The 250,232-nt window shown below is 40.0% G+C and overlaps 8 protein-coding genes and 1 long non-coding RNA gene across 15 annotated transcripts; 4 read left to right on the top strand and 5 right to left on the bottom strand.

Moving 5' to 3' along the window:
• Positions 1-429: 429 nt before the first annotated feature.
• Positions 430-10,135, top strand: LOC123320418 (GILT-like protein 1). Its single transcript, XM_044907738.1, has 4 exons — positions 430-696; positions 7,835-7,972; positions 8,854-9,130; positions 9,184-10,135. The coding sequence occupies exons 1-4, from the start codon at positions 610-612 to the stop codon at positions 9,426-9,428; spliced, it is 747 nt and encodes a 248-aa protein (XP_044763673.1). The 5' UTR covers positions 430-609; the 3' UTR covers positions 9,429-10,135.
• Positions 10,136-11,771: 1,636 nt separating this feature from the next.
• LOC123320148 (transcription elongation factor SPT5) lies at positions 11,772-15,817 on the bottom strand. The gene is made up of 5 exons (XM_044907349.1): positions 14,910-15,817; positions 13,076-14,826; positions 12,640-12,969; positions 12,155-12,507; positions 11,772-12,037 (listed from the first exon to the last, which is right to left on the bottom strand). The coding sequence occupies exons 1-5, from the start codon at positions 15,608-15,610 to the stop codon at positions 11,897-11,899; spliced, it is 3,276 nt and encodes a 1,091-aa protein (XP_044763284.1). The 5' UTR covers positions 15,611-15,817; the 3' UTR covers positions 11,772-11,896.
• A 1,173-nt stretch (positions 15,818-16,990) lies between these two features.
• On the bottom strand, positions 16,991-22,536 carry LOC123320188 (zinc finger protein swm). Its single transcript, XM_044907392.1, has 14 exons — positions 22,407-22,536; positions 22,097-22,283; positions 21,737-21,855; positions 21,414-21,664; positions 20,879-21,198; positions 20,432-20,652; positions 20,083-20,342; positions 19,575-20,025; positions 19,004-19,390; positions 18,608-18,940; positions 18,077-18,234; positions 17,902-18,015; positions 17,673-17,813; positions 16,991-17,580 (listed from the first exon to the last, which is right to left on the bottom strand). Exons 2-14 carry the CDS (start codon positions 22,153-22,155, stop codon positions 17,491-17,493), a joined length of 2,904 nt encoding a protein of 967 aa, XP_044763327.1. The 5' UTR covers positions 22,156-22,283; positions 22,407-22,536; the 3' UTR covers positions 16,991-17,490.
• A 444-nt stretch (positions 22,537-22,980) lies between these two features.
• Positions 22,981-25,095, bottom strand: LOC123320349 (sorting and assembly machinery component 50 homolog A). Its single transcript, XM_044907647.1, has 8 exons — positions 24,934-25,095; positions 24,739-24,879; positions 24,466-24,684; positions 24,191-24,402; positions 24,026-24,131; positions 23,705-23,974; positions 23,357-23,645; positions 22,981-23,294 (listed from the first exon to the last, which is right to left on the bottom strand). Exons 1-8 carry the CDS (start codon positions 24,952-24,954, stop codon positions 23,110-23,112), a joined length of 1,443 nt encoding a protein of 480 aa, XP_044763582.1. The 5' UTR covers positions 24,955-25,095; the 3' UTR covers positions 22,981-23,109.
• Positions 25,096-25,177: 82 nt separating this feature from the next.
• LOC123320348 (zinc finger protein 2 homolog) lies at positions 25,178-28,068 on the bottom strand. The gene is made up of 9 exons (XM_044907646.1): positions 27,813-28,068; positions 27,208-27,722; positions 26,996-27,153; positions 26,575-26,941; positions 26,383-26,517; positions 26,172-26,328; positions 25,992-26,121; positions 25,766-25,933; positions 25,178-25,562 (listed from the first exon to the last, which is right to left on the bottom strand). The coding sequence occupies exons 1-9, from the start codon at positions 27,948-27,950 to the stop codon at positions 25,339-25,341; spliced, it is 1,992 nt and encodes a 663-aa protein (XP_044763581.1). The 5' UTR covers positions 27,951-28,068; the 3' UTR covers positions 25,178-25,338.
• Positions 28,069-28,784: 716 nt separating this feature from the next.
• On the top strand, positions 28,785-30,141 carry LOC123320027 (structure-specific endonuclease subunit slx1). The gene is made up of 4 exons (XM_044907168.1): positions 28,785-29,174; positions 29,228-29,279; positions 29,334-29,519; positions 29,577-30,141. The coding sequence occupies exons 1-4, from the start codon at positions 28,960-28,962 to the stop codon at positions 29,955-29,957; spliced, it is 834 nt and encodes a 277-aa protein (XP_044763103.1). The 5' UTR covers positions 28,785-28,959; the 3' UTR covers positions 29,958-30,141.
• Positions 30,142-30,243: 102 nt separating this feature from the next.
• On the top strand, positions 30,244-41,522 carry LOC123320391 (phosphatidylinositol transfer protein alpha isoform). 2 transcript variants are annotated; one of them, XM_044907704.1, is made up of 7 exons: positions 30,244-30,394; positions 30,723-30,753; positions 33,120-33,383; positions 38,487-38,564; positions 40,263-40,490; positions 40,901-40,959; positions 41,019-41,522. In XM_044907704.1, exons 1-7 carry the CDS (start codon positions 30,378-30,380, stop codon positions 41,155-41,157), a joined length of 816 nt encoding a protein of 271 aa, XP_044763639.1. In that variant the 5' UTR covers positions 30,244-30,377; the 3' UTR covers positions 41,158-41,522. The 2 variants fall into 2 exon arrangements, with proteins under 2 accessions (XP_044763639.1, XP_044763638.1); XM_044907703.1 differs by lacking the exon at positions 38,487-38,564 and adding an exon at positions 38,669-38,746 and having other exon boundaries at positions 30,247-30,394.
• Positions 41,523-44,253: 2,731 nt separating this feature from the next.
• Positions 44,254-121,835, bottom strand: LOC123320012 (homeobox protein cut). Of its 6 annotated transcripts, none has more exons than XM_044907144.1 (9): positions 121,307-121,835; positions 82,177-82,317; positions 65,121-65,302; positions 64,369-64,478; positions 60,418-61,077; positions 51,373-51,709; positions 50,433-51,274; positions 49,932-50,356; positions 44,254-47,124 (listed from the first exon to the last, which is right to left on the bottom strand). In XM_044907144.1, the coding sequence occupies exons 1-9, from the start codon at positions 121,427-121,429 to the stop codon at positions 45,877-45,879; spliced, it is 4,068 nt and encodes a 1,355-aa protein (XP_044763079.1). In that variant the 5' UTR covers positions 121,430-121,835; the 3' UTR covers positions 44,254-45,876. The 6 variants fall into 6 exon arrangements, with proteins under 6 accessions (XP_044763079.1, XP_044763080.1, XP_044763082.1 ...); XM_044907145.1 differs by having other exon boundaries at positions 49,932-50,344; XM_044907147.1 differs by having other exon boundaries at positions 50,433-51,250.
• A 10,198-nt stretch (positions 121,836-132,033) lies between these two features.
• Positions 132,034-212,887, top strand: LOC123320769. Its single transcript, XR_006538796.1, has 4 exons — positions 132,034-132,088; positions 144,115-144,164; positions 183,495-183,570; positions 212,837-212,887. It is a non-coding gene; the product is annotated as an uncharacterized LOC123320769 (long non-coding RNA).
• Positions 212,888-250,232: the final 37,345 nt, after the last annotated feature.

Raw genomic sequence — 250,232 nt, 5'->3', positions numbered from 1 at the left:
GAAAAGGCTCGCAATAGATTCAGCGTGTTATGAAAATCAACATTATAGATGAGGAAACAGATGAGGAAATTTTGGTGGATGCGCTGAAAACTACTTGGCGTTATCGATGAGAAGGACCCAATGGATTATTTCGTGAGGAAAATGAGATAATAGTTACGCCAGAATTTTTTTTGATTTAAAAATACCTGGTGACTATTGTTCAGGATGCAAAAATCGGAATTGAATTTTTGGTGGATGCGCTTAATTGTTTTTCCAGTACGAACGAAAATATATTCGAAATCGTCTTATACCCAGTTGGAAAACTTCTTTGTAAGTTTCGACGTTTCGGACGGAAAAGATGAACCTGCACGGGTCACGGGGTCCACCATCGTTACCTGGGGCACCTCCCACCTAGCGAGAGAGAGCACCTCCGAAAGGTGGTGAGCGGATACACCGGCTGGCGGCGTCTCCGCAGAATAACGAACGACGTTCACTTGTTTGCCTACACCCACCGAGCGGTCCCAGAGGAAGTACCGTTACCGAGCAAGAGTCAGCTTCTGTCGAGCCGCTTTTGTTGTTTGTACCAAGCCTTCTAGTTCAAGTCCGGTTTGTGCAGTTTCCCCTGGAAAAATGTCCAAGTTGATGGTTTTTCTCGCCGTTCTGGCCGCTGCCCACGCACAGGCCGAGCACGACCACCACAGCCATGAGGAACACAGGGTAAGTCTCGAGAAATCCCCCAGTTAACATAAATCTCGCCAAGTGTGGCTTTAGAAAGTGGAATTCACGATAAATTCATCCATCGCCTCTGAGCTGTCGCCCCATAAACCCAGTTTTTCGCAAAATCGATATTCGCGAAAGGCGTTTCAGTTTAACGACTATTTTCCGGTGTCCATTCAAGGATTTTCCCATTAAGAAAAACGCCAAGCGTTGTAACGTGGAAACTGGTGTTATTTTCTTGTGGGAAAATTGTATAGGAAACGTTGTTTCATCTTGTTTTTTATTATTGTATACGCGCATCAACATTGAGGACGAATTTTATTCCATATAATAAATACTCAGGCGACCTCTCAGCTCTTGTGAATGTTAAGTGAGCACAAGTTATAGTGCTTTCGTGTCACAGGCCAGTTGAGCTGTATTTTCCGAAAAAGAACACACAAGGATAAGCTACTGTTGAAATTCATTGACTTTCAGTGTTCTAGGTCAGAATATCTTCTGAAATTGATAGAAATTTTGCGTGCATATGTGAATTGCAAGAACAAACTGAAACAATGTATTTTTCTATTTCAATATGTTCAAAAGTTTGGCGATTTGACACCTTTGAATGAGTTCATATCAACCTTTGAATGAGTTCATAAATGAAAAATAAGAGATCATTCCTGTTCTCTGAAGGATAATAGTTTCGCAACATCTACCCCAACAGTGAAAATTCGGTAAAGATAATTGGTGGATGAGCCATACATGACCAAAACTTTTTTTAACTTTCCTTTTTTTTAATATAATGGAATACCTACTTTTTGGTTGGAAAATTGGAAAAGTCTTCAATTCTAATTTTTCAAGTGCACCATGTTCTTCAGGGGAAGAGCCTTCGTATAGAAAATTTATGGTTTGGTTTGGGGTCTTGAAGTTAACTTTTTCACCATTCTGAACCAATTTCTGTTCGTTATCACTCCAAATATCCAGTAGAATGGAAGATAAGAGTACAAAAAACCAATTATATGCAATATTCGTCACTTGAATTTCAGTGTTCTAGATCAGAATATCTTCTGAAATTGATAGAAATTTTGCGAGCATATGTGAATTGCAAGAATAAACTAGAACTAGAACAAAATTTACGAAGGAATGTTGATGGTCATGTATTTATTATTTTAATATTTTTAAAGGTTTGAATGAGTTCATATATAAAAAAATAAGAGATCATCCCTGTTCTCTGAAGGATAATAGTTTCACAACATCTACCCTAGCCGTGAAAATTCGGTAAAGAAAATTGGTGGATGAGCCATACATGACCAAAACTTTTTTTTAACTTTCCTTTTTTTTATTATAATGGATACCTACTTTTTGGTTGCAAAATTGCAAGAGAAAAGTCTTCAATTCTAATCTTTTCAGTGCACCATGTTCTTTAGGGGAAGAGCCTTTGTATAGACAATGTATGGTTTGGTTTGGGGTCTTGAAGTTAACTTTTTTACCATTCTCAAACCAATTATAAACAATATTCGTCACTTTAAATATTTGTGGAGTAAATTCACATTCCGATTTTTATTCCTGATAGTTCTGAGGGAAAATCAATCTCAAGCTTCCGTAATGAAAATGATGAAAACTCAAAACAGATGGGAAATTTGATCAATCCGATGATTAATTCACATCTACCTGCTTGATGTCATTAATTTTAATGGAATACACCCCGAACTCCCTAAATGAATTGTTTTGTTACACTCCTTTTGATTAAACAATTAGGTTAATTAATAGGCTTTCCGTCCGTAATATTGAACAGTTTTGTTTTCTTCTGTAGAAGAATAGAAAGAAAATAATGAATTTTCTCATCTAAGTATTTATCATAACGATAAATTGATAAAAATCTGCAGCATATAGTGAATTAGATCAATTCCAAAACTTCATTATGGATCGAATAACAAAGCAACAGTTGTTAGTTGAGCAAAATTACAGTGTTTAATGAAGAAAGCACTGCAACAAGAATTCGATTTCTCCTATTTCATTGTATAATATCGCGAAAATATCAACGCTTTCCAATGGGTTAATGTGAGAGCGATATTTATCGTGTACTGTATACATTGGTACTGTTTGTTCGATATTTATCAAATAGTTGTGAAATTTTCGCATCTGTTCAAAAATAAATTGACATTTGAAATTTCACTGAAGTCATTTTCGATCCTTCGCTGAAATCAGATGATTCAGCCCAGCAAACATTTTTAACTCGGCCCAACGTTGGGTTAGTGCTGCGATGTTAGAGTCGGTATACTGCAAATAGTGTCACATCGGCCGACAGCCGCCCGACGGACTATGAGCCGACATGTTGCAGAGTCTGCACACCGCAGATCCGGTGACGATTCGACTGTGCAAAAACACATCGGTTTAGCGTCTAGACTATGCTTCAAATACGCTCCTCAAATTAATCGTTACGACGTCGGTTCAGCTTCTACAAAATATTGGAAGAATGCTTTTACAATTGATCGGCACCACGTCGGCTTAACGTCTAGACAATGCTGGGAATACGCTGTTCCAATTGACCGGTACAACGTCGGTATAATATATACATACCTGCAATACTAATGCTCGTTCTCACCAACAATCTCTAAATTTTAAGGGACACCTAAGCATATTTACGTCACATTTCTTACTACTCATGTACGATTTCTGTCTCATCAACTTTTAGGAGACACTAAATACCAACTTAACGTTGCTAAAATTGAATTCGTACTAGAGTTAGAAAGAAATGCCAAGTAAATATGCTAAGGTGCCCCTGAAAATTTGAGAATCGTTGGTAGAAATTGGAAAATCCAAAAAAAATTAAATATGAATTATTTGATCAATAATTTCTGATCTTTCAATGTTTCTTATGAAATCTCGGAATCATTTCTCATGTTGAAGGAGATTTCTTTTTTCTTCAAATATTTTTTGAAACCTTGCAACACTTCTATTGTTATTAGGGCAAGACAATTTAAACAGCCAACTGAAAAGAACCTTCATATATTCAAACAACTTAAATATAACGCTCATATAATATTATACATATATAAATACTTTGTAGGTTGAAAGAACACATAAAAACGACTAGCTTACTTGAAAAAAAAAGTATATATTTATTCACTGCTCATTACTGCCTGCTTCTTTTTCCTCCGCTCTTTTCAATCTGCCCCCTGCTCTGTCACCGGCATTGCGAAGCCAATTCATTACATGATTCATTTCCACATCAGTGGCACTTCTTGTAATAGGATTTATCCTTACAGATCCTGGATTATAGAATTTCATTATTTGTATAGAATAAATTATTTAATTTTATATAGAATATCATCTTATATGTGTTTGAATTAATTAAATATATGTCAACATGCAAAATATGTATTCAATTTAAGTAACTTCCTTACATTCAAAATTGTCAACATTTTCGACCAATACAACATGAAAACTCACCATGATTAAGCTCAACAATATTCGCCATTGCTTCTAATCCATTTTTATTATTAATTCCTACCCGACCAATTCAGGGAAATTCCTGATTCATGGCTTATTATGAGTTAGATTATTTTGTGTGTTGTCTCTGCTACGTTCTACGTCCCCCGTTGAGGCCAAATTGGGACAACTGAAAAATATTTGTATATATAGATTTTTCTGTTTTTCAAATTGTAGAATTTTTTCTCTAGAATAAAAAAGACCAAAACCAAAAATTGAAAGCATAGCCCAAAAGAGTAGATACATAATTCTACCTACACATTTTTTCAAATATTCTAGATCATATATAAGTATATCAGCATCGAATTTCTTCAATTCTTCGTACCTTTTTATTTTGATGGTGTTCTTATCCATTTCTATATCTGCATTTTTTTATCTACATGCAATCTCAAAAGATCGTTGAAGTACTCGGTTCTAATGATGGTGATGATGTACTACTTGGACCTAATATTTCGAGAACTCTCTGTTTCACGTGATGATATTCCTGACGCCTACTCCGACGTTTATTAGAAATAGAAATACCATTTTATTTTGATTTCTTGTACTCACCTGTCCTGGGACATCACTGTTACTATGTTAATACAACACAACACAACAAGGAAGTTTTCAGAAAGAAAAATTTCGTCAAATAGCCTACTCTTAAAAACTCTTCTATCTTCGAAACACGTGCACACGTACGCCGCCTGAATGAAATAACGCTTCGATACGGAATCACGGAAATTATATTGTCTGGAAGCTCTTATGCAAAATCCCGCGAAATTTAAATAGTACAGCTTGGCCTTATGTTAAGGGTAAAAAGCGCTGAAGATGCATCTAACCGCAACCGATCCGATGAATATAAACCGCCAAGAAGTTGCTCATCTAACAGCAGCGTTTTGCCGACGCTGGCTAGATGCTCATGTTTCGCCACATCTTCAGCAGCGTAAACCATGTCCTCGGATCTTCAAAGGTCCGATGATGTGTAACAGCAGTACGCACTTCGCCAGCAGTAACAGCACACAGCCGACGATTTACCGACGATAAATGTTTGTTGGGAGGAGAATATGACCACCTTGAAAGAGTTTGACGTACATATAATTATTTAAGGAGCTTATTCACACAAAAGGAATTATGATTCAATGATTATTTTTTAACGATATTGCGATAAACTAACCAACATCCTCGGATAAACTTCTTCCTTTTCCATAATTTCCAAATGGAAATCTCCACTTCTTATCAATTATGATAGACAACATGCTATAGGTCTCTGGGAATTTTTATTCACAATTCTTCCCCAACTCGATATTTCGAAGTCCGCTTCCATTCTGATTTTATCGATGAATATTTTATGGGACCTGAATACAATTTGCCAAAACGTTTCGTTTGACGGCCCTGTATATCAAGATTAGATCGATCTTCGATATCATCGTGATCAACTGAAATTACACCTTCGGCGAAATGTTTAAAATAACAGTGTTTCGCTGATTTGCCAACCGTTATATTTATCATGTTATTGCCGTATAGTCTTATTGTTTTTGGCTTTGAGTTTTTGCCTTATCCGACCTCGTTTATCCATTCCGTTATAATGTTGTACATAATATTATATAAGATATAATTTAATGGCCACTTATAACCTGTTGGGAAAATTCACACAGCTCAATTGTATGCTATAATATATGAATGATGATGTTTTCTGAAGAGAAGAATGCCATTTTTATGTATAAGATCGATTATACTTCGTTATTCTTTTTATTTTTATCATCAATTTTCCTACAAAATATGTAGGGATTATCCATGAGTGGCAATATTGACGATTTTCATTTTTGAACATCTTTGCATCCAGTTTTATTCATTTTTAATGGTGTAATGTTACGAAATATTAATTAGAGTGAGTGACTCAGCGGAAATAAAGGGGTGAATAAGAGATTCTCCCCTGGTGAGCACGCTAAAGTTGGTTGATTCCAAAAAATGTGCTTTATATCACATTAGAATATCTTACTCAAGTAGCATAAGGAAAATCCTTTATCTAATACAGGGTGAGTCTTTGACTCGTACAAATATTTCAACAGTAGATTCTTGAGGTCAAAACAAACACTTTTTTTCCTTACTATTCTTTCCGATTCGGCTCTGATAAAAAGATATAGTCATTTTAAGTTCTCATGATGAGCTGTGTCACCTCGAGAAAAACAAAATTACCTTCAGAATAACTAGCTAAATCTGTAATCTGTAACACTACACATCTGTGTATCTTTTGAACAGTGTTGTATTCAGCAAAAGTACCCAATTTTTCAAATTTCGCCAATCCAGCGATTTATATGTAAGGTCTGCAGAAGCTGGCGCTTTTAAATAAGTGGTGAAAAACAGTCAACCACATCATCTTCGATAAAACCCAGAACCAACACGCCCTAGACTCGCCTAGAAATCTATTAAAACAACCTTTTCCAACTCGTGGTATTTGAAATTCCGTCCCACGGGATGTTGAAGTCTGATCAGCTGATGACGTCATTGTCGGATAACAAAGGGGTGTTGGCGTGGGAGATTAGAGTGGTCCAATAACCCCCCCTGGGGTAGTTTGCTTGGCGGAAATCAGCTCAGCGAGAAGCGGTTTGGGGCGGTTTTGTTTCCATCGATTTTGCAGCGTTGAGTCAGTCAGTTCAATCTTGAAATGAACAAATAATATTGGAGAACTATCGAATTTTCTTCGGAAGTACTTGGATGGAAATAGATAGGCCGAACAGTTAAGATCTTTTCGTGGAATAATAAAGTTTAAAACTTCTTTTTTGATGGTAATGTTCCAACGTAGATTGCTGATGAGTATTGTGATCTACATAAATACTTGTCCTCACACAATATTCGATCTCCAACAGGCATCGAGTTCATATAGGAATAAGCTGCGTTACGAAGAAATTTTTTCTGCATTTGAATCGAGTCAGTAGTTCACCTTGACTACAATCCTATTGATTGCAATAAATTGATTGCATGTTGGTCACGAATAATCCTCGGTTTCCTGGTAACGTTCTTACGTTGTTGCATTGTAAGAAGTAAAAAACAATAACAATCATGGATGAGCAACAAAAAAATCTTCAAAAATTACCAGAACACTCTAATCAACTACGAAACAATGAAATAATCATCAGAAATGAATAGATGTTGAATGTTGCATGGACCAAAAATACCCAAGTGGCCTTTCACAAATTTTGCAACAATTGTTAGGCACTATGACTCTTATCATTACTTCTTTCACAATTAAGGTCAAAACAATGAACGATGACTAATTTACCAGCAATGTTGATAACAAGGAATCCATACAATAATAAAATAATAGTATTCGTCACGCCATTTCAGACACAAAAGTACCAATTTCGACGATAAAAAGTAGCAGATTTTAGTCATAAAACGATTAGTTTCGAATTCCGCAGATGGCATCTACTTCTGAATCGAATCTAGGTTTATGTGTCGGTAGAAATCACAGTTTCATGATTAAACCATAAAAAGGAAAACCCCGATTGAAAAGGATGAGAGAAATTCGTTTATCGTTTTATAAAGCTGATTGTTGCACCATTAGGGGTGCAAATATACATTATTTTCCACTATGGGGTACCTCAAGAACTACTATTCAACTCATTAAATTAACTAATTATGAAATTTACTTGTGTTCTGGGAAATAATTATGAATTTTGTTTTTCAGATTAGTGTTGCAGTGTACTATGAGGCCCTTTGTCCTGACTCAATAAAATTCTTCACCAAACAACTCTACCCAACTCTGATTGACCCCAATCTTGGACACTACATCAATTTGACTTTGGTACCCTACGGAAAATCAACAGTGAGTATTTTTTCCCCTTGTTCAATTTTTGTGCTTTGTTTTCAACCATCTGAATGTCGAGTAAAGCAGCAGGTACTAATATAGGAAATACCTACAAAAATACATGGTAGACAATACAATTTTACTTTTTACGATCGTTGACCCTGTATAGCGTTGTACTGACGCAAGCAGAAACATATACATATAGTTGGAAATTGAACGTTATGAAATTCATACCGTAATTTTCCGATAAAGCATTTCCACCAATGACCATTATTCCCATAAACAATTTATTTATGACTGCTTTATCTAGAGTTGGGTATTCCTTTTCGTTGAAATTCCAAATTCTCGAAATAGACAATTGTTTTTCCTATATCAATCGTAGGTAACGAAAAAAATACACATCAACAAATGCATGATACTGGTATATGTTTCGCATATTGAAAAACCATCAGTAAATGGATTTGAAATGTGGAAAAACCTGTAGGAATCTAGAATTCATATAACACAATGAATTAACTAGGCAACAGTGGTCAGTTCATTCAATTTCCCACTTCCGGAAACCATTCTTCCGTTGTTGAAATGATTAGTTGTTAGCTCGACAATTTTCATTGACCACCCAAGGATAACCCAGCTAATCAAAAGTAACCTTCCTGATTTTTCATCAGTCTATTTGGTAGATTAATCTTGGAAAATATCGAGAAATAATATAGGGTGTAAATGACTATAGCTGCGAAAAAATTTAAGGGACAGATTCCTTGTCAAAAAATAGTGTGGGTTTTCCGTATATAATTTTTTTCGAGCAGCACCTGTTTAGATACAGACCCCTAAAGAGGACACCTGAAAGGCAATTTTACCTGTTCGATCTTTCTTTCGCCTTTCAAAACTATTTTTCCATCCAGACAACCGATGACAATGGTCAGATCAAATTCGACTGCCATCATGGAGAGGGTGAATGCAGAGGAAACAAGTTGCAAGCCTGTGCCCTTAAGCATATCGAAGATGGCAAAAATTCCGAAGGTCTGGGATTTAACAAAATGACAGCAGCCTTCATAAACTGTCTCATGGGAACCGTGGAGAGAAAGGCCAACGATACCAAGTACCCAACAGAAAGCTGTGCTCAGATGAGCAACGTCACAATTGTACCTGCCCTGGAAAAATGCCAAGGGGATGCTGAAGGTATTGAGGAATTTTTTTATACCTAGCTTCGATATTAACTGGCTGCTTTTCAGGTTCATCCCTTCTGAAAGAACTGGGAGAAATCACTAACAAACTGAACCCAAAACTGACGTCTGTACCTACCATCGTTTTCAACAACGAGCAAAAAGAGGAGGAATCCAAACTGGCCAACGATAACTTCGTGAAGGCACTCTGCAAACATATCCAGGGAACCAAACCGATGGTTTGCAACGGAGCCGCATTCTTGGGGCTCAACAGCCTGTTGGTTCTCTTCGCTTTAGTCAGCTATTTCTTCTGAACTTCCATAACAAATTGATGTCATCCATTCGATCGCTAAATTTTCGACCAAAATTTTCCGAAAGACTCTGAATGCCTTCGAACAAGTGGAGATTATTTTTAGATAGTACGTTTTCACTTGAATAACTGAATTTTATTAGAGTCCATCCCCTATGTCTAGGTTTAATTGTTTGTACTTAACATATTCCGTAAATCGTACATATCCCAGTACTTAACAGTTTTCGAATAATGTGGTTGAAATGTCGGTGTCTTAAATGTAGGATTAGAATGTACATCAGCTTATTTTAGATTGTTTTTTAACGTCTTGCATGTCCAAAGGCAGTGCCATTGAAAGGAATATTTAAAATCTACCTCAGTGGTAAAGCCATTGTGCTATGGATACGCATACATAGATTTTGTCAAAATATTTGTGATAATAATAAATCGGTGGTACCTATTTTATTACAAATTCATTTCATGCCAAAGTCGGCTATAAAGTAATTCATGATCTATCTTTGAAACCTTTAAACTCCAAAGTATATAAGCTTCACTGCTTTAGATGTGCATACTTAAAAGTGGGTGTGATAAACCTATAAAAAGGTCATTTTTAGAATTAATTACTATTTACTTCAGCAGATAAGTCTTTTATAGTTTCAGATTGATAGTTTTTATAATTATGTATATGAGATTGTAAGGAATTATAAAATTTCAAATAAAATTCTTAATTTATTTTGTGTTTTTCTGCTCAGTCAAAGTAATCTGGTAACACTGGTAATGGATGGTAACATTGCACGTTTTCAAATGATCCATAATCGAGAAAAAAGTTTTCCTCTCATATATATCACTTACATAAATAACTTGGACACGCTGTTTTCAGGAACTGATGCATTTTGCTCGAAGAAAGGTGACTTTTTAACTGAACCCATCTTTTTCAGGATTTTTCGAAGGTCAGCTTTCGAGTCGTTTATCTCTCAATAAAAGTAACTGTAGATGGAAATGTGATTCATATTCTGAAAGAGCAACTCATCTAGTAGTAAATCTGAAAATTTGATCCATCTCGGCGCAACAGTTCAATCTTGACGAATTTTTAACTGAACCCATCTTTTCAGGATTTTTCGAAGGTCAGCTTTCGAGTCGTTTATCTCTCAATAAAAGTAACCGTAGATGGAAATGTGATACATATTCTGAAAGAGCAACTCTTCTAATAATAAATCTGAAAATTTCATCCACCTCGGCGCAACCGTTCGGTCTTGACGAATTTTTAACTGGACCCATCTTTTTCAGGATTTTTCGAAGGTCAGCTTTCGAGTCGTTTATCTCTCAATAAAAGTAACTGTAGATGGAAATGTGATTCATATTCTGAAAGAGCAACTCATCTAGTAGTAAATCTGAAAATTTGATTCATCTCGGCGCAACAGTTCAATCTTGACGAATTTTTAACTGAACCCATCTTTTCAGGATTTTTCGAAGGTCAGCTTTCGAGTCGTTTATCTCTCAATAAAAGTAACCGTAGATGGAAATGTGATACATATTCTGAAAGAGCAACTCTTCTAATAATAAATCTGAAAATTTCATCCACCTCGGCGCAACCGTTCGGTCTTGACGAATTTTTAACTGAACCCATCTTTTTCAGGATTTTTCGAAGGTCAGCTTTCGAGTCGTTTATCTCTCAATAAAAGTAACTGTAGATGGAAATGTGATTCATATTCTGAAAGAGCAACTCATCTAGTAGTAAATCTGAAAATTTGATCCATCTCGGCGCAACAGTTCAATCTTGACGAATTTTTAACTGAACCCATCTTTTCAGGATTTTTCGAAGGTCAGCTTTCGAGTCGTTTATCTCTCAATAAAAGTAACCGTAGATGGAAATGTGATACATATTCTGAAAGAGCAACTCTTCTAATAATAAATCTGAAAATTTCATCCACCTCGGCGCAACCATTCGGTCTTGACGAATTTTTAACTGAACCCATTTTTTCAGGATTTTTCGAAGGCCAGCTTTCGAGTGGTTTATCTCCCAAAAAAAGTAACCGTAGATGGAAATGTGATACAGATTCTGAAAGAGCAACTCTTCTAGTGATAAATCTGAGAATTTCATCCATCTCGGCGCAACCGTTTGATCTTGATGAATTTTTAACTGAATCCATCTTTTTCAGGATTTTTCCAAGTTTGTTCACTTGTGTATTGAAGCAGATTGTTTAAAACACTCGAACAATTTAAAGCGTCAGTTAAGTTAAGACAAATTAATGGGAGTAGAAACTTTTAACAAAAAAATTTTCAGTATAAACTGATACAAAGCAAGAATAGATAGATTAATAGAAATGGAGAAAGACACTTTCGATCACTGGGTATAATAATAAAGATATTATATTCAAATATCTCTTTATTTGATTAGCCGTTATAATATAGCTATATATTTAAAACTTATAAAATAAATATTACAACAGAATCCAAACTTATAAAACCTTCTAATTATTGAACACTTTCTCATTATTCATAATTGATAACTCGCATCTTGCATAGATTCTGCAGAGGCATGAGCTTAACCTCATTTGCAATGGTGACAACGCCTTCACGCCTGTCAATAGAAAGAAGTTCTCCTGTGGCTTCCCTTTCCTCCCCAATGATCACCTGAAAAAATAAAAAAATTTTTTAACAAAAACAAACCTAGCATATAACTCATCAAATTTATTCAAAGATATGACAAAACGAAGACACTTTTTCAACTTCGATCAATCCCAAACTCACCTTAAAAGCATCCCCACTTTGGGGACAGATGGGATCCAAGTGATCCGACATAATGTTGACGACACGATCTTCTTCGGGCAAAAAGACAGAACACATCGAACCAGATATACTTCTGATGACTCCAGTTTGTCCGACCAGTCCAGGATCACCGTGACTGTCCCTAATCGTGACCTCTAAGTCCACCGTATGCCAGTCGGTCATAGGAAGAACATCGAGACCGGCACCTGGCGTCTGAGGGTTGTATGGCATACCTGGACTGTTGGGGCTGTACCCTGAGCTCGGAGTGTTATAAGGATTGTTACTGGCTGGCGATTGTCTGTAGCCAATAGACGGGCTAGGCGTTGACGCTGCACCTGAAAAATACGACGGATCTGTCAGAATTTGAACGACATTTGACATTTAGGTTAGGTTAGGTATGACATTTGACACTTAGATTAGGTTAGGAATGACATTTGACATTCAGGTTAGGTTACAACCAAACTTACTTTGATAGCCTGGACTGTAGTTGTTCTCGTACATGGTGCCAGGAGTTTGCGGGGTGAACGGTCCGTTCATCTGATAACCAGGGGTGCTGGGGTTGTAGCCCGGAGATGGATAGGTGTTTGGTATGGCAGGGTCCCATTCCGAATGGGCGTTCGGAGTCCTGGATCCGTCGTGAATAGGCGTCATGCTGCCATAGCTGTGCAACGGAGTACGAGAACCAGAATCGTGCATGGGGGTCTTGTTCCCGGTGTCCCTGTATAGCGGGGTCTGGTTTCCGGTGTAAGCCGGGGTTCTAGCGTAGCTCGAAATGCTCCCATCGCGTCCTTGAGTACCTACAAAAGACGAATATTTAGAATGTTTCAAGAAAAAATGATTTCGTTATCCAACAAGTCGATTATAAGAATAGACTTGAATAAGAAAATGATAACAGATACTTACCAACATCAGCAATGTGATTCCTATCCACCGAAATCGTCTGGCATGACGAGTGTAGCTCAACACGTGCTGTGGTCTGGGTGGCATCTTTGACAATACCGATGTTGCACTTGTACGGTCCCTTGGTGATCCTGATGGTTGTACCGATGAGGTCCCTGTCTCTCGTGACCCTTCCATGTCCGCCACCCCCACCACCGTGCCTGGGAGTTTGAAAACCGCCCCCAGCGGCTGATCCCCCACCGCTCGAAGGATGCATCGGTGAGCTCCGTCTTGGGGACATGAACTCGAAACCAGTCGATATCTCCTGGTTGGCCACAGCCTTGTTACCGCCAGCCAGTTGAAGATGCTTCGTTTTGCACACGAATATACCTCCGTTATTCAAGAATTCCCTCGAGTGCAGGAAGGCGAAGTTCCTGTACAAATGCTTGATCTCTCCGGAGAAACCGGAATGTGGACCGTCTATAACCTTGACCATATCCCTGCGGTGAAGGCTGTTCCTGAAGGAGTCCAAGGCGGCCGTGAAACGGTTCAAACGTCGTTTTTGCAACGAACCAGGCCTGCACTCGACTACTTTACCGTGCATGTTCAAAACGTGGAAATTCTCCCTTTCCAATCTCACGATAACCCCAACAGTTTCCGAATCTAGATTCACCATATCCCCCCATTCGAATTTCCCGAGGGAATCAACACCGCTTGCCATATCGGTACAAAGTTGAAGATCCTTCGGTAAAACCTCCATTTCGTGCATCGTCAAGTCGGATATTAAAACTACCCTATTACTCTCAACCCTGACCACCAGTCCTGTATCCCCCTCATATCTTCCGGCTAGTACCTTAACGTGATCCCCCATCTGGAAGTACTTCCTCAATTCCGAAGCTTGGAACACTAACATGTCTCGCAATTCCTCGTGTTTGGGCATTATCGATATCATCGGTCCGTCTATGCTGATTATTTTACCCTGTAGATTCACCAATTCACCTTCCGTGACCTCAACGTTGTCTCCGGCACTGAACGAATGGGATGCCGTCTTATCTTCTTTCTCAGCCGGTAATTCAAGGTCGATACCTTCGGGTTGTTCCTCAAACCTCTCAAGCTCACTCAGAGTTGGCTTAACTCCGTCAACAATCACAGCACTCAGTGAGAAAGTTTTGTAGAGGAATCCCTTACGAGAGTATCTGTTGTTTTCGAAAATCATGAAGTCTCCGTCAGTTGAGACCTCCCCTCCGATTGCTCTAATGGCCTCTGGATCGAAAGGTTTGGCTGCAGGATGGCGCTTCCTTTTACGTTTTTCAGCCTCTGAATCCGACTGGGTGGTCCTCAAGGCCCCTCTCAGTTTTGTATAATCGATCCTAGGCAACAGTTTCAGATGGACCTGATTTTGGGCCATGTCGAAATAATCAACTTGAGCAATATCGTCTTTGTATAAGCCTCTCTTTAGTCTGACCCACTGCTTGAGTTTCAGTCCCGTCTGTTCCTTGACGACCCTCAATACATCAGTCATTTCCTTTATAGGTACCATCTGTTGTTTCCAAACGCCCATTCTGAGCGTGCCTACGTTTTCTATGGCCGATTTGACATGGGGCTGCTTGTAGGCTTCAATGTAAATGTAACCTTTAACACCTTCCGGAGCAACAACCGACTTGATCTGTAACGGAGTGTTGGTGTTCTGGTAAGCTAAGAACTTCCTCATTAAATGGAGAGCTGTTGATTTCTCCTCTCCAATACGACATTTCACCATCCACAAATTAGGATCCCTGAAGAAAAAAATTCATTAAAATTCATATAAAACGTGATGAAGAATTGATTTGAGGAAATAAAGTATGAAAATCTAACTTACTTAACACCAGGAAGCAAGGTTTGTTGAGTAATCTCATCAGACATTTCTTCTCCTCCATCCCCGAACCTTTTAGCAGCTGCACTGTCATCGGCATACTTTTTACGAAGGTACTCTTCAATTTCATGCTCTTTCTGAGCATCCCACATGCTAGTTCCTCTCCTCCTGCCTTCAATTTCCCTAGCGGTGGGACCAAACTCATCAACTTCATTGGCCACGATTCCATACTCGGGTGCTCCATCTTCCCATTCATCTTCATCTTCTACTTCATCGTCGACTTCAGCCTCATCAATAATGAAGCCCCCATATCGATCTTTCTTTTTTTTCTTCTTACTTCTACCACCAGCATCACTATCCTCCTCTTCGCTATCATATTCATCAGAATTTACAGATTCTCCATCAGGTTCTTGTTCGTCTTCGACTTCTTCGGCACCTGAAGCTTCTTTAGCTTCTGATCCTGATCGGCCCCTGGATCTACTTCGGGATTTGGACCGTGATCTGGACTTGGAACGGGATCTAGACCTGGATCTCGACACTGACTTACTTGCTGATCTACTTCTGGATCTTGACCGAGACACTGAACGAGAGCGGCTTCTGGAGGCGGACCTGCTCCTGACACTGCCCGCCGAGCCCCCAGATTTCACAGATCCTGCATCAGATGCGTTTTCATTATCAGAGAAATTACTATCCTCCGAGTCTGACATTTTCACTTAGTTCTCCTCAACTACAATATGAAGGTGTAACACTACACTAAAGTATATAACTTCCTCTTCACCTTCACTCAACTACTAACACATCCTTAACCGAATTTCTTATAAATATTTCCTAATATTTAAGAACTTTGTAACTTCAATCAAATAACTCGAATGACGCAAACAACTCTTAACCTCTCAAATTTGGCAGCTTCTGTCACCTTAACCTAACTACAGAACTTCCAAAAATATCTTCGGATTTTTCTTTTCCTTCTTCTTTCGGAAACCCTTTTCTCAGTATGCACTTTTTCTATGGCTATCTATCCGTCTCATGGAATTCTATGAAAATTCTGCAATCATAGATATGTTTAAATTTATATCAGTGTTCTGTGTTTAAAACCTTCGTTTTTTCTTCATTTCGAACAAATCCATGCCCGATTTATTTTTTTTTTAACTATATTAATTCTGTCAAGCTACCTTCGATTATCATACAGTTATAAAAATCATGGTAAGTTGAAGAAATCTGATAAAAATGGAATATCTACATATAAATCCCTGATTCGAAAACAACGCGATTTTGTATGCGCATGCTCGCAAAACAAATTTTAAAATAAAAAACAATTTTTGTTAGCATTACGACAAATAATGAATTCTTATAACTTTTTCTCGCGAATTATTGCAGTTTCAAACATTTAGGTAAGCTCAATTCTTTTATCAAACTAGACATGAAAAATTTCCAATAAATTCCCTGAATATTCTTCAATTATCAACTAGGTTTCTGTGCATCGAAAGCATTTGTAATGGGAATTGTATTTCTTTTCGGTATCCGTTCAGTAACATATAGGATAAATAGTAAGAATGTAGAGAAAAAAGCTGATTGGGTCTTGCAGACGCGATGTTCAGCAATTAATCAAATTATAAATTTATAGCAGACAGACTGATTATTTTGTGGTTTCACATGGCCAGACCAAGAGTCGATTTATTCGGTGGACTCAATTTATAGCACTTATTGTGTAAAATTTAGGTCTCAAAAAAATTGTGAGCATCACTAGTTCATAAGGGTTGAAGGAAACTAAGTAGAGGGATCTCAAAAACAGGTAGCATAAATTTGAATATCTCAATTGAAGTTTAGAATGAAATTTTCTATGACATTTCTCTATGAAGAAAAAATAAAGATCTGAAACGAAGTCTTTATACTTACTGAGATGTGGTTTTTCTCCTTTTCAAGAATTTCATTGTCCTCAAAAGAACATTTTTAGTGAAATTGATCCATTGGAGTTGAAGTTGTCACATAAGCGTAATCTTTTCAGTGAGATAATTTTTTTTTTTTGATGCCCTAAATATTCATGTTGATATAATAAAATATACAAACATTTTAATCTTTACAACGACTGTTTTTTTCCTCTTTCAGAGAAATATTTTTTTTTTGAGAAATCTTTATACAAATATTTTTTGGGCATTCAATTCTTTTTTTTTTCTTACCATAACATTATATTATACAAAAACTCTTCCTGAATATCTGTTTCGATGAATCACAAAACGAAAAAATTCAATAACTTCTACACCGAAGAGACCAATTCTATCATTAAAACAAGGATAAATCCAATTGGAACCATCGAAATTCGTCCCAAATCGAAACAGACTATCAGTTCACAAGAGAAAGTCATCGAGCTGAAAAACCAAAGTCAGAACATCTCAACAAGCAATATATATAAATTTCAAATTCAAAAACTAACTGAATACTACTCAATAAAGTTATAAATACACTTTAAAATATGTTCCGTGTGAAAATAAAGGACGTATCTATTTTACAGTGACAGCCCAGCGAAATATGGCATGTGCTTCAGTTGATAAACCGAACGGTGTCCAAGCTGTCGATGTGGCCCTGCCCGCTATCGTCTCCACGAGCGATCCTCATCATCGTCTTCGTCGTCGTCCTGAAGGAGGACCTCCTCTGGTAGATCCTGTTCAGTCCCGTTAGCCTGGTGAGTTTAAAAACGTTTGATATTCGTTCAGTCGAAATATAACGCAAAGATTTGATCAGGACAATCGGTATGAATGAAAAAATACTCACTTCTTCGTCACCCTCTAAAATACTTTGATCGATAAGCTGTTCCTCTTCAGTTTCCGACATAACAACTTTTCTTGCAAGGTTGTTGTTCATCGTGTTGTTATGCTGCACGTTACTGCACCACGTTATCGACAGAGTTCGGTCCTGGAAGAAAAGAAATTTCGTTAACATTCCTAGTTCAATGCAGATTTTTCTGATGAAATTTTTTTTTAAATCACTTGACGAAACGCACCTGGAAATGTTTTCCTTTCAGTAGAGCAGCTTCAGCGTCCTTTCTGTTTTTGAAGTTGAACGTAACACTGGGTAAAGTAGGGTCGGTTATGTACTCTGCTATTTCACCGTATTGCTGTAATGTGAAATCATGTTAGAAACAAAGACCTGGGTTAGATTATAATTCAATAAAGTACCTGGAAGTGAGCGATCACGTTGTCCTGCTCTTCGTTTTCATAGCCTGATACTAATATTCTGATGGGTCTGTGATCGATCGAATGCAGTGTCGTTTTGGGAAACATCGAATGTAGATTGGTGCCCGAATTGGTTCTATCTATCTTCGTCGCGGATTTCACTGGAAAAAAAATCCGATTCAGTCATAAAAATTGGCATACTTGAGGCAACCGACATCCTAACCATACTTGATTTGACATTACAAAACCTAACCAAAAAATTACATAACAAACCTAACCCTTAGTTAATTTGACAGAACTCGACCTAACCTAACCAAAAAAGTGACATAACAAACCTAACCCCCCAGTTAATTTGGCAGAACTCAACCTAACCTAACCAAAAAAGTGACATAACAAACCTAACCCCCAGTTAATTTGACAGAACTCGACCTAACCTAACCAAAAAAGTGACATAACAAACTTAACCCCTAGTTAATTTGACAGAACTCAACCTAACCAAAAAAAAGTGACAGAACGACAAACTGATCGACTCACCTGCGTTATCGATGAGGTTGTTTTTACTCAGGAGATGTCTCTGCATGGGGTTGTACCTCCTGCCTCCTCTGCCCCTCCTCATCATCGCCGTTTTGGCCTTGAGCTCGTAATATTTCTTCTGGATCTCGGTGACGTCTGCGCCTTCCTGCTGTTTGGTTATCAGATCCAGCTCGATGTCCAGGATCTCCTTCTGCGCATCCTCTTTGGTTTTCTTCTGTGGCGCCGCCATCTTGATGGAGATCGACTGTGCGATGTCCTTTCTGATTTCCTCGATGGACTCTTGGGTTTTCTTGATGGTTTCTTTGATTAAGTCTCTCTGGGGACCAGCGGGCACTGGAAAATTAAAAGAGGGGTGAATTTTTCATCGGTCTGTTGTTTCGGGTTGAATGTACTTACGTTTTTCCATTTTTTCGATGAGGATCTTCTGCTGACTCAGCTGTTTCTCCAAAAGTTCCTGCTTCCTCTTCCTCAGATCCTGGTTGATCTTCATGACTTCCTTCCTCTTGTCGTCTTGGTTCTTTTTCAGTTTCTCTTTGGCGGCCAACAATTCCTGACTCTTCTTGATGTTGGCGGCAGCCTGCGCTTTGGCTTCTTCTTTGTTTATCTGAGTGTTCTCCGGTAGGTTATTCTTGACGTCCGCGGTCTCGCTACCTGGCGGTATCAGTCCCGGTTCTTCGGCTTTCGGTTGTACTAAATTTAGGACTTTATTAGTATTTGACGGTAAAACTTGATTTACGCCCAAACGCTCTTTCACCGGTCTAGGAGGGACATTTTCCTGTTTACCTTCATATTAGGAAAAATAACACATTTTAGAGCTTCACATTTGAATGCAGAAGGAAAAATTTGACAAGCTGTCATCTGTCAACTGTCATGACATATGACAGCTGTCATAAATGACAAATGTCAAATTTTGTTGTCGAATTATGACGCGATATACCGATACCGTGGAATATAGCATCTTACTTACCGTCATTGTTGGCATTGTGCCAAAACACCTTGATGAAACGGTTGTTGAGGACCGCCTCCGTGCTCCTGTAAGCCGCGCTGGCCTCTGCATGACTAGAAAACGTGACTATGGCGGCCTCTGTGTCGCCCTCGTAGTTCACCTGGATGTTGGTGATCTTGCCGAACTTGGAGAAGTGATTGTTCAGGTGCGTTATGCTGTTCAGGCCGGCGGGTATCTTCTTCAGTTCCAAGGAACAGTTCACCATGTTCCTGGGCGCCCTGGCTCCCAGACGATTGAAGTCGAACTTGTTCTTCTTCTGATGATAGAAGGGGTCGTGGTTCTCCAATGGTATGAAGTTACTTTGGGGCGGATAGCCGGGGGTGTAGACGTTCTGTTTGTTGTCCATGACGGGGACTGAGATGAGCTCGCGATTGATGTTTGGCTGGGGAGGGAACATGCCCATCGTAGGTAACTGGAGAAAAAATTCGGATTAGTCTGAATGAAAAAGGATAGACAGGAAATTACTTACCCTAGTCGGTCCTAGAGGTCGCGGACCTCTGAAGCCCCTTAGGAACGGCGCCTGTGGATTATACTCTGATGGTATAACACCCCTGGGACCCATCATTGGGTGTCCAGGGTTCGTCAGGATGGGCGGCGGTATATTGGTCGGTATTTCTGGCGCGGCGCCGTTTGGATTGTAATTCAGCACTGTCGAAAGGGCCGCATCTTCTAGGACAACTGGGTCCACCCCATGGTCAAACGGACACATTTCTCCCCTCATACACAACCCTGAAGGAAAATTCTTAGTTATAGCCATGGTTACGTTGGAGTAAAATAAAGGATTTGTCTCCTCTATATCTAAAATATCATTTTCTCACCTTTCTCATCAAAATCGCGACATTTCCTTTTGGTCGAGAGCACAACGCAACTTTGAACGCTCTGTGTTGAAGTGTTCAGTCTCAGGTCGGGCTCACCGTGGTTCGAATCCTGGGTGGGGGTTCCGGGTCTGGAATGTTCCCTGTCCTTTTCTTTGGCAGAGTCCCTCCTGGGTTTTTCAACGGATCGCGAACGGCTTCTGCTCCTACTCCTGTCTAAGGATCTACGGAAGGATAAATAGGATATCGCTTAGAAAGATTTTTCAAAGAATTCGAACTGAAAGCAAACGACTCAGCGTTTATTATGAGAAGAAGAGAAACTTCTCTGGTCAGTGTCAGTTTGACAGTTATTTTTGTGGACAACAGCCACTAGGTTAGAACCACAGAGTAAAGTATAATGTATCTACTTTCTACCGATAGGAATACCACAATTGATAACTTTCAACTCACCTATTCCTATATCTCCCACCCCGGTGCTGATATCGGGGACTTCTGTTCGGAGAGGGTGGTGTCCTTGACCTCCTCCTCTCGTACCGTGAAGATCTCATTGGGGGCGATTTGTTCCTCCACACGCGGGGCAGCCTGTCCCTCTTCTCCCTGTCCGTTCCTCCGCCCCTGTGAGAAGGTGATAAACGATCTCGTGACTTGTCGCGGCTCCTGGACCGTTTCGATCTATCCCAGGATCGGGATCTGGACCGTAATCGATCTCTGGAGGTAGATCGATCGCGGCGACGGGGGCCCCTCGCTTTATCGTCCTTCTCCTTGTTGTCCTGTTGGAAAATAAAAGTTTAACTTTCAAATTAGACTTTACGTATAGAGAAATGCATTGGTTTTGGCCAAAATGGGAATTGGAAGATACTTTTTGCTCATTTCTGATAAGTTATGAAAGAATCAAATACACTTCAATCCTGAAGCACAAAATATATAATGATGCAATTCTTTAGCCAAAAGTGGATGCGCAAATATCAGACAAACGAAATCTCACCACAACGTCAGTTTTTCTGCTTTCCCTGATGTCCCTGTCCCTTTTGATTTCAGCTTCTTTCTTAGAACCATTTATTTGTTCGTTCAAATTTGGGAGTTCACTAGGTTGCACTATCACTTTTTCTTTAACACTTTCTTTGTCTTTTTTCACAATGTTTGGATTAGGCGGGTTGGCGTTTGGGATCACTGGGGTTGTTATGTATTCTTGGGATTGAAGAGTTTGAAACACGAGATTCACAAAGGTTTCAGTTTCTGAAACAAGAAAGGATTGTTAGGTTACAGTTATGATCAGTTTTTTTGGGGATTGCTCGAAAGTGTACTTACCATCCTCTAAGAATACTTCCAATTGTCCTACCATACTTTTTCGGAGTTCATCATCTTCTTTATCTTTTTTTATCAGAGCAATTACGTATTTAGCTAGTGCAGCTGGATCTGCATCACACCTGTGAATTAAATCAAGTATTTAATGATCTGATTCAACTTTCACCCCACGCAAATGAAAATTGAGGTTAGTGTCAAAAAATTTTTATCTCGACTTATAACGATGCACTTTTAACTCCGTTAACTTTCTTACGTTAACTTTTATATTGAAATAAATTGAAAACGGGATGTATCTCACACTGCAGGAATGAAAGTCTAAAAAGTATATTTTCGATATAATGCCTAAATATGGGGTCAACTTACATTGGTTTTAGTACGGCGGTTAGCCAGTTTTTGAAAGCTTCGGGTTGTTCAACTATCATTTTGCAACACTAAATCACATCAATTAATCCAAATTTCGATAAAACTATTTGTACTTTCGATAATTCTCACTGATTTGTATCAATTTTCACTTCACCACTTCAGTTAACAGCTTGCCATCAGCGAACGTCTAGAAAATAGAAACAAATGTAGGAATGCCAACATAACACATCTATGTGCCACTAAAGAATAATGTGTATGTGAACACGAAAATGTTCTTCTATTTATAAACAATTAAAAATGGAAATTGTACCCCATGATAATTGCCTGTAGGAGATGTACTTCAAAAATAGTTCTGGGTTCTAAATTTTTCACACCACCTTGAAGCTACCTAAGGAACTTAAAAAAAATTTGAAGTTAGTTCACAAAATGGTTACATAAGCAACCATAGAGTTTTATGAATATAGAGAAATGAGTATCTTTTTGATGATATATTATTTATATAAATAATATATAATATATCATTTATTGTATAATAATTTGGATGATTGTATATTACTTCAATAATTTGATCCTTTACAAACATCATTTCATCGAAAATAGACGTAGCCACCTATTGGTCAATATTGGATTGATGTGAAGTGTTCTATTCTGAAATCGTTTTAGTGTTGGGATCAGCCAATAGATGGCAGTACCGGTGCTGCATAGGTCACTCATAATACCTTGACTTGTATTGTAAGTTGCCTAAAAATATTAATCAGGGGCCAAAATTGCCGAACTAGCGTTGCATTAGATTGGAATTTTTTGGAATCATTGCATTTAGTGCGCAACAGTTTTTTCAAAGGATTTCACAAAAACGAAAGTGGGATGAATAATTAAAGGCAAAAAAAAGTTAACAAGTTTATTAATAACTTTCACAACACAAAAATTTAAGATGGTCTAATTTCCACCAATACATTGCCACTTTTTGTACAAATGGTGCGAATAGTATACACTAGAAAATATGATCTGGATGTTTACAAAAATCTAACTCCAATACCGAACTGGACTCCTGGTTCTGTTCGGTCGTTTTCATCGAATATTTGTGGGATACAGTAATTTAATTCTATTCTTGCCATGTTACCAAGACGTAAAGCGAGACCTATACCGTAGGATAGACGTAGATTATTCGCTAAAACTTTCGTTATCGGCTCTCCTTCACCTGCAACAGAAAATGAGGAAATGAAGCAAACACGGTCTGTTAAGGTGAAAACCGCATATTACCTAGTTGAAAATCAGCTATGTTGCCTGTGTTCACGAAGAAATGGGTTCTGAACAATTCACCAAGCCCCCCTTTTCCTGGACGGAAGGGAAGCGGTGTAAACAGGTGGAGCCCTGCAGACCAATATCCCAGAGCACCTGTGGCGTCCCCGTCAGCATGGGGACCTGCTCCCCTCGTTTGAAAGCCTCTGAGTGATAATGGGCCACCGAGGTAAAACATATCGGACAGTCCTAACTTCATATCGTTGCTCAGACCTCTCATTATTCCGAAACCTAAGCAACTTTGTAGTACCTGATATGAAAAAAAGACAATATATATTGTGGAACACCTAAATATCGAAAGATTCTTACTATGTCTTCGTAAACAGATATGTTTGATTGTAAGAAAAAATCGTTTTTCCAGAATCCTACGTCACCACCTAAACCAGCTATTTCCGTTATGTTTTGGATGTAAGTTCCGCCGGTGGGGAATATATTATCATCTCGTAAATCAGTGGAAACCATATGCCTCAAAGCAGATTTCAAGGTGGCTCCTGATTGTTCTCTAACCTCGAAAGATGTTGACTTTCCAGCTGCACCCAGTTCTCTTATTACCCCTTCCCATTGAAAGTTATGTTTTACCTAAGAATCCATATCAGTTACATCTATATTAACAGATGTCCGTCCACTTACCAAGGGAAATGAATGAAATCCCAGATCTAGTAAGATTCCTCTGCCTCTTTCTCGAAATCCAGAAGCGGCGAATTCGGAATGATTTTGGAAAACGCTGGCAGTGATTCTACAACACATTACATGTTGATTTTTTCCAATATTATTATTTTAAATTCGCCAACTTACATGGGATGAAATCTTCCTTTAAATGGTTTTATGAAAGCTACACTAAATTGGGTATTTTTTTTAGAACCATGACTATATTCTACCTGGACTTTTTCCCCTCTTCCATAAATATTTGGTGCTCGCATTCCCACCATCAATGAACCCTCGTTATCTCCTATATGCGTACTTACACCTCCAGTCAATCTTCTAAATTCTTTCACATTGAATGTTACCTAAGAATAGCCAACTTGGAGATGTGGAATTCACAAGTTTACGATTAAAAACATTGTACCTACATCTAAACCATCTGGTGTGCTTCCTACACCTTTACTAGTGTCCACAAATACTGCTATATTTTTGAAACACCCCAGTTCCTCAAGTTTCAATCGAGCTCGATGGGCTCCGATAAGAACATCTTGAAAAGTTGTTGCGGAGAATAGGTCATCGAAACAATCTTGTATATAGTCGTCTTTCGTTCTTTCCAAACCATCAATGTGAATTTTATCCACTCTAGCCTTAAAGTAGCACGAATTGAATCGTTTAGAAAGTTATAACCTCAAAAATATTACCGACACTCCTTCTATAACGATATCCTTTGAATTTGGGTCTGGTTCTCCTTTGTCGAAGTTTTGTCTCGGAATATCATCAGGGAAAGGAGCGAACGACATTAAAGGGGGGTCATCTAAGGGATATTTTGGGGGTTGTAGAGCCTGAAAATAAGCATTAAATACCACATGATTTATTTAGCGGTGCGATCAATTCACCTTTGCATGCACTATTCCCATGATTGATTGTGAAAATAATTGTTGGTTTCACATAAAAATAGAGCAGAAATAACATTAGTTTATTCTAAAATCATTGGGAATTTTCATTGTTACGTTTTCCAAATTTAAAGGGGAACTTTTCGACATTTCTGTCAAAAGTGACAAGTTTGATAGGAGGTGGAAATCAGTGATGCCAATGTGGGCAACACTTTATGGTTGGTAGGATTTTTTGAAAAATTTACAATTGAATTTCCAATTATTTTATTGTTGGAGTAAAAATAAATACTGATAATCAAAAATATTGCCTAACAAAGCTACAATAATAGCGGAAAATGTTTAAATTAAATACAACACAAAGGAAATTTGTGAACAATTAAACATTACAGTTAAAATCTACAACTGAAACTATTTCATTTCGGTCTTAAACACCACTTTATGAGCAGACTGCATATGTACGTTCAATTTATAAATTTTAGGAAAGGACAATTTACAAATCACACAAACGTGAGAGTTTCCATGTATATCGGTTGATCCATCAGTTTTCTCGTGTTGCCTCAAGATATGCTGTGATAATCTGAATTGAGTATAAGCACCATAACCGCATTCAGCACACTTATAAGCCTTTTCCCCTGAAAAAAATTATACAGTGATCGATTTAGTTTGAAAGAATTTAAATATGAAAATCCCTCAAACTACCTGTTTGCTGGATTTAGCACTGATAACAATGGATTTCTTATGTAAAACTGCATGTATAAAAAAATTACGAACAAAACCTATCTCTGTAATGATAGGCTAGTTTCAAGTGGCTCCTAACCTAAAATTTCTCTCTTACCTTTGTGAATTTTTATATGGCCAGTAAGAATACTCTTAGATTTGAAAGCTTTCTCGCAATAAGGACACTGATGCGGTCTTTCTTCACTGTGACTTTTTGAGTGTTCCGTCAAATGGCTTTTTTGTGAGAACGATTTACCACACTCGGGGCATAGGTAAGGTTTTATGCCTAAAATCGATTTTTTCAACGTTATAGATTCATAAAATACGAAATTCAATAAACAAACCTGCATGTTTGGTCATATGCAGTTTCAACTCTGCGGGTCTACAAAATCGTTTTCCGCACAACTCGCAAACCTCGGGTTTTTCACTGTGACCTATCATATGCGTTTTTAGGGTGCTCCCCCGTCCAAAAGCCTAAAAAAATCCATTTTAAACCAAAAATCGTTCAAGTGGGATTTACAGACCTTTCCGCAAACGTTGCACACAAACGGTCTATCGGTTGTGTGAGTCTGCTCGTGCAGCCTAAGCTGCGAGGGAGATTTGAATTTTTTATTGCACTTCTTGCAGTTATATAATTTTTCCTCGTGTGTTCTGAAATGGTTCCTCAGTTTCGACTTGGTGCTGAAAATATCATATTTGAAGTAAAATATTCAAATTTTTAGAGGTATAACTTACTCGTAAGTTTTTTTACAAACGAAACACTGGAATTCATTTGGATTGTCTGAAGCATTCGAATGATAAAGCTGAGAATGCACTAGTAGATCCTTAACCATTCTGTTACAAGGGTGGCAGAAATTAGGAAGTGAAACCCTGAAAAAAGTATATATTCCATTGAAAACGAGTGAAATTAAACTAAAGAACACATACTTTTCATCTTCTGGAATGAAATCATCCAAATCCTGCATAACGTCCATATTGGAATCCATCGGATCACATTTGACCCTATTCAATTCACTTCCATCTGAACAATCCTTATTCTGGTCACAGTCATGCTCGCTAAGCCTCTTTTTGTACTTGAACCTTTTCAAACAGTTATCGCATTTGAACGGTCCATGTTTGGCAGAATGCCAACCTAACGTTTTTGCGTCTGCGAAAGCAGCTCCACAGTTTGGACATTTATGTGGTCTCTCGTCTAAATTGGGTTTTTCGTCAGCGTGAGCTTTCAGGTGACTTTTAAGACTGTCCATTCTCATGAATCCACGCTGGCAATAGGTACATTGGAATGGCTTTGACGCTAGGGAATTGAAATATTGAGTTTTTTGAATACCTTTGATTTACACAAACTCACCTAGATGTGTTTTCAAATGACTAACATAGCCAGTAGGCTTAGATGCTCTTGAGCAAAATTTACAGATAACATTCTCCATATCTGCATGAACCTTCTTGTGCTCTTCCAAATCCTCAACAACTTGACTGCACATGAAGCACCATTTACCTTTGTATTCCCTTGAATTTACATTTGATCATGATTTATAAGTTTATTATTCTAAATGCACTTACTTGTGGAAATTAGCTATATGTGTTGCTAGAGCAATGTATGAAACTGTTTCAAGTTGACAAAACATACACGTTTTTTGATATTTATGCCTGTGAGTCTCTCTGAATTCTGCAATCGCTTCTAACACCAGCTTAGTATCGAATTTTTTGGATTTCACTTTCTTCTTTACTTTCGTAGTAATCCGTGTAACATTTGTTTTTCGCGGTTTTCTTTTCTTAGTTTTCGTCTCAAAATCTGATTCACTGCTGCTACTACTATCTATACTAGCTTCTGTATCGATAGTAGGTAAGTCACCATTATTTTCTCCATCAGAACTTTCAGTTTCTGCATTTTCAAGATCACTCAGCTTGATATCTTCATTGACTACAGGTGGATCCTGTGTCATCTCTCGAAGAGTTTCCTCGATTAATTCGTTCGATTTTAGACATGTTTTTCTAAAATTGTAACAATCGACAACGTTCTTACAGCAAAGCTTACAAATGTGAGATGGATAAAGGTCCTTCCATGGTTCAATATCCTGAAAATATTTAGTTTTTGGTTCTAAAAAAGATAACTTTCTTCACACTATTTAACTGAACTGATTCGTCTAAATTTTATTTGATTATACCTCTATTTTCGTGACATCTTTGAACATTTCTACAATGCTTGAAAATTCCTCATCAGGTGAATCTAGGGGGATCATATCGTTTGTATCACTCAAACATGCCCTACAGAGCCTCTTCAGATCCTTAGGGTTGCTTCCCATTTTAATTCAATTTAGAAAATTTCAACAAGACAATTTGGTCTGCTCATTTCATGTATTTAATACATATTTGTTTGTTGTTATGTACATGGACATAAGATGTCTATGTCAAAATTTGAGGTTAGCAACGTCATCAACAGGATTCCCAACCTTGTGGATTGCAGTCCTGTTTGCGGAAGCGACTGAAGTTAGCTACAATCTGTCGGGCATGTCAGTGGCGTACGATTTCTGAGGACCATCCAACAAAAGTATAAATAAGTTGAAAACATTTTGTCCATTTACTTTTTGTCGCGTTCAGAAATTTATTTTTATCAGTATATTTTTTGATAGAATTCAGCATTCGAGCACATCGATCGGCAATTACTCTTTTGAGGATCATATACGTTGTTAGGCAGAAATTACCAGTTGTCTCTGGAAATTACGTTTTAAATTAGTGAAGGGCTGCACTGTATTTGGTTAATTTCACCCACTCATAATGGGTAATTGCAGAATTCTATTAATCTTATCAGCATAAATCAGAATTGAATGCAATATTTTTCAGAAGTAAAACATTTTTTCACGAGCCTCTAAAATTTTTGAAATACGGAAAAATTCTATGTATGCAATCTTCATCGCATTAATGATGTTTTTAAGAAGCCATTATATGTTGGTGAATGTCCAATAAAAAAAATTGGTCCAATGTGGTTTGCTAATAAATATGAGTGTTGATGAAGAAGCTGGATGAAAGTTACGCCACTGGTCGCTGTCTGGGGTCTAACTTCACACCATTATTCCACGATTGCTTTTATGTGGTTGGCAACATTGCTGTAACCACAGATTACAGAGTAATCTGTGGCTGTAACATTCCTAAAAGTTTGGTTAAGTAATTTTCATTTTCACTAATAAATAAATACAAAAAATATGAAATTTTACCAAGAAATCTTCGAATATCAAATATTTTATGGTAAAGATATATTATAATTTTTTCAAAAAACGTGGAGAAAAACGATAAAATGAGGTATTTAAGTATTTTATGCTAAATTCACCGAGAAAGTTCGTCATGTCTGTAGATGCTTACACGCATAATATTGAAAATTTTTACGGTGTGTACTTATTATACTGCAAGAACGAAAAATTCAAAGGTAGAGTATACATTGGCTACACTAAAGATCCCAACAGAAGAATTAAACAGCACAATAAAGGAAGAAAAGCAGGTGGTGCTAAGAGAACTAGCAACAGAGGACCATGGTAACAATGTCTAGTTCATTTTTATTCCTTTTGCTAATTTCTTCAGATTTCAGGGATATGGTGTTGATAATCCATGGTTTCCCAAATGATATTGCCGCCCTAAGAGTAAAGATTATTAGAAAATTCTGTTTCCATTATTGTAACTGAACATATTTTCAGTTTGAATGGGCCTGGCAACATCCCCAGTTATCAAGGAGATTAAAGCATTTGCCTAGAAAAAAATACAAAGGTCTAAAATTTAATTATTGCATACAGGTTTTGTCAGAGATGCTCTGTGTAGGACCATGGAACAGGCTACCTTTGGTTATCAGGTGGCTTAATCAGAAACATATGAGAGATCTCTCTGTAAGATTCGAATGTTGTATCAATTAGGCCCATTAAATTGCACAGTATTCATTTCAGGATTACAGAACTCCACCAATGCATATGGCTATTTGTTATGGTCCAGTAGTCAGTAAAAAAAAAGAAAAAAATATTGAAGACGAAGAGAAATTGTTGTCATCAATCAATACTGAAAATATCTGTGATTTATGTCATGAATTATCGGACGATAAATTAATGAACTGCCTAGATAACAACTGTAGTTTTAAGGGTCATTTGTTCTGTTTATCAAAATTGTTCTTAGAACCGGGTGAATATGTTCCAGTCGAAGGAAAGTGTCCTAAATGTGAACTAAGCTGTTTATGGGGGGATTTAGTAAAAAAATTCAAAGGATTTTACAGTAATTTGGACGTCAAAATCAACTGTGATAATGCCAATGACTTTTATTCCGATTCAGAGTGACACTCCAATTTTACTCAAGACTGGTCTCCCATATATTGTTTGAAGTGAAAGAGTCAATGCATAAGAAAAATATAGTACATTATTGTTTTATCGAATTAGTTATTGTTTTTAATTTCACTATTTTGGATGGGGGTTATATTACTGAATCTTAAGTTCCTCTAATCAATAAATTCTTTTTATTTGATGTGGGTTTGATTTTTCAACCATTCCATTAGGAGAAAAATTAGAAAACAAGAAAATTATTCTATATCCTATAGAATTTCATTGACGTTTTGAGAGTTGACGTCAGAGGATGCGTCATTGCATCTGCGCAGTCCTGTCAACCCGTCGTACAGGCTGCTGTTCGACGAGTGGGTCAGTTTAGTTTTATGACAGATCTTCATTTCACATGTTTGTTAAAAATTAAAATCACGGATCAAAATGTTAATTAAAGAATTGTGAGTATATTTCACGAGTCTCCAATTCGTTGGAAAATGTAGCTTTCACTAAAAAACGAATTTTACCTGCAAGAAATGTGTGGCGAATTATGAATGTTATCTTTCTGTGTCCAAATCTTCCCTGTGTGAATTAAGCACCTTAAATTAATGAAAACAAGGGATTTGGAAGATTCTGAACTTATATTGTCAACATATTTTAATCTGACTTGTTTGAAATTATTGGTTTCATGGAGCAATTCACTTCTATGTAATCCTTAAGATTCCAATTTAATTTGATCATAGTTTATGCTCTGTATTGTCGAATTAAATTTGGAAATTTTCGTTTCAGCCGAGTCGTCTTACCTTTGACTGTCGATGAGGTATGTATGTGTTTGGAGTTCATGCTTTTATCATTGCAGATTTCATCTCATTTTGCATGGATGCATGGTTATTAGAAGCTGGGAATTGGCATCTTCATTCGGTGGAAAATATCAGTAATTGTCATCGAATATTTGCTTTTTTAAAAAATTTAAAGTGGAAGTTCTAGGAATTGCCAAAAAGCTGTTATTCTTGACATTTCATGAATAATTGTGGATATATTTTTGATCATATATATGATATTTCTCATCATTTGCTCAGGCATGGTGAATTTGCAAAAATCTTTACAGCTATTGAATCAATACTCATTCTGAATTCTATTTTGTAAATCAAATCTATAGTATGGATATCATTGTTGCTTCAAACAATAGGAGAGGAGTTGTAATCATATTAATATCAATGACTACGTTAGAGATTGCTTCAGATAATGTGAGCACAAACTCCATATTTCATTATCAGGTTGAGATTAGGCTAAATCATCAGTATATATTAACCAAATCTAAAAATAAAAAAGCCAATTGATGTGTATTGGAGGTGCTTTTGATGTTAGGCAACCCAAAATACACCATTTTCATAAAAGTCAACTTGGCTAAGAGTTTTTTTTTGGTGAATAGATGAAATTCAGGGTGAAACGATGAATTTATTACTGATAAATATGATTGAAAGATCAGATTCTTTTTCAGTAGCGATTAGAGGCAAGAAATTGGTTTTCAATTGTTGCAGTTTCTCATAGTTTGTACTGACAAATATTGGTCTTATCTTTATCATTTGAGGTATACATCCTCTATCTGTATCAAGAAGCGTTCCTCATTCCTATTATCTCTCTGGGTTTTTAATAAATATCACTTTCTCCCGGTTGTGATGTAGTGACTCACCCAAGTAAACATGCATATTGTATAACAATTACGGTCTCCGATAAACAACAATAACAATTTCCCACAGGCCATTATGTATGCCGTTGATTTTTCGAGTCCTTGACCGCTTTACCAACGCCCTCTATTTTTCAACACCTGCGATAATTCGAACGAGGTCAAGGGCTCGTACTGAAGTTGCATACGATACTTTTTTTTTTGGTTTTATCGACACCGTTTCCTGCCTACCATTTTAAATTTCATTACGGATTAGTTTATCTCGGTTCTGGTTTTCACCAGAATGAGGGGACTACACGTGCCACTTCATACGAGCGCTGAGTTTGCACAATTTTTTTTCTAGATTTGCATATCGAGTTTAGTTTCCGTACAGGGTGTTTCTTTTAGATGCGCCAAAAATGCAGTAAACACCGTGTGTATTCGAGTTTGGCAAGAGTATAGGTTTCACTTTCGTTTTCATCATCGCATTATTCCATAGTTCGGTAATAATTAATGCCTGACATTTCTATAATTTTTCATGTCCAATTAATGAGTTTTCTTCCGTCCTTCATTCATTAATTGATTCATTTTGAAGGTCCCTTTCGTCTTTAATGAGTTATGATTTTTTTATGGCCTGTGACGATTTTTAAGAGTTTTCACTTAACGATGTTAGCGTATTTTTTGATATTTCATCTTTTTAAATGGAAAGAGAGCTTGAAATTTTCTCGAGTAATCGGACTACTTCGAAATATAGGTTCATTAGGAAGGAGACGAAAATATTTTTCTTTCTACGGAAGTTACGGACTGGTATCGGTGTCATGCATATGTGAGGAATGGAGAAAACTGAGATGGGGAGAGAATTTTTTCGCATCATTACATTGTAGACCCTTCTTTGTGTCCTTGATCCTAAATTATTCCGCTTATCTTTCACTGATGGTTTGAAATAAACTGATTATCAATTTTTTATCGATTCCCCTTTCTTTACTAACTTATTCAGAATCACCTAACGTCTTATGTTCAAATTACTACTAAGACATATTCACCAACTAAATTTGTATCATCACTCTTGGAATTGGATGGAAAATGTGAAGAATTTCACATGAATTATTTCATTGACCGTCACAATAAGTCGATATCCTGTCCATGTTGAATTTTGTCGTGAAATTCTCCACCAATTTAACTAATGACAGGTGGTGTAACGCAGCGAAAACATGTAGTTTCCAAGGAAGTTGGCAATTATACATGTATGTTTATAATTTCCAAGCGAGGTACATCTTTTCCTTCAACCATTAAAATCGAATTTTGCTTAACGTCATCACGGCCGATCAAAGTTTATCGCAAATTAGAACCTAATCATTTGTAAAAAAAGTATAGAGTTCACGCCTACATTACATTAATTTAGACGACAATCCGCGTACCATGGTTTCGGCCTTATTGGCCGTCCTCAGATACCAGCTTCCGACCGTACACATACGTGAAAATTCTTCGTTCACCCCTAAGACGTTTCTCTTTCCTTCCAGTACCAAGTGGCCCAACTGTTCAGCGTCGCCGAGGCCTCCAAGGACAACACAGGTGGCGGCGAAGGGATCGAGGTGCTGAAGAATGAGCCCTTCACCAATTACCCCCTGCTGGGGGGCAAGTACAACTCCGGTCAATACACCTACAAGATATACCACTTGACCAGCAAGGTGCCGGCCTTCATAAGGCTGCTGGCCCCCAAGGGTAGCTTGGAGGTGCACGAGGAGGCCTGGAACGCCTATCCGTACTGCCGGACGGTCATCACGGTAAGTCTTCTAGGCCTGTGAATAATGGCTCATAAATCACAAGTGATTACTGAATTTTCGATTGACATTCGGTGAATTATGACTCATTATTCACGAGTGATTAATGAATGAAATGTGTAGGACGATCACTTTACGCAACGGTCCTGGGTGAAAATTGAGCGTTCTTTCATTTCCCGATTACCTTAGACTTCGAGCCTTCGTTAGTCCTGATTGACCGATAACATTTTTAAATATTTCGCGAATAATGAGGTGTGTTTATGACACATCGAATATTTATTCATGTAAATTTCAATTTGGGTAACCTTTGTTCGCGTTTTCGCCGTAATTCTGATAGTTGGCAAGTCTACGGTTTCTTTCTCGTCGTTCCAAGTTAATGGCTTCAAATTCGAAATGGACAAAACTAAAATTCCGCTTTTATTGTACGGAACTGTTGATGCTGTCACGCTAAAACCATTGTGCATCGTTTAAATTAGATGTGATCGAGAGCTGTAACGGATGATTCATCGGTTTTACGACATTACGGATATACAGAGTGGGTAATGAGTAACGCACGAAATTCATATGCTCGTTGTGTAGTATTTTGTGAACAGAAAAGGCTCAGAGTAGGTCAATTTTTATTTCGAATATGTAATTCGACCATTACTCGCTCTGTACACCCGGATAATGCTTCCCAACGGATCCTGCAGGAAGAGAAAAATGTGTCTCAGATTTTTGGATTTCACGAACTTATTTCGTTATGAATTTCGAATCCCTAGGCGGAATGCTTGTCCCATAACCACGTACGAGGATATATTGAAAAATTCTTAGCCTACTATAGAACCAAGCAAAATTTCAATGTCTAAATATTTTATTACTCAATATATTCTCCTCTTAATTGGATACATTTATTACAGCGAACCTGCCACGTCTCTAGACCTTTCAAAAAAAAATGTTTCTTCTTGCTCTGCAAACCAGACCACCACAGCTTCTATTACCTCCTAGTTGGAAGAAAATTTACGACATTTTAAACTTTTTTTCAATTGAGGAAAGAGATGATAGTCTGATGGAGCCAAATCTGGTGAATGAGAGGGGTGTTCTAATGATTCAAACCCTAAATCACGAATTTTTTGCATGGCAACATGAGATTTGTGTGTAGGGGCGTTGTCCTGCGAAAACAAAACACCTTTGGATAGCTTTCCGCGTCTTTTCTCTTGCTTTTTTCACGTAGAGTGGTCAGTAATGTCGAATAGTAATCTCTGGTTATTGTTCTACCCTTATCCAAGTAATCAATTGTGATTACTCCCATGGCAATCCCAAAAAACTGAAGCAAGAACTTTTCCAGCAGATTATTGGACACGAAACTTCTTAGGTCTTGGAAATCTAGAGTGTCGCCATTCCATCGATTGTTACTTTGTTTCTGGATCATAGAAATGTACCCAAGTCTCATCCATAGTAACAATTCGGTTCAAGAAGTCTACTTGGTTTCAAATCGAGCACAGATCGAACTCTCTGCTTCTACCCTTGCACGCTTTTGGTCAACTTTCAAACATTTGGGGATCCATTTTGCAGCAATCCCATGTCCAAATTGACGTGAACTATATGATGAAAGCGTTCGTATGAAAAATTCAGTGCTTCAGATAGACGTTTTAGCCCAATTCGACGGTCTGATAAAATTATGTCATGAACTGCATCAATATTTTCGGGGACTGACACAGAAACTGGCCTTCCCGATCGGTCATCATCTTCAATGGAAAATTTACCTCTTTTGAAGGTTTATTTTTTTGACCTCAAACTTCATACTGACACTTCTAATGAGTTATTGTTCGTTGCTACAGTAACGTAATAGTTTTTTTATTCATGGAACTGGTCTAGGCTAACTAGATATCGATACATCCTCGTATAAGGGTTCAGGGCTGAAAAAATAAGTTTTTCTTTCAATTTTGCTTTTCATTCAGATTGTTCGAAACGCTTCGCATGAAATTCGCAGTCGTTTCACATTGTCGCCGAACAAAATCGCTTTTCCGTCGTGCAATTTCACACACTTCCGTTTCACCATACGAATAATGGCGATGTATTACCTTGAAAATGTTGATATCCGCCGGTGGTGTCTGTATTTTTCGAACTGCCAACTCTCGTGTGGTTAGTCCGGCTCAGTGGACCTCAACTTTAGATTAAATTCGACTTTGCGATATGAAGCATTGACGAACGCACTTTTTATATCGTAAATAATGGGTTTTCCAGCGATGGAATTTCTAAATTTTCGCTGCCTCTCGCAACAATCGAACCAATAAGTTGGCTGGTTTGAGGATCGCCTTGATGTGGAAAGTTAAAGTACTTAATCTTGTCCGATAGAGTCTTGGGGGATGCCAAATTTTCCATGGGTTTGAATGGATGTTGCGAAGGGCGTTCACCGAACCGAATCATGGTTAATTGATACATCTTTTACACGCGGAAAACCGGCAGGGCGGATCAGGTGTATAATGGGACTTTGAACGCTTCTTCTTGCCACCCTTCGCCTACGCATCTAGCCAAATTTTGCTTTGTTACCTCTCGCGGCTTCAACCGAGGCAGCCTTTTCTCGTCGTCTCAATTAACGGATCCCTTTGTATGTCGGATCGCGAGCCGTGGGCGTATCAGAGTGGAAGATACCATCCCCGTACCATGTATCGGAATTGATTACGAGAGGAAATCTTCCTAGACCTGCTTTGTCGTCGGTTTTTGTACGGGGACTAGCAAGATCTCTTTCGCATTCCGACGCTCGACACGTGTTGTGGTGAATTAACGAGAAAAATCGGGGAAAATCAGTCTGCGACAGGGAATGGACCCTCTGGGTGAACGCTCACCTTGAAATTTCCCTATGTTTATCGATGTAGGTCGAAGAAAATGATATTTTATCATACCCGCATAATAATCGTTGTTCGATGAACTGAAGGGCCTCGAATTCAAGTGCTTCGATAATACAGAGTGGCTCATTGAAAACAAAACGTAACAAAACGTCAAAACGTATCGCTTCAACCCTTGGTGTTACAACCTCAACCCCTCAATTTTGAATAGGGAAGATGGGGTTGTGACACCTCTTTTGAAAGGTTTTTCTACTCCGAGTTCAGCATATTTAATTTTTTTTCGTTCGATTCGTATCGTGGGTGAGGAAAATGGCATATGTACTTGAAATGCGTGGAATCTGTGGCGCTGTGTTACGATTTCACGCTAAAAAACGCCGGAGACGAAATTACGAATTGATGACACCCGTCATGGGAATATACGCAGAATATTCCGGCAATTTCACTGATTGCTATTTCGACCTTGCACGATGGATCTAATAAAACGGAACGATTGATTCGATATTTTCATAACTGAACGTCACATTCTTCTCTGCCGTATATGAAATGTGTAACGATCGTACAGCATGAATATAGATTTACGTCTGGTCTGGTGAATCTCGATCTGTAACTTGATGTGCTTTAGAATTTAAAGTTGGAGGTTCATTATTTTCGACGATACGTTGAGATCTCCAGGTTAAATTTCATCAAGATTACTTACGACCGAATTGAATGTCTGGTTGATAAGCTTTTTTATGGAATCGTTTTTTTTTTTACTATTTATGACATAACTATTGCCAATTTGAAGAACAATTCTGGTTGTAAATCGTACAAAATATGTTAGTACGATCATAATTGAAAAATGACGACGATAAAACGAACATTCGAAAGAAAATACTGCAATGAACACTGAAAATATATCAACGTATACAGTCAATAAAAGTTGCGGAAATAAATTGCTGATTTGATCATTTGCTTATTCAAAAACTATTTTTTAATACCCCTAGAAGCTGGTTGAACCACTTTTATAGTTCTTCTTTACAGGGTGTATTTGAAGGTGAGGATTTCTTCTTAACAGAAGGTAGAACTGGTCATAATAAAGCCTTTTACCAAAAATTGTCTATAGAAAACTTTCAAAATGACAAAGTTGAAAAAAAAATTTAAAATAATTTCTGAAATAGATCCTCATACGACCCTAGATCATTTGTTATCTGAATAATATCAAAGCAATGGGAAAACACTTATCTCGTGATGACTGACTCAACCATATAGTTTCGTTTAGGATATTGACTTGTTCGATTTTTACGTGTGCCGAATTTTTCTCATTATTTAGTAAATTGAACTATTTGATGAAATGGCTTATTTCCATACCAACTGACAGGAAAAGACTTAGGACCAAGTGTAAAAAAATGGAATATTAGTTTAAAATCCAACCAAAAAAATTCGTCTGAATTATTAAAAATTTTTCTCACAATAGTCATCACAATCTTCTCCTTGTTCGAACCCTCCAACAATGGTCGTTAAAATAGAATGAAATAGGGTAACAATAATAGCATGTTGTCAACCTAAGCACTTTCAATAAACTGTCCGAATTTTCTATACTTTTCACCTTAGAACATAGAACAACTATGTTCTAAGCCTTTCACCACAAATCGCCCAATTTTTCAAGTGACCTGATGCAACTAATCAGATAGACTTGGAATTACTGAACCTTGTTTATGTTTTGTTTCGTTTTTCCGATACCGAAGTCACTTTCCACAGTCCCTTGAATGAAATTTTGCCGAATTTCTTGGGGTTAAAGCTCAGACATCGTCAATATTTTATATAGACAATTTTTGGTGGAGGAACTCATTTTGATTACTTCTACATTCTGTCAAAAAGCAAGCCTCACCTTTGAAGTCACCCTGTATATTCATGCTGCTAGCAGAAACTGTCCCTTTCGGGAAATCCGTTTTCTGATGGATGTCTTGAGCATTCCTCATTGACACAAAACTGAATAGAGTAATGAATATCGTTTTAATCTTTTTTTTTCCTACGAAAAAAACCAAATGTCTTAACCTAAACTTTCACTTTTGACAGATTAAATAAACATTTGATTTGAGTGTTGATTAAACATGATATTGTCGATATAATGCCGTGTTGAAGAAAAAAAGTTTTAATAACCCCGTGAGTGAGAGAAAATCCAGCACGTTTTCGTGGGCAGTGCGACGTGTTGTCCGGATTGCCGCGCTAGAAGCTTCCCGATCGGAGAGATATTGCATGAATTTTTCAAAGCAAGTAAGTCCCCCCTTTTTTCTACTTCCAGAATCCCCTGTATATGAAAGAAAATTTCGTTATCCTCATCGAAACAATGCACGCGAACGATAAAGGATATTCGCAGAACGTAAGTCCGAGCTATCACTAATAATTTTTTTTTATTTTTCATATTTCCTCCTTCCCAACACTTCGCTATCATCTGTGGACTTGCAACTTTTTCCTTCGACTCAGAATCCAGGATATATGAAGGACAATTTCGTCATATGCATAGAGACCATGCACGTGGGAGACAATGGAAACTCCGAAAATGTGAGTATGAACGTTTTTTGTTAGGTTGTCACAAGAAAAAAATTGTGGTAGGTACTAGGAAATGAACTTGATCGATGTTTTAGTGAATATCTTTCGATACACAGGGTCTAAATGAATTTTTTTTCCTTGAGAAACCCCTGCTTCGGTACAGCTACCTAAAGATCCCAGCTGAAGAGTGTGGCTCTCTAAGCAGGGGCACCCCTTAAATTTTTTCGCAACTATTCATGTACAGCCTGTATCTTTCAAATTTCGAACTTGGTTTTCTCAACAGTGGCTTATCTTTTGAGGAGGCAGAAGAAGCTTCCTAATAAAATCAAATTGATTGAGTTTTTCCCAAGAAAGATATTTTAAAACACATCATGTTGAATAATTCAAACTCAGCATTATCATTATTGGTACAAATGAGTTTTTTTACGTTTTACATCCTACATTTTCAACGTAAAACCTAGTGGCAAAGAGTTGAAATAAAAACGTCCATTACCACTGGCTATTATATCCACTTGGAAAACTCTGATAGTCCGTTACATTTCTGGATGTTTCGACTGAACGATAACGCGACAGAACCTCGAGAAACAAATCATTTTTCGCGGTGGTAGAGTTCCTTGACCATGGCTGGAATTGGGTCGGCAGTCAATTCGACGATTCAGGTTTTCCTTGAACGCAAACTTTTTTCTTCGTGTGAATAAATAATTAATTTAACGTACGTTAAACAATCCAACATTGCTTGTTGTATGCCACGGATAAAAAAGAGAAGCAGAAGGAAAAAATTAAACCTCGAACATCCCGAAAATGATGAAAGATCGAGGCAACAATTTCTGTATTTTCCCTGAATTGTTCGAATTTTATTACGCTCGTTCAAGAGAAAACGCATCTAGTTATCTATGCTGTAATAAGTAGAAAGTAATAAAGTTCATTTTATATTCCTGTTTCAAAGGAATCGAATTGAAAAACGCATACGTGATATAGCATCTGATGCATGTAATAAAAAGCGTTATAAATCCACTAAGAAGGTCGTATAGATCATCAGAATCGCTCTTATCGATCTTATATTAGACCATCAAATGGTAATATTCGAATTTGGAATATACAAATCATAAAAAACCATTGCAGTCGTCAGTACTCTACGTTGCTAGATAAACTGCTCGTCAAAGTTGAGAATATTGCATCTATCTATATGTTTTCTCTTCGGAGAAACCCAATTTCCTTTTGAATATACACATGCAGAGTTTTTCATGCAAGGATAATAAGATTTCAAAGAAACGATGTTTTGAGAGCAGTTTATTCATGGACCAAATCGGTTATTGGCTCATTTTCAATCAGCTGCTTTTTCAAACTAGGTTTTTCCCTTTGAAATGTGTCGTACTGAGAAATTACAACTATTTTTTGAGTAAACCTTTGCATTTTTAGTGGACTTTCTCTCTGAATCTGCTGAATCTTCCACAATCTCGTGTCTTTATTTCTGACTGTATCTTCCACATATGCATCAAAATTGTTACGTTACACTTTTTTTTTTCAGGTTCACCAATTGTCCAACGACAAATTGAAGCAGCGCGAGGTGGTCTTCGTCGATATCGCCAACGACCCTCTACCATCGTCAGACTATAAGAAAGAGGAGGATCCGACCCTGTTCCGATCCCAGAAAACTGGCAGGGGTCCACTGACGGGCGACTGGAGGAACCAGGTCCAGCCCGTCATGACCTGCTACAAGTTGGTCACGGTGGAGTTCAAGTGGTTTGGGCTTCAGGTTAGTAAACGAAAAAAAACCGGTCGATTTGGCGGTAAAATCCCATATACTACTACTAAACTGTCTGAAGAAAAAAACAACAAATTTTAATATACAGAGAGAGTCTTCGACTTGTACATATAGACATTGACCTCATGAATCTTCTGTTAAAATATACAAGTACACAAAAATATGTTATTAACGTCACAAGCAATTATTGTGATATGCAAATTGTTTGAATATTTCTCAATTTCTTTACTATTCTTGTCCTTGCTACCTTTTTACGATCAAATTTTTCGACTAATAAGGAGTTTGTTCGAATAAATCTTCCTTATAAGCAACGCTCATTGGAATATTTTTGTTCGGACTGAGAATAAAATACAGACATTTTTTTCTGTGTGACCTTCAAAACGTTTCTCTTTTCATTTCAGAATAGGATTGAGAGTTTTATCCAAAAAACCGAAAGACGGTTATTCACCAATTTTCATAGGTAAGTCGACTTCTTAACCGAATAAAGTTTGTGCCAAAAAACATTGAATTTTCCTCCAGGCAAGTATTCTGTTGGATGGACCGCTGGTATGGTCTGACGATGGACGACATAAGAAGAATAGAGGAAAAAACGAAAGAAGAACTAGAGGCCCTTCGTCAAAAAGGGGAAGTACGAGGGTTGAAGGCGGACTCTGAGTAAAGGAAAAAACAACGTTTAGAGTCTTTGTTTAGTAAAATATTGATTATTAACATTAGTAAAGAAACAAACATTCAAATTCGAAACATTGTCTATTTGCATTGTCCGTCAGGTAGAGACACGTTATGTAAATCTTGTTTTATTCGAGCTGGTAGATCAGGTGGATACTTAAGTTTGCTGGATAAATCAAGAAATATTTTTTTCAACTTCAACAAATTCAACGTCCTTCAGATTAATATTAATGATCAGTATCGTGATGTGTCTCTGCCGAATAGGAATATGGCGATTTTCCTTATTCCATTTTTGAGGTTAGGTGTTTTCTAAATGTCGTGATCGAATTCAACGTATAATAAAGAGGAAATATTGAATTTTTGGGATTCTCTCAGATAGCAAGAGATTTTAGATAGTTACCAAAGTATTACAACAGTCCGGAGATGGATCATATTCAGTTAGGAAATTTCAAATAATTCTTCGACATGGCACCGATACGACCATCCCCCCAGCTCGTATTTTGCTATGTTGAAGGAGGCGTATAATAATAAACTGCTATTGCCGATGTGAAAGTCATTTTTTTAATGTTGTCGAGAATTTCTATTTTTCTGCAGGATCAGTCTACTAGGTGACAGATTATTTTTTTTTGTATATATAAAATTATATACTTCTTTTTTACTCTAATTAGAATCTAAGCCTGAATAAATTGTTGAATTTTTTTCATTTCTTTTCTATTTTCCTTCAGTTTGACGTTCGATTGTTTTGTTTTCTTTAGCAGATTTTAGGTGAGTATATGTGTTGCCCGTTTTTATTGTATTTATTCGATTTTTCAGTTTTTTGATTTACTTTTGCGTGTTGTGATTCGGAGGATTGTACATAGTGGCCAAAATTTGTTGTCTACTGAGGGGATCTCGAGAACTATGAGAGGTAGAAGAAAACAGATGACACATTTCATAGTCCTTTTTCAGAGAAACAAAGAATGGCGAAAACCGTAGCCTCCTACGATTCTTCGTTTTTGAGTTATTAGCAAGAATGAGATTTTTACGATTTGGAAAAGTTCTCATAACATTTTTGTCTTTGAAGTTACAGATCTGAAACTTGATCCTCCTTAGGCAATTTTATACGTAGAATCTACTCACGAAAGATTTTTTTCAATTCAAAAATAACAAATTCAATAAAAGCGAAATGAAATCATATTTTGAACTTGTCAGTGGATTCTATGAATAAAGTGCCTTTAGAAGGTTCCAGATTCAGATCTGTACCTTCAAAGACTAAAAAGTTATGAGACCTTTTCGAAATCGTCAAAATCTCATTTGCTAATAACTCAAATACGAAGAATCGTAGGGTAGGAGGCTACGATTTTCACCATTCTATATTTCATTGTTTCTTTGAAAAAGAGCTGGGAAATGTGTCATCAGTTCCAGCTGCTATAGTTCTTGAGATCCCCTCAGTAGACAACGAATTTTGCGCACCCTGTGTACTCGTTTTCGTATTTCTTTGAATTGTTTGTTAATAAACGAATGGGGATTTGAAAATGCTATTGAAAGATGTGAAGCGGTTCATCTTTTCCTCGTTATTTTCTAGCAATATATAAAAGAGTTGAAAATATACTGTTCATCTGTTCAATTAGTAGATGTAGAAGAGTATAAATGGTGTTAATAATAGGAAAAAACTAATAAAATTATAGGTGCACTTTATCACAGGTCAGTTACGGACAAGCCTTGAGAGAACACTGTATTTTCTTTTCATATTAAGGATAATGTACATTAGACAGGCATTTGATCATCGGAGTGGGATCATCTCGACAATATGTTTGTAAATCGGTTTTCCTTAGTTCGTGGAACAAATTAGTGCACTTTGAAATAGCCTATTGAAACAATGAAGTATTTCGCGAAACATTGATAGTTGAGATATTTTCTGGATTGAATTTTGAAGTAGTGTTGGATTGTGGAATATCTTTATTTTCGAAGATTACATTGTGATTTTTTTCCAGAGTGAATGCATTCATGGTGATTCGTTTTGTTGATATTGTGTTTTTAATGTATAATTTTGAAGAGTACTATTGGTTAATGGTATAGAATAAAGTCAGACGTTTAAGAGAATTTTTTCTTGGGTCCTCCACACCTGTTTCGATCTAGTTTGAGACAACTTAAGAGCATTGTAAATTCTTGGTAGGTAGGACAGGAAACTTTCCAATTGTTGTCTAGCATTTTTTGTGTAGGTGGTAGATGAATGAAGTCATTATTTGTTTTCACATGGGATTTGGCATTTAAACCCATTTCATCTCGTTTTCTGGTGGAAGTAAGGCTAAATTCGATGATAAATTAGATCTAAATTGCCCGTGCGATGAGAAGATGTCGGATTGATCGGGAATGAATTTTTAAATTATTTTGTCCCGTAGCATTTTGTTGGTAAGGTAGATAACTATAATAAAATAACAACGCCATCTATTTCATTACATTCAAAGTTTAGCTAGATAAGTGTAAGTCACTGTAGATAACTGTAACTATCAGCGCCATCTATTTCGTTAACCTCCATGTTTTATATAATTCGTGAAGTGATCTATTTGAAAAATTATGTTCCCCGGAATTGCCCATTAGATGTCGCCCGAAAAAAGTAAAGATGGAATCTGTAATAAACAGCGCCACCTACTAGACAAACCTGAAAACTTGATACTGTGTTTAAAGTAATCTATTAAGACGCAGGGTTAGTATCAACAACTTCCAATAGATGTCTTTCTCCTTATTACAGTTTTCTACTGTGCCATCTCTCTCGAATCAGTTCAGTGTGAAAATTTTCCGATAGATGGCTCAACGCAATAAATATGCCGCAATACATCATTCAATCTGTTTCAAATTATCTGATGATGAATTTTTTCAGAAATTTTTAGGAAATCGATGCGCCAATTTTACAAAGACCTTGAACACGTTATTTTTCAACGAAGTGCTCATTTTGAACTCGGTAAGATGTGATTTTTCAGGAATTTTCTCAAAATGTGACCTCCGTCAGTATTTTCCTCATTTTCAATACACTTTGCTATCTGATTTTTTGAGTTCATAGCTGAATCTTTATAGATCAATGGAAGAAATTGAATAAAACAAATTTTTAAATACAGAGAAATGTTTTAATTTAGAAATTTCAAAAGAGAATGATATGATATAAATATTTACAATTACAAAAGTCTGTATAGATCATAAAACAAACATTGGAGACGTTTGATTTCTATAATGTTTATAAAATATAATAAAATAAATAAACTTTCAATGTATCAATGTATTTAAATATCTAAACTAAATTTACGTATTATCCCAATACATAGAAAGTTTATCCAAATAACGGAAAATCGAAAAAAACATGAATATCTTTCACTACGGCAAAGAATTTTCTAATTGTACTCTCTACTTACTTGTGGTTATTTAAAAATGTGCACAATATACATATTTTGCCCTTTTTAATAGAGCTAATGCCTCTTCAACTTCTCTCACAATGTTTCATTACATTCATCATGGAAGAATTATATTTTTTTTTTGTAGATTGCCAAAAATATACATTTTTCGTTACGTCAAAATATTGCACTAAATTTCTCATAGTCTTTGTTTCGTACAATATTTTATCGTTTCTGTTTCATAAAAAACTGAGCGAAATCAAAAACAACGGCAAGAATATACATTCTGATTATTAAATTCTGGGTGGAATTTACTCATTTTTACACTTATCAAATAACGATATGCTTCTCTTTCATAAAACATTTTCAGTTTTAAATTAAAGCTATGTTCACTTAAACCAGTAGGTTGAAAACTGCGGAAAAATCGTATTGAAGCTTCATAGGGGAAATAAAGGATGTAATTCTGAATTATAATTTTTAATATTACGAATTTGTGATGTGTCTCATTTTAATGATGTGGAATACTGATGGATGCTTACAAGAATTAAATGTGAATGCTTGGAAACCGTGATCAAAATATACATTTTCCTCCGTTTTTTTCTGTACTGGCCAGGTGAATATTCGAATTGATTGATGCCCCTATGGAAAGACTAGAGAAAATTTTTCTTTTTTCTTCGATTTTTTTTGAACACGAGTTTTAATACCTAACATTTTTACCTAAATGTACATTATGTAAACATGATTGTTATATACAAAAAACAAAACGATTTTTGGAGATCTCTAGTACGAAATTTCAATATCTATTCAACTTATTGTTCGTCCAATGTTTCAAATCACAAGACGTCGTATTGCAATTTGGCAATTATGTATCTCTGAATAGACGCGCGAATATCTCAATTTCGAAAATTTTGCCATCGAAAGAAACAATAAAAAACGATAAGCTTATATATCACAATATTTCAAACATTTTGCTCTGCATGACCTGGACTGCTCGCGAGACCGGTCATAATAATATAATTAATAATATATGGTAACAGTCTTATATACTTACTACATAAATACAAAAAAGAACAGGGAAACTTACAAATTAACAAAACTTGGTAAATAGTACTTAAAAATCACAATAAATAACTGGGAAGGGGGTAAAATTTTCGATACTTGTCTACTGAACAGTGGCGTAGGAAATCGCGGAATTTTGAGATTTGTAATTTGCTACGCCGCTGCTGCTCGATTGCACTTTTCTAAAAACAATTCCAATCTTGGTTGTTGTAGCTAACTGGGTAGTCTTACTTCGTTTATACACACTAATTTTAACTATGCTGAGAAGGGTTAAACTGTTGTCGCAGTTAATAATCCCACCTTTCGTCTTCGTCTTCTTTTTTCACCGTTTTGTCGTGTTCTTGGGCGTCGTCTGTACATTCCTGATCTTTCTCTTGGCCGGATTGGAGGTGTTTGTCTTCCCCCTCGTTATTGTCCTGACTGACCGAGGAAGCGTCACTTCTGTCGTCGTCGAAACGGTCCATAACTGGGGTGGGTTCGACGTGGACCGTCTCCTCGGAATTCCTCCGTCCGTAGTCTTCAGTCTGCATGACGCAAACGCCGTTGATGATGACCTCGTCCCCAGGTTTGACCTTCTCGTCCTGCCAGTCGGGATTCACCCACTGGGGAGCCGCAGGTTTCCTCCGCGATGACCTACCGCCCCTTTGGGACACAGGGGTCTCGTGCTCTTCCTTCTGCTCCACCTTGACGCCTTCGTCTTGCATGCTGCCGGACATGTTGGAGTCCTCCGACCCCACGTTGCTGTCCACGTCTTCGTCGTCGTCGAAATCGTTGGGTTCGCGTTTGAGGGACGTCATCGAGAGGTCCAGCCCGCTCATTTGTTCTTTGACGGCGTGGTTGAGGGCCGAGAGGTCCAGACCTCTGCTGATCAAGGCGGCGAGGTTGGTGTTGGCCGCCAGGTAAGGGGGATAAGGTAAGGGAACGCCGGACAAGCCCATCCTCTCTTTCGATATCTGGAGTAATCTTTGGTTTAGTAGCAGTCTGAACTGGATGGGGTCGAAAGGCACCTGGCCCCCCGTCTGTTCCCTGGGCGGTATATCGGAAGACATGCCGTGCGGCACCTGTTGCTTGAGCCGCATCCGGTGGTTGTGGAACCAGTTGGTGATGGTCCTGCTGGACAGCCCCAGCTCGCTGGCCAGGAACTCTATGGTCTGCACGTTCGGGTAGGGGTCCAGGGTGAAGGCGATCTTGAGCGCCTCCTTCTGCTCCTCGGAGAAGAGCACGCGCTGCTTCTTGCTGGACGGCGGTCCGGGGCCGGGGCTGTTGGAGTGGTAGAACTCGGAGGTGTCGTTGGAGGAGGTGTCCGAGCTGTTGTCGTGCGCCCCGGCGCCCGAGGAGCGTCGTCTCTTGTTCGCCTCTCGTCTCTCGTTCTTCAGAGCCTGGAGGCGGTCGACGTTGTGGGCGTCGTTGAGCCACAGCTGCATCCGGATGAAGGGCTCGCGTCCCTTGATGCTGAGCATGTGCCAGGGTTTGGGTTTGGAGAGTAGCTCGCTGACGGAGCCCTGGGAGAGGCCTAGGACTGCCTCGCCGAAGATCTGGAACAAAAATTCGGTTGGAGTCGTGGTCTGTGGTTATAGGTGCGATTGTGGTTTCTCTGAGGTCAACAACAGCTACTTTCGGGCTAGTTGAAGATCCCCGAAGAAACTGTTCGAGCTTCTTTTAAGGTCTACAAGTCTTTGGAGGTGGAATTTCATCAAAAAAATTGTCCTATGACACCCCTAGTATTTTTTGGCACCTTTGGAGAGTCCATTAAAGAACAATTATTGGGTTTTATGCGAAAAGAATCACCAACAAAAGATTGAAAACCCATTACTCAACTGGTTTTTGTATGGGTCATCTTTGTGCAGAGTGTTCATATCAAGGTTGTCAATTTCGTCAAATCAAAGTGACGAAAACTTCATAAACTCATCGATTTTACTCGAAGAAATATGAAAACTGCTTGAAACATTCTCTACACCCAAATGGTCCCAAATTTTTATGATATTTACTATCCGATTTGGGTGTAGATAATGTTCAAACACTGTTTTTCCAAGAATTGATAGAAGACCTACAAAATTGAATTGATAGTTTTCGCTTCCTTGATTTGTTGCAGTTGACTATCCTGCCATGAACACCCTGTACTGTATGATCTAGTCTAGCCTAGGTTTTCACTTATTTTATGAAGAATTTTTCACTGAAGATCTAATATTTGCCATATTTATTTGAGGGAATGTAAAATACCTCTAATTTTTTTCCACGAAAAACATTAGGGGTAGAAAACTTTTGATTGGATTCCTCCAGTATGGTACATTATTGAAATCGTGTTTGAATGGACTCTCTTATGGTGTAAAAATATACTAAAAGTGCCATTTGAAATGAAGAAGTCGTATGATTTATTCGGTATAGTGAGAATGTTTTAGTTGAATAACAGATCAATGATCAAATCTCTTTGATAGGTACGAATTCTCAACTCAATATTTCCCCAAAAACTTCTAGTGGATGGTTTACGTCAATCCCCCTATGTATACTGAGATTTCTCTGTATGCTTTCGATGAAAAATAAATAAGAAATACAGAAAACATGAATAAATTCATTTTAATACTCAGAAAAATCCTTCGCAATGATATAACGTACGACATTTCTTTATTTACGAGAGTTAAGGGTTGGTACATAAAGCGATGAAGTCAAGGAAATGATGTTGATATCTTTCGAATCAAAAACCACCTGTCCCATCGATTTCCCAATTTTTTCCACACCAATAAACTCGAAAGTTTCTAAATGTGTCACTCTGTATATTCATTTTCCCCTTTTGCCAAAGGATCTTCCAATATATTCACTTTTCTCTTTCATTCGTGTCGTAAACAATAAACATCCCAATCGCAGTTCGCGAATTGTCAGAAAAAGTACATAGATTAACCCACAGAACGTTAATTACGAATATTTTGAAACATCGATAATTTTGTGACACGGACGTAGCTTCCTACTTAGATCAAAGTTAGTCTATATTCTAAGGTTTCCTATGATGGCAAGTGACTTGCAAATTTTTTTTGATCGTGCATATGTTTCGAGTCGAATAACAAGATAAATATTATACGCAAATATGAACTGAAATCTGAAAATTACGAGGAGTAAGTGGTGATTTATTTCCATATTCGAAATTTGTTCAACGTAATTCTTGCGTTCGTGAATTGATTTCAAGTTTCTTTATTCAGGTTGTCTCCACCTCCATCTGAAAATATGGACCATGGCCGGAAATGTAGGTAATGATCAATTTCCATACATTTACATTGTCTATTCATATTATTTTCCTTATAGTATGGTAAATTTCCTAGGAAATTCTCTTTATTGATGAATTACGTGGGTATAGAAATGGATAGGTAGTTTATGAACTCATGGGACAAATTTCTAGGTCAAATTAGAACTGATAATATGTAAATATTCTAAGGGTATTACAACCTGATATTTTGGTTCATTATTCGGTAGAAAAAAACCTTGGGAAATGAGTAAGGGATCAATTATAAGTTCCTACCATAGAAATGATCACAGATAATGTTTTGGAACTTGTAGATTTTGTGGTACATACATAGCTTCCTACTTAGATCATAGTTATTCTATATTCTAAAATTTCTTATGATGGCAAGTGACTTGCACATTTTTTTCATCGTGATATATTCAGAGTCGAATGACAAAATATATATTATACGCAAATATGAACTGAAATCTGAAAAATACGAGTAAGTGTCGATTTATTTCCATATTCGAAATTTGTTCAACGTAATTCTTGCGTTCGTGAATTGACTTCAATTTTCTTTATTCAGGTTGTGTCCACCTTCATCTGAAAATATGGACCATGACCGGAAATGTAGGTAATAATCTATTTCCATACATTTACATTGTCTATTCATATTATTTTCCTTATAGTTTGGAACATTTCCTAGGAAAAACTTTGAAATTTTCTTTATTGATGAATTACGTGGGGTATAGAAATGGATAGGTAGTTTATGAACTCATGGGACAAATTTCTAGGTCAAATTAGAACTGATAATATGTGAATATTTTAAAGAGTATTACAATCTAATAATTTGGTTCATTATTCGGTAGAAAAAAAGCCTTGAGAAATGAAGAAGGGACCAACTATAAGTTCCTACCATAGAAATGATCACAGATAATGTTTTGAAACATGTAAATTTCAAAAATTGAAAAAGATTCGCCCAATTTAGCATACAGGATTCTTCTTGGAAACAACGAGCATCGTATTTTTCTGTATCTTAAAAATTTTTCCACATTTCGTATTTTAACTCAGACTACTACCACGGGTCGATCAGATATTTTTATATCGACATAGAAGAATCGTTTTTCTTACCTTCTGTCCGATATTGTTCGCCAGCAAGGCCTCCTTGATCTTGGTGGTGATCACTTGCGTGTCCAGGTCCTGAGTGAGGGCGGCCATCTCGTAGACGCTGGGAGACATGTGCTGGTGCATGTTTCTCAGGGCGGGTTGATGCTGTCCCATCGGGGAATGCGGGATACCGTGCGGACTTGGCGTAGACTTCTTCAGGTGGTCTGGAGTGGGTAAGTTTAAGGGGTGATGTGGTGGCATACCGGGTGGAGTCAGTAGCATCGGTGGGGGTGGAGGTTGCGGCGTGTGAACTTGCGACGCCAACTGTAGACTTGGCGGCAGGAGGTTTTGGGTCTCTTGCATCTTGTTTAGGAGTCCAGCAGCTTCGCTCAGCATCTTGGACGTTGGGGGCATGGGTTTTGAGATGGATGTGCAAGCTGGAAAAGAAGCTAAATTTCAGTTGTGAAGTTGTTAATGGCTTCGAGGAAGGGTTTAGAGGGTGGATCATAAAAAATTGATATTTACCTCCACCGTAACCTCCGGTTCTCATGAGTTTCTCCGGCGCGATCTTGTATTGGCTGGCCACTAGCTTGTGGACGGCGTTCTCGTCCTCCAAGAACATCTTCATGCGGATGAAGGGTTCCCTGCCCTTCTGGGTCAACATGTGCCAGGGTTTGGGACGGGCCAGGAGGTCGCTGACGGATCCTTGGCTCAATCCAAGCACCGACTCTCCGAAGAGCCTCTGGCTGATCGAGTATTGACTCAGTTGCTCTTTGACCTTCTTCACGATCTCCTCGGTGTTGAGGTTGTTGTAGAGATCGAACTGTTGCTGGGTGATGGGCGGCAACACGGCCTTCAACGGTCTTTGGTTGGTTGCCGGGTGAGGCTGTTGGGGCGGTTGCGATATCAGGGAGTTGGTGATGGAGGCCATCCTCTGCAACGGACTGGCAGCCGCGGATGTTGAGAAATCGTCGCTGGGCGTCATGGCGGGCGGTAGGATGGAGTTGCCCAAGGGGCTGCTGGCGGTGCTGTTGCTGCTCGCCTGGGTGCCCGGTTCTATCTTCGGTCTGACCAAGCTGAACGCGCTGCCGGAATGTCTGTCGTCTTCCTTGTCCTTCTCGTCCATCCCGTTCATCATCTTCATCTTGTCCTTCGGGATGGAGAGGTCTTGGACGCCGCCGTTGGCTTGTACTTGTTGGTGTTGCGCTAAAGCTTGTTGTTGGAGGGCTAGGAGACCCAGGGGCATCTGTGGCGGTTGACCCTGGTTCAGCTTGGCGATCTCCCGGTGATAAGCGTCCAAAGCCAGTCTTATCTCTTCCTGAGTCCTCTCCATCGGGTTACCGCTAAGGAATTGCGGAAAAAACATACTGTATATTAGTTTAGAGACTGCTCTCGACCATAACGAATTAAAAGCGAACAAGGAGTGGAAGTTTCGCAAAGGTTTCTAAGAGGAAAAAATAGTTACCCAGGGAAGTTGCCGGCGGGGTTCCTCAAATCCTCCATTCTCCTCCCCATCAGCTTGACCAGCTCCTCCTGGTATATCCTAACCACCTTCTCCTGCGGTATGTCGTCGTTCTCGTACTTCTTCATGCGCCTGTTCTGGCTGTGGTCCCTGGAGAAGGGACTGGAGCAGCCGTGCGGCGACTTGGAGTCGTTGCTGTGGCTGTCGTCGGGGTTCTGCTTGATCTGCTGGTTGTACTGGGAGGCCTCGCTGAGGATGTGGGCCAGTCTTTCGTCGGTTAGGTCGCCCTCGGGCCTACCGTAATTTGGGATACCTGTCTCCTTTCCTGAAGAAAAACTGTCTGTAAGGACAAAGGTGAGGTTTCTTAATCAATTCTCGTTTACGATTGGTGGCGTTAGTGAAGGGGGGGAAATGGAGACCAGGGGTTAGAGCATGCGCTTTGGTCTGTGATGGAGGTACAACGTGGTGAATTTCCCATGGATCTAAATAGAAAAAGTTGCTTTGGACTGTAAGTTCAGAGTGTGAAAAAAGTTTTGTGACCTGAGCTCGTTTAATCGGGAAAATTGTTTTCAAATTTTCCGCTTCTGCGCATTCGTTGTCGACACGCTGTAGGTCGTACTTTTCGTGACAGCGGTCTGAAATTTGGAAAGATCACGTGTCTTCGATACTTCGCGAAATCAATAGAAATTGGTGGAAATCGGAAAAAAGTTTTCCAAATTTTCCGACTGTGTTGGGTGCATCAGTTTCCGACAAGCTTTGGGTCGTAATTTTCATCTTAGCCCGACTGAATTCGAGTGATGCTTCGTGAAATCGAATGAAATTAGTGGAAATCGGAAAAAAGCTTTCCAGATTTTCCGATTTTCTATGGTACGTTCGTTTCCAACACGCTGTAGGTAATTTTAGTGTTAGCCGGTTCAAAATTTGAAAGGTTGTCTTCGAAAACTTCGCGAAATCAAACGAAATTGGTGGAAATCGGAAAAAAGTTTTCCGAATTTTCCGACTGTGTTTGGTGCATCAGTTTCCGGCAAGGTTTGGGTCGTAATTTTCATCTCAGCCAGACTGAATTAGAAAGATGCTTCATGAAATCGAATGAATTAGTGGAAATCGGAAAAAAGCTTTCCAAATTTTCCGATTTTCTTTGGTGCGTGCGTTTCCAACACGCTGTAGGTAATTTTAGTGTTGGCCGGTTTGAAGTTTGGAAGGGTGTCTTCGAAAACTTCGCAAAATCAAACGAAATTGGTGGAAATCGGAAAATTTTTATCAAAATTTTCCAAATTTTCCGACTGTGTTTGGTGCATCAGTTTCCGGCAAGGTTTGGGTCGTAATTTTCATCTTTGCCCGATGGAAATTTCAAAAATACTTCGTGAAATTAGTGGAAATCGGAAAAACGCTTTCCAAATTTTCAGATTTTCTCTGCTGCGTTCGTTTTCAACTGAAGGTAATTTTCGTGCTAGCCAGTCTTAAATTTGGGAGGATTACGTGACTTCGATACTTCGCGAAATCGAATTGGTGGAAATCGGAAAATGGTCTTTGATTTCCACGAAATTTTCCGAAATTTTGGGTACATTTTCCGGATTTTTTCAACAAATTTCAGTCATGAGGAGTTCTAAGACGTTGATCGTTTTTCGAACGAAAAAAGTATTTTCGAACAAACTGCAATGTTGCCATGTTAACAAGAAATTCGGGAGATTTAGGAATTTAGTCAGAAAGTGCTGAAACAAATTTCTCAGTTCAAATCTCGCCCAGGTCAGGATTTATTTAGTATTTTTGGAGTTGGAATGAAAGTTGAAGAACGTTCAAGTTTTTTATAGATCCTGAAGGAAAGTACCATGCTGTAATTACGTCGAAGAATGTCTGATACGACATCGAACAGCCAACGCGGGTTCAGCCCGAAGCTCCGTAGTTTCCGCTTATATTCTAAGGGTTGAAATTATATAAAAAAAACTTTTACGGCGTTTTTACACATGCAAAGCGAGACACGCGAGCGATATCGGACTCGAACGCCCCAATAAACGAACCCTTCGATTTTTTTCCCATTTCTTTTACTTATTTCCGACGATTCGATGGAAAATTGGTAGCCGAAATTATTTTTCCGACCGGGGGGGGGGAGAATTTGAGTAGATTCGCATGACAATAGAATCGCGTGTTGACGGTTTTCCGAAACAATATTCTCCACCACTTATTGAATTTGTGCCAAAAAGTTCGCGTTCGATGATCGATAAAGAAGAAGTTCATTCCGTGAACGTTTCAATTTCTGTGAACGTTATCATCGAATCGCACGAGGATCGTCATTTTCGATGTTTCAATTTTCTGTGAATCGAAACATAGATTCCACAGAATTCGATTTTATCTTGGTCTGTCGATAATGACAGTTTGCGATTCGAACTTCCTCTGTATGATAGAGGGGGAGGGGACATCATCCTGTGTTAGTTTTGGAAATGACCCGATGATTTTTTCGATGCGGTACCACAATGCCAGCTTCCTGTCTCGGGCGGCTTTAAATAATTATTGTTATCGGCGTTCGCTAATCATATTTCGATGTACACGGACCTCCGACAGTCATTTTTCCATTTATTTGTCGCCGTTCGGGTAGAGAGGATTTTATTGAAACCTTTTATCGTCAAACGAGTATTAAATTATGCATTTGGTCGTTGGTCGGACCCCGGTTCAATGGCGAAATTGCTGTTAAAATACAGGTTATGAGTTATCGGTTTAGGGTTCTGCCAATCTGTCGCGGGACATTAGAGTGGGGTCATTTACTTAGATCATTCATGCGTGTACTCTGTTTCCTGTCGATGGAACGCGTGGAAAAATCGCGAATTTGACGTTTCGAATATCCGTGACAGATGACAGATCACGATGACGTTCGGGAGTAATTAACATTTTCTATGTCCCCCGATTGGAAACTGATCTCAAAGGGACTTCGTTGTTGACAATTATAGATTAACGTGCGCCTGAGACACGTTCAACGTGCCTCACAAAGAGGCATCGGAAATGGATAAATGAATAGAGAGCGGAGGTTATTTCTGAACAGTATATCATTGTTTTTCGTTTTCGATCCCATCGGATGAATAAGTGGCTGAAAGTCTGCCAAGTATTTTCTTCATTAAAATGCTTAGCCTTATTGCTTTGTGTTTCGGGACCTTTCCAATCTGCCTCATTAAATTACTGGTCATTACACGAGCGGACGGCTTGACAACGCCCGATTTACGCGATTTTTTGATCGCATCCGAACGCGCCCCTATCACAGAAACGCGCACAGAAGATTCTACATCTATGGTTTTGTATTCCGTGCATAGAATTATGAAATGTCATATTTGACATTTGACGTCCGGAAATTGAACGTTCCGGTATAAGAAAATTGGCTACCGTGAAACGCGACGCAAAAATCTCCGCCCCTATATTAAAAACAACCACGAACTTTATTGTTTCGGTTGCGGCGGGATATATTTAAGTGCAATATAGCGAACGGAATGGTATCGGAATAATTCGGGCTTTATCGGTAAAAACGAACCCTGCAATACCGGCCGTCTGAGACCGAAAACAAAAGCCCGATAAATCTCCCACGTAATATACTCTTGTCTGAATCGTTAATTTACTCTTTTATATTTGCCACTATAAATTCCGTGCGGGTCGGCGCAAAGACAAAAATATTCTCATGCAAATTTCGGAACGATCCGAAATTAACCCGGAAAACAAAAGGAAAGCAGCCCCGGGTTCGCGGTCGTAACCCCCCCTAACAGAAACGTACTTTTTGCGGCCTTCGGTACACTTTCCTTTTGTTCAGATGGACCCTGCTAGATTATCGCCATGAAAAATGCAGATAGGCATCGAAAAATCGATATAACCCTAGATTTCGAAGGAATCGATGGTTTGAACACAGATCAATCTGTCATCTGTCACACATCGATGATTATCTATGAACGTTTCGTGTTTCTGTGTGCGTACTTTGATTACTCTATGATTAACGGTGGTGTGCTCGATTATCGGCGAGAGGAGACTTTTGAATGATTTCCAAGTGAAAGAGCGATCGTTAGAGCGGAAATATATGTATCCTCCAACGATTACTCTCTCATGCAGATGGTTCGAAGAAAAATATGCGACTCATTCCACATTGACAATAAAGAGCGTTTCTCAGCGGAAACGCGTCAGGTAACCATTGAATTTCTTAATTGTAATCATACGTTGTCTGGCGGATGAGTCGATTTCGTATATATACGAAACGAAAATGTGAGAAAATTTACGGGCGATCTCGATGGGAGCATGTGTGAAATGTTCCCCGACTCCTATCACACATACACGATCAGGTAAAAACAATCGGGATCCGCCGTTTGGAACGCGACCAATTCCGATTCTATGATCGCGTTCTCACGTTTTTCCTCAGACCGGATGGACTCGGCCGTTCGCGAAATAAATTCACGTTTTAAATTACTCAGATTTCCCATGTTGGATCCGCAGATATCATCCGATAAATCATAGAAAATCGATTGTGCCATGTTGCAACAGACGCGACGCTATAAACGCATAATTATTTCCATTCATAAAAACGATCTGTTATTTATCGGAACGGCAGAGCGATCTTCAAGGATCGTTTCGCTGAGAATCTCTTTGTTTCCAGTCTCTTTTCTTTCTAAATATGTTTCGCGATTTATCATTTGCGCTGTAATGTATGGGCGCCGCTCCGTTCATTTATAAACCCTCGCGGTCGCGGATAGAAGTCGAATTGATTGCCCTTTATTCATTGTCGATCCGTGTAAACATCCCGAACGACGACAGAAGAGAAATTACGCGTTACTCACCATCGAGATGGAACTTTTCATGTCGATCCGATGCAAAATTCGGAACGCACCACCCTAAATGTCAACGGAATCGGTGGTTCGACGTTCTGTGACTCTTCACGGTGGAAAAATGTTCCACGACCATCGAGGAATTCAATCGCGTGTTTTTGTTTCGTCTCGGAGCCGGTTTGACGTTTCAATCGCCTTCAAACGCCGAATATCAAACATAATATAACTTTTTTCATTACACACGAAACTTATATTAGGTCCAATTTGTCCGTAAGTCCGTATAACGTATACATACCCTGAAATAATTTTCTTCAAATCAGTACGGAATCTATAATTAACTCCGGGCGATACACACAGATATTAACCACGGAAAAAAACCCGTCCCATGCCTCGATCACGCGAACCAAGTATACGCTTTTCTTATTCAGATTTCTGTGTTTGTGGAATCAACGAACTCCTTCGTTCGACGTATGCGGGCGTTGCCACGTGGTGGAAACTGTCGGTGATTTTTTTGGGGCCACATGGTGGTTGGTCCCTAAATAAGTACCATCAGGTGGTCGATGGTTCGCGATAAAAACTAACCGGTGACATCCCTGCATCGCTACCTGCTTGCTGCATTCGCGGTAAATTGAAAAGAACCGAAAACACGGTAGAAATTACTGTAATTACCGATAACTCTTCTTTTGTACCGACGAATAAAAAAAAATCTCACATGCACGGTGCTCCAATCCGAACTCGATAAGTCTCCGGTTCCCATGATTTCTCGTTATTAAAATAAAATTAGAATTGTCTCCGATGTCCCCGGACAATCGGTTAGGAAGAAATCTGTAACGGTAAAGTCATAGAGCGACCGTGTGACAGCGGGTTCAACAAAACAGATGACAATTTAATACCAGTGTATTATCGGCGTATCTGTGTTTATAAAATAATAAAAAGACCCCCTGCCTCTTCCCTTTTTTTTTTCGATGAAACATACTCTTTCGTAAACATCAATTAGACTGCGTTCCTGATTATGGGAACTTCGCAGTGAATCACATATACGGATCCGGCGTCTGTGATTTCTAGTTCTGTGGTTGCGACGTTAACGGATACGTTTCCGTGTTCTAGGTTCGTTATTAACATTGTGCGTTACCATCCGAAGAGATTAACAACAGTCTCTCATCATTTGCTAAACCGACAATTTAAATACAGTTAGCCGGTACTTGCACGGTGTAATTTCGGCGAATTAAGAGTAAAAGATTCAGTGCTCCGATTCTATGTTTATCCGAATCATAGATGTTACCTGGGTTACATAGAAATCTTGTTTGATTGCCTTACGTCAGGGGTGGATATCGTCAGCGTCGATAGGGATTGAATTCTCCGCATAGAAACCACTGATTATAGTTTGACGTAAAAACTGACAGATGAATGAATTATCCGCTTTAATTGAATCGATTTCGCATGAAGCCTTCCAATGAAACTCGCCATCAATGGAACAAGAATGAAACGGATTAATCGTAATACGGCGTGGGAGAAAAACAACAATAAATAGTTGAGAAATCGAACGTTCGCGATGTTAATAATTTTGTAATGCGTGCTCGCATGTGTGCGGTTATGACATTTTATATATATACGGTAAATGAACTTGTCCGTCTTGCGAAATCTGAATGTACGACGTTTTTCGAGGGATGTGTAAAAATTTACGACAGTTTGACGGTTATCCAGAGCAAGTTTGATTGTTTATGAAGATCCGATAGTGATCACATGTAACCCAGTTATCCTAGAGGCCAAAAAATTAACCAATCCGTTCTTTCACCTGTTCCTAACAAGGAATAATTGTTTTTGCTAGGCTGATTTTTATCTCCGACTCATATTTGTATAATTTATTTTGTCTAGATGAAGTCATTGAACAGCCCGAGACCATAAAAAGTTGAACTGTTTATTTTAACGTTTTCTATCATTCAGAGCATGAAGTGATGTATTGGGTATGTTCGAGATGAGACGTGCGATAACGACTGATTAAACGAAGAAAAAGAAACTTGGAATACGAAATTCTGTGTCACTGAAAAGTGTAATGACCACATGGGTATCAATCGACGTTTCTTCGCTCGTCTATATCCTTCCAATTCTCAAATTACGGTGCTGGTTGTGTCCGTTGCGCTGAAAAATACGTGTAGGAACAGCGACAGATGGAAATCAAACATAAAAACCGGTATAATTTAGTAATTTTATCGCAATTATCTATTATTGATGATTCGAAATTCTGAAAACCAATTTAATGTATCGGGCTGATGCAGGAAATGATTCATGTTTTATACCGAAGGAGTTTCTTTAAATTATTCCAAAACACGGAAACTTCTGACGCAGTAGACGTTGATCGAGCCAGCGATTATAACCGTTCTCTCTTGAAGCGAATTTCCGATTGCATATACGAGATCGATTTTTTTCCCCTTTTGGGCGACACGAGAAAAATTCTGATCACGCCCGATGAGAAGAGTTAAATTTTTTCAATATTCAACGCTGTCTTGCGTTTCTTTTTGAACGCGTTGCGTCTCGCGTGTCTCGATCTAACCATTCGAAATTTGGAGGGTAGGTGCGCCTACAGAAAACCTGTCGAAATCGGCGGAAATTGGAAAAGCGTTTTCCTTGGGTTTTTCCACTTTTCCGAAATTTTCTTATCTAACACGTTGCGCCTCTCGTATTTCGGTCTATTCATTTGAAAGGTAGGTGCGCTTTTCTGAACCCCGGAAAACCTCTCGAAATTGGCGGGAATCAGAAAAGCGTTTTCCTTGGATTTTCCCACTTTTCCGAATTTTTTTCTCTAACAGGTTGCATTGCGCGTATCTCGAACTATTCATTTGAAATTTGGAGGGTATCTGTGCCTCCCGAACCCCAGAAAACCTGTCGAAATCGGCGGAAATCGGAAAAGCGTTTTCCTTGGATTTTCCCAGTTTTCTGAAATTTTCTTTTCTAACAGGTTGCATTGCGCGTATCTCGAACTATTCATTTGAAATTTGGAGGGTATCTGTGCCTCTCGAACCCCAGAAAACCTGTTGAAATCGGCGGAAATCGGAAAAGCGTTTTCCTTGGATTTTCCCAGTTTTCCGAAATTTTCTTTTCTAACACGTTGCATTTCGCGTATCTCGAACTATCCATTCGAAATTTGGAGGGTAAGCACGCTTGCGAAACCCCGGAAAACCTGTCGAAATTCGCGGAAATCGGAAAAGCGTTTTCCTCAGATTTTCCCAATTTTCCGAAATTTTCTTTTCTAACGAACATTTGAAATTTGTAGGGTAGGTGCGCCTCCTGAACGCCAGAAAATCTGTCAAAATTGGCGGGAATCGGAAAAGCGTTTTCCTTGGATTTTCTCACTTTTCCGAAATTTTCTTTTCTATTATGTTGCGTCTCGCGTATTCCGAACCATCCATTTGAATTTGGAGGATAGATGCGGCTCCTAAACTTCGCGTAGCCTCTCTGAATTTTCGGAAAATGGAAAAGCGGTTTCTGATTTTTCCGAGATTCTCCGAAATTTCTTCCTGCTCGTAAGTTTTCGAACGAACCTTTCAGAATCTCGCAAATTGAGAGGAGGAATTTTCGGTAAAATTTCGCGACGTTGCCAAATATCGAAGAAAAGCGTTAAATTCAAGGAAACTTTATGTGCGTCATTTTCCTTGTGGCATTCAAGATTCTGCTGTTCTACCTTGTAAATTTGGCGTTAATTTCACGCAGAGACGTTGAAATAATGGGAAATTAGCTTCTAAATCCGACAGAATGAAAACTGACCGGTCGCCCATCCGGGTGTCAGTCGTGGACGAGCCGCTCGAACCTGTCTCGTGACCATTTCCTGCTCGTTATACGGGCGGAATTCGATACGGCCGAGACGTTGAAATAACAATAATGGAAAAATCGATGGGGAATTTGCATCCAAATCTTCCACTACACTTTTTTTTTCCACGAGCTTATGGTAATCGCCCGGCAATTATATCTCATTAAAGTATCGATTGTCGTTTGTTTTCCCGGGTCGTTATTCGCGTTCCGATCACGTCATTTCCACTATTTTCGATCTGATAAAGAGGGGAAATATCTGCCGTTCCGATATTCAAATGAGGGGTCGCCGCCGCTAATGCCTCATTGAAAAATTAGCATGTTTATATTTTTCTCGCGTGAAATTATTCCGTCGACTATTAATTCTTTCTTCGTCGTTATTTCACGATTGAAGCATAAGTTCGAATGACCCAGTTGGCTGTTCGATATCGGGCGTAAACTGTTAAAATTTTCTTACCTTTCTTCGGGATTAGGCTCTTCAAGGTCATGATGGCGTTGTCGTCGCACGCCCACGCGTGCATCTTCCTGTAGCTGTCCCGTCCCTTCTCCGTCAGCTTGTCCCAGGGTTTGGGCTTGGACAGCAGCTCCGAAACTGTACCCTGCGACAGCCCCAGTATGTATTTGGCGAACAGTCTTTGGCCTATGTTGTGGATGGACAGCAGCTCCCTCACCCTCTTCGATATGCTCAGCGTGTCCAGGTTGTGCGACGCGTACTTGTCCATGTTGTAGCGCAGCATCTCCTGCAGCTTGGCCTCCATCGGGTCCCCCTTGGGGATGAGGCTCTCGCCCAGCCTGCCCACCATGGAGCCGGGCGCCATGCCCAGGTCCTCGGCGAACCGGAACGTCGGCCTGTGGTCGTCGTAGCCGTAGGGGTTGTTCCTCTTCAGGTCGTCGCCCCGCAGGAAGTTGTTGACGGCGCACATCGTCGCCAGCGGGATGTTGTTGTTGCTCACGTGGTGGTTGTTGTTGTCCTCCGGGCTCTTGGGGCCGCCGCCGTTCAGGATCGGCGAGGGGGAGGGGTGGGGTCGCGAGAGGTGGTCCAGCGGTTGCGGCGTGGACGCCGCGCTCTTCTCCGTCGAGTCTGCCGCCAGGGGCGTCGAGGCCTTCTCCGGACAGTCTGGAAAGGGGACACGGTGATTTTTTTAGAGATCTGGTCGAATTTTAGAAAATTATGGGCCCTAGAAAGGGGCCCTGGGGAACCCCATTCACCACGGATATGGGTGAAACGAAAATATTAGGGAGATAAGATGAGTTTGAGGCTCCTTGAGGGGATATTTTCATTACTATACTTCATTCACTTTTATTTTAGCAGTCGGTTGGCCATGGAAATTTGACATATTTCACTCTGTATAGTACGAAGATGTGGGGTTATGAAGCTTGTCAAAACATTTTTGGGTTTTATGTTGCCCGTTCTACGTAAAAGTTTTTGTTATTACGTATTTTATCACAATGTCGAATCGCTTCGGAAAATATGTGACGAACATAATTGAAGTTTATACAAACTGATTGAAGACATACCAAATCCAGTTATTTGCATGGAAAATACAAGAGATCAGTATAATATCATAATATGCACTAGCTTGAGGAGTGTTAATGTTCGTTATCTTCTTTGGCTTATATCATTCGTAGATTTCAAAAATATTAACCCGAAGATGAAATGCATATGATGCAGTGGTTGGGAATGGGTATCTCCCGAAGGAATTAACAGATAATTACAAGAATGTTAAATTCTTCAACAAGAATCATCTTGCATCAATATAAGTAAAACGAATTAAAGGAAGTTTCAAGTGAAGATGAACTTCACCTTTGAACAAAAATTTCACATGAATAAACAAGTAACAGGGCAATCTGCGCGTATTTGTGGCTATTCATCTTAATATATTGATGTAATAATAATAATTAGGTATTTATTAGTACCTTGAGACATTTACATTGTATAGGACAAGTCAAATGAAAAATAGAAAAATCCATTTTAGGGAACTTATTCTCCGATGACATTTATCGAAAATCCTGTAGTAAACTTTTCGCATTAATTCACTCAAACATAAAATTCTCAAATGCCACCACTTTTTTGGGTCTCCTAATAGAAGGAAATTCTTTGTCATCCTCTTCATTCACAATCTTTCTGATTGTGGAAATATCCAGCTGAAATATAAGTCGTTTAGATTCAGATAAAACATTATATAAATTCTCTTACATTGAATATGTTCGCTACCGTCTGACGTATTGTGGATTTTAGAATATCAAGGCATAACTATTTGAATGAGCGGACCTGAATTCTAAATAGCACTTCCTGATACCCTGTCTCTTTTTTCAATCACTTTCGGCATTTTCGTAATAAAAATTGATATTAGTTGTGGCAACGGCGTTATGACATTAACGACATTTCATGAGTGCCAACCTAACTTCGTTCTAGTTACAAAAACTTGAGAAAATTATTTCATGGCCAACCGACTGCTAAAATAAATTTGAATGAAGTATACGTGTTGATTTTGGAAAATGTCGGACCTAAGAAGGAGCCTTGAGGAATCCCATTCATAACTAGCTTGAACCCTTGATGTTTATCCCCGGATTTTCGTATAGGTCTTTCTACAGAACCGGCAGGGAGCCTTGAGGCGCGCGATTACCGAGGGAAAAAGATCGACAATTAGCGATCTCGAAACAATGAACGTAAAAACGGCGATCAGAATGCGTGATCCATAATCAGATCGAATTTCCACACGCCGTTTTACAATATAACGATTCCATTCAGCGGAACAACGAGATCAAATGAAAAACTGGGACAATTTCGTCAATATTCAAATATGGCGCGAGCTGTTCTCATGGTTTCGAAACGTGGTAGGCAACAATGGCCGAAACAATGGGCGAATTTAATGGTATATTTCGCAAATGCGAGAAAGAGAGACCGATTGTTTTTTTTGTTGTTGTTGAATTATCCAAAGAATTGGATCGATGGAGTTTAGGTTAGGTTTTAGACGGGATATGCAATTTATCAATATTGGTATCAGGAGAAATGGATGATTTATCAATTTTTGCGGTCAATCTCTTCCTGGACATGAAGTAATGAAAATAAATATAATTAATCCTTATCTCGTTTGACGAGTGGTCAATACTGAAGAATTTCCACAATTATTACCAATAGCGATTACGATAATTTCATGGTCATCTGGGTATATTTAGTATACCCACATGATTTTCCGCGTTGTTACTGTTCGACAATGTCATTGTCGGACTTAATTTCACACTTTTGGCATTTCCTCTTGAGATATTCAAATTCTCCCTCGTATCTCCGATCTCCGAAGATTGTTGTTTATGGTAAACAACTTATGGTCGAGCTTCTCTCGTTAATTATACCCCCCGTACGAGATTTCGACAGTAATTTTTCCAGACGAGCTGCTTTCAATTATAATTACTATTACTCTATATATAACTCTATCGTAAGTAGAGGGACTTCACTAAATTCGTTCACAGGAATCGTAGGAAAATATAAATAATTCTTGTATATCAGGGCAATTTATCAATGAACCTGATGAATAACTTCCTTTTTAATGCTTGACTTACCTTGATTTATTGCCTAACTGATCTAATTAAAAAAATTCACCCATCACTTATTCCATTCTGTTTAATTACGGTTTTTTTCCGCGCTCGTATATATAGGGTGAGTCTTTGAATCGCAAGAAACACTTTTTCCCATACCATTTTTTTCGATTCGGTACTGATAAAAAGAAATATTCATTTTAAGTTTTCATAATGAGCTGTGCCATCCCTGGAAAAACAAAATTACCTTCGGCATAACAAGCTGAATCTGTGACACTACACATCTGTGGATTTTTCGAACAGAGTTGTGTTCAGCCAAAGTACCCAATTTTTCACATTTCACAGATAATTTTTAATTTTTTACCATCAAATTACTGGAAAACGTCGCATTATACGAGCAAATTTGAGGAATACTTTTATTTTACAAAACGTTCAAATATTCATTAGATAGCGTCCAACTTAGTTTCAAGAGTTTGGTTCTTTGAATTTTCGGTATTTTCATGGTCATAATGAGAAAACTGGAAGACGTAAGTGATATCTTGTGCTCGAAAAAGATTCATCAAATAAATGAAAAACTATATCACAAAATTCATTTCATTCGATGAAACTGTTTATGAGATAAAATAACATTTTTTATGGCTTTTCAACAGCCTGCATCTTTTAAACAGAGCCGATTAGGAAAAAATGGTAAAGGAAAAAAGCGTTTCTTCTGACCTCAAAAATCTACTCTTAAAATATTCGTACAAGTCAAAGACTCACCCTGTATAGGGTATTTTAGATATTCGAACTTAAATCCCCATATTTCATCGGTCTCTACATGCACTTCCAACAGATCATCGAATCCTAGAGAGGAAAAGAATCTTCTTCTTACCTTCATTCTCTGTACTCGGCGTTTTGGGCAGTGATTCACATTTTGTCTTTTCCGAATTCTCTGTGTTAACCTTATTCTCTATACTATTCACCAATTCCGGTCGGACCAAACTGAAAAAAAAAACAATCGATGATTTTTCTACTCAATGAGACAATAGGGAATACCCCTTCTGACGAAAATGATGTATTTTATATGAAACATCTTTGAAACGTCACATTTTGAAGTATCCATTTCAACCGTTTTCCAAAAAAATTATTTCAACTACTTAAAAACGAAAAATCAAAATTTAAAGCGTTTCGTTTCTATTGTACAAGTTGGCAACATCGACTGAAATATGCGTTTATAATAAAGGACAAAAAATACACTATCTTGATGAGATAGACAAAGATGGCTGTCTATGAAGTCTGCGACGAATGAAGAAGGTCGTAAAATTTTATGGGATTTTTATGGCCGGTTGCTGTTGAGGCTCGCCAGTGAGTACGCGCCTTATGATGGCTGTAAATCAACAGCTGTTGTTTTATAAACAAGCTATTTTTTTTTAATTTTCTAGTAGGCGCTGTTGCCAAATCGTAAACTAGAAACGAAGCGATTTAAAGTTTAAAACCTCGTATTTGAAGAATGATTTTGAATAGTTTCTGCGGTGCATTTGAAATGTTCATGAATGAAACTTATAATTATTCAGTTTAAACTTGCGTATGCTGTGATAACCCGAATTGAGGAGAATTCCCCATTTCATTGTCGTTGACAGTTACCTCAGTTCCCTCCTCAAGTCCTCGTAGTCCTTCTGCGACTCTAGTCTGTTCTCTAATCTGGCAATGTGTTGTCTTTTTTGTTCGAGCTGCTCCTCGAGCCTCGTTATCTGCGCTATCGACGATTCCTGCAGTTTCGATATCGTCAGTTGGTGTCTTTGCACCTCCTCCAAGAGGTGGTTGATCTGCGAAAAGAAAAAGAACGTTAGAATGCGGCTCTGTGGTCCAATCTTCGCGCGACCTTGGACTGCGTAAGGGGTGTCCAGCGAGACGAAGGGTCACGATATCAACGTCCGATTCAGGGGTGTCCAGCGTGTCTGCGACAAGGGGTGCGTTCATTTAGATGCTGGCCGTGCAACTGTGGAAACGAGAAGACACAATCCACGTTTGCGAGGGTGGCGGGTAGGTACACGCGATTACGAAGGGTTAGAAAAGGGGTGCGTTCGACCCTAAAATTTAATCAATCGATCTCTATCACCTTACCTCCGAAAGGGGTCGTGGATTCGCGTCTTCATACGCGGAAATTCGACTGATTTTCGTCGAATATTCGAAACGGGCACCGACAGAAACAGGGCGAAAAAAACTGATGACTAACGATCGCCAATAAACGGGGGATTTGACGCGGAGTTATCGGGATCTAAAATAAAGTGTAAAATTTTTAATTGGCACTGGGAATCCCCGATATAAACAAAGCGTGAAATAATTAAATTCGACGATAAAAACCCGGCAACGGGGGCATCTCCGGCGGGGAAAAAATCGGCCCTTAAAACTCCCCGATGTCCGCAGATGACCAGGCCCGTAACGCGGTTTTGCAGACACTCAGTCAGCATTTTCTCAACGACCGGAGAACTCTTGCGGTTTTGACGCAACCTGTGGAGTTCCCCATGGCTCAGTTTGGCGGCCACCCCTTTTCAGATTCACGCTGACGATCTTGTCTCAAAGTTACGAATATTTTTAGTCGAAGTAAGATCTCCAGCAGTACAAAATGAGGGTGAATAGGCTGCCCCTTGGTGACATAAGCTTCCCTTTCTTCGGGTGGAAAAACAGCAAAAAAAACTCGCGACCAATCGATGTAGACGGAGATTTTTCGAGTCGTGCCGAATTTCTGGGTTGGCCGTAGGGTCCGGACCGGCCCTGCAGCCGCCAGTAATCCGGGCAAACAATTGCCAATTAGTCGAAATTAGCGCGCATCTAGAAAGCCGTGGGAAACAATTGGGCCACTGCAAGTATGCGATTTTTTGTTTCGTCCGCCGATAAATTTTCGTCTGTTAACTGCTCGCCGCCGCTGCCGTGAACGACATACGTCCCCGTTCGGAGAGCGCGTTAAGGAAGATACCCTAGCTTATATTTATCAGCGCGAGAGACTCGGCTTCCGTTTTCTCGTATTTCCGACATGGTAGGATCGATCATTTTTTTTTTTGGGTTTTAACGGTCTTCGGATGGTGAGTTACGACCGTTTCGGGCTCAAGATAAAGATAAATACGAGCGGGAGGGGAAGAACCGTTATAAATATAAATTTTCAATGGTTGTATGGTCCATTGAAAGTGTAAAAACGGGAAAGCCGCGATAAAAGATATTCAGATTGATAAATTACAGAACGGGGCGTGAAACAATGGACTTGTCGAAAACGCCGCGATCCAGAATGAAAATTCGAACCTTTTTTCTCGTAGTTGGAAACGTTTTAACTCGAAGATCGACGTAAAAATGAGTGAAATGAGGAATAACCGAAAATGATCATGAAAAACGTCAAAATTCGACGGAATTCTTGACAGATGTCGATGATCACAGAAAATCCATGGATTTTGACAGTCAATGTCAGATGTCAGAGATGACTGATCACAGAGGGCGGATTCTTCTTTATCTCTTAGACGTTTACGAAGGAGACAATTCTACCCGAAAACCTTCTCGAATAAATCCTCCACACTACACTGAAATCCCCATCAAAATCTGACGTCTGTTTCGTGAGTTGAGTAAAGACAAACAAACAAGAAATTTAGTACGAATTCTTCAACTTTCTGATGGGAAACTTGAAAACTGCGCCTTTAAGAATCACGTCAAGCTGACATAACAAGTGTCAATACTGTCAATATTAAGGTATGCACCGCCATCTGTGCCTTATTGAAATTTTCCGTGGAGAAGAGTGGTTCTACTCACGAGTTCATCTTTGGGATCCATTCGCACATGCCTAAGGGGAAGAACACAAACTTTCTATAGCGATAGATAATGATACACTGATACTAATGAAAGAAATGATGAAATCAGATCATCGCTATATCAGTAATCAGCGTATCATAAATGAATTGAGGCATAAATTAAACTCGGAAAACGTTATTTATCGAACAAATAAACGGCGATCTTGATCCATCTCAAACAGTATCGTTAATATCAAGACGTATACCCATATTTGAAAAATACGCGTTTACTGGAAACGAGAGAAGAAATACATTGGGCAAATATTGGCGTAACCTGAATGGTTGAAAATGACAAATCAAACACGAAGATTGTGATGTGCACAATAGATAAGCGATGCGATGCGATAAAACGATCGTAAATTATAGGCGACTGATAGTGGTAAAATGGCGTCGGATTTAAAATGTCTTCCAGGTTGGTAAACAGATTGCTAATGAGGTGAGTCAGGTGTTGGAACGGTTCGTCACTATTCCAAAAATCGTAACGAGGCTTACGCACTTAACCTAAAACTTCATGTGTCAGATTCGCGAACATAGAACTTCGCGACCCCTTGGTCGAACGTCAAAAGACGCGTTTCGTGACAGGGTCCAAATCAATATGACTGCATTTCCCCGAACGCCAATAAATCCTCATCGTTCTGTGCTCAATGAGTAATAACTACTTTGCATGTCGACTCTCTTCCGAGTAAATCAAAGCGGGAGAGGTAATCGATTGGTCGTCGAGTTTTCAAAGACGGGGAAAAATGGGATTCGATATGGAGTAACGACGGGTTGAGAACGAGGACGGTCATAGATGGGGATCGGCCGAAGAAGGATTTTCTATGAATTCAAGGCTGTTGGGATTAAATGGTACTGTTTCGAGTTAGAAATCTTCCACGCAACTCTATGGAATTTTCGTAATTCCCCTAATTAAATGACACATGATCATTCGTATCGCTTAAGCCTCCGCAAACAAGGTTTATTTCCACCAGATCAAACATATTTCGAGAGATCCACGAGTCGAGGCGCATTATTTATTGTTTTATATCAAACATAACTGTCGTTCCTTCCAGTGTAAACGACCTAAAATGAGTTTTTTCGAAACGCAAATACGACTTGATTACTTACGACTTGAAACGGACGCTTGACCCATTTCCGCCTGATTTATGGACCATTTCGATGGATTATTGAAAAGTCGACGATACCCATGCAAATAAATCCAGATATCGAGCGATTTTCGCTCGAAACCCACTTGATTAGCGAGAGAACGCTAGAATTTCGCATAAAACACATCGTGGTCATAGAGTATCGAGTATTAATGGGTACGTTCCGTTTTTCTCCGAGCCGTTTTCAACGTCAGATGAGAAACAGTCGAAATCGGCGACTGCCCCTTTTCTCTTTATATTCGTGTATAATTATTGATTATTGAGAAGGGTAGCCGAAGGGTCGAAGGTGATTAAGCTATATGGAAACTTACTCTCACCCTTTCGCAGCCGCGTAGGCCTGAGTGATTGGTAGAAAACACCAGATATAATATTTAAATTACATACGTGGTCGAAAGATGCGAGGGATGTTGTTTTAACTTCGAGTCGGAGGGTTCGAACCGGTGGAGGAGGGGGATGTAACGATACAATTTCCCCGGGTAACCTTCTGATTCCTCCAATTTGCGCGCCCGAAGATAAATTGAAATACGAACGCGATTAGGAATTTTCCATTAGCGAAACGAAAATATACAGTCTCGTAATTGACATCTTCCGAATCGTCTGTGGTTCGGAACATCGAGAAGTTTCGGTTACGCGGCCCGGTTCTCTATGGTTCCCGCGGACGTCATAATTCCGTCAGCCGATCGTTCCGATAGATTGCAGTTGGCGCGATCGAAGGGATAAATTGAACTTTCTACCCCCGCGCGCCCTGATTGATGAGGAACTCCCGCAAGTTTCGGAATCGATGGACGGATTTTATTGTCAATTTCCGCAAGTTTCATAGAGGGGCGGCGGATATATACGCGGAGGATCAAAATTATTCCTTAATTGTGGCAATTAAAGCGGCGTCGAGATGCGATTGGCGGGAATGGATTGATTATCGGGGGTGGGGGGGGGGCGAGGGGTGCGTTCCTTGAGGGTCAATTTAATCCGGGTTCATTTTTGGGGAAGAGATTGGGAAAATTTCGACTTGATTGGTTAATTATATAATGACAGCTGAAGTGGCCCGGGTTTTTATCGGGATCTTGTCTTAATACCCCCCCGCTGATGAATCCGAGAAGATTCGATGGTACGAAAGACTCAATCCCGACCCGACTGGCATAAAACCAATCGTTAAACCGCGATGATTCGAACAAACACGGCCGATTTCCAATAAACCGGGGCCATTTGGACAGATAAAGATCGCGCGCTGTATAAAATTATACCGGTTAATTTTTTCGGGGTTGGTAACGCCGAATCGAATAATAAACCACGGCGCTAAGCGCTATGCCCACGTCATAAAAGCGTATATATAGTCAATATGTAAATCCGCGCGCGTTATAACAGACTCTCATGATAAAATTGTTGTTAAATTATATCTTGAATACCTGGGTAATTAGGGTTATTTTATTCCCGCGACTGGATACTCTATGGTCGGATTCGACGTTGTTTTTTCCCCGGTCGTACGTCCAGCGCGCCGAGTTTACGACGCGGCGTAAATTTTTACGCCCACAGGGCCGGGCGGAGGCGCGTATCATAATCGAATCGAAAATTTAACGCGTCGCTGTCAAACGCGCGTTATTTGCAGTAACTTCACGACGATGTTTCCATTACGAGGCGTATTCTGCGTTTGTTTTTGTCTTAATCTTGTACCTACATCGAAAGGAGAAGTTAGAAACGTCAGCGAACAATACAGGTCCCTGCATTACCGTCGTCTCAGTAACCGCGTCCATGATGGCCGCGTTTTTTCTCCCTCGGCGGCTCTTAGACGTTTTCGCCGACGTCTCAGCAGAAACAACGTCGAACTCTGGTTATCCGCGTATACGCCGACGATTGTCTGTATCCCGGACACGCACCGATGCGCCCGAACGATTTTATGAACTTCTTACAAGATGGTCTTGCCGAGTTCAGCCATTGTTGCGTGGAACCATTTCGGAATCGGCGATTCTCTTAATCAGCCGTCATTAACAGATTGAATATCAAGGTGTATTCCCTCCTCAAGGCCGACTCCTCGGTCTACTACCTCGGAATCGGAATATTCGACGAGCGCTTCTTCGCGCACACACACACAAACCAAAAGATTCGTCGTCGGGGGTGGCGATACATAATTCGGCCGAGATCTGCCGCTCGAGCGGCGGCGAGAAATTGGCGCGGGGAATCCCCGGAGGTAATTCCTAATACCGGATTTAAGACACGCGAGTTCCGGGCCGGCACCAGAGATGGAGCAATTATGCGTACACCGGCAGCCATTTTGATTCAATCTATCGGGATGACACTCTGGGGATTCGTCCGGGGATTAAGACGGCGGCGTTTGTTTTAATGCGAATTGCGTATGGGCCGTGGGGGGGTGGGGCAGGGGCGAGACGGGGTCGTTCATATACGTCGCAGACGATGTACGGCGGGTCCGAAGTGTGACGGGGGCGTCCGTTTCGAAGTTGTGATTTTTGGTCCTTCGAGCCGGATTCGTAAAATAATCCATGTTGTATCCGATGAGGTCTTTTATTTGGTTTTTTCGTAGCTTTCTATTCAGTTGTATGAGCTTCTGTGATCAAATCATAATGATATCAAATAATATGAAACCGTCATCTCGGCGGTTACCGATTAAGCGACTTGATGCTTTGACCTATATGCTGACTGTTTTTATTATTCGAGCATATGTGCAGTTTCCTACTATAAGCCCTTTTTCAGGCACGTAATTTTCATCGCCTGTCTCGATAAAACCGCACCGCTTTCGCAGAAGCGTTTTGATGTAAGCGTTTATTGTCGCTTGTGGTCCGAAGTGTGACAGGGGCCTCCGTTTCGAAGTTGCGATTTTTGGTCCTTCGAGCCGGATTCGTAAAATAATCCATGTTGTATCCGATGAAATATCTTATTTGGTTTTTTCGTATCCTCTTATTCAATTTTGTGAACTTCCGTGATGTAAAATAATATGAAACCGTCGACTCGGCGGTTACCCATTAAGCAACTTGATGCTTTGACCTATATGCTTACCTGACTCTTCTTATTATTCGAGCATATTGCAGTTTCCTACTATAAGCCCTTTTTTATGCATGTAATTTTCATCGCCTGTCGCGATAAAACCGTAGCGCTCTCGAAGAAGCGTTTTGATGTAAGCGTTTATTGCCGCTTGTGGCTTCCATGCAAAATTGGCCAGTAGTTGTAACGCCTGTCTAGATGCGTTATGTCATATCTTTTTTATGCAAGCGTTTCTTGTCGATAAGTATCGTACTGCTTTCGACGTAGTGTTTTGATATAAAACGCCTGTCGTGATGCGTTATGAGATGCCACTTTCAAATTTATTGACGCTTTTATCGTGGCGTTATGAAATTCCGCGCGGAATCAAAGAACGCATCACAACTGGGATTTAAGGGTTCACATAAAAACGCTTCATCAGGAACGTAACATATCTTGTTGTGATGCGTTATGAGATGCCACTTTCATATTTATTGACGCTTTTATCGTGGCGTTATGAAATTCTGAGCGGAATCAAAGAACGCATCACAACTGGGGTTTATAGGTTCACATAAAAACGCTTCATCAGGAACGTAACATATCTTGTTGTGATGCGTTATGAGATGCCACTTTCATATTTATTGACGCTTTTATCGTGGCGTTATGAAATTCTGCGCGGAATCAAAGAACGCATCACAATTGGGGTTTATAGGTTCACATAAAAACCCTTCATCAGAAACGTAACATATCTTGTTGTGATGCGTTACACATAACGCATACACTTCGATAAAAAACGATGCGTTTTCTAAACACTCTGTCGTTTTGAAATTCAGCCATCTGGAATAACTGACTGCCGCGACTAGCTACACATGCATAAAAGCGTACATACGGAACATAGTGTTTGACAACATCGCGATTTATACTCAGGGAGGCGAACGACGAAAAACGCTTGCCGCAAAGATGCCAGAATCACATTGTGATATGTGATTCGCCCTCCGATTTTCAACCTGTCAATCGAAGGGTCACGAGCTAGGAGGAAAGTTGATTCGAAACGGCGTTATCGGACGTTATAAACCAAAAACGGATCGTTCTCCTTGCCGAGAGTCGTTAGCCGAACCCCGTCGATTCGGAATAGAGCCATTTCGCCACGTCAACACGCCAGAAGTGGGCGATAACTACACATTACTTGTCATTGTCACATGCGGTTTTCATCGGGCAGAATCGAAGGCGGCTATCGGCGGCGACGGACGTAACAAAAAGCGAGTCCTCCCTTACACACACACACGCCATCGGATGGAGCCGCTCCTCGCGAAAGGGGTCGAAAGGGGGAGAAGAAGTAAATCTGAAAATGAATAATCTCGCGTATGCAAAACAAAGACGTCGAAATGTCAATCGGGGTAGCGGGGGAGAGAGACCGAGAACAATCAATCGATAATACTCAGACTTGGACGGTATCATTCTAATTGTTACGAGAGGGGACGTGAACGCGGGGGCGGTTGGGGGGGCGGGGGTGGATACAGAATGCCGGGGCGAGTCTCTCACTCGTTTCTCTCTTGATTATAATTCATTATAGACTTCGGTTATCGATATTCAATCAGAAATGCCTTGGCGGAATTAGAGTTGCCGGTCTCGCGAAGGGTTCGGGGAATTTGATTGGAATTAAGGCGATAGATATGGCGTTTCTGATTGCGAACGGCCGGATCTAGGGCTCGGCGATGGAATTGGGAACGATTCCGGGTCTGGACTCACTCACACTGTTGGAATTTTTAAGATCGCCACGATTCGCGTCCCGCATTTTGGGAGTCGCTGGTTTAATCGGCGACAAGATCCGACGAACACCTCCCACCGTCTCTGTTGCGCTCATACGTTCACATAAGGTCTTCCTTGTCGTCTGGGGCTCTGCGAACTTGTCATTTTCTTATTTTAACTCTCGATTTGAGGAGTTTTTGAATGTCTCACAACGACACCAACCAGACAATCATCGAAGATATATTTTCCCATCGTACAAACGTATCTTCCGGTTCGTCTTCCAACGTACATCAACCCTCTCGTTACCCCCGTGATTTATCGGTCTTTTTTTAATTTTTCGGGCTACGTACCGCCGTATCTACTAATGAAAGAAATTTGAATGGAATCGACATAAATCATAGACTAAACAAAGGAGGCCGAGGAGATAAAGCTCGGTGGAGGGTTGCGAAATTAATCGGATTGAGTGTAAGGTTTCTCTTTCCGTTGTTGTACGAGCATGAATCACTGATGGTTGTATGGCAATCGTTGAAATTTTCGTCTTCCGGGCAGAGAGAGAGAGAGAAGTTCTTACGGTTGATGCGGTGAATAAAAAAAAAAAAACAGGAACAGCAAGGGTTGAAACGTACGCGAGTTGAGGACACATTGAAGACATTTCATGGAATGAAATACGCCTACTAAAACGCTATCTGTTTTTTATCTGAGTCATAATAAAAAGTTTCAAAATAGGCAAAAAAATTTGATAAAATCTCAACGAAGTTTAAAGTTCATTTTTTCTTGAACCCTTTCGTTGATTTCAGCAATATTTTTTTTTAATTTAAGCTTGATTCTTCAGGTACATAATAATTCAGATACCGTCTTCAGTTACTCCCTTTCTTGTTATATACAGGGTGAACAAAAAGAATGCGAAGTAAGCCTTTATTCAGAACACCCTGTGGAGTGAATCGTTGACAGTCGAGAGTTTTTACGAACACTCAGATGTTGCTTCAACTCTTCTGAACATTTCCCCATTCTATTCGTTGAGATATCTCAATTTTGAGAGAATTTAGAGCATTTTACTTGGTTAATAAACCGGTCAGATGTTCTCTAAATTTTGATCCAATCGAGCACCATTTGAAGTGCTGTAATTTTTCTCGAAATAAAGACATCGCAATGAATAAAAAGAGAAAATCTTCAGGAAAGGTGAGGCAACATCTGAGTGTCCGTAGATATTCTTGTCTGTCAGGGATTTCCTCAACATCGTGTTCTGAATGGGAGCTTTCTTATCATTCTTTTGTTCACCCCTGTATCATAAGAAACGGAGTAAATGAAGACGGCATCTAAACATTCATGTTCCAGAAGAATCAAGCTACCATTTGAAAAAAGAATTGTTGAAATCGACCAAAGGGTTCAGGAGAAAATGAACTATAAACTTCGTTGAGATTTTGACAGTTTTTTTAGAGGTTGTTCAGTGCGTCAACGTTAACAAATGACTGTCCGTCTCGACTTCCTGTTACTCAGGAGAACTAGCAATGCAAAAAATTACCTCAATTACCCACGTTGTCCGAACGACAACATTTCCAAGATTAGAGGAACAGTCAAAGCGTGGACATATTAAAATGGAATAACAATGAATGGAAGATCTATTCCGAGACGGGGGTAGTTCTTGTGGAACGGAATAATTGAAAATTTAATATTGGACCATTAGATCTAATGGGAAACCGGAACCAAGGAGAAATAGTTACCGAGACCTTGGACCTATGTACGGGAGTTATCAGAAAAAAATCTGACGATGTGAAGTGAAGAGGCTGCTATGAGGGGGTGGATTTCTGGAACCCGCCATAGCTTTGATTATACTGATTTATTAGGCCCGTTTCCCAATTGCACATCCCCGAGATTTATGGGGCCTCATCTTAATCACGAAATTTCATTTTGCGCGACGGATCTCGCATAAAATCACCATGCGTCATAAGAAAACAAAGGAGATAACCGCGACCGACGAGGGATGGTGGGGGAAAGACGCCGTTTAATCGAATCGTACCCCCGGATTAAACCGGGGACGATTTTTTTTAATTTACAAATCGAATCGACGCGTATAGGAATAATGACACATAAGGGAGACATTCTAATTAGTGGAAAAGCGATCTAAGGTCCTTAATGCCTTTATCCAATCATGGTGTGTGCCTCTCGCCATGCAAATATACCGGGGTCGTTGGTTGTAGGATGGGGTGGGGGGGGATTTTATGTGTTTCTGTTTGGTTGTTTGATTTCGTTTTGCATCTTTAATTATCGTCTTGAAATACTGAACGCGCCGAGGCGTCAATGGCCCGGAATAAACTGACATTTCGAGTTTTGGGGCTAATTGAATTGGGCTAGGGGTGTGTGGGGGAGGTCTCGCGGAAAATTTAAACTTGATTAATATTAGTTTTCTGGTGTCGCGAATCGATCTGCTGGTTCCGGTTCGAACCAGCGTCTTTCGGCGTTTAAGAAATAAAAAAACGGAGCCACGAACAGAACCTTGGGGTACCCCAGACGGTAGATCCATGCGTTTCTCTCCCAGAAATTTTCAACAATGATTTCGTTGAGATTTCACTCGATATTCCAGTGAAATATAATTTAAGTGGTTGTGCGTCATACAACCTTTGAATTTATCCACTTGACGCCTCTGATTTTCAGCGCTGAAAGATGAGAATGCAGTAGTTTTCCTCGAGTGTTTGTGGGTTGACAGTTAAGTACGATAAACTGGTAGTATCCTCCTCTTTATTTGACGTTCTGGGACGCGTTCTTAATTATGAAATTTAACCAATTTACAACTCCTTAACTCTCGGTTCTTTAAATATTTTTATTTCAAGTTTGCGGCCAACTTTGAGTTCAGTTCATTCGCCATTTTGTGACTTTCGCTCTTTGCACAGTTTTACTCTTGTAATTTTCCACGTAAGGACTTGATTTTATCAAATTGAAGATAAGGGACATCCTGACTTCTCTACGTCTGATTTTTTAACAATTCGATTGTTCAATTTTGATGTCATTGTCAGTAAAACTTGACTCTTGATTGTTTTTCGTAGGTTTTTCATCATATCTTGATAAAATTCTGGAAATCCCGATATCGTGAATGAGATTTTCAATACACCCCCAAGATTTTCATGGCTATATGTACAAAAATGAAGCTGAAACTTTCTGCAACTGTCGCTCAGGTCATTCCCAGAGCATCTTGACAGGACAGATTGCTCCGGAATAAAAGGTGAATTCCAAATTTTTTGTTTACGGCGAGACACTTCATCGGTGCGGTTGATCTGAAGCGTGTTTTCCGCTCCTAAGACAACACCCCCACCCCTTCACCGGAAAATATAGCGAGCCCATCTAGACGGTCTTTAATTAAATGAGCCGAAATCCAAACCTAGAGGAAAAAAGAGATCGGTCACGTTTACAGGGTAATTAATAGCGCCCGTTTTGTTGTTGGTGCGCGGCGGGATTTTGCATAGCCATCCTTGACGTAAATTCAATAATACTGTAGCGTTATCTTGGGCGATAAACCAGAATTAAATACTTCGCGTGATTTGATATCGGAACTCGTTCATCCCCCCTCCCCGGCGGCGGTTCGTTCCGTCATTGTTTTTCTTGTTTTTTTTGGTCGTCGTCAACCCGGATTTTTCGTTTTACGAAACCGATAAAAATGCCGGCGTATTTTCGTGCGATCGTAAATCACTAATGGCCGTATAGATGATCCATATAATAAGAATTTCTCGGTTTTCGACCGGCTGGCGCGGCTTCAAATTCCGACAGATAACTTTGAGACGAAGATCGGATTTTTAAACGTCGAGGTGTTTATCGAGGTGGTGCAGCGGACGACTTTATTTCCGTCACGTTTTCTATTTCTGACCGGCCTAATTGAGGGCGAAAGGTGATGGATGGGGTATCGAATGGAAATATTCGAGTGGGCTCACCTTAAGAATCGTGAATTCATCCGCTAAGCTGCCCCGAAAAAAATGGTCCTTCGGGCCGGATTTCTTCACGAACATTTAATCAGTAGCTCACTAGCGTTTCATCCGGTCGGAAACGGATACACCGGGTATCCCCCCAACCCCCTCCTCTTAGAAAATAATCTGCGATTTCAGGATTTTCGTAGGAAAAACCGGCAACGTATTATCTTACACTCCGAAACAAAGGGTTATTGAAATTTTCGCTCGGAGCCATACTTTGCTTTCATTTCGACAGCGCTAATAGGGAAACCCGAAGCCCTTTCAATCATTTTCCCTCGCATATATCAGCTCACTTTGAATGCGGACGTAAGAGCGTATATGGGCTGACTGAAAAAGAAAAGAAGAGAGCGCGGGGGTACAGGGCTAAAGTCTTCCTTTTCATTACGAGCTCTACGTGCAGGTCCTTTCCTTTAATAATTTTCCAATTATACGATCCTCGACTCCTCCGACTCGAATCGGTCGAAATGTCACTCGGAACATAGAAAATTTCGAATGAATGACATTTGGATTGAGGTTAATTAATTCGCGAAATATATTGCGGATGGCTTAATCGATTCGCTTTTCGTGGCGTCCAATACACCGGCCTGCCATTATCGCAATTTCACGGCATAGAGGACGACGCAAGAAACCGCAATAAATAACGACATAAAGTTCTATGCTTATCTCTGTGATCAGTACATTCTAAATAACGTATACGTTTCGCCTATTCGAGTCGCTTAATATTTGCCCTTTTAGAATATAATTTATAACAATCTCCAGGAATTCAGTCTATTCTCTATGAATATTTCCCCGTATCTGGACTTGGTAATCTCGATTCGCCAGATAGTGTAGAATAAGTGAGCGCTCGCTGTAAATTCCCCGATAAACTGCTTCTTGAACATGTTTAACTTATGTCAACCAGGCACGTACAGACGGGCATTTTCTAGTACCTGGTATAATCACGCAGGCTAATGAAAAATCATATTTTCCGGGACATTTAACTACCGGTGGTTTTTCTGTGTTCCGAACCGTCAACGACTCGTGTTTATGGTCCGTGGAATTATCGTGGAGCTGTATGATGAGTCTATCTCATCTCTAGTTCACCCTAGAGTGAAGAAAAAAGTTGAGGATATTTCGGATTATCCTCTCTATAACTTCAACCATGCAACGCCACTGTTTCTTCGGATTTGAACTGAATTGCACCTCCTTTGTTGTATCTTACTGACTTAAAGCTACATCAGCCGAGTCACCTTGCCATAACCGAAGCATAGTGCAATTTGTAACATTTTTATAACAATTCCTCAAACTTTATTCCACTTGCCATCACAAATATTACATAATACAGGATGATCAGGTGAAAATTTGCACCTGTGTGATAGATTGTATTGGAAATGTGACCAATTTTAGTATGCTTAGAGTTTTGGCAGGGTGATTCTGCTGATTTCAAGTCACTTTATATCTTTACCCTTGGGAATATAGTCATTGTTTTGGAAAACTCTGCAAACGGCCATTGGAAAATCATATACATGATGCATTCTCTTATTTTTCCAGGTTCCAGAGGCAGATCACACTGACTGAGCAATTTTTAAGATGCCCAGGTGAGTTATTTTCAATACCTACTGTTTAAGATGATCTTTTTTGCGCTGGTTAGGATGAGGAATTCCAAAGGTTCTGAATAAAGGGAAAAAAACCGAATAAACATTTCTCGCGATGAATTGACGCTATATTCAGGGCTGTAATTACGATCAGTGAACCCAATCAGGATAACTCATTCCCCAACGCTTATTATCCAATTGTCGATACGCCATTAGTCATAACACAATGCTAGGAATCAATTATAATCCGTACAAATGACGATCGTATCGCCTCCGGTTACTATATAGCGAAACGACTTCCAAAGTTAACCTGAAGATACGGATGTCGATGGATTGTGGTAGGTCCCTAATAGCTGAGGACTTCGACCTGCTTTGGCACGTTGCTCACCTCGATAACAACGATAATCTTACTATCCCTACACTCTATAGATCCACGGTGGTCCCCGTTTAGCGTTGGCTTCGGATCTTGGGACTTTTGGCGAATTGTGCGAGACTTAGAACGCAGCCTTGCGGAACTCCTTCGTTTTGGACCCTTGGGGGCGCGATCAAGGTGTATTTTTTCCTCGGCGTTCGCATCCAGTGATGCGCGAAGGAACAACGTCTATTGCCCGTAAAAACAATTGTTAATCGCCATCGGAAAGGACGCTCTGAATATGCATGAGCCTCTTTTCAGCCGGACTAGTTCTAATAAAAAATGCAAATATCTTCACAACGATACTCCATTAAGCACATCCGCCCGTCAGTCATTCGTTAATGCAGAAATTCATTTGTTTCACGCATGTGTGCATCGACATTTGTCAAAAAAATATATATGGAGTGTGTGTGTGTCTATGTATGTTTGTGTGTGTGTATAAACAGTCTGGAACAATGACAGTCGATAAGGATTGGACGATAAGGACACTATTTCCGTTTCCTCTTTGATTCTTCGGAGTATATAGACGATAATTTGCGATTATCTAGGTTCAATGGCATGACTCCTATTGATTTTAGAAATTCAGTTATGGTTCTTTGGTTTTATATCTGGTTATTTACGGGAAATTACTACGATTGTTCGGGAATGATTAGATCCTGTAGCATTTCCATGATAAATCATTGCGCGTTGTGAGGGGAAAATAGGAATTGTTTCGAAATGAGCGAATACATTTTCGATGAAGATTAAGAGCCAATTTCACCAAGGATATAAACAGAGATTAGACGTAACTGGGGTTAAGGAAAGAAACTCGCCAATTTATGTCGATTACGAATCTTGAGTTCAATTGAAATAGAGTGTCCCTCTGTGTTTTGTAGTTTCTTCACTCTCCTTCACTTGATAGACGAAGCAGATGTCAATGATAAAAAGAGTTTGTTTGAAGCTAAGCGCAGTTAATCACCGTCTGGTGAAATTGGCCCTAAATGACAGAATATTCAGTCCGACTAGTTGACCCCAACTTTTTGGGAATTTTTCGAAGGTCAACTTGCGAGTGGTTTTTCTTCCAGGAAAATTATCGTAGATCTAAATGTGATACATATTCTGAAAGAGCAACTCTTCTAGTAATAAATCTGGGAATTTTATCCATCTAGGTGCAACTGTTCGGTCTAAAGGAAGTTTTAACTAAACCCAACTTTTTGGGAATTTTGCGAAGGTCAAAGTTCTAGTAGTTTTCTTCCAGGAAAATTATCGTAGATCTGAATGTGATACATATTCTGAAAGAGCCGCTCTTCTAGTAATAATTCTGAGAATTTCATCCATTTCGGCGCAACCGTTCGGTCATGAGGAAGTTTTAACTAAACTCAACTTTTTGGGAAATTTTCGCAGATCGTCTTTAGAGGAATTAATCTTCCAGGAAAATTATCGTAGATCTGAATGTGATACATATTCTGAAAGACCAACTCTTCCAGTAATAATTCTGAGAATTTCATCCATTTCGGCGCAACCGTTCGGTCATGAGGAGGTTTTAACTAAACCCAACTTTTTGGGAAATTTTCGCAGATCGTCTTTGGTGGAATTAATCTTCCAGGAAAATTATCGTAGATCTAAATGTGATACATATTCTGAAAGAGCAGCTCTTCTAGTAATAACTCTAAGAATTTCATCCATTTCGGCGCAACCGTTCGGTCTTGAGGAAGTTTTAACTAAACTCAACTTTTTGGGAATTTTGCGAAGGTCAAAGTTCTAGTAGTTTTCTTCCAGGAAAATTATCGTAGATCTGAATGTGATACATATTCTGAAAGAGCAGCTCTTTTAGTAATAACTCTGAGAATTTCATCCATTTCGGCGCAACCGTTCGGTCTTGAGGAAGTTTTAACTAAACCCAACTTTTTGGGAAATTTTCGCAGATCGTCTTTAGAGGAATTAATCTTCCAGGAAAATTATCGTAGATCTAAATGTGATACATATTCTGAAAGAGCAACTCTTCTAGTAATAACTTTGAGAATTTTATCCATTTCGGCTCAACCGTTCGGTCTTAAGGAAGTTTTAACTAAACTCAACTTTTTGGGAATTTTGCGAAGGTCAAAGTTCTAGTAGTTTTCTTCCAGGAAAATTATCGTAGATCTGAATGTGATACATATTCTGAAAGAGCAGCTCTTTTAGTAATAACTCTGAGAATTTCATCCATTTCGGCGCAACCGTTCGGTCTTGAGGAAGTTTTAACTAAACCCAACTTTTTGGGAAATTTTCGCAGATCGTCTTTAGAGGAATTAATCTTCCAGGAAAATTATCGTAGATCTAAATGTGATACATATTCTGAAAGAGCAACTCTTCTAGTAATAACTTTGAGAATTTTATCCATTTCGGCTCAACCGTTCGGTCTTAAGGAAGTTTTAACTAAATCCAAATTTTTGGGAATTTTGCGAAGGTCAAAGTTCCAGTAGTTTTCTTCCAGGAAAATTATCATAGATCTGAATGTGATACATATTCTGAAAGAGCAACTCTTCTAGTCATAAATCTGAGAAATTCATCCATTTCGTCACAACTTTTCGATCTTGAGGAAGTTTTCACTGAACCTAACTTTTTGGGAATTTTTCGAAGGGTAAACTTAACTGAGATAGTGATCGTCTCGATTACGAATATCAAGTCTGCGAAAGCTCCTGTTTTTTCCTTCATACGAGCCATCTGTGAAGTTTCCATTGGTATATATACCGTTTCGAAAAAACCGGAACATAGAGGAGGGGTTCTTCGGCAAAGCATGTAATTACTCGGAGATCTACCGATCCAAAGCGGATCAGACGATGTCGCATTAAAAGTGCACGACAAAAACGGCGTAAATAATGCCGTTTAAGAACCGGTAAAGATGGACTTATATCTGCGGAGTGATTTACTTTCTGCGTCTTTCCGCCTAATCGGTTTAGAGAGGAACAAGTGTTTCCATGGCGCTTTTCTCCTCAAGAAAATCTCCGCCGATACCCGTCTTATCTACGATAGACCGCTGGTTATACCGGCCAATATACCGAACGTTGCCAGATCTGAAATAGTGACAGTTTGTGTGGTAGTTACTCACTTCTTTTTCTTTGGCAATTAGTTCGTTTTCGAAGCTGTGTCTGTCCATGTTGTTCCCTTCGGAACTCTCGCAGTTGTTCGTTGTGTTGTTCGATATTTGTTCCTTCAACGTTGTCACTTCTTTCTCCGCCAGCGTAGCCCTCTGTAACCAAAAAAATAAGCGGTTAATATCGGGATGTAATCGGGGCAATCCCCCGACGACTTGAATATTGGATAGGTGGATAATGTTGGCTCCCCTTAAGAGCGAAGAAAAACGAAAACGGGGTGCGTAATAAAAATTTCCATCCTGAACGTTATTTACGACTTCGAAAGACATACGTATGTTAAAAGATGGCGGTAATATAGGGATAGCGTTATTCGACTGTTACCCGCGTTCAGCATTCCAAGGCCATCTTATTATTCAAGATGTTCAATTTTTCGCGCCCCGGCCTTCTTATTACGTGAAATATGTTCATAGCTACCTTTCTATACCGCATAGAGTAATATCTCAATGTTATTATAAAAACAATAGCATCGCGAGCGGGGATCCGTTCGGAGCGGAGAGCATCCCAGCCAGCGGCGTATCGACCAGAGGACTTTCACGTTTTGCTCAATTTTTAAAGATCTACTAGAGTTTATTTGCATATTTACGATGTCATTCGTGAGCAATACAATATTCAGCCACAGAAAGATGGGCAGTGGTAGGGGCAGGTGAGTGCGGATGGGCTCTTTCTGTTCCTTAGGGTCTGTAGTTTTTTTGTAGGCACCCTGATTTATGTCGAAAAGCTGTAGAAAACATCCAAAATCGACTAAATCGCTGCTGACGGCCGAGATCGTTTTCAGAACTAGAATGCAAAAACAGGGTACAAATATTTCAACAGTAGATTCTCGAGGTCAAAAGAAACACTTTTTTCCCCTACCATTTTTTCCGAATCGGCTCGGTTTAAAAGATACAGGCTGTTGAAAAACCATCAAGAATGTTATTTTTAGTTATATCTCACAAACGGTTTTATCGAATGAAATGAATTTCGGTAAATAGTTTTTCATTTATTTGGTGAATCTTTTTCGAACACAAGATATCACCCACGTCTTCCAGTTTTCTCCTTAAGATCATTAGGTACCACAAAAATACCAAAAATTCAAAGAACCCAACTTGAAACTAAGTTGGACGCTATCTAATGAATATGTGAACGTTTTGTAAAATACAAGTATTCTTCATATTTTCTCGTAAAATGCTTAGTTTTCACTCTGTATATCCTACTGATTCGAATGAATACAGCCGTTTTCCTCAACTTTTACCACTTTTACAGCTCTTTGAAACTCTTCAATCGGTTACGTCGATTTTTTTTCCTGATCTGGCGTTCGCCACCCTACGCCACTGGCGGCGCAGTTTATTAACTCCGGGCGAGGCTTACGTACGCGCGAGGCAATATATTTTGATTTTTAATTCAGACTCAGACACCGAGTTTTACGATTATCAGTGGCTTCGTGTAGCTGATACAAAGTAATAATCATCTTTCTTCCACCATAGATAGAGCATCCCCCCTCCTTTCTGGCCGAAAAGTGCCGACGGAAGCGGTGGAAAACCATAATCGAGGCACACTCGATTATTTTTGATATTAGACGTTGGGTCGGCGGGGGGCGCGTGGGGAGAGTTCGGGGGTGGATGAGCACCGAGAGCGAACCCGTGTCATTTCCCATTCGGAGACCTATGTCAGAACCCGCGTTGTGTGCGAGAAGGCGCGCTAATTCGATTCTTTCCCCGATCCGGACGGCAGGGTTTTTACCACGTTCGTGCCCCACATTCCGCGCTAATCTTGTTCAGATTCGATTAGTCAGAAGGACACATTTCTATGGTCGGTAGTTCCGATGTCCGTTAGTTACAATGACCGGTAGTTCTGATGACCGAAGGGAATTTCTATGGTCGGTAGTTCTGATGACGCGTTGCACGGGAGGATAGAGAGTTTGTGTGGCCGGCGGTTTGAATATCGACCGATTACTCGTTGTAGGTTTAAGGAGAGCTACAAATTTAATTTTATTCGTATTATTACTAGGTGAATCTACGAAAAAGGTGGATCTGTTGGTTTACTTTAGAGAGAATAGTATGAAATACCTATTGAACTGCTCGACACTAGGATTTATCAAAGTGTAACCTCTGAGACTTGACCCTGACAGTTTTTCGACTCTGATTGTTCACCAACACTCGCACATACGAACGCACTCAATGAACGGGGACCTAAGGTACGCCGCTACATTCATCTGGAATCAATCAATCGCCTAATTGATTATCTGTCATTTTTATTACCGCTCATAATGGCGATTAGTCACGATCAATTCCCCGATCGGGAAACGTACCAGCTGCCATCGAAGACTCTTTTAATCGATCTAGAAACGCGGTGAATCACGCCGGATTCTCGGACTTCCTTCGGACGCCCCCGCGTCCCTTCCCAACCGATTTTTTTTCCCGAACCGGTGAACGACGCGGAAAAAAGGGGGTAGTGAATAGACGAAACGTATCGGATGACGGGGCTATGCAAATCGTTCGAACTCGCAGCATTAATAAAGCACGTCATTTGTCGGACGGACGCACAATAAAACAAAAGCCCGACAACGGTCGCCTACGCCTACTGTACGCGTCTCGCGTAATTCCTTTCTTGTCCCGTGGAAAGATTGGTATTTAGGTTTTTTAAATACACAAATACACACACACAAACGTCAAAAGGGACACGCATTCGCCGAGAAGGCTGACGCCGAAGATTGGCCACGTCGTTTTTGTTTTTTCGACGGGATAAGGGTTGCTTCCTGTCCCGTGCGAAGAATGGTCCGCGTGAGAGTCTAAGTGAGGAATTGAAAAATAAAATAAGTGGGCTTGAACGCATGAAAAGAATGGCGTTCACACGTCGCTGCAGGTCGGGATACAGATTTGACGGCCGAGAAAGAGAAAAGGAGATTCTTGTGGGTCTTTCTTCGCGTACGAAAAGTTTTGACTACCACGATTAGACTGGCCAGAGACGAAAGGCGAAACGAAAGGAACAACGTTACAAAATACATCATTTTACCAAAAAACGTCTACAAAAAATATGCAATATGGCGGAGTTGTCATCCCCTCAAGTCCAATGCGATTCCTTCCGGTCAAAGTGTTATTGTTACGTCAATTTTCTGCGCTGGGTGGGACATAGATGTAATCATGACAACTCTGAGCTAATTTTATGATTGAACTAGACCAATTTGATTGATTTTCGAGTTATGACTGGGTCAGATTGAGTTAAGAAACTGTAGCAGGTGTTCCAATGCAGTTAATCGAGATGTTCAGTTAATCTATAGGGAAACCGAAGAAGCGTCGTTCTAAAACCGTCGCAGAGCGCCACTTATAACTCACATATCGAATAGTATCCCGTGTCTAACGACGGAAGGTGAGCGCCTATAGATGACTGAGGTTGACACATGTAACGTTTTAAGAACGTCCAAAAATAACCGCAGGAATAATGGTAATTACGCGATTTGGAAGAGACGTCCTTCTTCGGATGGAGCACCGAAAAAAACGCCGATTTCTATCTATTCACAGCCTGTAACGTGTAAGAACCGATGATTTAGTGACTGTATCCGGTCCCGCTATAGACAGTACGATCCAGATGTGTCGCGACGAGATAAAAAAACGAACCGATCGAAAAAATCCCCTGCCGATGTTGTGTCGTACATGTGTTTATAATATTCCCGGTTGTTCCCATGTCTATAATTTTCGATAGATGGACTTGGGGGGGACGGTTGAACGTTCCAGAGGAGGCCTGATTGATTTAGCTGTTCGAGATGGATTCTTCCCATGTACCAGTTATCTCCTAACATCAACGTTTCACCCAGCCCTGGTGTCGTTTTAATGCTTAAACAAGACAGAGTTTGACGGTTGATGGCTTCATTTTGATTAATATCAAAGACGCGTTCTTTTTTCGTTAAAAATACTTTGGTTTTCAAGGTTTATTTGATACATTTGAATATCGACAATTTCAAACGCGATAGGAACAATTTTTCGATGCGTCCATCGGTTCATCTTCATCTATGGTTGTCAGGTGTCAAAAAATGACAGCCTTCAATATGTCAGCTGTCAAAATAACCTCAAATCTTGACGCGACGTTCCAAATTGTTCGATTTTGGGAAAAACGTTCCTGTCATGAGTAATAATCGCTCTGTATTCTCCGAGACAAGCATCTCAAAGAATCCAGAAATCGTCTCGATCAACGTCGGAGAATCCGGACGATATCCAATCTGGACAAAAATAACCGGGAAGAGGAGTCCTTTCCGCTAATTACCCCCGACCGCGCTTCCTACTTATCCTCCTCCACGTAGCGAAAGTATCTCATTCGAATTAAAACATTTCCTCCCCCTCCAGCCCTCTCCCCCGTCGTCGTGGGCTCAAAGCGTTCCCTACCTAATCGAAAATCTCGAACGGCGTTTCATCCACGACAAATAATCAAGAGGAATTTATATTGAAACATCCGGATGCCACTCCATTAAGTGCCCCCCGTACCGGATAGGTGGTTGTTATTGGATTTCCGTAACTAATCGAATCGGGCGGTTTCTTCAGTCGCCGATCGCCAACGTACATGAAAAACGCGCGTTTTTAACGATTATTTCATGGGGGGCCCTAATGGGTAATATGTAGTATATGGCGCCATCTATGGTATATTTTTGGTTATTTAGAATTAGTCGACGATTCTGGTTTGAAACAATTCCCTTGAACTTTTTGCGGTACCGAAGATTCGAAACCTTGTGTTCTTCGGAAAAATGCGATGTTGCCAAGTTTCTGGAAAATTCCGAAATTCGAAGAAATTTTTTCGTATCGGCACAAACGTGGTATCTCAGAGGGATTGAGCGAAGGGTTGACGAACGTTCCATTGTTGCCGCCCCGCTCGAGATATTATTATTAGATTCTCGGCTTCCTCGGCGCGTTAATCGAATTACCGTTTCGATCCGGAAATCAGACGTCACTTCTTCCGATACCCGCGCTGGATCGGGTTTAATTTATTCGTGATTTGAGGGAGGCCCACCCCCGCCGCGCGCGCGTCCCTTCAATTTCACCCTTTCGCGGATGACGCGGGGACGTCTTGCTCGTAAAACGTGACGCGCGAGAGAATTGGAAGCCCGGATTTTACGGTAACGGCGACGTTGGGAGCAGTTTCGTATATACACCGTGTATATCTCGCATTCCTGACTTCCGGGGAGGATTCAGCATTTACATTAGATTCTGAACAAAAGACGTTTATCGATTATCGTTAAAATCCCATCAGAGAGCAGCAATGTACATAGATTATAAGCAAGTAGAGAGTCATGCGAGATATGCAGGAGCTGGCGCCATCTGTCGCGATACGTCTCGATTACGGAGGGGATGACGCTTCAACCCCTTCACGCCTAGACGGGTTTTCGAAGGGTTTTGCGAAGCGTAGTAGATCCAGTTGGCGGATGATGGGACGGAAACAGAAGACGGCTAGAATCAAAAAGTAAGATACGACACATACACGGAGCGCCTCTGACGGGGGATTAATGAAATTAACAGATAGAATTACTTTCGAACGGATGTCGGAGAGCGTACTTTTGCGCGACGCCACTCTGTGCGCCGTTTCGTATCGCCAGGGCCGGCTCCAGATGAGGCTGTAAATTGGGAAATTCGTTTTTCTTTGAAAAACTCACTCAGAACGTTTTTTGATGCTCTCTGAAGAAATGCGATCAATTTAGCGATAAAACATTTGTTGATATTTATGCAGGGCGTTTATTTAAGGTGCGGTATGAATGCAGGAGATGATTTCGTGAGGGGAGGAGAGATGTTTCGTTGAAATTTCGATATATTGATAGTCTTTCATTATTCTACTATTCCTTTGTGTGGTGGGAGATATCGCCCCTCAAAACCACCCCAACATGAATTGGGAAAATAGTTTCTGGCTCGGTTTCTGGTATAACCGAAAGTTGCAGAGGTCTGAAAATATTTTACGGAAGAAGTTAACAGTCGAAAATCCCAACATGCAAATTTTCAGCACAAAATTGTGGTTAGGTTAGGTAAGGATAGGTTCTATGAACGTTCTCTATCCAACGTAGGACACCCTGTCTAAGGGAACATCTGGATTGAAAAATGTGCATGTGTACTGTATTTCACTGAATTGAATTCAACTTTGGAGCATAATTTTATGCTTTTACACAGGCGGTTTTTTGAAGAATGGTTTATTTTGATGAGACAAAAAGTGTCCTATGATGTGCAATGCATTCGACAAGCTTCTTTAAGAGCCAAAATCAAACGGAATAACGCGAAACGATCAAAGTTTTGATCCTAAACGAATAGGGCGATTTCCCCCTGGTTAGGTTCGTCGATAAACCAGGGTAGTCCGCCCCTGGTCGCATCCCGCCTAGGACAAAGAGTGAACGGGGCCGGGAGAAGCCCTCATAATTTCGTTTGCCATTAAAGGAAAGTCTCCGTAATGAAATGAACGTTCAGATCACGTCTGCATACCAAGTTTCAATAGTTTTATACGCAGGGACTATCCAATTTTCAATCGGGTTTCAACTATTAACTTTATTATCTCTTCCTGTTAATGGCGCAAAACTCAATTGTTTAATCTAATGGACAGTCTGCTGGTCCATTTACGCATTTAAGAGACGCTTCGGAATATTGGTCTTATATCGCGCACATGTGATAATAAGTCGGACGTATGTACATGAGGATCCGTATTGGATGTTGGAAATCCTAACGGTTACGATCGTTCGGAGTTACCTCAGTAGTTGGAACAACTGGAGTAGGTCCTTTGACGATAAGCCACGCTAGAGCACGTGTACTCCATAGTGTTTTCGTATTAGCGATGCCAATCTGTGATATTTTCCATTCAACTTTTGGAAAAACGTGAAAAAAGTTGTGTTCCGACCCCGTGGTCTCGTACTAGCGCTGTCGAAGGATCAACGATAAGAGAGAGTCATCCCGGGGTGGTTTAGAACCCCAGTTCGGCAACTCAATGGGATAAAATTAATGTAGACTGGTATATAATGCCGTAAAATCGTTTTCGGTGTGGCGCGGGAGTTCGACGTGGATTTGTTCAGACGTTACAAATGCATATTGGAATTGCTTTTGTCTTCGGGAACGCTGTCAAATATTATTAATTTGTATCGGGATATCGGACGGGGGGAGATGTGCACGGCTCAGCAATCCCGAATATCGATTTTCAATTACTAAATGTCAATAACTGTATCGTCATCCTCAAGATAATGGGGGGAATCCATTATTATCGAGAGCTGAATGCTCGCGACAAAACTGTACACATTATTAAGAGACATCGATTGGGGATGAGAGGGAGGGGGTGGGATAATGAGCCCTGCGAAGAACTCTTCGGCATAGAACGTCCCGTCGAAATACGCCTCGTAATTTGCACTTGTCAACTTTGCGCATCGATGAGGGTTGCGGGATTTTTGCGGCCTTTAAAAAACGCCATCGTATCTCAGTATTTTTCCTTTGGGATGGATATCTCACTTCAAAATTTACCTGGTAATACGATATTAGAGCTGGATCTGTGATGTAGGCTTCAGCAGGTTTTTCTTTGATTCCATGTTAGGTAAAGAAAAATGAAAATTCTACAGGACGATTCGTACAAATATTTCAACAGTAGATTCTTGAGGTCGGAAGAAACAATTTTTGCCTATAACATTCTATCCTATTTGGCCCTGATAAAAAGATACAGCCATTTTAAGTTTTCATACTGAGCTGTGCCACTCCTGGAATAACAGAATTACCTTCAGAATAATCAGCTGAATCTATGACACTGCACATTTGTGAATCTTTTAAACAGAGTTGCAGTCAGCCAAAGTACCCAAATTTCATCATCAAATCATTCGAAAACGGTGCTTTAAACGAGAGAATATGAAGAATACTTTTATTGTATTACTGTGAACGTTCAAATATTCATTAGATAGCGTTAAACTTAGTGTCAAGAGTTGGATTCTTTGACTCTTGGTATTTTTCTGGTACGTAATGGTCATAAAGAGAAAACTGAAAGACGCGGATGATATCTTGTGTTCGAAAAAGATTCATCAAATAAATGAAAAACTATATTCCGAAATTCATTTCCTTCGATGAAACCGTTTGTGAGGTAGAACTAAAAATATCATTTTTTCATGGTTTTTCAACAGCCTGTATCTTTCAAACCGAGCCGATCCGAAAAAAATGGTAAAGGAAAAAAGTGTTTTATTTGACCTCAAAAACCTACTGTTGAAATATTTTAACGAGTCAAAGACTCACTCTGTATATTAAAAAACTAAATGGTACGACACAGAAGTAATCCGATTTAAAATTGCAAAAAGAAGTGAATTGAAGAAAAATGATAAAAGGTAATCTGACCTAATTGAAGATGCAAATGGCACCATAAAAATTGGATGGTTATGAGAACATTTTAGTCTTGAATCTTGGTAAAATTAATTTTTTTCTGGGGACTCAGCGTTTTTCTAGAGTACCTGGATGAAACTAGGCTATAGGTCTGTTTTTTCCTCATACTTCGAGATGTGCAAGGTGGGCAAAATTCGTTGTCTCTTGAAGGGATCTCGAGAACTATAAGAGCTAGAAGAAAACGGATGACACATTCTTTCTTCTTCAGCTCTTTTTTCCTGATTGATTAAAATCTGACAACAGAACCGGCCTATCATTTCTGGATTTTGAGTTATGAACAAATATTGAAATTTTGACGATTTCGAAATGTTCTCATAACTTTTTTGCTCGATGTTTTGTCTTCGAAGTTACATATCCAAAACTTAAACCTTCTTAAGCACTTCTATACGTAGAATCTACCGACAAAAATTTTTTTTCCAATTCAAAATTTACAAATTCTATAGTTTGCATTAAAAAAAAACGAAAATTCAAAATGCAAAAATATTTTGAGCTCGTCAGTGTATTCTATTTAAAAAAGTGCCTGTTGAAGGTTCAAGTTTTAGATCTATAAGTTGCAAGACAAAAAAGTTATGAGAACTTTTCGAAATCGTCAAATTCTCATTTTTTGCTAATAACTCGAAAACGAAGAATCGTAGGAGGCTACGGTTTACACTATTCCTGTTTTTCTCTGAAAATGAGCTTGGAAATGTGTCATCTATTGTCTTCTACCTCTCATAGTTCTCGAATTTTGCCCACCCTGTAAATGTCTAAAAACAGTGTGGAAATTTCTCCAGGTTACGGTTGATTTCAAGGCCGATGTCTTCGACGACGATCTAGGGCGAACGTGGGGGTCGATATAAAGGGGTTTAATTGGGAAAAGGGGGGAGCCACCCTCGCTCCTAATCACTAATCGAAGGGTTAGATCGGACAGGGCCTACCACGTCGCATCGCAGTACGCGTATGCACGTGAAAAGCGTGAAAAGTCGGAAAAATTTTTCATCAGTCCGCAGACGCTCTCGCGAATCAACAAATCCAATCATACCGACGTTGAGTAACTCATCAAACACTTCATTCCGAACTACCCCGCGCCCCTTGCGCCCCGTCCGACAAATTAGAAAGTATAAATTTTTTATTAATTCGAGAGAGTCGTAGAGAGGCATCGGATCGCTTCAGTTAATAAACGAGGTGAGTTTCTCCCTTTGCCGTCTAACCCCATCATCCATTGAGGAATTTTGTCACTATAGTCGAACTCTTTGATAACTAATTAGAGATACGATATACCGTCGACGATCCTCCCTTATTTTCTACTACTCCCAACCCTTTTATATTTGGCTCCGAGGACGCCACCCTTTTCCTTTTGCGACAGGCACTCCCCCTCCCCCTCGCGTCTCCAACCCCGTCCGTCTGTCGGTCACGTTTTCCGATATCCGCGTTTGATCTCGATAAAAATTACTTTAAAGCGCCACCCGCCCGCCCCCCACCGACCCCTCACCACGCGTTTTCCTCTCCCGTTTATCTCGTACTCGCTATTATATTCATATCGTTCGGTCGCATTGATAATTTCTCCCCTTTTGATCGTCGAAATTCCGGTTGTCCTTCTTTCTAATATACACGGTGAGTCTCAACAGTGGATTGTTGAGTTCGAAACACTTTTTTCCTTTACCATTTTTTTTCGAATCTGTTCGGTTTAGAAGATAAAGATTTTTTTATTTTGAGATCACCCAGGTCTTCCAGTTTTCATTACGTACCATAGAAATACCAAAAATTCAAGGAACCTAACTCTTAAAACTGAGTTGGACGCTATCTAATGAATATTCGAATGTTTTGTAAATGAAATGAAAGAATATTGGGATTCTTGGACTAATTTTCTTTATTGTTCTTCAATACAACGCCGACGTTTCGAAAATTAGTCCAAGAATCCCAATATTCTTTCATTTCATCTAACTAAATGGACGATAACCTAAGAACAGTTTTGTAAATGTTCAAAAATGAAAAAGTATCTGTAAAATTTGAAAAATTGGGTTCTTTGGCTGAATTAAACACTTTTTTAAATTAAGTCAAGTAAGTCGAAGACTTTCAATTGGTCTTTAAGTGTTTGCGACTGACAGACGAAGATTTTTTTTCCTGTTCGCGAGGTGTCGCTAACAACTGGGACAAACCCGAATCAGGCAACCCAATCCAAGATCGGACAACTTTATTGGCCAGTATCGATTATTCGAATTTCATCATGCGTCAACGACCTCCAGAGTGACGTCGAGCGCTCATCGCCATCTATCGACAGACCGACAATCGGAGAAAGAGCAATATACAAACGTATACACATCGTGCATTCTATTCATCTTCCTTTCATCGATATCGGACCTGGATACGCTTTCCAGAAGCTGAAGAATTAATTAAAAACCGAACCCTTCACCCTGTCTGTCGGGGTTAACGAACGAGTCCGGGTTTTTTTTGGCCTCTGGCCACGGGCGCGGGAATCCGACTCCTTTCATCCCTCCGTGCACGTCAAGCGCCCAAATTCATATTTGGGCTGCGGGATACGCCATACACGCGCGCCCTCTCGGCCGCTTATCAATCGGTGAATAGGGGTAGGTTTTGAATCGCGACCCCCTCTCTCCCACCCCACCCCCGCCGAAAATTCGCCTTGTACGCTTCTTCGCAGTCCCGCCGCTGATTTTCCGCGATTACCCATCTCGAGTGCGCTTTTCAAACGGGCGCGTACACTCTGCTCGGAACAAATGAATAATTGCCGCCTCGAAATATATGTCGAAATTCGGGCTACTAGATCCCGTTCGTCCTTTGAGTCGGTTAAATGGCTCGTGTGGCGAGGAGAAAGTGCCTCGGGGGGGAAAATGAAGAGAACTGTCACTTTTTCATGACTACAACGTAATTTATTACCGTATTGTCATTTTTATGACGACTGTGTATTTGGATGTGACTACGTTGTTATTTGTATATGACAATATTGTCAATTTTATATGGCATTGTCATTTATATATGACAACGTTGTACGTTAGATATAACATCGTACATCGACAAATGTACCGAGTGAATTTGTACTTGACACTTCGATCGTCGACTCGTGTAAGACTGGCGATAAAATGTAACGTAATCCATTTGGCAAGAGGACCCCGAAACAACCGTTTCATCTTATCCGCGAGTATATCACGAAGTTGATCCCATAAAACGATCCCTAACCATCGATTCGTACGGGATCGACGAGGAACAAAACGCGGCGTATCGTTTTCATTGAAACAATTAACCGTCGTCGTCGACGGCCAACGAGGAGTGGATGCTCGAATTTCTCGAACGAAATGCCAGGATATTAAAAGGAGAGAATATATAGATCCATTATGTATTATAATTTAACCAAGAAAACAGTCTGAAGCAGCCTACATTAAAAAATACATCACTCTTTAACATCGGGCTAACACAAAAAGGTTCCTATTGTCGTCTGAGATTAATAAAGCGTAGGTGGCTATGAATTCTCTACCTTCACGTCAACGGGACCGGGTTCGCCGGCTGGCAGACAAGAACACAGATACGCTCTTGTGTGTGCGTTGTTCTGTGTCTCTCAGAACGCAGACCGAGTAGGTGTCGTGAACGGGCACACTATGTTATGGGACTTATGAATCAGTTAGGCGTGGTGCCTATGCTCGCAGCCGCCGTCTGCGAACAAAAATCTATATGTGCCTGATTGAATTTTGTCCCTACTCGATTTTATCGCCGGTTAAATTATCGAACGCGATTACTCGACTGTCAAAAACATTTCGGTTCGGGCCGCGGATCATTCGTCACTGCTATCATAGATAAACGGACGGACATAGAATCCGAGTTCTTCTTCCTTCGGATTAATGCCCTACGCGCGGGAGGATCGTCGAGTTGGAAGGCCATCTGTTACGAGAACCTTATCCTCGCAATAAATTGAATTACGTGCCTTCGAGATCATTTAGCACACTTGACAATATCGTTTGAATATCTGGCCTATGAGGATTGTTTACGCAGACCTTGATGGATTCCTATAATTCCGACGGTTGTGACAATTCCCGGCCGTACTCGGTATTCGACGAACAATAAGAAAACTATTTAAAACGAAAACAAGAGCGGATCGTTACGACATCGTATTCCCATTTCGCTGACAAGTGACATATCGGATTCCGTGAAATCTTATATTTCTTTATTATCAAACAGTCCGGGGGGACCTTGACTTAGATTTCTGATTGTGGACAGATAGACACGGTGGAATCGATATATTTTCTGAATTCTTTGGGAATCATCATGTAGGTAATAAAATAAACCTTCCTGACAATATTTGATAGGTTTGTTTATGCAGGGTCAAAGACTCATCCTGTATGGATGTTTCTTCGAAACTTCCAACGAATAAAGAACGGAATCAATTAAAAATATTGTAATTTCAATGTGGAACCTTCCCGAGTCTAATCACCCCGCTGGGTTTCGGGAATCCAAATCGCCGCATAATCCAAATTGCAGCATTCACCTGTCGTTCACATGTCATTCTTACGATTCCCCCCATCGGCAGAAAGGAACCGTGGAACCGATAAACCGTGAAGAACAAACCGAAATAAACGGTTAATAACAGTCCCAGATAGATCCAGATCTGGTGGCACGGAACAAGCAGCGCATTCTTTTCCCGAACCCGTCTGCGGTTTGTTTAACATATGGTTTCTTTAACGAATAGTCGAACGGGGGGTGGTGGTTTTTTCTTCCCATCGATATCGACTTCTGAGTGCTTGGAAACGAATGTCTCTTCGACTATATCGAAAGGTTTCTGTGCCATCTGCTATTTATTAGTCAGAAATTGAAATGTTTACGACTCATTCGCTGTCTATACGCGGGGTTGTTTTTTTTTTATTCCCCATGTCTGGCACATATATACACATGCGGGGTTTTTTTGGACTTCCTACAGATCGAACGTTCTCAGGGAAGTTTATTTTATATTTTTATGTACCCGTTTGGGATAACGCTCTCGCGAGGGAAGTAGTACACTTGAAATTTTGTTATTTTGCGCGATAAGGGAGGAATTGGGTATTAAACATCGCCTTACTACAACAAAAATGAAAATTACACGTCTCTTCTGAAATTCCTGATAGGAATCGTCATACTACAATTTGTTATAATTTTATTACAATTTATTACAACAGGTCCAAATTTTATTACACTCCCCAGTCTTGAGCTATTCCTGTTTGTTGTTGTTGTAGGTTCTATGTTAAGCTACAACAACCGCTAGTAACATTTTTGAAGTAATTTTGATAGTGAAATGGGATTCGGGCCAGAATTTATTACAAATTAATTACACGTCCCACCGTGGATGTCAAATACTCTGAGGCCGTTTATATTTTATTACACCAAACCACCTGATGCTGAAAGTTCACAAAACCCAGTATTATGATGAATGAAATTTCGACCAAAACATCATTCATTTTTGTGTATTCGTAACTACGTTTTTCTGAATCGTTGGTCATCACAAATACTACAAAACACAGGTGGCTGTGACGTTGCGATCTTTTGTAATAAATTATTTCACTATGAGTATAGTTGCCTTGGATTACAAGTCCTCAGAATATTTGATATCGATCTCAGAAAGGTCAAAATTGGGATTTGAATTGATGTGTAATAAATTTGTAATAAATTCTAGACCGAATCCCATTTTCCTATCACAATTACTCCAAAAGTTACAAATGGATGGTGTAGCTTCAGAGAGAACCTACAACAAAGTAGGCATAATTGGGGCATGTGTAATAAAATTTGGACCTGGTGTAATAAATTGAAATAAAAATGTTACAAATTGTAGTATGCTTCTAGTTTTGGCAGGGTGATTTGGCTTGTGTAGGTTTAAATCACTCAAAATTACAGGATTTTGACAATCGAAGTCAGCATGCGCTAGGTAGGTTTACTTCAACATCACGCAAGGGTGAATTCATACAGCGATACTAAGGACTAAAAACCAATCTAATTGGCAGACGGCGTTAACATGTGTGCCACCTGTCCATGGGATCGGTCCCTATCTTAGATCTTAGTTCTCTTAGTAACTCTGCATAAACCTACCACGACACCGACCATAGAGCGTTCTATTTTTGGCCTCGGTTTTTTTGGTCGAACCCATAGGCGTACGAGAATGAAAAATCAGAAATGAATGAAATTTTTCCTTCGGTCGATCCAGATGAAAATGGGAAATCTAAACGGTGAGAAACAAACGAACGCGCGAGGCGATTGCGATAAATCTTCTTCTGGGTATTCGATTTTGCAACACTATCAAAACACTATCGTCGCTGTAATATTAGAGATTGTTTTTATCGCCGCCTTGATTCCATACGTGACTGGATCACGTTCGATATTTTTCTTAAAAAAAAACGCGCAACGGGACCGCGCCGGTTCCTCGGAATCGAGATAAAGGGAATCGTTGCGACACACGATCTCGATCCGTAATCGAATATAAGCTCGGATTTAATTGGAATGCACGTGAGGATATGTTTTAAATCGGTGAAGAACTTGTCGAATCTACGCGAGTTTATCCTGATATGGTCAGAATCTGCTCTTCTTCGATGGACGTTCTCTATTTAGTTGTCTTGGCGATGGCAGAGTGGCAGATCGTAACACCTGTTGATATTAATATTGGCGGGTGGTATGCATCTGAAAATTTCTCATCTAAACGACAGGGTTGCCCTAGAAATAACGAATGCCAGTGTGTAAAAAAACGACAAATTTTCTGCTAGCCCGATCAGGGCTTCGGATCGTCCCGTTCTCGATGGGCTTAACGCCCGTAGCTTAATCACTTTACAAGTCGGCGTAAACGTCCCCTAACACTGCAAAATCCGCACGTGATCGCGTACGTACACACACACACATAGGCCTCTACGCCCGGACCGATGGATGGATGACAATTGACGTGACAAACAATTGACGATCGGCGTCTCCCCCTGCTTTACCCCAACACCTGTTAACGCCACTTTAATAATGCACCATCAATTGCAGAGCGGATTCGATGACAGGCCCGGATATCGGTAACTGATACGCGAGTACGGGGGTTGATTTTGGGGGTGTTTTTCGGTCGGGCGCGTAAATGCGACGCGTGGAATCGGGACCTTTTTTCGGCGTGGAAATTCGCGATTTTTTCGTGTTATTCCGTCGATATGATAAGGGTTGAAAGGACTTTTGAGACGTTATCAGGTTAGGGTTAGAGGTAATCTGTGAATATTATGTGTGATTTCAGGGGGGATTACTTCTAAGATCAAATTCAGATTTGTATCGCTTCAACCCTTAGTGTAACCACCCCAACCCCTTCATTTTGAATAAGGCAGATGGAGTAAGTGATACCTCATTTGAAAGGTTTTTCTATTCTGAGTTCAGCATATTTAATTGTTTTCTATTCAATTCATTGGTTTTTCAGATATTTCAATTTAAACGTTGTACAGAATTGGTAATTTCGTTAAACATGCTGTATGAGTCAATCAAAGTTTCACTTATTTATTATATGCTTTCGATGATAATCGTTAACTGTTATACACTAGAAAAATATTTATATTTATTTGTTTCCTTCATTAACAATTGAAGTAAAAATAATTTATTCATTTGCAGAAAGAACTGAATTTTTTTGAAAAATAACATTGAAATAGCAGAATGAATGAGTGAATAATCCATAATCTACTACACAGAATGCTTGTAGGAAAAAACAACGTTGTTTAAAATTTAAATGTGAATAGTTTGTAAACGAATGGATGTAATTAAAAGAAATTAAATATGCTAAACTCAGACTAGTAAAGCCTTTCAAATGAGGTAGCACACACCTCATCTTTCCTAGAGAAAAAATAGGGGTTGGAGTTGTGACACTAAGGGTTGAAGCGATACGGTTTTGAATTTGATCTCAGAGGTTGTCCCCTGGAATAAAAAAATTGATGTGACCCACGTTTTCAATGGCCAAACCCAAAATTACCCAACCTACCTCTTTTTCACAAGATGTGGCAACGTCCGGATATTTTCGAAATTCACGTCCGGATTTCGGCGGTAATGCGACCGGGCATTAAAAGAAGTATGGCCGTCGCCCTCCGTACGTCCCCTATCAGGACGGTAAATCACGTCGTCGGGGGGCGGGGGTGGGTAAAATCAGTCAAAGGCCATTTTGAATCGAAATCGTACGGGCAATAGCGTGACGCGCGAGGGACGGGGGCAACAATAAAAATCAAACAGAACGAAATCGGACACCCTTATGTGTTGTAGATACGCCGCTCGGTCAATATGCAAAATAAGGGGTTGAAAGATAGGGATCTATAGGTTACAGGACCGGCCTCAAGAAGGCCGTACGGTTGCGCGTAAACTGAGTCGATGTGGTGGATGTGTTTCAGGCACGAATGGACTTTTTCGATAATTAATGCTGTCAATCTTGTCGATGTTTAGTGGAAAATTATAATTTATGGACGATTTTCGTCTAATTGATTCTTGGATTATAAAGAAGATTGTTTGTTTGGGTGTGTTTTTGTGAGAAAGAGACACAGTGTGTTTGTGGGGAAGAATGTCCGTGGAGAGAGAGAGTTTTTGTGTGTGGAAGAATGTCAGTGGAGAGAGAGAGTTTTTGTGTGTGGAAGAATGTCAGTGGAGAGAGAGAGAGAGAGAGAGAGAGAGAGAGAGAGAGAGAGAGAGAGAGAGAGAGAGAGAGACAGTTTGTGTGTGTGTGTGTGTGAAAGAATGTTCGTGGAAAGAGAGACAGTTTGTGTGTGTGTGTGTGTATAATGTGGAGTGTGTGAAGAAACTGGAGAGAAACTGTGTGTAAGTGGAGGAATGTTCGTGGAGAGAGAGAGACAGTTTGTGTGGAAGAATGTTCGTGAAAAGAGAGAAACTTTGTGTGTGTGTGGAAGAATGTTCGTGAAAAGAAAGAAACTTTGTGTGTGTGTATAATGTGGAGTGTGTGAAGAAACCGGAGAGAAACTTTGTGTATGTGGAGGAATGTTCGTGGAGAGAGGGACAGTTTGCGTGTGTGTGTGGAAGAATGTTCGTGGAAAGAGAGACAGTTTGCGTGTGTGTGTGGAAAAATGTTCGTGGAAAGAGAGACAGTTTGTGTATGTGTGTGTGGATGAATGTTCGTGGAAAGAGAGACAGTTTGTGTGTGTGTGTGTGAAAGAATGTTCGTGGAAAGAGAGACAGTTTGTGTGTGTGTGTGTGTATAATGTGGAGTGTGTGAAGAAACTGGAGAGAAACTGTGTGTAAGTGGAGGAATGTTCGTGGAGAGAGAGAGACAGTTTGTGTGGAAGAATGTTCGTGAAAAGAGAGAAACTTTGTGTGTGTGTGGAAGAATGTTCGTGAAAAGAAAGAAACTTTGTGTGTGTGTATAATGTGGAGTGTGTGAAGAAACCGGAGAGAAACTTTGTGTATGTGGAAGAATGTTCATGGAGAGAGACAGTTTGTGTGTGTGTGTGTGTGTGTGAAGAAACCAGAGAGAAACTGTGTGTGTGTGTGAAGAAACCAGAGAGAAACTGTGTGTATGTGGAAGAATGTTTGTGGAGAGAGAGACAGTTGTGTATGTTTGGGGAGTGAGTGTGTCTATGTTTGAAGAAACCGGAGAGAAACAGAGTGTGCGTGTGTGTGTGTGTGTGTGTGGAAGAATGTGCGTGAAGAGAGATAGTGTGTGAAGTGTGTGTGTGTGTGTGTGTGTGTGTGTGTGTGTGTGTGTGTGTGTGTGTGTGTGTGTGTGTGTGTGTGTGTGTGGAGTGTTTGTGGGGAAGTGTTTGCGCCTGAGCGTGTGGGTTTGTGTGGAAGTGACTGCGTTTATGTGTTGGTATGGAAGTGTCAGCGTATATATTGAAAAATCGATCCATTTGATTTATTAGGGAATTTATGCCCGTATTATGGTCCGAATGAAGCTAAGATGAGGCTCAATGCTCCATATGCGTTTCCCGGATCCGACCCTGTCTCTAGATATCAATCTAACCATTTATACGAACGGCTACGAGGTGGGCGAAAACCACCCCTAATGCCGCACGTCCCCCTATCTCGCCATTCTACTTTCGATTCGCCACATGTCGTTTCGCTCATTCGAATTTTATATCGGAATTCATAAGTTCTTATTATATACGATGAATTCGCATGGCCATATTTTGGCGTAGGGGTTGAATTTTCCCCCTGTTAAAACCGCGAAGATATCCGGGTTAAATGGAGAGGAAAATACATCATGGGGTTGAAAACGTTCTAAACAGTCTTTTGAGTTTTGAGGTAGAAATGGCAAAGATAGAAGAAAAAATGAAAAAATAAAATAATTGATTAAAAGAAAGACTCGAGAATGAAAATACGAAACTAAAAAAAGTAGAATCACTCGAACTACCTCTCCCTTCATTCGTGAATGGGGGAGAAGACGCTTCCTCCATCTCTCCAATGATTTATCGAGGGCAGCCGTTGGCGGCGCGCGGCGGGGGCGAGCTCTGGCCGGCTTGATTAAATCGAAATAAAAAGGAAAAGCTCCGATCGCGAAAACGAAAAAGGCAGAAGAGCGCAATATAAAAGATAGAAGGAGGCTGTGCATCTATCACAGATTCGATAGGAAGGAGGAGCCCGATATAGGTGGGACCAACTGATCGGCACCTCCCACTTCAATAACCCTTTTTATTCCCCACCACCCCGTCTCTTCCCCCCCCACCCCGGCTATTTGAATTTTATTATAGTTTTGTCGTGTTCAATGAGTTGATCGCCCGCGCATTGTCCACTCTTTTGTTTTTCAGACTCAAGATCAAACGAGGAACGCTCCGCTGCTCTATACATCATATTCTATGGTCGCCGGTATCACGGTTTCGAGTCGCATCGGAATTTGACAATCTAGGAGGCGAGAGCAATATATTTCTATGATTTACGGGCGTCTGTGCATCCGAAGATGTTTATGAGTTTTATTAAAAGGACGCGTAGACAAAGAACGAGAATAAATCGCGACAATCTATTCGCCATATCGAGATGGATGCGTGCGATAGAGGACCATAGAGTCGTACGGGTGCGTTCCGAAACAATGCGGAGCGTTCCCCGATGGCTTATTTGTGATTCTCGTCTCGATTACACGAGGAACAACCAAAAATAAACAATAAATCACCATACCAATGCAGTCTACCACATGTTCGCTCGATACAGCGGACCACCTCTATTAGTCCCGTGTCGGACGTACCTGAAACAGACAGTACTTGATTGTGGAGCGCCGCGAGCGAGACGATGGCGAGGATGAAGAAGCGAAAAAATAAAAATATCAATACATATGGTCGGGTATCGGGGACTCCCATAGAGGTCCGATGTACCCCATGCTAGGATAATGGCCGGATTGAACATATTGCCTCTATTTCGCGAAAACAAGTGTTCAATGAATGTGAAAGGGCAATAATTTCAGAAGATTAAGAGAGTGGCAATAACGTAACTGGCTCGAGGCGGTTTTAAATCATTTAAATTAATGAATACGGCGGTTTTAGGGTTTGGGAGATGGTTGGATATGGAAGACAGACTCGATTAAGTCAAAAAGTTTCTATAAATCCATGAATAGAAATGAAAAATATACAATATTGTCATTTTTATATGACACTTTTGTCATATACAATATATGACATTTTGTCATTTTATATGACAATTTTGTTATTTTCTTTCATATGACAAATTTGTCATTTGTATTTGACAATTTTGTCATATACAAATTTGCCATATGTATATAACAATTTTATCATATTTATATGACAATTTTGTCATATTTATATGACAATTTTATCATATTTATATGACAATTTTATCATATTTATATGACAATTTTGTCATATTTATATGACAACTTTGTCATATTTATATGACAATATTATCATATTTATATGACCATTTCGTCATTCGTATTCGACAGTCATTTGTATATGATTTACAGCTTTAAACGTACGACTATTGTCATTGATATATGACAAATTTCTCATAACGTGTGAACTATTTATGACAAGACTGTGATAAATGAATTTTAACTTCATCATTGGTAGTTACCGGGTTATGAAGGAAAACAACGATATTATATATTTCAACTGAATGTGTCATTTTCATTTTTACTAAAGTTTGTTCCGATGTTTGTTCGCCACTAATTAATTTTTCCACAGTTATCACGTACTTTTCGGGTAAAATCCCTAGAAATCAAAGTGCATAATAGATGCTTGGTAAATTTTATTCCATCAATGTGAAGAAAAAAATCAAAAAATCTCTTTCAATCAAATATAGCACCTTCGAGTAAATTCGAGATTAAATAACAAAACAGGAATTTCTTTTTTGAGAATCAGAATTCTTATTTTTTAAAAAGAGTAACTAAAACTTTATTATTTCGTTTTGAATCTTCACTTAAACTTAACACGTACTTAAACACCCCCTTTTAGCAGCGGATAAATAATTTTAAACTAAAAACTTATATTTTCAACCAAAAATTATCTGATTTGACTCGATCGTCAATAAAGGGGCCCGAAATTATCAAGACAATGCAGAGAATGAAGTGCTGTCATGTCTGTTATATTGGTATTCCCTGAAGAAATCAATTAAACACTTCCAGACAGTGAATGAAGAAATAAAACCGTACGTGAGATAATGTCGGAACGATCAATTACAACAACTTCGAACGGCGATTATGGCTTCAATTCGCTCCGTATAACATTGTTTTGAATATATACACTTTTGATTATATACACGAACTCTGTTAGACGTCTCGTATCGCCAAAGGCGGATTTTTTCAAATCCTATTTTAATGAGTATAACGAGCGATTATCGGATTCGTGAAAGCGTCCGATCCCGAGGGAAGGACCAATTTGAAATTTGGAAACGGGATGATTATATACCCACGTGAAAATTTAAATTGGTCGTTTTTTACGGGCTGAAAAATTTTCCCTCAATTCGGATGACAATTTATGATCCTCTGATTAGAATCATGACCCGTCATTACACCTGATGCGAACCTTCAAATTGCCCCGTAATTGTCAACATTAAACTTTCAGAGAAACACAGACAAAGTAAATAAACAGACTGTAAAAATGACTCTTTAAGATAGAAATGCTCGCGCGAGGCATTTAAAAAAATATCCCAACCCGATGCTCATCAATTACACAGATTGTTAACAGCATAAAAACCGTAATTTAAGGCGAATTTCCTCTATAGCCCCGCATTCCGCTATAGGTAAGCTCGAAAAACAAATGAACGGAATCTCATAGATATGTTGATTGTAACGTACATCGAGCTGAAATTATGACAGTTCGTACTGGAACACAAAAACAAGTTTGGCTTTCGATTTCTTTGATCATCGCTCTCATATATATATATATATATATATATATGTTCATTTAGAGACGATGCTTCTGAACTATTTTTAACGGCAGCCGGTCGTAATTCAACAGAGATTACACGTCCTAACTAAGAGGTACACTTGATGACCCTCGTCAAGTCTTCGCGATCGGTCTTCTCCCTTTGATTTTCGGTGATTCATCGAAGTTTCGGAACGCGGCCTTTGATGAGGCGCTGATTCATTTCTGTGATTAGTTTTATGACGGCTCGCTGTCAAATATAAATCGGAGGTTTCGAGGATTTCAACATCGGTTAGTAAACAAGCCGTCTTTCGTTACCTTAATTTTGGTTATGTCGCACCAACCTAACCTAATTGCGAAGGAAAGATCACAACCTAATTTCGAAGAACGAAACACAGACAAAATTGCAATTGTCGAACCGTCTATGGTATGACATTCCAGATAGCCATTCTATCCTGAATTTTGGTTATGACGTTTCTCTAACCAACCTAACCTAATTTCGAAGAACAAAACACAGACGAAATTGCAATTGTCCAACAGTTTAGGCATAGACTGTTGTCATTCTATCCTGAATTTTGGTTGTGACGTTTCTCCAACCAACCTAACCTAATTTTGAAGAACAAAACACAGACGAAATTGCAATTGTTCAACAGTTTATGCATAGACTGTTGCCTATCTGGAATGTCATACCATGGTATGACATTCCAGATAGACATTCTGACCTTAATTTCAGTTTTGAAGTTCCTCTCATCAACCTAACTAGATTTCGATGGACACAACGTAGATGAAATTGCAATTGTTCAACAGACTATGGTATGACATTCCAGATAGCCATTCTATCCTGAATTTTGGTTGTGACGTTTCTCTCACCAACCTAACCTATACTTTCGAAGAACAAAACCCAGACGAAATTGCAATGGTTCAACAGTTTATGCATAGAGTGTTGCCTATCTGGAATGTCATACCATGGTATGACATTCCAGATAGACATTCTGACCTTAATTTCAGTTTTGAAGTTTCTCTCATCAACCTAACTAGATTTCGATGGACACAACGCAGATGAAATTCCAATTGTTTAACAGACTATGGTATGACATTCCAGATAGTCATTCTATCCTGAATTTTGGTTGTGACGTTTCTCTAACCAACCTCACCTAATTTCGAAGAACGAAACAGAGACAAAATTGCAATTGTCCAACAGTTTATGCATAGACTGTTGGCTATCTGGAATGTCATACACTTTCTAACCTTAATTTCAGTTTTGAAGTTTCTCTCATCAACCTAACTCGATTTCAATGGACACAACGCAGATGAAATTGCAATTGTTTAACAGACTATGGTATGACATTCCAGATAGTCATTCTATCCTGAATTTTGGTTGTGACGTTTCTCTCACCAACCTAACCTATACTTTCGAAGAACAAAACCCAGACGAAATTGCAATGGTTCAACAGTTTATGCATAGACTGTTGCCTATCTGGAATGTCATACCATGGTATGACATTCCAGATAGACATTCTGACCTTAATTTCAGTTTTGAAGTTTCTCTCATCAACCTAACTAGATTTCGATGGACACAACGCAGATGAAATTCCAATTGTTTAACAGACTATGGTATGACATTCCAGATAGTCATTCTATCCTGAATTTTGGTTGTGACGTTTCTCTAACCAACCTAACCTAATTTCGAAGAACGAAACAGAGACAAAATTGCAATTGTCCAACAGTTTATGCATAGACTGTTGGCTATCTGGAATGTCATACACTTTCTAACCTTAATTTCAGTTTTGAAGTTTCTCTCATCAACCTAACTCGATTTCAATGGACACAACGCAGATGAAATTGCAATTGTTTAACAGACTATGGTATGACATTCCAGATAGCCATTCTATCCTGAATTTTGGTTGTGACGTTTCTCTCACCAACCTAACCTATACTTTCGAAGAACAAAACCCAGACGAAATTGCAATGGTTCAACAGTTTATGCATAGACTGTTGCCTATCTGGAATGTCATACCATGGTATGACATTCCAGATAGACATTCTGACCTTAATTTCAGTTTTGAAGTTTCTCTCATCAACCTAACTAGATTTCGATGGACACAACGCAGATGAAATTCCAATTGTTTAACAGACTATGGTATGACATTCCAGATAGTCATTCTATCCTGAATTTTGGTTGTGACGTTTCTCTAACCAACCTAACCTAATTTCGAAGAACGAAACAGAGACAAAATTGCAATTGTCCAACAGTTTATGCATAGACTGTTGGCTATCTGGAATGTCATACACTTTCTAACCTTAATTTCAGTTTTGAAGTTTCTCTCATCAACCTAACTCGATTTCAATGGACACAACGCAGATGAAATTGCAATTGTTTAACAGACTATGGTATGACATTCCAGATAGTCATTCTATCCTGAATTTTGGTTGTGACGTTTCTCTAACCAACCTAACCTATACTTTCGAAGAACAAAACCCAGACGAAATTGCAATGGTTCAACAGTTTATGCATAGACTGTTGCCTATCTGGAATGTCGTACCATGGTATGATATTCCAGATAGACATTCTAACCTTAATTTCAGTTTTGAAGTTTCTCTCAACAACCTAACTAGATTTCGATGGGCACAACTGAGATGAAATTGCTATTGTTTAACAGACTATGGTATGACATTCCAGATAGTCATTCTATCCTGAATGTTGGTTGTGACGTTTCTCTCACCAACCTAACCTAATTTCGAAGATCAAAACACAGACGAAACTGCAGTTGTCCAACAGTCTATGCATATAGACTGTTCGCTATCTGCCATTCTAACCTTAATTTCAGTTTTGACGTTTCTCTCATCAACCTAACCCGATTTCGATGGAAAAAACGCAGACGAAATCGCGACCGTCCAAGAGTCTATGGCATAGGGGTCGCGTTCCGCAAACCCTCCCGGAAGATCTGACGTTATTTACTTTGTGCCCTCACTGACCGATTGTAAGTTAAACAACTGGATCGAGACAGTCGATCGCTGAAACTTCCGAGACTTGCGAAGACAATGACTGGGCACAAAGTAAACCGGGAACTTTTGGGGGTTCGAATCAGAGATGCTTACTTCGCTTGGAAATTACCGAACTTTCTTTCTGCCTTCGGCTCACGGTTGAGCGTCTTCGGATCCGTTAATTGATCGGTAAAGATTCGAGAAGTATCGATGAGGGAGGGGAATTCGGGTAGGCCGTTTTTCGCGAAGAAGAAGAAGAAGAGTGACATAGAGTAAATTGACGAGCGCGAAACGTCGCTGTCGCGCAGAATGAACAATTAGTGCATATAAATGCAATTTATCTGGGCGAGACCGCAGGACTCCGTCGAAATAATAAACGCGGCAGCAGAAGGGTTCCCAGTCCCCGATATAATTTAATTCGAGATGGAACGTAATGTAAGAATTCCGGCTGAATTAACTTCTCTTGTCGTCTGAACGTTTCCGAATGTTTAACGTTTTACCCTTTCTAGCTATTACCGGCTTACTTATGCTCCGATGAATCCTACAATGCTGCAGATTTATTGTTCTTACTCTTTAACGATCCGAAGAAGCGTTGTCGGAACACTCCTCTCCCCCCCACCCATGGTTCTCCTTTGCACGCGCGCCGTTCTTCTTCTTCCGCGAAACCAGAGAGAATAATGCATCAGCTGTTCTGGGTAAAAGTTCCTACACGGAGCTAGTCGAACGTGAGGAAGTAGGATTTAATAGACGAATAGTTATTAAATAACAGTTTAAAGCACTCCCGTCGGGGCGGATTTTCGAGACTGAAGGTCGCAGGTTGAGGTATTTATCGAGTGACAGACGACGCATCCACTGACATCTGCGGATAAGGCGTTTTTTGCGACCTGACGTTTTGGACCGTCTGTGTTCGCACACTGAAATGGGGTCATAGACGACATAGCTTTCGGACGTTTTGAGGGAATATAGAGGATCATAGAAGCACAGATGATGCGCGAATAAAATTCCACAGAAGCGCGTCCGTATTGTTTTCCGAACACAGACGGAGAGCGGAGCGATCTCCGACGAGGGCAGATGCTCCTCTGTTGTTTCGCCGGATTTTACGGCCGGTCATTAAGTTTTATTCGTTTATTACATCGACTTTGGAACCAGTGACGTTTCTAATGAATCCTACGGTCCTGTTACCCGTTACGATCGATCATCCTGAACCTTTTTTTTTTTTAATTCTTATATATACCTCGGGATAATAAAAACGGTGGGACTCGGTCGCGTTATCGAAACGCGACTGATCATAGAGAAATATGACGGCCACAAATATTTACTGCTCACATTAAAACTCACGGATATAAATTAGTGTAAAAATAACCGAGAGGATCGAATTTTCGAAGTTTTACGACCAGACGATGTCGAGCTTTGGAAAAACGTCCACGGTTAGACGTTCGTCTTCGGGATAACATTAAGATTTTCTCACACTTGATTAACGCCAATCAGTCGAGGTTACGCGAGACGGGACGCCCGGCGAGTCACGTGGCCGACGCCTGTGTGTTGATGTATCAATTTTTTCGGCGTGTGAGAGGCAATTGGAGTGGAGTGCTAATAAATGTATTAACCGCGTTCAATAAGAAATTGACATCGCTGATGCGTACCATATATCGATGAACTAATGCCTTAATTGACATACAGAAGCTGTGAGTCATGCCTATAGAAAACCCGCGAGATTCCTCGCTTGACCGTGCTCTGTTCGGTCGTTTAAGTTAACGTATGTTTCTATGCCCTTTCCGGACCATCGAAATTTCGGCGGTTTTCAAGCTTTACGAAATTTTGTTCTACCCGAACTTCTTCTTTTCCTTCTATGTTGTTTTCTGTGGGATAATTTTGACGTTTTGACCAACCACCTGTCGACTGTCACTTTAGTCATAGTCCATTCACTTTTATAACGGCAGTCGGTTGGTTTTGGAAATTTTACACATTCTACGTTGTATAGTGAAAAATGTGACGTTATGACGGTTGCCAGAACATTTTTGGGTTTTAAATCAACGCTATGTTGCCTGTTCTACGTGAAAGTTTCTGTTATTACGTATTTTATAGCAATGTCGAATCTCTTAGGAAAATATGTGACGAACATAATTGAAGTTTATACAAACTGATTGAAGGCATACCAAATCCAGTTATTTGCATGGAAAATACAAGAGATCAGTGTAATATCATAATATGCACTAGCTTGAGGAGAGTTAATGTTCGTTATCTCTTTGGCTGAAGTTTGAATACGTTGCATCAGTTGTAGATTTCAAAAATATTAACCCGAAGATGAAATGCATATGATGCAGTGGTTGGGAATGGGTATCTCCCGAAGGAATTAACAGATAATTACAAGAATATTAAATTCTTCAACAAAAATCATCTTAAGACATTCACAATGTATAGAACAAGTCAAATGAAAAATAGAAAAATCAGTTTTCGGGAACTTATTCAACGATGACATCTATCGAAAATCCTGTAGTAAACTTTTCGCATTGATTCACGCAAACATAAAATTCTCAAATGCCACCACTTTTTTGGGTCTCCCAATAGGAGGAAATTCTTCGTCATCCTCTTCATTCACAATCTTTCTGATTGTGGGAATATTCAGCTGAAATATAAGTCGTTTAGATTCAGATGAAACATTTTATAAGTTCTTCTACATTGAATATGTTCGCTACCGTCTGACGTATTGTGGATTTTAGAATATCAGGGTATAACTATTTGAATGAGCGGAACTGAATTCCAAATAGCACTTCCTGAAACCCTGCCTCTTTTTTCAATCACTTTCGGCATTTTCTTAATAAAAATTGATATTAGTTGTGGCAACGGCGTTATGACATTAACGACATTTCATGAGTGCCAACCTTACTCCGTTCTAGTTACAAAAACTTGAGAAAATTATTTCATGGCCAACCGACTGCTAAAATAAATGTGACTGGAGTATAGTTATTTGCATGGGAAGTACAAAAGTATCGAAAGATCAGTTTAAATATAAGCATTTTTGCTCTGGGAGAAAATCAAAGTAGTGTGTCAATGCTGAAGTGTTCGTTTTTCTAATTATAACTAAAAATTGGTCGTTGCTGATCTTTACTGAAAATTTAATCCCTAAGTTCTCATCTTTTTGGGTCTTCCAATAGAAGGGAATACTTTGTCATCCATTTCACTCACTATCTTCCTGCTTGTGGAAACATGAAGCTAAAAAATATTTCGTTCAGATTCAGGTGGAACATTATATCCTGTATTTAAAGGTTCAACGGAAGGTAAAACTGGTCAAAATGAAGCGTTTCACCAAAAATCAGCAATACAAAGGTTGCAAAATGACAACGTTGAAAAAAATAATAGAAATAGGTCCTAATCCGACTCTAGATCATTTGTTATCTGAATTATCGCAAAGCAATGCGCGATACTTATCTGGTGATGACCGACTCAACCATGTGGTTTCGTTTAGGATATTGACCCGTTCGATTTTTACGCGGTAATGAGAATGGAAACTTTGGACTGCCGGATTTTTCTCATTATTTAGTAACTTGAGCGATTTCATGAAACGGTTCATTTCGATACCAACCGAAAGAAAAATACTTTCGTATTTATAATATTAGTATTAAAGATTTAAAGACACCCAACGTGCGTACGTGGGATACGCCAGTCCGAAAATCCGGTATACCTTCCCAGGCCCGTCTTTGGAACGTCGAACAGAAAAAAAAAACAACCAAGACGATCATCGTAAATTCCCATCAAAATTAAACTGTCCCAGTCAGAACGGGGGCCCGTATATACGAAACGGGAAAACAAGTGACAAAAGCCGATCGACACAGTACCGAAAAAGCCTGCGACGCATACTTCGATCCGGATCGCATCGTTAGTCGCGTTTAGCGAACGAAATTCCCATGGAAAAAGTGGGTGAAAGTATTCCAAACTCGAACGACAAGGATCAAGGTGCTACGCGAGAGAGACGCACTCCTTCCTCATCGGTCTATAAAAAAAGGGATCCGAGGGTTCGATTGCTAACCGATCGGGACGGGGGATGGCGTCGGGACGCCCTTCGACGTCTGTGTCACGTCTGTTTTCTTCCCCGAGGAGTTTCCGCGAGGAAAAAAGGTTTGAAGGTGGGGTAGGTCGTTGGTTTCTTGGTTCTTTTCTTAACGGGGGAGTTGGGGGAGTTTCGTTGACGTTGGGGACTGATTGGGGGTTCTCCTGAAGTTCCTGTGGTCGCCCGGGACCTTTGTTAAGTGTTCCAATACCACACGACTGTTTTCGAAGATTTAAATTCATGAATATCGTGGCCATGAAGCCTATGAAGTATGATTCCTTGTCGAAAAACAGTGTCGGTCATTCAGATGATTGTTTTTTTTTTCAGAAGCTCTTGCTTAGATTCAGCTCTCTAAAAATTGTACCTGAATTGGCAGAAAAGCTTCTCGAAGGCAAAGAAGCAATCAATTCGGAATTCCACTTGCTAAAACGCCTGAACTATCGGCGTCTGCCAGCGTGCCACCGTTTCCACATCAAACCCCGAGTTTTGGCCGATTTAGATCGCGTCGTGGGTGGCCTTTCGGCCCATAAACACACATCCGAAATCGGCCCGATCAGCAAAGCCGTTAATTGATCGTAACAAAGTACGTCGCGGTCCCGTATCAATTGATTTCTCGCGACGCAGTTGCATCTCCCCATTGTCCGACGACTTGTCGAACATCCTACAGCGGCCGGATGTCTGCATCTCAACCTCAAGACCTCCGTTGTTGGGGCGAGAAAAGCTTAAGCAGCAACAGATTAAAACGGAGGTTCGATCGCGTATATAGACGTCAATTTAGACGATAGTTATCGAATGAGGATGTCACCAATACTGAAGGGCCCTTCGGGAAAACTTCCTGTCGTCGTGTGTACGCTCCGTCCTCGTCTGGACGCTACGGGTATCCCTAGGGTTCGAGTGGGACGACCGCATATACATATACACACACACAGAAGAGACAATCAATTGAGCGCACTTTGTTCCAATAAACGGCGTTATTCGCTTCGGTCGTAAATAAATGATTGATGATTAGAAAATTGTGATTACGTCACGTCCGGTACGTTCTATACGTGTGCATGCACGGAGGAGAAGGTTGACGGGATGCTGCGTTCGATATAGAGAGATACGGAACGATCGGACAAGAGTTTGGTCTGGGTTAACAGTCGTTGTTGTCTTTCTTAACTGGGTTGCGAAAGAACATCGGTATGAGACACGATTGGAGTGGGTGTTGTATATAAGTAATCCGTTGGGATTGTTACGATTCTTGTTATATTCTTGATTCGTAGACAGAATCGTATCTGAAGGAGGGAGGCCCAGGGAGTAAGATTACAGGTCATCCTGTACAGGATGGGCAAAATTCGTTGTCTACTGAGGGGATCTCGAGAACTATAGCAGCTAGAAGAAAACGTATGGCTGATAGCGAAGAAAAAGTCTATTTTAAGCGCAACTGACGACGAGCGGTATATCTTATTCTCTACCCCAAGGGCTTACGCGCCATGACTGATAGAAAAGAAGAAATTTCGTACTCAAGTTCTCATAACCTTTTTGTCTTTGAAGTTACAGATCTGAAACTTGAACCTTCTTAGGCACTTCCATACGTAGAATCTACTGACAAAAAATGTTTCTCCAATTCACAAATAACAAATTCAATAAAAGTCCGCATTCAAAAAAAATGAAAGTTCACCGAATGATTCGAAATGAAAAAGTATTTTGAGCTCATCAGTGGATTCTACTTGAAAAAGTGGCTGCAGAAGGTTCAAGTTTCAGATTTGCAACTTCAAAGACAAAAAAGTTATGAGAACTTTACGAAATTGTCAAACGAAGTATCGTAGGAGGCTGCGGTTTTCACCATTCTTTGTTTTTGAGCTAGGAAATGTATCATCCGTTTTCTTCTAGCTGCTATAGTTCTCGAGATCCTCTCAGTAGACAACGAATTTTGCCCACCCTGTACTTGAAACTTTCAGGTTCATCGTGACCTCCAACATATCAAACAGTTATCCAATAAGAGTGCAGATTTTCCTTAAAAAATCATAATAAAATGAATCCACACTACCCACCCCTATCTGTGATCGATGCTAACCTCACTTTTGACAGTTCTACCAAACTGACGACTGACATTTGTCATTGGAAAACGTCAAAAATCTCCAATTTCTGAAGCTTTTTTTCTTATTTCCCATCTGGCTTCCGGGACCTAACCTAACCTAACTAATTGAATAAACTCGAAGGAGTCGGTAATCGAAAAGTTACCCTTAAAATCGACAATCCTTCATTTATCCCACCATACGTCCGTCATTCACTTTATTTATTAACGTAATCTCATCGCGTCCTGTGGATTCGGATAAAAAAAACTCCGAGACAAACAGATAGACAGACACCAGAGTTTCGTGCATGTTTCATCGCACCCTAAATCATCAACCCTTAAAATCGACGTAGACAAAACAACGAATCGCGGGGAACAACCGAGTTCCGAAAGGGTTAAAACCTGAAAGACGCGAACGAAATAATGAAAAAATAAAAATAAAAAAAAAAGTCGAAAAAGGAAACAAAGCGTCCAAATTGCCATAGCCGATAACAAGATACGACGATACGGCAGACACAATGGACGAGCCGACGATGAAATTTTAAAATTCAAATTCTTGTCCCCGATCGAGAGAGGGTCCGGGGGATAAAGCCGAAGAATTAAAATCCGGCGTCGGTCCGTCGATTAGGGGTGGGCGAATGGACGGCTAAGATAAAAAACCTAATTAATGCGGCGTTGCCATAGGATGCGAATCAAATATAAATGACACACGCAAGAACGAGAGCGAGACGCGAATACCAACAAAAAAAAAAATGGAAAATTCTCTTTATGACCCCTGAAATATTAGGGTCGGCGGTCGGAGAGGGTGGAAACGGAGGGGTGGGGGGAAGGGGTCGATCCGCGTATGAGGGGGCGCCCAATATATCTCGGACTTCGGGGGTTTAGGATTCGGCTGCGGCCCTTAGATATTGAAAAAAGACCCCGAAAGGGTTAAATTAGTCCTAGGGCTGCACGTACGAATATGAGCGAAATAAGCATTCGGATATTTACGTCCGTTCCCGGTTCCTACGTAGCGGAACTACCCCTTCGTCTGTGGGGGAGAATTATTTCGTCTATATGCGGAGGGATTTTTGGGTTAATGAAATCTCGACCGAACCGGAGGATTTCGACGTTGTTTTTTCACGAACAATTCGATCTTTTCGTTTCGCGAAGGGAGGTTTTTGGGGGCGGTAAATATTATGCCAAAGGACAGGGTGAATCTTCGACTTGTATACAAATACATGTAAAAGTAATCCAATACTTTTATTTTATAGTTATTAATTCCTAGTAGGCAGTATTGTTACCATAGCTCTAGTTTCAAGTTTTGTTTTTCATAATAAGTTATTGAGAATATCATATTTCTAATCTTATTCCACTTGGGTTTCTGACTTTTAAAACCGATTTTACTTTAGGTATCAATATGATTTTCCATAATTTTTTAATGTTTCTAATGACATGTTTTTTATTACTTTAGGTTAAAATATGTTAAAAGTTCAAGTGAGAATGAAGAATATTTTATACAGTCTTTGACGCGTACAAATATTTTAACAGTTTATTCTTGAGGTCGAAAGAAACACTTTTTTCTATATCATTTTTTCCAATTCGGCCCTGATAAAAAGATATAGCCATTTTGAGTTTTTATAATGAGCTGTACCACCCCTGGAAAAACAAAATTACCTTCAGAATAACTAGATAAATCTGTGAGACTACACAGCTGTGGAACATTTAAACAGAATTGCATTCAGGCAAAATACCCAATTTTTCAAATTTCACATTAATTTTTAAACCGAGCATTGTACGAAAAAATACGAAGAATACCTTTATTTTACAAAACGTTCAAATATTCATTAAATAGCGTCCAGCTTGATTACAAGAGTTTAGTTCTTTGAATTTTTGGTATTTTTATGGTCATAATGAGAAAACTAGAAGACGTGGCTGATATCTTGTTTTCGAAAAAGATTGAACAAATAAATGAAAAACTTTATTTCGAAATAATAAAAAAATAATATTTTTTATTGTTTTTCAACAGTCTGTATCTTTTGAACCGAGGCGATTCGGAAAAAATAGTAAAGGAAAAAAGTGTTTCTTTCGACCTGAAGAATCTACTGTTGGATTATATTTACGAGTCAAAGACTCACCCTGTAGATTATAAGCGGTTCTGGCTAAGAAACAGATTTCAAAGATGTTTCAGAAAATGTATGTCGGTGAATCACTGGGATTTTTTTCGAATTTCTTCGAGGTACTTAGATCATATTCAATAATCGAAATAAATTTATAACGATATCATTACAACTTGCAGTAACAGTTTACTGTTATATCTTGATTGAACCAGCTTGTTCCCTGTAACAAATATCCCGATTCATCAACATTCCAATCTTTTATATCCCATCATTGAAATCTCGGATATATGAAATGATATTTAATTTCAATAAAAAAAAAATGAATAAATTTAATATCGACATCGAAACTATACGGAATCAGCGTAATCGTTTGCTATTAAGGAAATTAATTATGAAGGTTAAATAATGGCGATATTCCACATTTCATATCATTTTCACTTCGTTAATTTTATTTTCTGTTATATTGTTTTATGCGGCAATAAACTCTCTTATTATCATTATAATTGTAATCTTCGTCGAGTAATCAACTCGAGTTTTGAGAATAAAACATATACATATATCGCAGTGATCTGTGATATAACCCGAAAAGAATCTCGTCCTACTTACGACCTCCTCAGGACCTTCCGAGCGCATAGATGGGGCAACAATGGTCGCTCAATTGATAAATTGGAAAATAATTTATTTATTATTTCCTGGGCCAGCTGAATTGACACTGAACAGTTTTATCTATTGATACGTTGATTCGATCAATTTATCAAATTAGGACCGTCTATTTACCAATTTGATTACGTATTTATTGAATTATCCGACGTACGAACCTTTCCGGACAATGAGAGGCGCACTTGACCTCCCGTCAGGTGGATCTTTGACCCTCTGCTGCATCTTCGGACTCGCCAAAAGGCCTCCCTTTGTGGACGACACAAAGGGGGCCATTTTTCCATTACAGCGCCGGACAATAGGTCAACAACAAAACCTCCAATCATTTAGAATTGGATAAAAATGAATTAATCAGAAGATGGCTTCGACGTGGACTGCTCACAGATTATTAAAATCTAGACTTATAATAACGCTGAATAATGAACTACGCAAGGGTTACGTAGGGCGTTAAATGTTAGTGAGTTATCGGGAATATGTTGGGGGACCAAATATTGCCACCATAAAGTATTCACGAAGTGTATATTCAACTCCATAGAGAAATTCATTAATTATTCCACCGGCATATACCTATCTCCCGGCCGAAATTACGATCTAATTTAGTATTTTACAACTTCCTCCCGTTGGAAAAGGGTGCCTCAGATTAGAGTGGACATCGTAAACCGTCCGAAATATGTTAATAATGTAGGGGTGGAGGGGTTGGTTCTTATGTTATTCGTTCAATCGATCCTCGGATAGGGAACTGATCGATATTGCGAAAATGTTGCCGTTTTGATTAATATATATATAATATAATATAATAATAGATAATAAGAAAATGAGCAGAAAATCAACAAACCCTTACAAACCTCATCATAAAAGTGAAATCGAAAAGAAATAATAATAAAGAATGAAGAATAAATATCAAAAAATTAGTAAGCATATACAGGGTGAGTTTTTGACTCGTAAAGATATTTTAACAGTGGATTCTTGAGGTCAAAAGAAACACTTTTTTCCTATACCATTTTTTCCAATTCGGCTCGGTTTAAAAGATACAGGCTGTTAAAAAACTATAAAAAAAAAGTTATTTTCACTTTTATTTTTTTATTTACAAACGGTTTTATCGAATGAAATGAATTTCGGAATATAGTTTTTCATTTATTCGATGAATCTTTTTTTAACACAAGATATAACCCACGTCTTCCAGTTTTCTCATTATGACCAGTATGTACCATAAAAATACCAAAAATTTAAAGAACCCAACTCTTTAAACTATGTTGGTAACTATCTGATGAATATTTGAACGCTTTGTAAAATAAAAGTTTTTTTTTATAATTTCTCGTTTAATGCGCCGTTTTCTAGTAATTTGATCTTCAAAAATTGAAGTGCGTGTGAAATTTGAAAAATTGGTTATTTTGGCTGAATACAACTCTGTTTAAAAGATCCACAGATGTATAGAGTCACAGATTTAGCGTGTTATTCTGAAGGTAATTTTGTTTTTCCAGGGGAGGCACAGCTCATTATGAAACTTTGAAATGACTATATATCTTTTTATCAGAGACGAAACGAAAAAAAAGGTATGGGAAAAAAGTGTTTCTTTAGACCTGCATAATCTACTGTTAAAATATTGATACGAGTCAAAAACTCACCCTGTATAGTTTTCAGGATTAAAATTTATATGGAATAATTCACGACTAAATATTTATTGATTTGATATTGCTACTAATTTGGATTAATTGTGAACTTAAACAATTAAAAATAAACTTTCGCAATGTTGAAGATTTCTTTTCCGTAAATATGCCGCACCCTGCCGATCCTGATCCGTACTATAGATGTCTGAAATATTAGACGGGCCAAACACATATGAGAAATATCCCCAATAAATACAACCCTTCCGTGGATTACACCCTCTCTTTTCGATGAATCCTGCAGTATTCCTCTAACGACATCGGAAGTAGGGGAAAAATACGCTCGATGTCCGAGAAATTTCATTGACTTGGTGACGACGTCAAAAATTCATTCTGTGATCATTTTTTCCGCAACCTTCGGAGTTAGGTTTCGATTTCTTGGTCGTTGAAGAGAATTCCACATGGACAGAGTCAAAATTGCAACTTGGTAGTTGTAATTGGAGTTTTGTGTGTTTTTTTCTCGGGAAAATCCGAGGCAGGTTCCTCTAGGAGCTCGTCAACGAGAGTGACTCTCCCTTTCCTGCTCGGGATCGCTGCTATCGCCTGGCGAGTGACGGAGGACGCGAGGCCGGCAGGTGGCGCCGCCACCAACCCCTGCGGCGATGCGGCGAACTAAGCGGGAAAGTCCGCGCCACGTGATCCCCTATTTACATCGCAGTTTGGGTCGCAGGTTGGCCTTAAACGACGATTCGGAACTTTGAAATTGCGTGACGCGGCCACGTTGTTCTCATTTTTTACGTCTTGCTGATGGTGAAGCTTGGAATACGCGCGAATGCTCTTATCCGTCAATTTGACGAATTTATACCCGATACAAACCGATGATCCCAGATAAAAACCGTCCGGGAATGGGCCCAACGATCATATACAGGTAATCCGAAACGGCCCGTAAATAACCCGCACAAAAAAGATGACTTTCAACGTGCATCTCTTTATTGATATCGATTGTCGATAAATTAGAATTAAGGATTTTAATATCCACGGGAACCAGTCTCGCCTTGAATAAATTAGAGATTCTTAATATGATAAAAACGGTCGCAGAAGTGCCATAACAGTGAATTTTAACTTGTGTCGTTGGACATTTTGCCAATTTTCGCCTACGTTGAATACGGTCATATCCTTGACGATTATCGACTGTTTATATTGCAGCCATGCTGTTTTACGCCGGGGAAAACGGCCTTTTCGATGTCGCCGAATTTATCGTTTGTTACCGAGGTACGTCAACGTTTTTATTCGGTTTCTGTTGGATTTTCCTTCAATTTTTCGGGAATTAATTAACGACGGAACACCAAGGTCGGAAATTGTTTCGAATTCGAGACACAAATAACAATCTGGATATAAAGTTACAGATTCGCAATAATCACGTCAACCTTGGTCCTGACGAGCTATTGATGGGTCGATCGCGTATCATTCACCTTGATTGGAATCTTTTTTAAAATCATCATTACCGCGATGAGAACCGAAATGTCATATTTTTCGCCTCACCTGTCGTAAATCTCGAAACGTATAAACGTCAATTATTCTCATTATATCGAGACGTTAATTTTTTACGGCCCCCTCGATTTTTCCACGAATTTTTAATAACCCCCCCTTTGGTAATTGGTCGAAAATCTTTTGTGTTGCTCTCGATTCCGGGAAAAATTCGGATGGCGTCGATAAAATTTCGACAAATTTTAATGGTGGATTTTTATTCGTAATTTCGATGGAAAGTTTAAATTGTCCGCGTCGTTATTTTAACGATCGTTATTATCGAGTGCGATCGAGAGGTATAAAATCGGGAATTAATATTGCGAAATTTAATGTGCGAACATGTTTTTCGACTTACTGTAAAACATAACTGGAGTTTTTCCAAGTTTCGAGAAAGGGAGAAACGCTCACTGTTACAACCGTCGACAATACTGATTAAAACCAAGGATTATCGATGATGATAGACGTTTATATCTTCACAATTGCGAAACTCCGGCCAAACGTTTTTGGTCATTTATTCAACCGAAAGATTTTATAACATCCGCGTTTTATTTATCTTTTTTTTTCGATTTTTCCTATTTGGAAACGTTTTTTCGCGATTTTCCCGTTGTCTGCGGATTTTCCATAGGATGTGTGATCATTCCTAATTATCGCGTTGCATCACGTTTCAATTTTCTTATCGTTACGTTTCCGTTATTCTCATATATGGAAAATATATATTAGATGTTGAAAATTAATTCACGATTATATTCTAAACGTTTTTCCGAGCAAGTGATTGATGCACCAAGCTTCTAATTCCCCGTGCAGTCTGTAAATTGCATTACCATAATCCAACATTATAACCCGAGAATGATTGAATGGGTCCATTTTATGTGGTCTATTTTCAGATCATCATGGGAAAATGCGTGCGCTAACTTAGTTGTTGAAAGTATTTACCACAATATTTTGTACTTTCCACTTTGTAGTTTTTGAATTGTAGATTTTATTCACGGTATTTTTCGAATTTTCCATCATTTAAATTTTGTTATTTGACGTTGAAATTTCGAGAGTTATCGATGATTTTCGTTTCAATGAATTGAAAGTAAATTTAGAAGTATAGACAGAGTCATTAAAATTGTCAATAGATAAATGTTTTTGTTTATGGATAGGATTTTTCAAATGAGAAAAATAAAGCCAAAAATTTAAAATTCCTTTTATCTTTTCTCTTTCGAATTTTCCTAGTACTTTTTACGATTTCATTTAAAAATTGGATCCTTTTTCACATCAAGAGCGATTTATTTTCTGAATTCGGATTTTACACTAGTTTCGCTATAATCATTCATGAAAAATCATTTCACTCTTTTCGAACGTTAGATGAATTTTGGATAATTAAATTACATATTGGCAAACCTAGGAAAAAAACTGAATTGTCACTTGGTCGATACTTAAAATCATCCAAATATTTTTCAGATTATTAACGATATTTAGTTTTTCAAATTTCATAATATTTTGAATATTTGCTAGGATGTATTATGAAGTTGACGAAAATAGCAAATTCTTTTGGGGCACTGACTGACTTTCTAAATATTCGTCGTTAACGTTGATAAAAAATTAATTCGATCTTATTTATTACACTCTCAGTTACTTTTGTGATTTCCATTTTCGATCAACGAATATTTTCACTTTATTTTTTGAATTAATTTCAGTTACTTACGCGGAATTGAGAATTTTCAACATTTCGTCATTTTCACGTAAAGGTAAATACTGAATATAAATAAAATCTTTAGAGTCAGATTCAACAAGCAGAAAAATTTTCTAATTTTCGAAAAATTTCTTGTAATACTTTGGAACTTAACTAAATTTCCATCAGATGCTCGAAATGTTTTCATTCCATCTTGTTTTTCGTACTTGTCATAATATATAATCGAAAAAGCTCGAAATTTTTCGAATCGAATCTTTAAGAGATTTTCAATCCGAAAAAGTTAATTCGAAATTATCCGCAATTTTTTCATTCAATAAATTTCTCAGTTGGACACCCGCAGTTGCATTCACATACGTATTCGAACAACTGAATTTTTCACTGATATGAACGATAATTTGCAGATAATTTCCTTCGTATAAACGTCAAATTTCGGATATATTTCCGAAAAGCGTTCTTGTACGGAGTAACGGACTTAGTCAGATTTTGGTCCTTCGAACCGGATCATAATGTTGAATTGTCTAACATGAACTCCTCATTTTTAACATCCGAATAAATGTTGCCATTGAACTTTTCTCATTCAATTTCTTGATCGTTCGATGAATTCCCGGGTCGACGGTGGACTTTTCCGATACCGATCTTGATTTTTCCGGAATTTCACGGGAATGTCACTGGGTTACATTCTGACCGACGAGTAATCTTCGTAAACCTCGAGATCTTCAAAACTCCGCGTCTACGTCGATTTTTCACTTTTTGGTCCTTCGAGCCGGATTTAGCGGTATGGGGCGCGATTCGAACCCTAACTGGCGAAAATCACACTAACCTGTTGCCAGAACTGTGCCAGCAGATAAATCCTCTCCTTCTTGAAGAGCCAGTCCATGGACTGCATGGATTGGAGGTCCATCTCACCAGAAGGTGGTATGGAAGCAGTAGCCGAAGGCTGCATACGAAATTCTTCTATGTCAGCCACGACGGTACGCTTGAACGTAACACGGTTTCCGAAAAAAATAAAAACAAGAACTTTTGAACAAGTCACTCAACCGAACAGTCACCAACGAAACGTCCCGACATCTTTTTGTCAGATCGCATACATCCGTCGAAACACCACCGCCACTCTTCTCTGATTTCCAACGCACTCGAAGAATCTAGTTTTGTCGTCAGATCTATTCGGTACACCTATCACTGGGGGTGGCAGATCGGGGTGGTTACGGATCCGCAGTGTCATTTACGGAAGCACTAAACGTAAACACTAACACCGTTCACCTGTTATCGTCATTCCGGATTGAACAGATAGGTGTTGCACCCTTACGAGGATCACGTGTATCTGTCGAGGTAGTTACCCCAATACTGAGTCATGGATATAGCATGCATACTGCATCGAAGTAGCCTGTTGTTCCGTCCTTGTCGCGCCGTCTTCTGTTTTCCCGCAAGCTCCGCCTATCTAGTTGGTAGGTGGCGTCCTCTGCCGCGTCTTTCGCGAACGATCCCTATCTCCGTCCCGGTCCCACTCGCCAATTGTCGCATATCCGTCCTCGTCTAACGTGTGAAGCATATACTGGGACCAATACTGAGGCACAAGTAAAGAGATATTCTTTTTACTTAAAAATCGAAGGATATCTATGCGCCGTATTCCCGTGTACCCCTTCTATCACTCCGTAAGGGTTTTTCTAGTGACTGATATATCGGGAGGGCGCTGCGCATGGCTCGGCGCTCCGTATTTTCTTTGCGGATACACGGGGGGACGTGTGATGTGCTGTTGGGGTTGAAAAAACTTTCGATTGTTGTCGGAAAGTTGGTAAAGTCTACTTCGAGGACTCTTCTCTCTCTTGTTTTTTTTTTTCTCTCGTAGGCAGCGTTGGGCGGTCGACGACGTGTTTGAGTTTCGTCCGTTTCGGTTTTATGATGTCGGAAATTGGAAATTCAGATTGGGATTTTTTTTTCGGCAAGGTTTGGGAGTTGTATAAATTTCCATCTTTTCTCCGTTCACCGAAGGAATTTGGTTTTTTTTTGGGACTCTGCAAAATACGATGAAGTGTCTCTGTCGAATTTTCTGTCAAATTATTGGGTAGGGAAATGATAACTTCATCCCTTCATATAAGTTTGAATAAGTATTTAAAATGAAATATGGGGTAAATTGATATTTATAGCTGTCATCAAATCTATTTATCAAAAATTAAGATAAAAATTGTTTTATTCATTCTATGTGTGAGAAAATTCCTAAGGGTGAAAGGGTGTAGAATTATTCTTATCCAATCTTAAATTATTCGAGTGAACATAAGTAAAATTGAAGAAATTTCGTGAAATATTTATGAATAGGTACTGTCAAATATTTACCAAAACTGAGTGAACTGAAATTAGTTATATCTATAAGTATACGAAAACTTTCATTCATATTGAGCATAATTTCATTTCATGCAAAATTATTTTGAAAATACATTTCAGCTAATTCCAGATACATATTTGAGCAGGGTTTTTGTACAAGGATTCGAATATTTTTGGAATTGTATGTATATGTACTGATTATTCTAGAGATATAATCGATTCTTTTGATTTTTTTTTGAAAGGCTGTTAACTTTGAGGAAGCATTTTCGATAATTTTCAGCTTGTCGCTAAGTTTTTTCCTTATAATTTATTACTGCGCTCTTCTCAAATTACCTATCGATTTCCTTCAAGAAATTTGTGGGTCAATAATTTATTCGAAAAAAATATTTCATTTCGAATACTCACCAAGAATAAAAAAATTTGTATTATTAATATAAAAACGTCCTTTTTATCCTCACCAGTTCTCTAGAATTCACTAACGACTGCGTTCATATAAAATATATAAAATCTGATCGGAGTAGAATGAAATATATATTTTAAATCGAAGAGACAATTTCATTTTGTAGAGAACGAAAGAAAATTAATCTTGAATTAAAAGAATTCCTAGTTCGCTTCAATTCAATCTATTTACTGAATTTACGTATATTGGTTTACGAAGGTGCCACGTTATATTTTTTGTTTATGTAGTAATAAATTCCTTTAGGTCTTGACGAATTTTAACTGACCCCATCTTTCGACACGCGTATATCACAGAAAAATCATCGTAGCTCTAAACGTGATAAATATTCTACTGTTCTAGTAATAAATTTCAGTGTATACATGAAAGTTCTAATTTTGAGTGATTATAAGACCTTATCCCTTATGAATACACTGAAGTTCTGGAGGGTAAGGGAATTTTACAAATTATTTGAATCAATCAGTTTGAGGGAAAAATGGTTCAAAATATTCATTTCGATAATTGAAATATGACTTCTTAACCCTTACTTCCCCTTCAAAACTACCCAATATCCGTAAAAGATAGAATGTAGATGATAACTCCCTTTGGAAGATATTCGTAAAAATAAGGTTTTCAATTCACTCTTTCAAAGGGTGGTGTCTCCCATATTGTGAAGTTTCAGAAAAAAAAATTATACAAAGAAGACCATTATTTTTAGACGTGCCATCAGTACCTATATAATTCTGGACCACCTTGTATAATGCAGGCTTCTGTTTCTTACGATACACGGTTGATAAGTTCGTTGAATATTGAGAGCGTAAAGGTGAAGGGTTGTTATGTAAATTAGCAAGAAAATGTGGAGAGACGTCCGAGACATGCAACATCTGCCTTATTTACTCTTGTTTGCCGTGGTTCACCAGTGAGAATTAATGATGAGACTTCAATTAGGCACTTTCGACTGGGTAATTCGAAACGGAGGAATGAATGGATATGGATTTTCTGAAAAATTCGGGCCTCCTTCACAGCTTGAATATTTTTCAACTCTGGGTTTCTCGAATGAAGAATATGTAATATAAAATAAACTTCGCCCTTTTTCGAAACTCATTTCATAAGGAGAATAGGAGAAAATGTAAAGTTATGCTTTTTTAACTCCCAGTATCCCATATAAATTTAGTCTTTTTTTCTTTTTTTCAAGATGAATATTTGTTGATGAATCAAATTTCGTAATTATCCAGTATATTTTTCTTTTTCTTCTTATTTCATATCTATCAACGTACATACATATGAAACATTAACATTCTTTCTGGATAATTAACACATTTTTTTTGCCTTTGAGTTAAAAATATCAGGAAAATGTTCGTTGTTAAAAACATAGCGTAAATCACTTTATCTTTCACTACTATTGATGGAGGAAATTCTAAACCCGTGACAAAAATGTTTCAACGAATGGTACAAACACCATTTTTCGCACATCTTCTCAGGAACGAAAATAGAAGCATCACTATTTTACCAATTGTAATAATTTCTGTTCAAAATCACAGTAACTGATATAGAAAAAGACCTAGGGAAGTGAAATTCCCAGGATAGGGGTGGGTTAAAGGACATAATCCGCTAAATCCAAGCGTTGTGCAGAATATCACGCAGATTGCAACACTAGAAGATGAAATATGAATGAAACATTATTTTTCTCAGAAACAATTCCCAAAAGAGACGCTCAACTTTCGCAAGAACCGTCAGAGAGTAATTAGAAGGCGTGGAAGTATCAATTTCCAAAAAAATCGGTCGTGTATTTTTGGAAACATTGGGAAAATTTTTGGGGATGCTCAGCCCCTAGGTCAGTTTAACCTATCTTAATTTTATGTGTCTAAAAAAAATCTTAACTTTCAATCCCGAACGTTTCAAATCAAACGGAGTACAGTCGTCATAAAATAATTATTCATCGTTGAAGATCTTCGTCACTACGAAATTCGCGATAACTTCGTACGAGCCCCCGAAACTACCTCGACACCCCATCCATAAAAGACGACGATTCTGACTAGGTGCAGGTCGATGTGTGTGCAGTCTCTCTCTTTGCATCGGGTTTCAGGTAAGCCCGACGATGTCTCGTAGCGTAGTAGAGCTAAACTTCGGCACATACTGAACTTGAACGACTTTGTGGCCACAAGATGATGTTCCGACACGTCGTAGTTACGAGCATGTTAATTTGGCGAATTCCCTTTCGTTTTCGATTAAGAGATCGAGAGAAGAGAGGCGGGTTATATTGAGATTTTGGGAGAGAGGTTATGGCTGATTGTTTTTGTTGTTGTTAGTTTCGATGGTTTCAGTCGAATGGCCATTTGTATGTGCGTGAGTCAAGAGATTTTTTGTCGATTTTGGACTTGTTGTCACAAAATACTGGGTGGGCCGTGTGCGGGAGTATTTATGTAACTTTTATCGATTCTCTTGAGGATATTTCTCTTGAGGCGTAAGCTCCTTATCAAACTCTATTAGTTGTTGAAAATTTTCTCTTCTTTGCACTCTAGATGTGATAAATTCGACATCCAATAATTATTATCGCCTACCATACATAGTTTTTTCATGAGAACAGACTCATGATTTGAGATAGCAATCATTGAAATAAGTATAACTTAACGTTGAGCCTGTCTTAAACAACTCGGTGCAAACAGGCATTAATATACAGGGTGAGTTTTTGATTCGTACAAATATTTTAACAGTATATTCTTGCGGTCAAAAGAAACACTTTTTTCCTATACCATTTTTTCCAATTTAGCCCTGATATAAATATAAGGCCATTTCAAGTTTTCATAATGAGCTGTGCCACCCCTGGAAAGACAAAATTAGCTTCGGAATAACTAGCCAAATCTGTGACACTACACATCCGTGGATCTCTTAAACAGAGTTATATTCAACAACAATAGACACAATTTTTCAAATTTCACAGACACGTTTTAGTTTTTGAACATCAAATTACTCGAAAACGGTGCAGTATACGAGAAAATATGAAGAATACTTTTACATTACAAAACGTTCAAATATTCATTAGATAGCGTCCAACTTAGTTTCAAGAGTTAGGTTCTTTGAATTTTTGGTTTTTTTATGCTATATAAATACAGAAAAAACTGAAAGACGTGGATGATATCTTGTGTTCGAAAAATATTCATCAAGTAAATCAAAAACTATATTTCGAAATTCATTTCATTCGATGAAACCGTGTGTGAACTAAAAATAACATTTTTGTATTTTTTTTTCAACAGCCTGTATCTTTTAAACCGTGCCGGTTCGGAAAAAATGTTAAGGGAGAAAAGTGTCTACTGTTGAAATTTTTGTACCAGTAAAAGACTCACCCTGAATAGGGTTTCCAAGGATAATTGGGAATAAATTAGGATATAGCTTCAGTACCTAAAAATAACACGAAAAGTTTGTATGGAGCTATGCTCCGTTGAAAAGTTACGTTGCCTAAAAGATGACGACTTGATTCTGGATTTATTCAAGAAGGAGGAGGAACAGAGATGAACGAATGAAATTTTGCAGTGGTATTTTTCAAATAGAGATGCGTCTAGATCTCAATTTTTCACCGATTCCCCACAGAAAGGTGAAATCTGCAACCCTTTTTTATTTTCCACCATATCTATTCATTCAGGCTCATCAAGTATACGTATTGAAATGACTTTTTTTCTGGAAACTTTATTGCCTTTCAACTGTTTCCGTAAAAGAATAAATTATATCCTTGGCATAATTTGTGCACAAATCGAGTACATTCAACGAAGTTAATCGTTAATACTATGCTGTTGGTCAAACTGTAACATTCGAAATCACAAACTGTCGATCATAAACAACGAAAGAAGCACAGGATATATTTTAATTTTACGGAAATACTACCATTTTACGACAAAAACTAATGAAATTGCCTTTTCACTGCATTATTTAATGATGACATTCGAAGCCTGTGAAAAGTTATGGTGGAAAATCAAAAAGGGTTGTAGATTTCACCTTTCACCCCTCTCTAACTATGAGGGATAAGAGAAAATTTGTTTCAGATATCTTTTCATTTGAAGAATACCTCTGCAAAATTTCATTTGTTCATCTTGTTCCTACGTTGAAAACATTTACCAAGTCTTCATCTTTGAAGCAACGTAACTCGTTTCCAGACATACCTACATGGAAACTTTTCGTCTTATTCTAAGGTTCTGAACCTATTTCCAAATTTATTCCCATTAATACTGGGATTCCCTGCATTTAGCTAACATTAATGATTATGATTCTGAGGGCAAAAAATCAACAAAAATTACCCAATTCCACCAGTAATGGGGAATTCTCCTCAATTTGGGTTATCACAGCATATGCAAGTTTAAACTGAATAATTATGAGTTTCATTCATGAATTTTCCAAATGCACCGCGAAAACTATTCAAATCATTCTTCAAATATGAGGTTCTAAAATTTAAATCGCTTCGTTTCAAGTTTACGATTTGGCAACAGCTCCTACTAGAAAATAAAAAAAGGCTTGTTTATAAAATAACAGTTGTTGATGTGCAGCCATCATAAGGCGCGCACTCACTGGCGAGCCTCAATAGCCATAAAAATCCTATAAAATTTTACGACCTTCCTCGCTCGTCGCAGACTTCATAGATAACCATCTTTGTCCATCTCATCAAGATAGTGTATTTGTTGTCCTTTATTATCAACGCATATTTCAGTCGACGTTGCCAACTTGTGTAATAGAAACGAAACGCTTTAAATTTTAAATAACCATTTTTATTTTTCATTTTTGAGTACTTAAAATATTTTTTTCTGGGAAACGGTTGAAATGGTTATTTCAAAATGAGACGTTTCAAAGATATTTCATAAAAAATACATCATTTTGGTCAGAAGGAGTATTCCCTATTGATGATGATATTCCAGGTTCGTTCCAGACATGATGGAACGATGTAATTGATTTATTGAAAATTTGATACTTACCGGGAATATTTTTCGATCCCCCCCTGTAATTCAACTGACTTTCTCCATTAGCGTCCCGATCAGATAACCCCAGATAAAACGTCCGGCGATCTTCAATCATTGTTCCAACGAAGAACGAGATCTGAATAGGCGATAGGCGATTACTCTAAAAGCCAACAATTGAAATCGTTATTGTTGAATCGCAATCGTCAGTTTCTGGAGAATCGCCTCAACGCAACTTTAACTTATCTATTTTTAATTCGCGTTATTAAACATCCTAGCTAGGTTTTCTGCCGTTTAGTCCTGTCGTAATACTTTAATTCTTTATTGTTTTTGATAATTTGACCGAACAATTAGTTCTCTCCATTATTCTGGTTCTTGCGAAACTACGCGATGACTGAAATATTGTTCGTGGGATTGAATGGAATTGACAGGTAGTAATTATGCTATTTACGGTTTTGAAAGAGCGTATCGTTATTCGTCTATGATTTCGGTTGGTTCGGATGTCACGGAGCTAAGTACGGTATTAGATTTTGAAGAGCGATTTTCGTGAGAAATTGGCTGAAAGCCTTGTACCATTGTTCTGGAAGGAAATGAGCGTCAGAATTCTCTAATTCATGTTCGATCCCAATAAAAAAATATACGTGGAAAAACGTTGCATCTTTCAAGTAACGCTGCTATTAGTTTTCGTTGAATCAACGCAAAAATTACGTTAACCACCACACGTTGATTTTACGTTTGTTACACGTAGAAATTATCCCCTTTGTAACCAAAATTCTACGAAGCAAGTTTCGAAATTACGGATTATAGACGCTACAACAATGGTTCTAGTCTTGTTAGCTAAGAATATCATTCATCAATTCGAAATTGAACGTCAATTTAACGTTTCTTACATCCCATTGATTAAACGTTGAGAACACACGATAAAGATACGTTTCTTATTGGTGGCCATAGTAACGTGTTGATACATATACGTTGATTATACGTAGAATCAACGTGTGATTTAATTATTCAACCTCCCATACCACATTCAAACGTATATTAAACGTTTATGTTTCTATTCGGATGTGAACGAGTTTTATGGAGAATTCGAAGAGCGTGCTTGTAGAAATTTTGATGTTCAACTGTCAAAACGTAGTCGAACCGACGATAAACCGTCAGTTTTCATCGAGAAAAACCACGTGTCGCTCGGCATCCGTCACCTGTTCCACAGAGCGTGATAGGATCGTATAAAATCGATGTTCCAGCATTTTTACCCCATTTAACTGCCGAGGGAAACGTTTACGCAGCCTTAAACGCTCGTCAAACAAAAATATACAGTCTACTATAGCTGGCTGAACAGTCAAGAAAGCTGATTCCGAGGCTTATTCCCTGTTCAAACAGAACGGCATCGACCTAGATCGAGGGCGAGCAGCAGCGGCATGCAGGTTTGCACCCCTATACGGGGGGTAACCCTTTGCTAGATTTCGTTATTCGGATCCCTCGACGTGTAAAAGGGTCCTTTATTTGGATTGACTGGGCGCATTTTCTACCTGTCGTTCTTATCATTATTCCTTCGTCTATGGGATGTGCTAAGTGTAATTAGCGCTTTTAATGCGCGGACGACAATGACGGTTTCGACACTTTGGCGCTATCGATCTTCATTGGAAACTTCTGCTTGATTTGGTCCTTCGATTGGGATAATGATGGTGGCGGTGATTTCGATCCTGAGAAATTCGCTTCCTTCGTGACTTCTCTAGCTACAATAATATTGTCGTTGGGTTAATGATGGTGGTAATTTGATTAATTCAATCTTCATGGGTTTATATTGACTTTATGTCAGTTATGGAAGTGAAAATTGACTGTCTAAATTTTCTACAATGACTCAAATGTACGGAACCATTTTCTAGCCACAATTTTATGTGGAAAAAAGGGTACAGGAAATAAGTGTTTCTTTGGACCTCAAGAATCTACTGTTGAAATATTTGTACGGATCAAAGACTCACCTTGTATATCATAATTTGATGCAAGAATGATGAACTGAATGCTTATGATTGAAAACAAATTTATGGGCTTTGATTCCCTGATCAAACTTTGTGAAACCAGGCATAGACCTACGCTTTTATGTAAATTCAACTTGATCTAGGGGTGACTAGATTGCAAAGGGAGGAACTGCAATGTATCTTTTGGATTTCTTTTCAACGTGGTTCGAAGAATTTCGTTTTGCCGATGAACAAGTGGATGGGGGATGGAAGCAGGTCGTTTTCTTCCATTCTTTCGTCTTGCAGAGAGCATCTTCGTCAAAGTTTTGGATGAAGTAGGAATCGATGAAGTGCTCGATATCTACCATGTGTTCGTCTGATAGAAGGGGAAATAGGAGGATCCTCAGTGATAGAAGTAACACAATAGATCCCAGAAGAAGTTTGAAGGAAAAATTCATCACACCCAAAAAAAATTGTGGGTATTTGAAAAAAAAACTTCTGAGAGTTGATAGATATAAAGGGTGTTGCTTGGCGCTCCTTAGTTGGTTCACCTTGTATATTCCTTAAGAGTGCAAGGTCTGCAATAGTCACGATACTGGTTTTAAAAATATCCCTCAGAATTATCGGAAATTTTACGAGATCACAACGCGGCGTTCTTCACGTCGCCATCAGAACTTCGAGAAATAATAACCGGTCCGTGGAAGAAAACCAATTTGCGATTTTCCATCGTGGCCTCGTTTCCCTCTCCGTGGAAGTGCCAGAAAGAGAGGAACGTATATAAAGTCCGGTCGGAAATGCATTGAAGCATCACCGGATATGACTGGTGTAGTCATAAGGACACGCGAGAGTGGTTCTCAGCTAGACAGACCATTAGTGGCATGGATTAAAAAATCCTAACAAGACGTAATAATTTATTGTGAATAACACTTCGGATTCGGAGTCTCACGACGCGTTTTCGTCTAGTATATAGGGCCCCGGACGTGCATAGGGGGAGTTGAAGAGAGGAAATGTATTGTTCGGACTGTTGGCGCGAGGGGGGTAATTATGGGTGATTGAAAGGGAGGAAAAATTTCCTAATTCTCAGTGTCATTACCCGCGAAGTTTGGGTTTCACAAGATGACATAAGTAATATTGGAGAAACTGACCTACATAAAACAAATAATAATATATAGGTCCTTTTTTTTTCGTTGATGGCCTCTTTAGTTCGAGACAGGTTGATATTTTGAGTTGCATGTGAAGCTCCTCCTCAAAAGACCAAATTTTGTCTTCAGAATCTTCGATTTAAACCAAATCATCATGTGATAACCGCAGTTTATATTTTTTTGCAAGTTACGATTCGATATAAGCCTCTTTGCCACCTATTGTTGCTGTAATTTACGCAATTTCAGGAAAAAAGGCTCTTTAAATGGGTCAAACGGCATCTCCCTTGAAAGGTGCACACGAAAAATGTACCTATAAAGGAAAGGAGACGAAAAAACCAAAGGAGAATTAGGTAGATACTCTGGATGGAATTTCCAGAGGCTGTAACACTCCAAAAAATTCCTTGGGATTCTTAACATAGAAGTAGAATTTGCTACACTTCCCTCCTGGATTCCTCACAGGACATTGTCGCCTCAGGAAGGACCTAGTTCTGTAACTAGGCGATTCTGGGTTTGTTCCTTGTCCCCACGGGACCTGCTATGATCAGTATCAGCTAAATCCATCAATTTCACATCGTTGACTGACATGGAAGCCATGTAGTTCTGGTAACATTGACTCGTTCTTTTGGAAACCAATCTAAAACAGTAAAAATCATGTAAACAGAAGTAGTTCTGCATGTTAAACGTGTGAAATGTAATTGATAATTTGTGAGCGCTTAGCAGCAATTTTGTGATCGATAACATTTTGGTTTCTTTACAGGTTGCTGACGATATCAACGTAACTTCCCTTCGTTTGGCAGAACAAACAAGGTAAGTTCACCTCCTACATCTGAAATAAGTATAAAAATGCAGTTTCTTCAAATGCCGAATTCTCGCAGATATCATCTTTGTGAATGACGCATTGCAAATATCAAAGTGTTTCATTCAGACGTCAATTTTACGGTTTTAAAAATACCATTTCGAGATTCAACGATGTTTTAGTTCATTTACATAGTGACTTTCGTGCAATTTGAAATATTCATTGAGTTTGTGACGGTTGATGCAGTATCCTCGGTTAACTTTTGAATTTCGGACAAGTTATAAATCATATGAACTGTCAGATAGTCTTGTAAACAACAATTGCTATACCCATGTCCACAAGACGTTACATCAGATGTCCATTACATACCTGATTAGCTGTATTTGAATGCAGGGTGTGAATGAATAGTTGGGAAACATTTCAAGGCGTAACTAAACAAATAGTGTGGATCATTTCTGTGATTGTTTTTGACCAGCCACTGCTTAGACACAGCTTCCCCAAGATGACACCTGAAAAGCAATTTTCAAAAATTTTCCCAAAAACCAGGACTGAGCAGACTTCCACAAGGCAATCTCTAAAACTACCCTGAAATTTAAAAATGGGACAATGATTAACCAGATGATTTATGGTTTCTTCAGGTTCCCCGCATTCACAACTAGGGCTCTCAACTGAATTCCTTCGGAAAACCATACGATTGCAACGTCCATGATCTGTTCTTATACGATTCAGAATACACCATATTTTCCTGGGAAGATCAAAACCTGCAACTCTATTCGAGGGATCACTGACTAATTCTTGGTTGAAAATAGTGCATGTATTACATTCAGACTGCCAAATGTCCTTGTTCCTTACATGCGAATTGAGGAAAGAGTTGGACCATAAGGGTTCACGCGACTTCAGTATTGGAATCGTATTTTGTGGAATATAGGAAAGAATTGGAAATGAGTCGGGAGGGGAGTGAAAATTATTCCAAGAATTTATAACTGCAGTCTATCCTACGAATATGGAGTGGTACAATGTTTGAAAGAACTTGTTACCATTGAATAGGTCAAGATCTAATAGTTCCAGTAATAATTCACATAAAGAGATTCAGTTGTGTATAAATTTTTGGCACATGAGCACTATCAACTCAAAGGATGCAACAATATGCAGCAGCCGAAAAAAACCACAGCTAGGACTGCCGTTAGAAGAGCAGGAAAATAATGATTATTTCAGATAGTTGATCGACCCTTAAGAGATTGGTGAATCTTCAGTGTTGTAACCTCTGCCTCTGAAATTCGACTATCTGCTACCCTACATCGAATCCGTCCAATTCTTCACCGATCGAGAGAGCATCTTGACCACTCTCTACCGCGCCAACAAGACACCCAGCGATCCGCGATAACAACAATAAATAAGAACGAAGAGAGACCATTCGAACACTCTCGTTTGTATCGGTCACGATTCAAAGAACACCCCCTCGTCGGAAGGAACAAGTGAAAAACGTCCGACTCCATGTGAACACTCTCTTGGCCAGTTGGTAGGGACAAAGAGTCCAGCGGCTAATTACAGAAATTCTATACGATTATCAGCGTCCGTTATCGGCAATTTCAACGCTCCGTTCGAAACAATATCAGAATACATTAATAAATTACGCATTAATTAGTCGTAGGGATCAATCGAAAGCGGGAACTGTCCGGACCCAAGGACGGCCGAAGACAAAGGACGCACCTGACGTCGGACGCAATTTGGTAGTAGCTGTAGTCGTTGACGAATTCGCCCAGTGAAAAGGAATCGGATAATTCGAGAATCCGTTGGGGCGCATCGATATCTAATGAGTATCCGCGAAGGGAAACTTGAAAATTATCGACCCACGATTTGTACCCTGCGGAACCCCGTCCTCAAGATCTGCTCCACTCTCTGTCTCCCTGTAAGCCTCAGCAATCAGTTCTAAGTTGAAATTAGAAAAATTGTTCATCTACTCGATAACAATACCGTCGAGAATAAACTTCTTAGCCCAATATAGAACCAAACAAAATTTCAATGTCAAAATATTTCATTACTCAACATATTCTCCTCTTAGACCTTTAAACAAAACATGTTTCTTTTTGCTCTGCAAACCAGATCTCCACAGCTTGTGATGTCTCCTTGTTAGAAGAAAATTTACGACTTTTTATTTCTTCAGTTGAGGAAAGATATGATAGTCGGATGGAGACTAATCTGGAGAATAAATAGTGTGTTTAAGTAATTCAAATCCTAAATCACGAATTTTTTGCATGGCAACATGAGATTTGTGTGCATGGGCGTTGTCCTGCAAAAACAAAACACCTTTGGATAGCTTTCCGCGTATTTTCTATTTAATTTTTTCTCGAAGAGTGGTCAGTTATGTCGAATAGTAATCTCCGGTTTTTGTTCTACCCTTATCCAAAAAATCAATCATGATTAGTCCATGGCAATCCCAAAAAAACCGAAGCAAGAACTTTTCCAGCAGATTTTTGGGCACGAAAATTCTTAGGTCTTGGAGAACCAGAGTGTCGCCATTCCATCGATTGTTGCTTTGTTTCTGGATCGTAGAACTGTACCCAAGTCCCATCCAAAGTAACAATTCGGTTTAAAAAGTCCACATCGTTTTCAAATCGAGCACAGATCGAACGCGATGCTTCTACCCTTGCACGCTTTTGGTCAACATTCAAACATTTGGGGATCCATTTTGCGGCAATTTTTCTCATGTTCAAATTGACGTGAACTATATGATGTACGCGTTCGTATGAAATATTCAGTGCTTCAGATATACGTTTCAGCCCAATTCGACGGTCTGATAAAATCATGTCATGGACTGCATCGATATTTTCGGGGACTGACACAGAAACTGGCCTTCCCGATCGGTCATCATCTTCAATGGAAAATTCACCTCTTTTGAAGCTTGCAGTCCAATTTTTCACGGTCCCATACGAAGGACATTGATCACCAAGGGTATTAAGCATATCTTCGTAAATCTGCTTACCTCTTAACCCTTTTAAATACAGGTACTTGACGATGGCTCTATACTCCAATTTTTCGATTTTCACAATTTCGGTGGACATCTTCTTTCTTTTAATTTATTGCGTAACTCTGGGTTTTTTTTTGACCTCAAACTTCACACTGACTCTTCTAATGTTATTGTTCGTCGCTATGGTAAGCAATATTTTTTTCATGCATGGAACTAGTCTAGACTGACTAGATATCAATACATCCTAGTAAGTTAAACAAGAACCTTCACAAAGTTATCCTGGAGCAAAGTACTGATTGTCAACTCCTTCAAATATGTACAGGGAACTCTAAATTGTTTGATTTACGCTCTTACTCTGACTTCTAGACTAGATAGGGAAAAACGTTGAATGGAGTCCTGGGCTCGATTTTTGTGAAAAGTCCATTAGTGGTATTTTTTTTTGCGGATTCAAGCAGTGTCACTAGAGTGTAGTACCTGGTTGTGTGACATCCTTGTGTATGAAGTCGAACGATCACCCAAAAGGTTCTGACTTCAACCAAGTGCTTTTCCAATAATTTTAAATTTCCTATTCAGAAGTAATCAAACTATAGGTACGTTTTCATCAATACAGATACGTTGATTTTCGGTCGGGACCAAAATGAAATAAAGCGGCATTCCAAAACCATAACGACAGTTGGCAGACCGAGGATACATTCCTTCCATCCATCCACAAGAGGATTATGGTCTGACAATAAACGATAAAATATTCAAAATAACCCATGAGAACTTACCCGGTCCATTCGAACCAAATCAAATCCAGATCAAACACCATAAAGCGGTCGATCGCGATATATTTATTGCATCCTTCCGTCTCCCGGGAAATCTCTCACAAGGATTAGATATGTTAAAATATGAGCCATTAATAAATCAGAGATCAATACCGGGTACCCCTTTCGGACTTGGACAAATAGACCGTCCTTTGGATGACGACAATGCGAAAGTAAACAAATTATGTAGAAACGCTCGCTCTCTCACACTTTGCATACCGTAGATATTCAAATTTCGTGATCCGGCCGTACATAAATCGACGATATATTAGGCCCTTCGATGAATGGGGGCCGCGTCCTTGAGGCAGTAAAAAAGGAGATTTTGGTCGCACCGTCAAAAGGACCCACTCGTAATGATACAGAAATCGGATAGGGATGACTCAGGTACGGAGGGGGTTCTCGTTCGCCTTTTCTTCGTCCATCCGGTACCACGTCTATTTGCATATCGAGTGTCATTGCGTCTAATGGGAGTCCGTTGATACTGGCTGAGGTAGACGCGTCGTCTTGCGTGCACTCTTTCTACGGTTCGGGTTACGCCAAAAATTTGCATGCCGTTTCCGATGATGGGGTGAGGCGACGAAAGGGTGGTAAAGCGATATTTTCGAATTTTTTTCACGGGTGATTCCTTGAGAATGGTCTCGGATGACGTGTCGACAGGGGCAGGTGAGACGTTGGCGATTTCGCGAAGATTCGAGTCGAGGGATGGTTTTGGAGATCGTCGAAGGCGAATATTCCTCTTGGTCCACCGAGGAACTTCAATCCGACCTTACAATTTCAATAGGGAATACTCCTTCTGACGAGAACGATGTATTTTTTATGAAATATCTTTGAAACGTCACATTTTCAAATAACCATTTCAACCGTTTCCCAAACAAAATTATTTTAAGTACTTGAAAATGAAAACTGAAAATGGGTATTTAAAATTTAAAGCGTTTCGTTTCTATTGCACAAGTTGGCAACATCGACCGAAATATGCGTTGATAATAAAGGACAAAAAATACACTATCTTGATGAGATAGACAAAGATGGCTGTCTATGGAGTCTGCGACGAACGAGGAAGGTCGTAAAATTTTATGGGATTTTTATGGCTGGTTGATGTTGAGGCTCGCCAGTGTGTACAAGCCTTATGATGGTTGTGAATCACCAGCTGTTACTTTATAAACAAGCTATTGTTCTTTTTATTTTCTAGTAGGAGCTGTTGCCAAATCGTAAACTTGAAACGAAGCGATTTAAATTTTAAAAACTCATATTGGTAGAATGATTTCGAATAGTTTCCACGGTGCATTTGAAAAATTCATGAATGAAACTCATAATTATTCAGTTTAAACTTGCATATGCTGTGATAACCCAAATTGAGGCGAATTCCACATTCCCTTGCCCTTTTCCTTCTGCAGTTTAATTCTTCAAGGGCGTAATTGAGTTTGACCAAGTATTCTTCAGAAATTAATCCAACATAATCTTTTGTTCACCATTTTCGGTATAAAATTGGAAATTAGACCTTAGAAAATCGCGCAAAAACTAAAACTATACCGGATGAGCCTTTGAGTCGTACAAATATTTCAACAGTAGATTCTTGACGTCAAAAAAAAACACTTTTGCCTATACCATTTTGTCGAATCTTTTTGGGACACAATATATCACCCACTTCTTCCAGTTTTCTCATTATGATTATTTTGTGCCATAAAAATACCAAAAATTCAAAGAACCCAACACTTGAACTTGACTAACCCCTATTGTACTCTATTACATTGAGTGGGCTGTGGGGACAGAAGGTTATTAAAACACTGTTATTCTATTGCCAACATTTCGAAATTAATTTATTTCTTTCTCAAGGCTGAAATAAAGTACAATTTTTATAGGTTAGGTGGATCTACAGTTCCAGAAAACTCTCACCTCTAAAATTTAAGATGACTTTGTTGCAAGTAGCAAGTATATCGGTTTTCAAAGGTTTGCAACATAAAGATCAAGAAGAGTGTATTTCGAACCATAGATCTGTGTTTGTTCAAAACTGATGTTTGTTTCTGTGTTGGTTTACATCATCTGAATTTTCTTATTATGTTTGAAATGATTGTAGTATTAAATGTGTAGGCGTCAGAATATCCTATTCATCCGAATTTTGTTAAATCACGATAAATTTAAGAGGTGAGAGTTTTCTGGAACTGTAGATCCACCTAACCTATAAAAATTGTACTTTATTTCAGCCTTGATAAAGAAATAAATTAATTTCGAAACGTTGGCAATAGTATAACAGTGTTTTAATAACCTACTGTCCCCACAGACCACTAAATGTAGTAAAGTTCATAATCTAGGGACGCAAAATCCATATTATGACCCCTATTGTACTTTGCAAATGGAAAGTGGTAGACGTTGTACAACGCCAAGAGAAGACCGTTTTTCAACATTTTCGATGAAAACAGATCTTCTTATCCTATGCAGAATGGAAAGTCAACACAGGTACTCCAATTTTCCTGAGCACAGTCAGAAGATGTACCCATGAAGTCAACCTAAGAGAGAGAGGATTGTTGACTCAAGAGTTCCAGCCATTCTCGAAAACAAGGGTTAAAGATTAGATTGGGAGATGCACATTGACAATGAAAAACTGATGAAATATCTGCAGATTTTTTCAGAACGTCAGAAAATCTTGTGTTTTTTTCTGGGGATATTTGTGAAGATGAAAGAGAGTAGAGAAACTACTCTACTGAGGATACTATACTTTTGTTACTCAGTTAACTCTCCAAACGAAGCTTACTCTCTCAGATACATTTTTCTCATTCATTTCGATGGTTCATCATGAGAAGTACGAGTGGTTATGTAAATTCTTGAACTCTTCTCGTATATCAAATCACAATTCGCTTCTGAATCGTATCGGATGTGAACCCTAGGCCACCTTAACGGCGGCAGAACAATCCGGTAGGTAAATTCGACTGCACTAGGTACCCAGGCCAGATATTCAAATAGCGCCGAAGACGAGACGTTGGTATTTTATTTCGAATTGATAATAATATATGCACGTGTGCAAATCGGACAGGATTAATAGGACCTTTTTTCCGATCAGACAGAATGGCATATCACCGCGCGCCCCGCCTTTTTTAATGCTTATCGCCGTCGCCGCAAGTTTAGGGGTAAGACATTGAGGAGTCCGGAGGGCATTGATGGTTCCAGTTCGGGCTTTGTTCTTAGGGGTGCGTCGAGGGGAAACAAGGTCATGAGAAAGGAAATCCTCGTTGTGTACGTTTAATTTATGCCCGAACGAGGATCCTTTGGGGGTTGGGTGGAAAAACTTGATTTTTTTTAATGAAAGGATGTTTGATTTCGATCCTGAGCTGATACATATTGGAAGGCCGTCATCCTATGAAGAAAACGCTAGTTTAGAGACCAATTATTGAGATTCCCACCCTTCAAATAGTGCACTTTGTTTTTCAATTGAAAAGACATTGAAATAATCACTATTCCTCAATAATACAGGTTCTTTACCTCTAAATGATTGGCCTTAATTTTGACATTCTGTGATACTCAGTTCGAAACTCTTCAGAGAGTAGCAATACAGAATATTTTGAAGCCAATTGCGATGTCACAACTGTTTGTGAAGACCCTGTATTTCGTTACTGACTCAACTCAACTAGCTCACGTGTAAATGCTTGGAAAACTGAGGCCTCGTTTTAACTGAAAGGAAAGAAGCAACTCCAAGAAGTGGTCAAGGTGCTCAAAACCTGATCTGGCTAGGTTTCATCGTCATATCCTTCTCCGACTGTAGACAAACTTGAAAGATCGTAAATTTTTGAGCGACGATGTGGTGATATCAGCTTTGGAAATTTGGTTTGCAGCTCTATCATCTTTTGGCTCTTGGTAGCTAGGCCATCAGTTGGCATATGCCAGAAACAGAAGCCAAAGGAACCTTTCAGAGCTGGTAGAAAAAGCCTTTGGTGAATTGAAGTAAATTATTCCCTAGTGAGTCCTTTGGTTTCACTATAAACTTCTGAAATTGAGACTCTATAGAGTAAAAATGGGTACCTTCTATCTTAAGGCAGTATGTTCGAGTTGTGGGAACAAGGTTTGACAAGAAAACCATAGAGCTACACATATGTGTAGGTTGTAATGAAGACTGCTTCACCAGAGAGATGGTTATAAGACCAGCAGGCTTTGCATAGAGCTGTTTATTTTTCCGATACAGCAAGCCTTCATATCGCATTCTAGATTCTAGATCCAACACATTTTTTGCTTTGTCTAGCAATGGCGAGGCTTTCTAACACCAGGTGATCTAGAGTTTCATCTTCCTCCCAACAGAATCCGCACACGTCGTTTTCTTCTAGACCTGCTCTCCTTAGGTTCTTCCTGAAGCGATAATGTCCCATAAGGAGTGTAGCAAATTCTCGCTGTGATCCAGAAACTTCTAAGATCTCGCGGTTTTGATGTTTCCAATGAACTTTTTGAGGTGTTCTGGTCTCGTAAGATTCCTGCAGAGTAATTCTCTTTCGGTTTTTCCTTCTTTTGGAATTCTTTCTTGTAGGTATATTTTCCCATCTTTTCATAGCAAGTAAATCTTCATTTTCTTCGATCCCTCGAGTGACTGGGAAACCAGGGTAAACACACTGTCTTTCTTGTCCGATTTGTTAATTACTCGAGGTTCAATGTAGCTTGTGGTAGGTCTTGGAACTTCTGGTGTTGGTTGATGAAAGAATCACTGAGTGAAGTGTTTCTGCAGCATGTTGTTCTATATTTGGTTTTTCAGAAACCCACAAAGGGTTTGGGACTCATGCACAGGTTTTAACCTTGATGCCTTTTTGCCAAGTTGGCTTTTCCATTTCTTGTATTATCCCAAGGCCTGGATACTCATAAGAGAGACAACTTAGTCAGTTAATTGACGATCTATAATTTTCCCGAAAAAGAATCAATGACCCAATGAATCGAGAAAACGTGGGAAGAGTCTTAACCTCTTGAAAATATTCCTATTCATCAAGGCTTGAGCAACGTACCTTTCTAATCTCGATCACTTCAGAGATCCGGATCTATGTTTAGGCATAATCGAAATTAGCAAATAACCATCTTGATCTCGTAAGAGCTCCACATACATTCTCACATACATTTTCGGCACAATGGTCGTATTAATTGATGAACGGGTTCTTTGAGGGGGGGGCACCTCTAGAATAATTCATGGAATTGATTCACGTAGACAAAGACGTCCCCGATCGGGAACCGTAGGAATACGACGATCTCATTATTTCGCGGGTAAACCGATAGGCGTATCGCGTATCCGTACGGACATGAGCGTCTAATTTTATGCCAGTATGCAAATAAAACCGGTATTTATACAGGTAATTCTTTAGCAACCCGTATGATTGTACGGGTGATATTTAATTGATCTTGGCCGTACGGGGTAGATTGGGGTCTTGGATTTCTTGCATATTCAACGGATCGATTGAATATGAGTCGGTGGGAAGATTGTTGTAGTACGGCTGGCGATGTCCTTTGGGATATATCTGCTCCAGCTGTTGGCCTCGGGCTTTGGTAATTGGGAATGGGGAATTTTGTCGATGGACGAGACCTCAGAAAGGAAAACACTGAAATTTCTCTTAGTTGGGACATTGTGATGGGCAAAATTGAGCAATTTTTGAGAAAAATAGCGATTTTTTTTAGTTAGAATGGTCCAAATTCACTATGTGATTCCTGATGATAACTTTTCTATTTAGTACCCAATATTATCAGAGAAAAGGTAAAAATTATGTGAATACAATTGCATGTCTTTCAGAGTAACAAATCATTTTCTCTGTACTTTCAAAATTGGAGAAATTGAAAGCAAACTGGCAGGTACTCTCAAAAGTATCGAACTTTTTTTATTTTCTAGTTATAAGGAAAGATATTTTGCATGAATTTTTCTATCAGTTTTCTTCAACTATACAAATTGTAAGTGAATATTTACGGAAAAATTTAAGGGGTGATTCCTTGTGAAAATATGATGTGAGTCTCTCATAAAGGTTATTACTCTCCTACCATACACCCCCCTAAAGATTGAAAGCAATCTTCAACTTTTTTCATGGAAACTAGAAAAGTAACAGAAACGAATTCAAACACGCATTTTAAGGGAGCTAGAAGGCAATCAGTAAAAATGTTGGTGGTTTTTCTCTATAATATCAGAAAAATATCTGCCTACTAGGTGTATTCAAGTAGGAAGATATTTGCAGCCTTTACGTAGGTAACAATTGATGAGTATTTTTTTTCTCAGTAACCCACACTTTCATCATGAAATCATACATCTTATTTGTTCAAAATCAAGGTACCAAATATTGATTTTACAATGGTATATTATGAATAAGGAAAAAATATTCTTGCGAAACAAATTTCAGGGGTGGCTTTTTCTGCCCCTTGTATTCATAACGGAACAACGCCAAAATTTTGTTTTGATTGCTTTTTTGGACCCTTAGAAATTTTTAAATCTGTTTCATTTCTCTCAGTTTTCTAAAAAAAAAATTGCTTTTCAGATGTGATCTGTGGGGGGCTTCTCAAAGTGAAAAATTGTCAAAACCTATGACACATAGTTTGCAAGTGATGATGATAAACTTTTAGACACATCGAACACGTAGATTTAGCTTGTTATTCTGGAGGGAATTTCGATTCTTCAGGGGTGGCATAGGCAAAGCTCGCTATGAAAACTTAAAATAGCTATATTTTTTTATCAGGGTTGAATCGGAAAAACGGTAAGTGAAAACAGTGTTTCTTTCAACCTCAAGGATCCACTGTTAAAATATTTGTAGGTGTTATAGTCCCACCTTGGATATTATAGACTTACTTCAGCATGAATGATTCATACAAAATATTATCTATATCAGGAATTTCTGCATTCATTTGGTATCAATTTTAATATTGCATTCTTGGCTTCTTCAGACATGTTTTCTTCATTTTTGTATGGAAAATTCGAACATTTTCAGCGCTCTCTGGCCCTTCTTGATAATGGTGATATACCCACGATTCCTGCAATTTGAGAACTTGAACAAATGGATATAATATGCTGGTTTAAAGATCTCTTTGCTGGAAATATTGTATGCTCTCTTAAAAATATGTATGTTAAGTGTCACTCAAACTATGCTAGGCTCTGAGTCGCTTTTCCTCAAGGTACAAGGGAGTAAGAAAATAAATTTGGTTCCTTGGACAAGTTACATTTAAAAGCTACGTTGGCCAGTGAAATTCGAAACGCGGATCCCGTTCCTCCTCGAAGTGTTCCCCCACATACTTCGACACCTTTCGAAATCCTCCGAGAAGGGTTGAAAAGGACGACGTGCATGCCCGAAGACAGATGGCCCTTCGACCAGGATAGTCCTCCGCTTCGACTTTGTCCTTCGCGCTTCTGGCACCGACGACGCCAGATGTTCCGGCAACGGGAAATTTATGCAAATTCAACGTACTGTAATTAAAATTTATCGATAGGGTACATTTTTAATTATTTTTATCGATGTTTTCCTACCGATCGGGGCGGAGATTAGAGGCCCGGAATTGCTGATACAACGTTTCGGGCATGAACGAATTTAAAAGTTGACTTTCCCGGCCTTTTTCGACGATGAATTATTAAGAGCCGAATTGAAATTAGCCGAGAGGGGACGTTGGACATGATAGCGGAACGGGGGAGACTTGTATTTTACGAATCATCGCCGGTTTATGCGAGGAATATCAAGTAATGAATAGCAGTTTATATTTTTCGCAAGTTACGATTCGATATAAGCCTCTTTGCCACCTATTGTTGCTGCAATTCACGCAATTAAGGCCAAAAGGCCTTTTGAATGAGTCAAACGGCATCTCCTTTGAAAGGTGCACACGAAAAATGTACCTATAATGTAAAGGAGACGACAAAACCCGAAGACAAATAGGTAGATACTCTGGAAGGAATTTCCAGAGGCTGTAACACTCCAAGAAATTCCTTGGGATTCTAAACATAGAAGTAGAATTTGCTACACTTCCCTCCTGGATTCCTCACAGGACATTATCGCCTCAGGAAGGACCTAGTTCTATATCTAGGTGATTCTGGGTTTGTTCCTCCTCCCCACACATCCTGCTATGATCAGGATCAACTAAATCTATCGATTTCCCATCGATGACTGACATGGAAGCAATGTTGTTCTGGTAACATTGACTCGTTCTTTTGGAAACCATTCTAAAGCCGTAAAAATCACGTAAACAGAAGTAGTTCTGCATGTTAAACGTGTGAAATGTAACTGATAATTTGTGAGCGCTTAGCAGCAATTTTGTGAACGATTACATTTTTGTTTCTTTACAGGTTGCTGACGATATCAACGTGACTTCCCTTCGGTTGGCAGAAAAAACAAGGTAAGTTCACCTCCTACATCTGAAATAAGTATAAAAATGCAGTTTCTTCAAATGTCGAATGATCGTAGATATCATTTTTCTGAATGAAGACGTTGCAAATATCAAAATGTTTCATTCAGACGTCAATTTTACGGTTTTCAAAAATACCATTTCGAGATTCAACGATGTTTTAGTTCATATACATAGTGACTTTCGTGCAATTTGAAATATTCATTGAGTTTGTGATTGTTGATGCAGTATCCTCGGTTAACTTTTGAATTTCGGACGAGTTATAAATCATATGAACTGTCAGATAGGCTTGTAAACGACAATTGCTATACCCATGTCCACAAGACGTGACATCAGATGTCCATTACATACCTGATTAGCTGTATGTGAATACATGGTGTGAATGAATAGTTGAGAAATATTTCAAAGAGTAACTCAACAAATAGTGTGGATATTTTCTGTTATTGTTTTTGACCAGCCACTGCTTAGACACAGCTTCCTCAAAATGACACCTAAAAGGCAATTTTTAACCTTTTTCCCAAAAACCAGGACTGAGCAGACTTCCACAAGGCAATCTTTAAAACTACCCTGAAATTCAAAAATGGTACAATGATTAACCAGATGATTTATGGTTTCTTCAGGTTCCCCGCATTCACAACTAGGGCTCTCAACTGAAATCCATCGGAAAAGCATACTATTTTAACGTCCGATTCAGAATACACCATATTTTCCTAGGAAGATCAAAACCAGGCACTCTATTCGAGGGATCACTAAATAATTCTTGGTTGAAAATAGCGCACGAATTACATTCAGACTGCCAAATGTCCTTGTTCCTTACATCCGAATTGAGGAAAGAGTTGCACCAAGACTTCAGTCTTGAAATCTTATTTTGTGGAATAAAGGATAGAATTATTCAAAGAATTCGTAATTGCATATTATGAAGACTATCCAGTCTAGAAGTACTAGAAACAGCCAAAATCAAGCAATTTGGGATACCCTGTACAGTCCAGTCCAGGATGTCCAGGAGCCGATGTTAGTATTTATCTCAGTTCAACCCATATGCAGTGCGACCACAAGGTCACAACAGGTCAGAACAGTATACAAATACTGTTCTGACTTGCCTTGGCATGCTAGACTATCGTCTCGTAAGTTAGTATCGGTCTCACAGTCATGACGTACATTCATAGTAGTATTTTTGGGTTTCCTCCCCAAGTCTCACCAGCCAGACTTCTGAACGTCATCAACTCTGTGCTAACAGTAAACTCCATGTGCTTGTTCCACATAAGCTACTAGAAGGGTTATTCCCAGGTATTTGACTTCAGACTTTCAATCTATGATGTCTCCATTTAGACCGAAGGATCTCAGAGCTTGAAATTTCCTTTTCCAGGTAAATAGATTACTGTGCTCTTTGTTGGGTTCATGATTAGATTCACTGACCAACACCACTGCTAACTATCGGTTACGAAACTATGGAAATCTATGACCAAATGCCAGGGATATATCCAGAGGGAATAATCTCGATAATTGTCCATAATATTTTCCATTTGCGTATCGCCTGAAAAACTTCTTCTACGCCATCTTTTCCTCAAACAGCGGGGGTTTTCCGACCGACCAACTCTCCGCAAAACAAACATACCAATTTCCACCGACCTGTATCGAAACGGCGCCATCGATTTTTCCCAGGAAACGGAACCGATATGAATATTCATGGCACACCATATTATACGCGATCGTAGTTTTATAAATACAACATACAACGCCGCAGCGGTCGAAACGGGGCCAATAATAATCATCGAAATATAAAATAGCCGCGGCCGCGTTATCGGCCCTGATATCGGACGGCCGACAGTTGTCGAATTTCGCCGGTTGGCGATCCCGCCGGCCGATAAAACCAACCGTCTCTTCCTCGCCGATGAGGGGGTCGGAGGTAGGCGCATTATAGGCGGTCTAATACGCGCTTATTGACCCACTGAATTAATTACAATTTGTGAACGTGTAAAACTCCCCCGTCGGTTTTGTTTCTTTTTTTTTTGTTCGATTTCCACGACAAGTTGACTCATTTTAGCGGCGCGTGTGTATCGACGGTGTTGCGTGTTCGGCGGGCCGGTCCGTATACATAGATAGATTACGTTTTTATTCCAATTCATCGATTGGCAGTTTCATGAATAAGTGAGGGCGTTGAATTGGGGACAAATGGGTAAATCGCCGTGGGGGGCGGCGGCCGCGACGTTGTCTAATTGGATTTCGGCGTTTCCCGCAATTGGGTATCGACGTGATAATTTCTTTTTTAAACCTTTCGTTTTCCACCCGATAATCAGATACAATAATTTGGTCTAGACGGTTATGAAAAAAACTAGTTGATGATTGATTGTAGTGATTTCAAAACTTTGAAGGACGGTCTTCCACAAGGATCAGTTTTAGCACCTCTTCTTTTCAATTTATATCCACCTGATATCCCTACTACTTCTTCTGAGACATTTACGCCATAATCAAACCCAAAGTCATTTTAATTTTAAAGCTTCCTTTAACCCTACTAAAAATGACAGTAAAGGAAGCTTAAAGTGACTTTAAATTTGATTAAGAAACCGGACGTTATATACGCTGCTGATATTGCCCTCGCATTCCGCCAGTCTGATTTTAGATGTATAGAGAATAATCTATCTAGAGATTTAGAAATTTTGGGGAATTACTTTATCGAGTGGCGTTTGCATCCTAACCCAAATAAAACACTTTCGTGTTTCCATTCGACTGATCATCGAAAATATAGAAAATTGAGCGTTGTTTTAAGTAATTCTTCTTTGAAACATTACCTCAATCTGAAATATCTAGGAGTTGAGCTGTGTTCCTCGCTGGTGAAAACGTTGGAAGGAGTCTTGGACTCGATTTTCGTGAAGGGTCCATTAGTGGAAACTGCTTCACGATATCCTGGTATGTCTTGAAGATATAACCAAATTTTGATATTTAGAAGATTTTGAAAATGTGCATGTCTTCTACATTTTCGAAAATTGTGATGAAAACTTTCTACACGAACTTTTCCTTTGGGAATGCGACACTATATTCAACTTTTTGTCTTGCACTAAGGGTGGAATTATGAATAACTTCTTTATTTTTAATACGGATGGTGGTATCTTCTTTTCATGTTATAAAACAAATTGCATTTCGAAAATATATTTATGTATGTTGATATATTACTTCTTTACTGAAGGCAAAATCGCCATTTCATTGAAATTTCAATTTTTCATAGAATGATAGAAGAATGAAACCATTGAAAACAAAATTCATAGAATTTCATTGGTTTGCTGAAATATCTATAACTTCGATAAAATAAGATATACCTAAGTAATATATCGACATATGTACGGGGTGAGACTCTGACAAATATTTCAACAGTAGATTCTTGACGTCAAGAGAAACGCTTTTTTTTTATCAGGGCCGAATCGGGAAAAATGGTATGGGAAAAAATGTTTCTTTTGTGAAGTTCAATTGAGATATCGTGAAACGGTTTCAACTAATGGACTTTTCACGAAAATCGAGCCCAGAACTGCAACGTTTTCTCATTATCTAGTCTAGAAGTACCGAAAACAGCGTAAGTCAAGCGATTTGACGTACTCGGTAAAATTGACCCTTAAATCAACATCCTAAAACTGGTAGTTCTTTCAACTTTGAGTTCCAACGAGCACTAGAGCTGAACTCTGGTAGTTCCATGGCGCGGCAATTTTGATGCGGGTTAGTTCAAGTATATACTTGCGTTGGGCTAAACGTTTCAATTCTGAATACTTGAATACCACAGCTGATCGATAGAAACTATCAGAAAGTTTCTTCAATTGATCAAAATATCGTTGTCGCTGCCTCTATTTCCAAATGGTTGTCATTTCCAAATCTTTCCTATTTATAGCACACATTCAAACGATCGGTTTCTAACTGTGGTATAGAAAATTGAAGGCTCTTTCCATGTGTTCCCAAACAAATCAAATCTAATCGCTATCTAGTGACATATATAAAATTCAACGATATCTAAGCGTTACCAAACCAAGCAGGCTAACGTCCGACATTCCTATTTCCAATACAACCGCCTCGTATCACCAATAACGAAAAAAAAAAAAACGATATTTCTTCGCGATAAGGCACCCCCATCCGTCATCTCGCCTCGGAAGATCGGACGCGACCCGCCAATAAAACTGCGACCTCCCGATGACCATCGATCATCGCGAGCTGAAAAATGCCGAAGAATTCGCATAATTTCAATTTGTCTGAATCGGGGGGGGTGCGAGATATCGCTCGCAAGATATCAGCCCGCGGTCTGATGGGAAGGGAAGCTCCCCAATTACTACAAATCATCCGGTTTTTTCCTCCGCGCGAACCCTTTCTGTTCCCCCCCGAATTTTAATTGTTTTAAAACACATTGCCGATTTCTGAACGTAGCCGTGCGGTCCGGAAAGTTGGCGGTGCCACGCTGTAGATCGCAGGCGGCACGTTTCGTACAGGAAACGGATTAGCCGGGGGAGGACTGGATAGATCGGGATATAACTTCGACTCTTTCAAGTTGGAGAACGATTTTTCTGTGATGGAAATGACTTCGACCTTGTCTTTCGCAATCTAGACCCAAATTGGGCCTTCAGGGTGAACTGCTGAAAACTAGATATAAATGAAAGGCTAATCTACTTGAAAGACTAATCCTCTTGAAAGACTTACCTACTTGAAAGGCTGATTTACTTGAAAGGATAATCTGCTTGACTACCTAACCTACTTGACTGGCTAACCTACTTGAAACGCTAATCTACTTGAAAGGCTTATCTACTTGAAAGGCTGATTTACTTGAAAGGATAATCTGCTTGACTGGCTAATTCACTAAACTAGCTAATCTACTTGAAAGATTGATATACTTGAAAGGCTGACCTACTTGAAACGCTAATCTACTTGAAAGATTGATATACTTGAAAGGCTGACCTACTTGAAACGCTAATCTACTTGAAAGATTACTCTACTTGAAAGACTGACCTACTTGAAAGGCTGATTTACTTGAAAGAATAATCTGCTTGAGTGGCTAATTCACTCAACTAGTTAATCTACTTAAAACGCTAATCTACTTAAAACGCTAATCTACTAAAAACGGTAATCTACTTGAAAGATTGATATACTTGAAAGACTGACCTACTTGAAACGCTAATCTACTTGAAAGATTAATCTACTTGGAAGACTGACCTACTTGAAAGGCTGAGTTACTTGAAAGGATAATCTGCTTGACTGGCTAATTTACTTAACTAGCTAAACTACTTGAAAGGCTGACCTACTTGAAACGCTAATCTACTCAAAAGATTAATCTACTTGAAAGGCTGATTTACTTGAAAGGATAATCTGCTTGACTGGCTAATTTACTCAACTAGCTAAACTACTTGAAAGGCTGACCTACTTGAAACGCTTATCTACTCAATAGATTAATCTACTTGAAAGGCTGATTAACTGGAAGTTTTCCAGGAAGATAATAATTTTCTACTCAGCAGAATCTAAGACGAACACACTTCTCACTTGCTCGTACCTCCTAGGGGGAAATAAAAAAAAATTCCCGAGTGAAAATCAGATCAATGGTCTTCCGAGAGAGCTACTCCTGAGCGAAGATATCATTAATACTATAACGTTGATAAAAAATGATCACCGAATCGTATCAAATTTTTTGCCATGTTGAAGTGTCGGTGGAGGGTATGGGAAATTTGAAATGGCGAGCGCCGAAGGCGCGTGGCCGGGTAGAGCGGTAAATGGAACGCAAGAGTAAGAATCGAGCTTTCCGAAAATGCCTAGATCGTATTTTTACCCCGTCTAGAAGTGTCCGAAAATTGCGTGAGAAAATCGCGAAATTCACGATTTTCGCGAAAAGGTACCAATTTGATTTGATTAGCTTGAGAGATCCGCGGTAGCTCGAGAGCCGGGATGGGTGTCGAACTAAGCTCGAAGAACCCGAAATTAAAATAGGCCTGTTTTTTTTCCCGAAGCCCGAACGATATTACCTAAAAAAGCGTAAGAATTTTGAAAATTTTTGACGTCTATTAAAAATCGAGTGACATTCCACAAAATTAAATTATTTTCTATTGATTATCAGAGAAAATTAAGTGAAAGTGCACTTTGACAATCGATGTCAGAGTGTGATTTAAAGGTTAACGTCAGTTTTGACGGCTTGGCAGCGATCACAGAACGAGGTGTTTTGGCCTAGATATTTATAAAAGGGGAATCGAGCGAGGGCCAAAGGCCCGAGCTACGAACAAAAGGCGTATCGCGAGGGCCGTAGGCCCGAGCTACGGACGAAAGGCGAATCTGCCAGTAAAGGTGAATCTACCTACAAGGTGGATCTCCTGGCTATACTAGTTAATACTATAACGTTGATAAAAAATGATCACCGAATCGTATCAAATTTTTTGCCACGTTGAAGTGTCGGTGGAGGGTATGGGAAATTTGAAATGGCGAGCGCCGAAGGCGCGTGGCCGGGTAGAGCGGTATATGGAACGCAAGAGTAAGAATCGAGCTTTCCGAAAATGCCTAGATCGTATTTTTACCCCGTCTAGAAGTGTCCGAAAATTGCGTGAGAAAATCGCGAAATTCACGATTTTCGCGAAAAGGTACCAATTTGATTTGATTAGCTTGAGAGATCCGCGGTAGCTCGAGAGCCGGGATGGGTGTCGAACTAAGCTCGAAGAACCCGAAATTAAAATAGGCCTGTTTTTTTTCCCGGAGCCCGAACGATATTACCTAAAAAAGCGTAAGAATTTTGAAAATTTTTGACGTCTATTAAAAATCGAGTGACATTCCACAAAATTAAATTATTTTCTATTGATTATCAGAGAAAATTAAGTGAAAGTGCACTTTGACAATCGATGTCAGAGTGTGATTTAAAGGTTAACGTCAGTTTTGACGGCTTGGCAGCGATCACAGAACGAGGTGCCTTGAATCGATCGGGCTTTTAAAAAACGTTTTTGGCCTAGATATTTATAAAAGGGGAATCGAGCGAGGGCCGAAGGCCCGAGCTACGAACAAAAGGCGTATCGCGAGGGCCGAAGGCCCGAGCTACGGACGAAAGGCGAATCTGCCAGTAAAGGTGAATCTACCTACAAGGTGGATCTCCTGGCTATACTAGTTAATACTATAACGTTGATAAAAAATGATCACTGAATCGTATCAAATTTTTTGCCACGTTGAAGTGTCGGGGGAGGGTATGGGAAATTTGAGATGGTGAGCGCCGAAGGCGCGTGGCTGGGTAGAGCGGTACATGGAACGCTAGAAGAAGAATCGAGCTCTCCGAAAATGCCTAGATCTTATTTTTACCCCGTCTAAAAGTGTCCGAAAATTGCGTGAGAAAATCGCGAAATTCACGATTTTCGCGAAAAGGTACCAATTTGATTTGATTAGCTTGAGAGATCCGCGGTAGCTCGAGAGCCGGGATGGGTATCGAACTAAGCTCGAAGAACCCGAAATTAAAATAGGCCTGTTTTTTTTCCCGGAGCCCGAACGATATTACCTAAAAAAGCGTAAGAATTTTGAAAATTTTTGACGTCTATTAAAAATCGAGTGACATTCCACAAAATTAAATTATTTTCTATTGATTATCAGAGAAAATTAAGTGAAAGTGCACTTTGACAATCGATGTCAGAGTGTGATTTAAAGGTTAACGTCAGTTTTGACGGCTTGGCAGCGATCACAGAACGAGGTGCCTTGAATCGATCGGGCTTTTAAAAAACGTTTTTGGCCTAGATATTTATAAAAGGGGAATCGAGCGAGGGCCGAAGGCCCGAGCTACGAACAAAAGGCGTATCGCGAGGGCCGAAGGCCCGAGCTACGGACGAAAGGCGAATCTGCCAGTAAAGGTGAATCTACCTACAAGGTGGATCTCCTGGCTATACTAGTTAATACTATAACGTTGATAAAAAATGATCACCGAATCGTATCAAATTTTTTGCCACGTTGAAGTGTCGGTGGAGGGTATGGGAAATTTGAAATGGCGAGCGCCGAAGGCGCGTGGCCGGGTAGAGCGGTAAATGGAACGCAAGAGTAAGAATCGAGCTTTCCGAAAATGCCTAGATCGTATTTTTACCCCGTCTAGAAGTGTCCGAAAATTGCGTGAGAAAATCGCGAAATTCACGATTTTCGCGAAAAGGCACCAATTTGATTTGATTAGCTTGAGAGATCCGCGGTAGCTCGAGAGCCGGGATGGGTGTCGAACTAAGCTCGAAGAACCCGAAATTAAAATAGGCCTGTTTTTTTTCCCGGAGCCCGAACGATATTACCTAAAAAAGCGTAAGAATTTTGAAAATTTTTGACGTCTATTAAAAATCGAGTGACATTCCACAAAACTAAATTATTTTCTATTGATTATCAGAGAAAATTAAGTGAAAGTGCACTTTGACAATCGATGTCAGAGTGTGATTTAAAGGTTAACGTCAGTTTTGACGGCTTGGCAGCGATCACAGAACGAGGTGCCTTAAATCGATCGGGCTTTTAAAAAACGTTTTTGGCCTAGATATTTATAAAAGGGGAATCGAGCGAGGGCCGAAGGCCCGAGCTACGAACAAAAGGCGTATCGCGAGGGCCGAAGGCCCGAGCTACGGACGAAAGGCGAATCTGCCAGTAAAGGTGAATCTACCTACAAGGTGGATCTCCTGGCTATACTAGTTAGATAATAATCTAGCATTTTTTCGCCGTTTCTCATCGACTTCTTCAGGAGAAATTTCAGCGCAACCTAACGGAAGCGACCGAATCCAAACAATCCAGATCGAATTCAACGTCTCGATTCGTACGTGTGTATTTATTCAATCACTGAACAAACACAAACGCTTCCTATCGAAAGTGTTCATCACGGCGCGCTTGAATTACACATCTCGCTGATTTCCTCTCTCGGTGAAAAAATTCAGAATCTCGAACTAGCAACGTCCAGGCACGTACGTGCATTCATCATTACTGTAATCATATCGATTCTTCGATCGATCCGTTTGATTATAGATGATGCTCGCTTTCTCGTCAGACTTTCTCTGTACCATCGATCGGGTACGTCTTCCGTTGATGGGATGTTATTTTGGCGAAGAAACTGATCAGATTCCTGAGTTTTCGAGCAGGTTGTGATCGAAGCAATTAGCAATGAGCTCGCACCTCATCGATTCTAACATGATTTCGGAGTGCCGAAGGAATCTCGACGAATTAGGCAAGAATGATAAGGTCTATTCAGCCTGGGTTCAAGGTACTTAAAGAATGACAGTTGAAGATGCCACTACACTTGTAAGAGGCACGAACTTTTTTCATTGGTATAGGAAAATGTACCTATAAGGAAGAGTGTCAGGTGAAGGAAAAACTGGAAGAGAATAATACATCTTTCGAGACTGGAGAACTCCAAAAAGTTTCTTGGTAACTTTAACACTGCAAGATCTAAGAAGTACTGCTACAGCTCCTTATTGAAATCCTCACATTGTCGCCTGCTGAACCCTTGTGGGAATGGGTTCAGCAGAAATTGACAAGTGTAGATTCTGTGAGATAAGAATGAAATTTCGGATCAACTATAAATAGAAGGTAACCTCCTTGAAACCATCCCAGATACTGGAGACCATTAGAATTCTGTAGAATAATTATGATTGTGTGTTCATTCTTGGTTTCGTTGCCCCTTTCAAGAATAAGTCTTAAGATTCTTCACAACTATCTAAGCCCGTTCAGCACGACAAGGTCTTGACCATCGTACGGGGACAATCTACAACCTATCCTATCGTAATCTAACTTGAACTACACAGACTTCCTAAGAACTAATACTCAAAAAAGGAACCAATCTAATCGGCAGATGGCGTTCATGTTCATCTTCGGGCCTAAAGTGTTAGGTTATTCTGTGTAAATCCACCGTAACCTAACCAAACGTAACCTAACCAAGCGTAACCTAACCGAACGTAACCTAACCAAACGTAACCTAACCAAACGCAACCTAACCTAACGTAACCTAACCTAACGTATCAAAAACTAACGTCAGCTCCTTCTTGGAGATTCCAACTCTGAAGTTTGATGAATATTGATCAGGTTCTCCGACCACCCTGTCATTTGAACATGTCCATCACTGTCTCAATTTTGTTCTCATCGATTCCCTACGAGGTTCCGAATCATCATACGTGTCAAAGGCGTACCGTTTCCCACAAAAACCGGTTTCCGATCAATGGAGACGCGTCGAACATGTGCGGCGATGTTCGTTACCGAAATTTTTGCATAATGAGATAATTGCTCAGTCAACCCCCAAATTAAAATAGTACCGCGTAATCGGGACCCTTCTCTTACCTCTCTCTCAACCGGTTAAGAACAAAGGGCCCCGACTTGACGATCGTCGGAGATAAGAACCCGGCGAAAAAAAAATCGCTGGATGGGAGGGCTTCGGTTTGTATTCTTAAGTACGGGATTACGGGCGTTGCAAGACTTGTTGTTTCTCCTTTTGGAACCGTAATTATTTGAGTTACCGCGTACGTGTTAATTATACCACAGCGCACTTTGTAGAGATTCGGAATAGAGGTGTGAATTTATTCATTGTTAGACGGTTCGCATTTCGCTGAATTGCGATGTGGTTAGTCGAACGTTTCAAACGGTCTATTTAAGATCGATTCGATTTCGAAATGGTCTTAGCGCAAATGACACTGATTTCCTGATATGGGCCTAAAATGAGAAACGTGATGCTCAAGAGATACTCGTCACGTTTTTGAGGGGAGACAAGACTTTTCTCGGTGTCGTTACGACTCTTGCGCATAGTATTTCGACAATTCTCTCAACTTTTCAGAGAGCAACACTTCTAGTAATAAATCTCGAAATTTCACCGACCTCTGTGCGACCGTTCGGTCTTTACGAAGTTTTGACTGACCCCATATTTTTCGGTCACCCGTATCTCCCAGAAAAGTCATCGTAGATCCAAATGTGATACATATTCCAAAAGAGCAACATTTTCAGATATTCGAAAAAATATTTCTCCCAAATTCTCAAAGCGGGCTCCCTCCTGGAACCGTCTTTGACTATGAGAGACTATGAGACTATTTCAAGAAACTCTGACAAGAGACGAGACCATACGAGACGAGACTCGAGACGGTAAGGAAAGTCTTGTCTCGTCAAAAGCACCACCTTTCACCTTCCGGTGAAAAAACGCCCGGATTTTCCACGAAAACAGACACACACACACACACATACACAATGCCCGGACCCGTAGAAGTCTCCGTTCGCGAAATTTACGGTCTTAATGCAATTCTCAATTAGTGGGGTAATAGCCGGGGCGTGGGATCGTCCTAAATGAACTATTGCCGGTCCGGAATTTAGTTTTGCGACCGGAAATGGCGTCACCCGTTCGAATTTACGACCCGGCGTTGGTTATTTATCGTCCGGGACGACCTGGACAATTCGCGCTATCGAGATCGCCTATGATCGCCACCGACGCGTCGGACGGCTCACGGTTCGGATACGGAAGGCGTAGATGCGGTAGGAGAAGCCTCTCGAATAGATACGGTTATCACGCAATGATGCTTGAAGTTTGAGCTAGATTGTCCGAGAAGGGAGCAGTGAAGTTCTGGATATTGTCCAATTTGCTTGGAAAGAAAACTGGATGAATACGAACAGATTGGAACTGGACTGACAAAAAGGTAGACCAAGAGGGTATCAGAGAACTCTGACTATTCAGGGAAAACCTAATTCGACGCGAATTGAACATCTGGAAAAGATAACCACTGTAATCCCGTTCATAGGTGAAAATACATTGGTCGAAGACCTTACTGAAGATTGTAGATTTTTTTTGAGAGGCTAAGAGCCTACTACATGGCCTCAGTGTTCCCTAACATTCCCAGTAAGTGCTTCTCTGTAAGGAATCCAGTGAGTAGGCGTAGCCTTTTCTTGCTAAGATCCAGATCCAGTGTTGAAGATGGTTCAGAGCTGTCCACAGGGACTGTGGGACTTCGTTTCAGCTATCCTTTCCTTGGAAAAGGACTGTTCCACTGTTTGAGTGGAATGCTCTTCGTGACTGTACGCTGGAGAATATCTGCAGAGGATACTCTGTACAACACATCTTTATAGGCTGTGACAGTCGGGGAACAATAACATTCATTTCTGAGGAAAAGGCCTCCTACTTAGTAAGGGAATGCAGGGAACCTCTGCTTGAGCTGGTCTCCGATAACATTTTGATTTGGATTTTCTACAGGTTTCTGGAAACGCTGCTTATCTATCGTACATCTGTCAGGAACTGAGATGGCTATACTGAAAATCGTTGCTTTCCATTGTAGTACCCTCCTCTGAGTTTGAGCTTGAAAAAACTTCTGGGACTTGAGAGAAAAAGCTGAGTCTGTTGACTGGAGCAACTGTCACCTGACCAATAAATATACGAAGCAAATTTGATTCACTGGTTGATCCTTGTGCCACTGGAGCTGGATCACTGGCGAAACTGTTGAACATATTCTGTTCACTTGTAGTAACCCTACAGACTTAAGGACAACACACCTAAGGAAGACAAGACCCACTATTGGGCTCTGAGTTGAAATGAGGAGATGGTTTATATGGATCAGGCACAGCAGGGAAAGTGATAAAACTGCTCAGTGGCACTACGACCTTTATATCTATCTTACTATCCATATATCCAGGTCTCTTTAGTCTGGATTGCAGGTCACTCTGGAATCTGGAAGAAACGTCACTTACTGGCCTTTCTCTGGTATTGGAAAATGCACTTATAGGAAAGAGTTTTTCGAGAAAGAAGAACCAAAAGATAAATACTGGAGAAATTGACGAGTGCAGATTATGTGGGGAAGAAGGGGAAACTCCTGTTCACCTGGTTAAAGAATGCCTCCCCATTGCAAGCCTGCGTGAGGGACGAGAAAATTGTCATGAGGCCTTCTTGTAGCCCTCTCAGATACTGGCGTTCATTGGAACCCTGGAGCTAGAGGGCGAGCTGTAGAGGCAGCAGTTGTAAGATCAGCTATGATGCAGGGCACAATAGAACTTATAAGGTCGCATTTACATGTAACCCCCTTATCAAACCTTAACTATCCATCTATCTATCAAACTAACACCAAGTTAGACCACATGGACGCTTCTGTTGATAAGAATTCCTTCGTTTTACACCATCAACCTGTCATTTCCTGAACAATACCTGCAAAATACGTCCGTATCGTCCTCGATGCAAATTGACGCAAATATACAGGGCAATAATTGCGAATCAAATGATTTAATGAAAATTCCGAACGTAAAGAATGGAAGTGAAAGAATATCCGCATCGTGTACGTGTGTGAAATGATGAAATTTTATATACAAGAACGAACCACGTGCCCTATCGCTTCGTTCGAAATTAACCTACAGCATCTCGTCTGTCGTTTTTCTTTATTTCCTCCCGTGCTGGGGGGAGGTCCAAAATTGAACGTTTATTGTTGAATGCGATGTTCGCTCTTATTATTTATTGTCACTTTGGAAAATTGCCTCTATATCAGGAGATGAATAAATGATATAAACTATACGACTTTGGGAAGTGTACGGGATAAACTAAATTTCACGTAGTTAACGATGAATTTCGTTTTCGTGAACTATTGAAATATGATTGTTGAATAGGAAGCATTAGATTGTGACACAGATATTTGATTTTTGCATTTACATCTGAGACTTCTTAATCTCGAACACGCTCAGAGCTGATATAAGTATGACGAGCAGAAGAAGCAATGGTGGAATGAATAATTGAGTATCGAAAAGTGACCGGATAATCAATCTGAAACTTCAAATATAGGACAATTATTGATATTGCAGAAGAAATTTCTTTGTTCTTGTAGAATGGGACTCCTTTTCGTATTGAATTATATGGCTCCTTCCCACGAATCTCTCGATTGCATATATTCCTGCTTAAAAGACGCTTAGATGGCATCAAGGACTGATCTTTTTATCGAAAGATGCAGAGGTGTGAGATCTGTAATGATCTCCAGTGCCCTAGCTGGACACATCCTCATGTCTCCAGTGATGCAAACGCAGGCTAGCCTGTTCTCACTTGACTTGACGTGCCAGACTGTTGACACAAAAGTGATTATTGGTATCACAAACATAACGTATATTAATCGCAGTATTTTTGAGTTTAGTCCGCAGGTTTTTCTAGTCAGACTTCTGCATGCCATCCAGGCATTCATAATAATGAGGTTAATTCATTAGTTCCTTATTCTTAGGTCTGTTCTTCCAGATAATTGTTTTATTTTTTACATCTTTTGCCTTGAATTGGTGTTTTCAAGCTCTTAAAATGATAAGCGTCCAACAGACATTACAAACGAGGCTGTTGAAAAAAGGTTCGTGATATATCATACACAGTGTCCAAGTAGGAGTTTCTCACTAGAGGATATCTTACGAGTAGTTCTTGATTCTTAGAAAAAGCTGCACCAATGTATTATAAAGGCTCTGCTTTATCCCTTTCTTCTAGAAACTAGACAGCTCTATATAGGAGATATTTGGTAGATCCCAAAGAAATATAGATTCAATTTCCTTGGCAATTACGAATGATCCCGCAAAGAATCCTTCCCAACAATATACCCATTGATGCGTCCAACGGAAAACACTTTCTCCTCACATAACAATATTCAAAATAGACGAAGAAAAGGCGAAGAGTACCTCAGTCGCACGTGCTCAGCCCTCCGGAAAGGAAGAAAAGGAAAAGGGTATATTTCATGAACAACCTATAATCAATAAACGAAAGACGTGTATCGTCCGACTCACCTAAAACCAAACGGTCGCATTCTCGTGGTACGGGAATTAAACTGTCTTCGAGGCGGAAACGAGAGCTTGGAGACCGGAAACGTCAGCGCTCATCAATAGATATCGAACAGGTGGACGTGGATGATCGTTAGAAAATGAACCCACGTGAACGTGGCTCTTTTTATACGTTGATAGGGATCGACGATTCGTATCTATGTAAGTTCGGTTCGTTAGCCTACCGATCGTTTTCCGATGTCGTTATAGGAGGAATGGCTAATGAAAAACGTTGACGCATTGACGGAGATGCGCCGAGCACTGGACGAAATTACAGGTCGAATTTGGACGAATGTATCTCCCAGAAATACCACCGTGGAGTTCAAAGTGGGACAAGTTCCTAGGGAGCAACATTTCTCGTTTTGAACTGAACTCAACTTTTTTCCGAAATCGAGTTTTTGATCTAGGGCGGAAGCCTAATCATCGCTGATTATATGGGCGGTAATCCCAATTGGATCAGACGTATATAACAGGAGATATCGCAGATTGGAAATTGCAATTTTGGAAAAAATGTCATTTCACCGATGAAAATCTAAACGAAGGGAGATAGGCTTTCGAAATTGCTCGCAATAGATTCGGCGTATTCGAAAACCTATATTTCCATACCAAAATTTCAAATATCTGGCCCTGTTTAGGAGAGAATAATTTTTTTTGTTTTTCCACTTTTCATTTTCGAGTTGACTTCGAAGAGCTCTCTGGAGTGCAATTCTCTATCGAATCATCAACTTTTTGGTTTTCTAGAATCTTCGAAACAAATTCTATGCACTCCATATCCCAAGACAATGGTAGAACATCTTGCTTTTCAGACAGAGTAGGGAATATGTCATTTTAGGGGGGTCTAACCCCTTGCTCATTTTTGACCCAAAAAATCGAGATTTTCGAAATCGAGTTTTTGAGCTTGGGTGGAAGCCTTGGCAGTGCTGATTATAAAACCGCAAATCTCAGTTGGATCAGACTAATATAACGGGAGATATCGCAGATTGAAAATTGCAATTTTTGAAAAATGCCATTTCCAAGATGAAAATCTAAACGAAGGGAGATAGGCTTTCGAATTAGCTCGCAATAGATTCGGCGTGTTCGAAAACCTATATTTCCATACCAAACTTTCAAATATCCGGCTCAGTTTAGGCGAAAATAAATTTTTTTGTTTTTCCACTTTTCATTTTCGAGTTGACTTCGAAGAGCTCTCTGGAGTGCAATTCTCTATCGAATCATCAACTGTTTTGTTTTCTAGAATCTTCGAAACAAATTCTATGCACTCCATATCCCAAGACAATAGTAGAACATCTTGCTTTTCAGACAGAGTAGGGAATATGTCATTTTAGGGGGGTCTAACCACTTGCTCATTTTTGACCCAAAAAATCGAGATTTTCGAAATCGAGTTTTTGAACTTGGGTGGAAGCCTGGCAGTGCTGATTATAAAACCGCAAATCCCAATTGGATCAGACTAATATAACGGGAGATATCGCAGATTGAAAATTGCAATTTTTGAAAAAATGCCACTTCACAGATGAAAATCTAAACGAAGGGAGATAGGCTTCCGAAATTGCTTGCAATAGATTCGGCGTGTTCGAAAACCTATACTTCCATACCAAAATTTCAAGTATCTGGCCCTGTTTAGGAGAAAATAATTTTTTTTGTTTTTCCACTTTTCATTTTCTAGTTGACTTCGAAGAGCTCTTTGGAGTGCAATTCTCTATCGAATCATCAACTGTTTGGTTTTCTGGAATCTTCGAAACAAATTCTATGCACTCCATATCCCAAGATAATAGTAGAACATCTTGCTTTTCAGACAGAGTAGCAAATATGTCATTTTAGGAGGGTGCTCATTTTTGACCCAAAAAATCGAGATTTTCGAAATCGAGTTTTTGAGCTTGGTTGGAAGCCTTGGCAATGCTGATTATAAAACCGGAAATCCCAATTGGATCAGACTAATATAACGGGAGATTTCGCAGATTGAAAATTGCAATTTTTGAAAAAATGCCATTTCACAGATGAAAATCTGAACGAAGGGAGATAGGCTTTCGAAATTGCTCTCAATAGATTCGGCGTGTTCGAAAACCTATATTTCCATACCAAAATTTCAAATATCCGGCTCAGTTTAGGCGAAAATAAATTTTTTTGTTTTTCAACTTTTCATTTTCGAGTTGACTTCGAAGAGCTCTGTGGAGTGCAATTCTGTATCGAATGATCAACTGTTTGGTTTTCTAGAATCTTCGAAACAAATTTTATGCACTCCATATCCCAAGATAATAGTAGAACATCTTGCTTTTCAGACAGAGTAGCAAATAGGTCATTTTAGGGGGGTCTAACCCCTTGCTCATTTTTGACCCAAAATATCGAGATTTTCGAAATCGAGTTTTTAAGCTTGGTTAGAAGCCTTGGTAATGCTGATTATAAAACCGCAAATCCCAATTGGATCAGACTTATATAACGGGAGATATCGCAGATTGAAAATTGCAATTTTGGAAAAAATGTCATTTCACCGATGAAAATCTAAACGAAGGGAGATAGGCTTTCGAAATTGCTCGCAATAGATTCAGCGTATTCGAAAACCTATATTTCCATACCAAAATTTCAAATATCTGGCCCTGTTTAGGAGAGAATAATTTTTTTTGTTTTTCCACTTTTCATTTTCGAGTTGACTTCGAAGAGCTCTCTGGAGTGCAATTCTCTATCGAATCATCAACTTTTTGGTTTTCTAGAATCTTCGAAACAAATTCTATGCACTCCATATCCCAAGACAATAGTAGAACATCTTGCTTTTCAGACAGAGTAGGGAATATGTCATTTTAGGGGGGTCTAACCCCTTGCTCATTTTTGACCCAAAATATCGAGATTTTCGAAATCGAGTTTTTGAGCTTGGGTGGAAGCCTTGGCAGTGCTGATTATAAAACCGAAAATCCCAATTGGATCAGACTAATATAACGGGAGATATCGCAGATTGAAAATTGCAATTTTTGAAAAAATGCCATTTCACAGATGAAAATCTAAACGAAGGGAGATAGGCTTTCGAATTAGCTCGCAATAGATTCGGCGTGTTCGAAAACCTATATTTCCATACCAAAATTTCAAATATCCGGCTCAGTTTAGGCGAAAATAAATTTTTTTGTTTTTCCACTTTTCATTTTCTAGTTGACTTCGAAGAGCTCTCTGGAGTGCAATTCTATATCGAATCATCAACTGTTTTGTTTTCTAGAATCTTCGAAATAAATTCTATGCACTCCATATCCCAAGACAATAGTAGAACATCTTGCTTTTCAGACAGAGTAGGGAATATGTCATTTTAGGGGGGTCTAACCCCTTGCTCATTTTTGACCCAAAAATTCGAGATTTTCGAAATCGAGTTTTTGAGCTTGGGTGGAAGCCTTTGCAGTGCTGATTATAAAACCGCAAATCCCAATTGGATCAGACTAATATAACGGGAGATATCGCAGATTGAAAATTGCAATTTTTGAAAAAATGCCATTTCACAGATGAAAATCTAAACGAAGGGAGATAGGCTTTGGAAATTGCTCGCAATAGATTCGGCGTGTTCGAAAACCTATATTTCCATACCAAAATTTCAAATATCCGGCTCAGCTTAGGCGAAAATAAATTTTTTTGTTTTTCCACTTTTCATTTTCGAGTTGACTTCGAAGAGCTCTCTGGAGTGCAATTCTCTATCGAATCATCAACTGTTTTGTTTTCTAGAATCTTCGAAACAAATTCTATGCACTCCATATCCCAAGATAATAGTAGAACATCTTGCTTTTCAGACAGAGTAGCAAATAGGTCATTTTAGGGGGGTCTAACCCCTTGCTCATTTTTGACCCAAAAAATCGAGATTTTCGAAATCGAGTTTTTGAGCTTGGGTGAAAGCCTTGGCAGTGCTGATTATAAAACCGCAAATCTCAGTTGGATCAGACTAATATAACGGGAGATATCGCAGATTGAAAATTGCAATTTTTGAAAAAATGCCATTTCACAGATGAAAATCTAAACGAAGGGAGATAGGCTTTGGAAATTGCTCGCAATAGATTCGGCGTGTTCGAAAACCTATATTTTCATACCAAAATTTCAAATATCCGGCTCAGCTTAGGCGAAAATAAATTTTTTTGTTTTTCCACTTTTCATTTTCGAGTTGACTTCGAAGAGCTCTCTGGAGTGCAATTCTCTATCGAATCATCAACTGTTTTGTTTTCTAGAATCTTCGAAACAAATTCTATGCACTCCATATCCCAAGATAATAGTAGAACATCTTGCTTTTCAGACAGAGTAGCAAATAGGTCATTTTAGGGGGGTCTAACCCCTTGCTCATTTTTGACCCAAAAAATCGAGATTTTCGAAATCGAGTTTTTGAGCTTGGGTGGAAGCTTTGGCAGTGCTGATTATAAACCCGCAAATCCCAATTGGATCAGACTAATATAACGGGAGATATCGCAGATATAAAATTGCAATTTTTGAAAAAATGCCATTTCACAGATGAAAATCTAAACGAAGGGAGATAGGCTTTCGAAATAGCTCGCAATAGGTTCTGCGTGTTCGAAAACATATATTTCCATACCAAAATTTCAAATATCCGGCTCAGTTTAGGCGAAAATAAATTTTTTTGTTTTTCCACTTTTCATTTTCGAGTTGACTTCGAAGAGCTCTCTGGAGTGCAATTCTCTATCGAATCATCAACTGTTTTGTTTTCTAGAATCTTCGAAACAAATTCTATGCACTCCATATCCCAAGATAATAGTAGAACATCTTGCTTTTCAGACAGAGTAGCAAATATGTCATTTTAGGGGGGTCTAACCCCTTGCTCATTTTTGACCCAAAAAATCGGGATTTTCGAAATCGAGTTTTTGAGCTTGGGTGGAAGCCTTGGCAGTGCTGATTATAAAACCGCAAATCCCAATTGGATCAGACTAATATAACGGCAGATATCGCAGATTGAAAATTGCAATTTTTGAAAAAATGCCATTTCACAGATGCAAATCTGAACGAAGGGAGATAGGCTTTCGAAATTGCTCGCAATAGATTCGGCGTGTTCGAAAACCTATATTTCCATACCCAAATTCCAAATATCCGGCTCAGTTTAGGCGAAAATAAATTTTTTTGTTTTTCCACTTTTCATTTTCGAGTTGACTTCGAAGAGCTCTCTGGAGTGCAATTCTCTATCGAATCATCAACTGTTTTGTTTTCTAGAATCTTCGAAACAAATTCTATGCACTCCATATCCCAAGACAATAGTAGAACATCTTGCTTTTCAGACAGAGTAGGGAATATGTCATTTTAGGGGGGTCTAACCCCTTGCTCATTTTTGACCCAAAAAATCGAGATTTTCGAAATCGAGTTTTTGAGCTTGGGTGAAAGCCTTGGCAGTGCTGATTATAAAACCGCAAATCCCAATTGGATCAGACTAATATAACGGGAGATATCGCAGATTGAAAATTGCAATTTTTGAAAAAATGCCATTTCACAGATGAAAATCTAAACGAAGGGAGATAGGCTTTCGAAATTGCTCGCAATAGATTCGGCGTGTTCGGAAACCTATATTTTCATACCAAAATTTCAAATATCCCGCTCAGCTTAGGCGAAAATAAATTTTTTTGTTTTTCCACTTTTCATTTTCGAGTTGACTTCGAAGAGCTCTCTGGAGTGCAATTCTCTATCGAATCATCAACTGTTTTGTTTTCTAGAATCTTCGAAACAAATTCTATGCACTCCATATCCCAAGACAATAGTAGAACATCTTGCTTTTCAGACAGAGTAGGGAATATGTCATTTTAGGGGGGTCTAACCCCTTGCTCATTTTTGACCCGAAAAATCGAGATTTTCGAAATCGAGTTTTTGAGCTTGGTTAGAAGCCTTGGTAATGCTGATTATAAAACCGCAAATCCCAATTGGATCAGACTAATATAACGTCAGATATCGCAGATTGAAAATTGCAATTTTTGATAAAATGCCATTTCACAGATGAAAATCTGAACGAAGGGAGATAGGCTTTCGAAATTGCTCGCAATAGATTCGGCGTGTTCGAAAACCTATATTTCCATTCCAAAATTTCAAATATCCGGCTCAGTTTAGGCGAAAATAAATTTTTTTGTTTTTCCACTTTTCATTTTCGAGTTGACTTCGAAGAGCTCTGTGGAGTGCAATTCTCTATCGAATCATCAACTGTTTGGTTTTCTAGAATCTTCGAAACAAATTCTATGCACTCCATATCCCAAGACAATAGTGGAACATCTTGCTTTTCAGACAGAGTAGCAAATATGTCTTTTTAGGGGGGTCTAACCCCTTGCTCATTTTTGACCCAAAAAATCGAGATTTTCGAAATCGAGTTTTTGAGCTTGGTTGGAAGCCTTGGCAATGCTGATTATAAAACCGGAAATCCCAATTGGATCAGACGAATAGAACAGGAGATACCGCAGATTGAAAATTGCAATTTTTGAAAAAATGCCATTTCACAGATGAAAATCTGAACGAAGGGAGATAGGCCTTCGAAATTGCTCGCAATAGATTTGGCGTGTTCGAAAACCTATATTTCCATACCAAAATTTTAAATATCTGGCCCAGTTTATGAGAAAATATTTTGTTTTGTTTTTCTATTATTCAACATTCGAGTTAGGTTGTATCTAGCGAAATCTCGTGGTTTCGGAAATAAAGTCAACTATTTGTTGACAGTAATCACCCCTTTAATTCTTCCGCAACTATTCATCTACATCCTTTATATATGATGACCCGTGGAATGGACCGTTGATATTGAAAACCCCGTTCCGATTCCAAAAACAGAGATGGCCAAAGGAAAAAGCCTCAGCCTTAGGCCCACCAGTTACGAGAGCTCGTTGTTCCTAGGCCATCGAGTCCGAACGAAACTTTACCGATAAAACATTAATCGGTTTTTCTTCGAGGCCGGCCTGTTGACACGACAAATAAGTCGCCCATTCAATTTCCGAGGGTTTCTCGACGATAACAATGGGCGATCCGCGTACTGTTTCGGAATACAGGTAATTATTAATTTTTGAGCACATTTCACCTTTATATTTGGGACAAAAGGACCGGGCCGTGTTTGTGGTCCGTATTTATTTTGGCCATTTCGCGTTACGTAGGGTTAGAGGGAGGATTTCGTCCAGTATTAACTGGACGTTAATTATTCAGAGATAATTCTTTGGACGAAAGGGGAGTTTTCGATGAGCTGTTGCGATTTGGGATTAGCGGCTGGTTTTCGGGGGTCTTCGATCATTTAAAATTGTGGTAATCTACTTCTCTACTGACCAAAATATGAAAAAGATAACTCTAGAAAAAATACAGGGTGTATAGGTGAGGATTTTTTTTCAACAGAAGGTAGAATTGGTCGTTATGGATTGTTTCAGCAAAAATCACACTCATACAGGGTGATGCTGATTATATAACCGGAAATCCCAATTGGATCAGACGAATATAACGGGAAATATCGCAGATTGAAAATTGCAATTTTTGAAAAAATGCCATTTCACAGATGAAAATCTAAACGAAGGGCGGTAGGCTTTCGAAAATGCTCGCAATATATTCAGCGTGTTCGAAAACCTATTTTTTCATACCAAAATTTCAAATATCTGGCCCTGTTTAGGAGAAAATGAACTTTTGTGATTTTCCATTTTTCATTTTCGAGTTCACTTTGAAGGGCTCTCTGGAGTGCAATTCTCTATGGAATCATCAACTGTTAGGTTTTATAGAATCTTCAAAATGACTTATATGCACTCAATATCCTAGGACAGCAATAGATTACCCTCATTTCCAGGCAGAGGAGCAAATAGGTCATTTTAGGGGGGTCTTACCCCTTCCTCATTTTTGACCCAAAAAATCGGGATTTTCGAAATCGAGTTTTTGTGCTAGGGTGGAAGCCTTGGCGATGCTGATTATAAAACCGGAAATCCCAATTGGATCAGACGAATATAACAAGAGATATGGCAGATTGAAAATTGAAAATTTTTGAAAAATGCCATTTGCGAGATGAAAATCTGAACGAAAGGAGATAGGCTTTCAAAATTGCTCGCAATAGATTCACCGTGTTCGAAAACCTATATTTCCATACCAAAATTTTGAATATCTGGCCCAGTTTATGAGAAAATAATTTTTTTTGTTTTTCCACTTTTCATTTTCGAGTTGACTTCGAAGAGCTCTCTGGAGTGCAATTTTCTATTGAAGCATCAACTTCTTGATTTTATAGAATCTTCGAAACAAATTCTATGTACTCCATATCCCAAGATAATAGTAGAACATCTTGCTTTTCAGACAGAGTAGCAAATAGGTCATTTTAGGGGGGTCTAACCCCTTGCTCATTTTTGACCCAAAAAATCGAGATATTCGAAATCGAGTTTTTGAGCTTGGTAAGAAGCCTTGGTAATGCTGATTATAAAACCGCAAATCCCAATTGGATCAGACTAATATAACGGGAGAAATCGCAGATTGAAAATTGCAATTTTTGAAAAAATGCCATTTCACAGATGAAAATCTAAACGAAGGGAGATAGTCTTTCGAAAATGCTCGCAATAGATTCAGCGTGTTCGAAAACCTATATTTCTATACCAAAATTTCAAATATCTGGCCCTGTTCGGGAGAAAATAATTTTTTTTGTTTTTCCGCTTTTCATTTTCGAGTTGACTTCGAAGAGCTCTCTGGAGTGCAATTCTCTACTGAATCATCAACTGTTTGGTTTTCTAGAATCCTCAAAACAGATTCTATGCCCTCCATATCCTAGGACAGTAATAGATTATCCTGATTTTTAGACAGAGTAGCAAATAAGTGATTTTAGGGGGGTCTAACCCCTTGCTCATTTTTGACCCAAAAAATCGAAATTTTCGAAATCGAGTTTGTATGCTTAGGTGGAAGCCTAGACAACTCTCATTATATAACCGGAAATCCCAATTGGATCAGACGAATATAACAGGAGATATCGCAGATTGAAAATTGCAGTTTTTGAAAAAATGCCATTTCACAGATGAAAATCTAATCGAAGGGAGGTAGGCTTTCGAAATTGCTCGCAATAGATTCGGCGTGTTCGAAAACCTATATTTCCATACCAAAATTTCAAATATCCGGCTCAGTTTAGGAGAAAATAATTTTTTTTGTTTTTCCACTTCTAATTTTCGAGTTTACTTCGAAGAGCTCTCTGGAGTGCAATTCTCTATTGAAGCATCAACTGTTTGGTTTTCCAGAATCTTCGAAACAAATTCTATGCACTCCATATCCCAAGACAATAGTAGAACATCCTGATTTTCAGACAGAGTAGGAAATAGGTAATTTTAGGGGGATTTAATCTGGGGTGGAACAGTGTAACAATAATATCACTCTGCCAACATGAACACTTTCAATGATCCCCGTGTTCTCTACACTGTTTTCGTCCAAAATCTCACGATACAACAATTTTTTCAAGTGACCTGATGCAACTAATCAGATAGACTCGGATGTACTCAACCATTTATTTTCCAGCCGTATGTTTATGTTCTGTTTCGTTTTTTCCTATGCCGGAGTCACCTTCCACAGTACCGTAATTGAAATTTGATGAAATTCTTGGGTTTATAGCTCAGCCATCTCGAATATTTTATGAACCATTTTGGGTGAAATGACTCATTTCGTCATTTCGATGATTTTTCTACCTTCTGTCAGAACAAGGCTCACCTTTGAAAGAACCCTGTATACTCATCGAAAAGGAATGGCCTTATAGGGGTGGAAAAAACTAACCAGCCATGGAGAAAACCATGAACTATCTGGCTTCTGAAATAAATGCTTCAATGGACAGAAATAGCAAATACTGATACTAACAGTGGTCAAAGTATTGCATGGACTCTGCAATCGATGATACAACAACACAAGTTTTTTCGGACCCAAAACAAGAGAAAAAAAAGAGGATCCCGCATCGCAACAACGCCAACGGACGCGAAACAAAAGGATCCGTGGCATAGTTCCAAAGGAAATAAAGACAACTATAAGTAGGTGGCACCTGATATTGTTTCGAGCATTCTTAAGTTCGCTCTAGATCTGTCAGAACTGCTGGAGTGCGCACATACGTAGAAAGAACTGAAAGAAGACGACGGGCTGAACGAGCCTGAAAAGCCCATGGCTTGCTAGAATGCGAAGAGGGTCCTCGTCGCTCAGACAATTGAAGAGTGCCGGGGCCCTCTAGATTGATGAAGTGCGCCCTAATGAGCAACGCTCCAGGCCTACTGCCATCTCTTCAATCGCAATAAAAACAATATTGTTATTGCCATCGACGGGACCGTCGGTGGAGAGACGACGTTTTCCCAGTCTGACAGACGAGCCGGGCGCTGTTTGACGTCTGAAATATTCATTTTTAATACCTTGCACGCCCTGCTTTGCCGATTTGCAATCAGTTTGAGTAGGTGCTCCGACGACGTGCCGGCAAAGGGAATATTTTTCGCTCAAGGCGGATCGGGAATGATCCGTCGGACAAAGGGATAAGCGTGTCAAAGAAGTGAAAAAAGGCACGTGGAAATCCACGGCGTCTCTCGATAATCATGCTAATTGGGGATGATGTTCGCGTTTTTCCGCGAGATCTGAATTTCTTCTGCGAACAGCAGTAGAAAATTCGAAAGATGCAAGTTTGTCAACTCACCAATAAAATTGACCGAAATTCGTTACAGAAATCGTTCAAATTCATCACTATTAGTCATAGTTTGATAATAGGTTACATTTCACTGCTACCTTAAGGTCTGTTGTGCCCCCTATCAGAGCTGTTCCCACAACTGCAGTATCTGTGAGGGCTTCAAGGATGCTAAGTCCTCTTTCCTCCTTTAATTTTTTACATTCTTCACGCAGGCTTGCAATGACGAGGCATTCTATAACCAAATGAACAGGAGTTTGCATTATAGCATATTTCATTGAGTTTCCTTCGGCACTCTCATGTCAGCTCTGAATCGATGACATAGGAGTTCAGTGCTTTGATAGCTGCTCGACTATCAGAAAGGATCACTATGTCACATCCTTGATAGTTTCTCTCCAGGTTTATGTCCAGGCATCTTTCGATTGCAAGTATTTCTGCCCGAAAAATAGTCAAGCAGGAGCCTTACCATAGTGTTAACACTATCGTCAGAAAAAGTCTCAAGAGAAAGAAAAAACCAGAAGAGTTGCAGAATCCTTCAGATCGAGATCTGAACTACAGTGTTCAGGGTTCGGAGTGATTTTTCATTAAATGAATTCTACTCATTGAATCAAACCAATCACTTCAGCAAATAGCCGAAGAAACTTCATAAGATCCATGCTGTCAACTCACCAGTAAAATTGATCGAAATAAGTTACAGACATTGTTCAAATTTGTCACCATTAGTTAAAGTGTATAGATTGATAAGAGGGTTACATTTCATTGCAACCTTAAGGTCTCTTGTGCCCAGATCAGAGCTGTTCTCAAAACTGCGTCATCTACAGCTTGACCTCCAGCGAATGAACTCCAGTATCTGAGAGGGCTTCGGGAGTCCTAAGACATACTTTGCGCAGGCTTGCAGTGGAGAGGCATTTTATATCCAGATGAACAGGAGTATCTCCCCCTTCCCCACAGAATCTACACTTGTCAGTTTCTGATAAGCCCATCCTCATCAGAGGCTTCCTAAGGTGACAGTGTCCTCTGAAGAAGCCAGTGAGGAGGCGCAATACTTCTTGGATCTTGCCGTCTTCAAACTCCACAGGAATTTTTTGGGATGAATCATTCCTGGAAGATTCCTCTAGGGTGTTTCTCTTTTGGTTTCTGTCCTCTCAAGAAACTCCTTTCTTATAGATGCAGTTTTCTATACCACAGAAAGGCTCTGAGCCAGTAAGTGGCATTTGTGCTCCAATTCTGACGAGTGTATTGGCTTCCCATTTCTTTTGACTCTAGAGTGACCTGGAATCCCATCTTAAGAGACCTTGATGTTATTGCCCATTTCATTGGTTTGCCTTCGGCATTTCCATAATAGCTTTGAGTCTATGACATAGGAGTTCAGCGCTTTAGCAGCTTGACTAACAGAATGGGACACTATGTCACACCTTTGATAGTTTCTCCCCAGGTTTATGTCTTGTCATCTCTCGATTGCAAGTATTTCTGCCCGAAAAAAACTCAAGCAGGAGCCTAACTATAGTGTTAACACTAATGTTAGAAAAAGTTTCAGCAAGGAAAAAACCACAAGAGAAAGAATATTGCAGTATGTTCCTGAGTTGGACATGATGACTTTCTTCGAAACTTCAATGTTTCGAGATCTAAGGATTATCTGGAAGTATATGCTACACTTCCTCATTGGATTCCTAACAGGACATTGTCGCCTCAGGAAGCACCTAATGGGATCTAGCAGAAAACGACGAACGTAGATTCTGTTGGGAGGAGGAGGAAACTCAGGAGCAGGTGGTTGCCGATGCTAGTCTACGAAAAAAATGGTTCGGACAAGAAAACTGTAGAAGAAGAAGAAGAAATAACCTCTCTGAAGCCATCCCAGATACTGAAGGATGAACTCAAGAACTGGAGAGCGACCTGTAGACTTGGTGTTGGCGGGAACAGCTCTGATGAGGGGTATATAAGATTTCAAGGTCACAGTTCGATAAACACACAGTGCAATACACCATCTACTGCAAGATTTAATCATTATCAGACTGAATGGGTTTCTAGAATGAATAAAATATTGATCTGTTGATCTGTTTGAATGTTTACCAAAAGCCTGCAAGGATAGAAGCATCGCGTTCGATCTGTGCTCGATTTGAAAACGATGTAGACTTCTTAAACCGAACTGCTACTATCGATGAGACTTGGTACATTTCTACGATCCAGAAACAAAGCAACAATCGATGAAATGGCGACACTCTGGTTCTCCAAGACCTAAGAAGTTTCGTGTCCAAAAATCAGTTGGAAACGTTCATATTTCAGTTTTTTGGGATTGTCATGGAGTTATCATGATTAATTTTTTGAATAAAAAGGAAGAACAATAACCGGAGATTACTATTCGACATTACTGACCACTCTACTGGAAAAAATTGAAGAGAAAAGACGTGGAAAGCTATCCAAAGGTGTTTTGTTTTTGCAGGACTACGCCTCTGCACATAAATCTCATGTTGCCATGCAAAAAATTCGTGACTTAGGGTTTGAATTACTAGAACACCCCCCTTATTCACCAGATTTGGCTCCATCCGAATATCATCTCTTTCCTCAAGTGAAAACAAGTTCCAAAGGTCGTAAATTTTCTTCCAACAAGGAGGTAATAAAAGCTGTGGAGGTCTGGTTTGCAGAGCAAGAAGAAACATTTTTTTTGAGAGGTCTAGAGACGTTGCAGGTTCTCTGTAATAAATGTATCCAATTAAGAGGAGAATATGTTGAGGAATAAAATATTTCGATATTGAAATTTTGTTTGGTTCTACAGTAGGCTAAGGATTTTTCAATATATCCTCTTAAGACGCTCGTGTCCGGAAATCGCAAACCGCAAACCGCAACGCGGCCTGCCGCACGTAGCGTCTGCCGCATCATCGCACGAGGGCCGTCAAACGGCCGCTTCGTCGTCCGTTTTAATTGATATTGCCGCCGAGATCAACTGGTGCGAAACGTACCCGATATAATTCCGGGATAGTTGTTGCGACGTGAATATGTCCGTTAGCCGCGGTCGGCCGGACAATTCGATTAGAATAATATCGCCGAAGATGGCCGGACGCTCGCCATAAATCAGGGGGGGGACGGACGGCGGGCGTCGCGGTGCTGCGTGTCGGCCGGCAGCGTCCGAAACTACCGGCAACGGCGATAACATTAAACAGTTTCGTCCAGGACAAAAACTAATGTGCGTGGACCGTTTGCCGAATTTAATTTTCCGGATGGGGGGGTTTTATTGCAAAAATGTCGCCGCTCCGGTCGATTCCTGTGCCCGGACAGAAATTTTCGTTAATCTGTTGAACGTTCGGGTTATTATTGCCGTCGAATTGTTATTGGATGGGCCGATATGGGACTGCGCCACGTCAGCGTGGAACGTGGATCTCTGCGATCAACCCTACGCGGTTTTGACTTTATCGAGTAGCTTTTTCCACCCTTAGTTTTCTCAGAATTCCTACTTGTAGCTCAGAATTCTGACTCGTATCTCAGGATTCCGACTAACAAGTAAAAATTATGCCTTGTATCTCTTCTGAGATAGGACTTTTTTCCTTCTTGTATCTCAGAATTGCCATTTGTAACTCAAAATTCTGACTTGTATCTCAGAATTCCGACTTACAAGCCAGAATTATAACTTACAAGCCAGAATTATGACTCAAGAGCCAGAATTTCCACTTGTAACTCAGAATTCCTACTAGCAACTCAGAATTCCCACTTGTAACTAAGAATTCTGACTTGTATTCCAGGATTCCGACTAACAAACAAAAATTCTGCCTTGTATCTCTTCTGAGATAGGAATTCTTTCCTACTTGTATCTCAGAATTCCTACTTGTAACTCAGAATTTCCACATCTAACTCAGAATTCTGACTTGTCTCTCAGAATTCCGACTTACAAGCCAGAATTATGACTTACAAGCCAGTATTATGACTTACAAGCCAGAATTATCACTTACAATCCAGAATTATGACTTACAAGCCAGAATTATGACTTACAAGCCAGAATTTCCACTTGTAACTCAGAATTCCTACTAGCAACTCAGAATTTCCACTTGCACCTAAGAATTCTGACTTGTATTTCAGGATTCCGACTAACAAGCAAAAATTCTGCCTTGTATCTCTTCTGAGATAGGAATTCTCTCCTACTTGTATTTCAGAATTCCTATTTGTAACTCAGAATTCTAACTTTTATCTCAGAATTTCTACTTGCAACTCAGAATTCCCACTTGTAACTCAGAATTCTGACTTGTATCTCAGAATTCCTACTTACAAGCCAGAATTATAACTTACAAGCCAGAATTATGACTCAAGAGCCAGAATTTCCACTTGTAACTCAGAATTCCTACTAGCAACTCAGAATTCCCACTTGTAACTAAGAATTCTGACTTGTATTCCAGGATTCCGACTAACAAACAAAAATTCTGCCTTGTATCTCTTCTGAGATAGGAATTCTTTCCTACTTGTATCTCAGAATTCCTACTTGTAACTCAGAATTTCCACATCTAACTCAGAATTCTGACTTGTCTCTCAGAATTCCGACTTACAAGCCAGAATTATGACTTACAAGCCAGTATTATGACTTACAAGCCAGAATTATCACTTACAATCCAGAATTATGACTTACAAGCCAGAATTATGACTTACAAGCCAGAATTTCCACTTGTAACTCAGAATTCCTACTAGCAACTCAGAATTTCCACTTGCACCTAAGAATTCTGACTTGTATTTCAGGATTCCGACTAACAAGCAAAAATTCTGCCTTGTATCTCTTCTGAGATAGGAATTCTCTCCTACTTGTATTTCAGAATTCCTATTTGTAACTCAGAATTCTAACTTTTATCTCAGAATTTCTACTTGCAACTCAGAATTCCCACTTGTAACTCAGAATTCTGACTTGTATCTCAGAATTCCTACTTACAAGCCAGAATTATGACTTACAAGCCAGAATTCCCACTTGTATCTCAGAATTCCTATTTGTAACTCAGAATTCTGACTTTCATCTCAGAATTCCTACTTGAAACTCAGAATTCCCTTTTGTAACTAAGAATTCTGACTTGTATCTCAGAATTCCAACATACAAGCCAGAATTATGACTTACAAGCCAGAATTTCCACTTGTAACTCAGAATTCCTACTAGCAACTCGGAATTCCCACTTGTAACTAAGAATTCTGACTTGTATTTCAGGATTCCGACTAACAAACAAAAATTCTGCCTTGTATCTCTTTTGAGATAGGAATTCTTTCCTACTTGTATCTCAGAATTCCTATTTGTAACTTAGAATCCTGACTTTTATCCCAGAATTCCTACTTGCAACTCAGAATTTCCACTTGTAACTCAGAATTCTGACTTGATTCTCAGAATTCCGACTTACGAGCCAGAATTATGACTTACAAGCCAGAATTATGACTTACAAGCCAGAATTATGACTTACAAGCCAGAATTTCCACTTGTAACTAAGAATTCTTACTTGTATTTCAGGATTCCGACTAACAAGCAAAAATTCTGCCTTGTATCTCTTCTGAGATAGGACTTCTTTCCTACTCGTATCTCAGAATTCCTATTTGTAACTCAGAATCCTGACTTTTATCTCAGAATTCCTACTTGCAACTCAGAATTTCCACTTTCATCTCAGAATTCTGACTTGTATCTCAGAATTCCGACTTACAAGCCAGAATTATGACTTACAAAACAGAATTATGACTTACAAGCCAGAATTTCCACTTGTAACTCAGAATTCCTACTAGCAACTCGGAATTCCCACTTGTAACTAAGAATTCTGACTTGTATTTCTGGATTTCGACTAACAAGCAAAAATTCTGCCTTGTATCTCTTCTGAGATAGGACTTCTTTCCTTCTTGTATCTCAGAATTCCTATTTGTAACTCAGAATCCTGACTTTTATCTCAGAATTCCTACTTGCAACTCAGAATTTCCACTTGTAACTCAGAATTCTGACTTGATTCTCAGAATTCCGACTTACGAACCAGAATTATGACTTACAAGCCAGAATTATGACTTACAAGCCAGAATTATGACTTACAAGCCAGAATTTCCACTTGTAACTAAGAATTCTTACTTGTATTTCAGGATTCCGACTAACAAACAAAAATTCTGCCTTGTATCTCTTCTGAGATAGGACTTCTTTCCTACTTGTATCTCAGAATTCCTATTTGTAACTCAGAATCCTGACTTTTATCTCAGAATTCCTACTTGCAACTCAGAATTTCCACTTGCATCTCAGAATTCTGACTTGTATCTCAGAATTCCGACTTACAAGCCAGAATTATGACTTACAAAACAGAATTATGACTTACAAGCCAGAATTTCCATTTGTAACTCAGAATTCTTACTAGCAACTCGGAATTCCCACTTGTAACTAAGAATTCTGACTTGTATTTCAGGATTTCGACTAACAAGCAAAAATTCTGCCTTGTATCTCTTCTGAGATAGGACTTCTTTCCTTCTTGTATCTCAGAATTCCTATTTGTAACTCAGAATCCTGACTTTTATCTCAGAATTCCTACTTGCAACTCAGAATTTCCACTTGCAACACAGAATTCTGACTTGTATCTCAGAATTCCGACTTGTATCTCAGAATTACGACTTGTATCTCAGAATTCCGACTTTTATCTCAGAATTCCGACTTGTACCTCAGAATTCGTACTTATTATCCAGAATTTTGAGTTCTATATCAAGTCGGAAATATGCGTTCGAAAGACAATATTTCAGTGTGGCAATACAATGCTATCGTAGGCGGGATATACTCAGTCAGAATTCCCAATTCCCTCCTGACTGTCGATAGGTTTCTTCAGTCGAATCTCGACCTGAGATTGTATCTGACCTGGTTATCAAAAACGTGCCTCTATTATCACGCAACAAATTTCCTCCCCATACCTCCTAACCAAAATCAGAAGGGGGGAAACAGATCCGAATACGAAGAAAAAAAATGCCGCCGTCCAAAAACTCCTAACAATACGTCGTCGTTACGCTGCACAAGCTCGGCCGCCTACGTCCCGCAATTAGCAATGTCCAATCTAATGACTGTACCAACTTGAACCACAGACATGGTAATTTGCACATGTGCCTGCCGAGAGCAAAGAGAACACGAATTCTTGCTCTTCCCTCGCTCAATTCTATTTTGAAATCTATTTTCATTTCACCAGCATGAACGGACATATACACGGCCGTCGTGCAGTTTTATCTAATTACATTGTTTCGCATATTTATATGTATACATATATATGTAGGTACCTTTCCGCATATGATCACGCCCCTCGTCCGTCCGGGAGTTTTCCTTTTGACGCTGAGAAAATCCTAACGACGGGAAATTAAATTAAATCTGATTATATGGTCCGGAGGTATGGAACTTGGAAGGTGTGCGGATCTGATGAGCGTAATTTTCATCAGGGCCCACTTGTGTGAGGCGAATCAACGAATTATTTCGCCATCAGCGATACACAAATGAATTTTTGGCAACAATGGTCTGAGGAATTTTAAGCACCGGCAATTAGATCGGCGCTTTGCATGTGGGAAACTCTGAGGATAGGTGAATCATCATCCGGAAGATACGGCGGTATCTCGGAGGTGTTTGAGGATCTTTTGGCGTTGTGTTGATGATTTCTAGGTAGTAGTATACTTCCATTCGAGTGTGGTGCTTGTTTATTTAATAACCCATGTCGTTGCCGATTCAAATTTTTTTTTTGTGTAGCAGGGGGAAAATCTGCAAGACAGACGAACACACCCTCTCCTGAGGGGGAACAGTGTGGGGATTCTCGCTCTCTTGAGCTCGAGACCCACTAAAAACCCTTAACTGCTTCTTCATAGGTTCCGGGCATTTTGCCTATTAACCAGTTGACTCTTATGGTTTCTGGACTCTCACACGATCATAGTCGTGTTGATAGTTGTATGCTGCCTATAGCTTTTATAGGTTAAGCTCTTCTTTGGTTACATTTAAATCCTTAACTGATCTCTCGGTCTTCGGTGGTAGGTTTTTGACCTTCTAGCTTCTTCCGTTGGATCGTAGTCGACTAATCTTCGTAGTTCCTCATTTGGATGTTGTTTGGCTTTGTCGAATATCCTTTCCGCCTTTCTCTTCATAAATTCTGTAACTAGTTCCCATTCCAAGTCCTTGTAGATTTGTTTGTTCCTAACAAACCAGGGTACGTCCATCGCCATTCTAAGGAGTTTATTCTCAGTGGCCTGTATTCTCTTGATGTGGGTCTTGGCTGCGAAGCCCCATGCCGCCGATCCATATGTGAGTTGTGGACGCGCAATAGTTTTAATCATCGTCAACTTGATGTTCTTATTCATATGACTTCTTCTGCCTATGAGTGGATAAAGTCTACTCATTGCGGCTTTTGTTTTATCAACTGCACATTTGATGAGGTTTTTCCATGTAAGTCCTCTGACAAGCTTCACTGCTAGGTATGTTGCTTCATTTTTCCATTCAACCTCTTCTCCATCAACTTCAAGGTTTTCTTCCATCCGCAATCTTCTCTTGTGCAGTAATATTGCTTGAGTCTTTCTTCCATTGATTTGGGTTTTCCATTTGATGCACCATTTGAGTAATTCATCTATGGCTTTCTGCAGTCTCTGGTGTATGATCTCTGGGCGTCGATGTCTGAACGCTATTCTTGTGTCATCTGCGTACAAGGTGAGCATATTTCTAGCATTCTTCGGGATATCATAAACGTATATTACGTAAAGCAGAGGTCCAAGTACCGATCCTTGAGGCACTCCCGCTTCCAATTGTCTGGTTTGAGAGGTTGCTCCATCTATCTTCACATAAAAGTTTCTATTCCTCAGATAGTTCCTTATAATCTTGCACAGCTAGGTCAAATATCCTGCTTTTTTCATCTTGTAGATTAGGCCGATTCAAAACCGATCCGTTCGATGTTTTACCTCGTCCTAATCTCTGCCCACCTATTAACGCTCGAATTTCGACGAATGGTCGTTTGTCCGGCCGAAAATAGACGCGGTGGACGTATTAGAAACGAGCAGTCTGGCAATTAATATCCCGGGGTGTCGCTTATAACCGGGCGAATTTTCTATTACTCACTGGCCCGTATATCATCGGACGGACCACCGAACGGTTCCGTCACGCTAATCAGATTGGCTTAATTTCAGATTCGAAGATCGACGATTTTCGGGCACCCACGTACGGGACGGATATCTAAAGGCGACACGCACGTGGGGATTCGCCGTACGGTTGATAGTATGTTCGATACAAGTTAGACAGGAAATCGAACTTTCGCAGGCTAATGGTTGTATTCTGCTTTTCATCTGTAAGTTACAAATCTGTAGAGTACGAACATTCGGTCAGACAGGTTCGTAAATAATGAAATTCTGGAAATGTTCCTGTACCTATCTTCAACACGGTGTTTAGTTTGAACTACTTATCGTAAAAAGTTACGGATTTCTGTAAGCTACAGATCACTAAAAACGTCCAGGAGTTTATGAAAAGTTACAGATTGACTTACAGATGAAAGCAGAATACCACCATAATTCACCCGAAATATAATCCGTAGTTGCTGATGCCAAAAACACTTCACTCTCCACTACTGGGATATATTGAAAAATTCTTAGCCTACTATAAAACCAAACAAAATTTCAATATCAAAATATTTCATTACTCAATATATTCTCCTCTTAAATGGATACATTTACTACAGCGAACCTGCAACGTCTCTAGAACTTTCAAAAAAAATGTTTCCTTTTGCACTGCAAACCAGACCTCCACAGCTCTTATTACCTCCTCGATGGAAGAAAATACACTACCTTTTGAACTGTTTTTCAGTGGTGGAAAGAAATGATAGTCGGATGGAGCCAAATCTGGTGTATAAGGGGGGTGTTCTATAGTAATTCAAACCCTAAATCACGAATTTTTGCATGGCAACATGAGATTTATGTGCAGGGGCATTGTCCTGCAAACACCCTTGGACAGCTTTCCGCGTCTTTTCACTTTAATTTTTCCCGTAGACTGGTCAGTAATGTCCAATAGTAATCTCCGGTTATTGTTCTACTTTTATCCAAAAAATCCATCATGATTACTTCATGGCAATCCCAAAAAAACTGAAGCAAGAACTTTCCCAGCAGATTGTTGGACATGAAACTTCTTAGGTCTTGGAGAACCAGAGTGTCGCCATTCCATCGATTGTTGCTTCGTTCCTGGATCGTAGAAATGTACCCGAGTATCATCCATAGTAACAATTCGGTTTAAGAAGTCTACATCGTTTTCAAATCGAGCACAGATCGAACGTGATGCTTCTACCCTTGCACGCTTTTGGTCAACATTCAAACATTTGGAGAATTGGAGATCCATTTCGCAGCAATTTTTATCATGTCCAATTTGACGTGAACTATATGATGAACGCGATCGTATGAAATATTCAGTGCTTCAGATATCTGCTTAAGCCTAATTCGACGGTCTGATAAAATCATGTCATGAACTGCATCGATATTTTCGGGGACTGACACAAAAACTGGCCTTCCCGATCGGTCATCATCTTCAATGGAAAATTTACCTCTTTTGACGCTTACAGTCCAACTTTTCACGGTCGCATACGAAGGACATTGATCACCAAGGGTATCAAGCATATCTTCGTAAATCTGCTTACCTCTTAACCCTTTTAAATACAGGTACTTGATGATGGCTTTATACGCCAATTTTTCGGTTTTCACAATTTCGGTGGACATCTTCTTCCTTTTATTTTATTGCGTAACTCTGGTTTATTATTTTTGACCTCAAACTTCACACTGACACTTCTAATGAGTTACTGTTCGTTGCTATGGTAACGCAATATTATTTTTTATGCATGGAACTGGTCTAGGCTAACTAGATATCAATATATCCTCGTATTACCCGAATCAACATGGCCATCACACCGATCGTGTTCTGTGATCGAAGTTAACTTGTCTTCCGTCAAACTGACGTTAACCTAACCTAACCTACATAAGACAACGATTGCTAGTTACGAATTCTCTGGTCCCTGAGAGCTGTCAAAGACAGACTCAAAGTCCTAGAGCCGTTGTTTCGGCCACGGTTTCGAACAGCAGTGGATCCTTTACGATCGGCCGAATATGTTGTAGTTTATTAAATGTTTGGATATTTTCGCCCCCGCAGTCGAATATTCAATCGAACGAAAATAGACGCGCGACGGTGACGTCACCGTGCGGATGACTTTCGAAATGTATGGAATTCGGATGAAACAAAGACGTCTAATTATACCATTGCCCGATGAGTTGTATTTCATTTCTACCTTATACGTTCAAGTGAAATACGAAGAATTGAGCTCCTCGCAACTGGTTGCACAAATAACTAGTTCATTTCGGCCATTTCCCGAAACGTCAGAAGTCATTTTGACGTGTGGCTATCGAATTTCAGTTGTTTTTTCTTGTCGAGATCGAATATTCGCGAGCGAAAGTCGAGGAACGGAGATCAAGAACGTCAAGGAAGCGCATAAAAAATGTCGCCTGGCGTGTCGAGAACATAGACGGGACGGAACATAGATGGGAGACGAAAAAGTGCTGAAGGTATTTATAAAGGTGACACTTGGAAATTGAAGTCCCGACCTCGCGTCCCAACGACATATCAGTTGGAGCTGAAGAATGGGATGATATCCGCGACCAGTGGCGTAGTTTTGAGTTCCCAACTAGCAAAGATATATATTTTATGATTTTTAACTGTTTTATTTTATAATTTATTTATTACTGCCGGTCGAATGCAAATTTGTTTTATTGAAATTGCCAGTGACGCAATCAAGCTTTTAAGAAGATATTGCACGCGGACGTAACCTTTAAAAAATAATTTTATAATTATCCTGACTGTCACAATAAAAACAATATATAATATTTATAAAACCAAAAAATTCTCTACTACTCAGTTTATTTTCACATATGTATTAAGTTTAACTCCTTGTTCACTCACCTCTATCGTGTATTGTACTCGTCCTTGTCTCAGCGAGTTGCGTGTTTTCATCCCAAGTGACAGGTCCAGCCTAGGTTCGTTTTTGGTTCGTTTCTGAAATTTTGAATTTCGTAGCCGCACCCTCCTCCTTTATCCGGGCTTGGGACCGGCACTGGAAATTAATGCTACTCGCATCAACATTACCAGAGGCGGAGTTACGCGGCCCACTCTTTGACATGTTTTTATTGTCTGTCTCGTTTCCCGAATTCGCGTATTAACCGATCAATTTTCCCGAACGAATACGCTTATCGATCGATGATGCAAAAATGCATCAAGCCCACCCTTTGACATGTTTCTAATAGGTCCTTTCGTTTGCATAAAAAGTGTAGCACTTATCTACACTCGAATTGATTTACACCAGTGTAGAGGAAGTGTAGTTTATCTACACATAGTCAAAAGGAGATGTAGATAAACTACACCTGCTCTACACTGGCGTAAATCCAATCAGCAAATGAATACTAAAATCGAGTGTAGAAAAGTGCTACACTTTTTATGCAAACGAAAGGACCTATTGTCTGTCTCGTTTCCCGAATTCGCGTATTAACCGATTAATTTTCCCGAACCGATTCGTTAACCGAGTTGGAGTTCAAAACGCACAATTTCCCCAAATTTCAAAATGTTTATCGATCGATGGTGGAAGACTACACCAGTTATTCGATCGACGATGCAACAATACATCGAGCCCACACTTTGACATCTTTCTATCGTCTATTTCGTTTCCCGAATTCGCGTGTTAACCGATCAAGTATCACGAACCGAATCGTTTACCGAGTTGGAGTTCAAACACACAACTTTCCTTCATTTCGGAATGTTTATAGATCGATGGTGGAAGACTACAGCATTCATTCGATCGATGATGCAACAATACATCGAGCCTACCCTTTGACATCTTTCGATCGTCTATTTCGTTTCCCGAATTCGCGTGTTAACCGATTAATTTTCCCGAACCGAATCGTTTACCGAGTTGAAGTTTAAAACTCACAACTTCCCTACATTTCGGAATGTTTATAGATCGATGGTGGAAGACTACACCATATATTCGATCGATGATGCAACAATACATCGAGCCCATCCTTTGACATCTTTCTATCGTCTATTTCGTTTCCCGAATTCGCGTGTTAACACTCCAGTACTCGCGCGTCCGATAGATACATAAGCAATACGTGGAGCCTGGGGTATTGAAGTACCCCGCGCGAGTACTGGAGTGTTAACCGATTAATTTTCCCGAACCGAATCTCACAGAATTTTTCAAAATAATAGATCATTCGGAAAAAAGTCTCTGAAGATTCCTGGCGAAAGTCAGTCGAAACGTTGGATAGATTTTGCCAAAATGATACGAATGGCCCAGAAAATCCTGCTACGAATTTTCCCGCATAATTTTTTTCACGATAACAATTCGATGTTCGCCTAGAAAGATGTTCAAAATACGCACCTGGGAGTTGTTTACAAGTTGGGAGGAAGTAAATGATAAGATAACCGGATTCGATTCGATAAAGTGGGCATGGCTCATTGTTGAGATCGATCGGAAAACGACATTAGTGAATTTGACTTCGTTCATCTGCCTAGGAACGGATTGAAGTTTTAATTGAAATTTTTTATTACACTTTCTGCGCAGTGAGAAAATTCGAAGCTGTGAGTAATACCGAAAATAATCGAAGAATTATGGGAATAATTACAACTCATTGTTTTTATTTTAGCGCTGGGAAAAATTTGTACCCATAACGATAATTCATATGAAAAAAATTTTTGGCGACTCTCCATACATAATTTCTCCAAGAGTTTCCACAACTAAGCATTAAAAATCATTTCTACTTTTTGCTGAGATTAAGGTAACAGGCTTTGACATAGTTTTACAAGCTTGGTTTTTGAGGCTGTTTGAAGTATCTTCGAAAAAGATGTGAATAGCTACCCAAATGTTGGTTAGATTGAGGTTTCAACTATTTTATCTTTTCAATAGATTCTTTTCCCATTACGCATCCAAAGAAATTATGTTCGATGTTTCTGCTGCATTTAAATGTTAGATATTCGTTTTTTCACATCTCTCATTGTATTTTTGAAAGAAAACACAAATTTTCAGGGTCAACGTTGATACACCACTACATCATGCAGATGGCTTTCTCTGCTGACAGCTCCGTGAAGAACTGGAATTTAAGGTGAGTTTTTTTGAAAATTATTTGAGGAAAGGCTTGCATTATTATTGGTTTTCTTACCCTGAAACAGAAGGAACAATGGTGAAAAGATAGGAAAATGTTTTTGTTTGTTGCTTATCTCTAGCAAACCTTGGTGAGCTAGAAAAGTACAAAAATCTTCTTCATAAACTTTTTAGGGTTTTCACTCCCAATCTCTGAAACAAAATCAATTAAAAATGAAATCAACGATTTGCTCCTGCTTAAATTCTTGCACTAATTTGTCAAGAGCAAATTAACTAGAAAAAAATTGTTGCCTGACAATGAACTCAAAATAAATAACGTTGAAATTATAATTCTAAGTTGTAACGTTTCGGAGTATCAGACTCCTTCATCAGACGAAAAATCTATTTTTGAAAATCTTCTGAATTGTGGCTTTTGTTTGACATTAATTGTCAACACACAGAAACAGAGACTGCATAGAAACGTTGATTCATTTAATTTTGACAAATTAGTGCAAGAATTTACGCAGGAGCAAATCAATGATTTCATTTTAATTGATTTTGTTTCAGAGATTGGGAGTGAAAACCCTAAAAAGTTTGTGAAGAGATGCAGAATCCTCCCAGAAAAAATTTCAATCGATATACAAAAATCTTCACCTAACCGTTTCTAAGCAATAAGGCCAAAAAGTGAATCCCTTGTTGAAGCACGATTCCTTAAGTTGAAAGGAGTTTCATTATGTGATTTTTCAACGAAATAAATGAATTTTTATATCAAAAATTTGGTGGATGCTTGTCGCTTTGACAAGTTAACTGAGCTTCATTCGTGTCAGCCAATATTCGACAGGATTTTAGGGTTGATGATGAGGGGACTCAGGGGTGTATTTGTTGCTAAGGTTGATTTGACGTCTTCTCTTATTCTCAAGTAACAGGAATAATACCTTTTCGTCAATTCCGTCCAAAATTCCGATTTTAATTGGAAAGTAAACTTCGCGTGAAAAAACATCAATCTTCCACTCCTACGCCATTGATCGGACCCGTTCAAACTCCCACTTTATTTACGTGCTCCTGGGTGCAATACATAGAGCGGATTCTTGGCAAACGTCTCCGAAAGCTATTATCGAAGACAATAACATACTGACTTTACCTACAACGTATACATTAATAAAGGATACATATTCCTGGATCATTCAAAACATTTCGAACGTCGCACGGTCGGAGATAATAACTTTCGAAACGACTATGAGCGCCTGTTCAGGAAGTCGTTGCTGACCGTCCGAGGTCCAATAACACCCACCGCGAGCGTCGTGTACGAGGTGCCAATGAAAATATGAACAATGGGTACCTGATTCCGGAGAAGGAGGTCGTGACCTTGATCCTTCGCCACGAGAGCCTCCAATTTATGTATCAGATGGAAAAAGGGACAACAATTCTTCATTTCAGTGAAAGAAGGGTTTCCATCGAACAGAAGTTCGAAGTTCCTAGAGTTTATTGATCAGCATGGGGATGTGGATGCAGTCCTGGTACTGCGTGAGAATCTGGAAGCAGCTGGCATCATAAAATATAAGGAACAGTCACAAGACTGAAACGTTCCATCAACATTCTGAAGATTGTAGACTGGCTGCAAAACTTGGGCTTTCAATCAGTCGAACTGTTCTTCTCTGGATGGATTCCTTCACCACTAGAGCCTCCAATTTATGGATCAGATGGAAAAGTGGACAACAATTCTTCATTTCAGTAAAAGAAGGGTTTCCATCAAACAGAAGTTCGAAGTTCCTGGAGTTTATTGATCAGCATGGGGATGTGGATGCAGTCCTGGTACTGCGTGAGAATCTGGAAGCAGCTGGCGTCATAAAATATAAGGAACAGTCACAAGACTGAAACGTGCCATCAACATTCTAAAGATTGTAGACTGGCTGCAAAACTTGGGCTTTCAATCAGTCGAACTGTTCTTCTCTGGATGGATTCCTTCACCACGAGAGCCTCCAATTTATGGATCAGATGAGAAAGTGAACAACAATTCTTCATTTCAGTAAAAGAAGGGTTTCCATCAAACAGAAGTTCGAAGTTCCTGGAGTTTATTGATCAGCACGGGGATGTGGATGCAGTCCTGGTACTGCGTGAGAATCTGGAAGCAGCTGGCGTCATAAAATATAAGGAACAGTCACAAGACTGAAACGTTCCATCAACAGTCTAAAGATTGTAGACTGGCTGCAAAACTTGGGCTTTCAATCAGTCGAACTGTTCTTCTCTGGATGGATTCCTTCACCACGAGAGCCTCCAATTTATGGATCAGATGAGAAAGTGAACAACAATTCTTCATTTCAGTAAAAGAAGGGTTTCCATCAAACAGAAGTTCGAAGTTCCTGGAGTTTATTGATCAGCACGGGGATGTGGATGCAGTCCTGGTACTGCGTGAGAATCTGGAAGCAGCTGGCGTCATAAAATATAAGGAACAGTCACAAGACTGAAACGTTCCATCAACAGTCTAAAGATTGTAGACTGGCTGCAAAACTTGGGCTTTCAATCAGTCGAACTGTTCTTCTCTGGATGGATTCCTTCACCACGAGAGCCTCCAATTTATGGATCAGATGAGAAAGTGAACAACAATTCTTCATTTCAGTGAAAGAAGGGTTTCCATGGAACAGAAGTTCGAAGTTCCTGGAGTTTATTGATCAGCATGGCGATGTGGATGCAGTCCTAGTACTGCGTGAGAATCTGGAAGCAGCTGGCGTCATAGAATATAAGGAACAGTCACAAGACTGAAACGTTCCATCAACATTTTGAAGATTGTAGACTGGCTGCAAAACTTGGGCTTTCAATCAGTCGAACTGTTCTTCTGTGAATGGATTCCTTCACCACGAGAGCCTCCAATTTATGGATCAGTTGGAAAAGTGGACAACAATTCTTCATTTCAGTAAAATAAGGGTTTCCATCGAACAGAAGTTTGAAGTTCCTGGAGTTTATTGATCAGCATGGGGATGTGGATGCAGTCCTAGTACTGCGTGAGAATCTGGAAGCAGCTGGCGTCATAGAATATAAGGAACAGTCACAAGACTGAAACGTTCCATCAACATTCTAAAGATTGTAGACAGGCTGCAAAACTTGGGCTTTCAATCAGTCGAACTGTTCTTCTCTGGATGGATTCCTTCACCACGATAGCCTCCAATTTATGGATCAGATGGAAAAGTGGACAACAATTCTTCATTTCAGTGAAAGAAGGGTTTCCATCGAACAGAAGTTCGAAGTTCCCGGAGTTTATTCATCAGCATGGGGATGTGGATGCAGTCCTAGTACTGCGTGAGAATCTGGAAGCAGCTGGCGTCATAAAATATAAGGAACAGTCACAAGACTGAAACGTTCCATCAACATTCTGAAGATTGTAGACTGGCTGCAAAACTTGGGCTTTCAATCAGTCGAACTGTTCTTCTCTGGATGGATTCCATCACCACGAGAGCCTCCAATTTATGGATCAGATGGAAAAATGGACAACAATTCTTCATTTCAGTAGAAGAAGAGTTTCCATCGAACAGAAGTTCGAAGTTCCTGGAGTTTATTGAACTGCATGGGGATGTGGATGCAGTCCTAGTACTGCGTGAGAATCTGGAAGCAGCTGGCATCATAAAATATAAGGAACAGTCACAAGACTGAAACGTTCCATCAACATTCTGAAGATTGTAGACTGACTGCAAAACTTGGGCTTTCAATCAGTCGAACTGTTCTTCTCTGGATGAATTCCTTCACCACGAGAGCCTCCAATTTATGGATCAGTTGGAAAAATGGACAACAATTCTTCATTTCAGTAGAAGAAGAGTTTCCATCGAACAGAAGTTCGAAGTTCCTGGAGTTTATTGAACAGCATGGGGATGTGGATGCAGTCCTAGTACTGCGTGAGAATCTGGAAGCAGCTGGCATCATAAAATATAAGTGGACAACAATTCTTCATTTCAGTGAAAGGAGGGTTTCCATCGAACAGAAGTTCGAAGTTCCTGGAGTTTATTGATCAGAATGGGGATGTGGATGCAGTCCTAGTACTGCCTGAGAATCTGGAAGTAGCTGGCATCATAAAATATAAGGAACAGTCACAATACTGAAACGTTCCATCAACGTTCTAAAGATTGTAGACTGGCTGCAAAACTTGGACTTTCAATCAGTCGAACTGTTCTTCTCTGGATGGATTCCTTCACCACGAGAGCCTTGAATTTATGGATCAGATGGAAAAGTCGACAACAATTCTTCATTTCAGTAACAGAAGGGTTTCCATCGAACAGAAGTTGGAAGTTCCTGGAGTTTATTGATCAGCATGGGGATGTGGATGCAGTCCTAGTACTGCGTGAGAATCTGGAAGCAGCTGGCGTCATAGAATATAAGGAACAGTCACAGGACTGAAACGTTACATCAACATTCTAAAGATTGTAGACTGGCTGCAAAACTTGGGCTTTCAGTCAGTCGAACCGTTCTTCTCTGGATGGATTCCAAGAGGTGCAGTGAATGTTACGGCGCTGAGCTAGCCATATGGAAGCGAAATGGAAATTCTGATCAGCTCTGGGCCTTGAAAAGTGAAAGAATCTGATTTGATATTACCTAGCCTTGAACAGATATCCCAGCTCGTTTGCAGCACACTTTGCAATGCTTGCAGATCTTCTCCAACAGACCGAAGAATTGACAGTCACACCGAAAAGATGCATAAGCTCCATTGGATGAAGCACAAGAACCTCCACCATCAAATCAGAAGTCAATAATTGATTTTTCAAGGAATAGTTGTTGTTTGGTCTTCGAAGCCTAAGTGGCAACAGATTCTCTTGGCCTCATTCATTTATCTTCTCGAAATCTTCGTCCAAGGTCAAGGAATGGATTTGCTGGCACCTATGGAAGTCAGATTCGATAGAGGTCAAAGTTGTATCACTGATAAATATCGTCAAATGCAAGGTGATGTCATTCGTGAACCTGACGAGCTTCTACGGGGAGGAATGTGGTGACTGTTTATATCTTCGTCTTTCCAGCAATAGTTGCATCCAGAAACTTATTCAACTCTTTGACTGCCAGAAGGTATCTTACAGTATTTCTTCTGGTTCTTCATCTGTTCTCCTCTGTGGTTTTTTTGGAACCGATAAAAGTTTTTTTTCGTTAGTCCAGCATAGAAAAGGAAACTTGCAGCATGATTATTCTTGTTTTTATCGGAGTTTCCAGCTACCTATCGAGTAAAAATCCAACAAATGGATCGGCCCTGAATATCTCGAGCTCTGCGAAAGCGATTTGGGAGTCTAACGATCTCAGTGAGCTAGTGGCTGCTCTACCAGACGTGCCAACAAGTTATTTTTGGACAATAAGGTCTCCATTCGCGACCTGAACAACAAGAGACGAGAAATGGCGTCAGCACTTGGTGAACATGGCAGTATTATCCATAAACAAGGCTGCAATTAATCAAAACGCAGTTGTGCTGTTTGTCCAACCCAGCTCTCATGTTTCTATAAATGCCTTGCATGGCCAATGTTTTTTGGAGCTTACTCTTATTAAGCCTCACCTTGAGAAACCTGTCAGAAGAATCTGCCAAACAGACGATTCCCCCCAGTCAAGCTCCCAAGTACCACAATCTTATACCTTCCACATCCAGACATGGGGAACGCCCAACAACAGGACACTTTTCTGCTGCAGGACACTGCTTTGACCTGCAGAGACCTGCAGACCTTCAAGTGGTATATTAAAAATCTTTCTCTTCCTTGTCCCATTGTTCTGTATTTAAATTGAACTTGCGTAGATAATTAAAACGGTCGCAAACTCTCACATGAAGGCGAAACTGCTGATTTTTCTTCTTCACTCTTGTTCTGCTAGAAAAAAGGCCTGATGCAATTACCCATCTTCTAAGAAAATGTGGGACATGCCAAAACCTCAATAGTCCTTGAGCCAAAACGTCTTTTCTAACTAAAATTCTCGAAAGTCAGAATGGTCCTTGGGCCAAAGCAACCAGATGTTTCTTGGGTCAGAGCAACTGTTTTGCATAGAACTGACGAAAGACGTCAGAACGACGTCTTGTGACCAGAACTTGCGAAAGCCACAATGGTCCTCGGGCCAGAGTGACTGTTGTGACCCACCTCTACAACAATCATCGAGAATATCGAAAAATTCATACGCTGTGCTTCTTCCTCGGGCCCATCTTGGTCCCGGTTTTCGACAATGGCAAAATTCCACGGTACCGTCGTCGGCACTACGAGGCGTCGTCCAATAACGCCAACGCCGAGTTGCGGGATGTGCCAATAAAATAACGGTCCAATGTTTCGAATTCCTCCCGAGAATCGGAATTGTTGCGACTGGTGTGTAATTTGGACGAAAGACATGTTTTTGCGGTCGGATTCATCTTCTGCTCATTAAACACGACGTGATATATCTACATGTGCAGCCGCTCTCGCGATGTCCGTTTTGAATGACGGCGGCTAACAAATGGGTCGCGTTACACGATTTGAAAATAACGATCGAATTTTGTATAAGGCCGAACGCTCGGATTTTTCGATATTATCATCCTTCTCGTCTCGTTGACAATGCTCTGCAATGATAACAATCAACTATTATCATCAGAATCGAAACAACAACTATTAACAAAACTTTAATGGTAACTTCCCGACTTGATCATGAGATTCAACCAAGGAAGTCGATCTCTTAGGCGATCGAAGGCCGAACGCTCGGATTTTTCGATATTCTCATCCTTCTCGTCTCGTTGACAATGCTCTGCAATGATAACAATCAACTATTATCATCAGAATCGAAACAACAACTATTAACAAAACTTTAATGGTAACTTCCCGACTTGATCATGAGATTCAACCAAGGAAGTCGATCTCTTAGGCGATCGAAGGCCGAACGCTCGGATTTTTCGATATTCTCATCCTTCTCGTCTCGTTGACAATGCTCTGCAATGATAACAATCAACTATTATCATCAGAATCGAAACAACAACTATTAACGAAACTTAAATGGTAACTTCCCGACTTGATCATGAGATTCAACCAAGGAAGTCGATCTCTTAGGCGATCGAAGGCCGAACGCTCGGATTTTTCGATATTCTCATCCTTCTCGTCTCGTTGCCAATGTTCTGCAATGATAACAATCAACTACTATCATCAGAATCGAAACAACAACTCTTAACAAAACTTTAATGGTAACTTCCCGACTTGATCATGAGATTCAACCAAGGAAGTCGATCTCTTAGGAGTCATTTCTTAAGTTTGTCGGGGGGAATAATGAGCTGGGATATTTGTAAAGGTAGAAATTGTTTCTCGACAGGATCAAAATCTTCTATTTTAGAAGGCACAGGTTAGACGAGGCCTTGTGTACTGCTCTCATGTCTGAAATTCAGCATCCAGATATGCATCGGCTATTTCTTCGGTTTGGGAAAGGACAATCTAAGGCAGCAATGGAAGGGATTTGCACAGGCATACAAGTTCGTTGTGGTCTCATCGACCTACACCAGAAAGCTTCGAAAACTGGTGCCAGACAGCAGTCAACTTACAAAACATAACCAGATTCCTGATCACGCATAACTCGTTGTTTCCTAACTGTCACAGCTTTTATAGATATGTTTTCCGGACCATCCTCTGCAGATATTGTCCAGTGTGCAGACAAAGAACATCGTATAGTACAACCTACACCACGTAGGGGATGAACTGGTTGAGTGGGGTCCCACAATCCCCACTCTGGTCCCTGTGAACAGCACAGAGCCTTCTCTGAACCTAGTGGGAGCCTCAGGCTTGTTTGGAGTAGACCAATCATTCATTGCTGTATCCCGTTACCGAGAATAAATCCACAAAAAGACCCAAAAACAAAACTATCGGTGCGATCAAACCTATAATTTCTTAGGGCTACTTGCGACTGTGTGCTCTCCTGTGACTGAAGAGACCCAGCCGCGATCTGCAAATCCTTCCTCACTCTGGGCATGGATAGTCACCAACCAGATCTGGCCGCCCCTGTACCCTTCTCGTGTTTCCATTATAACTGTGGACCGAAGACCTCCACTGTGACCTGTCTAACGTTAGTTGTTCTCAGTTATGATTGGCGTTAACTGATTTTAGGGATTGGTGCAGTATATCCTTAAACTGCTTATACTGGCCTCCTGGTTTCCGAGCTCCCTCTGTGAATACGCCATACAGAGCTATTCTGGGAAGTCTTGTGTCTTGCATCCTCAGAATGTGGCCGCTCCATCTGAGTCGGGCCCTCGTTACTTGAGTCTTAATTGTTGTACAACTCGTGCGTTGCAAGACTTCTGCATTCGAAACTTTGTGGAACCATCTGATGTGCATTATCTGTCTTAGTTGATGTTGTTGCGTTTGTTCAAGCTGTTTCATATGTCGCCTGTAGGGCGTCCAGCTTTCGCTTCTGTAAATAAGCGTTGGGAGGACCACTGCCTTGTAAACAGCTGTCTTGGTCTTCAGATTGAAGTCGTGATTTCGAAATACTCTGTCCTGTAGCTTCCAGAATGCCCGTGATGCCGAATTGATTGTTGTGCATTTCCGCGTTCAGGTTAGCCCTAGTATTTATGATGCTTTCCAAGCATTTGAACTGCTAGACTTGTTCTAGAGTTTCATCCTTCAGGCTGATACCTGTATGAAAGCTTTCTGGTGGACAAACCAGGATTTTGGTTTTGTCAATATTGAGTATAAGGCCCAAAGCTTCGTATATATGTTTTTAGTGGTCCAACATTATCTGTAGATCCTCTGGGCTGCTAGCGATTAGTGCGCAGTCGTCTAAATATTGAAGTTCCGACTAGACCATAGACCTCTATCAGGCCCCTAAACAGCTATCGTTCCTGTCATCCCCAAAGAGGGTCTTCATAGTCACCTCTGTAATTCAGAGGTATACAGGTGGTGAACCTAGCCTCCATGGCTGCCACAGGGGGGGTAGATTTAAGAGCGGCTAAGCCTGATTTTAGTTTATAGTTATACTGCCGGTTACAGTTCTTACCATAATCCCTGGCTACTAAACATATGAAAAATACAGGAAGTTACACACTGAGTTGCTGGAGCACAATTTCTTCATCGACATCAACATTTCTCAGTTCTACAGTGTAGAAATTTATTTTCGTGCACACTTCGAAACTCGTGCACGATCGCGATGCCGATCAATCAATCCCTAACGAAATTAAGACGCGCGCTCCCATCGCTTTCGACAAATCGAACCCGTAACAGTCCCGTGATCTACGAGGCCATCTCTCAGACCGCTCAAAGGGACCGTCGCCACTCAATAATCGAAAGATCAGAAGTGTCTAATGAACATCGACGCGGCCGAGCGATCTCTCCTCTGTGCGCGATGCGAAGTAGCCATCCATCTAGCGAGCGGCCATTTTCATAAATTACAAAGCGGGAACGATATTCGTTTTCCCGTACAACCATGCTGATTTACCTGCGTTGAACGTCTGCCAGGCGATTTTTCTGGGTTGCTCTTGCCAAAACGTACGGAAGTCGAGGTGTATTTGGAAATGATCGACGGAGTTCGCGGAACGGGGATTGATGACGTCTTCTTTCTCCGCGACCAGTCAAGTCGTTTCTCTCGTTTTTGTTTTCAAGTTCAAGGTCGTTGAATTCGGGGAGGTTTTGGTCCTTGTTTTCGGATATTTCGAAATGGGTTGGATGGTTCTGTTCTTGAAGATATAAAGGATGTCGAGAGTCATTTGAATTATTGAAAAAGGTTCCTTAAGAAGTATCCTGGTCTCAGCCAGAATTTGCTGAGATTACTGGATTCTTCACAAGGTATTGTCGCCTCAGGGTCTAGCTGAAACTCAGTGCAGATTTTGTGGGGAGGAGGATGAAACTCTAGATCAACTGGTGACAGAATGAGTTGACAGAAATCCTCAATACGAGGAACTTGCAGGTGAAAGGTGGTAACCTCCTGAGCCATCGCAGGTACTGGAGTCCATAAAAACTAGGGCATAGAAGACGTAGAGAGTAATACAGCACCTTTATAGATATAAAGGTCTCAGTGCAACCCAATGCCCTTTGAAATCCACAATTTGCCCCAAGCAAATATTGACTGATAATTTATTTCGATTTTTTTGTAAGGTGAGTTGGAGTTATGCCTTCATAGGAAAGTAATCTGGTTATTCAAGTGCAAAGAAGGGAAATTACACTTCGATATCCTCTATGTTGATTCTTCCTGGCTTTTGATTCTGTTTTGGAGCTTTTTTTAGGGCCTGAGGATGGCTCCAAATTAGAGTATACCTAGCTGACAACATTTATGTTCAGTTATCCAAATAGTTCGTTACTAGTAAATCCGTAGACATTCCTTTTTATGTAGCTTATGTGTCAATGTGTGAACTGAGCACAATTTCATCCTTCGTGAAAAAACATAGCCGGTCAGTGATCGTGAAAAGGACTTCGTTCGACCTTCCAAGCTCCCAACATTTTGCACCTTTAGCTGTCATAAGAACCCTTAATCGTATATGGACTATTTTCAGTAAAATTGATGGCACTTTCAGCGGGTATTTTTCGAAAATTCGAATCTTCGTCAACGTGGTTATAAACATTCAAATCGGGTCACACTCTACGTCTACACGACCGGAATACGTTGAGCGCGTTTAACGACTATTTTCTGTCTTCGGTCGAGTACTCAAAAGTTGACGTTCGGCCGTCGTAAATTGTGAAGATGGTATTTTCGGTATCAATTTTGTTAACGGAAGCGTAAACACTGTTCGATTCGTCGGCAAATGCGCTGGATGATGTACACGAGGTGGGCATATTTAACGATCGGAGATTTCTTCACCCTTTGATCATAATTTTTTGTGCCACAAGAACCGGGTAGAATTTATCATCTCGTTTACGTTACAAAGTCTGAAATGAGAAACAGCTGTTTTGTTCGAATGACACGCTCAATAAATTATCGCATTTTTGGATTCTACATGCAATTCTGATGTGGCTTAGATGACTTCACTGATATTACGAATTTTTCAAGACTCAGTTGAAATTATTTGAGTAGCAATCAGTGACTATGATTTTGATCTGAGGGATAAAACGACTTTCTTAGGTAGACCAACGACTTTTGTCGAGATAATTACTTTAGTCGATAGATGACTCTCATTAAGCTAAACGACTTTTGTAGAGTAAACGACATTGACAGGTACTCAAACGACTTTTGATTAGTAAACGACTTTGACTGTCACCCAAACGACTTTTAATTTGTAAACGTCTTCGACAGGTAGCCGAACGACTTGTATAGAACAACGACTTTCTTAGGTAGACCAACGACCTCTGACGAGTGAAGGAATTTTGTCGGGTAAACGACTTTTGCCGAGATAATTACTTCGTTCGATAGATGACTCTCATTAAGCCAAACGACCTTTGTTGGGTAAACGACTTTGACAGATACCCAAACGACTTTTGAATAGTCAACGACTTTGACTGTTACCCAAACGACTTTTGATTAATAAACGTCTTCGAAAGGTAGCTGAACGACTTGTATAGCATAACGACTTTCTTAGGTAGACCAACGACCTCTGACGAGTCAAGGAATTTTGTCGGGTAAACGACTTTTGCCGAGATAATTACTTCGTTCGATAGATGACTCTCATTAAGCCAAACGACTTTTGTAGGGTAAACGACTTTGACAGGTACCCAAACGACTTTTGATTAGTAAACGACTTTGACTGTTACCCAAACGACTTTTGATTAATAAACGTCTTCGAAAGGTAGCTGAACGACTTGTATAGCATAACGACTTTCTTAGGTAGACCAACGACCTCTGACGAGTCAAGGAATTTTGTCGGGTAAACGACTTTTGCCGAGATAATTACTTCGTTCGATAGATGACTCTCATTAAGCCAAACGACCTTTGTTGGGTAAACGACTTTGACAGATACCCAAACGACTTTTGAATAGTCAACGACTTTGACTGTTACCCAAACGACTTTTGATTAATAAACGTCTTCGAAAGGTAGCTGAACGACTTGTATAGCATAACGACTTTCTTAGGTAGATCAACGACCTCTGACGAGTGAAGGAATTTTGTCGGGTAAACAACTTTTGCCGAGATAATTACTTCGTTCGATAGATGACTCTCATTAAGCCAAACGACTTTTGTAGGGTAAACGACTTTGACAGGTACCCGAACGACTTTTGATTAGTAAACGACTTTGACTGTTACCCAAACGACTTTTGATTAATAAACGTCTGCGAAAGGTAGCTGAACGACTTGTATAGCATAACAACTTTCTTAGGTAGACCAACGACCTCGGACGAGTAAAGGAATTTTGTCAGGTAAACGACTTTTGTCGAGATAATTACTTTATTCGATAGATGACTCTCATTGAGCCAAACGACTTTACTAGAGTAAACGACTTTGACAGGCACCCAAACGACTTTTGATTAGTAAACGACTTTGACTGCTTCCCAAACGACTTTTGATTAGTGAACGTCTTCGAAAGGTAGCCGAACGACTTGTATAGCACAACGACTTTCTTAGGTAGACCAACGATCTCTGACGAGTGAAAGAATTCTGTCAGATAGGACTTTTGACTAGAAAACGACTTTCACAGGTACCCAAAAGGCTTCTTTCGAGTAAAAGTCCCTCAGGCAGCGCGTCTTCCCTGTACCAACTTCTTTGAAGGAACACGTCTCGACCCAGGTTCATCTAATTCCGATTCGCACGCACTAGATCGAGAATAGAACGCGTCTCCACCCGATAAAATCCGCTAATCTCCCGCAGGCCTCGCGTCTCCCCCTCCCACACCCCCCCTCATCCATCGAGAATAGCCTCGTACCGACGACCGAACAAATTCCGTTTGACGCATAAATTAATGGAATTAATACACCTATAAATTAGCTGGTAGAGCCAAATCATTAACAGGAACGGGAGCGACAACGAAAACAAAGAAAAAACGGACAAACGCTATCTCGGAGCCAAGTTGGCAAACGCGACCCCGGCCCGTCGGAGGAGGTGCGCTCGATTAGCTCGGAACAGTCACACGTTTCAGGCGTGTTCGGACGACGAAGACGTCGTCCCGAAGACGTCGCGATGCACCCGCACATCGCCGGAATCTGGACGTAGGTACGTCCCGTCAGACCGCAGGTCTGGCTGAACGTATTTGCGTTTTTGACGGCTTTTCGTCTGGGTGCACGAGAGTCGGGTATTCAAACGACTCCTGTCGTTGTCAAGTAGCCAACGACTTTTGTCGAGTAAACGATTTTTGTCAGGTCAACGACTTTTTTACAATTGACTCTGTGAGGTAGCGAAACGACTTTCAACGAGTAAACAACTTTGACAGTTGGCTCTACGACTTTGTAAAGGGAACGACTCTGTCACGTAGACGAAGAAATATTGTTCGGTGAACAATTTTTGTCTAGCAGAAAATTTTTTCCGTAAGGAAACTGTCAGGTGTTCAAAAGAGTATTGTCGAGTAGACGACATTGTCAAGAGGTCCAACAACTTTTGTCAAGTGAGCGAATTCTGCGAGATGAACGACTTTGGCATAGAAAATAACGACTTCCGACGAGTCAAAGACTTCGACAAATCCCAAAGACTTCTGTCGAGTTAACGACTTTGATAGGCGACCAAACCATTGTCGACACAACAACTATTAAATTGATTTTTTCGAATAAACCACTACCGCAGGTAGGAGAACGTCGCATCTATTGAACGTTTTGGATAGGCCGCCTTGTTCATTAACAAACGACGTTGTTAGGTAGACCGACGACTTTTGACGAGTAAAGCAACTTTGTCAGACGAACGTTGAGTAATTCAAACGACGCCTGTCGTTGTCGAGTAGCCCAACGACTTTTGTCGAGAATTGACTCTGTTAGGTAACCAAACGGCTTTCGATGAGTAAAAAACTTTGACAATTGACTCTACGATTATGTCAAGAAAACAACTCTGTCACGTAGACGAAGAAAATTTGTCCGGTGAACAACTTTTGTCGAGCAGAAAATGTTTTCCGACGGATAACTGTCAGGTGTTCAGAAGAGTTGCGTCGAGTTGACGACGTTGTCAAGTGGTCCAACGACTTTTGTCAAGTAAACGAAACCTGCCAGGTGAACGTCTTTGGTCCAGAAAATAACGACTTCTGACGAGTTAACGACTTTGACAAGTCTCAAAGACTTCTGTCGAGTTAACGACTTCGACAGGCTACCAAACTATTGCCGAATCAACAACTATTCGATGAGTGACTTTTTTCGAAAAAACGACTACCGCAGGTAGCAGAACGTCTCATCTATTGAACGTTTTCGATAGGCTGTCTAATGAAAATTGTTGAACAAACAACGTTGTTGGGTAGACCAACGACTTTTGACGAGTAAAGCAACTTTGTCAGACGAACGTTGAGTAAACGACTTTTTTTCGTAGCCAAGCCACTTTGGTCGATTGGACGACACATCAGGTAGTCCAACGACTTTTATCGAGTCAATTAATTTCGGGGAGTGAACGACTTTTGGGTAGTTAACGCTTTTTATCGATTTTGTCAAGTAGCCTTACGACTTTTGTCGGATAAACGAGTTCTGTCGAGTTAACTACATCTTAGCCAGATGTTTTTACTGCTACCTTTGCAAGGTAGCCCAACAATTTTTGCCGAGTAAACGACTTTTGTCTAGTAGACGACTTTAGCAGGTTGTCAAACCACTTTGTCAGGTAGCCAACGTATTTTTTTTTTCGGTGAAGAGGAAGTGGAGCATTTCTTTCTGTTTTTTATAGCATATCTGAGAATAAGAGAACACCGTTGTTCGTATAATGACCTGCGAATTCACAGAACTGCGATTTCGTCGATATCCTGAACGAAACTGAACTGAAGTGTAGCTACTTCGAGGTCCAGAGTCCAGACCTGGATTCCAGAACACTCCCGCACATCTTCTGCAGTAGGTATAACTTTCATCCTGTCTCGGATACGTCTTGTTTTGTGACCATGCGATACAGAAATAGATGCGATATTGTGAGAATATGTGTATCGATGAGATCGAGGTGTTTGTCATGTATCTAGAAATAGATGCGAACGTGTCACCTAATGGGAATGAACCGATTTAGAATGAAGATTATGTATTGGAAAGTCGGTTCCTTCGTTTTCCACTAATGATACGGTGGAATTTTTCGGGAGATCGAGGACAGTATGAGGTGATGTAGGTTTTTCCATGTAGGTTTGTTTAAAGTTTTTTTTCGACATTTTATGTTCTTTATCGGCCCGTGAGATCGAAACGCAGGCTTCTGGCATATCGCTCGTAATTTTTTCTGCGTCTCCAAGCCGTCCGTTTCCCCCCATCTAGACGGAATTTTCGAACATCGCTTCCGAGGTTGCCGCTCGTGTTTTTCTTCCATTAAACCAGCAAATTAGGTCGGGTACGACGGAAAAACAGGGAAGTTATCAAAAATTCGAGCAGAAAACAACCGGCGGACTATCTGTCGTTTACCTCCACCCAATTACCGTTCATCATCGGATGAACGGGAGGAAAAGAATAAGAACAAGTAATAAGTATGGATTATCAGAAAGGAGCCAAGCTCGCAGGGGTGGACTGTCGGGAAACGATGGCAAATTCACTCCTCCAGGAGAACAATGAAATCTATCACAATGATTGGTGAGAAAACCGGGGGTTCCATATCTAGGATAACCTCCAAGATTCCCCTATTTAGATCTAATAGAGCGCTCTGGGGAGCAATACCAAAAAACCTTTGATTCTCACAGGATAACTTCGAGATCTCTTGCCACAACTCTGGCAACAAATTTACTAGTTATAGCTATAGAAAATACTTTCTATTGTGTTGATTAAACAAAAATCAGATAACTTGGAGGTTCAGGTGCTTGAGCGTGAGATCTTTGGTCGTTTGGAGGCAACTGAGCTGGAAAATCTCACGAATTTATTGGCAAATATTCTTCAACACCTTGTATAAAGTTCAGCTCCGAAACAATCATCGCAACTTTGGGAATCTGATATTGGCTACCACAACTTCTCATCCTGATCAGAAGTTTGCATCGAACTCTCCAATAGGGAATACTCCTGACAAAAATTGTGAAGTACTTGAAGATAAAAAATAAAAAGGGGTATATGAAATTTAAAGCTTTTCGTTTCTATTGCACAAGTTGGCAACATCGAATGAAATATGCGTTGATAATAAAGGACAACAAATACACTATCTTGATGAGATAGACATGGCTGTCTATGAAGACTGCGACGAACGAGGAAGGTCGTAAAATTTTATGGGACTTTTATGGCAGGTTGATGTTGAGGCTCGCCAGTGAGTACGCGCCTTATGATGGCTGTACATCAACAGCTGTTATTTTATAAAGAAGCCATTGTCCTTTTTATTTTTTAGTAGGCGCTGTTGCCAAATCGTAAACTAGAAACGAAGCGATTTAAATCTTGAAACCTCATATTTGAAGAATATTTATTTGAGGAGAATTCCCCATTACCGATAACTCCAAATCCAGCCCTGCAAAAATGGCGGTTTTCCTCCAATATTCGGGCGATCTCCATCACGTCCGCCCTAACCCCGTCTCTTTTTCCTCCCGATCGACCAGCCACCGACGTCTGGGTAGAACGGAGATCGTCCTTCCGCGCCGTGCACAGAAAAAAAAACCTCCACGGTTGAAACGGAACATAAGGCAATTTCCTATAAAGTATAAGGGATATATATGGCTGGAAGTTTCGCCGTATCTGCCCATTTTTTAAATACGTTTCTTAATTACCGCGAGGGGATCGTTTTTACCGCCGCTACACGGGGGGAAACTAGAATAACGTCGTTTTCTCGTTTGTTTTTGATATTTGTCGGTCGCTGCTTGAATTTATCGGTTTTTGCGCTGTAATTTTTCGATGCTTTTTCGATTTTCGAACAAATTTCTGCCGAGAGTTTCGATGATTACTGGTATATTTGCACTCGAATCGAATTTTCAGTGTTGCTATACAGGGTGGGCAAAATTCGATGAGATTGAGTGGCAGGTCTGTAAGCTCGATTTTCAAAAAATTGGTAATGGCCAAAAACCCATTCCTCAATCTTCTTTTTTCTTCAGTTTATAAGGGAGAGCGCCCACCTAAGTAGCCTAAAACTGACATGGCATATACATGACAAAAGCGATGCCTTTGTCTTGTGTGTGCCATGTCATTGCTACGCTACTTTGGTGGGCGCACCCACTAAGTGAAAACTCATTTTTCGGATCTTTGAATTGGTTCTTCTGTTTCGAGAAATTTCAGTGATATCGAAAAAAAAATTTATATTTTTTCATATGTGGGTTCAGTCCTCCACTTCAGTGGCGTTTTTGAGTATTTTCTTATTGGAAGAGTGATAAGAGACACGTATGTTATAAAGGGAATCATAGGATTGTTCGGAAAATTTACGCTTTTGGTCTATCTGAATAAAATATTTTCTATGTTGCGAAGTTGCCTCTTATTCGAAAAAAAATTTCAAACTTCGTTATTTCAAATGGCACGCCTTTGTTATGATAACTTTTTTCGGTTCTCTATATTTATCTGAATATTTTTGTCTAGAACTTCTTTATCTCTGTCCCCGATACTTTCGGAGATATTAACAGTTTTTCACAAAAAAAATGCCAAGGACTTAGATCCAATGAAATAGGCATTGAAAGGAGTTTTTATATTTTAGAAAATAGGCTACTGAGATCCTTAAAATAAGTTCCATCTAGGTTAAACTCGCTTTGTTGTATACAGGGTGTACCAAAATTCCTCGTCTTTTCATCGAGAGAAGAAGCAAAAACAATAGTAAGATCAAACGAATCCCCATCGGAAAATTTACAACCAGACCGAAATTTACGCCTATCGATAACAATCCGTCAACCGACCCATTAAAAAAAATAAAATCGTCGTTTAATCGTTACCGTTTCTCCGCCGTCCAAGACGGCCTAGAGCGAAACCGTCGTCTATACGCGTTTCGCAACTCTTCCGAGGCTCTTTCCTAGCAACGACGCCGTGGAATCTCAAACAAAATCTATTCCCGGCCAGTCAATTAAACGTATTAAGTGGCACGTCGGTCTGTCCCTAATCGAATCTGACGGAACGGTGAAGAAATCGAAAATGGATCGAAGTTAACGTCGGAACGGCGTAACGGATCAACGCAGATAACGCCGAACCGATCGGGGGCGATTTGGAAGGTTTCCAACGGAACGTATGGCTCTCGTTTCATAGATTCGAAAAGATTCGTCGAAACTCGGACATTTTCGGTGATATGGCAACGTCGCAACTTCTTTCTGAAAGGGTACTCGTCTATGCAACTGAACAATCTTCGTTCGAAATTCAACCTATATTGGGTCCACAAGGAACGAACACGAGAAGAAGAGGGAGAATCCAAGAAAATGGGTCAGTTTTTTTGATTTCCGCGAGTTTAGACTATCTTGTGGAGTTTTTTTTTTTAATCCTATTATTCTAACCCAGAAGCTCTACATACATTTTCAAAACACTCGACGAGCAGTTGGAAAGTAGTCAATTTCACGTCCAGCAAAAAAAAAACTGGCAATTTGAACACAAAAGGCAGAGAAGTTGGAAGGTTTTTTGCACTTCTAATACTTCAATTGTAAATAAACTTCTTGATGAAGCAGTGACGACAACATTTTTTTTCACTTAAAAAAACTTTATCGGCATAATGGAATCTTTGCAACGTTCAGGATAGCCCTTATCTTCGAGGAAAGAACTCCAATTTCCTGTTCCAGTACAACCGTAGCTATTTCCAGCTATCCCATTTCCATGTTTCGATCCGACGACCTCCTGGTTGACCGAAGAGTCTTACTTGTTCCTCGGGATTGATGGTGCACCTGTCGAACCGTGCATCATCTTCTAGCAATATATAACCCGATCCGCAGCGTACGCCTCATCCAATCGCGAACGATCTAATCAAAGCGTCTCGCTATTAATAGTCATCTTCGTGCACAGGTGACAATATTTCATTCGCACCTAAACTCCCTTCAGTCGCAGTCGACATTGCTGGCGATCAGGGACGTATCGGCCTCGGCTGTCAAGTCGCTGTTGACACATTCAGGGAGCGTGATTTTGAGGTAGAAGAGTGTGGAAAGAGCGAGCTAACTGATCTATCGTTCTATGGAGATCTAAGAACCACTGGCACCATTCCATCAATTTGTAGCTAATTCATAGTGCATCTAACTTTTCCTTAACGGGAATCTACTACCTGGAAACTGGCTTCAACTGGCCTCAAACCCCTTGGCAAAACAATCGGATGTTATGCCAATCATCTTCTATTTGAAAACGCCCTTTGAAACCGTCATAGCTGACCGTCCTCCTGCGATAAGTTTCGTAAATCGCCCATCCACGTGGTTTACTGATGGATCAAAATCAGAAAGGCGTACTAGCATTGGCGTATATGGACCTAAACTGAAGATCTCTAAATTCCTGGGAAGTGAAGCCTCTATGTTCCAGACCAAGACATTGGCTGTTTACGTTTACGCTCAGGAGTGTCTTAAAATGAACCTCAAGGGAGAGCATATTTATAACACCACGGACAGCCAAATTACGCTGAGGCATCTGCAATCACACTACCAGGGGTCTCTGTTGATATCGGAGTGACGTAATACCATAAAGCAACTGGCCAAAGACAACAAGGTGACTCTACCATGGGTACCAGGGCATTGTGGTGTTGAAGGAAATGAAAAAGCCGATTAACTTGCAAAAAGAACATCAAGATAAACACCTGCTGGACCAGAGACTTCCTGTGAGCTTGGAAAATACCAATATATGGCAGCGGTCCAACAATGGGAGTTGAACAACAGAATAACCTTCTGGAGGAACTTTCCTGGGCTTACTCAAAGAAATTCGTGATGATTTCACCGACCTTTACCCGAAATCTGTTGAAGCTGTCACGAGCTGAGCTTTGGATGATGGTGGGACTGCTGATAGGGCACTGTCAGTTCAAATATTAATTGTACCGTATGGGAAAGTCCGTAGATGAGATTTGTAGGCTCTGTGGATCAGAAGCAGAAACAGCTGAACAAGTGTTCAGAGCTGGCTGGCCTAAGAAACATTCATATGGGAAAACCAGCACTGGATACACACGAGGTAACGGCCAAGGTCCCTAAGGATGTGGTCGGTTTCATCAACACCATTGACGACCTCCTTGGGTTCTTATGAATGAGTAGGGTAGAGAGCAAAAGATCAACATGGTCGTAGTTCCCGAAAGGCTAACCGAACCACAACGACCATGGTTCAAATAAAAATAATAAAAGTGTAGTAAAGTAGAAGAAAATCCAAAAAGAGTTTCCTCTCCAGTTGCCGCTGATCCAATCGATGAGAAAAGTGTTCCTCATGGTTCCATGCTATTGGCCACCTCATTTCCTTTGATTCTACCTTCTTGTGGTTTGCCTGGTGGTTGGCGACTGTGGACTTCGTAAGCTATGCTGTTATGTTTGGATATATATGGTCCTGAACGCTCAGTATGGTTAGCTGATGTCTTTCTCATCTCATCCTTTTTCGAGAATCGTGGATAATGAGAAGCTCAACACTCTTTCCACAAACTCCTCGCATCCCTTCTGTGGTATAGGAGAATGAAGAAAGAGAAACATTCTGATAGAATCTGCGAGATCTTAAAAGTCTCTGGATCTGAGTAAAAATATGCTTCACCTCCTAACCTTCATTGTCGCCTCAGGAAGCATCTAATGTGAATGGGTCTTGCAGAAACTGAAGAGTGCACATGCTGTAGGGAGGAGATGGTATCTCAGGAGCACCTGGTGATGGAATGACTGGAGATCGTTGAAACTGGACGATATGGGGGCGAAAATAGTTCAGATAGGGACACAATAGATTGTAAGGTAGCAGTGCAACGCAATCTCAACGACACTAACTAGTTGACGAAAGGTTATCCTCTGCACAGGTGATACCTACACCTGCAAAAAATGCAGTTCAATCTTTGGGGCATCTAATACAACAACTGCCCAACTAGATCATCCTCTCTTTTCTCGGTGAACGAAAAGAAGCCACATCTCCGCAAACGGACGTGTACGTGGACCTACCGTCACGTCACGTACCGGCCAGCAGACCGCCTCTCTCGTCCGACGACCGAAACTAATCAACGCTCCCGGCCGGGTTCGGGCCTGCCGTCCGACATTTTCGGAATAATAACCTCTCATAAGTGCATCACACTTAATTAAGTTCGAAGATTGATCGCAGGTACAAATGGCGTGTGCATTCTACTATTCTATCTTCGGTTCGGTGTGCGCGCTCATTTGTTCGCCCGGTGCTATTTCGTTCCGTTGACGGTTCGATTCACGTGCTCTGCCTGTCGCCAATTTATATTATTATCCGGCCTGCGGCGGCCGCGCCGGTCGGAGAAAAAATCGCGTTGGAAGTTGATCGATAGGTCGTCATGTAAGTCTGTTCTCGTGCTCGCTTCTCTATTCGTTGTCAGGATATTTCTGGTAGGATCGAGGTAATGTTGTCGGTGTCACTAGCAATGATAATGCTCGTTCGCTCCTCTTCAAGCAGTTGTCTTCAATAACTCGTGACAAGTGGTTGTTAGAGTTGGCCTGTGGTATAGGAAAATGTACCGGAAGATAATTACTCTGGGGGAATCTTCAGAAGATGGAATATTTCGAAAAATTCCTTGGGAATGTGAGATCTGAGAAGTTTCTGGATTCATGTCTCCTTACTAGATTACCCTTGTCGCCTCAGAAAGCACCTAGTTGGGTTTAACAAAAACTGACGTGTGCAGATTCTGTGTGGAGAAGGATTTAACTCCAGATCACCTGGTGACAGAATGCCTCGCCATTGTTTGCTCTGTAGGAGCGAAGAGTTAACCTCCTTAAAGCCATCTCAGATACCTACTATAGTTCTTTAGAACTCTGGAGCTGAACAACCCTGATAATGACCCAATTTTGGCGTAGGGGAGACTGGGGAGGGTTGATACGTTTTTGGAATATTTACTTTTGTTAAATGAATTATATGAAGAAACAGGATTTTCATAACATTATATAATTCTTCGATTAATCGTTCAACGAAATAAATATAGAATTCTCAAAACATAAACATCATATTCTGTACAAAACGTTGAACACAAAAACATTCAAACTGTCTCAAGCCTCCCCACATATGGGAGGATTGATACGGTGTACTGGAAGGCATGAGACACATAAACTGAAAATATAAGCCCCATTGTTATCACTTGCAAATGTCATATATAAACATTTTTGTGCCATTTCTAACACGGTCACATTCTTCGTGGCACCATTGCGAGCACACCTGACGCCTGATCCAGAATTAGTAGATCAGTAGGTAGGTCAGCAATGATACTGGTTTGCTTTGGTCCCGTAGGTGCAGAAACATGTTCAGAAGGTAGGTTGGTTGGTAAAAACGCCTTTATGTAGGCCTGTCCAACCAGCTCCGGAATATTTTTTAAAGATGATACATGTATCAGGCCTCCCCACCCTAAATGTCTCAAACCTCCCTGAAAGCAAGTTTTAAAGTAATTTATGTTTTCATTTTATACCCATACATTTTGGCAACCTAATGAAACAGTAAATTAAGTATTTTTATGCATATTTCTCAGTCAGATGTTTGTTTATGCCGAAAAATTAATGCATGATCATTAAAACCCTTAGGTAACGTGAGTAAATACTTACAATTTCTCACCTCGAAACACTCTTTGTTGAATATTTCACGAACAAACTACTGTTAGCCTTATAGGTTAAGGTCACGTAGTGCCTTCTGCCAGAGAATAGTGTTCACCAGTATATCTCTTTTGAAAACGGCTACATACCGCGGATATAAGCCTGTATCAAGCCTCCCCATGTATCAATGCTCCCTAGTCTCCCCTATATGGAGACAACAGATGAAGCAAATCATCATTAGATGGAAAAACTACGTCTTGGATGCATTTTTTGCCAAGCAGTAGGGTGAGGAATGCTTAATCACGTCACCATTCAAAATCGTCATGTCTAAAGGAAAGATACTAACCTATATGGAGGATTATTAAACATTTCGTGCTGAACCCGAGCATTCCAGCTCCAGATTTTGAACCATCTGTGTATCACTTAGTGGTACACTTTTCGTTTGGTTGGAGGATACACTGTTCCAGTCTTTCTCTTAACTTGGTTTCTCGATGATTATTTTCTCGATAGTTTCGTCTCCACTGAGATTCGCTGAGGAGATGTGCTTGGTTATGGAGGAATAGGTGGGGAAGATAGCAGTTATAATTTTAAATACTCCGCTAGTCACTAGACAGGTTTGAGTGATGAACGAAAAGGAGCTTTTTTGACTGGCTCAGAACTGAATCTTCAAGCGTGTTCGTTCGTCTTCTTCTTCTGCTTCCTCTGCCTCTTCCCGGATAAAGTGAGACCTTGTTCTTCCGCATGCAGTTGGAGAAACTTGGAGAATAATGCCACGAGTTGACTGATAGGTATCTCTCTCACCATAAGAAAAGTATGTGTTAGGTTTCCTGATAGAGTTGTCTCCAACTCTGTGAGATTACTACAGGTGAACAGAATATCAATTGAACAGTTTCATCAGTGTTCCTGCCTCAGCCTCACAAGAATAACTCTTCGAATGTTTATTGAACAGGTGGCCAGTAAAAGCACCAAACACCAGAGTCAACTGCTTCCTCTCAACGTTCAGGAGTTTCTTGACCTCAAGTTTACAGGATGGTTAACCAAAGATGAGCCTCGTCTGCCTGAAACCACTTTCCCTGCTTCATTTTGTCCAGCAATCTAATGAAGAAGTTTCTGACAGATGAGCAGCGATGGTTTCGGACCAGCAAAAGCTGTGTGGGCTCTTCTTTCAGCCGGAATGTCTACCTTGTCGTTTCCACCTTCTGAGGAAGTTTCACAATGTCCCGGGGGCCTAGCTCTCGCAGAAGAAGCTAACCTTTCCCACATGAAGGGATTTCAGGGTTCCCTGCCTGTTACAGCATATATAGATGTGTTAACCGGAATAAACTTTGCTTGCAGACAGAATCAGCATACAGCTCAGCCTGCGCTCTGGAGTAGTCGTTCCCTAGGGGAGATGGACCGGTTCAAACGAGGTTCGATAATACCCAAGTCCCTGAGGACATCACGAAGCTTTCGGTCGACCAAGTGGGATCTTCAGGTACAAAAAGCCTGTTTGGTGAAGACCTCATATCTCTATCAGGGAATTACGCTGTAGGGTTTGACAAAGTGTTCCCTTGGTGGACAAGGGACTATCTTGAAAGTCCTCGAATGCCCACTCAACAGTACATTATCAGCGTTTATGTTGCTAGTCTAGCCTCTACTCATCTATATGTCTGTTTTGAGTGTAGAACAAGAGACTCATGAGGCTCTCCGTTCCTTATAGTGTCGAAAGTTTTGCTCAGGGTGGATAAACGTATCATGCCACCACACATTAATGTTCAGAGGAACCTCGCCAAATAGCCGAATTTTCCTCGAAAAGTAGCACATCAGCAAGCTCAATAGCACCATCATCACCACGACGGAAGACGATCTCGCCCTTGCCATTATCAAAACCCCAACAGCACTCGCGGAAGCGGGAAAAACGCCACCCTTTGGCCGCCCCCACCGAGGTATAGGTAGAGCGTCATCGTATTTTTCGTCTGTCATTGGGTTTTAACAAGTGTTAAATATCCGTTAGAGTTATTCCCGTATTACCGTGGCGGACGTGCCATATTTCTCCGGCTGGGAAGCGTCGCGTCCTCGCCTCCTCCCTCCCGGCCCTTAATGCCGTGATATGAAATATATCTCTACTTAAGATGATGGCTTTTCTTAAATTCGTCCCGCCTCTCGTCGCCCCAAGCGAGACTGGCGAAAACCTAAATAAATTATGTGTTATTTTTATTTTCGTGTAGATGTGTACTGCTCTGTGTGTGTGTGTTTATAAATTTATCCGTACACCGCGCGCGACAAGGGCGGTTTCTTAGGGGGGTCGGTCGCGATTTATGGCGGGCCGCGGATGCGTCTTTTCATTGTCTAGGAAAATTGCCGGTGTTTGTTCGTGAGATTTGCGCGATTTCTGCGGGGGTGACGATCCGTTTCGCGAAACGACGCAGTTGAAGACGATCTTAACAGGTATTTGAATGCAGATCTAAACTTTCCAAATTGGGACTGCAACTGATTTGGGTACCTGGACACTCTGGCTTCAGTGGCAACGATGCATCGGATGCTCTAGCCAGAGAAGGCGCAACATCAACGATTATTGGCCCAGAACCCAATTTCAATTCCTTAATCAGGGACCAACACAACAGCTGGATAAGGCAGAAGGTCCTGGAGCACTGGCGCAACAGTCCTGGACTGCGTCACTCGCATAGGGCTATTTCAGTGCCTCCCAGCCCATACACCAGTCGTTGGCTAGGATTTTCTAGAACAAATCTGAGATCTATAATGGCGGTTTTCACAGGACACTGCAGACTCAGAGCCCACCTTAAAAAGCTTAGCATCGTCAATGACCCGCTCTGCAGACTCTGCTTAGAGGAGGACGAAACAATTGAGCATATCCTCTGTGACTGCCCGGCGGCAGACAGGGTTGGACATGGAGTTTTTGGCTCTCCGAAGATGATCCTAGAGGAACTCAAGAATCACTCCCCCTCCGACATCATCTCCTTTTTGGGCAGGATGGGACTGGAGGGAGAGATCTAGCTCTATGAGCTTGCCTGTGTGCTACAATAGACAGCTTGGTCGCAGTGGCAGGTTTGGGTTTATCCGTCCAACACACCCAGCAATCAGTAATCAGTAACAGGTCTGGCGATGGAGGCTCTACTCATGAGCATAGCAGACATAGAAGTCTTCTCGCCACACTGGTCGAGGTTTGACTTCGAGGAGGTCTTCTCTCTTCGATTGGTAGGACTCTTTCCAGCTGGATTTCCGTTACAAGCGGAGTTCCTCAAGGAACTCATTTTAGGACATTAGGACCAATTTCATTCCTCTCCTGGCTGAAAGGAGGCTATACGACTACTCCCACCATAGGAATATTCGGTGTAAGATTTCCTAGGTGCATTGTTCTTAACCCAGTAATGTTTCTACTTGTTTACAGTATGTTTTGTGCATTTCAGCAGTTCTCCTAGTGGAGAAGAGTTTCAAATTCAAGTTTTATCTGAAATTTCCGTTCGTTAAGTATCTAAATTCATGGCAGATGTAGATTTTTGAGGGAGTTATACTGCGATCTCAACATCTATTATGACCCCCAGCTGCTTTCTCCTCTTTGTCGTCTACAGCTCGCCTTATTCCAGTATCTACGATGGCTCCTCGCTCTTACAAGTTTCCCCTCCAAACCACTTTTGCCTTGGCTATCAATGACGAAGCATTCTGCCACCAGTTGATCCGGAATTTCATTTTCCTCCTCAAAGAATCTGCACCGGTCAGTTTCTGCTGGACTCATTCTAATCAGGTGCTTCCTGAGACGACAGTGTCCTGTTAGACATCAAGTGAGGAGTTCTAGCATATTTTTGCAAAGATCTTAGATCTTGCTGTGTTAAAGTTGACAAAGAATCTTTTCAGTGTCGAAAAATTCCTCCAGGGTAATTCTCTGCCAGTTTTTTGTGATACTTTTTCTTGTAGGTATAGACGAACAACAAAACATGTCAAAATTTAGGAATTTCATAGTTCAATTGACCTATTGGCATGATTTTCACCAAGTTTTTGAGAAAATCCAACATGTTTCCAGAGTTGTGCCAAAAGATCTCCGACGATATAACCTGAGGGCTTCTAGGGCGTCTTGTTGTTGGTCCCAAGCGTGCTTGTTTCGATCTAGATCAAGGGATCTTGGAAGTAATGGTAGAGATGCCAAACCTTGGTCTTCTATAGCATCTCACCAGCAATCACCTGGTCGGATCTAGGTGGCAGTGCATTATGATCCTGAAAAACGATCGTCTTGACGCTGGAGACGTCTTCTGAGTATTCTAAGGAAATTGAAAGTAAAGGGAAGCAGTCTTCGCACTGAAGGGTTAAAAAGTGTTCTTCAAGTGGCATTGTGCCATGTGGTCTATCCCTTTTAGGTCTTTGTCGAATAGTTCCAGTGGCAAAGTACCGTGAGATTAAACTTGATATCACACTTTGGCTAACATTCAATGAATTGTCCACTTGGACATGTGATAGACAAGCCAGAACGATCCCAAAGACTCTGTTGGCATTAATTGGATGAAACTCAACAGAACATAATGAAAAGTCGATTTTTAATGGTGTAGGACTCTTGGATTCTATTGAAAACGAAATAAAGACTGATCAAGTTTGCATTTCTGACACACATAGACGAAATATGTCCTGAAGATTGCTATGGTAGCGAAATGTGTTGAAAAACTCATCATCATGTATTGAGTTTCTGGTTTTAGATGTCCAATGACATAATTCTGTCAATATTTTGCTCAGCACTCGCCCGTTGGTTATCTCTATGTTTCCGAATCCACGTCGACGTCCTCCGACCGTGTTCCTATGGCGTACAAGCAGGCCGAAACGCCAGTTTTCTTTGTAATTCGGACGATAATATCCCTCTCTAACTCAATTATTACGTCTCCTTCGTGTTTTCGCGAAGTCGTGCTCCAAGACGCGAAAATAAAATTCCCTGCAAGTCATAACCGGATGATGGTCGTAAATTCGAGAGCAATTTAATCAAAAATCGCGATATCGTTGCATCTATGTGAACGGAAAAAGTGCCAGTGGCGTGCGGGCCTCGGAGCCGTTCGCAGAAGTAGAAAATGGGGAGGGCGTTGGAATGAAGTGGAAGGTTTTTGGCAGCTTTGAACTCGTCCATTAAAATATAAAGGCCTTTAAATGAGGTATTATGCCCCATCTTCCTTCCTCAGAATATAGGGTTTGTTATTGTAACAACCCTTTCAGTATATATATCTCGAATGTCATCGGGCTCGTTGCAGTGGCGGTTCCAGGAGTGATATTGGGTTGGGGGTACAATTCTTTATTTGAAAATTCTTTAAGAATCTAGTTAAATTAAGGTTTACTCACATTACAGTGTGGTAATAAAAAATGTCTGGTTTATCAGAAAAGATACCTATGTAATATTTACCCCACACAATTGCTTTTTTTGAAACCGAACAAGCTACACTTATCCAAGCATTATAATTATCGCATTAGGCATCTCTTTATTGCGTTGAAAGTAGTCCGCTCTGTATACAACGATGCAAATCCAACGGACATATTCTGAAAGAACATGATGGAAACCTGTAATGCTCAGAATATTCCCAAGAATTGGACGGTTCATTTAGAGAAGGTCATCGCTAATGTCATCGCGTTTATATCCTTGCGTTCGCATGAGAATAAATATTTCGGTGGGATTTCTGATGATTCCCGTTCGAAAATAGTTTCGAAATTCTTCGGAAAGTGTTGAGCGACAATGATTATACCGTCTGTCCTGTTATTTCTTTCTCGGAACATCGATGAGCTGCTTCAGAAAGACGCTATTTTCTGCGTTTATCTAGTCATTTATTTTCAAGTCGGCCATTTCTTGTTAAATAATGAATCACAGACTAAAGAACGTGAAAATTAGAATTATAAATAGAAATGAGAATCTATAATACTACTTTGAAGCTACTTCTTGCCTCTGTCATGTTTTTGTGAATATTTCTTAAAATTTTTAATAGATTCTGCGATATTTTTGCGTCAAAATATTATCGTGTGCGTTACTACGCCACTGACTGATCTTGTACGAACTAGTTAGGGCAGCCTATCGAAGAGGGGGGGGGGGTTGAGGAACATTTCAAGTCGTCCCATCGTTGGAGCTTCGCTATTTTCCAATTATTTCCCATCACCATACATTACTTGAATCCAATCTGAACCCATAAATATTGCAGAAGGTCCCGCGACACATCCAGAACAAGGAGTAATAATTGAACTCCCTTCATTTCAGGGGTAGGCAGAAGAGCAAGGGAGACAAAATGCTCCTCAAAGTATCATGATGGTCGGTTTCGTCGGAGGATAGTTCATTTTTAAAAATCGAATAGGTGTATATTTAAGTCCGGTGAAGTGGGAGGTATTTTGAATTTATGAGTTATTGAAAATTAAGTAAAGGGTCATGATTGTATTACTCGACTCAAAGGTAATGACGTATTCCTTCTCTCATCCGGAAATCATATCTAAATCAAAATAAGAAAAAAGAAACGAATAGGAAGAAATGGTATTGGAAAATATTTTTTCTTTTGACCTCAAGAATCTACTGTTAAAATATTTGTAGGAGTCAAAAAATCACGCCATATGTTTCATATAAACAAACAATTCACAGATTTTGAAATATAAATGTATGTCCCCACTTTAAAATAACTCCTAGTACCGCCACTGATCTGCTCTTCCAACTCATGCCTTGAGCCTGTTCAGATACACCAAGTTCACATTTTTCGCTACATTGATTCCATGAAAACGAAAATTTCTTGAATTATTTCTGAATAAAAATATGCTTATGACGAACGTTTTTTTTTTACAGTTCTGGACTGCCCTTAATGGATCCGTTGATGAGAAAATGGTAAGTTTGGACTCATATACAGGGTAGAAATTAATAGTTCGAAAAATTTCAGAGGTGCTTCCTTGCCTAAAATTAGTGTGTTCTTTTTTCCTGTATATACATAATTTCTCTAAAACCCATTTTACCGAAGTATAATATGTACTTAAAATTAAAGGTAAATGTCTTCGAAACTTCGGCTGAACGGTTCTTCTTTCATTCACATCTACATGTTTCGTTAAAAAACCATCTTCAGGATGTGAAACTGCAATCGATAAAAGTACAAAGAGATATAAAAAGGCAGTATGATGCTATGTTGAGACAGCTCAATAACCTGAACACCTTCACTTCCATGAATTTTTGCACCTTTTCCTTTAATTCATCTAATTTTCGAATTTAATCGGGTATTTTTTGGTTGGCCTATGAGTGACGTGTTCAGGTTATTGAGCTGTCACAACAAAGCAACGTATTGTATTTTTCATAAATTGCAGTTTCACATCCTGAAGATGGTTCTTAACCGAAATATGTAGATTTGAATGAATAGAGCCGTTTAACCGAAGTTTTGAAGACATTTAGCTTTTAGTTTAAGTTTCATGAACATACTTCACTGAGCAGTCCCTGCATAGATACTACACCTCTCTAAATGTGACAGCTGAGAAGAAATATTCAATTTTTTTTCCTAGAAAGCACGGAACAACTGACAGGAACGAAATTGAGCACACATTCTATGGAAGAGAGGAGGCAATAAAAAAACGGCATTGTTGCTTTATATTTGATAGGGGTAGAAAAAGCCACTTCTTATTCTCTTATTCATATCGTGCAATAAAAAAATTACTTTTCGATAGTTTGATACATTTTGAACAACTAGGTTCAGTTGTGATTTTTTGCTAAAAGTTAGGGTTTTTCAGGAAAAAATCAGTTGGTAACTATACGGTGAGTCGTATGCTTGCTGGAATTATCTTCGAACTTAAATTTACCTCGTAGATTGTGACATTAAAGGAGAACACCACTAGCATTTTTTATTGCCTTCTTTGTCTCATAGAATGTCAATTCAATTTCATTTTGCCAGTTTCCTGGTTTATAAGGAAAAAAAAATGAAAAAGGGCTTTTAAGTTGCCATCTTTAGTAGAGGACTGTATCTAAGCAGAGGCTGATGAAAAAAATAACTATATAAAAGACCCATACTATTTTTTTACCCCCTGTAAAACGTTACAGTCGTATATATAGTTAAGCGTCGAACCAATTACGATAGTTCCTCGAACACATAACTCCGTCAGCTATTAGTACATAGGAGAACGTCTTCGACGTCGCGGCGCAGGCGTCGCGTCACCGATTGATTCCCGATACGCTCCTATAAACTGGAAATAGGCGTTACCTCATCGATAGGTCCGCGGCCTCAGGGAGGTCGGACCATCCGACACGACGCCGACGGGGAAAAACTCGGCAGCAGCGTCAAAGGGTTCGGATTTTTCCGATAGACGGGGCCGCTATTGGAAAATGTCGAACGCCGGTCGTTATTGGACGGGCGCGATTTATTATTATTCGGCGACGCAGGATGGGCCGGGCGACGCCGGACGTCGTTGCTTCTCAATTGCGTTTTTAGGTGTCATCTTAAGGTAGCTGTATCTTAGCAGGGGCTGTTTTTAAATTGAAGGTTACATATTCACAGCGCATTGCTCGGGCTTAGGTGTGGCAGTTAGGTGCGAAGGGGCTCTTTGTGTTCCTTAGGGTCTGTAGTTTTTATCGAGCGCAATGCATGGGGGCTTTGCCGTTCGTACGTTTCACGAAAATAAGCCTTCTGTGATCGTGACCAAGCGAGCGTTTCGGCGCCACCTTCCTACAGCCTGTATTGGAAAATTCACGATCTGGGTGTCATCTGGTAACAGCAAGATGGGGCTACAGCCCATACAGCTCGAGCTATTTTGAGGGGACGTCTGGTCTAACTGAGAGGGGACGTAGGGTAGCCGGCGTGCTTACCTGATTTGAGCATCTGCGATTTCTTTCTTTATGGCTATCTTAAAGATAATGTCCTTAAGAGTGCCCCATGCGGTCGAAAACTTCTGGAATTGCCTATATCACTGCATTTCAGCTAACTGCCGCCATCTTAGCGTTATCGTTTTCAAAACTTGGGTACAAAAATACTATACAGGGTTAAAACTATTTAGAGGGGATTACAGGGATATCGAAAACCGTTAGTAATACAGGGTAGCTTAAATTACGAAAAAGTTGCGATATTCAAGGATGAGTAGGTGGGTGTAAACAGTTCCCAAATATCTCTGATGGCTCCTGAGATACCTCGAAAAAACTGAAAATCAAGGTTATAATTTTTTCTTCATAACTCATTTGTTTTTGGAGATAACTACACGAAATTCGTTGTGTAGTCATAATCCTATATAGCAATTATACTGGTGTACTACTTTTTTGTAATTTAAGCCACCCTTTATTTTAAACGGTTTTCGATATTCCTATAGTCAGCCTCTGAATAGTTCTAACCCTGTATATCCTACCAATTCGAGTAAATGAAACCGTTTTTCTCCAATTTTTCTCATTGCCCTTTGAAACCCGTCTATCGGCTCTGACGCATCCTGTGTATCGGTATATTCTTTTAATAAAGTTGCAGAATTCGCGAATGTTTGATAGAGTTTGTTTTGTTGGCAAGTGTCCTTGTGCCCCCCAACCCTGGGTGCGCCAATGGTGGAGCAAATGAAAATATCGCATCAAGTTGATTGAAACCTCCTGGCAAAAACCTTGGATGTGATGCCAATTATGCAGGGTGTATTGTAGGATGAGGCTTTTTTCAACAGAAGGTAGAACTGGTCATAATTAAGCCTTTTATCAAAAATTGCCTATAGAAAACTCTCAAAATGACAAAGTTGAACAAAAAAATTAATAATAATTAGGTACTGAAATAGATCCTAATACGACCCAAAATTATGTGGCATCTGAATTATAGCGAAGTAATGGGAAAAAACTTCCTCCTGATGACTGACTCAAACATATGGGTTCTTTTAGGATATTGGCCTGTTCGATTTTTACGTAGGAATGAAAATTAAAACTTGAGATTATGAGATTGCCGAATTTATCTTATCATTCAGTAACTCAAACGATTTTATGAAATGGTTCACTTTGATAGCAACAGACAGAAAAAGACTCAAGACACAAATGCAAGAAATAAAATATCAGTTCATACTTTTACCAATAAAATTCGCCATAATTATTCACAAATTTTTCCATATTGGTCATCGCAATCTTCTTCTTGTTCGGACCCTCCAACAGTCGTCATGAAAATGGGGTGAATTAGGGTAACAATCATAGCACTTTGTCAACATAATCACTTTCAATAAACTGTGTCAATTTCCTTCAATATGTTCACCCTAAATCGCACGATACAACACTTTTTCCATGTGACCTGATACAACTAGTCAGATAGACTTAGGTGTACTGAACCATTCATTGCCCAGCCATATCTTTATGTTCTGTTTCGTTTTTCAAATGCCGGAGTCACCTTCTCCAGTCTGTACATATTTAATTAAATTTTGTCGAATTTCTAGAAGTTGTAGCTCAGTCATCTGAAATATTTCATATAGACAATTTCTGGTGGAAAGACTCATTTTGATAAGTTCTAACTTCTGTCAAAAAAGAGCAAGTATTTGAACTTTGAACACCCTTCAATAGGGTCATTGTCAACCGTCTTAGTGTGATGAACTTCGTGGATCAATTGGAGAAAAGTCGTCCACATGGTATATTGGCTGATTTAAATTAGGAAGAGGTGTAAGTTTTGAGGTATGTGGACACAAATCAAAGATCTTTAATCCACTGGGACATAAGGCTTTCATTTTACTCTGCACTAGCTGATGACCATACTTGTGCTCAAGAAACTTGAAACTGAATGAGGTGAATCTCCTCCACGCATATATCCTTTCATTTTACCCTGCACTAGCTGATGACCATACTTGTGCTCAAGAAACTTGAAACTGAATGAGGTGAATCTCCTCCAGGCATATATCCTTTCATTTTACCCTGCACTAGCTGATGACCATGCTTGTGCTCAAGAAACTTGAAACTGAATGAGGTGAATCTCCTCCAGGCATATATCCTTTCATTTTACTCTGCCCTAGCTGATGACCATGCTTGTGTTCAAGAAACTTGAAACTGAATGAGGTGAATCTCCTCCAGGCATATATCCTTTCATTTTACTCTGCACTAGCTGATGACCATGCTTGTGCTCAAGAAACTTGAAACTGAATGAGGTGAATCTCCTCCAGGCATATATCCTTTCATTTCAGTCTGCACTAGCTGATGACCATGCTTGTGCTCAAGAAACTTGAAACTGAATGAGGTGAATCTCCTCCAGGCATATATCCTTTCATTTTACTCTGCCCTAGCTGATGACCATGCTTGTGTTCAAGAAACTTGAAACTGAATGAGGTGAATCTCCTCCAGGCATATATCCTTTCATTTTACTCTGCACTAGCTGATGACCATGCTTGTGCTCAAGAAACTTGAAACTGAATGAGGTGAATCTCCTCCAGGCATATATCCTTTCATTTTACTCTGCCCTAGCTGATGACCATGCTTGTGCTCAAGAAACTTGAAACTGAATGAGGTGAATCTCCTCCAGGCATATATCCTTTCATTTCAGTCTGCACTTGCTGATGACCATGCTTGTGCTCAAGAAACTTGAAACTGAATGAGGTGAATCTCCTCCAGGGCATAAATACCAGGGCATATATGCCCTGGCAATTATAGTGGTGTCGAAGAAAATTAAAAAGCGAATCAACTTGGTAAAAAGGCACCTGCTGGACCTTCACCCTTTTGTAGGCTAGGAGAAAGAGCCAATATAAGGCAACAGTCCAACAATGAGTGATTGGCCATATAAGTACCCTCTGTAAAAATATTGTTAAATATATAAAAGAAGACTGGCTATTTATGGATAATGAAAATGAATTTTGCAGTGGCATCGAAACCTGTCGTTTTCCTTCTGAAAGTGATGAAAGTTCGTGAAACATCGCAATCCATCCTCTTGTCATTCTTCGTGAAGACCAAGGATATCCTGATACCTATACGTATCTAGGTACTCGAATTTCTGTTGAATTCATTCTCAATTTTTTACGTGGAGGAACCAAACGATACGTCATGTGTAACCCGGTCCATGGGATGCTGTATTTATGGATTTCCACCAGTCACTCACGTCTGCAACCTCCCAGATTAAACGACGCGCCACATATACATAACAATACCCCCATGAACAATCGGTATATTATATAACCTCCCTCCCTACCCCCCCTACCTCACCCCCCCGCAGAAGGCGACTTCGATTTTCGACGAAAAAACCGATCGCCTCCCACCCGGATTTTTTCCTCCCGTCGTCGCCTCCCTCCCATCCCCCCCGAAGTCTCCACCGACCTATCGATACCCCAAACGTTCGGTAACGCCTGTTCCATTTTATTATAGGAGAGTATCGGGAATCAATCGAGCGTCTGTGTGGATCGGCGCACTCTGAATTGTCGATGACGCCGCCGACGTCCTTCCTCCCACTCCTTATGTACTCCCGGATCGGCTCGGGCGGTATATAGGGCGCCGGGAGGAGCGGGAGGGGAATCGAAACTGTATCGAACCGATGGGGGGTATTCGTGGATATCGTAAAAACCTCATCGGATGTCCTCCTCCTCTCCCGTCCGTCCGCGGGAGGCCCCCCCCGCGCGCGCCTCCCGTGACCTTTGACCCTAGAGATCGACTTCTTGCGCGCAAGTATAGATGTTCGATTTTTCGTCGTGGGGGACGCCGACGCCGTAGATGTTGAAGCCGGACCGAGCGGGAGACGCCCTACGTGTGTTACTCTCTACAAGTCTCGACGGATTTTTGCTTATCGGGATGGGAGTATCGGCCTGCCGACGACGAGCTGATGGTTCTGAAGCTCGGTCAGAGGCCTGAGCGACTACTTGTTTTATGGATATGTATCGGGCTCAAAACGTGTTTTGACGCTGTCCGATGCCTAATTTCCAAGTCAGATTGATCTTCTGCAAGGTTTCTCTCACTCCCTATATACCTTTCCTCCTGGTCTTCTTTGGTCCCGTCGCTCCATAGGTAGACTTGCATGTGTTTGGCAATCTCTGGACTTGTCCATACCATTATAACTCAACTCTCCTCAAATCTGTTGTTAGGGATTCTTCTGTACCCATTTGAAGCCTCACTTCTTCGTAACGAACTCTTTCTCTTTCGAAATATTCATAAAAACGTCAATTTCCATTTTCCTCCTGTGGTTTACTGTTATCCTCCGAGTCTCTACTCAATACAGAAGACTGTAGGATAGTGGCTGATGTTTACAGGATGAGTCTTTGACTCGTACAGATATTTTAACAATACAGAAGACTGTAGGAGAATGGCTGATGTTTACAGGATGAGTCTTTGACTCGTACAGATATTTTAACAGTAGATTCTTGAGGTCGAAAAGAACAGTTTTTCCTTTTACCATTTTTTCCAAATCGGCTCGGTTTGAATGATACAAGTTGTTGAAAAACCATAAAAAACGTTATATCTCTCAAACGGTTTCATCGAATGAAATGAATTTCGGAATATAGTTTTCGTTAGATGAATGAAGAATGAAGATATATCTTGGAGGAACAAATATATGAACACCAGAAGCAAACTGGGAATATATAAGACCTGCGTGAGACCAATAATGACCTACGCGATAGAAACTAGAGCGGAGAATATATACAACAACCAAACGGCTTCTAAGAACAACTGAAATGCGAACGCTAAGATCAATAAGAGGATATACCTTGCTTGACCGGAAGAGAAGTGAAGAAATAAGGGGGATCTGTGAGGTGCAGGATGTGATTAGATGGGCAAGAAATATAATAAAAGAATGGAGAGATCATGTGTCTAGGATGACAGACAATCGGTAAGCCAAAATTGTGGAGGAAAAAGACCAAACACACCACGACCTCCTGGACGACCACATATGAGGTGGTATGAGAGCTAGTCTTCGTCATCACAACTACAGCTAGGAAACCATTGAAGAGAACACATGACTTGGTCCTAACGTATGAAAAAGAAGAAGAAGAAGATGAATCTTCTTCGAACACAAGAACGTCTTCCAGTTTTCTCATTATGGCCATCACGTACCATAAAAATACCAAAAATTCTTAGTTGGACTCTATGTAATGAATATTTGAACGTTTCGTAAAGTATTCTTCATATTTTCTCCTATAATGCACCGTTTTAGAGTAATTTGATGTTCAAATTGAAAAGTTTCGGTGAAATTCGAAAAATTGTGTACTTTGGCTGATTATAACTCAGGTAAAAAACTCCTCAACATTGTTGTATCGTCTAGAATTCGTATCTCAACAACTTGATTTCGTAAATAACGTTATTTCTCCGTGGAATTCTGGTTACAAAGAGGGTAGTTGCAACGTGTAACAAACCTAGAAGCGACGTGTGTTGGTAACGTTGATATGAAACTAGGATAGAACGTTTTTTCTAACGATATTTCGCGTTTTATTTAACTATACTCAAAAAATGCAACTTTTCCTTCCACGTATCTCTGTTTATTGGGTTGGGGAGTACTTATGGTAGCGGTGCAGAGTGTTGAACTCAGTTAAATCTGCAATCTACACTGGCACAAGCTGAATCGGCCCTTCAGCGATGGAAATCCGAATTTCAGAAGGAAAAAACCTTGTAGATCTGAAAACCCCAAAAATTTGATCTCTCGCTCGGTTATTTTTCGTTTTCGAATCGGCGTGATAACCATATCGCCCACGGGGCAGGGGTGCCCCATCCACCCACCCTGTTCCATTGGCCGATCACAATTTGGCTAATGGAAAACGGGACGCGAAAGGAAAAACAAGATCGGGGGAGCGTAAAATCTAGGCCTCATCTCCGGCCACGTCCCGTAATCGATATGGAACGTCGTAAATATGATCCTGACGTGTTTTGCCCGCCGCCGTCGAACGCGGCCCCGCGAGAGATCGGAAAAACGCGAAGATAAATTTTCCTCTGGGCAGCGGCGGGAAATGAGGAAAACGCGAGGCTCCGCCGATAAGGGGGGGGTGAGGGTGTCATCGGCGGTCCGGCGGACCCGGGGATGCTGTTACGTGTTCTTGTTTAAGCGATCTGTTTGTCTATTACCATTGTATCTGGCTCTCTACAAGAAACGATTGACGAAACAAATGATTGGTGCATAAAGTGGAAAATCAAGCTCAATGGACAAAAGAGCCAAGCAATATTATTACAGAAGAGAAGAATGCGACCCACAACGAAACTGGAAGTTGACGGCGAAGAAATCGACTGGAAAAATGAAGCCAAATATTTAGGAATAACGCTTGACAAAGGACTTACTTGGAAAAGTCATATCAAACAAGCAATCGACAAAACGAAAGCAGCGATGAATAGACTCTATCCTCTGATAGGAAGAAGAAGCCACATGTCGAAAGAGACAAAATTGAAGATAATCAAAGCCGTTGCTAGGCCTCAACTGACTTATGGATCAGTTGCCTGGGGTTTCGCGGCAAAGAACCACATCAAAAGAATTCAGGCCACTGAAAACAAGCTGCTCCGATGTGCAATAGATGCACCTTGGTTTGTCAGGAATAGACAGATTTATAGGGACCTAAAATGGGAAACCATAACGAAATTCATGAACAGAAAAGTAGAGAAATTATTCGAAACAGCGAAAAACCATCCGAATCAAGAACTCAGGAGACTAGTGGACTACGACCCAGAGGAAGACAAAAGGAGAATGCGAATTTACCGAAGGAGACCAAGAGATCAAATAAAAAGAGATTAAGATAACAACAGAAACTTATTGAAAAATTCAATAAAGTGTTAATCCAATAGAGGATAAACACATAAATCCCAGCACGATAGTGTGCGAGAAGAAAACCGACCAAGAGATGAACGGTTTATAGGCAAATGCCCGGAACCAAAATTCAAGAAGCAGTTGAGGGTTTTTAGTGGGTCTCGAGCTCAGGAGACTGAGAAACCCCACACTTGTTCTCCCTCAGGAGAGGGTGGTTCGTCTGATTTGCAGAAAAAAAAGGCTCTCTACAGGGTGGGTCTTTGACTCGTACAAATATTTTGACAGTAGAGCTCAAAAGAAACACTTTCTTCCTTACCATTTTTCCGAATTTGCTCGGTTCAAAAGATACAGTCTGTTAAAAAACCTCAAAAAAATGTTATATTGTTCAGTTTGCTCCAACCATATTACCGATGAATCAATTAATGTTCGGGGGTAGAAAGAAGACAAAATCCAAGTTCTTTCGCGCGTTGAACAGAGAAGGTCCCAGAGGACACGGATGGGAGATACACAGCCTCTCTTCTTCCACGTTTCACGTCAGTTCGATGTAATTTGTAGAAACAGATTAATGAAAGCTAGAAAAGCGTGTACTCCAGACGTGTACTTATAAAATCGATAGATGGACGTCGCTGTGCTCCGGCTACTAGACGGATTTCGAGCTGAGGGATTACATTTCGGATCGTATAAATACACGTAGGATTCGAGTTATGTATGCCCTTCATCTGTATGGTCCGAATCCGATATCCTGGAAATACGAGATATGAAAATGGACCACCGTATTTTTTTTCCAAGAAGAACATCGATTCAATTGATGAACCGAAACTTTCAGACTTGACTATACGTTGTCGAAACCCAAAAAAAGTAATATATTACATATAAATGTACAGGGTAAGTCAACAGTCCTCAATCGGTCGATAACTCTTGAGAAACAAACTTTGGCCGAATCGACTGTAATCAATGCATAAGCTTGAATTCTTTTTGACTGTATAGGATGGTCCGAAAGTGGCGAAACACGATACCATCCTGCTTTTTCGAATGAGGATACCCGATTTCATGGATCTGCTGGTTTTAACTAGAGATCATCTCTTGAAAACCATTCAGCATAAGGGTAGAATTCCAAGTCTTTTGCAGATTTCTGGATCACTCTACAGTTGGTCCTAAAAAAACTGCAATAATTCAACAATGATCTTTGAGAAATGTGAGAGTAAGTCAATTTTTACAAATGACATAACCTTTTGTCTTTGGTAAACTAGTGGTGGTCTTCATTTTTATGGATACCTACATTTGGGGCCTAAAATATTTCCTTAAAATGGAGACCACCACTAGAGTACTAAACACAAAAAATGTTCGGGGCTTGCCAAGTGTCCTTTGGGCCAACTGAAGAGTGATCCCAAAAACTTCAGAAGAGTTGAAAACTCTTAGAAAATTTAAACAAAAAGTCATATATGTACCTCGAACGCTTTTCAAGAGATGATCTCTAGTTAAAACCAACATAATCATGAAAATTGTCCAAAAAACTGGCCAACGTCGAAAAAGCACAGAGATAGTTAAGACAAATGGGATATTTCGGAGTCAGATTCTGAAAATACTAATGAAGTTATCATTGTGCAATGTTGACCCACCCTATACCTTGATATTTGAATTTCTTCAATATTCTCTCTTGGTATTTTGCTCCCTAATATTATAGACATTATTTTTATTAATTCAAGAAATCAACGTAGAATGACTGAAAAGCTTAAAATGTGAATTGTACGTAAACACAGAATCCTAGTTCTTCTTCTACGAATTTCTGGGCTCCAGGCTTGGTTGGGTATTCAACATTCTTATGCACCAATAGGTACACCCGTATGACAATAGTGTTCGTCGATATGTGTTAAGAATAATTTTTGCTCTTACATTTTTTTTCCTTCTGAAAATATCACCGAGTCTGGTGAATCGGAGCATAATAATGAACGGAAGAATTTGCATATGGTAAAGAGACTAATTTTCAGTCCTGAAATCAATTTTACAGCTTTAACGAACAAAAAGATTTGACATCCATTTGAAATTCCGCGCGCTCATAGCTCTGACATGTCAGTTTGGTCACGTGGATGAAGCGCAATCTCATTGGCTCGCAGAAAACGAATTCCGTCAACTGTCAGTGACACGCGATCATAGAACCAAATTCTTCTTCTTTGAAGTTATATTTATACAGACGTGATGTGAGGGAATCAAGATCTGATAAAACCAATATGTGCATATTTTTACAGCCTGTTGTATCGAATCGGATGACATATTGAGAATGGCGTTAGCCTGTCGGATCCCTGTCATGAATTTAGATAAAGAATCTTCGAAGATGCACAGAATTTAATCGAGTGACAACTGTTGACAGGAAATAATGAAGGTTATGTTTATTGATATAGGGAACTCAAAATCAGCTAAGCATTCGCTGTCGTGGGGCACACAAGCTTTTCCCTCCATTGATTCGCATGCTGTTTTGGTCGAGTATTGTGTTTTGTGCAGGTTTTTGGAAAAAATATTCTTCCCTATGTTAGATTAGATTGATTAGACTATAACTTTCTAAGAAATGCCTCTTTTCATTGATAATAAAAAGCTTTGTGTGCCCCACGACAATGAAGGGTCAGCTGATTTTGACAATTCGTTAGAGTACCCAATTCTATGACGAGTTGCGTTGGTGAATGACACTTTTATGACAACAGAGGTTGATCATTTATGTCGAAGCATGTGTGCTCAGTGAACGTCAACGTCAAATCGCGACAGAAAACCTTGAAAACGAACGTAAGCGCGCTCTGTGACCGCAACGCTTCATAATCCAATGACGCCGTTACGGAACCTACCCACCACCCACCTCCCGCCAACTTTACCCGGCTCCGGCCTAACTTCATGCCAATACCGATCGTCGATCGAGAGGTATCCGACCCAATCGAACAGATGGGGCATATAGAAAACGGTAAATACATAAACGCCTTCGGTGTGCGGCTGTACATAGTCCGGGGCCCGGAGAGGAGAGAACGGCCTGCCCGGAGTATCGGTAGGATATCAGCGATAGGTAGTCATCTATAGCAATGGAATTGCCAAGTATCGATTCTGCGCGCCTCGCGGACCAATCCAGATCGAGTATCGAACATCGAGGGGGACGAGATCGGCTGATCGGTTCGGAACGCAGGCCAATGCATCTATATTGCCGTGCGTTCGATGTTCCGGGTACGGCGACGCTCGCGATTCCCGCCCTTATGCGCCCTCGACGTACGGGCGAGATCGGCTCGGACGGCGCGTCGGGGACGCGGAAAAAAGGGGATGGAAGGTTTTTTTTTCGGCCTTGGGTTTTTCGGGGTGAAATGTAATTTTATCTGTGTGTGGATGGAAGGCGATGTACGTGGGTGGTTGCGTACCTTCACAGAGGCGTCATTCTTTGGTTTTGAGGAGGAAATATACAGGGTGTCTCATTTTAATTTAATGAAACCGGAAGTAACTAAAAATATGGCATCAGAAGAGTCATACGTCGTTGTATTCGCTTGGAGAGTTTCATAAATATTTTCTTTTTCGTTTCGAGGATATTTATTTGTTTCCATACTTGATCAGTTTACTCCAACTCTGTATGGAGATTATAAGAATTTCATCCGAATTGCCAGTTGGTAGATAAAGCCACTCGTTAAATTTGTTCCGAATCTTTGCTTTTTATTTATATTATACAGTTGAAAAATTTTTTTTTTATAGACTAATTCGTTCTGAACCGATGAGGTCCCTTGTAATTTTTTCCTAAAAGTAACAGTTTTTGAGGAAAAAATAATTTATCAACATTTACAGCCTGAATCGTATTCAGTGTGGTCCGAAAGTTTGTGAACGGTGATTTTATTTTCCACAAGGGTGTATGGAAAATCGGAATTCTTTGGTTATTTCACCAGAGGGATGGAATGGGAAATTCTCCTCAATTTGGGTTTTCACAGCATATGCAAGTTTAAACTGAATAATTATGAGTTTCATTCATGAATCTTTAAAATACACCGCGGAAACTTTTCGAAAGCATTCTTCAAATATGAGGTTTTAAAATGTAAATCGCTTCGTTTCTAGTTTACGATTCGGCAACAGCGCCTACTAAAAAATAAAAAGAACAATGTCTTTTTTATAAAATGACAGCTGTTGATTTACAGCCATCATAAGGCGTGTACTCGGTGGCGAGCTTCAACAGCAACCGGCCATAAAAATCCCATAAAATTTTACGACCTTTCTCGTTCGTCGCAGACTTCATAAACAACCATCTTTGTCTATCCCATCAAGATAGTGTAATTCTGTCCTTTATTATAAACGCATATTTCAGTCGATGTTGCCAACTTGTGCAATAGAAACGAAACGCTTTAAATTTTAAATACCCACTTATTTTTCATTTTCAAGTAATTTTTTTGGGAAACGGTTGAAATGGTTATTTCAAAATGTGACGTTTCGAAGATACTTTCATAAAAAATACGTCATTTTCGTCAGAAGGAGTATTTCCTATTGTCGCGTCAGATTTTGGGCCCCATGGGCCTTATATGATATGGAGCCCTACTTTGAAATTTCAAATGCAAACCCATCTTTCTTATTGCAGTTTCGGATTGAGCACGAAATGTTACATCAGAATTTTTTAAAACCCTGAAATGATTCAGACATATCCGGATTTTTGAACAAAACTGCTGTATATGGCCCAAAAACTTCTGGTTTCAACCAATTCGGATGTGAAATTTCCCAATGAATCCTAATCTACAATGAAAAAGATGGGTTTACATTTGAAATTTCAAAGTTGGACTTCATATCCCGGCCATACTCCAAAGCTTTAACGTAACGTTGCGAGATCTAAGAATTATCTGGATCTTAGCAAGGATATGCTTATCCTAACAGAAAATTGCTGGCTTAGGATGCACCTAATGCAAATTGGTCGGGAAGACACAGACGAGCGTAGATTCTATGGGAAGGGAGGATGAATCCCTAGATCACCTGATGACAGAATGCCCCATCATTGCTTGCCAACGCAAAAAATGCGCTTTGGAGAAGAATACTAGGAGTTCATTTGAACTCTGTAACTGAATGGCAAATTTTTGACTTCAGAGGGTCGAAAAAAGCTATGATAGGGGCCACAATAGATCCCAATGCAAGGGAAGCCCCTTCAAAATATACAATCTTTAGAGGTGTCTATAAAGACGACACTAAGAGTCTGGAATCAGGGACAGCGTATCAGTGGAGCTTGGAAGCTCTCAAAGCCTTTTGGTCTGAGTAACCATTGAGGAAAATTGTTCCTGACAGAGATCAACGTTCTTCGTCAAACCTGCTTCTTCAGCCTGAAAGTCCAGCTGATGGTTCAGCGCTGGCTATGTGAACAATTATTGACACTGCAAGATCTAGTATATTTGCAAGAATATGCTACACCTCCCTATTAGATTGCTGAGAAGGCATGTTCGTCTCAGGCAGCCCTAAGTGCAGATTCTTTGGGAGGAAGGTGAAACTCCAGATCACCTGGTGACAGAATGCCTGGCCATTGCTAGACAACGTAGAAAATACTTTGGATTGGATACTTGTAGAAGCGAGGGGTTCCATGTGAACCCCACGCTCTTAACCGATTAGGCAGCAGTCTCAATAATCTTTTTAACTTTATGGTGTTACATCCATTACTTTCGTTCCGGTTTCACTGGACAGCATCGTAATGGCAACTTCTTCACAAGGCTGCAAGAAGACAGCCACACAATAAACCATCGACAAATATCCTCTTCTCAGACTGTCATCCATCAGTTTAGCCAAAGGGTGTAAAAAATTCCTTCTGATCGAAAAGCCCACAGAAATTCCCCCCCATACCACCAACGCAGACACCCCCAACGCTTCCCGAAGCTCGCGTATGATTTCCCTTATCTCCAGCCGGTTCCCAAACGGCTAGCCTTGGGCAATTAATTCGCCATATCTTGGATCGGTCCTCCATCAACTGTCTGCGTCCAATACGCTGACGAATTTGCGTCTCTTTCCACCCTTAAACATCAAAGGGACGCGTCGCAGCCGAACGAGCGCAAGATAAATTATTTATTCGTCCCTTCTGTGCCCCGGAGGTCCGATTGTCGCGATCGATCCTTCCGAATTAGGCCTCGTACGTAGTCCTGACCGCAATACGTCGCTCTTTTAATCTGAGATGGATTCCGCGTACGCCTACTGCCAGGGCGGCGTTCGATAGAGGGTGAAATTTCTACTTGGCATCAATTTTTTCTCGATACTCGTTTTGTCTATTGTCATGCGTCATGCACGTCGCTGAGAAGAGTAGTTGACAGGATGTATTTACCTAGATAGGTCAAGGATCTATGCTAGTTTTTGTCCTGCTTTTTGACCCCCCTGTGCACCACTAAGGCTCAGTTTTATAGTTCAAGTTCAGGTTGAGTTCAAGTTTGAATCAAGCTCAACTGTGACAATTCCGTACTATTTTGGCAGGTTCAATGTTGAACTCGGCTCGTACCTTATGGTTTTTTTCTTGGAGATTGGCCTGGTAAATTCTCTCCCCCGTCTTTAACCCATCGTAGTGAAAGTTTTTTCAAAGCTCATTCTGTCCATAGAAATGAAAGAAGTCCAATTACTACGGCTCATAGAATACGTCACCGAAGGAATGCGGACCAAACAGGCCACAAGATTAGTTCTGATGGATATCGGGAGAGCTTTTGATAGAGTATGGCACGAAGGCCTAATCTACAAGATGAAAAAAGCAGGATATTTGACCAAGCTGTGCAAGATTATTAGGAACTATCTGAGGAATAGAAACTTTTATGTGAAGATAGATGGAGCAACCTCTCAAACCAGACAATTGGAAGCGGGAGTGCCTCAAGGATCGGTACTTCGACCTCTGCTTTACGTAATATACGATTATAATATCCCGAAGAATGCTAGAAATATGCTCACCTTGTACGCAGATGACACAGGAATAGCGTTCAGACATCGACGCCCAGAGATCATACACCAGAGACTGCTGGAAGCCATAGATGAATTACTCAAATGGTACATAAAATGGAAAATCCAAATCAATAGAAGGAAGACTCAAGCAAAATTACTGCAAAAGAGAAGATTGAGGATTGAAGAAAACCTTGAAGTTGATGGAGAAGAGATTGAATGGAAAAATGAAGCAACATACCTAGAAGTGACGCTTGACAGAGGACTTGCATGGAAAAACCACATCAAATGTGCTGTTGATAAAACAAAAGCCGCAATGAGTAAACTTTATCCACTCATAGGCAGAAAAAGTCATATGAATAAGAACATCAAGTTGACGATGATTAAAACTATCGCGCGACCACAACTCACATATGGATCGACGGCATGGGGCTTCGCAGCCAAGAGAATACAGGCCATAAAGAGAATATAGGCCACTGAGAATAAACTCCTTAGAATGGCGATGGATGTTCCCTGGTTTGTTAGGAACAAACAAATCTACAAGGACTTGGAATGGGAACCAGTTACAGAATTTATGAAGAGAAAGGCGGAAAGGATATTCGACAAAGCCAAACAACATCCAAATGAGGAACTACGAAGATTAGTCGACTACGATCCAACGGAAGAAGCTAGAAGGTCAATAACCTACCACCGAAGACTGAGAGATCAGTTAAGGATTTAAATGTAACCAAAGAAGAGCTTAACCTATAAAAGCTATAGGCAGCATACAACTATCAACACGACTATGATCGTGTGAGAGTCCAGAAACCATAAGAGTCAACTGGTTAATAGGCAAAATGCCCGGAACCTATAAAGAAGCAGTTAAGGGTTTTTAGTGGGCCTCGAGCTCAGAGAAGGAGAATCCCCACACTGTTCCCCCTCAGGAGAGGGTGTGTTCGTCTGTTTTGCAGATTTTCCCCCTGTTACACCAAAAAAAAAATAGCACATGCGTAGAGAAGCTTCATAGACCACCCTTCTAGGCGTCATGATTCCGCACAAGATTTCCCTACCAGCAGGCTGGTTAGTAGCGTTCCTTACTCAATAGTCTCGGCCATACTGGTAGCAGTATGAAGAAAAATGTACGGAACCCACTCTGTTATCGTTTTTCCAACCACCACTACCCTGTCTCTCTCCGATAGCCATCCGTTGACCATCAAAGACCTGACGGACATCGAACCAGCGGACGAATGCCAGTTTGTCCGTATAGGAGAAGGCGCGAAACGCGGTACAAAAGAGCGAGAAAGATTCAGATCGGACGGATGACGGTCCGCACTGATCAAACATCGCCGCAGATCAATACTTGGCGGGGGAAGAAAATCTAAACATGTCGTCGCGACAGCATCAAAACGGTCTCTTTCTCTCCGGCCCGTCCGTCGTATATGTACCTATGTGCGGTGAGATAGCACAGTGCGTATTTTGGAGGTTGATATTATACATGGGCTGCAAAAAAAGCTTGGCTTCATAGCTAACGTTTTGAACGGTCGTTACTTTCCAGGGTGTTGAGAATAAATTTGGCTATGACTGTCTTGGTCTGGATATTGTGACCATAAACGCTGCTTTTGTCAGTTTTCTTCGATATTGTGAAAGCCTCATCCCATTTAAATCTACTGTCTTCATTCCAGGCATGTTTGACCAGCCTGAACTTGTCAATTTCCCCCTGTTGAGCTAGCTTGTGCTGCTCTTTTGGTTTCCTTGGTTTTTCAATGTGAGTCCTTCCGAAAATTTGTATAGAACCATCGAATAGGATGGAAAAAGCCCAACAGCTTTTCTATCATCGATTATTTCACGTCAACTGTTGATAATGACATAAAAATATCTGAACTCATTGTGATTTTTGTGGAGTTCGTGTGGGGTTCGAAAATATTCATCGTCTCGGTCGGGTCACGCTTAAGCCACCCCCTTTTGCCGGGCGGAAAACAAAACGCTCAAGAAACGGTAGGGTTCGATATAAGAAGCATCTCGGCGAGCCGGGCGTAGAGGCCATAACTTAGACGGGAGTGGTACACTAACCGCTATATATGTTTTGGTTAGAATGGAGCGTCTTGAAAAAACCTGAGATATATCGCCAACAGTTAGAGGGCCCGAGCTGTGTGTCTCTCTTCGGCGCTCATAGATCTTCTGATCTATGGCCTCTGTCTCGCACGCACAGAGAGAGATAAGTTGCTTGTTTCTGTGTGCCCGGGGTTTGAGTGCCCAATGATTTAGTGCGGGATCCTGCCGATATCCTTGTCGCGGAAGGGGGTTGCTGCGTCAAGGATCAGGACTAATTTTAGGGAGGCTGAACTGGAGGAATCATCGATTTGGACAGATCGCGTTGCGTGTTGTTCCTGGCGAGGGTTTGTTGTCGCTTTAACGCTGACTTTTATGGATTTCACTTTATTAATCTCTTGTTTCATTGTGAATCATAAGGAATAAGGACGTCACAGGAAGGGTTTAGAAAGGGTTGGAGAGGTGCACAGGGGAAATATCTAGCAGACACTCTATCACTACCGTAGGGCAGATCTTAGAGCCCTCTTTATGCTTTGGGAGGCTTAACTCTGACATTTGGTTTGAGTACAGTAATTCCCCATGGAAGTTTACCATACCAAAGATTCTTAGGTTGGAATGGACCCCATCATACTGGCTGGTTTGAGGCTCCATCCGCCACCAGTCTTCTTCGAAATTTTCCATGGTGGTTTGCGGTCCAATATCGGACTCTTTCGGATAGAGTGAGCTGAACTCCACACAAACTAGGTAGCTGGATGTTGCAGGGCACCCTTCTCCTGATAAAAAATACATCTCTGTCTTACCAGGATTGAGCGAGACTTCTTTTTCCAAGTACAATAGCCCAATCCTGCGCAGAGCGTTCAGTACGAAAATGACACTGGATATCTTACCTCTAATCAGTAGGACAAGGTATTCTGCGTAGGCCACAAGCCCACAACAATGAACCCAGCCCTTGCCAACTTGTTCAGGATCTTTCTGGTGTAGGTCGGTGAAAGAGGAACGAATTTTATTGTCTGTGCAAGTTCAGGGACTTTTCGCTAGAGGGTTTTTCTATTGTTCACCTCCTTTTGTTGGGATGCTGCCTTCTACTGTCCCAAGTCCATGAGAAATTTAGGTCCAGCAGGTGCTTACCTTGATGTCCAGTTCGCAAAATTGTCGGCTGCTTTAATCTCTTCAATACTACCATGCCTTGGCACCCACAGGTGTGTCAGAAGCTTATTGTTTCTAACCAGTAGCTAAATGGTGTTCACATGTCAACAGAGTAATCTGGCTGTGTGAATCTAGGGTCTCCTGTGTGAATCTAGGGTCCACTGGGTGAATCTGCGTTGGGATATGCAGATCTAATAAAAAGGTGGGACAATTCAACAAAGATCTTTTGATTCGAAGGTCTAATCGATTCAATGAAGAATCACCCTCGAAAAAGATGTAGGAACTATTATAGGTGCTGAACTAATGTTGAAGAAGCTTCTTGTAGATTATATCAGATTGAGATTGGAGTTGATCGGTTAGCATAAGATAAGCCTTCGACTTCTGCGACCATTTTTGTTACTTTGTTTCAACTCCCTACTTAGTCAATCCTCAGTAAGTCGTCTGTGGTGCTTCAAAATCTGACCACATCATGAATAGCTTCGATATTGATTGGTAAGGATGGCCTGCTCATGTGCAAGATACTCAAGCTGGTCAGTTCTGGATACTTTCATCTGGATATGTTAAGCTGTTCTCTTTTTCGAAACAAAGTTTCTAATACGACCGTGTCTTCTAGAGTGTATTAGAGAGAACCTCAGCTTTTGGCGAATTGTGGAGTTTCTAGGTGTAGGACGTTGAATTTCCTTGAATCCCTTCATTTGTCCGGGTCTTGGCATGTTTCTCCAGGAAGTTTGCACAACTAGCAATGCCATAGTATTTTTTTCCGAGCCAACAGACGGTTTGCTCGATTTTCCCAAGGAAACTGTGGCATTTGAATACAAAAATGCCCTCTGTCAGCTATTGGAGAGCCATGCGAGCTAGTTGCTCCTTTATTTTATCTCCTTTCCAGGACGAAAAATTCGACTGTTGGATTTCAGGACTCTCGGTATGGCATGGGTATAAATTTGAGGAAAACTTTTCCGAAGAAGACATGGTATTGAATCGATTTACCAATTGGTGGTGTTTTTTTGAATTTTCGACGTTCGGATGCGAAATTCGGAACGAACCGGTTCCAAACGGATCCTCAGGATTCTCGACGAATCCTCGAAACGAATAATGAACGAAAACGGGAAGTGGATAATTCTTTCTAAACTACCTATCTCGTATTATTATAACGTGTTATAATCGTCCCAGAATTCACATGGCAAAACTAGACAATAAATACATAATGTCGACTGACTCATCCGAGCTGCCTCTAATACATCCCATTTCCTTAAAGTGGACTCGTTTAAGATAATTAGTCATGTGTCTCCTCATTATTATTTACATTTTTTTCTCGACCGTGTCTTCTCGATTTGTTGCGGTGATCACCGGGTAATGGCTAGTCGTCATATAACAGTTGTGATTTTCGGATAGGTACAATTAAAAGGTATCACGGAAATTGAACAATGATGAGAATTGAATTTCAATTGAATAAGGAGAATGACGCATGTTTTTGTATCGATCGTATCACGAAAATACAAAAAAAATGTTGGAAAAAGTCTGTATTTTATAAAATATTCGTAAGATCAAGCTGAAATTTTGTACAAACCTTCAAAATGTTGCTTCAGGGTGAAGTACTAGATATTAACACCATTGGTGGGCTCTCAGAGTGGGTGGTTTTGTTTGGGACTTGCACAGGATAGTGGCTTACTTAACAAGAGATATAGATTCTGGAGTACCCCAAGGATCAGTACTTGGGCCACTTCTGTACAACATATACATCCACGATATTTCGAAAAATCCAAGAACCATGCTAACGTTATATGCTGACGACACAGGCATAGCAACTCGACACCGAAACCCAGAAGTAATAGAACGAGTTCTACAAGAAACGATTGACGAAACAAATGACTGGTGCATAAAGTGGAAAATCAAGCTCAATGGACAAAAGAGCCAATCAATATTACTACAGAAGAGAAGACTGCGACCTACAATGATAGGAAGAAGAAGCCACATGTCTAACGAGACAAAATTGAAGATAATCAAAGCCGTTGCTAGGCCTCAACTGACTTATGGATCAGTTGCCTGGGGTTTCGCGGCAAAGAGCCACATCAAAAGAATTCAGGCCACTGAAAACAAGCTGCTACGATGTGCAATAGATGCACCTTGATTTGTCAGGAATAGACAGATTTATAAGGACCTGAAATGGAAAACCATAACGGAATTCATGAACAGAAAAGCGGAGAAATTATTCGAAACAACGAAAAACCATCCGAATCAAGAACTCAGGAGACTAGTGGACTACGACCCAGAGGAAGACAAAAGGAGAATGCGAATTCACCGAAGGAGACCAAGAGATCAATTAAAAAGAGATCAAAATAACAACAGAAACTTATTGAAAAATTCAATAAAGTGTTAATCCAATAGAGGATAAACACATAAATCTCAGCACAATAGTGTGCGAGAAGAAAACCGACCAAGGGATGAACGGTTTATAGGCAAATGCCCGGAACCTATGAAGAAGCAGTTGAGGGTTTTTAGTGGGTCTCGAGCTCAGGAGAGTGAGAAACCCCACACTGTTCCCCCTCAGGAGAGAGTGATTCGTCTGTATTGCAGATTTTCCTCCTGCTACACCAAAAAAAAAAAGATAGTGGCTAATTTACACTTCAAATTTTCGAGACTGTATAGAAGAATATGATGAGTGAAAACTGAACACCAAGTAGTGTGTTCTCCATGTCACTTAGCATACAGGGCGAGTCTCATGGGAACTATTTTAACAGAAGATTCTTGAGGTTAAGAGAAACACTTTTTTTTTAACGTTTTTTTTTCCGAATCGGCTTGTTTTAAAAGATATAGGCTGTTGAAAACCCATTTATAATTCGTCAATAATTGAAGAATGTTCCTATGTTCATCACACCTTGATGAAATCGACGTGTGCATACGCGGTTGGAAACTTTCAGAATATTAATATACCAATTTTTCAAGAATCCGAAGTTATCCGACCGATATCCCCGTGAAAAAGGACCGCTAAAAAATGCAATCCAATTCGCGAGCGTCGTTTCTAAAGTTTCCCCCGGCCAGATCGGCAACTTTTCATCTATCTGCGGAATCTTCGTAGAAAACCGACCCTCTAGCGTTCGTCGGGGTCGCATCAGGGGCGGTAGGAACTACTATACCGAGAATGTTTTCATTACTTACGGAATGCAACATATGTATCTGGACGAACCTCGGTCAGCGGAGTGACCTGCCATACGATCTGAAATATTCGCGTTATAAAACGGCAATTTCGGTCTCGGACTAATTCAGTCGGATGGAACTGACTGGATCCTTCGTGTTTTGCCGCTGGGGTCCGGGAGGTGACTTTTCGAAGTCGCTGTTTATCCTGCAGACCGTTTTCCCACATCTTTCCACCATTTTCTTTGAATCCTCATATCGGTTGGACCCCTGGTGTCACCCTGTGAAACCCCAAGGTCGTGGTTGAATATTCTGGGCCCATAACCGGTTGCATGGAAATTTAGTTTCAACGTGACGGTAGGTTGAACAAGGTTTAAAAACGACGAAGACTAAGATGAAGTCTTAAAACTGATTTGGTTTAGCAAAATTCGTTTTTATTAAGAAAACTGCTGAAAATTATGAGGAGGCTAATGGTTTACACAGGGTGAGTCTTTGACTCGTACAAATATTTTAACAGTAGATTCTTGAGGTCAAAAGAGACACTTTTTTCTTATACCATTTGTCTCGATTCAGCCCTGATAAAAAGATATAGCCATTTTAAGTTTTCATAATGAGCAATGCCACCCATGGAAAAACAAAGTTACCTTCAGAATAACTAGCTAAATATGTGATACTACACATCTGTGGATCTTTTAAACAAAGTTGTATTCAGCCAAAGTACCCAATTTTTCAAATTTCACACATACTTCTTAATTTTTGAACATCAAATTACTCGAAAACTGCTCATTATACGAAAAAATATGAAGAATACTTTTATTTTACAAAACGTTCAAATATTCATTAAATGGTATCTAACCTAGTTTAAAGACGTGGGTTCTTTGAATTTTTGTTATTTTTATGGTAGGTAATGGTCATAAAGAGAAAACTAGAAGACGTGGGCGATATCTTGTGTACGAAAAAGATTCAGCAAATGAATAAAAAACTATATTCCGAAATTCATACCATTCGATAACACTGTTTGTGAGATAGAACTAAAAATAACATGCCTTATGGTTTTTCAACAGCCTGTATGTATTAAACCGAGCCGATTCGGAAACAATGGTATAAGAAAAAAGTGTTTTTTTTTACCCCAAGAATCTACTGTTGAAATATCTGTATGAGTCAATGACTCACCCTGTATTTAAGGTTACATTGTAGCATTGCTTCAAAATATTCTGCACCTTCTGGCTCAAATTTCCTCAGAACCTTCAAAACGTGATTTTGTTGAATCCAAATATCAGTTGTGATCTTGATAATATCAGTACTTCTAGAAATATTTGCAAAATATTGGGAACCGAGCAGTTTTTGGTGGAAATAAGGGTGATCGCCCTAGATATGAACTCGAACAAGCTCCTCATTCCACGTCAGTGCTTTTTCATCAAAGAAAAACGTTCTACTTACAGAAAAATCATCGGTGAATGGACAGTCCCTCCCTTACAGTTCCGCACAAATTTTCTTAGGGTACAGGAGATTTTATCGGTCTTTGAGATTAGAATGCAAGTCCACTGGACTCTGAATGACGTTTTACGTTGTTTGTCCTCGTCGATTCCTCACTGGATTGCTCTCATTAATAGTTGATTTTGTTTTTTAAACTTTTCTAGAGTCAAGTGGTTGGATTGTCCCTCCAATGAAATGAGATACTATTTGTTTTCTTTTTGTTGAACATAAACTGCTCGCCCGCAGTTGAGGATATTGAATTAAATCGTGTTTTCTCTGGAAAAAAATTTATGTGTATGTATGTAGAGTCGTCTAATTTGAAATACTGAGATTTCGAAGAAATGATTTGTTTACTGTTGAAAAATTCATAGTTTTATTCACCCCAATACAAAGTCCACGTGCATTAAGAATTGGTTGGCATCAAGTTATTAAGAAAATCAATTTGTTTCTTTGTTTGTCATCTGCTACCATGAACCTCCTGTTACACTCACATTTTTGATCGCAGAACAAATCGATTCAATTTCTTATTCCACTGGTTTCGAATGGAACTCTGTTCATATACGAACCAACCCCCTAGGTGTCCCATCTACCCCTAACCGAACCCTTTCCACAACCGAAAGCTACGAAAAAACCGCCCTGGGTCATCCCGATTACCATCATCGTTTCCATAATCGAATAAAAACCCCGATTATCTCCGATGATTCCGATGTCTTTGAACGATTCTTTCTCCGCTTCCACGGCCCCCCAACACTTTTGCGATCGTTGGAGCGTTGACCGAAATAAATTCGCGCACCCTTTGTCCCCCATTTTTCGATATTATCTCCTTTTGTATCGCGACTTTGCCGTATTTTAATTTTATTATCTACATTGTTACTATATTTAATGAGCGCAGCGTTTGTACGCGGATTTTTCGACCCTTCCAGCCCGCGGGGTGGTTGTTTCAACCCTTTTTTCCGTCGGTTCGTGGCCGCCCATCGAAACAACAGTTGTGGTGACCTATTCGATTAACCTTCAATTGTTACGTGGAACGGTCGATTCGATTGATGGGGGACACAGGGTGGCCAACTGATGCACAGGAGAGATTTTTATCGGAAATCGCCGTGTATTAAATTTTTCTAGGGGTGACCGTCTGGTCATGTGAGAATATGTACATCGATGGATCGTTGATTAGGACCGTTAATCGCCCGCGTTGATGAGTCGCCCTAATTTGAATTATTTAATAATCAATTAGTCCAATTGACACCGCCATAACGAAATTCTAAAGAACGCCTAAATAATCTGACTCATTCCGTCCTGTGTGTGTGTGTGTGTGAAACGACACACGAACTTTATTAGGATATCATTATTAAAACCGTTAATGACGATGTGTTTTTTATTAGTCTCGGCGCTGTATACGATGATATCCGTCTCTGTTCTGTTTGTGCCGCTTCGTCGTCCTTCTAGTTGCAGTCGTTTATTTATTAGGTACTATCTATGGTCCTGCGGGGAGTGATCGAAGTCTGCTTGGCGTGATTAGGAACAGACGACGTCTGCCCGCATCAACGCCTACTTGATTACGCTTTGTTTGAATGTAATTCGGTAATTTTGGGATTTTCACAGGAAAAATTTGTCGGTTGATCTTCGAATATACAGGGTATCCCTGTATCCCTGCTGCGAGGACTGACTTGATGAGGAAAAACGTTCGATTTTCGTGAAGAGTCCATTAGGGAAACCGCTTCACGATACCTTTTTTGTCTTGAAGATATAACCAAATTTTGATATTGCCATTACTCCTTTCATTTCGAAAATATCTAAAAAGCACGAAAAAACTTTCTACAGGCACTTTTTCATCGGGAATACCACACCATATTGATTTTATTTTATTCCTTTCATATCAGAACGATATGGAATCACAAAAAACATCACTTTACAAATTGGATAGTTTATTCGGGAATCAGTTGATGGGAAAGCATGGTCCTACTGCCTGGCCAGCAAGATCACCATACCTACATCCTTTGAATTTTTTCATATGGTGATATGTTAAATATAAAATTCTCAAGACTTGAGTCTTAAATAGAGCTGATATACAGCAGTGTCAGGAACTCCATCAGACACATTTCCCGCGTTATGCTGTTGAATACAGTGAATTCTGTTAGAAAAAGTTGTCGAATTCGTTTACAGTACAACTTTCCAATAATGGACTTCTGGTAAGTCAGCCAGAAAGCCTTCAAACAGATCTCAGCCTGGAGAATGAAACTCTAGAACAGGTCGAGCAGTTCAAATACTTGGGAAGCTTCAGAAATACTAGGGCTAACCTAGACACGTAAATACACAACCGTATCTTTTCGGCATCACGGGCATTCTGGAAGCTGAAGGACAGACTGTTTCAAAATCACGATCTCTATGTGAAGACCTAGACAGCTGTTTACAAAGCAGTCGTCCTCCCAACGCTTCTTTACGGAAGCGAAAGCTGAAAGCCCTAGAGGCGACCGATGGTTTCACAATGTTTCAAATGTAGAAGTCTTGCAACACGCGAGTTGTACAACAATTGAGACTCAAGTAAGGAGGGCCCGACTCAGATGGAGCGGCCACATTCTGAGGATGCAAGACACAAGACTCCCCAAAATAGCTCTGTACGGCGAATTCACAGAGGGAGCTCGAAAACCAGGAGGCCAGTATAAGCGGTTCAAGGATATACTGTATCAATCCCTAAAATCAGTTAATGCCAATCAGAACTGGAATAACTAGCGTTAGACAGGTCACAGTGGAGGTTTTTGGTACACAGTTATAATGGAGAATCGAGAAGGATACAGCGGCGTCCAGATCTGGTTGGTGACTATCCATGCCCGTATTGTGGAAGGATCTGTCACGGTTGGGACTCTTCTGTCACAGGAGGACACACAGTCAAAATTAGCCCTAAGAGATTATAAGTCAGTTTGTTTGTTTTTTTCTTCTTTCGTAGATTTATTTTCGGTAACGGGATGCAGCAATGATTGAATGAGTTTGAAAGATACTATTGGTGAGCATCGAATTTATCACAACTCTGTGTAACTACAAATGCTGAGTACTGTCGGTAGACCTGTTTCTATTTGAAGTTCTTTCTTTATATGGAATGAATTGGGCGTATTCTGTCTGAAGATACCAATTTATTTTAAAAAGAGTACCAATTTTACGCTGGCCTAATGGCCAGAGCACCTTCCTTTCGCAATCGACGAAAACGCGTCGCTACATATTAGGCACGACATTCACAACAAAATCATTACATTTCAGATGTACGCGTCCGATAACCCGACGAAAAAACTTCGTTATCGACGAAATTCTCCGTGAAAACGACGTTACCCAATCCCGTCGTACGGTCCAAGCCCGAAAGGTAGAACTTAATTGGTTCAAAACGTCGAAAATCGCGATCCGTCGCCGTAAATCAGATGGGTCGACAACTAGTCCAACTGCCCACTGACACTGACGTAGAAATTTCGTCATTATAGGACGCGATCAGGTCGCGATCCCTGACGGTCGTCGGACGACCGGTGTGTGTTGCGCTTTCTCGGAAGTGCGGCGGAAAAAACGGCCGCATTAAGATGTCGCCGTCGCGTTTTCGACCGGGGCAGCATGGGAAAATGTATCGGCGAGTTTCTTGACGGCCGTTAACATTTTATTCGGTAGTATTCGTCGGGGCCAGGTGACGAGAATGAATTCTACGGCAATTACTGGGATATTATTTATGAGTCGTGTGCGTTTATGCGTTCCGGAGCGTCTAGATTTATGCGGAAACGATGGCTGCTCCGGGAGGAATATCCGGAATGCAGAAAAAGATGAAGAAGAGTTCATCGTTTGTTTTCTGCTGATCTCGCACAAATTTTGCACGAAAACGGTCGAGAACTGAATCAAAGCTGTTGGATCTAAAGTATTTAGCGTTAGGGATATAGACGAGTAACTCTTATAAAAAATCTTCTAGAGATTTGAATAAGAATTAATTCAAGTGCATACCACCCGCCGATATGAATATCAACAAGTGTTACGATCTGAATTGAACTAACCAATTTGCCATCGTCAAGGCCCTAAATGGAGTACGCTCCATCGCTGTGTGTTGCTGGATAGTACTCATTAGCGCTTGTCAGTATTGAATAACAGTCCATCAATTCCAAACGTTTCTATCGGAGAAGAAGTTATGTTGGTCTGACGAGGTCAAATGAGACCGAAACCATGGTCAGCCTCTGCTTTTCTTCGATGGGGCGTATTCCATTTGGCTAGTTCAATTCAGATCGTAACACTTGTTGATATTCATATCGACGGGTGGTATGCATCTGAATTAATTCTTATTATTGTATTTATTGCCTCACTATTCATGATAGATTTATCACTAGAATAGTTGCTCTTCGAAAACTTGAGAGAAATTTTGGTGTAGCAGGGGGAAAATCTTCAAGACAGACGAACCACCCTCTCCTGAGAGGGAACAGAGTGGGGTTTCTCACTCTCCTGAGCTCGAGACCCACTAAAAACCCTCAACTGCTTCTTGAATTTTGGTTCCGGGCATTTGCCTATAAACCGTTCATCTCTTGATCGGTTTTCTTCTCGCACACTATCGTGCTGGGATTTATGTGTTTATCCTCTATTGGATTAACACTTTATTGAATTTTTCAATAAGTTTCTGTTGTTATTTTAATCTTTTTTTAATTGATCTCTTGGTCTCCTTCGGTAAATTCGCATTCTCCTTTTGTCTTCCTCTGGGTCGTAGTCCACTAGTCTCCTGAGTTCTTGATTCGGATGGTTTTTCGCTGTTTCGAATAATTTCTCTGCTTTTCTGTTCATGAATTCCGTTATGGTTTCCCATTTTAGGTCCTTATAAATCTGTCTATTCCTGACAAACCAAGGTGCATCTATTGCACATCGTAGCAGCTTGTTTTCAGTGGCCTGAATTCTTTTGATGTGGCTCTTTGCCGCGAAGCCCCAGGCAACTGATCCATAAGTCAGTTGAGGCCTAGCAACGGCTTTGATTATCTTCAATTTTGTCTCGTTAGACATGTGGCTTCTTCTTTCTATCAGAGGGTCTATTCATCGCTGCTTTCGTTTCGTCGATTGCTTGTTTGATATGACTTTTCTAGGTAAGTCCTTTGTCAAGCGTTATTCCTAAATATTTGGCTTCATTTTTCCAGTCGATTTCTTAGCCGTCAACATCCAGTTTCGTTGTGGGTCGCAGTCTTCTCTTCTGTAGTAATATTGCTTGGCTCTTTTGTCCATTGAGCTTGATTTTCCACTTTATGCACCAGTCATTTGTTTCGTCAATCTTTTCTTGTAGAACTCGTTCTATTACATCTGGGTTGCGGTGTCGAGTTGCTATGCCTGTGTCGTCAGCATATAACGTTAACATGGTTCTTGGATTTTTCGGAATATTGTGGATGTATATGTTGTACAGAAGTGGCCCAAGTACTGATCCTTGGGGTACTCCAGCCTCTATATCTCTTGTTGAGGAGTTGAGAGAAATATTCTGTCGAATACCTACAACTTACAGCATTCAAATATAAAGTTATGCCCCCCCTCCTGGAACCGCCGCTGGACAGAAGGAGCGTTCTAAGGCCTGCATTTTTCTACCATGTTTTTGCTTTGAAACGGTCTTATTACTGGTTTCATGCCGGGTGAATTAAATGTAAGTGGACTTCAAATATTATTCAGTACATACAGGGTGAGTCTTTATCTCGTATAAATATTTGAACAGTAGATTCTTGGAAAAGAAACAATTTTTTCCTTTACCATTTTTTCGGAATCCGCTCGGTTTAAAAGATACATGCTGTTGAAAAACCATAAAAAATGTTATTTTTAGTCAAATCTCACAAACGGTTTCAACCAATGAAATGAATTTCGGGATAGATATAGTTTTTCATTTATTTGATGAATCTTTTTCGAACACAAGATATCACCCACGTTTTCCAAAATTCAAAGTACCCAACTCTTGGAACTAGGTAGGACGCTATCTATTGAATATTTGAACGTTTTGTGAAATAAAAGTATTCTTCATATTTTCCCGTATTATGCGCAGTTTTCGAGTAATTTGATGCCCAAAAATTAAAAAGTCTTTGTGAAATTGGAAAAATTGGGTACTTTGCCTGAATACGCCTCTGGTTAAAAAATCCAAAGATGTGTAGTGTCACAGATCAGAAGGTAATTTTGTTTTTTCAGGGGTGGCACAGCTACTTATGAAAACATAATGGCTATATCTTTTCATCAGGACCGAATCGGAAAAAATGGTATGGAAGAAAAGTGTTTCTTATAACCTCAAGAATCTACTGTTTAAATATTAGTACGAGTCATTTCCTCCTATATTTCCGTATATAACATAATACGTATAAATTACTTCAATTTCTATATATTAGATCCCTACGCTATCAGTGACAACCGGAAAGCAAAAAAAAATCATCGTCGAACCGCCTCCTATCTGGCTAAACCCCAAACCTCGATGCCACAGATCATTACCGTTAATAAAGACCCGCAGCGTCGAAGGAGAAGAAGAAAAAAATACGTACGAGAGCGCGATCCAACCAGCTCTAGTTTGGATTTTAAATGTTGCGAGGCAACCTTTTGTTTTACGGCCGAGCACCTCCAACTGTCATTATAATCGTATATATGTGTAATTTCAAGTTCAGCACGTTCATGCGACCGTAAACGTATACGTATAGACCGTGCATGGGACTTCCGCGCCACTATCGGAAATGCGGATCTCGAAAGAGTAAAAAAAAAAATCTAACCTAACGACGTTGTCTCTTCGTTTTCGTCGTTACGCCTTGGAGGTGACGACTACTTGTTGCGAACGGGAAGAGGAAATGATCGGGATGCCTAGAAAGCTCCTCGATGATTTTTTTCGGTGTGTTCACACTAGAACCAAAGAGTATCAAGAGCAATAGTTGATACTCTTTGCTAGAACAGTACTCGTCTATCGTCTATGCGAGAACTCGGGTCAGAAGGCCACAGGAATATATGGTTTTGTGCTCCCAAGTTGTATTGACCTTCATTTAGTTAGTTTCTCGCATAAGTTCGATCACCAAACAACAGATTAAGTTGTTTTCTCTAAGAACCAATGGTTTCTTGAGCTCAGGAATAAAGGACGAAGGACAGCTTCCCAGTGAGAAGATTTGATTGACTTGGAGCATCTTTTGTGTCTAATGCGTAGTAAAATGTCCTTTCCATTCATTGACTTAGACGTCAGAGAGGAATTTCAGTGTTTCTTGACTGTCACCACATATGAGGAACTGTTTGCTGGAGTATCCTCAGCAAATATTGTTTATCGTACAGACGATAGCAGCATACAGTTCTGCCTGCACCATAGGAAGTCTTTGGGGATGGATTCATTGATTCATCAATCCATTCACATAGCCATCGGTGAACCAGGTGGACTTTCAGGCTGATTCGTCCACAAACCTCTGCAAATTGTAGATTTTAAAGGGGATTGCGTGGCACTGCGATCTAGAGATCTATTGAATCCCGTCAGACCTCTCTTCGTCCCCTATATCGTCTACAACTCGCCATCCAGTTCCAGAGTGCTAATGACTCCAGTATCTGAGATGGTTTCGAAAAGTTTCTAGTCCAAAGCATTTTTTATGTTGGCTGAGGCATTCTGTCACCAGGTGATCTAGAGTTTCATCTTTCTCTCACTGCACTCGTCAGATTCTGTTAGTTCCATTCCCATAAGATGCTTCCCGAAGGAATGAGAAGTGTAGCATCTTCTCGCTAAGATCCAGATACTTCTTAGATCTCGCCAAGTTGCCAAAGAACTTTTTGAAATGTTCCAGTTTTGGAAGATTCTCTTTCGGTTTCTTTCTTTTTTGAAAGTCTTTCTATATCTTTCTGTATCACAGAAAGATTCTGGGCAAATGAAATGAGTATGAGCTTCTGTCCTGGCAAGTTTATTGGTCCCTTCATTTCCGAGTGACTGGTAACCCAGGATAAAAACACCTTTAAGGTCTTCCCTTTGGCACTCCCATACAATTTTAGAATGGATACCTTGAGTCTATTGCAGTTCGTCTGTCAAAATGTATCACTATGTCACATTTCTGAGTATTTTCGTTTCCACACATCTTCCGATTACGAATATTTCTGCCTGAAAGACGATTGAGCATCGGGGACACCTCTGTAACAACCAATTTTACGAGAGAAATACTCATAAGTCACTCTACGATGCTGTGGTGGTAGATTTCACAACTATTGTAATGGCCAGTCAGCCTCTTCTCTGGCATTTGATCATGAAATGTGTAGTTGGAGTCCTTCCTCATCGAAGTCTACACCACAGGTTAGGATAGGACTCTGCACAACATTTTACAACCAGTTACTAATGTATGGTTTGAAGACCTATATATTGCCAAAATCAAATGGGCCTTATTTGTCTGAAGCTTAATGTGCTTGTCTCGCATGAGTGTGTGGTCCAGGTGCATACATAATCTTCTCTTTCTGCCAAGATACTTTTTGTTAAACCGGATATTCGATGTGTGGAACGCGTTACCTCCTGTTGTGGTCGAGTCAGTGTCAGTGAACTCATTTAAAAACAATTTTGACAGTTGGCATTTAAGTGATAGGAACCTTAATTTGTAGTTTTTTTTTCATGTTCTGGTTCGGATTTATTCTGGATTATTTTGTTTCTTTTTTTTTCTGTGAGTTTATAGGCATTGCCTAAACTCTCATCCCTGTTAATAATAATAATAATAATAATAAGATTAACTGAGAGTTCGTTCTTTACTCAACATCGGTCACTACCTTACCTCAGCAGGACATGGTGATCAGCATAAGCCACATTGACTCACAAGACCTTGACCATAAGTGAATTATTGATCTTGTGTATGGAAGCAACCCATTTTTCGACCCAACACTCAGTCGCTGAATGATCCGAGTAATAAAAACTGTGTTTAATGCCATCCGGTTGGAAAACGGTAGGTGATACGCCACTGACCACGACGTGAACGAATCGATTCGAGAGACGGATTTCGCAATACTGCTTTTATCATGTATGAGCCCGGCGACCATTTTCCACCTTCCATTCCATAAAAACAAATATGCAAATCTCGCCCCAGACTAGCTCAGAGCTTACTCTCTTTTGTTTCGCTATCTCCTTAATGAATTTTCCATATAAATTGCCACGTCCGTCGAATTTCAACGACTTATTTCCTCTCACAATTAGAAAATACCCTGCAGATATCTCGGGCCCGGATAAAATACTGCGATTTGAACATTTTACATTAGCGACCTTTTCCCAATGGCTTAACTGCGAGCTCGTATATCTCCCCGGCGTACGGCAGAGGCAGACGACCAGGAGAACGTCCTGAAGGTACAATGATAGCGATCAATTCGGGACAAAAAACTGCCGTTTCGACTGCAACGTTCTGATCCTGGAAGGCGTTAGGATCCGGGAGGATTTCGGGTCTCAGGAGCTTCTTGGAAGAGTCTTTGTTAGGATAAGTGTGTAAGATTACAAGATTTGACTAAAAATCAAGGGAAAGCGAGTTTCATAGGGTCATGAAGAAGACGTTAGGTAACCAGGTAGATCTGTGCATGTCCTCATCAAATTATTTGTTTTTTGTATCTGGTATCCCCACAATCAAGCCCTATGAGCTGAATTTCGAACTCCATCCCCAAGAGGTACTTCAGAACAGCGAGCTTCTTTGGAGTAAGCTAGACTCAAGTGAAACCCAACCTGTAGGAAAAGTCTACATTTGTTTTTACTCAGAAACCACGACAGGGAGTGGTGTAGAAGTATTCGTGGCTCACGAAAGATGCTCACTATGGCTAGGCTGCTGTTGAAGCGTCACAGAGATGTGACAAAGCGATAGATTCTGACAGTCAGGCTAAGACCATGGCAGTGAGCTCGCACTCAATCGATTCACACAGGAATCAGAAGCAAGTAGAAGGAAATACACTACACTTGCCAGGAAAGGACTATAAAATCCTTTCATTGGCTCTATATTCTGTGATCTAGGAAAATGTGTTTCAAGAGAAGGAGACTGGAACACTTCAAAAAATTTCTTGGGAACTCCAGGCGAGATCTAAAAAATATTTGGATCTTAACAGGAAGATGCTTCCTCACTGGCTGCCTCACAGGACATTGCTGTCTCAGGAAGCACCTTATGACAATGGGTGTAGCAGAAGTTCAGATTCTGTGAGTAGGAGGATGAAACTTCAGATCATCTGATGACAGAATGCCTAGTCACTGTTAGCCAACGCAAAAAATGCTTTGGACCAGATGTGGCAACCTCCAAAGCCATCCCTGATATTGAAGTTCATTAGAACTCTTGAACTAGAAGACATAGCAGTCAAAAAACAAAATGCTATGCATTACAGTTATCGTGTTCAGTGATATAACGCTTCATTTCAAAAAGAGTTAACTCAGATTTGCGAAATAAAGCTTTAAATGAACCTGGTGTGTATTGCAAACGATTGTGGCCTATTATATTGTGTATTTTAGGAGGATATGCAGGGACCCTTCAGATATTCGCTCATCAAACGCTGATAATTGTACGTCAAACAAGATATCCTTCCAATTCATCACATTCAACGAGATGATTGATATAACGAATATATTTTCGAGCCAGTTTCCTTCGGCGGGCTTCAATTGTATATTAAAGCATTAAGTGGAGTGGAAATTATCTCGGTAGGAGATATGGTTTCCATAAATTGTATGATTCATCTGCTTAACCAAACTTGGAACCTTCAAGTGCCAATGTACTGTCCGCCAAACGCCACAATTTTAAACAAATTAACGATGTAATAACGATACCCACACTGTATTAAAACTGCCGGATATATCCTATTAAAATAATTAAATATTAGTGGTTAGGAGAGACGGATCGCATACGGTTCGGCCTATCAATTCTTCTTTTCACGTTTTACATACGGGGGAAACGAGGAAAATCCGAACGGAATATGAAAGGTGTTGCAAGAGCAGCCCTCAAAGCCAAAATTCACAGTTTCATGGGGCACTATTAGCAGCAACAGTTATGAAAAGAGCTTTGGATTCTCAACAACCACCTCCACAAACTTCAAGAACTAAGACTCAACAAAGAATAATTGATCAATGCTACTTCAGCAATCTAAGAGAAGGTCAACAGAGGTGCTGTTAGGCAGTGGTCGATGGGCATACTCTTTACTGAAATCCATTTTTTGTTCAATTTCTTGAGTGAACTGATTTCGCACTATAAATACTGAGAATGAACTTTCGGTCGTATGCGACCATGAAAAATTGCACTGCAAGTTTCAAGTCAATTTTCCATTGACGATGATGACAGATCGGGAAGGCCAGTTTCTTTGTCAGTCCCCGAAAATATGGATGCAGTTCATGACATGATTTTATCAGACCGTCGAATTGGGCTAAAACGGATATGAGAAGCACTGAATATTTCATACGAACTAGTTCATCATAGTTCACGTCAATTAGGACATGAGAAAAATTTGCTGCAAAATGGATCCCCAAATGTTGGAATGTTGATCAAAAGCGTGCAAGGGTAGAAGCATCGCGTTCGATCTGTGCTCGATTTGAAAACGATGTGGACTTCTTAAACCGAATTTTTACTATGGATGAGACTTGGGTACATTCCTACGATCCAGAAACAAAGCAACAATCGATGGAATAGCGACACTCTGGTTCTCCAAGACCTAAGAACTTCGTGTCCAAAAATCTGCTGGAAAAGATCTTGCTTCAGTTTTTGGGATTGCCATGGAGTAATGTGATTGATTTTTGGGATAAGGGTAGAACAGTAACCGGAGATTACTATTCGACATTACTGACCACTCTACGGGAAAAAAATTAAAGAGAATAGATGGGGAAAGCTATGCAAAGGTGTGTTGCTTTCGCAGGACAACGCCCCTGCAAACAAATTTCATGTTGCCAAGCAAAAAATTCGTGATTTAGGGTTGGAATTACTAGAACATCCCCTTTATCCACCAGATTTGGCTCCATCCGATTATCATCTCTTTCCTCAACTGAAAAAAAGTTTAAAAGGTCGTAAATTTTCTTCCAACGGGGAGGTTATAAAAGCAGTGGAGGTCTGGTGTGCAGAGGAAGAAGAAACATTTTGGTTGAAAGGTCTAGAGACGTTGCAGGTTCGCTGTAATAAATGTATCTAAATAAGAGGGGAATATGTTGAGTAATAAAATATTTTGACATTGAAATTTTGTTTGGTTCTATAGTAGCCTAAGAATTTTTCAATATATCCTCGTATATGTGAAAAAATTCATCTGAAACTGGCTTAAAATTTTGAAACTTCCTCAACATTTGTGGAGCAGTATACTTCAGGGCAATATCATGTCGTGGTTTTTGAAATATCTGAAATATCTGTATACCATCATCTCTGATGATGGATTTCGTTTTCCAAGCTCAATTTTAACTTAGCAACTGTAATTTAACATACAAATTTTCTCTTTTAGATGATGGTGTGGACCATGCATGGCAGTCTCGAAGCGATATCGGTGAGTGACGAATTTTTTCAAAACAATTTAACCATCGATTCGAAGCATCATCGTTCCAAATCGTTGCGACGCGTACCCCGTATAAGCGAGCAGATAAACGCTGGTGCATCTATTACATTTTATTAATTGATCCCATAATTATTACTCGTCACTATAATACAACTCATTAACAGTAATACCGTTTCAGTTTAAGCGCTAACGACAATGAAAAACCCTTCATTCGACACTGAATTTATCGTTTAATGAACTTAATTTATTTTGCACTGGCGACTGAACAATGGGCACAATTGTTGGAATTTCATTATGATTGAGGCCGCGCTGCGTTTTGCGGAATGGCGCGTAGCGTCGGCCCCCCCGGCCCGATCGACTGGTCTGGCCGATAACAATCGGCGCCGATATCGTTTTCGACGGCTGAATATACAGAGTGGGCGAAAAGTGACGCGCAGAGAATTTATACGATCGGTGATTACTGTTTTGTTGGAAAATGCTCGAGTAGGAACGTTTTTCATTCGAATCAACTTTTCATGTAGAAATGAAGAGTTTGTCATGCACCCCTCACGAGGGGTAGGGGTAGTTGAGTTTCTTCGATGCCAACCCTAACTTTTTCTTAGACTGAATGAAATTTTCGTTGCTGAGGATGATTTGGTCACTGATGGGGTTTCAAATCCACATTTTTTATTATTGGGATCAAATGGGAGTTTTAGGTCACTAAGATAAACTTTAGGATTGACTGATGTTTTTGAACAGTTATCGAAAATATGTACCCTTCGTAGGGTAAGACTTTATTTCAGACAATTCATGAATCACTAGCATACCAAAAAGATATGTTTTTGATAACTCCTCAAAAACATATAGCACTCCTAAAATACCTACAAAAATTGAAATTTTCAGTTCAATATAAAACATGTTGAAGATAAGTACCCATTTGTGAATTTGTCAGCTTTGTCATTTGAAAACTCAACTATCCCCAACCTTTTCAGAGTGTGCATGAGAAACTATACAATTGTACCTTTACTCCATTTACTTTTATTTTAGCACTCGGTTGGCCATGAAAATTTGACACATTTCACTCTTTATAGTATGAAAATGTGGGGTTATGAAACTTGTCAAAACATTTTTGGGTTTTAAATCAACGCTATGTTGCCGTTCTACGTGAAAGTTTCTGTTATTACGTATTTTATCACAATGTCGAATCTCTTCGGAAAATATGTGACGAACATAATTGAAGTTTATACAAACTGATTGAAGGCATACCAAATCCAGTTATTCGCATGGAAAATACAAGAGATCAGTATAATATCATAATATCGTCGTTAAAACCCGAAAAATGTGTAACTCCATTTTAGCTGATTTGACAGGAGAGGCAAAAAACTTTTTATTATTACCCGTACTCCCTTAATATATACCTTTGTTTTCACAGCAAAGCAGCACTATTTTTCCACTACTTCTTATGTTATCCACTGATGTGATGTGGATATATGCACTGAC

The sequence above is a fragment of the Coccinella septempunctata genome, chromosome 9 (assembly GCF_907165205.1).
Source record: "Coccinella septempunctata chromosome 9, icCocSept1.1, whole genome shotgun sequence".
Lineage (NCBI taxonomy): Eukaryota > Metazoa > Arthropoda > Insecta > Coleoptera > Coccinellidae > Coccinella > Coccinella septempunctata.
This window is presented reverse-complemented; position numbering and strand designations above follow the sequence as displayed.

Excerpts from the sequence above, each read along its gene's own strand:
- LOC123320148 (XM_044907349.1), bottom strand. The coding sequence starts at position 15,610 with ATGTCAGACTCGGAGGATAGTAATTTCTCTGATAATGAAAACGCATCT. Across the intron at positions 14,827-14,909 it reads ACCTTGCTTCCTGGTGTTAA|GGATCCTAATTTGTGGATGG; the intron begins GTAAGTTAGATT and ends TTTTTTCTTCAG. Across the intron at positions 12,038-12,154 it reads AAAGTGGGGATGCTTTTAAG|GTGATCATTGGGGAGGAAAG; the intron begins GTGAGTTTGGGA and ends TTATTTTTTCAG.
- LOC123320418 (XM_044907738.1), top strand. The coding sequence starts at position 610 with ATGTCCAAGTTGATGGTTTTTCTCGCCGTTCTGGCCGCTGCCCACGCA. Across the intron at positions 697-7,834 it reads ACAGCCATGAGGAACACAGG|ATTAGTGTTGCAGTGTACTA; the intron begins GTAAGTCTCGAG and ends TTTGTTTTTCAG. Across the intron at positions 9,131-9,183 it reads ATGCCAAGGGGATGCTGAAG|GTTCATCCCTTCTGAAAGAA; the intron begins GTATTGAGGAAT and ends GCTGCTTTTCAG.
- LOC123320027 (XM_044907168.1), top strand. The coding sequence starts at position 28,960 with ATGCTAAATTCACCGAGAAAGTTCGTCATGTCTGTAGATGCTTACACG. Across the intron at positions 29,175-29,227 it reads ACTAGCAACAGAGGACCATG|GGATATGGTGTTGATAATCC; the intron begins GTAACAATGTCT and ends TTCAGATTTCAG. Across the intron at positions 29,520-29,576 it reads AACATATGAGAGATCTCTCT|GATTACAGAACTCCACCAAT; the intron begins GTAAGATTCGAA and ends TATTCATTTCAG.
- LOC123320348 (XM_044907646.1), bottom strand. The coding sequence starts at position 27,950 with ATGGGAAGCAACCCTAAGGATCTGAAGAGGCTCTGTAGGGCATGTTTG. Across the intron at positions 26,518-26,574 it reads TTCATTCCAGAAGATGAAAA|GGTTTCACTTCCTAATTTCT; the intron begins GTATGTGTTCTT and ends TACTTTTTTCAG. Across the intron at positions 26,122-26,171 it reads TGTGCAACGTTTGCGGAAAG|GCTTTTGGACGGGGGAGCAC; the intron begins GTCTGTAAATCC and ends GGATTTTTTTAG.
- LOC123320391 (XM_044907704.1), top strand. Across the intron at positions 30,754-33,119 it reads TACCTTTGACTGTCGATGAG|TACCAAGTGGCCCAACTGTT; the intron begins GTATGTATGTGT and ends CTTTCCTTCCAG. Across the intron at positions 40,491-40,900 it reads TCAAGTGGTTTGGGCTTCAG|AATAGGATTGAGAGTTTTAT; the intron begins GTTAGTAAACGA and ends TTTTCATTTCAG.
- LOC123320349 (XM_044907647.1), bottom strand. The coding sequence starts at position 24,954 with ATGGGAATAGTGCATGCAAAG. Across the intron at positions 24,132-24,190 it reads AAAGGAAGATTTCATCCCAT|AATCACTGCCAGCGTTTTCC; the intron begins GTAAGTTGGCGA and ends AATGTGTTGTAG. Across the intron at positions 23,975-24,025 it reads GATTTCATTCATTTCCCTTG|GTAAAACATAACTTTCAATG; the intron begins GTAAGTGGACGG and ends ATGGATTCTTAG.
- LOC123320012 (XM_044907144.1), bottom strand. The coding sequence starts at position 121,429 with ATGCAGCCTTCGGCTACTGCTTCCATACCACCTTCTGGTGAGATGGAC. Across the intron at positions 65,303-82,176 it reads TAATTGCCAAAGAAAAAGAA|ATCAACCACCTCTTGGAGGA; the intron begins GTGAGTAACTAC and ends TTCTTTTCGCAG. Across the intron at positions 61,078-64,368 it reads GCCGAGTACAGAGAATGAAG|ACTGTCCGGAGAAGGCCTCG; the intron begins GTAAGAAGAAGA and ends TCCCCTTTCCAG.
- LOC123320188 (XM_044907392.1), bottom strand. The coding sequence starts at position 22,155 with ATGATAGTTGAACAACCCGAAGCTTTCAAAAACTGGCTAACCGCCGTA. Across the intron at positions 21,856-22,096 it reads ACCGCCGTACTAAAACCAAT|GTGTGATGCAGATCCAGCTG; the intron begins GTAAGTTGACCC and ends TTTAATTCACAG. Across the intron at positions 18,235-18,607 it reads CAACCTCATCGATAACGCAG|TGAAATCCGCGACGAAGATA; the intron begins GTGAGTCGATCA and ends TTTTTTTTCCAG.